Genomic DNA, 264,917 nt, shown 5'->3' on the forward strand with positions numbered 1-264,917 from the left:
ATGAGGGGCTGAGGGGAGCCATGAGCGGCCATGAGGAACTGACGGGAGCCATGAAGGGCCATGAGGGGCTGAGGGGAGCAGTGAGGGGCCATGAGGGGCTGAGGGGAGCCATGAGGGACTGAGGGGAGCCATGAGGGACTGAGGGGAGCCATGAGGGGCCCAGAGGGGCTGAGGGGAGCCATGAGGGGCCGAGCGCAGCAATGAGGGGCCATGAGGGGCTGAGGGGAGCCATGAGCGGCCATGAGGAACTGACGGGAGCCATGAAGGGCCATGAGGGGCCGAGGGGAGCAGTGAGGGACCATGAGGGGCTGAGGGGAGCCGTGAGGGGCCCAGAGGAGCCATGAGGGGCTGAAGGGGGCTGAGAGGAGCTGAGGGCAGCCAAGCGCAGCTGTGAGGCTTGAAGGTCCTGGTGCCAGCGCCACCGCTGTGTTCTTCACTAGCCATGTTGCCAGCCACCACATCACCCTTGCTTAAACGCTCCCGAGGTGGTGATTCCGCTGCTGTCCCTGTGCATGACCTCCCACCATGAAGGAATTCTTCGTATATCTAACATAAACTTCCCTTGCCACAACTCGATGCTGTTCCTCTTTTCCTGTCACTTGCTCTCTTGGCTTCATCATTTAATCAGGGAGAAGGTTCCCTGTTGTTGGAAATAATAAAACTTTCCTAACTAATTTTTAATCAGTTGTTTTAATTAATTGTGAGCAGCACACACTTTTGGCCAGTACTAGTCAAGTTTCTACACAGACTCTTGTTACTCAGATCATTAATCACCAAAACCTTAGGTTTGTTAAAACTAACCCTGACAAGCCTCTATAAAGCCAAAGGCCTTCGAAGATTGGATGTCTGGGATCTTAAATTTATGGTCCTTCAAGGACATTGGAGTAACCAGAAAATGCAGAGGACTTAAGGCCTGGAAAGATGGAGAAAATGATAAAAGGATTATAGAAATCAATAACCAATAGAGGACAGCATGCTAATGAATGAAGAAAATATGTGACCTAGAACCAATGAACATTAATTTCTTTGTTTGCTTAAAATGTATAAATAAGTGAAAAAGTTTTGTGTGGACTACAAGGGTACCCTCGATCCTCCTGTCCAGATCATTGATAAAGAGTTTAAACACGTCCCAAAAGCCTGGTTTTTCTTCCCAGCTTTCCTGCCACGGACGAGCTGCTGCGGGGCGCTTGGGGCCGGGCTCGGCCCTTCACGCTGTGCACAGCCCCTGTCCCACAGCGGTTCGGGCAGGAACGGGGCGGGTTTGCCGTTTCCCCGCTGCTGGCTCCGCCGCTGCCCGGGCCAGGGCCGCTAGATGGCAACCGGCGACCGGCGCTGGCTGCGGGGCCGGAGCGGCCGCGTCCCCGGCGGGCTCCCCGAGCCTCCCCCGCCTCCCCCATCGCTTCCCGCCCCGTTCGCCGCCGGGGCAGTGCCCGGAGCGCCGCGCCTGGGCCGCTGCCAGGCTGCGGGGGGCAGGCAGTCACGAGTGGCCCGGGCGGAGCAGCAACCCGAGCCGGGCTGTGCAGCCATAAACAGGCGCTGCTGCCGCAGCGGGCGCCTCGCTGTTGTGGGTACACACAGGGACACGCAGCCAGGCCCTTCCTCCCCCGGGACAAGCCCTAGGCGTTGGGGCCGGCATCCCGGCCCGGGCCGGCCTTGGGGCATCCCCAGGGTGCTGGGCGAGGGTGGGCGAGGGGAGGAGGAGGGTTTGGTGCCCTTCCAGGTGGGTCGGCAGCCGGACAGCTGAGGGAATGGCTCTGAAATAGAGCTTCGGGGAAGAAATGAGTCACCCCGGGCTGGAAATAAACAGGGCAGCGGGCGCCCGAGCGGCTCCTGGTGCGGGTTTTTGTCGGGATGGCAGAATATCCCTTACCGAGACACCCCTCGGGTCTGAACCCGCGCCCCTTTTTGAGGGTAAAGCATCAGGGAAACGTCAAAAAAACGGAGAAGGCGGCAGTCGGACGTTCTCAATAATTTATCCCAAGCTCTATATACAAAGACAAGCTCTGGCAGAGGGTTGGGAAGGGAACCTGGCTCCCGGCAGGACTCTTGGCACGCTGGATCTCCCCCCTCAACACGCGCCAGCTAAAAATTGCCGGAGCTGGGACTCCCCTCTGGAATTTCTCTGGTGGGTGACGGGATGCGTTCAGCACAGGTCTGACCCCACTCTGGAGGGAGCCTTCCCATTCCCTACCCCACATCCCACCGCCTTCCCAAATCACCTATTTAGTTAGCAAGGGAGGGAAAGGAGAGGGGGGGAAAGGAGCCCCCCGACCCCTCAGATCTTGATCTCAGTCCGGAAGGTTTGCTGGACGTGCTCGGAGTGCTTGGCTGGCCGGCGCTGAGCCCGGATGGTCAACATCCCATTGTCCCCCAGCGAGGACGACACGGATGTGGGGTCCACGTCTTCGGGCAGCTGGCACTTGTGGGTGAAGGTGTTCATGACGGTGCCATCCGTGGCCAACTGGGAGAAAAAAATGGGTGAAAAAAGGCGATTTTGGGGTGCAAGTGGAACGGGGACTCATTATTCCCCATTATTAATTAATGGTGAATTAAACTCCACTGGGGTTGTGGCTGCAGCTGTTTGGGAATTGGGTGAGAGCTGGGCAGTCCCCACACCCCCAGTGAGGATTCTGGGGTCCCCCGCTTTGGGGGTGAGCAGGGAAGGGAAGGAGCACCCACCTTCTCGGCGTGCACCTCGATCTGGTTGTTGGAGGTGGTGACGATGATGTCCTCGGGCGCGAAGTCGCTGACGTCCACCGTGAACTGATAGGTGTTCCCCAGGGTCTTCACCACGCCCGTGTTACCGGGGCGAGCTGCTGGGCAGGGTTTGGGGGGGTCACAGCCACGGCTTGCCGAGGAGCCCCCCCAAACGCCTCCCGGGTGCGCCCCAAACTCACCTGGGAACCCCAAGGTCTCCCCGTGGGGCCGGACAAAGCTCCCGAAAAGCTCCATGGTGCCGGCGGGCGAGGGTTTCGCCTTCAGCCACCGCTTGTCCCCACCTGCGACCCCCAGCTCCCGCCGGGGGGAACAGCGGAACCCCCTTCCTCGTTCTCCTCCCGGCGAAGGCGACGCCGGATCGGTTATTTCGGGATATTTCGACTTGACGAGCTTTTTAAAGCCTCGTTAAGGCTCCCGGCCGCCTGCCAGACCTCTCGTAAAACCGGCTAAATTTAGGTCTTGCGCCGGAGACGGTGGAAATTTTTCCCCTCTCCGTTCCCCCCCCAGCTCAACGCCATGGAATGCGATGCCTATTATTAAAGAATAATCATGATAATTAATTAAAATACTTATTAAATCCTCCCCGCCGCGGGATGTACGTCGGGACTGGGAGCTGGAGGGTGGCGGAGGGGGGAGGAAACCCGGCTCGCTCCGGCCCGAGCGGGTCCGTCGGCTTCGTCAAGGTCGTTTTTAATGAGCTCGTTCGCAAACTCAGTCGGGCAGCGGAGGCCGAGGCGGGAGGACGGGTCAGGGGTGCTACAAGAAAGGGGGTGCGGTCCCTTGAAACCTCCCCGGGATGGAGCGCCCTGTCCCCGGGGGGCTGCGGGGGGAGAAGGAAGAGGAGGAGGAGGAGAGGGTGCTGGTGTCGGAGCACAGCTGGAGACCCTGCCCCACCGCCCGGAGAAGGGTCCGAGGTGAGACCCCCACCCGAAAAGGGGGATTCTGGGGGCGGGGGTTTTTGGGGGGTCAGCACCCTGTTTCCCCCCTGGCAGGGTGCTTGGAGTGGGTGAGGCGGCAGCTGTTCCGCGTCGGGGAGGATTGGTACTTCCTCTTCATTCTGGGGGTGCTCATGGCCACCATCAGCTTCACCATGGACATCATCATCAGCAGGCTCCACGCGGGTAAACGAGGGGCACCCCGGGGGTCCCACCGGCTTTTGGGGCCTCACCGAGTAGACAGGGGGGGTCTTTCGGGGGGTGCAGCTCCCCTCCTGACACCCCTCCTCCAGCCCACACGTGGCTGTACCGAGAGATCGGGGACATCGGGGTGCTCAAGTACCTCTCGTGGACCCTGTTCCCCACGGCACTGGCCGCCTTCTCCACCGGCTTCTCCCAGAGCATCACCCCACACTCCGGAGGTGAGCCGGCTGCACCCCGACCTCCCTGGCTCCCTAAAACGCCCCCTTGGTAATGGGGGACTCCTAAAATTTTGATCCTGCCCCCCACCCCACCCCCAGGCTCCGGCATCCCGGAGCTGAAGACCATCCTGATGGGTGTGGTGCTGGAGGACTACCTGGCCATCCAGAACTTCGGAGCCAAGGTGGTGGGGCTGACCTGCACCCTGACGTGCGGCAGCACCCTCTTCCTTGGCAAAGTGGTGAGGGAGCCCCTTCTGAACCCCAAAATCCCCGGCGGTTTCAGCTGGTGCTGGGGTGGGGGGGGCCGCTTAGCACTGTGTCCCCCCAGGGTCCCTATGTCCACCTCTCCGCCATGGCCGCAGCCTATCTGGGGAAGATGAGGACCACGGTCACGAGGGAATATGAGGTGGGGGTGCCACGGCCCAAAAAATGAATGGAGGGATTTGATTTTACCCCCAAAAAATTGGGGTTGTGCCTAACTCCCCCCACCTTACAGAACAAGTTCAAGCAGCACGAGATGCTGGTGGCAGCTCAAGCCGTCGGGGTGGCCACAGTCTTTGGCTCACCCATCAGCGGTGAGGACCCCCCTAATCCCACCCTGGGCACCCCTAAACCTCGCCCTGATCCCTTTCCCCGTTTTTCCAGGGGTGCTTTTCAGCATCGAGGTGATGTCCCCCCACTTTGCCGTGAGGGATTACTGGCGCGGCTTCTTCGCCGCCACCTGCGGCGCCTTCATGTTTCGGCTCCTGGCCGTGTTCAACAGCGAGCAAGGCAAGGCGGGGTGGGCAGGATGTGCTCCTTCTTCCCCTTTACCCTCCCCCGGGACATTTTTGGGGTGCTTACCCCCAAACCCACACCCTCATTCCTGTCCCCCCTCCCAGAAACCATTGCCGCTGTTTTTAAGAGTGACCTCAAGATTGATTTTCCCTTCGACTTCCTGGAGATCTTCTTTTTTCTGATTTTGGGGTACGGAGGGTCCGGTTTTGGGGTGCCGTCTGTGCTCTGTCTGTGCCCTACCTGCCCTCTCCTCACAGGACCATCTGTGGGACCGTGGCCTGTGCTTATCTCTTCTGCCAGCGCTGGATGATGGTGGCCGTCAAGAAGAACCGGCTGACGGCCAAGCTCTTGGCCACCGAGTCCGTACTGGGCATCCGTCCATCTGTCTGTCTGCACCCTGCACCCACTGTGTCCGTGTGTCCGTGCCGTGCAGGCTCTGCGTGTCCCTGTGTCCCCTCCATACACCCTGGCTGTCTGCGTGCCTCCCATGAAGCACCCTGGGTGTCCCTGTGTCCTTCCCCGTGCACCCTGGGTGTCCCTGTCTGCCCCCCCCGGCACCCTGTCCACCTGCTCTGAGTGTCCGTATGTCCACCCTGTGCACCCTGGCCATCCATGCATCCACCCCATGCACCCTGAGTGTCCCTGTGTCCCCTCCCTGCACCCCAAGTGTCCCCATATGCCCCCCATCCACCCTGTGCATCCATGTGTCCCCTCCACCAACCCTGGGTGCCCCGATGTCCCCTCATGCACCCTGCCCACTAACCCCATCCACCCCAGGTCCCTGGGTCGCCCCTGTCCGTCTGTCTGTTTGTCCCCACGCACCCAGCCCCTGTGTCCCCCTGCAGCAAACCCGTGTACACAGTGCTGATGGTGCTGCTCCTCGCCTCTGTCACCTTCCCGCCCGGGCTGGGGCAGTTCATGGCCTCCAGGGTGAGTGGGGGCACGTGGGGCTCCCTGGGGACCCCAAAACCTCCCAGCAGGGGCTCAGCGTGTCCACTTGTCCATCTGTCCAGCTCACCATGAAGGAATATCTCATCTCCCTCTTTGACAACCGCACGTGGGGCGTGCTGGCTGCCAATGCCTCGGGGGCGGCCCAGCCTGGGGGGCTCTGGCAGGAATGGGACCATCCCTCTGCCACCATCTACGGCACCTTGACCTTCTTCCTGCTCATGAAGGTAACCATGGCTCCCCAGTCTCTGGGTGTGTCCCCCAACACGGTGTCCCCATGGGCTGACCCCCACCCCCCTCTGTCCCCCCAGTTCTGGATGCTGATCCTGGCCACCACCCTACCCCTGCCAGCCGGGTACTTCATGCCCATCTTCATCTATGGTGAGTCGGGGGCTGGGGGGACATGGTGGGGACAGTCTGGCTGAGGGGGAACATGGGAGGGACAGCCAGGCCAAGGGGGGACATGGGAGGGACAGCCAGGCTGGAGGGGACAGCCAGGCCAAGGGGGGACATGGGAGGGACAGCCAGGCTGGAGGGGACAGCCAGGCTGGGGGGGACATAGGAGGGACAGCCAGCCCGGGAGAGGGGTGCAGGGGGTTCATTCAGCCTCTGGAGTGGGATACTGGGGGTGTACCCAGCCCTGGAGAGGGGGAGTACATCCAGCTCTGGAACATCTGCAGGAGGGTGATCACCTCTACCTCCACCATTCTGGGGGGGCTCCGGGGGTCTCCCCACCTTCCCTCCTCCCCCAATTTTAGGAGCAGCCATCGGGCGCCTGATGGGGGAGGTGGTGGCCCTGCTCTTCCCACGGGGGCTCCATTCAGAGGGACCCCCACGGCCCATTATTCCTGCTGGCTACGCTCTGGCTGGTGAGTCTGGGGGTGGGGGACACCCCCACGGGCAGGGGGACACCCCCGGGTGGGGGACACCCCCACGGGCAGGGGGACACCCATCCCCATCCCCTGACGCCCCTCCCCGGCAGGCGCAGCCGCGTTCGCGGGCTCGGTGACCCACGCGGTGTCCACGGCCCTGCTGGTGTGCGAGGCCACCGGGCACCTGAGCCACCTCCTGCCCACTGTGCTGGCCGTGCTGGTGGCCAACGCCATCAGCCAGAAGAACCAACCATCCTTCTATGACGCTGGCATCATCGTCAAGAAGCTGCCCTACCTGCCCCCCATCCGCAGCCGGCACATCGCGTAAGCCCCCGCCCCAAACCCCACGTTTTGGGGGTGTTCTCCAGGAAACGATGGAAATTTGGGGCTTTTGTGCTCGCCAGCTCCTACCGAGTGATGGTGGAGGAGTTCATGGAGCGCCGGGTGGTGGCCTTGGCCAAGGGGGACGGTTTCCAGGAGGTGCTGGTGGCCTTGGACGCTTCTGCTGATACCGAGTACCCCGTGGTGGAGAGCACAGGTGGGATGTGGGACCTGGGGGGTCACTGTCACCATGGGGGATGGCCAGTGAGTCCCTGGCCCTGGGGTGGCCCTTCTGTGTCTCCTCATGCTGTCCCCATGGTGTCCCCCCAGTGCCCACTTGATATTCCCACACCATCTCCATGCCTTGCCCACGCTGTCCCTATGGGGTGTTCCCGCAGTGTCCCCATACTGCTCTTAGGGTGTCCTTTGATATTCCCAGGCTGTCCTGCTCCCATGGTGTCCACATGTTGTGCCCTCAATATTGCCAGAGGGCCACCTCAGTATTCCCATACTGTCCCCATGCCATTCCCAGACCATCCCCATGGTGTCCCCATGCCATTCCCATACCATCGCAAAGGTGTCCCCATGCCATTCCCAGACCATCCCCGTGGTGTCCCCATGTCATTCCCAGATCCTCCCCGTGGTGTCCCTGTACTGTGTCTATGCTGTCCCCATCCCATTCGGTGTCCCCATGCTGTTCCCTCAATATTCCCATTCTGTTTCCATGGTGTCCCTGGGGGGTGTCCCCTCGATCTTGCCATACTGTCCCCATACTGTCCTCATACCATCACTCTGCTGTCCCCATGGGATGTCCCCTAGGTGTCCCCAGTACCTCCCCTGTTATTCCCACTGTCCCCATGCTGTCCCCTCTCTCCAGGGTCCCTCACTCTGGTGGGCACCGTCAGCAGGTCCCAGCTGGTCACCTTCCTCCAGAGCCACAAGCACCCTCAGGCCCCCCAAGGGGAGAAGGTAAATGGGATGGGGGCACCCTACCACACCCAAAAAGCTGCTTTTCCACCCCAAAATTAACGTGTCACCTTCCACAAGCTGGCCAACGTGGGGACACTCGGGGACGACTGCGCCATCGAGCCCATCATGCTCCAGTTCTCCCCGTGGACCTCCCTGCACCAGGTCTGGGGGCGTGAAACGTGTCCTGGGAGCCCCCCCAGGTCTGTGTCACACTGAGGGGACACGGTGAGGGGGCATGTCCCCACGTGTCCCTGTTGTCCTTTTCCCAGGCCTATCACCTCTTCCAGCTGCTGAAGCTGCAGCGAGTCTTTGTCACCCGCTCTGGGGAGCTGGTGGGAGCCGTGAGCAGGGCAGAGGTGAAAAAGGGGAAAAGGGGGGAAAAGGGGAAAAAGGGGAAAAAAGGGGGGAAAAGGGGGGAAAAGGGGGCAGGAAAGGGAAGAGAAAATGGGGGTAATGAGGGGAGAAGGGGGTGAAAGGAGAAGGGAAAGTGGGGGGAGAGCCCCTGTCCCACCACCTCTGTCCCCTTCCAGCTGCGGAGAGCAATCGAGGACCTCGCCAACCCCAAGTGATGACGCTTTGGGACCACAGGGGACTCCTCCCCACGGACGTCCCCCATGAAAAGAGGGGGAGTCCTGACCCCCCCAGCAGTGTGGGGGGTCTGGGCTGGGGGCATCGGTTCTCTGGCAGAGCGTGTTGTGCATTAAACCATCGACCCATCAGTGCTTCCTCCCTCTCCTCCTCCTCCTCTTTCTCCAGCCCTGCTGGTTTCTTCTGGGGAGGGTCACCCCCTCCCAAACCCAACAACAACCCTTAAAACCGCCCAAATCACCCCAAAACTGCCCAGGACATGCACTGAAGTGCCCCCCTTCTAAAATTATCAGCACATAATTATCCTCATTTTAATCACTGCAATTAATCAGGGGGTGGGTGTTTAGTGACCCCGAAATCCGCGGGGAGTAGGGGGCCGAGTCCCCCCAGCTCTTCGGTGTCCCTGGACGGGGGCGCAGCGGGTTTGGGCGGCGCATCGGGCTCTAACGAAGCCGTAATTAAGCCTGGGGGGTTAATTAGGCGCGGCGGGGCAGGTTGGGCAGGGCGGGCATGCCCGGGCCCGGAGCAGGACGGGTGAAGCGGGGTCAGCGCCAGGGAGACACCCCAAAAGTGGGGCAGGAGCTGGGCTGGGCTCCGGGCTGGGCGCTGGGAGCGGGGCTGGGCGGCGGCACCCACGGGAGGAGCGAGGGGAGCGGGGCAGGGTCCGCAGCCCCCGATCGCCCGGGGTGGCTGGCTGGGTGGGCGGTCAGCGAGCAGCACCCCCAGCCCTGCCCGTCCCTCCAGAAGCCCCGCTGTCACCGTGCCTCAGTTTCCCCGTGGCGTCCCCAGCCCGTGGGCTCCTTGCCCGGCCCCGCCCTGGCACACAGGCGACCGGGGGCTGCCAGGCCCGGCCCGGGGTGTCCCCCCCGATCCGGCCGAGCCCTGGGTGTCCCCCCGATCCGACACAGCCCGGGGTATCCCCCCGATCCGCCCTCCCGGGGTGTCCCCCCGGATCCGACCCCTCCAGGGGTGTCCCCCCGGATCCGACCCAGCCCGGGGTGTCCCCCCCGGATCCGACCCCTCCGGGGTGTCCCCCCCGATCCGACTCCTCCCGGGGTGTCCCCCCCGATCCGCCCCTCCCGGGAGCCCCGGCCTTGGAGCCGCGCTCGAGCCCGGCGGACGCGTGACACCCCCAGGCCGAAATGCCCCAAAAGGGGTGAAAATCCCCCAAAGCCGCGGCTGTCGCAGCGCGATGTTGGCCCGCCCTCGCCCCCCAGCCGGCCCTTATTATGGTTTGGGGCAGAAGAAAAGGTCCAAGCCTTGTTCCGGCGTTTTCCCACCCCGTCATTTGCAGGCTCCGGGCAGCCGGGCTCTGGCTTCGGGGGAGCGGCGGGCGATGAAAAGGCCAAATTCCTCCTGGGTTTTGCTGGGGAAAGGGGCCCCGGCTGGGAAACGCTCCAGGAGCCGTGTGAAACCCCTTAAAACCCCTGATAACCCCCTAAAAACTGTAAGCCCCTTTAAAAACTCTCTTTAACTCACTTAAACTCCCTTAAAAAATCCTCTTTAACCCATTTAAACCGCCACTAAAACCCCTAAACCCCCTCACTTTAAAAGCCCCCTTAACCCCCCAAAAAAATCCCTAAATAAAACCCTTAAAAAACATTAAGCCTCCCTAAAAAATAACTTAAAACCCCTTTAAAGCCCCTAACCCCCCTTTCAAACCCTGATAATTCCTTAAAAAACCTTAAAATGCCTAAAACCCCCCAAAACTTTAAACCTTCTCAACTCCCCCTTAATGCCCCCCAAAACCTTTAAAAATCCTTAAAACACCTTAAAAATCCCTTTAAAACCCTCTTACAATCCTTTAAATGCTCTTAAAACCCCTAAAATCTAGGGGAAATCCCCTCTCTTTGCCCCCCAAATTCCCTCTGTGAGTCTCTGTGAGCCAGTGGGAAAACACAATATTCTAGAAAACCAAAAAGCACATATTTTTATTCAAAACCCCACAAAAATCCCCATAAATCCATGAAAAAAGGGGGGGAAAAAAAGCATCAGAGCTGAGGTTTTTTTATTTCCCCCTTTTTATCTCTCCCAAACCTGACACGACCTTTAATTCCTCACAATAAATATACAAAAATAGAATAAATTAGGTTAAAAAATACAAGGCAACACTGGCAGATCAGCGATAAAGGACAAAAAAACCACCCAAAAACCCGGTGGGAGAGGAATAAATAGGGAGAAAAAAGCAAAAATAAATCAGTTTTGGGACTGAGCCCTTTTTTTCTTGAAATGTGGGGGAAAAATAAGAAGAAAAATCCCTCCCCCAGTTCCAAACAAGCTTGAAATTTCATTTTTTTAGGGGGGAGGGAAGGGGCAGCACCCGTTTCATCCCCAAGCACGGGGACAATATCAATAACACTATAAAAAAACCCTTAATAATTACAGAAATAATAAATAAACCCCTCGGGGAGGAGGGGGGGTTCACGTGGCGTTCCGGGGGTTTGGGCTCAGCCCGGGGCCCCCCCGGCCCCCGCCTGCTCCTGCAGCCCCAGCAGGCTGTAGGCGATGCGCTTCTGGTGGCCCGGCAGCCGCACCCCGATCCGCTTGATGTCCCTGGAAAGGGGAGCACGGGAACATGGAGTCAGGAGCGGGGCAGGGGGGGCTGCAGGCACCACGGCCACGGCCGGGCCTGGGGGAGCCAGGAGCAGCGTCCTCGGGGGGGGTGGATGGGGGTGGACACGGCTCATCCCAAGGAATGGATGGATGGATGGACACGGCTCATCCGAGGGATGGATGGATGGACACGGCTCATCCCGAGGGATGGATGGATACGGCTCATCCTGAGGGATGGATGGATGGACACGGCTCATCCCGAGGGATGGATGGATACGGCTCATCCTGAGGGATGGGTGGATGGACACGGCTCATCCCGAGGGATGGATGGATGGATGGACACGGCTCATCCCAAGGGATGGATGGATGGATGGACACGGCTCATCCCAAGGGATGGATGGATGGATGGACACGGCTCATCCGAGGGATGGATGGATGGATGGACATGGCTCATCCCAAGGGAGGGATGGATGGACACGGCTCATCCCAAGGGAGGGATGGATGGACACGGCTCATCCGAGGGATGGATGGATGGATGGGCACTGCTCATCCCAAGGGATGGATGGATGGATGGGCACTGCTCATCCCAAGGGATGGATGGATGGACACGGCTCATCCCAAGGGATGGATGGATGGACACGGCTCATCCGAGGGATGGATGGATGGATACGGCTCATCCCGAGGGATGGATGGATGGACACGGCTCATCCCGAGGGATGGATGGATGGATGGACATGGCTCATCCCAAGGGATGGATGGATAGGGCTCATCCCGAGGGATGGATAGATGGACATAGCTAACCCCAAGGGATGGATGGACATGGCTCATCCCGAGGAACGGATGGACATGGCTCATCCCGAGGAATGGACGGATAGATGGGCATGGCTCATCCCAAGGGAGGGACAGACTGACATGGCTCATCCCGGGGAATGGATGGATAGATGGGCATGGCTCATCCCGAGGAATGGACGGATAGATGGGCATGGCTCATCCCAAGGGAGGGACAGACTGACATGGCTCATCCCAAGGAATGGATGGACATGGCTCATCCCGAGGGAGGGACAGACTGACATGGCTCATCCCAAGGAATGGATGGACATGGCTCATCCCGAGGGACAGATGGACGGATACAGCTCATCCTGCCCTCTCCGGCCAAGGAACATCTAATTTTATCCCGTCCCTTGGGCCACCAAGGCCACGGAAGTGGTTTCCGTTCCCAGCACATCCCCGTCCCTCGGGATTGGGGGGGAGGGATCGGGACGGTGCGGGGACACATCCTAGGGACAGCAGGGGAGTGGGGTGGGGACAGTCTGGGAGTGCCACGGGGACAGCACGGGGACAGGGACTCACTCGCTGGTCATCTGCAGGACCTTCTCGATGGTGCTGTAGCCCGAGGCCATGAAGGTCTCGGTGTACTGCGGCATGCGGATGGACTCCAGCCACTCCGGGACCGAGCGGAACGGGACGCCCTCGGAGCCGCTGGTGCTGGGCAGCCGGATGGACACCCTGCGGAACAACGAGGCAGAAATAGAAAGATGCAAAAAAAGTGGAGCAGGAATGCAAGGCTGGAAAAGCGATGTGAAAACAGAAGGGTGTGAACACGATGCAGAAAGGAAACAATGCAAAAAATTATGCAGGAATGGAGAGGTGTAAAAAAAAAATGTGAAAATGGAAGGTGCAAAAAACACTGAAAATGGGAAGGTGCAAAAAATGATGCAGAAAGGCGAGGACACGAAAATATTGCAGAAATTAAACAGTGCAAAAAATGATGCAGGAAGGGAAAGGTGCAAAAATGGTGCAGGAATGAAAGGGTGGCAAATAGAGATGCAAAAGTGGAAGGATGGAAAAATGACACGAGTTGAAAAGATGTAAAAAATAATGTGAAAATGGAAAGATGAGAAATTCTGCGGAAATGGAAAGGGGAAATAATGCCAAAACCTGAAATGATTCAAAAACACCACAGAAATGAAATGATGTGAAAAATGATGTGAAAGTGGAAGGTTAAAACAATGATGCAGAAATGGAAGGATGCGAAAAATTATATGAAAATGGAAGGATGGAAAAATAATGTAGAAATGGGAAGATGACAAAAAATGAATGCAGAAATGAGATGATGAAATTGTGATGCAGAAAGTGGAAATGTGAAAATGGGGAAATACCAAAAGATGATGCAGAAATGGAGATGCCAGAAGCAACGAGGGACTGCAGAGATGCAAAACCCAACCCAAAACAGCACCATGAGAGTGCAAAAAATGATGAACAAAATGAGAAGATTAAAACAAAATTATGCAAAAAAAATGATAGAAAACACAAAAATGTGCAACAATCAGAGAATCCCAGACTGGTTTGGCTGGGAGGGACCTTAAAGCAAGCCCACCCCATTCCACCCCTGCCATGGGCAGGGACACTTTCTACTATCCCAGGAGTTTCCAAGCCCGGTCCAACCTGGCCTTGGACACTGCCAGGGATCCCGAGGCAATCACAGCTGCTCTGGGCAACTGCTCCCCTCCCTCTTCTTGCCCCCCACCCCATCCTGGCACTCGCTGCACTCACCGAGGGTCGAAATCTGCCAGTGCCTTGAGGGACTCGGGGGCGCGGATGAGTTTGTCGAGGATGCTGACGATGTCAGGGAATTTGGGGCGCCGGCAGCGCTCCTGCTGCCAGCACTGCATCATCAGCTGGTAGATGGCCGAGGGACAGTCCAGCGGCGCGGGGAGGCGGAAGCCCTCGTTGATGGCCTTCATCACCTACGAGGAGGACGAGGAGGGTCAGGGATGGTCCCCCAAAAAAAGGCGTTCATTCACAGAATCCCAGAATGGTTTGGGTTGGAAGGACTTTAAAGCTCATCTCATTGCAGCCCCTGCCCTGGGCAGGGACACCTTCCACCGCCCCAGGCTGATCCCAGCCTTGGCCCACCTGGCCTTGAATGTCTCCCAAAATGCTGGTGGTGGTGGTGGAGGGTGAGCACTCACCTCGTGGTTGGAGAGCTCCCAGTAGGGCCGCTCGCCGTAGGACATCACCTCCCACATGACGATGCCGTAGCTCCAGACGTCGCTGGCAGAGGTGAACTTGCGGTAGGAGATGGCTTCGGGTGCTGTCCAACGGATCGGGATCTTCCCACCCTACAGCAACATTGGGGTCAACCCTGCACCCCCAAAAAACCACCTCACCTTGTTCAAACACCCCAACATGGCCACCGTGATTGACTATCATCCACCTTGTTCAACCACCCCACCATGACCACCATGACGGACAATCACCCACCTTGGACAACTGCCCCAACATGACCAACCACCCCCTCACCTTGGCCAGCCACCCTTCCATGGCCAGCCAGCCCCCCCTCCCTGGCCACCGCCCTGCTGCAGTGACACTCACACTGGTGGTGTAGGTGGCTTCAGGGTCATCTTCCAGCACCCTCGAGAGCCCGAAATCGGACACTTTGCACACCAGATTGCTGTTCACCAGGATGTTCCTGGCAGCCAGGTCCCGATGGACGTAATTCATGTTGGCCAAGTACTTCATGCCGGCGGCGATGCCCCTCAACATCCCCACCAGCTGGATGATGCCAAATTCGCCTTCTTTCTCCTGGGAAAAGGGGAGAATCCAGCCTGGAATCCACCTGTTGTCCCCCCTCCTTTGGTGGGTGTTGGAGGCTCCACCACCTCGTGGCTGCTGCCATCGCGTGTCACCTACCCTCAGGAATTTATCCAGCGCCCCGTTCTCCATGTACTCCGTGATGATCATGAAGGGCTTGTCTGTACAAAAGAAAGACTCCAGAATAGGTAAAAACACCAAAAAATATCCCTCCAAGCCCCAAAAAAGTCACTCCCCTAACTCCCACAAACCCTCCCAAAATCCTTAAACCCCCAAATGCCCAATACCTCTCAAAAAAACCCAACCCCCCAAAAATGACAAAAAACCTCAACCACCCCCAAAAACCCAAACCCTCCCAATTCCCCCAAAACCCCAGACCCCCAACTCCCCAAAAAGTCACCTCTGTTAAACATTACCAAAACAACAAAAAAATTTCAACCCCCTTACAGACTCCAAAAAACCATACAGCCAAAACCCCAAAATAACTCCCCCAACTCCTCCAAAAATCCTCTAAGCTCCCCATAAAACCTTCCAAATAAACCTGAATTCCCTCCCCAAAAAAATCCCAACCTCATCCCCCAAAAAGACCCAAGTCCCCCAAATTCCCCTTTGCGCCGTTGCTCAAAACACCCTGGGTTTTTTTGGGAGTGTTTTGCTGGGAGGTTGGGGTGGGTTTTTTGTGGGGACAGGACACAGAGGACACTCACACTTGGAGACAACGCCCTCGAGGCGGATGATGTTGTGGTGGCAGAACTGTCCCATGATGGTGGCCTCGCTCAGGAAGTCCACGCGCTGCTTCTCCGTGTACCCCACCTTCAACGTCTTGATGGCCACTGGCACCTCCTTCCTGCCGCGCTTCAGGGTGCCCTTGTACACCTCCCCAAATTCACCTGTTCCAAAAAACGTGGGGCACCCTTAGCCTCCCTGTCCCACCCTGATTTTGGGGTGTCTCTGGGGAGACAAAGCCACGCACCGGCGCCGATGACCTTCTGGCGGGTGATGAAGGATGGAGGGATCTCGGTGGTGAACTTGAGCATGGCTTGGTTGGGGTCTTCGTAAGTGTGGGGGTCAACGTAGGTCTTGAGGGGCTTCAGCTGGTCTGGAGGTGTCAAGGAGGGGGTCAGCACTCCTGTCACCCCCTGCCCATCCCTGTTGTCCCCACTGTCCCATGGCTCACCTGACTTGGAGAAGTAGACGTCCTCAGCGGATTGCCGCGGCCGTGACCTCCTCCTCCTGCGGAAAAGAAGCATTTTGTCTCAAAAGATCATCCCTCGCCCATACGTGGTGGTGGGACAATGACATTTTGGGGATTTTTTTGGGGGGGCTTTGTCCCCTTACCGCCGGAGGATGTAGAGGAGAGTGGCCAAGAGGACGACGACAAAGACGACGCCAGCGATGCTGCCAGCGATGACGGTGGTCGATGCCATGGCCTCGGAACCTGCGGGGACCATCCAGGTGAGCCCTGCACCCCCTGGAGCGCCCACCCCACACTCCTGACACCCCCCTGGAGAGCCCACCCCGCACTCCTGACACCCCCCTGGAGAGCCCACCCCGCACTCCTGACACCCCCCTGGAGCCCCCACCCTGCACTCCTGACACCCCCTGGAGCGCCCACCCCGCGCTCCTGACACCCCCTGGAGCCCCCACCCCGCGCTCCTGACACCCCCTGGAGCCCCCCCCCTGCACTCCTGACACCCCCTGGAGCCCCTCCTCACCCTCGGGCAGGGTCTCGAACTCGTGCTGGGGGCTGAAGGCCCCGTGGCCGTCGGCGGTGAGAGCCTGGACCCGAACCACGTAGGCGGTGCCTGGGGACAGTTTGGGCAGGGTGACAGAGGTGCCCTCGCAGCGCAGCACCGAGTAGCTGTTCTCATCCACCTGGGGACATGGCAGGGTGACATTAGGGTGACACGCAGGGAGGGGTGGCATAGGTGGGGCAAAGATGAGATGATGTGGGGGATGTGACATGGATGGGGCAGGGATGGAGGTGACATGGCTAGAGGGATGAACATGGGAGGGACACGGACGGAGGCAAGGATAGAGGTGACGTGGATGGGGAGGTGACAGGGATGGAGGGGTGACATGGATGAAGCAGGGATGGAGGTGACAGGGATGGGGGCAAGGATGGAGGTGACACGGATGGAGGTGTCAGGCTGTGTCACCTTCTTGCTGTAGGTGACCTCATACTTCCAGACCCGACTCTGCTGCCGCAGTGGCACCGTCCAGGACAGGACAAGGCTGGTGGCCGTCCGTCCATCCAGGCTCACTGATGTCACCCGGGGGGGCTCTGCCATGGGGACACAAAAGGATGTCACTGAGGTGTTCCCATGGGGGACAGGGACACCACAGAAGTGTCCCCTCCATGAAGGAAAGGTGTGGGAGCTGCTGTTGTCCCCTCACCCGTCTGGTTGACGCTGATGGTGGCGCTGGCCACGCTGCGCTGGTGGCTGGAGGGGGACACCCCGTTGCGGGCCTCCACGGTGAAGGTGTAGTTGACGTGTGGCTCCAGGTCGGTGACAGTGACCTCTGTCCCCGTGAGCCCCCGGGGAGGCTGTGAGAACCGGACCCCCCCGTCACAGGGACGGCACTCGCCGCTCTCGGGCCAGCACTGCTCGCAGGTGACGCTGTAGGTGACATCCTCGCGGCCACCAGGGTCGGCCGGGGGGGCCCAGCGCAGCTGCACCGTGGCCCCCAACCCCAGGGCTGTGACAGCCTGGGGGGGCGAGGGGGGACCTGCAGGGGACACAGGGCAGGGTCAGGGGACAGGGCGGTTCCGTGTCACCTCAGTGAGGTGACACCGCGGTGTTCCCCTCCGGAGGTGACTTACGGGTGCAGGGATGCTCCGGGGGGTCCTCAGGGGCCCGGAAAAATCCATCCTCACACGGGCAGGCGGCGGCGGCGGCCGGGGCGGGCAGAGTGTGGGGAGGACAGGGCTGGCAGCCCCCTGAGGACACTGTGGCCTTGAAGGTGCCAGGGGGACAAGCTGGGGGGGGACACACAAAGTGACACCAGTGAGATCCCAAATCTGCTCCCCATCCATGGGATCAGCACCTGGCAGGTGAGGGGGGAAGCACCCCCCAAGCACCCAGAGAGGAGTTATGGGGGGTTCACCTCATTTTGCAGCTTCTTTGTGATTGGGGAGCCCCCCAAAACCACCTCCCTCCTGGCTGAGCCCTGCTGCACTCACTGCATGAGTGACACTGCAGGGGAAAGATCCAGAATGGGGAATTTTGGGTCCAGCATCTCATTTCTCCAGCTCTAATGGGGAATTTTAGGGTATTTAATCTTATTTTGCAGCTGCTACTTTGTTGGGATCCTCCAAGCACACCCTTCATGTGTCTGAGCTCTCACTACATCATCACTACACTGGTGATGGCACATCATCACTACACTGGTGATGCTGAAAGATGAGGACCCAGAGCTGGGAATTTTGGAGCCAAAACCTCTTTTCTCCAACTCCAAATCAGGAATGTTTCAGGCATTTCACCTCATTTTTGCAGTCACTGCCCCACTCTTCTCCCAGCTGAACCCTTTCACACTCACTCCACTCAAGGCTGAGGAGCCAGGATTGGGAATTTTGGGGTCAATCCTCTTCCCTCCCATCCCACCCCAGGCACGCCCCAAGCTGGCCCATCCTCAGACACCCCCTCAGTTCAGCGCAGTCCATACCTTGGCAGGTGTCTCCCAGGCTCTGGAAGCCGGCCCGGCACAGGCACTCCCCGATGGGCACGAGCCACTCGCCGTCGGCGTTGCAGTGCAGGGCCGGCGCCTGCTCGGCCACCGCCTCGGCCACGCACGCGCCCCGCACCTCGGCCAAGGTCTGCGAGTCGGCGCCGGCCACGGTCTCCGGGAAGCGCGCCATGCCCCGCACCACGGCCGGGCAGCGCTTGTAGTAGACGCGCACGGAGAGCAGCGCCACGCAGGCGCCCAGGTCCTGGAAGGCCAGGTAGAAACCCTTCCTGCGGAGCGGCCCCACCGACCGCACCTCCACGTTGAGCTTCACGTTGCGGGCGGCGAAATCCTCCTGCACGGTGATCTCATCCGGAGCGATGGTGTCGATCTTCCTGAACTGCCGCTTCTGGAAGTTGGTGCCGTAATCCACGTCGGACTCGGCGTAGTAGAGGTTGAAGGTCTCCTTGCAGGAGCCGCCGCCGGCCGTGGGGAAGCTGTTGCAGTCGCGCACGGTGAACTGCAGCTCGATGAAGATGCGCTGGGCCACGCCGCGGTAGATCCAGTTGGTGCGGAGCCAGTTCTCCTGCTCGCCCTCCAGGACGTTGCACACGGAGTAGATGTAGATCAGGGAGTCGTTGAGGACGTTCTGCAGCTGATCCCACTGTCGCCAGAGACAGAAATGGGGCTATGGAGGGGAACTGAGGCACTGTCCCCACAGGTGGGTTTGTCCTCATCTTGTTCCCCCTGTTCCCATTCCCATGGAGGTGCCCAGACACATCCCAGAGGTCTCCAACCCCATGGGTGTCCCTGTCCCTATGCCCATGGAGATCCTCATGACCGTGGGATGTTCCAGTGGAGGTCCCTCCCTTACAGATGCTCCCGTCCCCATTCCCATGAACGCCCCCAGGCCCATCCCCACGGATGTCTCTATTCCCATGGAGGTCCCCATTCGCCACCCCCATGGATGCCCTCATCCCCATTCCTGTGAAGGTCCCCAAAGATGTCCTTGTCCCATTCCCATGGAGCTCGCCCATGGCTGTCCCCATTCCCCATGCTGGTGCTGGCCAGCACGGCCGGATGCCGGATCCATGGGTGCTCACCCCTTTTCCGTAGGGATGGGTGAGCCAGCCCAGCTCCCCATGTGCCTTGGCGAAGTCCAGCAGCACCACTGTGGGAGAGGAGAGAGGACAGGGACGTCAGCAGATGCCACCAGGACCTGCAGGTGCCACCAATACACCCCTCTTGTCCTTGGATGTCTGTCCCCCAGGACCCACGGATGTCCCCCATGGAAGTCCCCAGGATGTGCAAAAACTCCTGGGATCCACAGATGTTCCCAAAATTCTTGGATGTTCTGGGCACCCACAGGTATCCCTGGGACCTACAGATGCCCCACCAGGCCCCCTGCATGTCCTGGGCACTCACAGATATCCCTGGAACCCACAGATGCCAGGAGGTTCCACGGATGTCCTCAAGACCTCTGGATACCCCCAGGACCCACAGATCCACCCCATTTCCACAGACATCCCCAAGAGCCACGGATGTCCCCAGGACTTCCAAACAGTCCCAGGCCCCAGAGGTGTCCCCTGGACCCACGGATCCCCCCCGTTCCCGGCAGATTACGCTGGGAGAAGCCCCCCGGGGCCGCCCCCAGAGGCGGGGAAGCCGCGGGGCCCGGCGGGACCTGCCCCGGCACGCCGAGGGCGGCGGCCGGATCCAGCGCAGGGAGAGGAAGAGGAGGAAGAGGAGGCCGGAGAGGGAGCGGGGCCCCCCGGTGAATCACCCCCCAGGAATGTGCCCGGACGCCCGGGTTCAGCGGCGAGATGGGTCCGGCGGGACGGGGCAATTTCGGGACGGATGTGACCCCCGGCTGCCAAGGCTGAGCACGGACGGGCTCGCGGCGTGTCCCGGGAGGGCCCGGTCTGGGGGGGACCCCAAAACCTGCCTGGGGCGGCCCCGAACCTGCCTGGGGGGGGAGGCGGGTGGCTGCAGCGTCCCCCCCGCGCCGTGCCCGGGGTCAGGAAGGATGCCGGGGCGGATATCCCGGTTTTCCTGAGGCTGGAAATCCCCCCCGCGAGCCTCCGGAGAGCGGAAAGCTGCCGGAGCCAGAGCCGGAGCGGGCGGGGGTTCCCCGCCGGTGCCCGGGGATGGCTCTGCACAGTCCCGGGGCCGGGGGAGCAGCAGCGCCGGGAGCTCCTGGGACAGCGCCGGGGCCGCAGCCCCGTCCCGGGAGTCACCTGTACCCACCGCCACTGCCACCACCATCATCATCATCATCATCAAATTCCCCGTCGCCTTCGTCACCCGGCCACGGCCGCCCCCACCTCCAGTGCCACCGTGATGTGGCCACCAGCCCCATCACCACCCTCAGCGCCACCCCCGAGCCCCGGAGCGGCGCCCCGTCCCATCCCCAATCCCATGCCGGCTGCATCCTCGTCCCTGTCCCTGCCCTAACCCTGTCCCGATCCCAATCTTTGAATCCGAATTCCCTTCCATTCCCAAAGTGAACCCCAATCCCATCCCCTCAGCTCCCATTCCTGTCCCCGTCCAAATCCCATCCCTGCCTCAGCTTTAATGAGATCCCAATCCCAAAATGAATTCCATCCCCTCCCCATCCTCCTCCCAACCTCATCTCCTCCTCAATCTCAGTCTGAACCCCAATCATAATCTCAAAATTGATCCCATCCCAGTCCCAATCCTGCTCCATTCCCTCCACTTTAACCTCTTCCCCACCTCAGCTCACCCCAAATCCCACTGGATCTCCCCAAGAGGAACCAATCCTCCCAAAATCCCCAAATCCCACCACTTTCCCTTTCCCCCCACGCACTTTAAAAACCTCAAATCCCAGTATTCCCTCCTTGGAAACAGCATTTTGGGAGCACACCCCAAATCCCACAGCTGCCACAGGGTCACCCCCTCTGGTGTTCCCTCAGCACTTCCAAAAGTCCTCATTTTAGGGTTTTTTACCCCATTTTTAGTTTTCAGGAAGTATTTTCCATCCCAGCCTCTGATTTATTTGCATTTGGGGCTGGATTCTTCCACTTTACCCTCGAAAAGCGACGGATTAAAGCCGTCAGACTGAGTTTATAGAAACTCAATCCTAAAAACTTCCAGGTATACACGAAAAAGTGAATTTCCCCTTTTTCTTTTGCCCAACCCTGCCAAACTAAGCCCCAAAATCACTGGGGGAAGGGTTGTGAGGTGGAGGCCGACACGCTGCTTGTTTTTTCCCAGCAATTTTTTGGGATTTTCCTGACATTGTTTTCCAGCTCTCTGGCCGGATCCTACCCGACCCTGCACCACCCATGGGAAACGCTCCATTTTAAGGTGATTTTCCCCTTTTTGGGAGGTTAATTTTTTAATCCCCTCCACCTTCACCCCTGTGCCTGCCTCTTTTGGGGGCTCCCAGCAGGACCCGGCCCCGGCACATCGGTTGGACGCTCGGCATGGGAAAAGTTGCCCCAACTCTTGGGTTTTGCCTCATTTTAGCTTTTTTTCTCCCAACATAAATTTCTTTCTCCTCTATTCTATTTGTCCCCCCATTTTAGCTGCCCCCCCCCCCGGTATTTTTCCCCCCCATACACCTTTTTAACTGCCCCCCATTGCTTTAACTTTCGCCCTTTATTGAACTTTTCCCCTTTTAATTTAAACTTCTCCGCCCTCATTTCGACTTTTCCCCTGATTTTAACCTTCCCCCCCCCCCGCCAAACGCGCTCCGGCACCTGCGGATTGCCCACCGCACCCCAAACTGTGCGGGGGGAAGGGGGAACCCACATCACCCTTTACCCTCGGAGCGCTCCCCGACTCCTCAGCTCCCCCCAAACCACCCGAATTTACCCCAAAACCACCCCGCCCTTGGGGGTGCCCGCAATAAAGGAGTTTCGGGGTACTCCCCCCCCCCCCAAAAAAAAGTGGGGGACTCACCTTCCTCGGCGGCCAGGGGGCTGAGGGCGGTGAGGAGGAGGAGGGTGAGGCCCGGGGGGGTGCCCGCCATGGCGGGGCGGTTTTGGGGGTCCCGGGCGCGCCCCACGAGCGGCGGCCCCGCGGGGAGTGCGGGGGGAGTGGGGTGCGGGGCCGCGCGCCCGCTCCTGTTCATTCATGCCCCGCTGACGTCACCGGCCACGCCCGCTCTTAAAGGCGCAGCAGCCGCTCCCAGTACGCACCAGTACGGCGCTGGGAGGGCGCGCGCCCCAGGGTGGGACGCGGCCGGGTGGAGGGGAGGGGGCTGTGGGAACCCCCCCAGGGTGGGGCACGGCGCCGGAGGGGGTTCGGGGGTCCCGCAGCCCCGCGGGGACCCCCCCGGGCCCGGCCCCGAAGGGGTGAACGCGCCCCCCCTCCGCCCCCTCCCCTTTCATTCATGAATCGGCGTGGGAAGGGCGGGGGGGCGGCAGCCAATGGCTGCAGGGGGCGTGGCCACGCGGCTACTACCGGCCACGCCCCCCGCCCACCAGTTCGATACTGGGGGGTTTGGGGGGGACCGGTTTGGGGGGACAGCCCGGGCCCCTCGGGGCCCAGCGCCCCAAATCCTTAGCAACACCGTCCTCATGGACCCGCAGCACCCCAAATCCCACAGCACCCCAAATCCCATCACCACAGCACCCTAAATCCCACAGCACCCCAAATCCCACAGCACCCCAAATCCCATCATCCACAGCACCTAAATCCCACAGCACCCCAAATCCCATCACCACAGCACCCTAAATCCCACAGCACCCCAAATCCCACAGCACCCCAAATCCCATCACCACAGCACCCCAAATCCCACAGCACCCCAAATCCCATCACCACAGCACCCTAAATCCCACAGCACCCCAAATCCCACAGCACCCCAAATCCCATCATCCACAGCACCACAAATTCCACAGCACCCCAAATCCCATCACCACAGCACCCCAAATCCCACAGCACCCTAAATCCCACAGCACCCCAAACCCTGGATCATTCATTGCACCCCAAATCCCATAGGGCCCTAATCCCATCAATTCCAGCACCTCAAATCCCTCAGCAGCCCTGTCCCCATGATCCTGCAGCACCCCAAATCCTGCATCTTCCATAGCACCCCTAATCCCACAGCACCCCCAATCTCTGCAGCACTCACAGCACCCCAATCCCTTCACCTCTAGCACCACAAATCCCCCAGTACCCCAAAACAACTCAAATCCCACAGCACCCTAAATCCTGCCCCCCTGTTCCCATGATCCCTCTGCAGCCACATCCCCCGATACCCACAGAGCCCAGAATCCCCAGGATCCACAACACCCCAAATCTGCCAACAGGCCCAGCACCCCATTCCATGATCCCACTGAACCCCAAATCCCCCAGGATCTGCAGCACCCACCTCCTGATGATCCCATTGCACCCCATATCCCCCAGTACCCCCGAATCTTCATGACCCCAGAACCCGAAATCCCCAGTACCCCAAATCCCCCCAAACCCCCCACCCCCCCAAATCGGACAAGTCAGGCCACCCATGATCTGTTCCATAGAAAATCACTGATTTTAGCAAAAAACCACCGTTTTACCCCTCCCACCCCCCAAAGCCGCCCCAAGAGGGGGTTCAGGTGGGGGTGTCCCCCGTGTCCCCCGGGGTGACCCCGGCGGTCACTTGGTCGCGCCGCCAGAGCTCCTCGACCAGGGCGTCCAGGACGGGGGCGACCCGGGCCAGCCCCGGCCGCGCCCCGCCGGCCCCCGCGGAGCCCCCTGCCCGCAGCACCCGCAGCCCCTGCGCCCCCTCGAAGGCCCGCACGTCCCCCTCCGTCACTGCCGCGTGCGGGGCCAGGTCGAATCTGGGGTGGGGAGGGGACACAGGGTCAAGGGAAACAGCAGCGCCCCGGAAAATCCTCCCAGAAGCGCCCGAGGTTCATCGGGACTTGTGAACCCATGGGTGAGACCAGCTGGGAGCGTTATCTGCCTGCCCAGGGACTGAGTGGTTTGGAATCTGGGGGTGCAAACCCGGCTGTGTGGGGTGCACGGGGTCAAGGAGACACCAACACCCTGAAAAATCCCCCCAAAACCACCTGAAGAGGAATGGGGATTGCGAATCCATGGGCGCAATGAAGGGTTGCGCGTTATCAGCCTGCTGAGATAGCAAGTGCTGAGAAATCTGGGGGTGCAAACCTGACCGGGGAGGGACACAGGATCAAGGGAGACCCCGAAAATCCCCCCAAAACCCCCTGGAAATAACTGCGAGTTGTGACTCAAAGAACCCCCCCAAACCCCCTAAAAAATCAATGGGAGTTGAGGACCCATTGGTGTAAAGTGTTGCACGTTCTCAGCGCAATGAGGTATTGAGTGGTTTGAAATCTGGGGGTGCAAACCTGACTGGGGAGGGGGATATAGGGTCAAGGGAGACACCAACACCCCAAAAATCTCCTTTAGGGTGGCAAAAGCCCCTAAAAATAATCAGGAGCCATGAGCCCATCGGTGTAACCATTTGTGCACATTCTCAGCCTGCTGAGATACCAAATGCCGAGAAATCTGGGGGTGCGAACCCATTTTGGGGTGGGGGGGGGTCAAGGAACACCTAGAAAAACCCCGAAACCCCGTGAAAATCGGCAGGGGTCGGGAATCCATCGGTGTGCCGTTCTCAGCCCCTGCGATGCCAAGCGCTGAGAGCCCCGGGGGTGCAATCTCCCCGCCACGGGGTGACTTTTGGGGACCCCCAAAAGGATACTTGGTGCCCACGACCACCCTGACGAGGTGGCGGTCCCCGGGGCCCAGCACGCGGCCCATGAGCGCTGGCAGCTCCTCGAAGGACGCGCGGTCCGTGAAGGAGAACAGGAACAGGGCGGCGTCCGCCTCCTCCTTACAGGCCTGGGCACGGGGACACCCCTCACCGCGGGCTCCTGGGGGTGTCCCCCGCCCCAAAACGCGTCCCCCGCCCCAGAACGCGTCCCCCGCTCACGGGCAGCAGGTGCTCGAACTTCCTGAGCGCTCCGTCCCCGCAGTCCCAGAGGTGCAGCTGGAACAGGACGGGGCGGCCGCTGCCGCGGGGCTTGGCCGGCCAGAACAGCGTGGTGGCCTCGATGCCTGCGGGGACAGCGGGACTGTCACCCCCGGGACAGCCCGGGACACCCCGGGGTGTACCCAGGGTCTGGTCGTGGCCGGGGTGGCCTCGATCCCTGCGGGGACAGCGGGACTGTCACCCCCGGGACACCCCGGGGCGTACCCAGGGTCTCGTGGTGGCCTCGGACAGCGGGACTGTCACCCCCGGGTGCCCCCCCGCCGTACCCAGGGTCTCGTGGTGGCCTGGATCCCTGCGGGGACAGTGGGACTGTCACCCCCGGGTCCCCCCCCGGCCGTACCCAGGGTCTCGTGGTGGCCGGGGTGGCCTCGATGCCTGCGGGGACAGCGGGACTGTCACCTCCAGGTCCCCCCCCGGCCGTACCCAGGGTCTCGTGGTGGGCGGGGGGCGCGGGGGTCCCCCCCAGCCAGGCCACCAGCGCTGTCTTGCCGACGCCGCTCCTGCCGGCCAGGAAGAGTTTGTAGGTGACCGTGGGGACAGCCAGCGCGGGCGGCAGCGCCGGGCGCTCCAGCAGACCTGGGGAGGGCTCGGGGTCATGGCGGGGCTGAGAGCCCGCCTGGGGGGCGCAGGGGGGGCACGCACCGAACACTCTCCGCCGGTTCTTGTGCAGGATGGAGTCCAGGTAGGGGCGGCCGGCGGGGGACAGGAGCCAGCCCGGCTCCAGCGCCCAGTCCTGCTCTGCCATGGGCCCCCAAACCTGGGGGACGGCGAAGAGCCCCCCTTCCCCCATGGGGTCACTGCGAGTCTCCTTCTGACCCCACCCCAGGGGTACCCTCCCCAGGGCCCCTAAATCCTCCATCGGGTCCCTAAAACACCCGCCATGTCCCAGCATCCTCCCATGGGGTCCCCAAAACCACCCTGACACTGCTCTGTGGGGTGCCTGCCCCCCTTCCATGGGGTCTGTGCCCTCCCTATGGAGTCCCTGCATCCCCCCATGGGGTCCCTGACCCCTCTCTGGGGTCCCTGCAATCCCCTACAGGGTCCCACCGCCTTCCCATGGGTTCCCTGCCCCTCTCCGGTTCCTGTGCCCCACTCTGGGGTCCCTGTCCCCCTCAGTGTCCCTCCACCCTCCCAGGGTGTCCCTCACAGCCCCACACGGGGTCCCTGCACTCCCCCGTGGGGTGCCTGCCACCCCCGCGGGGTCTGTGCTGCCCCCAGCGGGCCCCGTGCCCCCACAGCATTTAGGAGGGGCAGGACCCAGCCCCTGTCCCCTCCCCGGGCCCGCTGCCCCCCGAATCCCCCCACGCCTTGTCCCCCACACCAATTTTCCCGCGCGGGCCCTTTAAGACGCGGCCCCGCCGCTCACCTGAGGCCGCTTCCGCCTCGCCGTGACGTCACGAAAACAGGCGGGGCGCTGCGGGGACCACGCCCATCCGCAGCTGCGCGTGCGCGGTGAGTGGGGGCGCGTGGAGCGCCGCTGGTGATGCGGATTTTGGGAGGTCCCCATCCCCCGCTCCCAGCCCGGCCGGGATTTGGGGTTCCCAACGGCCAGTGCTTCCAGGCTCTGGAGCCCTCCCTCATCCCTAATCACTGACACTTCTGAATGCTTTGGGCTCCAGCACCTCCCACGCTGGCAGGACTTGGAGTCCCAGTCTGCAGCCCCAGCAGGCTCTAGGATCCCCCTCCCCAGTTCCCATCTCCAACAGGCTGTGCGATCCCAAATTCCCAGCATTGGCAGGATTTGGAGTCCTTATCACCAATTTCCACCCCCAGCTGGCTTTGGGGTCCCTATCCCAAATTTCCAGCCCCAGTAGGTTTTGGGGTTCCCAATTCCCAGGTCTGGGAGGCTTTGACATCCCCAGTTACCATCTCCAGCAATCTTTGGGATCCCCATTCTCAGTTTCCATCCCTAACAGGGTTTGGTGTCTCCCATTCCCAGTGCTGACAACCTTTGGGTCCCTGTCTGTAATTCCCAACCAAGGCAGGACCTGGGGTCCACAGTTTCCAGCACAGGCTGGACATGGGTTCCCCAGTTCCCCTCCCCGCCCTGGCAGGTTTCAGGGTCTCATCCGAAACTTCCATCCCAAACAGGGTTTGGGATCCCTGAATTCCCAGCTCCAATAGGCTTTGGGATCCCCAGTTTCCAACCCCAACAGGCTTTGGGGTCCCCATCCCCAATTTCTGTCTCCAAGAAACTTCAGTGTCCCCAATTCCCTGTGTCCCCCTTTGCCTCCCTCACTGCTCCAACATCCCCTGTACAAATATTTCCCTTCTCTTACACAAAGACCCCAAATCCCCCCTTTCACCCCCAAACTTGTGGCAGCACAGCGAGAACTTCCCCTCCAAATCACTCCCACCCCACCCCTCCCCAAAAGCACCAACCATCCATCTCTTTTCCTTTTTATTTGTTAAACCACTAAAAATTCGTTGGGAAGGGGGGGAGGGACCCCCATGAACCCCCCCAAAATGTACACAAGATTTTAAATATCACCGGAATCGCTTCCCATTGCTGCGCTCGGCCCGGGAGTGACGGGGGGGACACCTGAGTCGCGGTGGGTGGGGGGGACACCTCGCTCACAGCACCAGCAGCTCCCGCGGGATTCGGGACAGGGACCCAAATTCGGGGTGAATCTCTCTGGAGGGCACAGAACATGCATCTCCCGGCGGGGAGCCCCGGGAGGGGAGCCCCGGGAGGGGGGCAGGATGTAAACTGGGAGAGCACCCCTGGAGGGATGCTCCGCAGGGAGAAGGACATCAAGGCGCCATCCATCCCCGGCTTTGACTCTTTTTTGGGGATGGATGACAAAAAACATGCAAAGGGGATGTGGGGATCGATGGTGAAGCCTCGACTGCCTTCCCCGCGGCCACGTGTGGAGAAGGAAAATTCCACAGCTCACCCGAGGTGCTCCTGAGGTCTGGGGATTTTTTAAGGGGGGGAAAATTGGATTTTGCTTTCCCTTAGGACAAATCAAATCGTTCTGGGATGAATGGAAGAGGTGGGATTCGACGAGGGGTTTATTTACAGAGGTGGAAACGCCGCGGGTGAAGCAAATCCCTCCCCGTCCCCACGCGGCTGGGATGGGATTTAAGGCTCCGACCGGCAGAAAGCTCAGTGGGAATGGAGAAGAACAATTTCGGGAAGAAGGGACCACGTCATGGCGCTGCCGGCTTGGGGAGGGCTCCCTGGTTTTAGGGTGCTGGAGGTTGTTGACCAAAACCTGGCAGAATGTGCCCCATTTCCCCCCCTTGAGGGGACAGGGAAGGAGGGGGTTGTCCCAGAAGGACGCACAGGTTCAATCCCTTCGGATTTGGATTTAATCTTTGCGGAAGGAGGCACGTGCAAAGATGAGGCGAAGTTACTGCATCGAGGCTGCCCTCACGTTTACCAGTATCTGTCCTTTTCCCTGGAAACCCACCCTGCTCCTGGGCTCCAAGGGGCTGCTTCAGCCTTGAACGGGTTTGGGCCGTTGAATGAAATGAAACCTTTAAGTCTAGAAGAGAATTGGCAGCCAAATATCTCTGTTTTGGGGGAATATTGGGATTTTCAGAGTACTTCTGCTGGTCAGAGGGGATCAGGGCTGATCCAGCAGGGCAGGGGGAGGAGGGATGCTAACAATCAAGATTTTTGGCATTTTGACACAAAAAAAAGTCCTTTCCTCCTTCTTTTGGTCCTGCCTGGAGGACAGAGACGAGAGCGGCAGGTGAGAGGCAAAATAAAAAGGCATCGTGTTTGTGTCGAGCAAAGGTTGGCAGCGCTGCGAGGTTCCCAGAGGGATATTGCTGTTTTCCTGACGGAGTCGAGCATGGAATTAATCAAGCTAACAGCCTCCTGCCTGCTGCAATTTGGGTTATTCCTAAAAAAACACTTCTACTCACAACCCACGAGGAATTTCAGAGATTGAGACTCACAAACACTTGGAGAATAAACCCAGGAGGATCCTGGCTGGCAGAACTGCCTGGCTGCTCACCCCGAATCCTCGGGTCCTTCCCCGCCTGTAAACACGACTCGCTCGCCTGGAGTCTAACTGGGAACTGCCGGGGCAGCGCTGGAGGGTTTGCTTGGACTTTTATTGGTTTCCTGCTCCCTAATTCACAGTTTGAACGCCTGCGTGTCGGGAAGGGGCTGGGGGAGGAGGAGGAAGAGCCGCAGGGACGGAGGGACGGGCGGCGGGCGGGGGCCGCATTATCTCTTTGCTCGCACAAAGTACAAGGCATTTGTTTTGGGGTAATATTTGACGTTTTGTTTCTTGTCCATCAGGCCACCGAATATGATCAGCTCCCCTCGGCCTTGCACCACCGTGTGTAAACTGGTCTCGGGCGGCCCCACCACGGAGCTGCTGTTGAACACTTTCCACTTGACTCGTCCCTGCTCCTTGGTGTCCTTAATGTCCAGCACGTACATCTGCATGGGCTTGCAGTTCATGCTCTGGTACAGCGGCTTGCCCACGTTCAGCGACTGCGGCGGGTGGTGCCCGAGGCGCCGGGCGATGGGGGGCAGCGAGTGCCCCTCGCCCTGGGTGGCGCTCGGCCGCACGGAGCCCGGCTCGGCGCCCGGGGACCCCGGGGACGAGGCCAGGGGAGGGCTCAGCGCGGCCGAGGCCGAGGCGGCTTTGGAGGAGAGGGCTTTGACGGCCTCGAGGCTGCGGCGGAGCGCGCCGGGGGACACGGCCCCGGGCAGGGCGGCGTGGGGCGGGGTGTGGATGCCGTTGGTGTGCTCCGGGGGGTTCCGCGTGCCTGCTGTCCTGCCCTCCGCGCCGTCCAGCTGGCACGGGAGGGACGTGGGCTTCTGCTCCCAGCCCAGCTCCGCGGAGGCCAGGCGCAGATCCCTCTGCTCCGGCAGCGAGCCCCGGCGCGGCGCCAGGGCCGGCCCCACCTTGAGGTCGAATCCCTCGGCGGCCGAGGGGGTGCTGGGGGACAGGGCCTGCACGGGGCTGTCCAGGGAGGCCCCGCCGGGCGGCGCCGCTCCGGGCGACACGGTGCCGCCGTTGAGCACCGGGGAACTGTCCCCTCTGGCCGGGGACAAGCTGCCCTCCCGCGAGCCCGACGGCGTCTGCCTGCGGGGCCGCAGGGTGCCCCAGCGGCCGTTGACGCAGGGAGCCTCGTCCGTGTTCCTGACGGGAGACTGGGAGCGGAATTCCCGCGTCTCGGGCACCAGGGCGGGCGGCGTGGCGCTGATGGGAGATGGGCGGGAGTTGAGGCTGGGGCTCAGCGGGGCTCTCCCGCTGGGAGCTTGGCTGAAGACCACGACGCACTGTCCCACCTGTGGGAGAGCAGGGAACGGACATCAGGAGAGCCTCGGTGCTGGGGAGAAGCGGTTACGGAGCATTTTGGGCAGGGAATAAAGAGGGAGGGGTGTGTGTGAGGGAGCAGGGACCCCTCGTGTCCGTACCCTGCAGGCAGGATGGCACCACAGCTCCGGGGCTCCGTGGTCCTCATTCTCCACCTTGAGCGGCTGCCACGTCCAGGGGTTGGCCTGCATGTGCAGCAACCAGGCGTCTTTGAACAGCTGGGGAGGGAAGGATCACACATTCGGGAGTCTGGCTGAGATTCAGGAGCCCAGGCTGAGTTTTAGCCCAGTTTACTGCTGGGCTCAGCCCACCAGGGCCATGGTGGGAGCGCTGCTTTGCTGCTGCAGACAGAGGATGCTGACCCAGAGCAGGAGCTGATCACCCATGAGTGACTACACCCCACTATGGGCATGGATAAAACCCTTCACTGCCATCTGCTATCCCAGTACAAAGTCAGGACTCATCCTGACGAGCCTCAGTGAACCCAGGGAGCTGCTCAGAGAGTGCCTGGGGTGATTTTTATTAATTAAAGCAGCTCCAGCAACAGCTAAACAGCTTCTCTGGAAAATCTACCAGGTGGGTAGACTTGGTGGCCCAGACTTGAGGAATAAAATGCCACCAATGTGCATCCCCCATCCCAAATCCAGTCCCCAGGTGCCAGGGGGATGGTGATGTCCCTGCTCCCCCAGGTGCTCACCGCATTGGGACCCCCGCAGCCTCCCAGGATTAAAATGGTCTCGTTGTCTATCACGATCTGGAGGAGACAAAAGAGAGTTTCAACCCAGGAAGGATTTTTGGCCAGGCCTCCAAGGGCAGACAGAGGCAGATTCTCGCTGCGTGGGCATTGCTGGGGTCTGTGTGCCCCAGGATGAGGAGTGGAGCTGGGATGGAGCTGGTTTTGCTGGGCCGGGGACAGAGCGGGATGCAGGGCTCATCCCACCCCTTGTCCCCAACCAGTTCCTCTCTCTGAGGAGAGCAGCCGCCCTTCCCGAAGCTCCGGGTCCACAACACTCCTCTGCAAAGGAGGGGAAGGTGGAAGGATTGTTTGGGAGGGCAGGTGCTGGCAGCAGTGTCTGATCAGTGCTGCCGCCGGGTGAGGGATCCCCGCGGGCTCCCTTCCCAGGCCATGGAAAGCACATTCCAGCACGGGCCATCCGAGCCCTGCTGGGACCAGCCACACTCTGGGGATCACTGACCACCCCAGATGGGGACACCTGCCTCAGGCCAGGTGACAGCCATGAGCTCCCTGCCCGGGCAGGTGCTGCTGGAGCCATGCTCGGAGCGGGAGCGATCCCGAGTCAATGCCAGGATCAGGAGAGCGGAGCAGTCACCAGGGCCCGGGGCCAAACCAGGCTGTGCTGCCTCTCCGCTGGTCTGAGGCGCCACGGGGCACGAGCGGGGTACAGCAGGGATGTGTTCATTGCAGCTCTGAGTCACTGGGGGACAGGGCCTGGGGGCAAGGGCTCCACAGATAACTCGGGAGGGAATGAATGAAGCTGGGGAGGGAGGCCGTGCCTGGCTTCCCTCTGGCTGAGCTCACCTGGGACTGGCCCCCGCGCGGGTGAGGGCTGGGCCCCGAGATGCTGGGCTTGGACCAAGCCCACTGCTCCAGATCCAGCACCCAGACGTCGTTGCTCCTGCAGGGATGAGACAACACGGGCTGAGGATACAAGCAGGCACGTGCAACTCGGGTTCAGGGCTGGGTTTTACGGCAGAAATGGGATTTTTGCAGGCTAGAGCCTTGGGATTTGCTGCGAGAGGTGAAGGGTGTGCTAAAGCAGCAGGCAGACCCCAAAATCCTGCAGAAAATTCCTCATGGGCAACCCCAAGACAATTCTGACCCCCTCGTGGCTCACAGGGGCACTTGTCAGCCACCCTGACCCCAAACTTACATCTGTCGGGATCCAAGGGAGCCCCCAAAAACGATCATTTTGTCTTCGATGACACAGGAGGAGTGTCCTGCCATGGGAGGGGGGCCGTGGGTGGTCATGATGCAGTTCCACCTGGGAAGAGAGGCAGGAACACATGCTCCAGTGAAGGAAAACGTTGGATGAAAGGTCAAACAAAAATCACAGAGGCCTGCAAAGTCCTCAAGAACATGTCATGGAGGAAAACCACAGGGAAAACCTCCAAATATCCAAATAGCAACTAAACTAATTAGAAATCCCAATGTGCTAAACATTTTTAAGGCATGACCAAGTCTCATGGCCAAGTTGGGAACATCTCCCCTTCCAATTAAGTTTGCCTCAAATTCTTTCCAAGAGAATTGGAAATCTTAATTACAGAGTTGTAATGACACTGCCCAAAGCGCACTGGATAATTGATACTTTGGAGGATGAAAAGTTCTCAGAGCAAGAGGAGCAGGAACCTTCTCTTTGATACAGCATTTTCCTTCTCACACACACCATCAGTGAGAAAGCTGGGTCTAAAATCAGCCAAACAGTGTTTAAACAGAAAAGGAAAATTCCTGCCAGCTCCATGGACACTGCTGGATGCTCCAGTCCCGGAGCTGTAAAGGCAGAGGTTGAAATGATGGAGAAATCTGATTTATCAAATCTCCCTGAGGGAGCTGAGTTTTGGATCATCACTGAAAACAAGACCTCCAGCGCTTTAGGCTTATCTCAGAAACACCTCAGTGCTCCCAGCCAAAGTGATAAGGCATTCAACACACCCAGGTTTCCCACCTGCACGGGGATGCTCAGGAAGCCTGGAGTATTTAGGTACAAGTCCAGAACGATATGGCAGCAACAGCACCCACGAGCTGCTTGGCAGCACCCTGTCCTCAGCTCTGCTGTGCTTGTGTGGCTTTTTTTTGTTTCAGAAAGAGCACTAGAGACACACCTGGGAAACCAGGACCACGCACAGCTTCCCAGGCATTCCTCCAGCTGCATTCCAGAGCCATTTCTCCAGGATCAAAGCCTGCTCTTACCAGTTTTTGGAGGGGGAGTACGTGTGGATCTCATCGAAGAACCTCTCGGGCTGGTGCAGGGGGTAAGGGCTTGGCCGGGTCCACCCCCCAAAAAGCACCAGCAAGTCCTTGTAGACCACCAGCGTGGCCCCAGCCTTGGGAGAGGGGTAGGAACCTGGAAGGGAGAGAGGAGAAGTCAGGAAAACCATGTTTGAACACAAGCTTCCAACTCTGCAGCATTTCTTCAGCGTCACAACGTGGAGACTCCACCTTTCCGAAAAAATGAAAATAACAGAAAAGAAAAAAAGGAAAAAAAAGGCAAAATTAGAGCTGGGAGCCTGGGAAGAAAATTCCTGCCAATTTGTGTCATGGTAATTAGTAGGAGCCTGAAAGCACATCTCAAACACAGCAAAACATCTGTCACTCACTGGCAGGAAATTGCCGGTTTTCCAGCTATCCCTCCAAATTATTGCTTTAGCGCTGAATAAAAGCAATAATTACCTCCAAATACCTCCTAAGTCTCTCCCCGAGGAAGGAGGGAGAAGGGAGACAATTCCAAGGCACCCGGAGTGGCTCGTGCAGATGTGTGGGGTGCTCACAAGTGGCAGCACTCACTGAACCCCGGGTTTGAGAGGAAGCCCTGAACTCTCTGGCTGTGAATGAAGTCATTCCTCGATTCTGCAGGAAGCAGTGCTGCTCTAAAAATTGTGGAAAACATTTTTGTGCGGCCCGTTGGAGGTTCAAAGGGCTCTGCAGGGAGCAGGGGCCTCCTGAGCAGGACCTGCACAAGGACAAGGTGACCTCTTGGGCTCGGTGCTGTGTCAGGATTTGCTGTGCTCAGACGGTTCCATAGGTCCCGAGGGCTTTCCTGAGCTCACCTCTCAACCTGCTGCTGCTCCTGTGGCCCCTGGCCACCGTATCCCAGCGAAGCTGCCCCATCCCTGGAAGTTTCCAAGGCCAGGCTGGATGGGACTTGGAGCAACCTGGTCTAGTGGAACATGACCCTGCCTATGGCAGGGGGTGGAATGGGATGAGCTTTAAGGTCCCTTCCAACCCAGACCATTCTGGGATTCTGTGATTCCTGTGGAAGATGTCCCTGTCCATGGAAGGAGGGTGGAATGAGATGAGCTTTAAGCTCCTCCCAACCCAAACCACCCTGGGATTCTATGGTTCTTAACCCGCTCAGAGCAGGAGCAGCCTCAGTGCAAGAAACCTGTTGGCAAGAGCAACTATCAAAGCCTTCGATTCCTTTGAATTTATGTTGGGAAATCGGCCGCTGCAAAAGCCCAGTCCCTGCCTGGCCCTGGAGCCAGAGGTGCTGTGTCTGTGTCAGCACCCTGCTGATGTGAGAGGTGCTGAGCTGCTTCCCAGGAACAGCTGAAGCCTTTGCAGGGCCTGACTCCAAGCACGCTCCTTCCCACGGCCATCACCAGCACCTGGTGCACTGCTGCAGCTCCACAGCCACCCCTTCAGTCCATCCTGGCATCCCCAGCCCAGCACATTGTCCAGCTCCACAGCCACCCTTTCCAGTCCATCCTGGCATCCCCGGCCCAGCACACTGCTCCAGCTCCACAGGATCCCTTCCAGTCCATCCTGGCATCCCCGGCCCAGCACACTGCTGCAGCTCCACAGGATCCCTTCCAGTCCATCCTGGCATCCCCGGCCCAGCACACTGCTCCAGCTCCACAGGATCCCTTCCAGTCCATCCTGGCATCCCCGGCCCAGCACACTGCTCCAGCTCCACAGCCACCCCTTCAGTCCATCCTGGCATCCCCAGCCCAGCACACTGCTGCAGCTCCACAGCCACCCCTTCAGTCCATCCTGGCATCCCCAGCCCAGCACATTGTCTAGCTCCACAGGATCCCTTCCAGTCCATCCTGGCATCCCCAGCCCAGCACATTGTCCAGCTCCACAGGATCCCTTCCAGTCCATCCTGGCATCCCCAGCCCTGTGGCTCTGAGCCTGGCTCCGCGAGCGGGGCAGCTCAAGGGCACGGCTCACATGTGGCCACCTCTCTGAACCAGCCGATGCTCCCACCTGGCCCCTGTCCCCTCCCCTGTTCCAGCAGGACTCAGAGACACAATTTTAGCAGGGAATGACACCCAGAACAGACTATTTTTAAAAGAAACCAGAGCAGCTATTTTAGGATGTTGCAGCTGAGGGAAGCAATTCCATCGCGATGGGTTCCAGGTGCTGGGAGGGAAGAGCCCAGCAGAAAGCAGCCCCTGGCCTGATGCAGAGATGGCCACGGTGTCCCTGAGCCCTTCCCCAGGGATAGCGCATTCTGCTGCCCTCAGCCTCACGGAGATGAGGGAAAAATGGGAATAAAGCTCTGCAGAAGCACTTAATGCAAGGTAATGTGTGGCCAGAGCTGTACCAAGGTCTCCGTGAGGACGAGATGCCAGTGAGGGTCACATTTGGTTACTCCTTGTTCCTGAATTCCAGTTTCCCTGGCTCGTTCCATGTGTGCAATTCATTAACCCACACCAGCAGGTTTCCAGCCTAAATAATTCCCCAGCAGTGCAGAAAGTTTTTCTCCTAAGCCTGGCACCTCAATAAAACATTTGTACCAGAGCTTGTGAATCGCAGCTGGGTGAAAGCACCAGTAATGCCACAATGTGCTGGGGTTAAACTGAATTATTTTTAAACCAAAAGGGGCAGCTAGAGTCATTCCAGGATGGAAAAACATTGGCACCTTGCTCAGAAAGGTCTGGGATAGAGCAGTGAGGAAAGTCACCCTCCCACTGCTGTAACCTGAAGGTCAACCCCGGCCTCAGCCAAGGAGACAATTCCCAAGTGAGTCAGAGCCGTGCAAACAGCCCAGGGCAGAGGCCAGCCCCGGTTTTTCAGGAAGCTTTGCCTGTTATTGGACATTGTACGGATGTAAATGAGCTGAGTTTCATTCTGCAATGCAGGAAAACTCTGCATTTTCCAAGTCAAAGAAGTGCTGGCCTCTCAAAGCCTCTTCCAACAGCAAAACTGGGATATCTGTGGATGCTCTCCGCAAATGAGATGCACCACAAGCATTTCCAGGATCTTGTGCTGGAGCAGGAATGTGTGGAAATCCGGAGAATTAATGCTGTTTATCCCTAAAGCAGGGGAGAGCTGCTGGGTGCTGGGTCCTCAGGAAGGGCAGGAACATCCCGAGGGAGCTGCTGGAACGGGAAGGCAGCGGCAGCTCTGTGAGCTCAGGACTCAGGCATGCGGAGGAGCCCGGCAGAGAGGGACATCAAAGGGACCGAGGACCTGCTCAAAGTCCAGCCCTCTGGAGCTCTGGAGGATGTGGGAGGTGGGAGCGGCCCTTCAAAGACTCCCAGGAACACACGGGATCCCCTCTGGGATAGCGCACGGATTGGGCTGAGGAGCCATCAGAACTTCCTTAATGAATTGCACTGGGTCCCACTGGTCCCAGTGGGGAACCGCTGCAATCCCGAGCTCCCCACCCCAGTAACCCCACCCAGCCCAACATCCAGGCTATCCCTCCACAACACCACTACCCAGGCTATCCCTCCACAACACCACCCAGGCTATCCCTCCACAACACCACCCAGATTATCCCTCCACAACACCATCCAGATTATCCCTCCACAACACCATCCAGGCTATCCCTCTACAACACCACCCAGGCTATCCTTCCGTAACACCACCCAGGCTATCCCTCCACAACGCCCTCCAGCCCAACATCCAGGCTATCCCTCCATAACACCATCCAGGTTATCCCTCCATAACACCCTCCAGCCCAAAATCCAGGTTAACCCTGCTGGGGATAAAGGTTGGAGCAGGCTGAGGGTGTAGCACAGTTCACTCCCAAGCACAGCAGGCTCCATCCCTGCACAGCTGACGTTGTTCTTTCGGCTGAGATGAGGAGCTAAAAGCTAGGCTGAGCTATTTTTTTCCCAGCTGATGGATTTTCCTGGCTCGCAAAGCCAAAAAACCAACCAACCAAAGACCTCTGGCTTCCAGAGATGTTTGGAAAAGAAATGCCAGCCTCTGATTGCTCCCGACACGAGCTCTGGGTGTTTTATCTGTGTTGGATCTGTCCTTATAAGCAGTTTTTCAAGCCCAGTTATCCAGCCCTCAAAAGCCACCGGAGCCGCACACGCGTAGATTAACGGGAACAAAGGAAAAGCCAGGCTTGAAGGGCATGTGGGACACAGAGTGCCAGACCAGCCCTTTACCTCTGGAAAGGGCAGCCCTGAGAGACTCCAAAAACCAGCTGGAGCGGGGAACAGCAATGGTCACCCGTGGTTATCTGCTGGGATTGCCCAGGAGAAGGATCGGCTCAGGTCAATCGCTGGGGTTCGGGGAATATTCCACAGCAGGGGCTGGAGTGGGTCTGCACGGACCGGGGGGAGGGAACACATGGAAAGAGTTGTGACAAGGGCATCGGTACTGAGGAGCTTTAAATCTGGAGAAGGATGGGATGGGAGCTGCAGCCAGGAGCTGTTTCTGCTGGATCTGGTGGATCCTGCAGGGAGCTGACACTGCGGCCGATTGGGTTTCCACAAACACCCGGAAAAGCAAAGCCACGTGTTCCATCTCAAAGCTGGGAAATTAAAGGGAGCTGCTCCAGCACCCCATGGATTTCAAGGTGCAAAGGAATTCAAGCTCCCAGGTTGAAAAGCCACCTGCAATTTTGCACTCCAGAGGTACAGGAAACCATACCTGGAAAGGGCTCGGTGCTGTCCTTTCACAGGAATCCTGGAATGGTTTGGGTTGGAAGGGACCTTAAAGCTCATCCCATTCCACCCCCTGCCATGGGCAAGGACACCTTCCACTATTCCAGGGTGCTCCCAGCCCTGTGCAGCCTGGCCTTGGACACTTCTTCCCAAGGCAGGATGGTGCCTGTTTTGCACTCTCAGTTGTCCCAACCCTGCTCACCACGAGTTTTGTGTTTCCATGCTCAGACAGCAGCAGAGCCACATCCAGGGGCTGGTTTTTAGTCTGGCTGGACCTGGATTTTCAAATCCCAGTTTCTAGCCTGGAACTCTCATGCACCCAGGCCAAGGGATGGCCCTGACTACAACCCAATCCACAGAGTTCCATCCCAAACTTGTGTGACAGAGTGAAATCCCCAAATCCTTCCCCTTCAACCGGAAGCGAAACCAGAGAAGGAAAAAACAATAAATCCTTCTGCTTCCCAAGCCAGCTGGGATTTTTCCACAGCAGTCAGCAGATTCCCTGCCAGGTTTCCCAAAGGGAAGAGGACAAGCTGGTGAGCAGCAGTCCAGAGGCCAGAAGAGAATGAGCATCCCAGCAATCCCAGCACTAGCACTGGCTTTGGGAGATGCCAAAGGAGCACTCCTGTGGGAAAAGGAGACATCCCCACTGCACACCCACTCATCCACAAAGTCAAAACTAACACTGAGCACTCTGCTCAGCTGCCTCTGATCCAGCATTTGACATTCACCTGTTTTTAATCCCAAAACAGAGCACTGGGATTACGAACATGTTCCAGACTAGTTCTGGCCAAGCCTGCCTAAACCTTAGAGCCTCTAAAAGCCACAGAAGTATCATCTTCTCTTACCAAAACCACAGGCAATTTAGTGTTCCCTTCCAGAAAAACCCCAAATTCCATGCTGGGAAGCAGACAGGAATTCAGCCTTGCAGGAGTTTTAAGGAAAAACCAAACAAATCTCTGCTGATTTGCCTCCTCAGCAGAGAGACAAAACCTCTGCAGACACAAATAACCTCTTGGGAAGGAAGCGGGCGAATATCCCGAGTTTATTTGCAATTTTGGGGGGCAGGTCAGCAACCCCCTGATGTTGACATGCAGACAGAATTCCCAGTGTGGGATTTTCCACCCTGCAGAGACTCGGGACTGTGGTACAAGCCCAGTCAAACCCCGGCGTGGAAGCGAAGGTTGGTTTCTCGCAATCCCTGGGAGGTGCAGGCAGAAGCCCCGGGGAGGATCAGTCACCTCCACGCTGTTGCAAGGTGCCCGTGGGTATTTTTTTAACCCCGGCATTTGTGAGGTGCTGCCACTCCGATAAAGGCGTGCAGAAGGAGAGGCAGTGCCCTCTGAACCCCGTGCAACTGGATTTACTGAGTCACTCTGTGCTAATGCCTGGCAAAAATGTCCTCATGCAGCATTGAGCAAACAGTGCTGAGATAACCGCGCCAGAACGCCGCGGGCTCGGCCTCTTATCTCCCAACAGCCCCGGACGGGATCGCCGCAATTCCTGCCGCAACTCCCGCAGCTGCACTGCAGGAGAGGCTTTACGGGGATACACCCTGCCCCTCTCCCCGGCAGCAGTGCCCCGAGGTGCCGGGAGCTCCGCGGGGTGAGGTCACCCTTCCCAACCATCCTTTGGGAAAGGCGGATTGGGCCCCGTTCGAGGAGCTGCTCTTGCAAAAGCCGCCGTTCCCTCTCTCCGTGGGCGGAATCCCCAGCATCCTCCTCGCCCAGCTTCCACGCTGGTGTTTTTGTTCCCCCTGAAGTGACGCTGCCCCGCAGACTTCTCCGGTGGTTTCACAGCCTGACACCTCCCCAGATCAGCCCCTGTGCAACTGAAGAGCTCAGCGCTCCCAGAGAGGGCCGAGCGTCTCCTGGCGCTCGTGTTCCCTGCAGGAGGCGAGGGAAGGGCTGGGAATTGGGCTCGGGCTCCCCAGCTCTGAGGAGGGGGTAACTGCAGGGCAGGGGGGGTCGGGGTGGGACAGCGGGGCTGTGTCCAGCCCTGCTGAGCTCCGCACTTTTCACTCCCGATTTGTTTCCCGCGGCGCGAGGGAGGCGCCCCAGCGTTGGAGGATCCCAAAATGAGTGGTGTTCCAGGAAATGGCTGCTGTGTAATTTGGTGAGGTTACAGCTACCACGGGGCTCCAAACCTCAACTATCCTCTAAAGAGCACCCTGTAGGCACAGCCAGAGAATCCCAGGATGATTTGGGATGGAAGAGACCTTAAAGCTCATCCCATTCCACCCCTTGCCATGGGCAGGGACACCTTCCACTGGACCAGGGTGCTCCAAGCCCTGTCCAGCCTGGCCCTGGGCACTTTTGGGGAAGGGGAATCCACAACCCTTCTGGATGCAGTCAGAGGGAGGAAGTGCAAAAAGCCTGGGAAGAGCCAGGGCTTTGCTGTTCCCAGTAATTGCTGCAAGGACAGCAGTTATTCACTGACACCCAGCACCATCCCACTGAAACTCCCAGCGCAGGAAGGGAAATTCAGTGCAGCTCTTCGCACTCCCCTCCTTCGCTGTCTCCCCCTTCACTCCCATTTTCAACCCATCAGTTCCTGAACTTTGCTCCCTCCACGCCAGGGAAGCACTTTTCTCCTTCATTCCAGTAATTCCAGCCCTGAGCGCCAAACTCCCTGAATATTTCATGGCAGGAACCAAAATCCACCTTTGGACTGCAGTCAAGCACGAGCGAGGGCTCTGCTGTTCCGTGTGCCTACCCCCTCTCCGGGAGTTCTACAGCAGATGCTTTGGGGAAAGATCAAAATCAGGCTACAGAACACCGGGATGCCGAGAGGCTTGGCAAGCACACGGCGCTGTGTGCGGATTACACTGCCCCGGGAACGCTGCCTGCTCAATCCCGAGGATTACACACGTAACCCTGGTGGACTGAGTCCTCAAGGCAAAGGCTGGGCTGCCTTGGAAGGAGTTCTTGCCGATAGATGTCAGCACAGCCTGCCCGAATTCCCCAGGAGGATCCTTCCCTCCCAGCTGACAGTGCGGCCGTGGGATAGCGGGGTTTATCCCGCTGACCCCACAACGGACAGGGAGGTACCTGCCCCGGGGGCAAGGCCTGTCACAGACCCAGGAAAGCGGAATAACTGGGTGTGAAACGATCAGGGAATTTATGAACAGGGAAACCATCAGCCCTGGGTGCCTCCCACGCCTCGGGAAGGAGGGATCGGCTCCCTCTGAGGTGCAACACATTCATGAGATGTGAGACACCACCAGAGTCAACAACCCCGTGTGTGGCTCCGGGGTTTTGAGCCTTTTTCCTGAAAAGGAAATAAATTGGAGATGCTTTGTCTGAGCCACAGTTTGCAAATTCCTCGGCTCCAACCAAACTCGGACGAGCGAGAAATTAAATTCTCCGCAGGGCTGGGAAATCAAACGTCAGGAAAAAGGAAAAAACCAAAACTGATAGAAAAAAATCCTCCTGGAAAATCCAGCCTAACTTCTGCCTAGGTTAAAGGGATGACAGTCCTGCACTTTGAGATCATTAAAATGCAAATTGTTCTCCAAGTGCTTTCCAAGTTGGAGGAGGGAGTACCAGGTACTACTACTACTAGTACTAGTACCAGCTACTACTACTACTAGGAGGGATTCCTGCTCAACCCTGGGAATGTCCAAGGCCAGGCTGGACAGGGCTTGGAGCAGCCTGGGACAGTGGAAGGTGTCCCTGCCAGTAGAACAAGGTGAGACCCCAAATCTGCACTGAGGGAAGAGGGAATGTCAGTCTCCACTCCCCTTTGAGCTGCTCCTCTCGCAGCCTCCTCAGCCTCTCCCTCTGTTCCCTCCCCACAGGACTCCGGCCACGTCAGGCTGAGCTGTCCGGGCAGGGCAGGAGGGCATCCTCAGGCTGAGGGATCATTCCCTGAGGGACAGCCACAGGCGGACGCTGCCTCCCTGCCCTGCTGACTCGGGCAGCCCAGCCCCGCTCCGAGGAGCCCATTTCCCACAGCAGGGAATGCCTTCCCCCACGTTTTGCCCACGGATAAAACCTGGCTGAACTTCCAAGTCCTGTGGTGCAAGGAGAGCAGGGAACGGGAGAGGGGAAGAGCTTTGGGCTGCTGGGGTAAGACCCCAGTGCCAGCGCCGTGGCAGCTCTCCCGACGGAGCCAGCCCTGCTCCTGGGCGCATTCCCACCCCGGGCCGGTAATCCACGGCTCCTTCAAAGCCATTCCCGGCTGCCTCGGGCACCGCATTCCTGGAGGCCCAGGCACACCTCAGTGGAATTGCTGAGCTGCCTCTGCCCCCTCCCCGGCAGGAGGAGGCCCGGGGTGCCTCGGTGACCTTGGCGGATACCGGGAGCGCTGGAAAAGCCGTGGGAACACGGCATTGATAAGGATAAGCCGCTGCCAGCTGGAGGGAGGGGCAGGATGCAGCCAGGTAGGGTCGGGGGGAGGGAGGAATGTGGGAATCCCGCATTTCAGATGTGGGATTCGGGAGCTGGAGGCACAGGGATGTTCTCCCCTGGTGGTGATGGCTGATCCTCACCCATTCCCCATCCCACTGACCAGTCACCCCGCCGGGCTCTCCAAGCACGTGCTTTTGTTTGCAGGGAGCAGATCCCCAGGCAGGGAGGGATCCCAGCCAGGGATCTTTTGGCTTTTCCTGCCTGGTTCAGGGTTGGCCCCCGTGGGATAAATCCCTGCAAACAGCTCACCACACGCTCAGTTTGCTCGTGGGTTTTGTACCCGCGGTCCCTGGGACTGGTCCGTGCCAGCCTGGCAGGGTGGCCATCCAAGGACGGATGCCACTGGAATGTGCTTTGGATCCAGACAACAAAAACCTTCCAGAGGTTAAACACAGCCAGCCACGGCACGAGCTGGAGGAGGACAAAGCCTGGCAAATCAAAGGCAGGGGAGGTGTGTGCTGCAAACCTCAACCATGGATTAATCTCCTGGAAACCAGCAGCACCTTCCCAACCAGGCGGCAGCTGACACAGACAAAAAACCCCAACAAAACCCTTCACTTGATTTGGGTTGATTTTTTTATCTCTTGCCCTTGAGATATTTCATATTGAACACCACAAATTCCATTAGAAACCTTCTGCAAAACCAGCCAGGCAAAGAGAGGAACAAATGAACATCAGACAGATCCAGGGGCTGGGAACAGCCCTGCTCCCACCCAGAGCTGTCAGTCCACTCTCTGCAAGGGCAGCAATGAAGTCCAAACTCTAAATCCAGGGATGCTGCTCGAGAGTTTGTTTGTCAAAGGCTTGGCAGGAGCGGTCACTCACCTCCTTGTAAAAGTGGGAGTCCAAAAAAGGAGGAAAACAATCAATATGTTTAAACTGCAGAAAGCAATTCCAAGCAACCAGTGCTGGGAGAGCCTCTGCCCCAGAGGGCACGGGACAGAGCCTGGAAAGTCCTGGTTCTACTCCAGAAGGGCAGAAATGAGGGGTGGGATAAGGAAGAAATGAGGGGTGGGATAAGGAAGAAATGAAGTGTGCGTAAGGAAGAATTCAGGTGTGTGATCAGGAGGAAGCTGGGTGTGTGAAAAGAAAGAAATAAGGGGCAGGATAAGGAAGCTCCAGGCAGGAGGCTAACTGGTTTAAAGCTGAGCTTCCAAAGGTGTCAAGTCACTCTGAGCTTGAGGACTCCAAGAGCCTTTGGGTGGTGGTGGGAAAGCCATGGATTTTTGGAGGATAACACGGAATGTTTCAGCTCTGCAGAGGCAGGAATGGGCCCTACTGCCACCAAACTCAAAGGGACGAGGAGAAAAGCACCCAGATGAGGAAAAGAGCTGGAAACAGCTTTCTTCTCTTCCAGGCTCACCAAGACTGCTCACAGCACGAGGGATTTCCATCCAGCCCATTAACCTGCTCCACTTTGGAGGCTCAGGCACTCAGCCATAATTAGAGAGGTTGTTCCTTGCCAGGAATCAGCTCCTGGATGCCCTGGGCTCCCGGGAGGCCAACAGGGACACATGGCTGGGGGGCTCAAGGTGATCCTGAGCCTCTCATAAAACTGAGCTTTGCCCTCAGTCACACGGGGCCGTGGGGCACCAAGGGGAGCTCAGAGGCCAGGGGGACACCAAGGGTACTCTGCAGACAGAGTTCTGGTCAGGTCAGGATTTTGGGGGGTTTTGAATGCCCAAAGCAAGGCAGGGATCCCCTGTGAGGGAAGTGACTGCAAGGGGAACAGAGCTGCAGTTTGGGGTCAGGGCAGAGCACCTCAGTTACTGCTCTGCAGGAAAAAGAATCCCAAAATCCTTGAGGTTGGAAAAGCCCCCAGGACCATCGAGTCCAACCTGTGCCCAATGCTCTCCCTGTCCTCAGCCCAGTGAGTGCCACCTCCAGGCCTTCCTGGGACACCTGCAGGGATGGGCACTGCAAAGCTCCCTGGGCAGCCCCTGCCAAGGCCTGAGCACCCTTTCCATGCAGAAATTCCTGCTGGTGTCCACCCTGAGCCTGCCCTGGCCCAGCCTGAGGCCGTTCCCTCTCCTCCTGTCCCTGTTCCCTGGGAGCACAGCCCGACCCCCCCGGCTGTTGCCTCCTGGCAGGAGTTGTGCAGAGCCACAAGGTCCCCCCTGATTGTCCTTTTCTCCAGGCTGAGCCCCTTTGCAGCTCCCTCAGCCTCTCCTGGTGCTCCAGCCCCTTCCCCAGCTCTGTTCCCTTCCCTGGACACGCTCCAGCCCCTCCAGGTCCTTCCTGAACTGAGGGGCCCAGGACTGGACACAGCTGATGCAGAACACGGCCCTGAACTGAACGAGCTGGACAATCTGCAGTCACAGAGGGTTTAAATCCACACGTGAGGAGCTCCCCACTATTCCCACACCTCTGATGACTCCTCAGATTCCTCCCAAGCCCTTGGACAGCCCTGCTCCTGTCCCAGTGGGATTCATTCCCTGAGTGCCAGTGTAGCTCTGGTTTGTGGCTGTGCACGGCTGGATCCTGTGGGATCCTGAGGGATCCTGTGGGATCCAGCACCACCCCCTCCTCGGGAAGCCCACTCAGTCCTTCCCCGTGTCTCCTTCAGCTCCACAGAGCTCCCAGAGCTGAGGAGATCCCAACTGAGGAATTCAGCACCTTGAAACTCCAGCGACTGTTTGGAAAATTGTTTTGAAAACTTGCTGCTGTTTTCTAGAAGGGGGAGATGAAAACAAGGCTGGGCTTTTCAGCTCGGGGCAAGGTTTTTGCACGGCTTTGTCAAGGCCAAACCTCTCTGCTCCAGGAGCGATGGGGAGGTTTCTCCACCAGGACCACATCTGACATCCAGTCTCTGCCGAGCCTCTCCTGAGCCTCTCCTGCCTCCTTCGGGCTGTTGCTTTTGTTGACACAACACCATCAAAGGCACCTTCCCCTCAGTCACAAAGGGAACTGATCCTCCCACTCCCAGCATGGCATGCAGGGGGCTGGGGAAGAGCTGAGCCCGAGGAGCTGCTGGCAGAGGGGTTTTAAGGGGTTTTACTGCGTCCTGCTAAGGCCACCCAGGAGGTTTAGGCACAAACTCCAGGCTGGAGCAGGAGGGAGCCAGGACTGACACTGAGAGGGCAGAGGGGATCAAAGCCTCATGGAGAAGCTCTGCCTCCGAGCCTGGTTTGATCCCCAAATCCTGAGGAAGATGAGAAGCTTTCTCATCTCCCCAGAGTGACCGCAGGGACAGGAAACAGCAGGAGAGAGGGGAGAGGTCCTGGGGAGATGCCCGTGCCGGGGCAGGGTGGCCCGGGGCAGCAGCAGCAGCAGGAGCCTCCTCCCAGCAACAGCAAAAGTGGAGCCTCGGGGCTCCTGAACCTGTGGGATCAGAGAGGGATATCCCGGCCTGGCAGAGGGAAAACACACAGGGACAGGAGGGACAGGGCCCTTCCCAGCCCTCCTGCCTGCCCAGGTGGCGGCAGAAGGGGGATGATAAAACAGCCGAGAGGAGGATGTGCATATCCTACAGCAGTGCCTCTCCCTGCAAAGGCCTGGTCGTTCCAGCACATTCCTGGCTTTATAAACACGACAGGCTCAGTTCTAAAGGGAGAAGCTTTTCCCCTCTGTGCCATGAGCCCCTGGGAGAGCAGAGCTCCTGGCCTTTTCTCCCTAATTCAAAAAGGCATTTTCTGGTGTGGTTCTGACCAAGCGAGGCCAAGTGCAGGACTCTGAGGAACTGGAACCAAGGACCCCAGGAGGGACAAAGCCTGCAGAGACAGCCTGGAACAGCCCAGGCAGGGCAGCAGGAGCCTGCCTGGGGACACTCCCCATTCTGCCTGTGAGTTGTCCCTGCAGGACGTGTGGACAGGAGGCTCAGATGGTGCCAAAGCACCTGGGGCTGCTCTGGGAGCCCCCAGCAGCTTCCCCTGCACAGGGAGGGTGGGAGCTCACCAGGAGAGTTCCACAGACCTGCATGGGAGCAGCACAAACCCTCCTTGGCAGCAGGGCAGCAGATCCAGGGATGAACCAGGCATCAGCAAAGGCCTCACCACAACCCCCTGCAGCTCCCATTGCATGAAGTCATGGAATCATGGAATGCTTTGGGTTGGAAGGGCCCTTAAAGCCCATCTAGTCCCAGCCCCACCATGGGCAGGGACACCTCCCACTGTCCCAGGGTGCTCCAAGCCTTGTCCAGCCTGGCCTTGGACACTTCCAATCTGTGCCAGGGCCTCATCCCCCTGACAGGGAACAATTCCTTCCCAATATCCCATCTGACCCTGCCCTCTGGCATTCCAGGCCCTTGTCCAAAGTCCATCTCCAGCATTCTTGGAGCCCCTCCAGGTACTGAATGTCCTGCAACTCTCAGTTTCAATTGGGGTTTGGTTTCTTTCCTGGCTGTTCAGCCCATTTTTGGGGAGCATCAGGGACTCTCACCACTGAAACCAGTGTGCTCTGGCTGGACTCACAGGAGTGGGGCCTCACCCTGGCCTCCAGCTGGATAAACAGATTCCAGCATAAACCACCCCCAGTCCTCCACCAGGATGCCCTGAGCACAGATGGGCTCAAATTCCAACAACTGCCCAGGCTAACTGTGCAAGTGAGGGCAAGGAAAGCACCCCCACCACATGGAAAAGGCCCCGCCTGCCAGGGACCACCTACCCTGGGACAGCACTGCAGCGTCCCACACGTGGGGCTGCTAATTATCCTGCTCCTGCTCCAGCAGATCCTGCGTGGGATGGGAAGGGTGGGAGCAGCTCCACAATGGCCAGGAGAGCTCCAGGGAGAAGAGCTGGGAGGCACCTTCTGAAAACAGAGTTCTGCTGCTTGCCACTCTCCTTTCCAGAGCTTCCAACCCCACCAAAAGCTCTCCAGAAGAGCCAGGCACCAACTCTCTTGTGCTGCTCCAGCCCCATCAGTCACACGTCAAAGCCATTGTTTCAGATCTAAGCAAAAAAATACTTTGAAACCTCAAAAATTAGGGTTTTTTGAAGTAATTATCTCCCTCCTCCGTCTCTGAGACGAAAGAAACCCAAGCCAATTATTTCTTTGAAGGCTAAATATTTACTCCCAGATGAAGCAGCTCGGGCTGGAGGGGAATTATCCAGCTCTGATGTCATCTCATGCCTGGGAGCCAGAAAACCCGGATGAAAACAGGTAGGAACAAACAGCAGCAACAACAACAAAAGGGTGTCTGCTCCTGGAAAAGCCTCTCAGGAAGGGATGAAGTTGTGTCCAAGACATTGTGCTCCCATTCCCTGCCCAGGGCTCGTTAGAGAAGATGCTGAACGTGGAGTGTGAGGGAACCTCTCTGAACAAGCCTGGCCTTGGGGAAGAGCCAGCGTCTCATCCCAGAGCTCTGGAGTCTGTGGGGCAGGTGTGGGAACTCCTCCACAGCAATTAGGCTGCACACACAATGAGCGGTGATCAATCAATGTCAACTCCTCGGTTTTTCTTTTAAAAAGCCCTCTCCTGCCGTATTTACACCCCAGCATTTCAAAGCTCTGCCCCCTCCGGGCTCTCCTTTCCCAGGCAGGCGGTGCCACCCCCGGTTCGGGGCACCCGAAGGAAGAGCGGGAGCTGCGCGATCCCACCGGGGCTGACTCATCCCTTTGGAAAAGCAGGAACCAGAGCGCTCCCCAGGCCCGGCCTCCAGTTTCAGCTGATCCCATCTCACCCATGACAGCGTGCAGGAACATCTCCTCGGGGGATCTTCCCGTGGGACCCAGCCCCGCCGCGCATTCCCACAGAGCCGTTCTTGGGGAGCGCCGGGATGGGCTCCGGGATGGGCTCCGTGGGGCACCGGGGACAGGGCACAGCTCCCCGGGCTGCAGGAATCCATGGCCTGGGGCAGAGAGAGCTCTGCAGAGCCCAGGGGCTGTGCATCCTCCCCTCTCCAGCCCCAGCAGGGCAGGATGGATGGCAGGAGCCCGTTTGAAGGACTGGGGTTTGTTTTCCCCCGTTTAAATCCACAGCTCCCTAATTCTCCCCTGTGGGAGTCCACAGGGGCTGTGTGACACAAAACCAGAACACCAAGGAAGTGTGGGTGATGTCCAAGCACCAAGGGAGGTGCTCACAGCTGGAAATTCCCAGGTGACACCAGCACTTGGGACTTGTCCCCAGTCCCTCTCCAGCTCTCCTGGATCCCCTTCAGGCACTGCAAGGGGCTCTCAGCTCACCCTGGACCCTTCTCTTCTCCAGGTGAACGCCCCCAGCTTTCCCATCTCTGCCTCTGCCTCCTCATTCCCTGGATTTTGGAGGACTTCAAGTGCCAGACAAGAAAACACTTTAAACAGTATCTGAGCAGTCCACAATGCCTGGGGCACACGACAGGGAATTCTGTGCCCAAGAAGGTATGCTGGTGGATGCTGAGCTCCTTTTCTCCTTCCTCCTGCCAAAACAGCTGCTCTAACACTGATTTCTCCCCCTGCCCCAAGAGCTTCCCCCAATTCTTCTGCCTTCTTCAAAGTTATTTTAGTGGAATTCAGAAATTAAAAGGAAAAAACCAAACTGTTGTGGGTGACATTTCCAGCACAAAGACCAGTGTGGGAAATAATCTGTGGTGTTTTCCTGCCCAGCTGAGGTGCCTGGACAGCAGGAATGAACCTGCTTTCCCACGCTCTCCCACCTGCACGGGCTTGTCTGCTCCACCCCCCAAAATACCTGGAGTGGGAGCCACTGGAATGAGCAAAGAAAATCTCAGCTTTGGGACAATGACACTCACCATGGAATCATGGAATGGGACCTTAAACACACCCAGTGCCACCCCCTGCCACGGGCAGGGACACCTTCACTGTCTCAGGGTGCTCCGGCCTGGCCTTGGACTCTCCCAGGGATCCAGGGGCAGCCCCAGCTGCTCTGGGCACCCTGTGCCAGGATCTGCCCACCCTCCCAGGGAACAATTCCTGCCCAATATCCAATCCAGCCCTGCCCTCTGGCAGTGGGAAGCCATTCCCTGTGTCCTGTCCCTCCAGCCCTTGTCCAAAGTCCGTCTCCAGCTCTCCTGGAGCTCCTTTAGGCCCTGGAAGGGGCTCTGAGGTTTCCCTGGAGCTTCTCCTCTCCAGGCTGAACAATCTCAATTTCTCAGGCTACTCCAGACTGAACAATCATCACATCCTTCTCATCCTACTGCAGCATGAACAATCCCAACTCAACAATCCAAACTCCCTCAGCCTTCCCCAGGCTGAACAATCCTGATTTTCTCAGCCTCACCACCACAGGCTCTGGTGGCTGCAGGGAATGTCCCTTACCCTGCACCACAGGGACCAGATGCTCCCCAGAAAGCCCCTCAAGGTGGTGCTGAGTACTCAGACTCGGCCACAGCCCCCACATTTCTCCAGGATGCAGCCCAAACCCGGCGGGACAAGGCTCAGACACACCCAGAACCACGGAACCGAGCCCTGGGGAGGAGGGAGGGGCGTGGGGAGCTGCAGGGCTCACCTGAGGCCAGGGGCCGGATCCACTCCTTGCTGTTGAGGTCCAGTCTCCAGAGGTCGTTGAAGGCGGCGTTGCAGCTGCTCTGGGTGCAGCCCCCAAACACGTACATGGACTGGTTGGGGTCATAGTAACACGCACCTGCGAGAGAGCACAGCCCTGTCACTGCTGATCTGTGTGACCACAGATCCTGCCACTGCTGTCCCACAGCCCTGTCACTGCTGTGCCCCACAGCACTGTCACTGCTGTCCCCACAGCCCTGCCACTGCTGTCCCCACAGCCCTGTCACTGCTGATCTGTGTGACCACAGATCCTGTCACTGCTGTCCCCACAGCCCTGTCACTGCTGTGCCCCACAGCACTGTCACTGCTGTCCCCACAGCACTGTCACTGCTGATCTGTGACCACAGATCCTGTCACTGCTGTCCCCACAGCCCTGTCACTGCCCTGTGCCCCACAGCACTGTCACTGCTGTGTCCCACAGCACTGTCACTGCTGTCCCCAGAGGCCCCGTCATTGCTCCATGCCCCACAGCACTGTCACTGCTGTCCTCACAGCCCTGTCACTGCCCTGTGCCCCACAGCACTGTCACTGCCCAGTGTCCCACCCCCAAATCAGGCCCTTTCCTCCCTGCAGAACAGCAGCCAGGCTGCCCCGGCTCCCCAGAGCCACGGGGCATCCCTGGGCAGGGTGAAGCTCCAGCAAGAACCTTCCCAAGAGGATTATCCCTCAGGCAGAGCTGCTCCTCTGAGTGCAGAGAAAACTGCCTTAGAGGCCTGTAATTAATGAGCTTAGCTGTGATTAAGGCACTGAGCTCACTGACCTGCCCCAGCCGGATCACACAGCTCACAGACCCCTCTGCGCACCCAGCCCTCGGCTTTCTTCTTTTCAGGATTTCACCCCATCTCATTTAAAGAGCCCCACTAAAACACAGCACCATCCAGGGGCATTCCCTCTGCTCCCTGTGGGAAAGGACGAGGCAGCCAGGTGGGGACAGGGAGGGAACACCACCTGTGACAACCCCTCAGAGACACCCAAGAGCTCTTGGCCCCAAAACAAGCTCTGCAGCAAAACAAAATCTACAGAAGTGTCTGCCTTTGGCAGGGAGTGTCTGCAGCACCCAGGTACCTCTGGCAAGAGGGAGCTGAAAGATGGAGCAGGGAGGGCTTGCTCAGCTTGTCTGCCTTGGAGGCTCGGCAGAATTCTGGGTTCCCATAAAATTCCACGTGGAATAACCCCCCCACAGCAAAATCACTGAGATTGTGCTCTCCTACTTCTTTTTAGAGTCATTTTAAGCAGCTGAAGATAAGGAATGCAGAGCAGCTTGAGGGGAAAAAAATAGGGAAAACCAGGAAAAAGCAAGCACAATGAAAAACTGCAGTTTACTCCAGCCTGTGGGAATTCCACAGTGGGATCGTTGGGGCTGCTCTGGACTTTGATGATTCTTGTGGATCCAGCTCAGGATGTTCTGTGATTCCATGATATATTTATACATAGTTGATATCAGGTGTAGAATAAATCAGAGGGAAATTGTGCACGTCCCTGATGGTTTTAGGGTTTCTTTGGGTGGAAAACACCGAATGGATTTAGTTGGGTTTTTTTTACGTCCCAGCAAAATTCAGTGACCCAGGAGTTTCAGCACTGCAGAAGTGGCTTATCTTTGGAAAGGAATCAGTGATTCTGATGTTTGATGACACTGATGCTGAGGGAGAACAGGGCTCTGCCCTGTCCTGAGCAATGAACCATCAGAGAGTTTCACCTGGAGCGGCCGATAGCCAGAGCAGAGCTGACTGGGGAGGCAGAGCCAAATGGAAAGCACATTCCCTGCACCATAGCTGAAGAACGTTGATTTCTGAACCTTGGAGAACATGAAATAAATTCACCCATCCCAGTTCAAGGGTTGTATTTCCCACTGGAGACATGGGAAGGAGCTGGGTGGGCTGTAAATCCCATTCCCACATGATTCCTGGGTTGGAGGGTGACAGCCCTTGGTGTTGGACACTGCCAGGGATCCAGGGGCAGCCCCAGCTGCTCTGGGCACAGGGCCTGCCCACCCTCACAGGGAACAATTCCTGCCCAATCTCCCATCCAGCCCTGCCCTCTGGCAGTGGGAAGCCATTCCCTGTTTCCTGTCCCTCCATCCCTTGTCCAAAGTCCCTCTCCAGCTCTCCTGGAGCTCCTTCAGGCACTGGAAAGGGCTCTGAGGTCTTCCTGGAGCCTTCTCCAGGTGAACGCCCCCATCTTTCCCATCTCTTCTATCTCCATCTCCATCTCTATCTCCTCACTCCCTAAAATGCCATTGTCCTGCTCCTTGCAGTGCAGAGCCTAGGTGCAGCCAAAAATCCAGGGACATTGAGCAAGGCTAGGGGCTGGGAGGAGCTGCAGCTCTGCTCCAGGAGCAGCCCATCCTGTAAAACAAACATTCCAGCTCTCACCGCTCCCAAAGGGTTCGTCAAACCCACAAATTGCTGTAATTACTCATCCCGGTGGTGCCACCAACCCCAGGCTCCTTGGAAACAAAAACAATAAATCAGTGCTTAAAATTAGTCACTCCTCCAGCAAAGGATCAATATCCCTGGCACAACGGTCGGCATTCCTTTGCTGCTTTTCCGTTTCTGCATTCCTGAGCCTCCTGACATCTTTTTCCGACTGCGACTGCGGGCAGTGATTTCACCCCGTGACTCATCGCCCTGCTATGACCTCGCAGGTTCATCCATCAAACAGCTCGGTGACTCCTGTGAACATCACCCCAAAACCCCAAACATGGGGGATTTCTGCCCCTAAACACCCAGCATTATTGATGCTTCACGTCTTGCAGTTCTGCAGCTCCAGTCAAAGCCTCTGGAAAAGCGACAGCCCGTCCAGTTTGTTCTCAGCAGTGTGATCCCTGGCAGGCACTCCCTCCCTACGGCAGAGCCTTCCATTCATTATTCCTTATCAAGCACTTCTGCCATTCCTCCCTTCAGGCCTGAGAGCAGACAGGTTGACCTCCAGCTGCTTAGAATTCCCCTCCTTGTCCGTTTGTGCTCCCTGTGAGAACTTCTGGGACAGTTCTAATAATTCCTGGAAGCGAGAGCGAGCCCCAGACAGAGCTTTGATGGCAGCACTGCCTCGTGCCTGGGCGGTGACGTCTTCCCACAAAAACCAGCAAATCACTCATCCCTCAAGAAGGGCTTGGTGAGTCCTGCCTGCTCCCTCCCCACTGCCCAAACTCCTGCTGCCTCCACCTCAGCTCACCGTCATCCCGTGGGATTTTAGGTGACAGTTCAGAGTTTGACTTTCCGGAATTGATGATTTGTAGCTTGGCTTCAAGGCTGGAATCTCGCCTGTGGGCATGGAATGCTGCTGCAGGGAAAGCAGAGGCTGCAGATCTGGGCAACTGCTCACAAACCAATCCGTTTAAGTCAGCAAACAAGTTAATCCAGATTAGCTTTGTGCCCACAAAGTGCATTAATAACGCTGCCGTGGCCACCGGGGCCGGGCAGAGCAGGGCCACTGTCACTGAGCGAGGCTAATACGGATTACACGCTCCGAGGGCAGTGGATTTAGGGAGACAACTCACTTTGCAGCCAGGAAGCCCGTGGCAGGCAGCAGGATAAAGGAAACAGCACACAGCGCTCTTTGGGGCAACTTTGAGCCTTTTCCAGGCAATTTCTAGCTGGCCTGAGCACTCAGCAGTCGCAAAACGCCGCTAAAATTGAAGGGAAATACACACAAATGTGAAGTCGTTAATAAGCACTTCACTAACGTTGCTAAAAATGAGCTGTGAACCGCGGAGCCTTTTCATCCTTCAGGAAGGCCAGGGTATCTCGGCAGAGCACAATGACTTCACCAGAGCTCCCCGCAGCGTCTCCCGGACTTGTCTTGGCAGGAGGCAGCGCAGCGGCTGCCTCATAAATTATTGCTTGGGAAGATGAAAATGTGATGCCTGCTGCTCTTGGAATGGCAGGGCTTGCACCGTGTTTATCTTGCCTCAGAAAAATGCAGTTTGCTTCCTGGAAGAGCTGTCCCCCAGAGGGCTCAGACCCCGTGCTGAAGTCACACGATGGAATTTTTGTGGTGTTTTTTTTGTTGGAGCTGAGGCAGCTCAGTGCTACTGCACTCCAATAAACAGGCTTTATTTCAAAATCTTCCCCTCAAAGGCACTGTGTTCAGGTATCTTTTCTCTTCCAGAATCTTGGAAGCAGGGGAAGAATTCCCCCAAACACTGAGTGGTGCTATCGACTGAATTGCTCCCTTTTGTCAGCAAATCCACCTGCAGCTCTGCTCGATTTGAGCCCAGCACATTGCAGAATTCCCGGTTTTCCTCACAGATGTAGAGGACCTGTGCCAGCAGCTGGGGCACACCCCTGAGTGCTGCACTTCCCAAAACCCACTGGCTTTGATGGCAATGACAGAGCGGGGGCTGAGGGAGGGGTTCTGAGGAGGGTACAAAGCTCAGGCCCAGATCCTGGGGACAGCTCCAGGTCCTCAGGACAAGACAGACATCGAGGGGCTGGAGCGTGTCCAGAGATGGGAACAGAGCTGGGAAAGGGGCTCAGCCTGGAGAAAAGGACGATCGGGGGGACCTCGTGACTCTGCACAACTCCTGCCAGAAGGGGACAGGTGGGGGGGGTGTCAGGCTCTGCTCCCAGGGAACAGGGACAGGACAGGGAGAAGAGCCCTTGCTGTGCCAGGGGAGATTTAGGTTGGATATTGTGAAAAACCCTTCATGGAATGAGAGTCAGGCACTGGCACAGACTGCCCAGGGCAGCGCTGGAGTCACCATCCCTGGATGTGGCACTTGGAGACACGTTTCAGTCAAGGGCTCACACTAGGAGCTGGGAGAGTTTTACAGCCTGGGGAGCTGCACAAAGATCCCTGCACAACCAGAAAGCCACAATCCCACCCCCCTTCCACTCCATCAACATCTCCTAGGACCAACAAGCCCACCATGACCAGCAGCTCCCAAATCCCTGCTCTTGTGCTGAGTGCTGACACTGCCGTGGGTTGAACACCGGCGGCGATGGGCACGTGTGGCACTGCCAGCCCCGAGGGAGGCACGTGTGGCACTGCCAGCCCCGAGGGGGGCACGTGTGGCACTGCCAGCCCCGAGGGAGGCACGTGTGGCACTGCCAGCCCCGAGGGAGGCACGTGTGGCACTGCCAGCCCCGCGGGAGGCAGCTCCCATTGGGATTCCAGGAGATGGCACTGCCAATTGGGATTTGAGAGGATGGCACTGCCAGCCCCCGATGGGAGCGGGATTCCAGGGGATGGCGCTGCCGGATCCCAAGGGAGGCAGCTCCCATTCGGATTCCAGGGCATGGCACTGCCCATGGGGACTCCAGGGGACGGCACTGCCCATGGGGACTCCAGGGCATGGCACTGCCCATGGGGACTCCAGGGCATGGCACTGCCCATGGGGACTCCAGGGCATGGCACTGCCAGCCTGCAGGGAGGCAGCTCCCAGGGCACTCCAGGGATACTCACTGTGTGAGAAGCGCTGGGTGATGGGGGTGCCAGGGTAGGGGTAAGTGCGGCTCTCCCACTGGATGTTCCCTTCCTGCACTGCCTTGATAAAGCCGTGGTAGCACTGATGGGCCACACCTGGGGAGAGAACAACACCAACAACACCGTCAGCAAAGCTGGGAACAAACTGTGCCTGCCCGGTGACAGCAGCTGCAAAGCCCAGTGTTTGGGTTAGAAACACGCTGGGAATGCAGGGGATTAAAGGAATAAAGACAAGGGAACTCTGCAAATGTGGAAGTCAGCAGCGTGCACCGGCCGGGTCACGACATCCCGGCAGCGCCGGCTCGGGAAGCAGAGCCTTTGGAAAGGAAGGAAGCACTGGGATGCTTTGGAGAGCTTGTGCTCAGCCCTCTGTGCTGCACCCTTGCTCCCTCAGCACACCCCGAGGGGCAGCTTCCCTTCCCTTGAGGAACCTCAGTGCAATAATCAACTTTTAAGAGTGTGAATGCAGTTACTGGCCAGGGATCTGAAAAAAAATCGGAGAGGAGATATCAGTGATAAAAATCAGCAGGGATGCTCCAAGGCTGCTGCTAATTCTGTGTGAGGGTGCTGGGAGGGGCCAGAGGCTGCTCCCTGAGGAGACAAGAGGGTCTGGAGAAGGTTTCTGGCAGCAGCAGCAGCTCAGCAGACACTTGGTGGCACCTGCACTGAGGATGCCACAACCTGCCAAGAGTTTTTCCCCAAGCCCTGTGCCAGGAACACCCCCAGCAAGAAATCTCACTCTGGGATACAAAGCAGGAAGGGTTTTTTTAAATAAAAAAATAAAGCCTGGGGTCCTTGAGGAGCTGATCCCTGAGAGTCACACGGGAAAGGGAATGTGAGCTCCAGGAGTGCACAGCAGATGTATCCTGGCAAACAGGAAAAATTAACCAGGAGAACACGAATCAATTGTTTACCTCGAGTGACCTCTCTGGGCACAGCTCGCAGGTGGTGGTTCCAGACCTTCTTTTGGCTGGAACTGCCCCAGAAGGGCCCAGCTGCCCAGCACCACTCATCCCCTGAGAGGTGACACAGCCCAAAGCCACGCTGTGCCTCGGGCTGCTCCTCCCTGGGCTCCAGGGATGTTTCCCACATCCCTCTGGGGTGAATCCCAGTGTTTGTCCATCCCAGCTGCATCCCTTCCAGGAAACAGCCAAGCAGCCACTGGGGGCTGCAGCATCTGGAAAAGGCCCTTCCCCAGGGCTGTGGGCAGCTGCTGCCCCAAAAGGATGCACAAAAAAAGTGATTTTGGGCCATGGTCCCTGCTGGGGTGGCTGTGTTTTTTTAACCCCCAGCCTGTTCAGCTCTGGGCAAAGTGGGAAATGCCCGCAATCTTTCAGATGAGGAGAAGTCCGTAAATGAGGCAGCACCTCACAATCTGCCAAGGGCATTCCTCACCTGACACTCACTCCTGTTTTCCAGAAGGAGCACGTTCCCCTTGTGCAGCAACCTGTCCCATTTCCTAGGATTGAACTGCTCTCCTCTGAAACGCCTTGTTTTTAAATGAAGCTTGTGATTAAAGTGTGCACCCAACAGAATGGTACCAGAAATCACCCAGTGCATTAAAATAAAATGAAGCAGAAGGTTCTGCTTGTATCCTTGTCCAAATTTTCTCTCCTTATTTGCAGTATCATACCTCTCCAGCATTAAAATACCCCCACAAGGCTCTGGAATGAGTGTGCAGAGGCAAAGGAAGGATCTGTGTCTCTGGGCTACTCTTCCAGGAAGCTGGAATATGCACATCACTACTCATGCAGATTTTAAACTGCACTTATCTCCAGCAGAGCTGTAAGAACCAGAGCCAGGGCTGTTGAAAGCAGCAGCTCTGGGAACGTTAATTACTGAGCAAGATGCAAATGAAGTGCAATTAAAGCCCCATCAGCCATGGGACACTGGCAGGGACTCTGAGGAGGGGGCTGCAATCCAAGGTCACCAGTGCAGCACTGGGAGCACCCAAAGGCAGCAAAGGAGCAGCTCTGTCGTGGGGCTTGGGCTTTGTTTTAGTTTGGGCTGGAAGGGACCTCAAAGCTCATCCAGCTCCAACCCTGCCAAGGGTGGGACCTTCCACTGTCCCAGGGCACTTCCACTATCCAGGGCACCCCAAGCCCTGTGCAGTCTGGCCTTGGACACTTCCAGGATGGGAATTCACAGCCTCTCTGGGTTTTCTATCCTGAGAGGCTGAGGGGCTCAATTCTGCACAGCTACAGGCCCGCTTTGAGCAAAGCCAGGGACCCCATGGCTGTTAGGATTTCTGTGGGATTTCATAGAAGTTAGATTTCAGAGTTTGAGGGGAAAACAAGAGGCAAAGGTAAAAGAGCTGGGTTCCAAAGCCCACAATTAAAGAAATTGCTGTCATCACTTGTACCTTTGATCAGTCGATACCACTGTTTGCAGACAAGGGCGGCGGTTTTGTGCTCCTGGTAGGGAGAGAGGAAGGACAGGATGTATTCCAAAACCTCTTCTGGCAGCTCCAGCATCGATCTGGAGCTGGGCCTGGGCTCCTCCACCTCCAGCTCTGCGTGGGGCTCATCCTCCTGCTCCATCGTCCCTTCCACCGCGGCGTCCTCTGCATCCACGGCCATGAACCCGTCATCGTCACTGTCCGAGGAGCTGGCCATGGCATCCCACGTCACAGCTGGGAAAAGGGACAACAGGGAGGTCACAGGGAGCACCAGGAACCTGAGCACCGAGAGCCGTGTGCCACGCCAGAGGGCTCTGGCACAGCAATCACCGAGTGCAGGACGTGGTTCTGCAGTCTTGCAGCAGCTGAGGGTTTAGGAAGGGCTTTCCCAGGTCACCCCATCTCTCCCCACGCTGCTGCTGCCTGCAGTGGGAAGCAGAGAGCCAAAGCCAAACCCCTGGAGCTGCTGCTCCCTCGCTGGGCACGAGGAGACATCGCCCTGCCCTGCCCTGCACCGTGGGGCCCAGCTGGGATGGGGAAAGGATCCCTGTGGAACCTCACCCGGGGTGAGACAGGATCACAGTGACATTTACGGTCCCTCCTCCCGGTGGAACCTGTTCTGCCAGCGAGGCTGTTTTACCCCAAACAACTCCTTGGGGGGGAAAAATGCCCTGCCTCATTTCACCACCCTTTTCCCTTTATTTGTGAAATACCTGCACACAGTCCTGGCTGGCAGCAGGTGAGGAAAGCAAATCCCCTCAGGATTTACTGCTGATGGAAGGCTGGGACAGCAGAGGTTGTATCTCCAGCTATTCCCAACATCCTGAGTGTAAGGTGACACCCCGATGACAGAAAAGTGTCATGAAATAAATCCACCCTAACGAGTGGCTGTGCCCAGTTTGGGCAGCTGGCCCCGTGTGAGGTTAAATCCAGCCTGCTGCTGCAAGACAAACAGCCTGTCTGGAGCAGAGCAGCAGCACTTTTCCTTTCCAGGGTGGCTGGGTGGAGACCAAGGGAGCAGCAGCTCCCTGAGTGCTCCTGGATCCACAGCCCAAACCACAGTAACAGCTCCCGGGGATGACATGGGGCTTCCTTTTCCAGAAATTCCCTTTTTATCCTTTCCTAGCACGAGGAAAGGACCAAACCAGGGCAAGCTCCCCATTCTTGCATCGCTCAGCCTGCGTTCCTCCCAAGTCACAAGGCAGAGGCTGCCCAGCCTTCCCCCAGCCCTGAACTGACCGGGATTATTGGAGACAAATCCACACAGTCCATAGGATAAACCCAACCTGCAGCAGGCCAGGAAGCAAACCAGCTCCTCAAGAGGGAAGACAAGACAGCTTTTCCCTAACATCCCCCAACATAAGAATATTATCATTATTTTTTCCAAATCCTAACAATCCCAGAAAATTTGGCTGCAAGGAACTGAAGGGTTTAACATGGGTTACTTAGCAGGATAAATATCCTGATACAGAAATACGCTGGTGACAAACCCCATGTTAAACCACATCAACTTGGGTCATCGACCTGATCTATAAACAAGGTTTATTTCATCGACCTGATTTATAAACAAGGTTTATTTCTCAGGAATAACCTGAGCTGCTGTTATTAATCCAGGGTTTTCCCATGCCGTGGGAAAGGCAGGTGGTGGAGACACGGAGGGGGAAAGCTTTCCATGGCAACCAATTCATGCCCAGGAAAATGACAGGCGACAGCCCCAGTCCCCACCGCTGTCAGGTTCCCTGATGAAGCAGCTTTGGAAAACGCACGGGGCTGTCAGTCTGTGGGAGGAACCATGGCAGAACCCAACACGCTTCCCGCGTCAGAAATCCCTGCTGGAGTCACTGTTGTGGCAGGGGAGGCTGGAACCCAAACACTGTGACAGGGGCACTGCTGCTGCTGCCAGGAACCCGCCTCACGCAGAACAGGCACGAGTTCCCAGGGACTGAGGGAAAGGAAAAGTGGAGTGGTGCTAAAAAATATGAAAGAATGGAGGGTTGGGCTTTTTCCAAGCAAAGACATCTATGGCTGGGAAGTGCCTGTGCTGGTTTCCATCCTGACACAGCATGGAGCCAGTGCTGCCAGTGCTCCTGCTCGGGATGGGGCCGTGCTCCAGGCTGGGATGGGGCCGTGCTCCAGGCTGGGATGGGGCCGTGCTCCAGGCTGGGATGGGGCCGTGCTCCAGAATGGGATGGGGCCGTGCTCCAGAATGGGATGGGGCCGTGCTCCAGAATGGGATGGGGCCGTGCTCCAGGCTGGGATGGGGCCGTGCTCCAGAATGGGATGGGGCCGTGCTCCAGGCTGGGATGGGGCCGTGCTCCAGAATGGGATGGGGCCGTGTTCCAGGCTGGGATGGGGCCGTGCTCCAGAATGGGATGGGGCTGTGCTCCAGAATGGGATGGGGCTGTGCTCCAGAATGGGATGGGGCCGTGCTCCAGAATGGGATGGGGCCGTGCTCCAGAATGGGATGGGGCCGTGCTCCAGAATGGGATGGGGCCGTGTTCCAGAATGGGATGGGGCCGTGCTCCAGGCTGGGATGGGGCCGTGCTCCAGGCTGGGACACAGAAGGGCAGCAGGGTCTGTCCCTCCTTCCCAGCCTGGGATCACAGAGCAGCTCCCCAGGAGGCAGAAGTTTCACAGTCTCAAGCCCTGCTAGAACCCTGAGCAGGAGTTTTTGCCTCTGGTCCGGGGACAGTGGGACCCTGCGGATGGTGATGGACCGGGGGGTTGTCAGGACATTGTGTGATCCCAACAACTTCTATTTGTGCTCTAAATAACGTCCAAATCCTGCTGGTGAGGGCCATGGGAAGTGCAGGAATCCATACCCACTAGAAAGAGGTGTTTTCCAGCTAGTAAATCCCAATTTGGATCCTCTGAAGCAGGCTCGGGAATAACCCAACACGGCAGGCTGATCCCAGGCACAAAACAACAAAAATCATCTTTAAGGCTGATTTTAGAGCAGTGGGAGGAACCTCAAATAGCATATCTGAGGATGGAGAAGCTCCACTGAGTTTTGTCTGCTCTTCCCAAGCCACTTGATAATATTATAAATATTCCAAAGCATCTCCTTTGGTAAATCCTTGTTTCCTAAACGTTTGAACATAAGGAATAACCATCCTCAGAGTTATCACACCCACGCTGTGTTCTTTTTCGGAAGGAAAACAAGGCCAGCAATAAACCCAGCTCCCAAAAGACAGCTCACTGTCAAAATAACCCTCCAAGCTTGACCTGCCGCGGATGTGGATTTTGTTTGGAAGGGCAGGCTGGGAATAACCACCTCCAGAATGCAAAGCAAAGCCTTGTCCCAAAACCCTGCTCCAATACAGAAAAAGGAAAAATAACCCAGGCAGTTGGTAAGAAAGAGGTAAAGCATCCCAGCAGCTCCTGCTGCCAGTTATTCAGCAGATCCATGAGGGAAAATCCCACACCTGGGGTTTTACTGGTTATTCCAGGAGCAGAACTGAGTGTTCCTGCATTTTTGGGTGATGCAAGAGGTGCTTTCTCCCTCATCCTGCCTCTCCAGGTGCTCTCTGCTTGCATCACGCTGGGCTCCACTTTGTACCTGGGCTAAAATGAATCTCTGAGCACTCAAAAAGCTGCAACCAAGAGATTTTAGCAGTTGTGTCTCATCCCAAAGTAGCTGCGATCCAATTAACTCCGGGATCGGATCGAGCCCTGAAAACGCCAACCCATCCCCCAAACACTCCATGATATTCTGCACCCAGAGCCCTGCTGGTCCCAGAGAAACGCCCGGCTATCCCAGCACTAGGAAGGTTTTGGGGCCCCCAGGAATCAGCCTGGAGCTGGAGCAAGGAGGCACGGCAGGAAGCGCTGCGAGGGCAGCGGGAGCGCAGCTCTGCCGGCGCCGATGGAACCCGCCTGCCCTTTCCTGAAAGCTGCCTCCCTGCCAGCTGGCAAAACATTTCATAATCCTCTTCCTCCTTTCAGAGCACTTCCATTTTCCCTCTCTCTCCTCCTGAAATTAGTTAAGAACCTGCTATTTATTCCTAAAGTAATTATCTGGAACAAACAGCCGAGGAATATTAAGTGCAGGCAAAAATAACCCCACCGGGCTGAAGCACTGCTCAAAACCTGCTCCTGCAAATCCCCTCTCAGTCCAAGGAGCTTTTCCTACCTGCAGGCCCCTCTCCTGGTCCCATGGAGCCCAAAGCTCAGGCGTGGGTGGCACTGGTGGCTCCCTCCCGAGCTGCCTCCTCTTCTCCACAACTGCCAGCTGCTTCAGGAAGTGCTTGAACCTGCAGGGTTTTTGACCTGCCCTTTCCCCCCCTCTTTTTATGGATTTTATGGAAAAAAGCCTCCAAGGGCAAGCTGTTGAATGGCAATGAGAGGCTGAGCACTGCAGACACAGGGAACGCTCATTTCCACAGGCCACAAGGAATGCTCCCTCCAAACACCAGCGGAGGAGCCTGCTCCTCTGGGAATAAAACATTCCAGGTGTGAGAGAGGATCAGCCCCGCTGGCCCAGGGCTTGGGCTGCCAGGAGAGAGGGATCTCATTGCACCTGGCAATCAGAAGCCCTCGTGGTAATTTGGGGGTGGAAGGCAGCAACTGTCTCGAACCTGCTCCAGACTCTTCCTCATACTTTGGAATGGCTTCTTCCGTGTGCCAGCGTCTCCAGGGGGCACTCTGGGGACAGCCACACTTCTGGCTGATTCCCTGCCCCAGTTCAAATAAAAATCCTCTTCCACCAGACAGAACCGGTTCATTTTTCCTTTTAAAAAACTCTTATCTCTGTGGGAAGGATTCTTGCCAGGTTTTTAGTATTTTTGTGTTTGTCTCCCCAGCTGTGCCATCAAGGATTTCACCTGCAGCTTTCCCTGCTCCTGGTTTTGCTCTGAAAGAAACCCTGAAACCTTTTCTGGGGTGAAAAGAGGAAAATCCTGCACTATTTCCAAGGACAAGCACGATGTTTTGTAAAAGCAGCAGCACAGGGAGTGACAGGTCCGTGGGAACCAGGGGATTCAGGGTTGGGATAAACACCATGAAATAAAACAACACTTCCAGTCCTCCCCAACCTGCAGCAGCTGGAACGGATCCTTTTGGAAATCAACTGCTGGGCAAGCTCAACAATGGGGAAAAAAGCAGATTTGAGTCCATAAAAAGAAAATACAGCCTCTGGGAAGCTGTGGGATGAGCAATATCCTGTCTGTGCAGAGCGAGCCCTCAGGAATACCGGCACCATGGACGCTCCTTATCCCTGCAAAACAGGCAGTTCCAAGGCTTCTTTGAAGAACTGCTTCTCCCTTTTTTTTTTTTTTTTCCAACACAAAATTGTTTTTCTTCCATTCAAGTCACCCAGGAAAAAAAAAGGATTCCTAAATTCCATCTGCAAGGTTGAGAATTCCACCATTTCTCTGCCAGCACAACCTCCCTGTGCTGGTTTTGCCTGTTAGGACTGTGGGTTTAGGGACTTGGGGAAAAAATTCCAAGTGGCATCATTTTTACTGCTCCATTTTCCTGGAACTGCACCACTGCAGCTGAATTTTGGTTGATATTTCTGTAATAAAAAGGTCCCAAGATCCCAGGAATTCCTCCCAGCCCAGTGATCAGCTGACCCTTTGCTATTCCAGATTCCTGCTCATTTTTTTCCAAGGTTTCAGTTCAAAAATAAGCAGCAGTGTGACATTACACAGCAGGATTTATTGCACAAACAGCACAGCAACCTACAAATAAATCCTGCTGAATCTGTTTTCCCACAAAATGAATGCACTGAAACCCAGAATGAAAATGTGGGGGGTTATCCTGGATTTTTTGGAGGAATACAAACCAGGCAGCTGGGGTTTGAGGGGCTTTTTCGTGTGGGGTTCACAGGAAAAGGGGAAGCAGAGTTTCATGACACCACACTTGAGGTGTACATAGGGAAATCATCATTATTATTGTTATTATTATTATAAAACCTCATAAATGGCTCCAAAGTGTAATAAAATTTCAATAAATATGAAGTAATATGCAGGAAATTTATAATGGAAGCACAAGGAAACACTTAACTGACCCAAAATCCAGCCTGGTTTTGCTCAAATGAAAAACAAGTCTGAAAACACAATTCCTGGGAGTTCTCTATTTGCCTTTCCACACCAAAAAAAGACAATCCTTAAACACCCCTGCAAAAAGCCATGAAAAAAGCCAAAATCTCCACCATCCACCAACCCTTCCACTCGTTATGGATGTAGGGATTTGGAGAATTTCCATGGTTTTGGACAGTATTATTACCCTTGAAAGAGCTGGATTTGTTTCAAACCACCCAAAATCTGCCTTGCCAAGCCCCGGCATCACAAGAGGAGCTGCTCAGTGCAATAATCGGCTGCTCCCTTTGCCCCGTGCTCCCGAAATCCCCTAAATTTAGTAGGAAATGAGGAAATGAGGATTTCGGGCTCACACACTCCCTCTGCCGGCCCCTGCCAAGCCCTGAGTTCCAATTATCCTCACCTCAGCTTCTCCCAGCGAACAAATCCTGTTCCATCTGCAAACTGAACTCCCTGCAAGCCCCCAAACCCGGAATAACCCCAACCAAGCAAACAGAAGCCTTTGAGGCTGGAAAATTGAGGTTTTTCCAAGGGAAAAGGCAGCTGCTCCTCCTGCTGCAACATCCGCTGTAGGAGGATGAACTTTACAGGATAAAAACATTCATTCAGACCTGCTCAGGATGATTTCCTGGCAAGGATTCCCAATCGGGAATGCCAAGCAAACCCACAGTGGGAGATCCTGGGAATTGCTGTCACCCCTCCCTTCATCAGGAGAGCACAGGAGCTCCCGGACAAGCTCTTGGAAAGCTGTGGAGAATTGTCTGGAGGACAGCCTGTGAGAATGTCACAGCATCCCCTGATCCTACAACCCTGACACCTCCCAAAGTCACCAAAACGGGTTCAACAGCACAAATGAAGGGAATTTATAATGGAACCATGAGGAAACACAGCCACCGACCTAAATCCAGCTCACTTCTGCTCATCTGAAAAACCAGCCTGAAAACACAACTCCTGCGAGTTCTGGGTTTCCATCCAGCCCAATGCCCAGTTCCAACTGCCCGAGCAGAATAACCAATGAAAAACGTGGAGATATCTTAGGAAAGGGTTTGTTAACAAAACACCCAAACATCCTGGATGCCTTCAATTCCCAATTTTCTGACGGGCTGCATTAGGGGCTCTTGGGATAACTTGGTTGAAGTCTCTGCAGAGCAGCAGCGGGGGGTGCCCAGGGTGTCTCCCAGCACCATTCCCAGGGGGTGCCCAGGGTGTCTCCCAGCACCATTCCCAGGGGGTGCCCAGGGTGTCTCCCAGCACCATTCCCAGGGGGTGCCCAGGGTGTCTCCCAGCGCCATTCCCAGGGGGTGCCCAGGGTGTCTCCCAGCACCATTCCCAGGGGGTGCCCAGGGTGTCTCCCAGGGCCATTCCCGGGGGGTGCCCAGGGTGTCTCCCAGGGCCATTCCCGGGGGGTGCCCAGGGTGTCTCCCAGGGCCATTCCCGGGGAAGCGACGGTCCCCACATGTCCCTCAGAAAAAGCGAGTGCTGGAGCTTCCTTGGCTGGGAGAGCCCTGGCGCTCATCCCCCTCCTGCAGCTCCTGAGGCCCCCAGGCAGCTGGGGAGCAGGAAAATGACATTTCCTACCCTGCGCCGCTCGGGATGGGGCTGTCAGGCTCCTCCTCCTCCTCTGTCTCTGGGATTTGGGGCTCTCTTGCCTTTGCTGAGGATGCTCCTAGTCCCCTTCCAGTCTTAGGGAACTTGGGGGCACTGAGAATCACAGAATCATGGAATGGTTTGAGTTGGGAGGGACCTTAAAGCTCATCTGGTTCCACGGGCAGGGACACTTTCCACTGTGCCAGGCTGCTCCAAGCCCCAGTGTCCAGCCTGGCCTTGGGCACTGCCAGGGATCCAGGGGCAGCCCCAGCTGCTCTGGGCACCCTGTGCCAGGGCCTGCCCACCCTCCCAAGGAAGGATTTATCCCAATATCCCACCTGAACCTACTGGATCCTAGAGCAGGATCCTCGAGGCCTTCCTGCTCCTGTTGAACCAGGCGGAGGGGGCAGCAGGATCAGGAACCAGGGAGAGGGAAAGCAAAGTAAGCTTTGCTTCCAGAAATCCATCGAGGGCTGGACACAGGACCCCCTTCAGAAATCACCAGCACTTCCAGAAGCTGGGAACAACCAGGATTCACACCCCAGCGCAGCGCTGTCCACAGAACCCAGGCAATCTCTGGTGGGACAGCCAGGCAGGACTCGGGTCCAACACTGCTGCAAACTCAGGGTGGATGTTTCACGGTGGGAACAAAAGATGGAGTTTCAGGAAAATGAAGCCAGGCACAGCCAGGTCAAGGTCAGGGTGTTCCTGCTGTGGGGGCTCACACTCCAGCCTCTGGTTCTCCATCGTGACACGGTCTTTGGCAGCACTCACACATCCGTCACAGAATCATGGAATTGGTAAGGCTGGAAAAACCCCACACGATCACCGAGTCCATTGCTCCCCCAGCACTGCCATGTCCCCACTAACCCTGTCCCCACGTGCCACATCCTGGCACCAGCCAGGGGCCATTGGCCTCCTGCCCCCCTGGGCATACCTGGCTCCTGTCCAGCCCCGGGCAGTGGCAAGGGATGAGTTTGGGGGGTGTGTAACGATTTTATTTTTGCAATAAGCAAAGTTGTTCTTCAGCCCAGATTCACCAACCACAACCTCCCTCTCCCCACAAAAACACACAAATCATGAACAGCCCCCAGACCCTGCACCTAAAGCAAAGATGAGCTCAAGGCTGAGACTTTCAAGCCATAAAAAGAGAAAGATATACTGGAAAAAAACCCATTTTATTGCAGCCTGGCTGGCCAAGGTTTGATTGGAATCGATGCCCAGGGCTTTCAGACGCACTGCTGACTTGGCAGCGGCGCTGATGCAATGTTTTTGTTACAAGCAGGACACCAGGACATCCACCCCACCTCCACATGGACACTACAGGGATGAGCACCCCAAACTGCCCTCCCCTCCTGGGACACAGCAGTGTGTCACACACACCCAAAGAGTGCTTTTGGGATGCCCACTGGCCGTGTCTCACACCAGACCTGTCTGCGCTCCCCTTCACGCCCAGCCCTGCCATTCCCCAGGTGAGGCCTTCGATGGAAGCTCCCAAGCTGGGATGAAGCATCCCCAGCGTGCCCAGGAGCAGGGCTGGATCACACCCAGGAGCAGGGCTGGATCACACCCAGGAGCAGGGCTGGATCACACCCAGGAGCAGGGCTGGATCACACCCAGGAGCAGGGCTGGATCACACCGAGGGGCTTTAAAGGCAGATCTGTTTGCCCAACACAGCAAAACAACACGGGAGGTATTTTCCCTCTCTCAGGTGGAACAAGAGGAGTTTCCATCACAGACAGACACCTGGTCTGAGCAGGAGACACAACCTGAAAGCCTCACACATTCCTGCCTTCCACATTCCACAGTTAACCCCATTTTGCAAGTAAAGGAACAAAACCCACAAGAAGCTGGGGTTGACAAAGCCTCTGCAGCACGGGGATTCAGGGAGCAGAGGTTTGCAGCTCCCTGTGCTGAGCTGCTGCCTCTCCAGAGTTCAGAGGGCTGTGCAGACAGCTGGGAACAGAAGGGAGCTGACAAGAAACACGGGAAGGGACTTTTCACCAGAGCCTGGCGTGCCAGGACAAAGGGGAATGGCTTCCCACTGAGAGAGAGGCGGTTCAGATGGGATATGGGGAAGAAACCCTTCCCTGGGAGGGTGGGCAGGCCCTGGCACAGGATGCCCAGAGCAGCTGTGGCTGTCCCTGGATCCCTGGCAGTGTCCAGGGCCAGGCTGGATGGGGCTTGGAGCAGCCTGGGACAGTGGGAGGTGTCCCTGCCATGGCAGGGGTGGGACTGGGTGGGCTTTAAGGTCCCTCCCAACCCAAACCATTCCATGATTCTTTGCTGCCCTAACCAAAACCTAAAAAGGTGATGGGAAGTGTGATATTCCTGAAAAGCAAACAGCGTGTCCTTGAGCCCCATGGAGGTGCTGCAGTGTGTGCAGTCCAAAGGTGCTGGAATTCATGGCTGGGCTTTTTTAGCAGAAAATGTGAATTAGGGAGGGCAGACACTCAGCAGCCTCTGCAATTTCAGCCCATGGAGCCCTCGCTGTGCTGTGCAATGGGGATGGAGAGAAGAACCTACAAGCCTAAAGGTCCATGGTGAGACGTTGGGGTAGGCAAAGGGCAGTGCTGGGAAAAAAAAAAAGGCTGGGAAAGAGGGAAACACCAGCTTCACCACAGGACTGACCTTGAGGCATCCCAATTCCTTGCTCAGAACCCCAGGGAGCCAGCGTGAGCTTGGTGCTTTGCAGCCAGACAGCATCCCTGGGATGCCCTGTCAGTGGAGCTGGGAGCTGCTCTCCTGGAGCTCCATTCCTGCCAAACACGCTGCACAGAACCAGGGAGTGTCCTGAGCTGGAAGGGACCCACAGGGATCAAACCCAACCCCTGGCCCTGCCCAGACACCCCAACAATCCCAGCCTGGCCAAACCCTCCTGGAGCTCTGGCAGCCTCGGGGCTGGGACCATTCCCTGGGGAGCCTGGGCAGTGCCAGCACCCTCTGGGGAAGAGCCTCTCCTGATCTCCAACCCAAACCCCCCTGGCCCAGCTCCAGCCCTTCCCTGGGTGCTGTCCCTGCTCACAGGCAGAGAGCAGAGCTGCCCCTCCACATCTCCCCCCCCAAACCAGCACCTCAATGGGGGAAAATCCCAACCAGTTCCCAGCAAACAGCAGGCAGGGAGCAACAGAGGATTGCCTGAAATCGCTGAGGGGGTAAAGCAGGTGGGGAGGGACGGATCTGAGCTGCAGACCAGCCCCGGGGTGGTGGCAGTGCAACCCTGTTATTACAGAACTGGAAGGATTGCTCTGCGTGCCCTCGGAGCCCTGGCTTGAAAGGAGGGAGAAATGGGACTAAATGCACAGGGAATCTCAGCACAGAGAGTGCGAGGGGCTGGGAACAGCCCCCACCAACCACCAGGCAAACCCCAGCCATAGCTGAGCCAGGACCAGAAAATACAACCCAGGGATTCCATCCGGAACAGATTTCACGAGTCTGAGCCACCCAATGGGCTGCAGGAGGATTTGCTGCAGTTTCCACCGATTTGAGCAGAATAAACAAGAGCATTTGTTCTTGTTTTGTACAGGATTTTCTTATTCCTCAGCTAATGGGAAAGGCAATGCATGGAGAAGCAGAAGCACTGGATATTGGGGACGAGGAAAGCAGGAGCCATCCTTCCATCCTTCGTGCCATGCCTCAAGCCTGGGTGTTTAGGGAGGCTTAAATATCAAATACTAAGAGAGAGACAACACAAAAGTGCAGTCAGATCCATATAAAGTTAATCAGCAAACAAAAATTCAGGAAAATTGTCCAAATTTCAAGCTCATCGCTACCATTGAACGACAAAATGAGCTCCCCAAGATGTCCCTTTGTTACCATCCTGTCACCACATCACCATTAACCAGCAGGATTCAAGCAGGAGAACGGGGCAAATCCCTGATCATCTCACAGTACAGAACCCTGGGATCTCAAAGCATCCAGGAGTCCTGCTCACAGCAGGTACAGCATCCCCTGTGCCCCTCCTGAGATCCAACGAGTCCGTGTCTGCAAAAACCCCAAAGCCTGGGAGCTTTCAGGAATTCCCAGCAGCTGCTGGGACTGGGAAAGGAAACATGTGGCCCAACAGCAGCTCTGGGAAGAGCAGCACGGATTGAAGGCGGCTGCTCAGAGGAACTGAAGGCAGGAATTCCACAGTGCTGCTGCTTCAGAGGGAGCTGCACCTGCAGGGCTCTCACACCTGGAAGGGTTCTCTCCTTTCAGGTGTTTTGGGCAGCTGGCAAAAGGCTCTGTGTGCATCCAGCACCAGGGACAAGAAAAGGCAGCGATTCCCACAGCCAGTCCCTTCCCTGGAAGCTCAGCGTGAGGATAACGGCACCCAAAGGGTTCATGAGTCTCTTTTAAAGCACAAATAAATCACACTGGAGGCTCTCCAGAGTGACAAAAACCCAGCTGGAATGATTAATCCGTGTCCCAGATTCCCTGATGAGAGAAGTTTGGGGATGGACAGTTCTTCCCACAGCCACCCTGACCTCACAGCGAGGTTCTGACATTTCTGAGCTGCTTTTCATCCAGAAAACCCCAAATCACTCCTCAAACCAGAGATCTTTTTACCCAGAAAACCCCAAATCACTCCTCAAACCAGAGATGATCTTCTGCCCACTGAAACCTGATGGAAGTCAAAATCATGGAATGGTTCAGCTTAGAATGGACCTTAAAGCTCATCCCATTCCCTGCCATGGACAGGGACACCTTCTAGATTTGCTCCAAGCCCCATCCAACCTGGCCTGGAAAGAGAAGCTCCAAATAAATAAAAGCAGCTCTGCCAACTTACCTTAAGCCTCCAAAACCCCAAATTACGATAAAACTGGCACAGGTACAAGACAAAAGGAGGCAGGGAAATGCTTCCAAAGGAGTCTGGAACCCAGGGAGAGATGCAGTGCATTGGAATTGCCAATTGCTGGTGCCTGAGCTGCATCCACGTTTCCCACGGGGGGAAAACGAGGATTCTCAGTCACGGATGTTGCAGTGGGAGTTCACCAAGCAAAGATAAATATTTAAAGATTGCCATAGAAATGGGGGAGAGAACACAGTCCAGAGCAGCTCCTGAAACAGCAAATTCCTGATGGGAAGAGCCCTGGTTCCTGCAGGTTGCTCGACACGAGCCACGTTTTTCACGTGGATGTGTCACCCCTGCTTTGCTTTGATCCAGCGACGCAGGCGAGTTCAAAAGGAATTCTGACCTGGATTTCCCAACTCCATCACAAGCCGTGCCGGCTGCTCCCGCCAGCACAGCCTGGATGCTGCCGGGGACAGCCCAGAGACGCCGGTGGCACCGCTCGGGGTGGGAAACGCGCCCTGGAGGGAGCCCCTACCTGCAGAAACAGCCCTGGAGCACACCAGCACTTCCCAGAGGCCTCTTCCCAGCTTTTATCTGGATTTGGGCCAAACCTGAGCCTGGCTCCAGCTCCAACACCTTTCTTAAGCCCTCACAGCCGTCTCCAGGTGATGCTGCCTTTCCCAAGTCAAAACCCAAAGCCTACCCACCTCCAGCCGTAGGAAAATCCTGACTGGATGTTTTCCAACAAAGCCTGCCCTGTCGGAACACACAGGGAAAAATCACTTCCCTTGGAGGCGCAGCTCTGTTTACACAGAGAGTGGGAAGCCTTTTCCAGCAGCCCTCGCTCACATCCTGTGGAAGTGGCTGGGATGGAAGCGGGCTGTGCCCAAACCCAGCGCCTCCTGGAAGCCCTGGGAACACAACTCCATGGATGTGGGAATGCACAGCCAGAGCATCCCTGAGCTGGGAATGCACAGACACACCATCCCTGAGCTGGGAATGCACAACCAGAGCACCCCTCAGCTGGGAATGCACAGCCGGAGCACCCCTGAGCTGGGAATGCACAGCCAGAGCATCCCTGAGCTGGGAATGCACAGCCGGAGCACCCCTGAGCTGGGAATGCACAGCCGGAGCACCCCTGAGCTGGGAATGCACAGCCACACCATCCCTGAGCTGGGAATGCACAGCCACACCATCCCTGAGCTGGGAATGCACAGCCACACCATCCCTGAGCTGGGAATGCACAGCCACACCATCCCTGAGCTGGGAATGCACAGCCACACCATCCCTGAGCTCCCACTCCAAACCTGTCACTCCTGGCAGATGTACAGACTGCTGCATGCCTTGCATTTGGTGCAGCTTGCTGTATGCATTGCATTTCCTGGGATTAAGGACGGGACGAGGAGCACATCCCAGCTCTCCCAGGCAGCAAACACCTCTGCAGAAGGTGCTCGACACAGTAGCTGGAATCCCCAAATCACAGGTCACCCACGTTCAGCAGCGGGAATAAACCAACCCCACCTTCATTCCAAGCCCAGGCAGGGCAGGAGCACGTGTCCTGCAGGTGAGCTTCCCTCAGGGGCTGCTCCCACAGCCAAATGCAGGGAAAAACGGAGTCCAGGGAATAAAGGCTGGAGTAAACTCCAATCAAAATTGAAAATGGTACACGCTGCCCGCAAAAACCCACCAGAGAAAATGGTAAAACTGTGCGGAGTCTTTCTGAACCCAAGAGCTTCACCTGCCACCCTGGAAAAGCAATGCTGATGCTGCCTGGGTGGAGTCACCTGTCAGGGAACACTCCGGGGAGCACAGCAGGAAAAACACACACAAACATCCCTGCCACGCCAAAACAACCACGGGATGTGGCTCTGCCGCCGCCCGAGCACGGAGACACAGAACTCCGGGAGAGCAGCACCGAGTCCAGCACCAGGGAACAACACAAGACAGGCACCACCCTGCCCCGGAAAAGTGTCCAGGCTGGACGGGGCTTGGAGAGACCTGGGAGAGGGGAAGGTGCCCCTGCCCGTGGCAGGGATGGTCTGCAAGGCCCTTCCAACCCAAACCCTTCTGGATTCTATGAAACAGCTGGAATTCTGCCCAAGATTTTGCTCTCTTCTCTACTTGTGACACCAAGCCCAGGGGACACAACCTGAGGGGGAAATCCCGGTTTTCAGCCTTTCTCTGGCATCAGCACAAGGAAAAGGAAGGAGAGATGGTGGCAGGAACACCCAGGGCTGTAGGAATGAGGAAACCTCCCACTCTGGCGCTCGCTCTCCAGACAGGCCGAGCCCCGGCTGCGAGGCTATGTCGCGATATAAAGCACTTTGTCAGGACACCGCCCCCTTCCCCGGGAGGCTCCGCTCCTGAAGGACAGGTGGGGAAAGGCCCTTCCCAGCCAGGGCGCGGACCGAGGTCAGCAGCTCCGCCACGGGAATTCGCCGCAATTCCCGTCCCTTCCAGCCACGGGGAAGAGTTCCAGCTGCTGACCCGAGCCGGCTCCCAGGGATGATTAAAGCCAGCCGAGCACGAACGACATTCCCGGCGATCCCGGGGTTATCTCCCGTTCCCGACTCCCCTTTTGTTCCTGCTCCGAGCATTCCCTGGAGTTCGGGTCATTAACAGCGAGACACCCGGGCCCCGCTCCGCTCCTCCTGAGAGACGCCCGGCCCCAGTGACCGGGAAAGGCGACTGGAAAAGCCGAGAGGCTGGGCAGGATGAGATAATGCAACGCTCCTGCCGAGCCCTGCAGCGCTGCTCAGCCCAGCCCAGCCCCGCCGTGACAGGAACACCAGCCCGAATCAATCCCAAAGCGCGTCCGCAAAGCCCCGAGCGCAGACAATGGGGAGCGACCCCCAAAGCCCCGGGGGCGCCGGGCTGGGCACCTCGGCTGCTGCCACTCCGAACCCGGGGCACTGACACAGCGGCCGCCGAGCGAGGGGAGAGGCGGCTCCACGCCCAGAGCGAGCGGGGACCGAGCCTCACCTTTGTTTCCACACGAACCCAACTCGAGCTGAGCTTTTGGGGACACCCCCAGCCATGTCTGTCCCCCAGAGAGCCGCTGATCCCCCCCCTAAAAACCATACTTGCCCCCGAAAAGCCGTATTCCCCCCCTAAAAAGCTGTTTTCTCCCCGAAGAGCCATCTTCTCCCCCTAAAAGCCGTATCTTCCCCCAGAAAAGCCATTTCCCTCCACCGCCGGCACTGCCAGCCTGTGCCTTGGCACTGCCCCGTGCCAGCACTGAATTTTGGGGAAACAGGGCTTTTAGGGGGAAAATGGGGCTTTTATTTTCTTTTTTTTTTTTTTTTTTTTTTTGGCGGGGGGGGGTAGAAACGGGCAGTATGGCTTTTTTAGGGGAAGGATGGAGTCTGGGGGGGCAAACATGGCTTTTAGAAGGCAAACATGGCATTTAAAGGAAGACATACATGGCTTTTCAGGAGGAAAATAGAGATCTTAGGAGAGAAACGTGTCTTTTTGGGGGAAACACGAGGTTTTCTATGGAATCGCGGCTTTTAGGGAGAACATATGGCTTTACTGGGGAAATGCGAGATTTTTGGGGAAATGTCTTTTTGGGGGGAAAACGTGTATTCTAGGGGAGGAAAGGGCATATTGGGGAAGAAACATTGCTTTTAGTGGGGAAAGCTTGACTTTTTGGGAAGGAAACACGGCTTTCAGGGGGTAACACGGGTTTTTTAGGGGGCAACACGGGGTTTTTAGGGGCAAGCTTTGCTCTCTCCCCGCCCTGAGGGAGCCCTCGGGGCTGCCTTCCCCTCGCACCCCGGAGCTGGGAAGGGGCTTCCCCCTCCCAGAAGGGGCTACACCCCCCCGGGGGCTCTGCCCTCCGCAGCGACCCCCACAGCGCTGTGAGGGGCTGGCACAGGGGCTCCCCACACCTTCCACCCTCAAATGTGGCCCCCTCCACACCAGGCCTGTCCCGCCCCGAGGGACCCGTTCCCCCGTCCCGCTCCCCGGGGAAGGGCCCCGCCCGAGGAAGCCGCACCGCGGGGCCGCTCTCACCTGCCGCCGGGCCGGGCCGAGCCGGGCCGGGCCCTCAGGGCTGCGGGCGGCGGGGCCGCTGCGTCGCCCCGGTGACGGCTCCGACCGGCGCCGCCATCTTCCCTCCCCGCCCTCCCGCCGCTGCCCCGGCCGCGCCGGCCGCGCACTGCGCAGGCGCGGGGCCGCCCCCTGGCACCACGTGATGATGGGGCGGGCATGGGGGGTGGTCTTATGGTGGCGCCATGATGGGAAGGTCAACCCTTCGCTTCGCGGCGCCGGGCTGGGGCCGCCATGTTTGGATGGTCCCGCCGCCATGTTGGGACGGTCCCAGCGCCATGTTGGGCGAGGCGGGCGGGCGAGGCCGCCATGTTGGGGAGGTCGGCGCTGAGGCGGAGCTGCCCGGGCGGGTCCCGTTCCTTGTCCCGCTCCCTCCCGGTTTCCCACCCTCATCCACAGCCCCGGGAGGCGCAGCTGGGGCACGGGGCTTCATTCTGCCCGCAGCAGAATGAGGTTCATTCTGCTGCAGCCTCGCCATGTCCCCGCGTACCCCTCAGAGACGAGGAGCGTCTGAGGGCTCGGCAGGGAGGCGGGATGTGAGCCGTGCCTGCCGGGCTGTGGGGCCCCTCTTCCCGTGGAGCTGGGGAAGGCAGGGAGTGCAGCCCGTTCCATGGGGGAACAGCCCTGTGCGGGGCTGGGTTTCGCCATCAGATCCCGTTGGCGGGTTGTATGGGGACATTATTCTCCGCGGAACAGGTGATGTCTGTCCCACAGACCCGCATCCCGCGCGGAGGAGCTGGCTCAGCATCCCGGGCCCGCCCGAGGCCGCGCTCCAGGAGCCTCATGGAGAGCCGGGATCCTCGGCCAGGGGCTGTGCGATGGCCCAGGTGCTCTGAGCAGGGCTGGGATAACCTGGGAGGGGCCGTAGGATGTGTCCCATGTGGCCTGTGTAGGGCTGGGATAACCCGGGAGGAGCTGTGGGATGTGTCCCATGTGGCCTGTGCAGGGCTGGGATAACCCGGGAGGAGCTGTGGGATGTGTCCCATGTGGCCTGTGTAGGCTGGGATAACCCGGAGGAGCTGTAGGATGTCCCAAATGCTCTGTGGGATAACCCAGGATGAGCTATGGGATGTCCCAGGTGCTTTGTGCAGGGCTGGGATAACCCAGGATGAGCTATGGGATGTCCCAGGTGCTCTGTGGGATAACCCAGGAGGAGCTATGGGATGTCCCAGGTGCTTTGTGCAGGGCTGGGATAACCCAGGAGGAGCTATGGGATGTCCCAGGTGCTCTGTGCAGGGCTGGGTTAACCCAGGGACACGCGTGGGGTTTGTCCCCCACCAGGTGAGCTCCCTTGGGGTGTGACACCGCCATCAATGCCTCATTCCCAACAGATCCCACCCGGTTTTTTGGGATGCTCAGGGTCAGATATGGCTGGGATGGGGATGTTTTTACAGCAGGATGGAAGGAAACATCCCAGGCAACACCACTGGAATGCTGGAGAGGGTCGAGCCAACCATGCCGGTGCTGGCTGCTGGAAAACTCAGCTCCTGTTCCTTCTGGAAAAGCCCCAGAGGATGGGCAGGAACAGCCCAAGGCTCCTGCAACTTCTCGAGGGGAAACTCCAAAGCCCACCCCTCGGAGCTGCCAAAGGAGCTGGAATCCAAGGATTTAATGCCCACGGAGCACTGCACAACCCCCAAACCCCCTCCAACAGTTCCACCTTGGATAAACAGCCCCCCAAAATCCACCTGCGGGGGTGTCCGGAGGTTCCCTGCCCAAATTTTGGGCTTGGCAGAGGAGCGGGAGACTCGGACTCAGGGGCAGACCACAAGGATCGGGATTTGTTGGAGCTGCAGGATTATTGGGATATTTTTTAGGAGTCCAGTCGCCATCTGCCGGCAAACTCTGGCTCTTGGGTGGGAATCTGGGGAAAAGTTCAGGATTTAAGGGCAGGTGCTCTAGCTCCCTGTATGAAAATCGTGGGGGTTTTTTGGGTGCTGAAGGGGCAGTTAATTTTTGAGTGAGGAAAAGGAAATGCAAATCCCACCCCAAAAACCTTTGTGTGGCTCGGAGCTCGAAGGACAACATTGGAGTGGTGAATATTTTGGATATAAATGAGAAAGGTTTAAGAAATTATGGGGACGTGGGGAATTTTGGATGTTTCTGAAGGCTGGAGCTGATCCTTGTGCTCCATAAGAGAAGCTTTAGGCTTAAATGAAGAGGCATGAATTGGATGGAAGGACACACGGACACCTGGGTGTCTGCAGGAGGGACCAGAGGCTGGGTTGGTGGCTGAAATAGCCTAAATTTGGGGAGAGATTTGTCTAATAACCCAAAATTCGGGAAAAACGCCTCAAAATTAAGAGAAAACATTCTAAAACTAAGAGCAGAGACTCAAAAATTTAAGGGAAAACAAAACTATAGAAAAACAAAAAGGCCCCAAAATCAAAGAAAACCAACTCAAAATTAAGGGAAAACTCCTCAAAATTGTGGGAAAACACTCAGAAATTAATAAAAAATATCTGAATGGGAAAGCACGCCAAAATTAAGGGAAAACACCTCAAAATTTAAGGAAAACACAAAAATTAAAGGAAAGCGCCTCAAACACCCGTTCCTGAGCCGGTCCTCCCGGCCGCCAGGGGTCGCTGTGGCGCCGCGGCCCGCCGCCGCTTCCCGCCCTTTCCGCGCTCCGCGCGTGCGTTGCCGGGCGCGGGCCGGCGGGCGGCGCGCGCATGCGCGGGCCCGGCGGCGGACGGGAATTAAAATGGAAGATGAGGAGGTCGCGGAGAGCTGGGAGGAGGCGGCCGACAGCGGGGTGAGGGCGGCGGCGCGGGCGGGCGCGGCGGGCCCGGGGCGCCGGAGGGGCGCGGGCGGGCGGCGCGGCGCCGCTTGAGGAGGCGGCGGGACGCATACCATGGCGCGGCGGCCCCGCGGCGCTGCTAGGCCTCTTAAAGAGACCGCGGCCTCGCTGGGCACGGGGCGCCGCGGGTCGCCCCCGGCCCCGCTGCTCGCCGGTTCTTCAGTCACGCTTCAGGTCCCTCCTCGGAGCAGCTCCCTGCCCGCCCTCCGTCCCCCCGTGTGCTCCTCGGTGTCCAAACCCCCCTCGGCCCGGCGGGGCTGCGGCCGCGGGGGCTCGGCGGGGTCGCGGCCCAGCCCCGCACCAAGCTCCGCTGCCCAGGGCGTGAAGCAGGAGGGGCGAGCGGAGCCAAAATGTGGGTGCCCGGCGTGGCGGTGACCCTGGCGGGGCTCTGGGGGCAGCGGGCGCACACCCGAAGGCCTTTCCCCCCGATCGGAACGTGCTCCGTCACTCGGGCAGAACGGGGGGAATCCCGGCCGGCGCCTGGAACTGGGCCCCGCTTCAGCAGCGGCTGCGGAGCTGCATTGGCACCGCGTGTGTCACGCTCGGGGACCCCGAGCGCTTGGGAGTGCTGCGCTTGCAGATCAGACGCTGCTTCAGCGGGAGTGTGGGCGGGCTGCTCGCAGCGAGGGGAAACTCCGCCAGGCACACTCTGCTTGTGGCGAGTTCCTCGGGGTCGTGGGGATCTGAGGGCACAGGGACCTCCGGACGGGGCCTCGGCGAGGAGCCTGGACGCGACTGTGGGCAAGGGATTGGGTTACATCTGACCGGAGCCAGGGGAGCAAAATAGAGCCTGTAACTGAACGCCCGAGAGGGGCCGGTGCCAGGCTGGCAGCGCGGCCGCTCGCCCGCCCCTCGTGCCCGGCTCGGAGTTAATTCCAGCACTCCATGAAGGGACACGGCTGGAGCCTCGGGAGCCCATGACTGTGGCCTTGAGTAATGGTTTAAAATGGTCCCGATGCTCCAATCCTGCCATGGAGCGCCCTCTCAGTTTGTCCTTGCAGCTGGTACCTCCCAGGTGCTTTTCCTTAGAAGGAGAAACCCCTGTCACTTGTCCTTTCTTACACCCATTTCCAGTCCAAACCGTTGGGGTAGGAAAAGCTCTCCAGGATCATGGAGTCCTCCCTGTGCCCAGTCCCCACCTTGTCCCCAGCCCAGAGCACTGAGTGCCACCTCCAGACCTTCCTTGAGCACCTCCAGGGACGGGCACTACAAACCTCCCTGGGCAGCCCCTGACCCCCCTTTCCATGGGGAAATTCCTGCTGGTGTCTAAGCTGAGCCTGCCCTGGCCCAGCCTGAGGCCGTTCCCTCTCCTCCTGTCCCTGTTCCCTGGGAGCACAGCCCGACCCCCCCGGCTGTCCCCTCTTGTCAGGAGTTGTGCAGAGCCACAAGGTCCCCCCTGATCGTCCTTTTCTCCAGGCTGAGCCCCTTCCCAGCTCCCTCAGCTGCTCCCGTAGGCCTGACAGGAGGAGCAGCTGCTGCTGCAGTTGTTGGGCTCTGGATTCCTGTGGAGCAGTTGGAGGGGAGTGGGAAGCGAGCTGCCTGTGCAGGCTGGGAGAGGGGCAGGAGCTGCTCTGGGCCATCCCTGGGGTTCAGGAAGGGGATTTCACTCTGTGCCTGCCTGGAAGGAGCCCTGGAGCTGCTGGTGGTGCCCGCAGGACGTGGGATGCTGACAGGATGGAGTGCAGGAGAGCCCAGTCTCCCCTTGTCCTGTGGTTCTTGTGGTTCTGATGGATGCTGGTGCAGCTGGGGATGTTCAGGTGTCCCAAAGTCACAGCCACGGGAGGCAGCAGGTGGGCACAGGGCAGCGAGGGCAGGAGGAGGCTCTGCTGTAGCACCAGCAGCAACTGCAGCTCCTCCCGAGAGGCAGCTCTGCTCTCTGCCTGTGAGCAGGGACAGCACCCAGGGAAGGGCTGGAGCTGGGCCAGGGGGGTTTGGGTTGGAGATCAGGAGAGGCTCTTCCCCAGAGGGTGCTGGCACTGCCCAGGCTCCCCAGGGAATGGTCCCAGCCCCGAGGCTGCCAGAGCTCCAGGAGGGTTTGGCCAGGCTGGGATTGTTGGGGTGTCTGTGCAGGGCCAGGGGTTGGGTTTGATCCCTGTGGGTCCCTTCCAGCTCAGGACACTCCCTGGTTCTGTGATTTTCTTCCATCCAAGACAGCACAAGGTGGATCTCAGCATACAGGACCAGGGCTTGGCAGTGCTGGTTGGTGCTCAGGAGGAGGCTGCAGCAGAGCAGAGACACCAGGGAGCAGCTCCAAACTCATCCTGTTGTGCCAGTGCCAGGACACAGGGAATGGGCAGGGTTAGCTGGGATACTGGGCAGGAATTGTTCCCTTGCAGGGTGGGCAGGCCCTGGCACAGGATGCCCTGAGCAGCTGTGGCTGCCCCTGGATCCCTGGCAGTGCCCAAGCCAGGCTGGACACTGGGGCTTGGAGCAGCCTGGGACAGTGGGAGGTGTCCCTGCCATGGCAGGGCTGCCACTAGAGGAGCTTTAAGGTCCCTCCCAACCCAAACCATTCCATGATTCTGTGATGCTGATACTTCCCACTGTTGGCAGCCTGAGTTATTTAATTTTTTAGACCCTTCAGCACATGAGGGTACGGTAGAGATGTAGCAGGAGGTCCATGGTGGGTTTTATGGGATACATTATCTGTGTCCTAGCATGTAATTTTTTAATATTCCACCCACAGGGTGTTCCTTGGGAAAGCAAATACATCAGATTTTTACTCCTGGGGGTTTTTGTTTGTAGATTTTGGTGAGGCTGAGAACTTCTGCTCAAGGCCTTAAAGAAGGTTTGTCAGCAAGAGGCAGCTCTGGGCCGAGCAGAGATCCTGTGGCCTCCTAATTAAAATTCACCTCATTTCTCTCTTGCAGCTTTCCCAAATCAGGCACCAGGAAAATCTTATTAGGTTGAAGAAAACCCCCAAAACCCCGACCCAGCTCGGTTTGGTCACTCAAGGAGCTGTGAAACAAATCCTCCAGTGGTTGCTTGGGTGTTCAACGTGGCCTCCATGTGTCTCTTGCTCTTGTGCCATCAGAATCGCCCCAGAAACGGAGCAGCTCCTTGGGAATGTGCCACCCCGAGTGACCATGGCAGGCAGTGCCCTCTGCTCTGGTAGTGTCCCCTGTCCCAGGACCACAGGGTGCAGCAGAGCTCTGTGGGGCCTCTGGGTCCCTCTGTCACCTCCCTGGTGTCTAATTAGAGCCCTGGAATGTCTGTGGAATGGGGAGTTACAGATGGCAAACCAGGCCGTGAGTAACGTCTGAGTTGTCTGAGTTAGGAGTAAGGGTGGGAAGGGCTTCAAAGGCCAGTCTGGGTCAGAAAACACTAATGAGCCTTAATTCCTGGTTTGTTTTTCTGTGGTGTTGTGTGGCCCAGCTGGCAAACACAAATGAGAGGTCAGTTGGTGACACTCAGGCCTGTTTACCTGGCCAAACCAATAATTAAATACTAGCTGGGAAGCTGGGCTCCAAAACTGGAGCCCATGTATCCAAGGTCATGGGCGATCCTCAGCTTGGAATTGGTGCTTGGCACATGGATTCATTGGTTATTCCTTTGCCAGCTAAATTTTGGGTGTGTCAGAGTCTTAATCACTGATTTCAGGTCAGAATCTCTTTCAGCTTCATCCCAAGGGGGGAGACAGCTCTGCTCTCTGCCTGTGAGCAGGGACAGCACCCAGGGAAGGGCTGGAGCTGGGCCAGGGGGGTTTGGGTTGGAGATCAGGAGAGGCTCTTCCCCAGAGGGTGCTGGCACTGCCCAGGCTCCCCAGGGAATGATCCCAGCCCCGGGGCTGCCAGAGCTCCAGGAGGGTTTGGCCAGGCTGGGATTGTTGGGGTGTCTGTGCAGGGCCAGGGGTTGGACTCTGATCCCTGTGGGTCCCTTCCAGCTCAGGACGTTCCATGGTTCCCTGCAGGTCAAACGTTACTCTGTCAATCCAAAACAGGTTAAAAATCCATGGAATTACTCTCCTTGCATGTCTGTTTCCCCCTGGAGTTTGCAGACTGAGCTCTCAGCTGCCTGCAGCCCCCCAGTGCTCCCAGCCGTGTCCCCAGGAAGGGAGAACCTGCCCCGTGCCCGGTGATCGGCCGCTCCGGGAGGATGGAGCAGGCAGAGGCTGGGAATGCACTTTGGCCTGGCCTGGGGGCCGTCCCCAGCTTGTGTCACAGTGCTCAGGGAGGACAGGGCACCCGAGGTGGCAGAATGTCTCCTGTCTGTCACACGTGAGGGTGGCGTGGGTGTCACCTGCCAGCAAAGGCTCCGGGTTGCTGGATCTGAAGGTGTCAGCTCCTGTCACTTGGAGGTGCTCAATGGGGTTGAAGTCCAGCAGAGTCAGGAGGGAAATATTTTGGAGTGTGACACTGTGACCTGCCTCTGCTAATGACTGCTGTGGTCAGAGGCCACAGTAACAAGGTTGGGGTGTGCAGGAGCTGTGTCCGTGAGGAAAACTGGGTTTTGGGGTCACGGCTGTGAGGGGCATGGAATCCCAGAGTGGTTTGGCTTGGAGGAACCTTAAAGCTCATCCCATCCCACCCCTGCCATGGCAGGGACACCTTCCACTGTCCCAGGCTGCTCCCAGCCCCAATGTCCAGCCTGGTCTTGGGCACTGCCAGGGATCCAGGGGCAGCCACAGCTGCTCTGGGCACCCTGTGCCAGGGCCTGCCCACCCTGCCAGGGAACAATTCCTGCCCAATATCCCATCCATCCCTGCCCTCTGGCAGTGGAAGCCATTCCCTGTTTCCCATCCCTCCATCCCTTGTCCCCAGTCCCTCTGCAGCTCTCCTGGAGCCCCTTCGGGCCCTGGAAGGGCTCTGAGCTCTCCCTGGAGCTTCTCCTCTCCAGGTGAGCATTCCCAGCTCTCCCAGCAGAGCTGCTCCATCTCCCGATCCCCCTGGAGCCTCCTCTGGCCTGGCTGCAGCAGCTCCAGCTCCTCCCGGTGCTGCCCAGGGCTGGGGCAGCTCTGCAGGAGCTGAGGGGCTCCCCTGGGGGGCACAGGGGCAGAATCCCCCCCTGCTGCCATCGTGCTGCCATGAACCCAGGATGGATTTGGACTTCCCACACCAAAAAGATTTGGGGCAAACTTTCACCAATTGTTTGCTTTAGGTGCTGTAACAGTTCCAAAAAAAGTCTTGAAACTGGGAATGGAAGTTTCTGTTTCTGCTGCTCGGCGTTGCTTGGGCAGAGGGAGGTTTTTTGGTAAGAAATGGGAGGTTTGGAGGTTGGGAATGAACAGTGGGAAGTGAGGGTTGGTTTGGGGATACTGCAGCAAGGGAGAAGGAGCTGCTGGCCTCCTGAGTGCTTCCCCTACCCCTAAACATCCATGCTGGGAATGTCCTGTGGCAGCGCCAGGCTTGTTCCCAAAAACGCTCCATGTCCTCAACGCCTGGTGCTGAGGAGCAGGGTCTGCCATGGAGACACGAACACCTGGGGCTGTCCTGGGCTGCCACTGCCAGGCCTGAGCGTGGCAGGGCCACTGGGAGGACTAATTCATGCAGCAGGCTGATCCCCCGTAGCCTCAGGAATTGGAATGTTGCAGTAATTAATAGATTAATTTCTCTTTGGAGGAGAGAAATAGGTGGATAACGAGGAGATCAGGGACTGCCCACATCTGCTCTTTCCTGAGGGTGTTTTGGAGAAGCAGTTCCAGGTTCCAGGTCCCCATCAACAGCTCTAGTGACCTCAGATCTTAAAACTTGGTTTTATTTCCTAAAGAAAAGAACACCAGCCGGGCTTTGGAGTTTGTCTCTGTCAGGAATTGCCAGAGCATCCAGCGGTGCTGTACGGAGCAGACACGGCCGTGGTTGTGGGAGGATCCAGCTCCAACCAAAATTTGCTTGTTCTGGGGTTTGACATTCCACGTTATTGGGTGAGAAGGGGTAGAAGGTTGTGCTGGGAGTAGCTACAGCAGAGAATGTGGTTAATGGTTTTCCAGAGCTTTGGAATGTGACCAGAGATCCAGGAGAGCACCGGGATGCTCCGGTAGGGGTCTCCCCTGGATTTCTGCAGAGGAGTTTTGGAGGAAGAGGGGGAAATACCCACCTGGTGTAAGTGATTTACACCGAGTCTCTGCCTTCCTCACACCTTTAGTGGAGGTCACTCACTCACCTTGGGGTGAAAGGCAGCCAGGGGTTATCCTGTTATTCCTGCCCGGATCAGCCGGGCTGGGAGCTGCTGGTGTTTGCTGTGTTTGGAGAGTCCCTGCTGGCAGGGATGGGGGACGATGCTCCGTGTGTGTCCAGGCCACTGCACGTGTTCCCAAAAGGTTTCTGGCCAGCAGCGTGGCTGACTGGGCCCCTGTGCTTCCCAATATTCTGGATTTGCCTGGGAATGTGCCTCCATCCCGTGGAGGCTCTGCAGGGCCGTCCCTTCCTGAAGGATTCCTGGGGTGCTGAGGGTCTCCAGCTGACCAGGAGCACCCCCGAGGTGTCAGCTTAATGGCTGGGTGGCTCTTTGCGGTGCCAGACCACAGGAATGGGGGATCTGAGCAGCAGCTTCGTGTCCTGGGGTCTGTGTCTGCATTCCAAGGGGGTTATGGATCCTCTTGGCTGTTTTCCTCAGGGTAGGGGTAGGAGCAGTGGCTGTGGTGGGGCTGGAGCTCAGTTTCCATGACGTCCTTGTCCACAAATGCAGCCTAAATGTCAGAGAACAGAATCTTCTTCAGGCTGTTTGTTTGGGTGCTGTTTGGCATCCACAAATAATAGCCCTAAAAATAGGTGGGTGAGATTCCTTGCTGATCTTTGGGGAGGGGGTTTTGCACGGGGATGGGAAGCAGGTTTGGCTTTTGGTGATGCAGATAAGTTTGTGTGGGAAGGGGGAGCTGGAAGGGCCCCTCGGGTGATGGACACCTGGGGTTTGTCCACAGTGACCTGTCCAGGTCCTCGGATGCCACATCCAGCTGCCTCTGCAGACAGCTCATGCCTGTGGTGCTTGTAGTGCCTCTGGCACTTGCCCTCCGAGTCAGCTCCTAATTTTGTCTCCTTACCCACACGGTGACAGCGTGACACAGCAGAGGAGAGGGAGTGACATCAGCAGACGGATGGATCCGTGCAGAGCAGCAGCAGGGATTTGATTTTAATTAAAAATGAGCAGTGCCAAGGTGATTCTGCTTTTAAGTTGGTGCAGTGATCCCTGTCACGAGCTGCGAGGCTGCTCAGGGCTGGGGCTGTGTCTGCACGTGGTGTTCAAATGCTCCATTCCTACAATTCCAAACATCCTAGTAATGAGCACTGAGCTTCCTGGAAAATGCAGAGTCAGTGCCTGTGTTTAGAAGAAAACACAATTGCTGACACGCCGAGAGGTGTGTGAGGTGGGGAGCTGCTTTTGGCCATCTATTTAAACACAAAGGGAGACTTTTTCTACCCAAAAGTTCAGTGGATGTCTGGAGGCAGCTGGAATCCCCTCGGCAGTGCCAGGAATTCCGTGGATCCTGCAGGACTGACAGTGGTTGGGGTGGGTGGGAAGGGTTCGTGTGTGGTTGGTGTCAGTGGTTGGTTTCTGTTGTTCTGCCAAGGTCTCCACGTGTGCGGAGGAAGGCTCGTGTTCTGCAGAGAGCACAGTGCTCCCATCAGCTGCCGAGGCTGGAATTTAGGGGATATTTTACTGCTCCTGGCTTTGCTCCTTGTGCCAGCCTGGTGTGGGCACAGGCCCAGGGCAGGGCCTGGTCCCTGTGCTGAGGCACCTCCAGGTCTGGGCCCTCGTGGCAAGAAGGACCTGGAGGGGCTGGAGCATGTCCAGGGAAGGGAACAGAGCTGGGGAAGGGGCTGGAGCCCCAGGAGAGGCTGAGGGAGCTGGGAAGGGGCTCAGCCTAGAGAAAAGGAGGCTCAGGGGGGATCTTGTGGCTCTGCACAACTCCTGACAGGAGAGGACAGCCGGGGGGTTGGGCTCTGCTCCCAGGGAACAGGGACAGGACAAGGGGCAATGGCCTCAGGCTGGGCCAGGGCAGGCTCAGGGTGGACACCAGCAGGAATTTCTGCATGGAAAGGGTGCTCAGGCCTTGGGAGGGGCTGCCCAGAGAGGTTTGGAGTGCCCATCCCTGGACATGGCACTCACCAGGCTGGGCACAGGGTGGGATCAGGCACAGGGTGAGCTCAGTGATCCAAGGTCTTTTCCAGCCTCCATGGTCCTGTGTGATCCCTGGGGAGGAGCTCCCCAAGCATGGAGCACTGGTTTATGGTCCAGGACCACATGTTTGCTCCCTGACCACTGGCACTTTTGGGGGTTTGGAGACAAAGGCACCAAGCACTGTGCTGGAAGTGACCTGCTCCAGAGTGGGGAAAGCGAAACAGACTGTGGAGGAGTTGGGATGGTTTTGAAGGACTCGAAACAGACTGTGGAGGAGTTGGGATGGTTTTGAAGGACTCGAAACAGACTGTGGAGGAGTTGGGATGGTTTTGAAGGATCCGAAACAGACTGTGGAGGAGTTGGGATGGTTTTGAAGGACTCGAAACAGACTGTGGAGGAGTTGGGATGGTTTTGAAGGATTCCTTGGAATAAGTTTTTGTGTTGAGCAGAGTAAAGAACTTCATTTTTCTGTAGCAGGGGAGGCTGCAGGTTGTGGTTGGAGTGTGTGGGGCTGTCTGGCAGTGCTCGGTGACAATGCCATGAATCACCTGTTCTCAGGTGCTGAGGTGGAGGTGACGCGCTGCAATAGCAGCATCTCCCAGTCAGACTGTGGCTGCAGCCCTGAGCTGAGCTCAGAGCCCCCAGCAGTGCAAGAACAGCCCTGAGCTCAGCTCAGAGCCCCCGGCAGTGCAAGAACAGCCCTGAGCTCAGCTCCGAGCCCCCAGCAGTGCAAGAACAGCCCTGAGCTCAGCTCAGAGCCCCCAGCAGTGCAGGCACAGCCCTGAGCTCAGCTCAGAGCCCCCAGCAGTGCAGGCCCAGCCCTGAGCTCAGCTCAGAGCCCCCGGCAGTGCAGGCCCAGCCCTGAGCTCAGCTCCGAGCCCCCAGCAGTGCAAGAACAGCCCTGAGCTCAGCTCAGAGCCCCCAGCAGTGCAGGCACAGCCCTGAGCTCAGCTCAGAGCCCCCGGCAGTGCAGGAGTGTGACTTTTGCCAGGCCACCTCTCCTCTGCTGGGCAGGAGGCAGCAGAACAGAGCCTTCCCCAGGGCTGCTGTGTGGCTTGTGACCCCTCTGTGCCCACGGTCGCACTGGGGGCTCAGCAGCCCTGCTTCTACTCAGTGTGAAATGGTTTGAGAAGCTCCTGAGTGTGTTTCCCCCCATTCCACCCCATTTTCCTTTTGTCTCTCTCCCCCGTGTGCTGAAGCATTTAGTGGGGATATTCCAGGAGGGCCTGGGTGAACTGGAGGGTGAAAATGTGGTTTCAAGATCACGATGTCACCTGGGCTGGCTCAGTGAGGAGCCAACTCCTTCCCCTCATTTGGCTTCCGGCGTTTGCCACCAGCGGCTCCACAGCATCTCCATCCTCAGCAGGATATCTATCCCCTGCTCTTGGAGGGCAGGAGGCAGCTCTTACACATTTCCCTCCCTCCTGAGCAGCACTGGAATGGGATTTTCCTCCCTCCCAGTCCCCTTGAAGAGGAAGGAAGCTGCAGGTGTTTGCCCTCCCTGGGAGGCTCTGCCTGGTTTTGTTACCTCCCAGGACAGGGTTGGGTAGGAAACTCAACCTCCCACCTACCTTTTATCTTCCTGAAATGATTTATTCCCTTTTAGGTGGAGGCTGCCGTGGCCTGTATGACCAACAGCCAACACTGTGGTTTGGCATCTTGTAGTGACTTGTGCTCCTTCCCTGCTCACAGGGCAGGGAATTTCTGTCCAAACCCGTTCCTCTCCGAGCTGTGCTCGCTGTGGTTCCTGCTGGCAGCAAGGGGAAGCAGCCAGGCCTCAAAGCAGAGCAGCTGCCTCCTGCCACAAGTTTGGAATTTCCTTCTGTAGTGCCAGTTATCAGCTGGCTAAACTAGGACACTCTCAGGTAGTGTTTTCCCTCCTTCCTTGATGATTGAATCAAACACAAAAAGCTGTTTCGGAGCCTCTTTTAACGGAGCTGTCGTGACGATCTAAAAATACCGGTGGGGTTGGGGCAGGTCACCTGCAGGGGGGTTCAGACCTGGCTTCGTTCTCCTCCTTAGCCGAGCTTTCTCTGTGATTGCTCTGGTTGCAACACCTGGCCAGCTTGGCAGAGGTGGATGCCAGCCTGGGGCAGAGCTGACACGCTCAGACCCGGCTCTGTGGGTGACGAATGCGTCTCTGTGCCCGTGGGTGACTCCATGGGTGACTGCAGCGTGTGGAAAGGCAGGGAGCAGCCCAGGGAGGCTCCCTGGTGTGTGTGGGGCAGGGCAGGGCCTTCTCCTGGCAGGAATGTGGCCCTGCCGGCCAGCCCTGCCCCTGGCTCGGGGCTCTGGGCTCAGCTTCCCGGGAGCCGTGGCCGCTGCTGCTCCAATGCCCGGCAGGTTTGGCCTGATCCCTGCCTGGATCCAGGAGTGCTTTGCCGTGGAATTGCTGTGGAATCTGTGGGGTTTTACCCTTACGGGTGGTTTTTTGCCAGCTGAGGTGGTTAAAATGAGCGATGAGCGCCCTGCCCTGGATCCACGGCCTGCTGTGGGTGTGCTGCTGGTTACAGCAAATGCTCCTGGTGGTTTGCTTTTCTCGTGGGTTATCCGTGGTGGCTTTGCTTTTCTCTGCCTCTTGATTCCCAAGTCATTCTCAGACGGAACCACGCACTCCCTCCCCTCTTTCCAGATCGGTATTTGGAATACTGAAATTAAATCTGTGCTCAGACAGGCTCAAACTCAGATCTTCAAGCTGAGATTGGTCTTAATTTTATTAAAAACTTCGTGATTTTACTTTTCTCTCTTTCTTTTCAAGGAGATAGACAGACGGTTGGAAAAGAAGCTGAAGATCACACAGAAGGAAAGGTAAAATCCTGATTTCCTGAGGTGCTGTTGGACAGCTGAGGGCCTGGGGAGTGGGAGCAGTGGGGAAAGAGCTTCAAACTGAGCAGGGAGCGCTGGGTTGGGGTTGAGAATCAGGGAATCCCTGTCTCCGTGCCACTAGGTGGCCCTTTGGAGCCGCGGGAGGGCAGCAGAAAGCTGAGAGTGCTCTGGGTTCGGAGCTGGCTCCTCCAGACTGGATGAAGCTCCAGCGTGGGGAAGCCGTGTGAGAAAGAGGGGAAGAAATGGGTGAGTCAGGTAATCCCAGCTCCTTGCTCTGGACTGACTCGCTTGTGTCTTGCACCACGGAGAATTTCTTTTCCTGCTTCCTTTGGGCCTGGGCAGGGCTGTGTTATTTTCTCCTACCAGAAACTTTTTTAATCGCTGCTGACAAGTCCTTTGTTGTTGGGTTTTCCCCCCCTTTGATTATTAGAGAGTCATGGGATTTATCCTCTGGGAGTTCCGTGCAGAAAAGGGACTGTAAAACATTCAGAGGGTGAGCTGGGGCCGAGGCTGGCTCAGAGGAGTGAAATGGCAGAGTTGGAGTGACAGGCTGGGTGTCCTGGCGAGAGGAGCCCTAGAAGTCCTTGCAGGGAATGAAATCGAGGTGCTTATACCAATATCTTCAACTAGAAATGCTGAAGCTTTACCCGGTCTCTGTTGCTGTTCCTTCAGTGGTGTCACACACAGCAGGGACTGATTTTCCATCTCTTTCTGAGCTAATCCTCTGCTCCTGTTTAGAGTTACAGCCATAACCGGGCCTTTAATTATTCCAGGCTGCTCTTAATCACAGGAAGGCCATCCGAGCCCGAGGAATTCACACGCCGGGCAGCAAACCCCCGTGGAAAACAAACACCAACCCTGTGTTTTTCTTCCCAACAGCAGAAAGTCCAAATCTCCTCCCAAAGTGCCGATCGTGATCCAGGACGACAGCCTTCCCGCGGGGCCCCCGCCGCAGATCCGCATCCTCAAGCGGCCCACGAGCAACGGCGTGCTGAGCAGCCCGCACTCGGCCAGCCGCCCCGCCTTCCCCGTCAAATCGCTGGCGCAGCGCGAGGCCGAGTACGCCGAGGCCAGGAAACGCATCCTGGGCAGCGCCAGCCCCGAGGAGGAGCAGGAGAAGCCCATCCTGGACAGGTGGGAGCAGCCCCGTGGGCCTGGGGAGTTCCTGCCTGGCACTAGCAGGGGTGGGCTGCTCGGGGAGTGCGGCCAGGGCAGTACAGAGAGAGGGGGGCTCTTTAGAGCCTCAGCTACGTGGGAGTGAGGGGAGTGCCTGGTAAGGCCATAACCCATGGAATCATTGAGGTTGGAAGAGTCCACTGCTGTGTTCCCCATTAAACGTGTCCCCAGGTGCCACATCCCTGTGCCTTCAGAACATTTCCAGGGAACCAGGGGCAGCCGCAGCTTCTCTGGGAAACCTGTGCCAGGGAGGAATTCTTCTTCCCGATATCCAATCCATCCGTGCTCTCTAGCAGTGGGAATCTCTTTCCCCAGGCTCTTGTCCAGAGTCCCTCCATCTTTCCTGTTGGCCCCTTCAGGCGCTGGAAGGCCACAGTTAGGTCACCCCAGAGGTTCTCTGCTCCAGGCTGAACAATCCCAATTCCCCCAGCCTTTCGTCACAGCAGAGCTGCTCCATCCCTCTGATCACCTTGGCAGGCTCCTTTGGACTTGTTCCATGTCCTTCCTGTGCCGGGGACCCCAGAGCACGTGACAGCATTCCCGTGGTGCAGGGGTTTCCCCGAGGCACTCGGAATTCCGCACCTGATGTGTGTGTCCCTGCTCCCGGTGTCCCCATGGCCCCAGCAATGTCCCCGCAGGCTCAGCTCTGTCCCCCTCTGTCCCCGCAGGCTCAGCTCTGTCCCCCTCTGTCCCCGCAGGCCGCCGCGGATCTCGCAGCCCGAGGACAGCCGGCAGCCCAACAACGTGATCCGGCAGCCGCTGGGCCCCGATGGCTCGCAGGGCTTCAAGCAGCGCAGATAGAGGCGGAGGCGCCGTTCCGCCGGCACGGACACACGGACCCGGGCCAGGGGACCTCCCGGGGCGATTTGCACTGTGACCCTTTTGCTCTGCCCACTGTGACCTTCAGCCCCACGCACTGTGACCTCCCCTCTCCACCCACTGTGAGCGGCCGTCGCGGCAGGGCTGTCCCCGCGGCCGGGGGACACGAGGGGCCGTGCCGGACTCGGCCGGGCGCAGGGAGTCGTGCGTGTCCCGCTCGGGTCGGAGCGAGCGCCAGCAATAACGTTTGTTGTACTCGAAACCTGGCATTTAAGGAAAAAAAAAAAAAAAAAGATGGGAAGCCTCCCCAGCCGCGCATGTTGTCCTCATCACTTCCAGAACGAGTTCTGTTTCCAAGGATTTTAGGTTCTTTTATTTGGTTTTCTGTTTGTTTTCTGTATCTTGGATCGGCGGAGCGCGCGGGAAGGGTTTGAGCCGTTTGTTTGAATCCGGAGAGGTAGCTGAGTGTTCCGAAGGGAATTCCAATGGATTTCCATGAACGTGATGGCTTGGGGATGACAAGCTCATGCTTCTCCTTCTCCATTTCCACTGCCATGGAAGCGAACTCCTGGCTACCCCCAGGTACCTCGGAGTCGGACCCAGTTCACATCCTGCTCCTGTTAAAGCTTGGCTCCGATTCCCTGCTGGCTTTGAGGAGAAGCTTAAAATACATCCTTTTTGGGTTCTTTTGTGTTTGGGGAGAAGGGAATGCAGAGTGACCCCGTGCAAATGCCTGCTGTCTGGCCACGGAGGGCCGGGCGGTGAAGAATTAGGGAGATGTGAGGAGGAGGAGAGGCTCCGGCGCCGCCGCGGCTGCGACATCGGGCAGTGGGATATCCCGAGGGGCCGGCCCGGCGGCGCAGGGACGGTACGAGCTCTCCTGGAATGGCAGACCTGGGAACCAGACCAGCCTTGGGAAAAGCCTGGATGATCCCCCCATCTCCCTGGAGGCAGCGAGGCTTCAGGGAAGGGATCGTCCTGCTCCAGCTCCCGGGAAGAGGACGGGGAGGCTGCTGCTCCCCAGGAATGGAGATGTTCCCCCCTGGATGAAGCTGAGGATCACTCGATATCAAGGGATTGGATGAACACTAAATGCTCTTCCTGGAGGGCCAGGACCCGGAGACCCGGGTGGTTCCCGACGGATTCCTGCGTCCGGGTGCTGCCTTCAGTAGGTTCAAGGGGGAACGAGCTAATCTTGACGTGCACGAAAAGCCCTGCGTGGAAATGAGGCTGAAATCCCACAGAAACGGGAAAACAGAAACTACCTGTGTATCCAACCCCCGGAACCTTCGTGAGCTCCTCACAGCTGGTTCCGGGTGGGGCGGGATCCTGGCGACTTTTGGGGGATCTCCCTCATCCCCCTCAGCCCGGGGGCTGGGATGAGCTCCGGGAGGGAGCGGGAGGGAGAAGGCCGTCAGCAATAACTGTAGTCACTGCGCCTTTCCTGAATTATTCCTGAAAATAGCATCGAATAGCCAAAAACCTCCCGAATCCGCTGGATTTCCGGTGCGGCCGCTCGGCGCCGCATCGCTGCCTCCGCCGTGGCTGGCACCAAGATCCCACCTCCGGCACCGAAATCCCCTTTTCCAGCACTGAAATCTCCTTCTCCGGCTGCTCCTGCTGCGTCCCGGTGCCAGGACACGGTGCCCAGGACACGTCCCGCCCGCGGGCAGGGCTCGGCGGCGTTCCTGTGGGAAGCGCCTTCATCCCGAGGAGGGGGAGGATGGACGCGGTACCCGCGTGTTTCCGCCCCAAAAAAAACAAAAAACAAAAAAAAAACGTGCGCCGGAAAGAAAACGTTTTATAAATTGTATTTTAAATAAATGTCTTTAAACTTTTCACGGCTTTATGGCTCCCTCCTTTTGTCCCCGTGTCTGCCAGGGCTGGCTTTGTGGTGGCAGGTGTATAAAAATCCACCAGGAAGGTAAAATCTGGGAGCTTTTGCCCATAATTTCACCCAAAGCCAGGGGATTTTACCCCGTTTTATGGTGGTTGAGAGGAGTGGTTCGAGGAGGGTGGGAAGGGCAGTGCTCCAAGGGAAGATGTGGATCCCAAGTGTGGATGTGAGCACTGCCTCTCCCTGGAGGAGAAAAGCAATTCCGTTCATTGAACTCATTTAATCAAATATGATTATTTTGTTGCTCCGTACTGCGCTCCCCCCTGGGTGCTGTGCTCCATAATGGCCGAGAAGGTGCTGGAGCCTCCTGGGATGAGGAATCCGGGAGCCCTGGCAGCTCCCACAGCCCCCGGCTCCCTTGGAATTCTGATGATTTTTAACTATTTCTTTATAATAGAAATAATACAAACATATAATATTAATATATAATATAGAAATATTAATTAATACATAGAAGAACCATATAATAATTATATATCATATATTATACAACTCAGTATCTAATACATATATTTTACATATCATATCTATATTATAGAATATATAATACTATAATATATCGTATATAACACTATAACAGAAATATATATAAATAGCAGACTGCACTATCTGATTTAAAACTTGCCTGGTTTATAAATCCAGGGCACCCTGTGAGTTTCGTGGCTCGGGCCCGGAGCCGGTTCCGGTTCCCGCCGCGCCCCGCACCGGGTCCTCCCGCGCGCTAGGGGGCGCCGCGGGTGCGGAAGCGCCTCTCTCCGCCGGGCCCCGCCCCCTCCTGGGCGGCCGCGGCGGCACCACCGAGGCACCACCGAGGCGGCGGGACAGAGCGGCGGCGGGGCCGCGATGGCGGCGGAGGAGGAGTACGAGTCGGTGCTGTGCGTGAAGCCGGCGGTGCTCGTGTACCGGGTACCGCCGCGGGCCTCCAACCGCGGCTACAGGTGGGGCCCGCGCCCGCCCGCGGGGTGTCAGCGCCTCCTGGCGTGGGGGGGCTCGCCCCCTCCCTGCGGGGTTTGTGGGGTCCCCTCCTCATGAGGCGTTTGGGGGTTGTGGCTCCCAGAGGTGTTCGGGGTCTCTTCCTCCCCGTGGGGCAGCAAGAACTGCCTCTCATGGGGTATCTCAGCCCTTCGGTGAGAAAGCTCAGCCCCCGTGGGTTCCCTCGGGAGGTGTCTGTGCCCCCATCCCCACCCCGCAGGGCTCTGTCCGTCCCCCCGTGTGTTTCGGGGTTCCCACGCCGTCAGTGACCCCCAGCCCAGGCCCGGCCTGGCACAGCCTGTCCCTAACGCCATCGGCTCTGGGAACTCCGCGGACAGGGAACCGAAACCTCCCGCGCAGCTCTTGCCCGCTCCCCGCCCAAACGCAGCAGCTGTTTCGGGGTGAATCGAGCCATCTTGTGACAAACGCCACTGTCCCCACCCTGAGCCGGCCAGCGGGCGGGCAGAGGAGCTCCGGGGGGCTCGGGGCAGCACAGGGGCTGTGGGCGGCGCAGGGCTCAGGCTCCCCTCGCTGCTCCCCAGGGCCGCCGAGTGGCAGCTGGACCAGCCGGCCTGGAGCGGCCGCCTGCGGATCACGGCCAAGGGCAGCACGGCCTTCATCAAGCTGGAGGACAAGAGCTCGGGTGAGGAGCATCGCGGGGCTCCGGGCGAGCGGCGGGGCGGGCTGCGCCCGGCGTTACCCGGCCCCTTGCTGTGTTCCAGGAGAGCTCTTTGCCCAGGCTCCTGTGGAGCAGTTCCCCGGGATCGCTGTGGAGGGCGTGACGGACTCCAGCCGGTACTTTGTCATCCGGATTGAAGATGGGAACGGTGCGTCCCGCACTCCCCGCGGACTCCGCCGAGCCCTCGCTGCTCCCGTTCGGGGAGAATTCTTGCTTCCCATGGAGGAATGTTCCCTGCACGGGGGGGGCAGAGGGAGGAGCTGCCTCCCTCCCACGGTTCTGACCTTGGCCAGGAGTGAAAACACTTGGGTTTGGCTGCTCGGCGTTGGCAGGAGGATGCAGGAGCACTTCCCTGCTGCCAGTTAATTAAAAAGCTGTTTGTACTGAAGTTTAGGTGCAGCCAATGAGGTGAAACACCTGGAGAGGCCTTTGGAGAAGGGAAGGCTCTGAGGGGACCTAATTGTGGCCTTCCAATCCCTAAAGGGGCTCCAGGAGAGCTGGGGAGGAAGTGGGGACAAAGGCTGGAGGGACGGGACACAGGGAACGGCTTCCCACTGCCAGAGGGCAGGGCTGGATGGGATCTTGGGTGGGAATTGTTCCCTGGGAGGGTGGGCAGACCCTGGCACAGGGTGCCCAGAGCAGCTGTGGCTGCCCCTGGATCCCTGGCATAGAAAACTCCCGATTTTTTACCCTGGCAATGTCCAAGGCTGGAAGGGGCTTGGAGCTACCTGGGATAGTGGGAGGTGTCCCTGGCCATGGAATGGGACTTACAGTCCTTCCAACCCAAACCATTCTGGGATTCTGTGATCCCCAGTCCCGTGGCTCAGTCTCCAGTGCCCCAGCTCCCTCTGGAGGCAGCGCCAGGCACGGGGCAGTGCAGGATGGAGTATCCCATCCCACCCTCATTTCCATCCCCAGCCCATCCCATTTCCATCTCCATCCCCAGCCAATCCCATCCCAATCTCCTCCTTCCTGCCCAGGCCGCCGGGCGTTTATCGGGGTCGGCTTTGTGGACCGAGGGGATGCCTTTGACTTCAACGTGGCTCTCCAGGACCACTTCAAGTGAGTTTGTGCCTCTCCCTGTGTCCTCCCAGCTCTGTTTTTGGCAGGTCTCCTCCAGGAGAGGTGGAGAAGTGGGAGCTGTGGTGGGAAGAGCAGGAAACTCGCAGCTCTTCCTCTCTCCAGGACTTCCCAGCCTGGACCAGCAGCGTCCCAAACTGGGCTTCCCAAGTCAAAAAACTGGGCGTCCAAATTCCCAGTCCAGATTCCCTAGTTTACTTCCACTGCTTCCTGCATCAGCTGTAAGGGGCTGCCCTGAGGGCTGCTCCAGCTGCTAGGGATGGTGGGGTTTTGGGGTTTTGGGGTTTTGGGGAGGGATGGATGAGCGTGGTGCCGGCTGGGGGATCCGTGTGGCTCCCGCAGCCGCTGCTGGGAATCATCCCCTGGGTGCTCCCTCAGGTGAGGTCCCAGCTCACACCTTTGCAGAGCTGCTGCCACAGAGGGATGGTCCTGAGCAGGATTTATTTGTCTGGAGGAGCCTGGGGCAGGCTGTGTCTCCTTTTCCATGGATTTCATTCCCACAGGTGGGTGAGGCAGCAGAGCGAGCTGGCCCGGCAGGCCCAGGACCTGGAGCAGGGACCCAAACTGGATCTGGGCTTCAAGGAGGGACAAACCATCAAACTCAACATCGCTGTGAGGACCTTTCCCAGCTGATTCCAGCTTTTCCTTTGGGTGCCACAAGGAAGCAGCAGCTCCTCCCCGAAATCCCTGGGCATGGATAACGCTGCCTGCAGGGATTTGCAGGGGTTGTGGTGCAATCAATTCCTGCTGCCAAAACCAGGCCTGTGGGATCTGGGGTAAAATCCACCCCCGCTGTGACCCCTTTGGATGCACCAGCAGTGCAGGATTTTATTCCCAGATTAAAACAATTTGGCTTCCAGGGTTTTCATGCTCTGGCTCTGGATTTGAATGTGATCCCACCCAAACTTCCTGCTCTCCTTTCAGAACATGAAGAAAAAAGAAGGAGGGACAGGGAGCAGCAGGCCACGTCCTGCAGGGCCTGGGGGCCTGAGCTTGCTCCCACCACCTCCCGGAGGAAAATCCAGCTCTGGGGAGCGCCCGGCGCCGCTCTCCACGCCTGCCCAGCTCCCAGGAACCCCCATCACAGGTCTGTGCTCACGCTGGGCTCCTGGGGGGCTGCTGCATCCATCAAAGGGGGAGTCTGGGAATGAGAGTGGGAAATCACTCCTGCTGTTCTGTTTCCTCTCTTCCCGACTTCCTGACAGACTCCCTGTTGTCCTGGCCTCAGCCCACTGCTGCGCCTGCTGCTGATGTCTGGGGAGACTTTGCCAAAGCTTCAGGGTGAGCAGGAGAGGGATTTGGGGGGGCCCAAAACTGCCTGGTTTTGCTGGACTGGGGTGGGGGCACTGCTCTGTTCAGTCCCAGCTTTGGGGTTCAGAGGCAGCTCTGCCTCTGTGCTGCCAATTCCCTGAGTTCAGGTCCATGGGCACTTCTTGCTCTGCTGCTCCAGGAGAGTTTTGGGGTGCTCCTGGATGACCCAGTTTCCTCCTTGGGTGCCTTTACCATCTCTAAACACTTTTCCCCCTGTTTTTCCCTTTTCCCTCTCTCTAGGTCAGCTTCCAGCCAGGCTCAGGGGAACACTGGCTGGGTTCAGTTCTGATCCCGCTATGATCCACCTTTCCCCACGTGGGTGCTGGGATCCTCTGGGTTCTGTGGGACCAAAGAAGCAGCCTCAGGACACCTCACTCCTGCCCTTAAACCCATGCAGCGTCGGAACGCTGCAATAAGTGCTGGGAAGAAACAGCCACGTGCCTTAAAACCTCCACACCCAGGGCCTGGATCCTGGGAGACCTTGGAGGCTTCTCCTTTGGGAAAGAGCATCAGGTCCTTCCCTCTCCTTGATAAGGAGGGAGAGCTCGCAGTCTCCTCAGAGATTCCTCTTCCTTCTGCTCGTGCTTTTGGGCTGGATCAATCCTTCCCTCAGCGAGGAGCATCCTCCTGGAGCCATCCCACCTCCCAGATCCACTCAAACCTTTCCCTGCTGGGATGCCAAGCACCACCTGGATTGTTTTCTGAGCACTTAACCGGGATGTGGGGAGCCTGATCCTGGCGTTTCCATGCTGCAATTCCTTGTTTCTTACTCTGGGAAGTTTGTTTTTCTCCTCCTCTATTTTGAAGACACGATTTTTTACTCATTTCCATGGACATTTTATTAAGGACAGAATAGATTCAGGCTCTTGGACAGAGCTGGGGTTGAGATTCCTCTTGAAACAAATAAATATTTTCTTACCTATTTATATTAAGGCTTTTCCAAATATGAAATCCTGCTTATTTTTATCCAACCCTTTGGATTTTCCTTTCCATTTCCAACTGGATAATGGGCATTTTCCTTGCAGAGCTTTCCCCTGGGCCTGGCAGCGAACCCAGGTGAGAATGTAACGCTTCTGAGTGAACAATAAAGCAGTTTTGATGCCAGACTGGAATTTTTTTCCTCCCCTGGGCGGGCTCGGAGCAGCCCAGGATGAGCTTTTGTGATTCCCATTCCTTGCCGGTGCCGAGGGAATGGGATTGGACACGGAGCACAACAGAACCTGTTGCTTAGCAGTGGTTTCTGTTGGGAAGGACACCGGGAGGGGAAGGTAAGAGAGGAAATGAGGGGAAAAGGAGGGGTTTTGGGACATAAGTGCCGGGGGGTGGAATTGGAGGCAGCTCCCGCCGGGCTGGAGGCATCCAAGACGCCGTAAATCCTCAATCCTATCTGCCTGCTCCCCGGCCCGGGTAATCTCCGGCTCTCCGGGGGAGAAAGGGCACTTTCCCTGCCGGGGGGGCGAGGGCAGGGCGGCCCGGCGAGCCCCTCCTGCCCGGAGCGTGGCTTGGGACCGGGTCCATCCCTTGTTTCAGGGGCGGGGACGCCTCCAGCCCCCGTCCGGGGGATTTGGGACCCGGTTTGAGGATTTATGTCCACTTTTCCCTACCAGGGTGGGGGCAGAAATCTTTAATTACGCGGGGGATAATTAAAGCTCCGGCGGGGGGGGGGGTGATCCGGAGTCCCGGAGCCATCCCCGCATCCCGGGGGTGTTAAAGCCGCTTCACCCCTTGGCAACCCCGGCTCGCTCCACCCCGGAGCTTTTCCTGCCGGAGCCAGCTCCGGGGTTAAGGAGCTTAAGGAGCGCGGGGCTCGGGGCCCTGCGGGAGCGCCGTGCCCGCTGGAGAGCGGCTCCGTCCCGGTAAGGACCGCCCCACGCCCTCCGGGCACGGCCGGCGCCGGGGGCTGGCGTTCGGGTCCGAGTCCCTTCCTCTTCCTCGTTCTGCTCCCGCCCGGAGCCCCGGGGTGGGTTTGTCGGCAGAGCCCGGGGATGCCGGGGGATTGCCGGGGGAGGATGGGGCCGTGCCGCTGCCGGGACCTCCAGGAAGAGGAGGGTCCCCGCTCCCGCCGTCACGCGGGGAGGGGACGCGGATTTCGGGCTAATCCCGACCCCGCATCCGCTTCCCGCGGGCGGGCACCGAGCCCGAACCGCACCGAATCCCGGGAAAAGGGGCCGGGGGACGAGGAGGCCGCGGCGAGGGGGTGCCCGGGGCTCGGGAGATGCTCCCGGGGCTGAGGTGGGGTCACCGCGGCCCCCCCGGCGGGGGAAGCGTGGGATGGGGACCGGGATGGGAATGGGACCGGGAATGAGATCGGGAATAGGAATGGGATCGGAAATGGGACCGGGAATGGGATCGGGAATGGGATTGGGATCGGAAATGGGACCGGGACAGGGATTGGGGTCGGAATGGGAATGGGATCGGGGTCGGGAATGGGACCAGGACAGGGAATGAGATCGGAAATGGGAGTGGGATCGGGGTCGGGAATGGGATGGAGAATGGGATCGGGGTCGGGATCCGTGATCCCAGTGGAGAATCGGGGGCGGGTCTGTGGCCGCGAATGGAAAAGTGCCGCGGTTTGGGATCTTAAACGAGAATTTACGGCGGTTTGGGGATCACAGCTGGGGATCTGCAGCAGGGTTTGGGATCACAAACACAAATTTTTAGTGATTTTGTGGTTGCAGCTGTAAATCTGCAGCAGTTCTGGGGTCACAAATAGGAATTCACAACAGTTTTGGGATCACAAATGCAAGTTTGTGCCAGTTTTGTGATTGCAACTGTCAATCGGCAGCGGTTTTGGGATCACAAACATGAATTTGCAGAGGTTTTGGCATTAGAAATCCAAATTTCGTGTCAGATTTGTGATTGCAGTTACAAATCTGCAGCATTTTTGTGTTTGTAATTGGAAATCTGCAGGAGTTCTGGAATCAAAAGTTAATTTACAGCGGTTTGGGATCACAAACATGAATTTACAGCGTGCTTGGAATCAACTACGAATTTGCAACAGTTTGGGGATTGTGACTGGAAATCTGCAGTGGGTTTGGGATCACAAACATGAATTTTTAGGGATTCTGTGGTTGTGGCTGTAAATCTGCAGCATGTTTTGGGATTGTAACTGGAAATCTGCAGCAGTTTTGGGATCAAAATGCAAATTGGTGGCAGTTTTATGGCTGCAGCTGTAAATCTGCAGGGGTTTTGTGATCACAAACACAGATTTGCAGCAGTTTTGCTCTTGCAGCTATGAACCTGCCATGATTTTGTGAAACAAAAACACACATTTACAGGGGCTTTATGTTGCAGCTGCAAAATGAAGTGGGTTTGGATCACAGCCGTTGATCTGCAGCACTTTGTGAACTCCAGATTTTGGCCGTTTTGTGTTTGCAGCTGCAAATCTCTGGCAGTTTTGTGATTGTGATCGTGGATCTGAACATCCTTGCAGTCAAAACTGCAAACTTCCTGTGGGGTTTTGACCACCACTGTGCATTTCCAGCAGCTCTTCCCTCACAAACAGCATTCCTTGGAATGTCTGAGTGTGGGAGGTGGCATTTCCAGCCAGGCCAGAGGGCACAGTGCTCCTCATGGGCTGGAGGAGACTCACATTGAGGGGGGGCTGGGATTTTGGTGGAAATCCCCCTGTTTGTGCCTGGTTATTAAAATCAAAGCAAATATCAGGGAAGAATCCCAAGGCAAGTTGTTGTTCCTATCCCTGAGGATCCTTTATCCAAATGCTGCACCCAGGGAGGGCTCAGCCCATTCCCAAGGGGAGCAGAGCAGCTCGTGGTGGCAAAGGATGCCGTGGCTGTGTCCTGGGCTGGATCCCATCCCGGATCCCAGATCCCATCCTGCCTCTCTCCATCCTGTCCTGCAGGGGCCATGGCCTCGCTGCTGTCCCTGCAGGAGGAGAACAGGATCCTGCAGCAGGAGCTGTCCCGCGTCGAGGACCTGCTGGCCCAGAGCCGGGCTGAGCGCGATGAGCTGGCCATCAAGTACAACGCCCTCAGTGAGCGGGTGAGCCCCCCAAATCCCCCTTTTTAACCCCAAAACTCAGAGCTGGCCATCAAGTACAACGCCCTCAGTGAGCGGGTGAGCCCCCCAAATCCCCCTTTTTAACCCCAAAATCCACAGCTGGCCATCAAGTACAACGCCTTTAGTGAGCGGGTGAGCCCCCCAAATCCCCCTTTTTAACCCCAGAACTCAGAGCTAGATATCAAGTACAATGCCCTCAGCCAGCCCCCTCAAATCTCCCTTTTTAACCCCAAAATCCAGAGCTGGCCATCAAGTACAACGCCCTCAGCCAGCCCCCCCAAATCCCCCTTTTTAACCCCAAAATCCAGAGCTGGCCATCAAGTACAACGCCCTCAGCCAGCCCCCCCAATCCCCCTTTTCAGCCCCAAACTCCAGGTGGTGCCAGCTCCAGCCCCGGCGTTCCCCGTGTGGGGCGGGAGAGCTGCAGTGTCCCCGTGGTGGGAATTGTCCAGACCAGTCCTGGCTTGCCAGGGCTTGTCCATCCCTGTTTTATTTGTCCTGCTGGATTGGGAAGGAACCCCCCTTCCCTCCCTGTGGGAATCCTTCAGTTTTCCAGCACTTTGCCCTGGCAACCGGGAATTCCAAAGGGCTCTGGTCCTCCCAGTGCTGAATGTGCCCCAAACTGGTGGGATTCTGGAGGAATCCCTCGGTTTGTGCCTCAATATTAAAAATAAAACCAAATATCAGGAAAATATCCCCAGGCAAGTTTCCACTCCTGTACCCAAGGATCCTTTATCCATCAGCCACTCCGTGCAAACCGGGAAGGGGCTTTGCTGAACCCCCAGACCAGAGGTTGAGTTATCCTTAAGAGCACCCCCGAAATGTCCCATTCATCCCCTCCCTGTGCATGGAGAAATGGGAGAATGTGGGAACTGGGGCCTTTGGCTGGCTGGGATTTGCCGTGGAACCCCTGGAAGCGAGGCTGGGGGGTGCTCAGGGGTGCGGGGGTGCCAGCCCGGGCTCCCCTGATCCCAGCTGGAGCAGAGCCTGCGGCTGGAGCCGGAGGAAGCGGCCGAGAGCCGGAGCCTGGCCCAGCACAACATCGAGCTCCGGAGGCTGCTGGAGGAGGAGCAGGCTGCCTACAAGAGGAAGCTCCAGGCCTACCAGGAGGGCCAGCAGCGCCAGGCCCAGCTGGTGCAGAAGCTCCAAGCCAAGGTAAATCCTTCCCTGGGGGGACACTGGGATAATTTGGGGACACCCCCCCATCGGTGTCACCCCCTGTCCCTCCCGCAGGTGTTGCAGTACAAGAAGAAATGCGGGGAAGTGGAGCAGCAGCTGCTGGAGAAGGCGACGGAGCTGGAGCAGGAGAGGCTGACGGTGAGGGAGGCTTTTGGGGTCCCCTGCCCCAAATCCCAAACCGGGGTGATGGCCAGCGGGGGGATGTTCCCACAGATCCAGCTGGATGCCAGCGGCTCCCAGCCCGAGGAGGAGAGCAGCAACGAGCTGGAGAACGCCCTGATCCGGCTGGAGGAGGAGCAGCAGAGGTGGGCAGGATCCTGGGGGATGTGGGGATTCCCGGGGGATGCTGAGCTCGGTGATCCCCGATCCCAGGAGCAGCAGAGGTGGGCAGGATCCTGGGGGATGTGGGGATTCCTGGGGGATGCTGAGCTCGGTGGTCCCCTGGGATCCCAGGAGCAGCAGAGGTGGGCAGGACCCGGGCGGGGTGTGAGGATTCCCAGGGGATCCTTGATCCCGGTGGTCCCCTGGGATCCCAGGAGCAGCAGAGGTGGGCGGGGAATGTGAGGATTCTCAGGGGGATGCTGACCTCGATGATCCCCGATCCCAGGAGCAGCAGCCTGGTGCAGGTGAACTCCATGCTGCGGGAGCAGCTGGAACAGGCCAACGTGGCCAACGCGGCGCTGAGCGAGGACATCCGGAAGCTCACGGCGGACTGGGCACGGGCCCGGGACGAGCTGGAGCAGCGGGAGGCGGAGTGGAGGCGCGAGGAGGAGGTGGGTGACACCCGGGCGGGGACAGCAGCGGGGAGAGGGGGGTGAGGCAGGGGGATGAGGGGATGTGGGATCATGGAGAGGGTGAAGGGTCGTGGGGGATGCTGCAAAGAGCAGAGTTTGAGGATGCAATGCGGAGGCTATGGGATGTGGGGTCACTGAGGAGGGATGCAGGGCCGGGGGATTGTTCCGTGGGGAGGGATTTGGGATGGGAAAGGGAGATGAGGCCGGTGGATGTGTCAGGGACAACACAGGGGATGTGGGGCCGTGGGTGATGTTCCATGGGGAAGGATATGGGGATGTGACATGGATGGGAAAGGGAGATGAGGCAGGGAGATGCAGGGATGTGTCAGGGACAATTACACAGGACCCTGGCAGGGATGTGGGGCCCTGGGGGATATTGCATGGGGAAGAACTTGGGGGTTTGGGGGATGTGATGGGAAGAGGATGTGAGGCAGGGACGTGTCACCCCCCCACCCCTCTCTGTGCCCACAAGAATTGGGGTGGGGCTGTGGAGAACCGTGGGGGTGATGGGTATGGCCAGGAGGGGTATTTGGGAATTCGGGGACCGTGGTGGATCCCTGATCCTGCTCCATCCCACTCCAGTCCTTCAACACCTACTTCAGCAACGAGCACAGCCGGCTCCTGACCCTCTGGCGGCAGCTGGTGGCCTTCAGGCGCCACTTCGGGGAGATGAAGGCCACCACCGAGAGGTCAGCGGGGCCCGGGGCGGGATCCCTCCCTCCGGGGATCCCTGGGGACCCCACCGTGCGCCTCCCGCCCGCACAGGGACCTGTCGGAGCTGGGCCACGAGGTGTCGCGGACGGGCCGCGCCGCCCACGCCGCCTGCCTGCACCTGGCCGCCAACCTGCGGCTGGCCGAGAGCCAGGCGGGCGCGGCCCGCGAGCGGCAGGAGCTGCGCCTGGAGCAGCTGCAGGAACAGCTGGCGGCGCGGGCACGGGACGCGGAGCTGGAGAAAGCCACCCTGGCAGCCAGGTACGGGGGGCTGGGGGGCACCGGGTGGGCGAGGGGAGGAATGGAAGTGCAGGGGATGTGGCACAGGATGGGGAGGGAGGGAGTCAGGGGGATGGGATGCAGGAGCACCAGGAGGGGTGCGGGACTGCCAGAAGGGATGCAGGAGCACTAGGAGGGATGCAGGAGGACCAGGAGGGGTGCAGGAGCACCAGGAGGGAATGCAAGAGCACCAGGAGGGGTGCGGGACTGCTAGAAGGGGTGCAGGAGCACCAGGAGCGATGCAGGAGGACCAGGAGGGGTGCAGGAGCACCAGGAGGGAATGCAGGAGGACCAGGAGAGGTGCAAGGGCAGCAGAAGGGATGCAGGAGGACCAGGAGGGGTGCAGGACTGCTAGAAGGGGTGCAGGAGCGCTAGGAAGGATGCAGGAGGACCAGGAGGGGTGCAGGGGCACCAGGAGAGATGCAGGAGGATGTTCCACAGGAAAGATTTTGGGGATGTGGCACAGGACGGGAAGGGACTATGGGTCAGAGGGATGGGATTCAGGAGCACCAGGGGGTGCAGGAGCACCAGGATGGGGAGGATGCACCCCCATGGGGCCATACGGGATGTTTTGTGGGGAAGGTTTTGAGGCTGTGGCATGGATGGGAAGGGAGGTGAGGCAGGGATGTTGGATGCTGGATGTCGGATGCTGGATGTTGGATGCTGGCTCCCAGATGTCGGATGCTGGATGTTGGATGCTGGCTCCCGGATGTCGGATGCTGGATTCTGGATGCTGGATGTTGGATTCTGGATGTTGGATGCTGGCTGCTGGATGTCGGATGCTGGATGCTGGATTTTGGATGCTGGATGCCTCATGCTGGATGTCGGATGCTGGATGTCGGATGCTGGATGTCGGATGTTGGATGTTGGATGCTGGATGCTGGATGCTGGATGTTGGATGCTGGATGTTGGATGCTGGATTCTGGATGCTGGATTCTGGATGCTGGATTCTGGATGCTGGATGTTGGATGCTGGATGCTGGATTCTGGCTGCCGGATGTTGGATGCTGGATTCTGGATGTCAGATGCTGGATTCTGGATGTCGGATGCTGGATGCTGGATGTTGGATGTTGGATGCTGGATGTTGGATGCTGGATGCTGGATGTTGGATGCTGGATGTTGGATGCTGGATGCTGGATGTTGGATGCTGGATGCTGGATTTTGGATGCTGGATGCCTCATGCTGGATGTCGGATGCTGGCTGCCGGATGTCGGATGCTGGATGTTGGATGCCGGCTGTGTCCCGGCCAGGCTGGAGGAGCTGACGGCAGCCCTGGAGCGGTGCCGGAGCGAGGACGAGGAGAAGGAGCGGGCGGTGGAAGCGCTGACCCTGCAGCTGCGGGAGCTGGTGGGTGCAGGGTGTGGGGGTTTGGGGATGCAGGTCCGTCATTCCCGGCCTGATCCCATCCCGGGGCTCGCAGGAGGCCGCGCGTGCCCGGGAGCCGACGCCGGAGCAGGTGCAGGCCCTGCGCTCCGAGCTGGAGCTGCTGCGCCGGACGCTGCACGAGGTCACCCAGGTGCTGGGACACCCCGGGGCCACCCGCAGCCAGGAGGGGCCTCTCCCTGCCTCAGTGTCTCCTCCCTGTCTCAGTGTCCCCTTCCTTGATTCATTTTTGTATTTCCTTATTCAGTTTCCCCACTTCCTGATTCAGTTTTCCCCTCCCTGCCTCAGCTTCCCTTTCCCCTTTATTTGACTTGATTTCCCATTTCCCAATTTCCCACCTCAGTTTCCCCTTCCCTGGACTCCATCTCCCTTTCCTCACCTTGGTTCCCCCCTTCACTGACTTAATTCCCTTCCCTGCCTCACTTTTCCCCTGGATTTCCCTGGGAACAGGCGGTGCTGGCAGATGACCCCGAGCCCCCCGTGCCCGCCGTGTCCCTCCCGTGTCCTCCCGTGTCCCCTCCGTGTCCCGCCGTGTCCCCTCTCCGCAGCCTCTCTGCCAGCGCCGCCGCCGCCGCCGTCCATGCGGCCCTGAGCCGGCGCCAGCTCCAGCTGCAGGTGAGCTGGGAGGAGGAGGAGGATGGGATGGGATGGGATGGGATAGGGACAGGGACAGGGGCAGGGACAGGGGCAGGGATAGGGATAGGGATCGGGATAGGGATAGGAAGGATGGAGATGAGGATGGCAAGGATGGGGACAGGGATGGGATCTGATCAAGGCTGGCCCCCAGGAGGCCCGGAGCCAGGTGGAGGCGGGCCGGGAGGCGGCCGGGAGCCTGCGGCGGGAGCTGGGAATGCTGGAGCAGCGGCTGGAGCAGCTGGGAGCCGAGGCCGGGAGCTGCCGGCGGGCGCAGGAGGAGGCCCAGCGGGAGGTGCTTCAGCTGCGGGCCCAGGCTGAGGGGCTGCGCAGGTACCGCCCCTCTGTCTGTCCTGTGTGTCCGGCTTTCTGTCCCTGTGTGTCTGTGTGTCTGTCCCTGAGTGCCCATCTGTCTGTCCCATCCATGTGTGCCTGTGCCCGTGCCTGTGTCCATGTGCCCGTGTGTCCATGTGCCCATGTGCCCGTGTGTCCATGTGCCCATGTGCCCGTGTGTCTGTGTATCCATGTGTCAGTGTATCCATGTGCCCGTGTGTCCATGTATCCATGTGCCCATGTGTCACTGTATCCATGTGCCCGTGTGTCTGTGTATCCATGTGTCCGTGTGTCCATGTGTCCATGTGCCCATGTGTCACTGTATCCATGTGCCAGTGTGTCCATGTATCCATGTGCCCATGTGCCACTGTATCCATGTGCCCGTGTGTCTGTGTATCCATGTGTCCGTGTGTCCGTGTGTCCATGTGTCCATGTGCTCATGTGTCACTGTATCCATGTGCCAGTGTGTCCATGTGCCCATGTGTCCGTGTGTCCATGTGCCCATGTGTCAGTGTATCCGTGTGTCCGTGTATCCACGTGCCCGTGTGTCCGTGTATCCACGTGCCCGTGTGTCCGTGAGTCCGTGTATCCGTGTGTCCATGTACCCTTGTGTCCGTAGGGAGCTGTGCCACGCGGAGGCGGCGCTGGCGGAGGAGCAGCAGCGTGCGGGGGCCCTGCAGCAGGAGCGGGAGCAGCTGCGGCGCCGCAGCGAGGGGCTGCAGGACTCTCGGGACCAGGCTGCCCGCGACGCCCAGGCCGCCCACGAGCAGCTGGAGCACAGGTGGGCGCGGGGCACCCGTGGGTGTGGGGGTCACAGGTGGGCACAGGAGGGTTCGGGTGTGTGCGGGGTCAGGGTGGGTGCAGGTGTGTGGGGGTTACAAGAGGCTTCAGATGAGCACAGGTGGCTCTGGGGGCACAGGTAGGCACGGGCAGGTGCAGGTGGGGACCCAGGTGGGTGTGGGGTCAGCGTGGGTGCAGGGTATACGGGGGTACAAGAGGGTTCAGATGAGCACAGGTGTGTGTAGGTGGGTGCACGTGGGCTCAGGTGCATACGGGTGCACATAGGTCGGTGCTGGAGGGCACAGCACCCCCAGGGCCTACCTGTGGTGGATGCAGGTGGGCACAGGTGGGTGCACAGGGGGCACGTGTGGGTGTCTGAGGGGGTACAAGAGGGTTCGGGGGGCACAGGTGGGTGCACAGGGGACACAGGCGGGCACGGGTGGGTGCACAGGGGACTCAGGTGGGCTGTGCTGTCCCCGCACAGCCAGCAGCAGGTGCAGGAGCTGGAGGCACAGCGGGCGCAGGCGCAGCGGGAGCTGCTGGAGGCACGGGAGGAGCTGAGCCGGGCGCTGCTGGAGGCGGAGCTGGCCCGGGGGGAGCAGGAGGTGCTGGCAGAGGCCCTGGGCAAGGTGGGCACCCGAACCCGCCCCACAGCGGGGCCGGGCACGGATACAGGTGCATCCCCCTGGGTACAGGTGAATCCCCGGGAGTGCCAGCCCTGCCCTGGGTGCAGCCCTGTGCCCCAGGTGCCCCCATGGCCCGGTTCCACAGCTATCCCCACACACCCCAGGTGTGCCCCAGGTGTCCCCCATGCCCCAGGTACTCCCCGAGCCCCAGGTGCCCCCCGTGTCCCCCTGCCCCCATCCCCGTCCCACGGTGCCCCGGTGCCAGCCGGTGCCCGCTCGCAGGCGCAGGGCAGCTGCGGGGAGCTGGCGGAGGCCCGGCGGGCGGCGGAGGCGGAGGAGTCGCGGCTGCGGGACGCGCTGGCCAAGACCAGCGAGCTGGCGGCCGGGCTGGCCCGGGACAAGGCGGAGCTGGGCCGGCGGCTGGAGCGGCTGGAGCAGGAGCGGGAGCGGGGCCGGCTGCGCAGCCGGGAGCTGTGCCGGGAGCTGGCGCTGCTGCGGGCACGGCTGGAGAGCGGCCCCCGCCCCGGCAGCGAGCGGCGGAGCCCGGAGCGGCCACGGGAGAACCCCCGGGACGACGGGCGGGAGCTGCGGGAGGAGCTGCGGGAGCTGCGCGGGCTCCACGAGCGGCTGCGCCACAGCCTGGGCCAGGTGGGCACCGCGGGGGCAACCGGGAGGGTGCTGGGGCAACCGGGAGCAGGGGGGAGGGTGCCAAGGGTAACTGGGAGGAGTGGGAAGGGTGCCAAGGGTAACTGGGAGGGGGCATGCGGTAACTGGTGGTTCCTGAGCTGTCCCTGGTGTCCCCTGGCTGTCCCCGCCGTGCCGCAGGCGGTGCAGGAGCAGAGCGCGGCGGGCGAGGCGCTGGCGCGGGCGCGGGCGGAGCAGGAGCGGCTCCGGGCGGAGCAGGAGCGGCTGGGCCGGACCCAGGCGGCGCTGGCCCAGGACGGGGCCGGACTGGCCGTGCAGCTCGCGGCTGCCCAGCGCCAGGAGCGGCACCGCCACCGCGAGGCCGCCGGCCTCAGGTAGGGGCCGGGCTGGGGAGGGCCGGGCTCAGGGGATGCTGGGCTCAGGTGGGTGCTGGGTCAGGGAGTGCCGGACTCAGGGGGGCCGAGGTTAAGGGGGGCTGGGCTCAGGGGTGCTGGGCCCAGGAGGTGCTGAGTCGGGGAGTGCCGGGCTCAGGGGTGCTGGGCTCAGGGGTGCCGGGCTCAGGGGGGCCGGGCTCAGGTGGGTGCTGGGTCGGGGAGTGCCGGGCTCAGGGGGTGCCAGGGTGAGCCCAGCCCCGTGCCCGGTGTCCCGCAGGTCGGAGAAGGAGGGGCTGGAGAACACCGTGTGCCAGCTGCAGCAGGAGCTGGCCCAGCTTCAGGCCCGCAATCAGCAGCTGGAGGCCCAAGGCCGGACACTGACCCAGGCCAAGGAGGCGCTGGAGGGTGAGGGGTCCCGGCCACCCACCCGCATGTCCCATCAGCCCAGCCATGGCCAGCTCTCACCCATTCATCCCCATCTTCATCCTCATCCTCAAAGCATCATCCCCATCTTCATCCCCATCCCCATCCATCTCCATCTTCACCATCCATACCCATCCATAGAATCTGTTATATACATCTTCATCCTTGTCCATCTCCATCCTCAGTGTCCATCTCCATCCATCATCCCCATCCTCATCCCTGTCCATCCCCATCCTCATCCTCAGCTGCAGCCCCCTTTCCCCATTGACAGGGGATGTCTCCATGACTTGGGGGTGTCCCCACTGTTGGGGGGGGTGTCCCCATGACTGAGGGTGTTCCCGCTGACTGAGGTTGTCCCCAGTGACTGGTGGGTCCCCATTAGCTCTGGGGTGTCCCATGACCGGGGGTGTCCCCATGACTGAGGCTGTCCCCATGACCGAGGGGTGTCCCTGTGACCGAGGCTGTCCCCGTGACCGGGCTGTCCCCGTGTCCCCCAGCGGAGCTGGGCGTGGCGCGGCGGGAGCGGGCGCAGGAGCTGCGGGAGCGGCGCCAGGCGGTGGCGGTGGCCGAGGCGGCCGCGGTGACAGCGGCGCTGCAGAGCGCCCGCGACGCCCACCGCGAGCAACTCGAGCACCTCCAGCGCGAGAAGGTGCGCCCGGGGCAGGGGCACGAGGGTTTGGGCTGTGGGAGGGATTTGGGGCACGGCGGAGGGACTTTGGGGTGCTGTGGTGGAGGTTTTTAGGGTGTGATGGTGATTTTGGGGGTTTTAAGGGTGACTGTTTGGGCATGATGGTGGTTATTGGGGAGCAATGTTTTTTGGGGTGAAATGTTGTGTTTTGGGGCTCAGTGGTGATTTTTGGGGTGAAATGTAGACTTTTGGGGTGCAGAGCTGATTTTTGATGCACGTGCTGATTGTTGAGGGCACAGTGGTGATTTTTGGGGGGCAACCGTGATTTCTGACATTCCCGCTGGTTGTTGAGGCACGATGCTCGGGGTGCAGGATTGTTTGGGTTCGCTGGTGATTTTTGGGGTCCACTGGTGATTTTGGGGCTGGCAGGAGGAGCTGGAGGCCGAGCGGGGCCGGCTGGTGCAGGAGCACGAGGAGCTGGTGGCCGAGCTGGCGGCAACGCGGCAGCAGCGCCAGAGCGAGAAGCAGCAGGTGGTGGCCCTGATGTCCCCCTGTCCCTGTGCCACCTCTGATGTCTCCCCAGCTTTGTGCCACTCCCCTGTCCCCCAGCCCTGTGCTGGCCCCGATGTCCCCCTGTCCCTGTGCTGCTCCTGTGTCCCCCAGCCCTGTGCCACCCCTGGTATCCCCCAGCCCTGTGCCACCCCTGATGTCCCCCAGGCTCTGGCGCTGCAGGAGGAAGAGCGGGTGGCCCTGGCGGGGACACTGGCGGGGCTCCAGCGGAGCCTGGACGAGGCCACGGCCGAGGTGGAGCAGCGGCGGCGAGAGGTCACGGGCCACCAGGAGAAGGAGCAGGTGGGTTTGGGGTGCTCCCAGCGCCCCCCCAGGGTGGCACAGAGCCCCACAGAGCCCCCACTTCCAGCCCCCATGCCCAGGTGTCTCCCCTCTTTGCAAGCCCCACTGCCAAAGTGGCTCCTGCTCCTGCAGCCACCCGTGCCTGGGTGTCCCCTTGTCACCCCCCAGTTCCTGGGCATCCCCCACTGCAGCCCCTCCTGTCTGAATATCCCCTGTGGGCCCCCCCATTGCAGCCCCCCCACCTGGGTATCCCCCATGGCCCCCCCATTGCATTCCCCATTCCTGGGTACCCCCCTTTGCACCCCCCAGCTTGAGCCTCACCCCCACCATTGCAAGACCCCCCCCTTTTCTTGCAGCTCCCCAACTTCACCCCCATCTCCTGCAGGAATGGGGCTCAGCTGTGGTGCCTGAGCCCCCTCACCCCATCCCTGCACCACCCCCACTGAGGGTGCCCCCCTCTCTCCAGGACCCCATCCCCACTATCCCCCTCTCTCTGGGACCCATCCCCACTGTCCCCCTCTCTCTGGGACCCCATGCCCACTGTCCCACTCTCTCCGGGACCCCATGCCCACTGTCCCCCTGTCTCTGGGACCCCATCCCCACTGTCCCCCTGTCTCTGGGACCCATGCCCACTGTCCCTGCCTTTCCAGGACCCCATCCCCACTGTCCCCCTGTCTCTGGGACCCATCCCCATTGCCCCCCCGCCAGGATCCATCCCCACTGTGTCCCTCTCTCCGGGACAGTGCCGCCCCCCGGGACCCCCGAGGGGAGGGCGGGGGGTCTCAGGGTGCCGTGCCCCGCAGGCCTTGGCCGCGGAGCTGCGCTCGCTGCGGGCGCGGGCGGAGGAGGCGGCGCTGGGCCACGAGCGGGAGGCGAGGGCGCTCCGGGAGCAAGCGGCGGCGGCGGCCAAGCAGCGGGACAGCGCCCTGCGGGAGGTGAGCCGCCCCCCAAAACCCCTTCCCGCCCCCCTGAAATCCCCAAATCCATGGAGTTCCCGCTCCGGGCAGGCGGAGGAGGCGCGGGCGCAGCTGCGGGCCGGGGCCGAGGCGCGGGCGGCGGCGCGGCAGGAGCTGCTGGAGGCGCAGCGAGACGCCCGGGACAGCCGCGAGGGTCGCGACACCGAGCGGCGGCGGGCGCAGGAGGCGCGGCGGGCGCTGGGCGACGCGGCCCGGGAGAAGGAGGCGCTGCAGCGCTCCAACGAGGAGCTGCGGGCGGCCCTGCGGCGCGCCGAGGGGGAGCGCATCAGGTGGGGGACGCGCGATGGCCTCATGGGGGTGCAGGGCGCGGCTGCAGCGCCTTGGAGGGGCTGCTCGGGGCTGGGGGGATGCTCAGCGTAAGGGAATGGCCAAGCTGGGAGATGCAGGGGTCGGAGTGATGAATGGGACAAGGGGCTGCCCAAACTGGGAGATGCAGGAGTTGGGAGATGCATGGGATGAGGGAAACACTGGCTGGGAGATGCAGGAGCTGGGAGATGCATGGGATGAGGGAAACACTGGCTGGGAGATGCAGGAGCTGGGAGATGCTCAGGATGAGGGAAGCACAAGCTGGGAGATGCAGGAGTTAAGAGATGCATGGGATGAGGGAAGCACAAGCTGGGAAGATGCTTGGGATGAGGGAAGCACAAGCTGGGAGATGCAGGAGTTGGGAGATGCTTGGGATGAGGGAAAGCAGGAGTTGGGAGTTACTGGGGTGATCCCCACCTTGGAGGGCAATGTGTGGGGTGGGGGCGGTGTTGGAACGCTCAGGGGATGCTCAGGTTGGGACGGGGCGATGCTCCAGGTCAAGAGGACGCTCAGGACGAGATGATGGAAATTTGGGGCTGGGGGGACATCTCGGATGGGCACAGCTGGGGCACGGCCGGGGCCGGGGGCATGCCGCCCCCCCCGGGCGCTGCCAGCCCCCGCTGCCCGCAGCCTGAAGCGCTCCGGGGAGGACAAGGAGCAGCGGCTGGCGCTGCTGGAGGCGGCGCGGGCGGCGGCCGAGCGGGAGGTGTCGGAGCTGCGGGCGGCGCTGCGGGGGCTGGAGCGCGCCCGCCTGGAGAGCCGCCGGGAGCTGCAGGAGCTGCGCCGCCAGGTCAGGGACAGCCGCCACGGGGACAGGGGGTGGCACTGAGCCTCCGCGGCCCTCGCGGTGTCCCCGAACCGCTGGTGCGCTCGCGGGCAGGTGAAGGAGCTGGACAGCGAGAACAGCCGGCGGGGCCGGGAGCTGGGGGAGCTGCAGGCGCGGGTGGCCCTGGAGGAGCAGCGGGAGCAGCGCAGCCGCCGCGAGGCCTCCGGCCTCAGGCAGAAGGTGGCCGAGAGCGAGGCCGGCACCGAGGCTGCCAGGAAGGAGGTGAGGCCGTCCCCAAAGGTCCCCAAGACCCTGCTGTGGGTGTCCCGCATCCTGAAGTGTCCCTGTGCCCCTATAGCTGGCTATCCAATGGGTCTGGAGGTGTCCCTGTCCCTTCAGGCCATAGCTTGGTGCCTGTTGTCCCCAATCATTGCCATCACCGTGGTATCCTGTGTCCCTAGGTGTTCCCATTGCTCCATCCGCTGCATCCCTGGGATTCCCATTGTCCCACTGCTCCATGCCCTGCATCCCTGGGGTTCCCTGTGACCCCACTGCTCCATCCGCTGCATCCCTGGGGTTCCCTGTGACCCCACTGCTCCATCCCCTGCATCCCTGGGGTTCCCAGTGCCCCCACTGCTCCATTCCCCGCTTCCCTGGAGTTCCCATTGTCCCACTGCTCCATCCCCCTCCTCTCTGGGGTCCCCCATCACCCCATTGCTCCATCCCCCATTCCCATCCCTCCCACCCACGCCTCCCGTCTCTCCTGTCGCTCCCGCAGCTGCAGCAGCTGCAGCAGCGCCTGGCGGCGGCGGAGCAGGAGTTCCGGCGGCGGGAGCAGGAGCTGTCCCGCAGCCTGGAGGAGGCGCGGGGCAATGAGAAGAAGCTGCTGGCGGACGCGCGGAACCTGCAGCTCAAGGTGGAAGCGGCGCGGGCCGAGGTGGCCGAGCTGGGGCTGCGGCTGAGCGCGGCGCAGGGCCGGGCCCAGGGGCTGGAGGCGGAGCTGGCCCGCGGCGAGGAGCAGCGCAGGGCCACCGAGTCCCGCCTGGGCGGCCTCCAGGCCACCCTGCGCCGCACTGTGGCCGTGGCCAGGGCCAAGGGTGAGCGGCCCCGGGGGCTGAGGGGAAGGGAAGGGTCACCCTTTGATCCAGCCCTGGGGGTCTCCAACACAGCGGTGCTCCGGCCCCTGCATCCCAGGGGTCTCCCAAACCCCGTTATTCCATCCCTGCATCCCAGGGGTCTCCCATTGCTCCATCTCCTGCATCCCAGGGGTCTCCCAAACCCCATTATTCCATCCCCTTCATCCCTGGATCCTTCCAAACCTCGTTATTCCATCTCCTGCATCCCCGAGGTCTCCCAAACCCCATTATTCTATCCCTGCATCCCAAGGGTCTCCTGTTCCTCCATCCTCTGCACCCCTGGATTCTCCCAAACCCCATTATTCCATCTCCTGCACCCCTGGATCCTCCCAAACTCCATTATTCCATCCCTGCATCCTGGGGGTCTCCCACACTCTATTATTCCATCCCCTTCATCCCTGGATCCTACCAGACCCCATTTTTCCATCTCCTGCACCCCTGGATCCTCCCAAACCTCATTTTTCCATGTCCTGCACCCCGGGGTCCGCTTCACTCCATCCCCTGCATCCCCACATTTTTCCGTCCCCTGCCTCCCTGCTGTCCCCCGCTGCTCCGTGCCCTCCCCCCAGGCTGGTGTCCCCCTGCCACCCCTCTTGTCCCCGCAGGCGGGGGCCCGGAGGGGCCGGGCAGCCCCGGCTCGTTCCCGGATCCCGAGGCCGATCCCGAGGCGCTGCGGGCGGCGCTGCGGGAATTCCTGCAGGAGCTGCAGGACGCGCAGCGGGAGCGGGTGCGTGGCCCCGTCCCTCCCGTCCCCGTTGTCCCCAAAGGGCGCTTCCCGGCCCGTTCCCAGCCCCTGTTCCCGCAGGAGGAGCTCCGGGGGCGGCTGGGCAGCCTGGGCCGGCGCCTGGCGGAGGCGGAGGCGGAGCGGGACAGCGCCGGAGCCCGCGCGCAGCGCCTGCAGAAGCTGCTGGACGAGAGCGAGCAAGGTGATGGGGATTTCTGGGAATTGTGGGATTCGGGGTGGTCTGGAGGCTGCTGGAGCCGCCGCAGCGAGCGGCAGCTCGGAGGGAAACTGAGGCACAGGGAGGGGGGCGGTGCTGCCCAGAGCGGAGGATGCTCCTCGGGATTTCCTCCAAAATCCTGGTGGGAAACCTCATAAATCCCAGTAAACCCCAGTGAAACCCTCCTGTACCTCCTTTAAACACCAGTACAAAGTGGAAAAAAATTCCATATATCCTTCTAACCCCAGTAAAATGGGTAAAACCCCTCGGCATCCCCCACACATCCCAGTAAAACTGCTAAAACCCTCATGGATGCCCATAAATCCCACTGGAACTGGTGAGCTCCCCTATGGATCCCATGTAAATACCAGTTGGACTGGTGAACTCCACAAAACCCAGTGAAACTGGTAAAACCCCCTGTGCAAACTCCATAAATCCCAATAAAGTGGGGCAGGACCTGTCTGCACCCCATGTAAATCCCAGTAAAACTGGTAAATACCCCACGTATTTCCTGTAAACCCCAATACAACAGCTGAAAAAACCCTGTGCGAGCTGCAGAAATCCCCATAAAATTAAATTAAAGACCTAAAACATTAAAAAAATAGCAATAAAAAAATAAATAACCCATTAAAAAATTCCCCATAAACTAAAAGCTGGTAAGCTCCCTGTGCAGTTTCCATAAATGCCAGTAAAGGGATAAACCCCCTGTGCATCCCTCTTAAACCCCAGTGAACCCAGGAACCCCTCCCAGTCTGTCCCCCATAAATTCCAATAAAACCCCAATAAAACCCCAATAAAACTGGTAATGCCTCCCTGCATCCCATGACCACCCCAGGAAAACTGGGGAATGCCCTGAGTAAATGTCAAAAATCCCAATAGTGGGTAAAACCCCCCTGAATCTCCCAGAAACCCCAGTGAAACTGGGAACCTCCCATGCCTCCCCTGTAATTCCCAGTAAAACTGGGAACCCCCGGTGCAGGTTCTATAAATCCCAATAAAATGGGTAAAAGCCCTCAGCATCCCCATAAACCCCAGTAAAACCCCTCTGCATCCCCCATTAACCCAAATAAATCGCTCTGCATCCCCCAAAAACCCCAGTAAACCCCCATAAATCCCAGTAACCCCCAGCATACCCTGTAAGTCCCTCTGCAGTTCCCATAAACCCCAATAAAACCCCCCTGCATCCCCCACAAACCCCAATAAGCCCCAGTAACCCCCCCACATCCCCCATAAACGCCAAGAAACCCCTCTGCAGTTCCCATAAACCAAATAAACCCCAGTAAAACCCCAGTAACACCCCTCTGCACCCCACAAACCCCGGTAAAACCCCAGTAAAACCCCCTTCCATCCCCACAAACCCCAGTAAAACCCCCTTGCACTCCCACAAACCCCAATAAAACCCCCTTGCACCCCCACAAACCCCAGTAAAACCCCAGTGCACCCCTGCAAACCCCATTAATACCACCTTGCACCCCCACAAACCCCAGTAAAACCCCACTGCAGTCCCGCAAACCCCAGTAAAATCCCACAAACCCCAGTAAAACCCTCTTCCAACCCCATAAACCCCATAAACCCCAGTAAACCCCACTGCACTCCCATAAACCCCAATAAAACCCCAGTGCACCCCCAGAAACCCTGGTAAAACCCCGGTGCACCCCCACAAACCCCAGTAACACCCCATAAACCCTGGTAAAACTCCAGTAAAACCCCCTTGCAACCCCACAAACCCTGATAAAACCCCAGTGCACCCCCACAAACCCCAGTAACATCCCCACAAACCCCAGTAAAACCCCAGTAAAACCCCCTTGCAACCTCCCAAACCCCAGTAAAACCCCCTTGCAACCTCCCAAACCCCAGTAAAACCCCAGTAACACTCCTTTGCACCCCCACAAACCCCAGTAACACCCCACAAACCCCAGTAAAACCCCAGTAACACTCCTTTGCACCCCCACAAACCCCAGTAACACCCCACAAACCCCAGTAAAACCCCAGTAACACTCCTTTGCACCCCCCCAAACCCCAGTAACACTCCTTTGCACCCCCACAAACCCCAGTAACACCCCACAAACCCCAGTAAAACCCCAGTAAAACCCCAGTAACACTCCTTTGCACCCCCACAAACCCCAGTAACACCCTGCTGCACCCCCTCCAACCCCCAGTAACACCCCACAAACCCCAGTAAAACCCCAGTAACACTCCTTTGCACCCCCACAAACGCCAGTAACACCCCACAAACCCCAGTAAAACCCCAGTAACACTCCTTTGCAGCCCCCCAAACCCCAGTAACACCCCACTGCACCCCCACAACCCCGGTAAAACCCCGCAGGGCGGCGGGAGCTGAGCGGGGCCCGCGCCTCGCTGCTGCTGCAGGACGAGAGCCTGCGGCGCTCGCAGCGGGAATGCCGCGGGCTGCGGGAGCGCCTGAGCGCCCTGGAGAGCGGCATGCGAGCCGCCGAGAGGGAGCGGCGGGCAGGACGGGTGCGAACGGGCCGGGGGAATCGGGGGGTCAGGGGGGATGGGGGGATCGGGTGGGAACGGGGCCAGGGGGAATCGGGGGGAGTCAGGGGGGAATGGGGGGGCCGGGGGGGGGAATCGGGGGATCAACGGGGAATGGGGGCATCGGGTGGGAGTGGGGCCGGGGGGAATCGGGGGGTCAGGGGGGAATGGGGGGATCGGGTGGGAACGGGGCAACGGGGGGAATTGGGGGCTCAGGGGGAATGGGGGGGTCGGGTGGGAGTGGGACCAGAGGGAATCGGGGGGTCAGGGGGGAATGGGGGGAATGGGGGGATCGGTTGGGAACAGGGCTGGGGGGAATCGGGGGGTCAGGGGAGAATGGGGGGATCGGGTGGGAACGAAGGAGTGGGGTGGGAATGGGGGAGTCCAGCTGGAAATTGGGGGTCAGTCCAGGCAGGAATGCCCGGGCAGTCCAGGTGGGAATGGGGAGAGTCAGATGGGAATGGGGGCAGCACAGGTGGGAATGTGGGATAGTCCAGGTGGGAATGTGGGATAATCCAGCTGGGAATGCCGGGCAGTCCCGTGGGGAGTGTCGGGCAGCCCGGCTGGGAGCGCGGGGCAGTCCAGGTGGGCAGGGCGGCGTGCCCGGCGCATCCCGCTTCACGCCCGCATTGCGGCGGCTCCAGGAGAAGCTGGGCGAGCTGGAGGAGGCCCGGCAGAGGCTGGAGGTGTGCGAGAGCCGCAGCGCCCGGCTGGAGCTGCAGCGGCGGGCGCTGGAGGCCGAGCTGGGCCGGGCGCGGCGGGCGCTGGCCGAGCGGGACGCGGAGGCGCGGGAGGCGCGGGAGCGAGCGGAGCAGCTCCGCACGCAGGTACCGGCACCGCTCCCGCCGGATTCCAGGGGCTGAACGGGCTTTCCATGGATCCAGTCCCACAGTTCCCCCTTGAGCGCCCTCCCAGCGCCTCCTGAAGCACTTCCCAGTCCCACAGCTCCCACCGAACCCACTCCAGTTCCTGCAGTCCCCCCGGTTTCCCCTGAACCCCATCCCAGTCCCACAGTTCCCACTGAACCCACTCCCAGTTCTTCTGAGTTACCCCTGGATCCCATCCCAGTTGTTCCCAGTTCCCCCAAAACCCCTCAGTCTCCCAGTTCTCCCCAAATCCCTTCCCAATTCGTCTGCTCCTGAACATCTACCCAGTTCCCCCTGTATCCCCTCCCAGTCTCCCCAGTTCCCCCTGAGCCCTCTTCCAGTCTCGCCAGTTCCCCCAGCCCCTCCCAGTCCCCCAGTTACCCCCTGTATCCCCTCCCAGTTCCCCTGCATCCCCTCCCAGTCCCCCCAGTTCTCCCTGTATCCGCTCCCAGTCTCCCCAGTTCCCCTGCATCCCCTCCCAGTCCCCCCAGTTCTCCCTGTATCTGCTCCCAGTCCCCCCAGTTCCCCTGTATCTGCTCCCAGTCCCCCCAGTTCCCCTGTATCCGCTCCCAGTCCCCCCAGTTCCCCACTCTCCGTTACCGTTCCGGGCACAGCTGGCTCAGGCCGAGTCCCGCTCGGGGCCGTTCCCGGTGCCGCCGGGGGGCGGCTCCAAGGGGGAGGCTCCGGACCGGTCCCTGCTCCACGAGCGGCTCCTGCAGCTCCAGAACGCGCTGGCCGCCGGCGAGACGGACCGGAGGCTGCTCCAGGTGGGCCGGGAACCCCTCCCAGTGCCCCCAGCTCCTCACGAGCCCCTTCCCAGTCCCCTCATTCTCTGTGAACCCCCTTCCAGTCCTCCAAGTTCTCCCTAAACCCCCTCCCACTTCCCCCAGTTCCCTCTGAACCCCTCCCAGTGCCCCCATTTGCCCTGACCCGGTCCCAGTCCCCTCAGTTTCCACCTGAAATCATCCCACTTCCCCCTCCCAGCTCCCCCTGAACCCCCTCCCAGCTCCCCCAGTTCCCCTCAGTCCTGTCCCAGTGTCCCTGGACCCATTCCCAGGCCCCCTCAGCCCCCTGCCAGTCCCTGGTGTCCCGGGGCTGTCCTGGGGCTGTCCCCGGGTGTCCCGGGGCTGTCCCGGGGCTGTCCCCGGGTGTCACGGGGCTGTCCCGCTGTCCCCGCGGTGTCCCAGGAGGGGCTGGAGGAGGCGCGGCGGGCGCTGGCGGAGGCACGGCGGGAGAAGGGAATGCTGCGGGAGCAGCTGCGGGAGCAGCGGGAGCTGGGAATGCTCCGGGAGCCGGGAATGTTCCGGGAGCCAGGAATGCTGCGGGATCTGGGAATGCTTCAGGAGCCGGGAATGCCACCGGAACAGGGAATGCCGCTGGAGCCCTCCCAGGACCGACAGCAGGAGGTGAGCGGGGCCACACCCCAAATTCTCTGACCTTTGACCCCAGACTGGGGATCCCCCATAGAGCCCCACACCCTTATGGGCTAATTAATTATCCAATTATCATCTAATACCTGTATCATCATCATCACATCTAATTATCTGACACTATATTAGATATATTTGGGGTTATCTGTATTTTCTGTCTATTACACATACTTTGATATTTGTCTGTGTGTCCGGGCAGGAGCGGGACCCTCCCGGCGGGGCCGGATCCGCGCGGCTCCCGGCGGGGCCGGATCCCCCGGCAGGGCCGGATCCCCCCGCGGGCTCGGCCGAGCAGGAGCTGGAGGAGGCTCGGAAACGCATCCAGGTGCTGCGGGTGGGTCCCGGGGCCGATCCCGATCCACGGGATGGGGCTGATTGTGATCCATGGGCTGGGGCTAATCCTGATCCACGGGATGGGGCTGATCCTGATCCATGGGATGGGGCTGATCCTGATCCATGGGATGGGGCTGATCCCAATCCATGGGCTGGGGCTGATCCATAGGCTGGGGCTGATCCCAATCCATGGGTTGGGGCTGCTCCCTCGGGAGCTCATCTTGATGAGAATGAGCCTGGTGCTGGTGCTGGTGCTGGGATGGTGCTGGGATGGGGCCAGGCTCATCCAATGGGAATGGTCCCAGTGTTGGTGCTGGGCTCATCCCAGTAGGAATGGAATGGAATGGAATGGGGGTACTGGGAGGGGGCCGGGCTGGTTCCAGGGGCAGGGAGGTGCTGGTGTTGGTGCTGGTGCTGGTGCTGGTGTTGGTGCTGGTGTTGGTGCTGGTGCTGGTGTTGGTGTTGGTGTTGGTGCTGGTGCTGGTGCTGGTGCTGGTGTTGGTGCTGGTGTTGGTGTTGGTGCTGGTGTTGGTGTTGGTGTTGGTGCTGGTGTTGGTGCTGGTGTTGGTGCAGGTGTTGGTGCTGGTGCTGGTGTTGGTGCTGGTGCTGGTGTTGGTGCTGGTGTTGGTGCTGGTATTGTTGGTGTTGGTGCAGGTGCTGGTGTTGGTGTTGGTGCTGGTGCTGGTGTTGGTGTTGGTGCTGGTGCTGGCTCCGGGCCGTTTTGGGGTGCCCGGGCAGGCAGTGCCCAGTCCGGGGTGCCGGGCACCCCTCCCCGCAGGCGCAGGTGTCGGCGCTGGAGCTCCGGGCCCGGCCGCTCCCTGAGGCGCCCGTGGAGCTGCAGCGGGAGCTGGAGCGGCTCCGGCTCGGCCGCGGCGGCTTGGAGGAGCAGGTGAGGGGACACGGCCCGGGGACACGGGGTCAGCCCGGGGGACACGGCCCGGGGACACGGGGACAGCCTGGGAGACACAGCCCGGGGGACACGGGGACACAGACTGGGGGACACGGGGACAGCCTGGGGGGACACAGCACGGGCGAACGAGGGGACACAGCTCGGGGGGACACAGCCCAGGGACACGGGGACAGCCCGGGGGACACAGCCCGGGGACACGGGGACAGCCCGGGGGACACGGGGACAGCCCCGGGGGGACACAGCCCAGCCCCACAGCCTCCCCTCCTGCAGATCGCGCTGCTGAAGGAGCAGGAGCTGCAGCGACATCCCACCGGAACTTAGGGAATTCCGGGAATTCCGAGACATCCGCAGGGACCAGCACAGCTCCGGGATGGGAGGATCCATCCCCTTCCCCGATCCCAAAATCAACAGCAGCTCCGCTCAGGGGTGAGGGGGATCCAGCCCCATCCCTGTGCTCCAATCCCACAGCGATTCTTGTCTCCTCATTCCCTTTTCTCCAGGAAAAAGCTGCACTTTTCCCACCAGCTGACAAAATTTGTCTATTTTTGATACAATCTGGGACCTCATGGATGGTTTACCCATTTTCCTTTGCAGTTTTTAATGGAAAAATGGGGAATATTCCCTTGTTTCAGCCCCAGAAGACCCAACTGATCAATTCCCCTCCAGCCTTCCAAGCCTGCCCTCACCCCATCCTAATCTTTCCCCTTTTTCTAACAAAAAACTCCCTGGATTTGTGTTTTTGAAGGATTTTTTTAGGAACTAGCAGGGTTTTTATATGAACTTTTGGGAATGGGGGTTTTTACTGGTGCTCCCGAGGGTGGGAAAGCCACAGAAGGGAAGTGGTGGCTCTGACTGCCCCCAGTCCCAGCTGGAATAAACGTGGAAAATCCAAACTGGGAGTGCTGAGGGATTTTTTTGGGAGAAGTTGGCATTTTGGGAATGCCCAAATTTGGGCTGAGTTGAATGAGGTCCCTAAATAATAATGAATAATAAGAATAATGAACAATAAATAGGAATGAGCAATAATTAAAACCCAATAATGATAATTAATAATGAAGACTAAAGGATTAGAATTCGTAATAAACAGCAAATAACAATGAGGATAAAGCTGCACCCTACAGATGAGAGAGAAGCTTTGGGGGGAAATGCACCCTATAGAGGGGAAATGAACCCTATAGAGGGGAAATACATCCTGTAGAGGGGAAATGCACCCTATAGAGGGGAAATGCACCCTGTAGAGGGGAAATGAACCCCATAGAGGGGAAATTCACCCTAAAGAGGGGAAATGCATCTTATAGAGGGGAAATGCACCCTATAGAGGAGAAATGAACCCCATAGAGGGGAAATTCACCCTAAAGAGGGGAAATGCATCTTATAGAGGGGAAATGAGCCCTATAGAGGGGAAATGAGCCCTATAGAGGGGAAATGCACCCTATAGAGGGGAAATGAACCCTATAGAGGGGAAATGCATCTTATAGAGGGGAAATGCACCCTATAGAGGGGAAATGCATCCTGTAGAGGGGAAATGCATCTTATAGAGGGGAAATGCACCCTATAGAGGGGAAATGCATCTTATAGAAGGGAAATGCACTCTACAGAGGGGAAATACATCCTGTAGAGGGGGAATTCACCCTATAGGGGGACTGCACCTTACAGAGGGGAAATTCAACCTATAGAGGAGAAATTCATCCTGTAGAGGGGAAATTCACCGTGAGACCCCTCCCACCACCCTTCCATAGGGGAACTGGGCAACACCCCAAGGCTGGCCCCAAACCCGCCCCAAACCCCTTTATTGTCTGTAAGTGACCCAGCCCTCACCCCAAATGTTTCCATGGTGCGCATCTTCCTACGGGAACTGCCCCAAACTGAGCCCCCACATCCCCCAACCACCACCCCAAAATCGACCGTTTCACACCCCAAAGCCCCCGAAACACCCCAAACCATCGTACACCCTGCGTGCAGCACTGGGAATTGCTCAAATTGTCAGAAACCCCCTCCAAAATCGGGAATAACCCCAAAGGAAGGAGCCGGGAGCCCAAAAATCTGGAATAACCCCAAAGGAAGGAGCCGGGAGCCCAAAAATCAGGAATAACCCTAAAGGAAGGAGCCGGGAGCCCAAAAAATGGGGAATAACCCCAAAGGAAGGAGCCGGGAGCCCAGAAATCGGGAATAACCCCAAAGGAATGAGCCGGGAGCCCAGAAATGGGGAATAACCCCAAAGGAATGAGCCGGGAGCCCAAAAATCGGGAATAACCCCAAAGGAAGGAGCCGGGAGCCCAGAAATTGGGAATAACCCCAAAGAAAGGAGCCAGGAGCCCAAAAATCAGGAATAATCCCAAAGGAAGGAGCCGGGAGCCCAAAAATGGGGAATAACCCCAAAGGAAGGAGCCGGGAGCCCAAAAATGGGGAATAACCCCAAAGGAAGGAGCTGGGAGCCCAAATATTTGGAATAACCCCAAAGGAATGAGCCGGGAGCCCAAAATCGGGAATAACCCCAAAGGAATGAGCCGGGAGCCCAAAATGGGGAATAACCCCAAAGGAATGAGCCGGGAGCTGCAGGACGCCTCCACTCCGTTGGGACCCTGCAGGGCTCCCCGTCCCGCGGACCAGAGAAAGGCACAGGAATAACAAACCCCCCCGATTTAATTATTATGTGCACAAAGAAAAGAGGGATCCCGGGGTGTCGGGGCGCTGCTCCTTCATGCACGGGAGCGGCGGGGCCGGGCGGGGCCGGGCGGGGCCGGGGCTCAGCAGCCGCCGCAGCTGCGGGCGCAGGAGGCGCCCACGCTCTGGCACAGGCCGCTCGTGGCCATCACCCCGCACTTGGAGAACTTGTCCCGGCACAGGTCGGCTGCGGGGAGCGAGGGGTTATCCCTGGATAATCGGGAACGCGCCGGGAGAGCAGCGAGGGGAGCCCCCCAGCCCAGCCCCACCGCTCTGCGCGACCCCGCTCTGCTCCGTGTCGGGAGCTTCGGGAGCAGCGAGGGACCCCCGCCCCATTGGGGCACACCCCGGCCACCCCCACAGCCGACCCCGCTCTGCTCCGGGGGTGTCGGGAGCTTCGGGAGCAGCGAGGGACCCCCGCCCCATTGGGGCACACCCCGGCCACCCCCACAGCCGACCCCGCTCTGCTCCGGGGGTCTCCGAGCTTTGGTCCCGCGGGCTGTTCCCTCCCCGGAATTACGGGGAAAAGCGAGATTGGGACGGGGCCGGTGCCGGTTCTCCCTCACCTCGCAGCAGCTCCTCGTGGGCGCACACGGTGCGGACGCAGATCTCCTTGTTGATGACGTAAACCCGGCGGAGGCTGGAATTTTTGGGATAGAGAAAGGATGGGGGTGTAAAGCGGAGGGGTTCCCGAAATCCCGGACCGGGGGGCTCAGGGCTGTTTCCCCTCCCTCACGCACCTGTAGAAGCAGATCTCGTTCAGGCACTGCTTGCAGGGCTTGTGCACGGAGTAGAGCCGGGTGCAGGGGTACTGCTCCTCCCGGCAGTCTGCGGGCAGCGGAACCGGCGGCTCCCGGCAGCTCCTCACCCGCCGCCTCCCCCGCCCCGATTGTCGCCTCCCCCGCCCCGATTGTCGCCTCTCCCCGCCCCGACTGTCGCCTCCCCCCGGCCTGATTGTCGCCTCCCCCCGCCCCGGCTGTCCCCCCCCGAAGGCACAGCCCGGCTCCGGGGGGAACGGTCGGACCCAGGCACAGGGAACGGGATGGGATCGGCACTCACCGAGCGGCCCCGGCTCCGTGGGCTCCGTCTCAGGCACCGCAGCTGCGGGGGACAGAGGGACAGAGGAGAGGGGGACAGGGGGACAAGGGGACATGGGACAAGGGGGACAGGGGAGAGGGGGACAGGGGGACAAGGGGACATGGGAACAAGGGGGACAGGGGAGAGGAGGACAGGGGGACAAGGGGACATGGGAACAAGGGGGACATGGGACAAGGGGGATAGGGGGACAGGGGACAAGGGGACAGGGGGATAGGGGGACAGGGGACAAGGGGGACAGTGGGACAGGGGAGAGGGGGACAGGGGAGGGAATCTCAGGATGGGGCAGAAGCGTCTCCCTGCTCTTTCCCTGGATTTTAGGGTTGGAGCACCCTTGGCACCCACCGGCTGCTCTGGGGGGGCACAGCCGGGCTGAGGGGACAGGGAAGGGACAGAGACACCCGGGACTGGGGGGCTTGGGGGACTGTCACCCACCCTGGGGGCTGTCACCCATCCTGGGGGCTGTCACCCTTCCTTCAGGGCTGTCACCCACCTGGGGTCGGGGCTGGCACGGTTTCCTGCTGGGATTGCTGCTGGGATTGGTACCGGAATTGCTCCTCCGGGGCTCGGGGGGTGACATCTGCGAGAAGAGACCCCGTGCAGGGACACCCCCAAATCCCGATCCCCCCCCCGGCATCCCAGAGGGAAACACTCACCGTGGTAGTCGTAGTAATCCTGAATTTCTGGGGAGAAAGCAGAAACAGGCTGAGGGAGGGCTTGGGGAGAGAACTCATCCCGTGGGGACTGGGAAATGAGATCCCTGGAATTCCATGGTGGGTCAGGAAAACTCCCTCCAGCCCCTCCAGGGATGAGCCTGGGCCACTTCCCACAGGTGGGGATTGGGAATGGATGAAGGCTCAAAAAATAATTGGATAAAGTTCTAATAAATAGTTGGATAAAGGTTTAATAAAGAATTGGATAAAAGGTTGAGAAATAATTGGATAAAGGTTTAATAAAGTATTGGATAAAGGGTTAATAAATAATTGGATAAATGTTTAAAAATGAATTGGATAAAGGGTTAACAAGGATTTGGAAAAATGTTTAATAAAGTATTTGATAAAGGTTTAATAAGGAATTGGATAAATGTTTAATAAGGAATTGGATAGAGGGTTAATAAAGGATAAAGGTTTAAAAAGGAATTGGATAAAAGGTTAATAAGGAATTGGATAAAGGTTTAATAAGGAATTGTCAGTGGGAGCAGAGGGAGGGGCTGGGAAGGCTGGGAATTCCAGGGGCGGAGGAAAAGGAGCACAAGGGGGGGATCAGGGGGATGGGTGTCCGTCTGTCCGTCTGTCCGTCTGTCCGGGAGAGGGGCAGAAGGGGCGGGGCCGTCCCGGCTCTCACCTGCCTGCTGGTCGTACTGGGAGTACTGCACCGGCTCGGGGTAGGCGATGCCCTCGAAGCGGCTGAACTGTCCCTGCACCAGGAGCGCTGCGGGACACGGCAGCGTCAGCGGGGCAGGACAGCCGACACCGGGATCCGGGATTCCCCAGACACCCCGAACCGGGATCCGGGATTCCCCAGACACCCCGAACCGGGATCCGGGATTCCCCAGACACCCCGAACCGGGATCCGGGATTCCCCAGACACCCCAAACCGGGATCCGGGATTCTCCAGACACCCCAAACCGGGATCCGGGATTCCACAGACACCCCAAACCGGGATCCGGGATTCCACAGACACCCCAAACCGGGATCCGGGATTCCCACTGGCACCCCAAACCGGGATCCGGGATTCCACAGACACCCCAAACCGGGACCCGGGATCCCACAGACACCCCAAACCGGGATCCGGGATTCCACAGACACCCCAAACCGGGATCTGGGATTCCACAGACACCCCAAACTGGGATCCGGGATTCCACAGACACCCCAAACCGGGATCTGGGATTCCCCAGACACCCCAAACCGGGATTTGGGATTCCCATGGACACCCCGAACCGGGATCCGGGATTCCCACAAACACCCCAAACCGGGATCTGGGATTCCCACAGACACCCCAAACAGGGATCCGAGATTCCCACAAACACCCCAAACCGGGATCTGGGATTCCCCAGACACCCCAAACCGGGATCCGGGATTCCCATGGACACCCCAAACCGGGATCCGGGATTCCACAGACACCCCAAACTGGGATCTGGGATTCCCCAGACACCCCAAACCGGGATCTGGGATTCCCATGGACACCCCCAACCCAGGGATTTGGGGTTCCCTGCTCCCACCATCCCTCCAGTCCCACAGACACCTCCTGCCCAGGATTCGGGGTTCCCACGGACACCCCCAGCCTGATCCCTGCTCCCACCATCCCCAATCCCACCCCTCTGTCCTCAGGGCCCCGCGTCTCCAGGAGAGCAGGAGAAGGATTTGGGATGCTCAGGGATGCAGGATCAGCCCTGCCCGGGGTCCCTGCAGCTGCCACGGCCCCGCTGACCCAGGGATGCTCCGAGCCCCTCCATCCCCTGGGAGCTCATCCTGCCGCGGGTCCGGATCCGGGGGAAACGGCTCCAAATCCAGTGTGGAAAAGTTGGAGAGACCGGAATCCCCGGGAAGGGATTGGAATCCCCGGGAAGGGATTGGAATCTTTGGGAAGGGATTGGAACACCCGGGAAGGGATTGGAATCCCCAGGAAGGGACCGGAATCCCCGGGAAGGGATTGGAATCCCGGGAAGGGATTGGAATCTCCGGGAAGGAATTGGAATCCTCGGGAAGGGATTGGAATCCCCGGGAAGGGATTGGAACACCCGGGAAGGGACTGGAATCTCCGGGAAGGGATTGGAATCTCCGGGAAGGAATTGGAATCCTCGGGAAGGGATTGGAATCCCCAGGAAGGGATTGGAATCCCCAGGAAGGGACCGGAATCCCCGGGAAGGGATTGGAATCCCCGGGAAGGGACCGGAATCCCCGGGAAGGGATTGGAATCCCGGGAAGGGATTGGAATCTCCGGGAAGGGATTGGAATCCTCGGGAAGGGATTGGAATCCCCGGGAAGGGATTGGAATCTCCGGGAAGGGATTGGAACCCCTGGAAAGGGATTGGAATTCCCGGGAAGGGATTGGAACACCCGGGAAGGGATTGGAATCCCCAGGAAGGGATTGGAATCTCCGGGAAAGGATTGGAATCCCCGGGAAGGGATTGGAATCTCCGGGAAGGGGTTGGAATCCCTGGGAAGGAATTGGAATCTCCGGGAAGGGATTGGAATCCCCGGGAAGGGATTGGACTCTCCGGGAAGGGATTGGAATCCCCGGGAAGTGATTCGAATCCCCGGGCAGGGATTGGAATCCCCCGGAAGGGATTGGAATCCCCGGGAAGGGATTGGAATCCCCGGGAAGGGATTGGAATCTTTGGGAAGGGATTGGAATCCCCGGGAAGGGATTGGAATCCCCAGGAAGGGATTGGAATCTTTGGGAAGGGATTGGAATCCCCAGGAAGGGATTGGAATCTTTGGGAAGGGATTGGAATCCCTGGGAAGGGATCGGAATCCCCGGGAAGGGACCGGAATCCCCGGGCAGGGATTGGAATCCCCGGGAAGGGATTGGAATCTCCGGGAAGGGACCGGAATCCCCGGGAAGGGATCGGAATCCCTGGGAAGGGATCGGAATCCCCGGGAAGGGACCGGAATCCCCGGGCAGGGGGCTCAGCTCACCCCACGCTCTATCCCTCTGCTCCATCCCTCCGTGTCCCGGGACAGCAGCGCCCCTGGGCTGGGAATGCTGCCGGGACAGGGTCTGGGGCTCCGGCCCCCTTCCCTCGCCCCGGGATGTTCCCTGTGTCCCTGTGTCCCCCTCTGTGTGCAGCCGCTCTCACTCCAGCTTCTCCCGGCTCTGGCTCCGTCCCCTCCCTGCTCGCTGCCCCCCCGCCATCCCCCCGGGTTAGGAATCTCATTCCCTGGACTTTGTCCCAGTTTTGTGCCACCTCCCTGTCCCCGCTGGGTTGGTGGCTCGTGGCCCCGGTCAGAGCCATTCCCAGCCTAAAGATGAGCCCCAAGTGGGATCTGGGGGAACTCTGGGGAGCAGCAGGGAACGAGTGAGGGTGCAGCCGCCCAGGAATCACCGGGCATCGCGGCTGCCTCCTGATCATCCCTCCAGTGATGCTTTAGTACCAAAACCTAACACTTTGCACCCTCAAAAATGCATTTTTGGAGGCTTTGATCCCCGGAATGAGATTGTGGAAGGTAAAAATTAGGCTTTGGAACAAAACATTGAGTAGTTGGGTGCACAAACGAAACTTTGGCCTCTAAACCAGAGGCTTTGGACTTCCAAAACCGAACTTCGGGCATTAAAAATTAGATTTGGGGCATTAAGATGAACCTTTAGAGCTCCAAAAGGGCACTTGGGACTTAAAAATGAGGGTTTGCACCATGAAAAATGATGCTTTCAACCACAGAATCAGAGTTTTGGCCCCAAAAGTGAAGATTTGAGACCTGAAACTGAGGTTTAGGGATGTTAAAATGAGGTTTTGGGACAAAAATGAGGGTTTGGGACCTAAAAATGAGGGTTTGGGACCTAAAAATTAGGATTTGGAACATAAAAACGAAGTTCTGGGATCCAAAAATGAGGTTTGGGGGCACAAAAAAATTATGTTTTTGTCTCTAGAAATGGGGTTTATATCCTGAAAATGAGAGTTTGGACCCTCCAGTTGTGTCTTGGGGTTTAAAAATGAGGAAAACCGGTACAAGTGGAGCTAGAAAATGAGGATTGGGATGATCCAAACGGTGCTGGGGGTTCGGGGGTGGCACCTGGGGCTGGGGACACTCACCTGGCAGACACAGCACCAGGAGCTCCGCCGCTCTCATCCTGCTGGAACGACGGGAACGGGCGGGAGCGCGGCCGGGATGCAGCCGGAGGAGTCTGGATGTGAACAGAGGGAATTCAGAGGGAGGGGACGCTCGGGGACACGCAGGGACACTGCCCCATCCCGGCTGTCCCCGGGAGCTGGCTCCAAAAACATCCTCCCCCTCCCAGTCCTCAGAAATCAAGGAATTTCCCCAAAAATGCTTCCCGCCCATTCCCGGGGGATTTGCAAGGACCAAACCCCAGAATATCCCGCGGGCAGAGCAGGGAGGAGGAACGCCAGGATGCGGGATCGCTCCCGGGAGCTTTCCTGGGATGTGGGGATCACTCCCGGGGTGCTGGGATCGCTGCCGGGATCTGGGATAATTCCTGGGATGTCGGGATCCCTCCTGAGGAGTCAGGATCACTGCCAGGAGCTGGGATCACTCCCGGGATGTCGGGATCACTCCCGGGCTGTGGGAGGAGAGGCCCAGACCCCCCGCAGTGGAAATCTGGGGCTCCTTTCCCGAGGTTGCCAATTCCTTGGGTAAGGAATTGTGTCGGGGGATTGCTGCAGTTGCTCGGGCGTTCCCTAAATCCGAAGGAACGTGGGGATTTGAGGAGAAAATCCTGGATTTTGAGAGGAATCCCGTGGGGTTTGGCGGCCTCGGGTGCTTCCCGGCGTTTTCCAAGCCTGCTGCTCCCGGCGGGAAGAGGGGCCAAGGCCGGGAGCCGCCAGGAATGCCGGCAGCCCTTCCCCCATCCCCAGCCAGCTCCAGGGGAAAATCGGGGGAAAAAGAGAAATTCTCCCCCAAAACTCCTCTGAAATCCAGGGGAAGGGCTCTGAGGATGAATCCCGCCGGCATTCCCGGTGCTCGGGTGGGGGGATCCTCCCCGGCTCTCCCGGCTCTGCTGCTGGAGCGGGGAAACTGAGGCACGGGGGAGAGGAGCCCTTTGGAACCTCATCCCTGCGGAGTGGGAGCATCAACCCTCCCTGCCGGGAGAGCTTCCCGGCCCAGATCCCGGGGGAATGTGGCTCCAGCCGCGCAACACCCGGGAAGGGTCAGCGGGATCGGCCACAGCGGCTCCGGAGGGTGGGATCCTCCAGGAATCCCATCCTGCACCAGATCCAGAGAGTGGGATCCTCCAGGAATCCCATCCTGCACCAGAATGTGGGATCCTCCAGGAATCCCATCCTGCACCAGATCCAGAGAGTGGGATCCTCCAGGAATCCCATCCTGCACCAGAATGTGGGATCCTCCAGGAATCCCATCCTGCACCAGATCCAGAGAGAGGGATCCTCCAGGGATCCCATCCTGAACCTTCCAGGGATCCCATCCCGCACCATCCAGGTATCCCATCTAGCTCCAGAGAGTGGGATATTCCAAGGATCCCATCCTGCACCTTCCAGGGATCCCATTCTTCTCCAAGGTGGGATCCTCCAGGGATCCCATCTAGCTCCAGAGTGTGGGATCCTCCAGGGATCCCATCCTGCTCCGTCCCCAGTCCCGTTTCCCAGCCTCCCCGGGCGCTGAAGGCACCTCCAGGGCCCTTGTCCCGCTCCAAAGCCAGCGTGTGGCACCTCTGCTCCCCAGGTCCTCTCCAGCCCCACCACGGCACTCTCAGGACCACGTCCTGCAGCCCCACCAAACAAAGGCCCTTGCCCACACGGCTCATCCCGCGGGAGGATCCGCATCCTCCCCATTCCAGGACTGGAGCCGCTGGAGGTGCTGACTCCAGACCCTCCCTGGCTTCGGGAATCCACGGAGTCGGTCCCTGCCTGGGCTGGATCAGACGCTCAGCCCCGGCTGTGCCTCGCTGGGTCTGGGACAGGCCCTGTCGGCTCCCCACGGCCCAGGAGCCGGCCCGGAACATCCCGGATTAAAGGGCCCGGGATGAGCGGGACCGGCGGCGCCTCCGGAGGCTCTGCCCGGCTGGCAGACCTGGGTCCGGGACAGCGCCTGGGGCTGGCCAGGGGGGCTGGGGGGGACTGGGGGAGCCATCCCGAAGGATCCCGTGGGACGCCAGGGCTGGCATCCTGCAGATCCAAATCATCCGGGTTCAGTGCCCGGATCCCAGCAGGGAGGGGTGGAGGGAGAGATGGATGGATGGTGGATGGATGATGGATGGAGGGATGGATGGATGGAGGGATGGTGGATGGATGATGGAGAGATGGATGGATGGAATGGATGGATGATGGATGGATGGATGGATGATGGATGGATGGATGGATGGATGGATGGTGGATGGATGGATGATGGATGGATGGATGGATGATGGATGGATGGATGGATGGAGGGATGGTGGATGGATGGATGGATGATGGATGGATGGATGGATGGATGGAGGGATGGTGGATGGATGATGGAGGGATGGATGGATGGATGGATGCAATGTATGGATGGATGGATGGAGGGGTGGATCAATGGATGGATGATGGCTGGATGGATGGAGGGATGGATGGATGGATGGATGGATGCAATGTATGTATGTATGTATGGATGGATGGATGATGGATGGATGGATGCAATGTATGGATGGATGGATGGATGGATGGATGCAATGTATGGATGGATGATGGATGATGGATGATGGATGGATGGATGCAATGTATGGATGGATGGATGGATGGATGGATGCAATGTATGGATGGATGGATGGATGGATGGATGCAATGGATGGATGGACAGATGGATGGATGCAATGTATGGATGGATGGATGGATGGATGGATGCAATGTATGGATGGATAGATGGATGGATGGATGGATGGATGGATGGATGGATGGATGGATGGATGGCTGGATGGATCGATGGAGGGACAGACACCACCTCTGGATCCATCCCCCGCCATCCTCCCGCCCTCCCAAGGACACGGCTCTGCAGTGCCCTCCCTGCCAGCCCCGCTTCCAGCCTGCACAGCCTCTCCCGAGCTCCAGTTCCCTGAATTTCCCCCAGTCTTGGCCGGAGCTCGCAGGGTTTGGCCGCGGGACGGGGACAGTCGGGTCACGTCTGCCCCGATGGCGACGCCAGCGGCTGCTCCCGACGGAGACCCCGGAGCGACGCCGACGTCCCCACCACATCCCCACGACGTCCCCACGACGTCCCCACGATGTCCCCACGACATCCCCCCTTCACCAAGGCCACCAAGGACGGGGTGAAGCCGCCTCCAGCCTCGTCCCCCCGGTCCTCCCCCGGCCCGGCCGCTCCCCGCCGGGAGGGCCCCGCGGCTCCCCCTTCCCTTCCCCGGGCTCCGCTCCCTCCGTGCAGGGGTCCGGCGGCTCCGACCGCGCCAGATGTTTTTGCAACTGCACATCTGGGAACAATCAACCCCGGAGAAAGAACACCACAGTCCCTTTCATTCTGCTAAACCCCACCTTCCCCCAGCCTTCCCCCCCCAGCTTTTTTTCCCCCCATTTTCCTTTCTTTTACTTTTTTTTTTTCTTTCTTTTCATTTTTTCTTTTTTTTTTTTTTTTTCTTTTTTTCTTTTTGAGCTCTCCCGTTGCCAGAGAGTGGGAGAACAAAGGGAATATTAAAGGATTCCAATTGTTCTGGCCCCCGACCAGAGGTAAGGAGCTTGGTGCCCCCATCCCTGTTTTCACACATCACCTTTTCCTCAGGGCCCGTCCCCCAAAAATAAATCGGAATAAAAGATCCCTTTTCTACAACCGCTTTCCAGGATGGAAAAGAAAAAAAAAACAAAAAAAAACCAAAAACCAACCAACAAACCCACGGCTTCCTCCAGGCTTTTGGGTATTTTTAGACTTTTTGGAAGTGGTTAAAAATCTCCAGTAACTGTCAGGCCTCACAGAAGGGCCCCCTCCCCCCTCCAGCCGCCGTTCCTTTAGCACCCCAAAAATCAGGGGAGTTTGGCTTTGTGAGGTTAAAAAGCTGAAAACAACTTTTCCAAGCTCTTAACCGATGGAGTTTTTAAGGTGATTTCACAAAGTCCCCAAAATGGGGGTTCAGCCCCGTTTGCTGCTGGGGGAGGCCCCCGGAATTCCTGGGAATTGGAGGGGATTTCCCTCGCCTGGTCCTTACCAGTGAGTGCCGGCTCTGCCCTCGCCTCGGTCTCCTCTCTCTGCTTCCCCAAAACTCTTGAAATGAGAGTCAGAAAAAACAAAAAACCCAGAAAGCCTCCTACCTCCAGCACGGGGGATCCGCTGGGTCCTAAAGCCACACCTGAGCCGGCCCCTTCCTCCTCCCGCGCCGCCTGGGAGGGGGAAAGCCGGGAAAACCCACAAACAGCCCCAAATACCATCCGTGAGATCGCACCGCTGCCAGGGGCGCCGCGGACGGGGTGTGTTGTTGTTTTTGGGGTTTTTCCCCGGCGGGATGAGTTTGAAATCCATGGAAAAGCGAGGAGGGGGGAGGATCCCGCGCGGAGCGGGCCGGAGTTTGTGGGGCTGCAGGGAGGGAGGGATGGAAGGAGCAGCTCCGGGGATTTTTTTGCCACCTCGTCAGCTCTTGGAAAAAAAATCACTGCACCCCCAAAATCCGGGATCCTGGGATCACAGCGCTCCTCCTGATCCAGGGGTGGATTCCGATTCCCCCCAGCAGCCAGGATGCTGCAGCCCCGCGGGGGATTTATCCCGGGACGGGGCGGGAAAAGGACCCAGATCACCCAAATCCCGCTTTCCCCCCAGGCCGGGGCTGCCGGAGGCTGTGCAGCCCCCGGGGCCGGCGTGGGGCCCCTTTCCCCGCTCCTGGAGGAGAATCCCGGCGGGATCGGCACGATCCCAAAACCCTCCGAGCTCGGCAGGGACACGGAGCCAGAGCTGGGGGGGAATCCCGCAGGTTTGGGGTGAAAAGCCAGGAAAGGAGAGGAGGGAGGGCGCTGGGATGGAGGGAGGAGGTCTCTGGAGAAGGGGATTGGGGTGAGCAAAGATTTGCTCCCGTGGGATTGGATTCCCAGCAGTCCACGCTGGATTGTGCCGAGGGCTGAGCACCAGGACAGGCTCTGAGAGCCGCAAAATGCAGGAAAAAAGGGATTTTCAGAGCAGGATGAGAGGCAGATGGGGCTGGAAGGTGCTCCCATCTCCTCTCCTCTGGTTTTCCAGGCTGAAGGACGGATAAAACCACCCAAAGGACCCCAAAACACCTCAATTTCCAGGCTGAAGGATGGATAAAACCACCCAAAGGACCCCAAAACACCTCAATTTCCAGGCTGAAGGACGGATAAAACCACCCAAAGGACCCCAAAACACCTCAATTTCCAGGCTGAAGGATGGATAAAACCACCCAAAGGACCCCAAAGCCACCTCAGCTGCTCCCACCGAGCTTCTGCCGGCCCCCAGCCGCAGCACTGTCCTCATCCCAGCCCTGTTCAGCTCCATCGGGGGCAGGAGCTGCCTGTCACTAATGAAATGAACTTTCCCCACCATGCCGAGGGGAAGCGGCTCCCGGGTGCCTCTGCTCTGGATGCTGCCCGGAGCGGGCACAGCTCCCGAGGGCTCGCAGCGGGGAGGGTTTTTCCAGGCTCGGGAAGCCTGGGTTAACAACCGCAGCCTTGGCCAGGCCTTCAGGAAACCTCTTACCTCTGCTTGTGCCTCATTTCCTGACCTAATCCCAGCTCCCCAGGGCAGAGAGGCGCCGCCGGCGATCGGAGGGGGTTCAGACTTTCCATGGAAGCGAATCCCTGCAGGAGGCAGCCCGGGATCCTGGGAGGCAGCTGGAAAATCCCGGGAGGGGCTGGGGCAGCACAGACCCTCCGGGGAGCTGCTCCTTCCCTGTGGGATGCGGGGTCTCTGCCTCCCGGCTTCTCCTCGGTGGAAGGAGAGAGGTTTCGGAGTCTCAGCCAGGACACCTGGGCTTTTCCAGCCATTATTGTTATTTTCTAGGAAATTCCAGCTGGAGAGAGGTTGTTCAGCCCAGTTTGGGCTGCAGGATTCCCAGCGCTGTCATCCCTGGCTCGAGGCCCTGCTTTCGAGCATCGAGCCGAGCGTTTCCCAGCCCGCCTGGGAACAAGGTGACCCCGAAACCTCCTCCTGCTCCACGGATTCTCACTCGTGCCATCCCAAACCCACCCCCAGCGGGCAGCACGGACGAGCAGCCAAGAAAATAAGTGTTAATTTATTGGACAAGACCCGTGACAGCCCCGTCCGGAACCCGCGAGCGGCGCCGTCGCCTTCCCGACGGGGAAGAGTTAAAAAATAGAGCATTTGTGGGGTCTGTAATGCTACAGAGGTCCCATCCCCAAGCAGAGGTGCTCTGCCCGAGCATTCCAAGCGGAGAAGGGGCCCAGGCGCTGGGAATGGAGCAGCAGCCTTGGCAAGCTGGGAACGGGGACTGTAAACTCCCTACACATCTAGAGGGGACTGGGGCTTCACAGTGACACAGCTGGGGGTGCTGGGGACATCAGGGACCCCCTTCCTGGCAGCCTGGGCAGGCCATGAGAGGTCCAACCAGCCCCGGTGGCCAGCGTGGGAGTGGGGGGAGTCGTGCAGGAAGAGCCATGTCGGATCCTCCTCCTCCTCTGGATCTTCTTGCCCGTTCCTCCTCCACCTTCTGCTCCCCTGGGCTGTGGCCACGGGATCAGGGTGGCCATGGGATCAGGGTGGCCATGGGATCAGTGGGGCTGTGGGATCAGAGATCAGCATGGTCACAGGATCAGTGTGGCCATGGGATCAGGGTGGCCATGGGATCAGGGTGGCCATGGGATCGGTGTGGCCATGGGATCGGTGTGGCCATGGGATCAGCGTGCCCATGGGATCAGCATGGCCACAGGATCAGGGTGGCCACAGGATCAGTGTAGCCATGGGATCAGTGTGGTCACGGGATCAGGGTGGCCACGGGATCAGGGTGGCCACGGGATCAGGGTGGCCATGGGATCAGCATGGCCATAGGATCAGTGTGGCCACGGGATCATGGTGGCCACGGGATCATGGTGGCCACGGGATCAGTGTAGCCATGGGATCAGTGTAGCCATGGGATCAGTGTGGCCATGGGATCAGTGTGGCCATGGGATCAGGGTGGCCATGGGATCAGGGTAGCCATGGGATCAGTGTGGCCATGGGATCAGAGTGGCCACGGGATCACCATGACCATGGGATCACCGTCGCCACGGGATCAGTGTGGCCACAGGATCACCGTGGCTGTGGATCAGTGTGGCTGTGGGATCAGCGTGGCCATGGGATCACTGTGCCCACGGGATCACCGTGCCCATGGGATTCCCATCTGTGATGCTGAGGGATCCCACCCGCCGCATCCCTGCTTCTTCTGGGATAAATAAATTAAGGAAGTGTCCGAGGGCTGGGGCAGAGGCACCGCTGGCACTGCTATCTCACGGCCAGGGACATCCTGGGCGTGGCGAACAGGGGCTGGTCCAGGGGGGGCCAGGCCGGCTGCTGCTGGCTCAGCTCCTTCTCCAGCCTCTTGAAAAGCTTCTTGGAGGCCTTTTTCCGGCGCAGCCTTCGGAAGCAGCCGAGCAAGCCGTGATCCAGGGCGGTCTGGGGCCAGAGTGGGAGGGAAATTGGGTTGAGGAGGGAACAGGAGAGCCCCGTGCCCACCTGGGGAAGCTCCAGGGGGATGCCCCATCCCAAAGCCCCCCTGACCCACCTCCAGCACGAAGGCAGCGAAGAAGTTGAGGGCGGCGATGCCCAAGAGGAGTAGCTTGAAATTGAAATCCTCGATGGGCTGGAGCTTCAGCAGGGATTTGGGGAAGCCCAGCGGGTACAGGGTCAGCCAGATCATCAGGCCGAAGAGCAGGATGAGGACGAGCAGGAAGAGCACTGGGGGCAACAGGGAGTGGGGTGAGGGGCAGGGAGGGAGGGCTCTTGGTGTCCCCGTGGGTGCCCCATGGGTGTCCCCCTGAATGCCCCATGGGTGTCCCTGGGGTGTCCCCGTGTCCTCACCGTTGGTGTAGAGTGGCTCCCGGAAGGGGTAGCCCTTGGACATGGCCACGGCCAGGATGAGGTACTGGAAGCCGGTGACGCAGAACAGGACGGTGTTCTCGTAGTTGGGCAGGTTCTGGGGCGCTGTCACCGTGCTGTTCAGGGGGACGTACCTGGGAACGGGGTCAGCAGAGAGGCTAAGGGGAGCTGGACACCACCCCTCGCTCTCCATCAGTTACAGCTTTGGGAAGAGCAGGAGCAGCTCCAACCTCTGGTCTGGGACCAGGGACAGATCTCTTGGGAATGGGAGCTGGGCCAGGGGGGTTTGGGTTGGAGATCAGGAGAGGCTCTTCCCCAGAGGGTGCTGGCACTGCCCAGGCTCCCCAGGGAGTGGTCCCTGCTCTGGGGCTGCCAGAGCTCCAGGAGGGTTTGGACTGGCTGGGATTGTGGGGGTGTCTGTGCAGGGCCAGGGGTTTGACTGGATGATCCCTTCCAGCTGAGGACATTCCATGGTTCTCTGTCTGCTGCCAGATCCCAAATCCCAGGACACACCCTGGGCTCTGCCACAACCTCGGTGCCGTCCCCATCACCAAACCCTCAGGAAACCAGAGCAGGTCAGGTGGGACAGTGGGAAAGACTTCCTCATGGGAAGGGCTGCAAAGCACTGGAACAGCCTGTCCAGGGGAGGATGGAATCACCATCCCTGGAAGTGTCCAAAAACCCCGTGGACCTGGCACTTGGGGTTTAGTGGCAAACGGGCCGGCGGTTGGACTCGATGACCTTTTCCAACCCTGAATCCCATGATTCCTGGATTTGGGGCCCTCACCAGCTCTGCGAGACGGTGATGAAGTAGCTGAGGACCTGCACGGTGATGAGCAGGGCTGTCTGCAGCAGGAGGCTGCCCAGCACCAGCCCGCTGATCAGGGCTCCCTGCGGCCGCTGCACGCCCAGCGCCGGCGCCGGCCCCGTGCGCCCCATCAGCACGGCCACCGTGGTGGTGATCACCAGGTCGAAGAACAGGAACTGGAAATCACTCAGGTTGGTGTTGATCTGGGGAGAAGGGAAGGGACAGGCTCAGACCCGGTGGGGTTGGTGCCTCAGGGTTTGAGCTTTTGTATTTCCCACGTGTTTGTGACCCTGCAGCTCTTCAGAGTGGAGCTCCACGCTCCACACGCAGTGTCAGCTGCTGCTCTCCCGTTTGGGGCACACACAACAATTCCTCTCCAGGCCGGGCAATCAAGGACACCTCACTGCCCCAGGCCCCAGAGACTGAACAAAAGGGAGCTGGGGGAGCAAACCTGGGGTGAATGACTTCATCACCTGAAGCTGCAATTGGAGGATTAACCCCCAATACGCGAATGGACCAAAGTTAGAAAAGTGTGCAAACCTGTGCCCCACGGTCCATTTTTGGGTGTGGCCCCTGGGGGGGGTTTTGTCTGCCCAAAATGTACCTGAGGGCCCTTCAATAAATACACCCGCTTTTTATTCCCTTTATTTTGTCTGGCTCTGTTTTTAGGCAGCCCCAAAAGGCATCGGTGCCCCAGCAATTCCAGAAAAGCAGGGATTCAGGGTGGGACTCACGGTGTAGAGCAGGAGCACGGACACGAACTGGACCAGGCTGTACAGGGCCATGTACTTGAAGACCCCGAAGGAGGTGACCAAGGAGCACCGGCCCTCCCTGGGGGAGGACATGGCGTCACCACCGGCCACCCCTCTCCGGGAGGGATTGGTGGCACTCCCGGAATTCCCCTGCATTCCCGGGATTGCCCTGCTCACCGGATGACCCTGGGCACGCACTCGATGGTGGCCACGCGGGAGGTGAAGGGCGAGGCCACCGACGCCTCGGCCTCGGACAGGGAGATGCCGACGTCGGCCGCCCGCAGCGCCCCGCAGTCGTTGGCACCGTCCCCGCACATCCCCACGCAGTAGCTGCGGGAAAAGGACCCCACATTCCTCAGGGAATGGGAAAGGGAGCCCACATTCCTCAGGGAATGGGAAAAGGACCCCACATTCCTCAGGGAATGGGAAAGGGAGCCCACATTCCTCAGGGAATGGGAAACGGATCCCACATTTCTCAGGGAATGGGAAAGGGAGCCCACATTCCTCAGGGAATGGGAAATGGATCCCACATTCCTCAGGGAATGGGGAAAATCCCTGGCTCAGCCCAGAGAAGCTGTGGATGCCCCGTTCCAGGCTGTACCTGGTGAAGTGTCCCGGCCCATGGCATGGGTGCCACCAGGTGATGTTTGAGGTGTCTCCCAATGCCACCCACCCCGTAATTCCAGGATCCCTTGGGATCCATCCCCTGGGATCCAGCCCCTGGGCCTTACTTGAGCTCCTGCAGGCTGCACACCAGCTGGGTCTTCTGCTCAGGCAGCATGCGGGCGAACACGGTGGCCCGGAGCAGGATCTGCCAATGGGGAGGATCTGTCAGCATTCCCGGTGGGCAGGGAACTGGGAATGTCCAGCTGGGCACTGAGAATGTCCAGCAGGGAACTGGCAATGTCCAGCAGGGAACAAGGTTTCCAGTGGCACTGGAGGGCTCCCAGCAGCACTGGAAGGCTCCTAGCCCACTGGAACATTTCCAGAGCAACTGGAATGTTCCCAGTGGCACTGGAAGGTTCCCAGCGGCACTGGAAGGTTCCCAGTGGCACTGGAATGTTCCCAGTGGCACTGGAAGGTTCCCAGCAGCACTGGAATGTTCCCAGTGGCACTGGAAGGTTCCCAGCGGCACTGGAAGGTTCCCAGCGGCACTGGAAGGTTCCCAGCGGCACTGGAAGGTTCCCAGTGGCACTGGAAGGTTCCCAGCGGCACTGGAAGGTTCCCAGTGGCACTGGAATGTTCCCAGCGGCACTGGAAGGTTCCCAGTGGCACTGGAAGGTTCCCAGCGGCACTGGAAGGTTCCCAGCGGCACTGGAAGGTTCCCAGTGGCACTGGAAGGTTCCCAGTGGCACTGGAAGGTTCCCAGCGGCACTGGAAGGTTCCCAGCAGCACTGGAATGTTCACAGCAGCACTGGAAGGTTCCCAGCGGCACTGGAAGGTTCCCAGTGGCACTGGAAGGTTCCCAGCAGCATTGGAATGTTCACAGCAGCACTGGAAGGTTCCCAGCAGCACTGGAATGTTCCCAGCGGCACTGGAAGGTTCCCAGCAGCACTGGAAGGTTCCCAGCGGCACTGGAAGGTTCCCAGCAGCACTGGAAGGTTCCCAGCAGCACTGGAAGGTTCCCAGTGGCACTGGAATGTTCCCAGCGGCACTGGAAGGTTCCTAGCAGCACTGGAATGTTCCCAGCGGCACTGGAAGGTTCCCCAAGGCCCCCGGGGGCTCCCTGCCCGACTCACCCTGGGCAGCAGCTCGGAGAAGTGCTCGCAGACCACCTGGAAGGATTTCCCATTGAGGGCGAAGTGGCAGTGCCGGGGTGGGAGGGAGGAGCCGTCCTGCTGCTGCAGGCCCTGCCAGGAAACAGCTCCAGCTCCAGCCCCAACCCCTGTGGGGCCCCTGGGCCGAGCCAGGACCTGCCTGGAGCAACAGGAACGGCTCCCAAAATCCCAGTTCCCAGTGGGGCTGTTTGGGGTGCAGGGCTGGGCCCACCCAGCCATCCAAGCCCCGCCTGGAGCAGCAGGGAATGGCTCCCCAAAATCCCAGTTCTCAATGGTGCTGTTTGGGGTGCAGGGGGGGCTGACCGAGGTCTCCATGCCAGACCCGGAGCAGTGGGAAAGGCTCCCTGAAATCCCAATTCCAGGCACACCAATGGGGCCGTTTGGGGTGCAGCCCAGCCCTCCACGCCCAGCTGGGAGCAGGGTCTGGCAGAATCCATGGGGAGGTGTTTGGAGCTGCCATTCCAGCCTGGATCCCTGGATGTGCTCCAGGGAAAGGCAGGAGCAGCTGAACCTCTCCTGAAGGATGGATTTATGAGGAGCAGGATCAGCCTTAATTGCCTCCAAGGATAACGATGATGGAAAACCCCTTCCCATCCCTGGGAGGGCTCAGGGCCGGGCTGGAGCACTCTGGGATAGTGGAAGGTGTCCCTGCCCATGGAATGGGACAAGCTTTGAGGTACCTTCCAACCCAACCCATTCTGGGATTCCCAGGACTGTGGAGAAAGCCAGATTTGAGGGACTCCATTTCTTAAATATTGGGAAGAAATTCCTCCCTGTGAGGGTGGGCAGGCCCTGGCACAGGGTGCCCAGAGCAGCTGTGGCTGCCCCTGGATCCCTGGCAGTGTCCAAGGCCAGGCTGGACAGGGCTTGGAGCACCCTGGGATGGTGGAAAGTGCCCCTTCTTGTGGGATGGGATGAGCTGTAAGGTCCCTCCAACCCAAACACGCTGGAATTCTGTGATTCCACAGAAAACCGAGCCCTGCAGGGTGCCTGGGCAGTTTGGGCTCCCAAAAGGTGTCCTGGGCTCTCACCTCGGGCTGCTCCTCGCCCTGGGAATGCTCGGCCAGGACGAACTTGAGGGCAGCGGGTTTGTCGTGGCCGGGCGGCGAGGCCGTGACGAAGATCACGCCCTCCCTGGGCTCCACCATGCGGCACCCCCGCGCCACGTTCATGGCTGTCAGCATGTTGTCCCCTGCCAGGGACACGTGGGCCATCAGCAAGGAGGTTTTGGGATGTCCAGGCCAAGAGAAGCAGATCCAAACTGCCATGTCCCCTCTCCCAGCCACCACAGCCATGTGGTGGCTTTGCTTCCCTCTTCCTTCCTCCAAAACATCCTGCCTGCCCTGCCCCAAAGAAATCTGGATTCAGCCCCTGTTCTCCTGCCTGGAAAACACCCAGAGGTGACCCTACACCCCCTGCATTAGGCATGGAATTTGGGATTTTAAACAGCAATATTTAGGGGATGGACAGCAGAACAATGAGTTCTTCCACCCAAAACACGTCCACGCCCTGAGCCCCGCAGCGGATCGTGGATCCCGAGGGCTGGGATGCACAGAGCCAGGAGCCAGGAGTCCTCCTGGTGCCCCCACAGCTGCTTCAGGCACAGATTCCTGCTAGGGGTCATGCTGGAGTTCCTGGTGGGATCCCTGGTGGATTCCTGGTGGGATTCCAGAGGTGGGGTTCCTGGTGGGATCCCTGGTGGGGTTCCTGGGGTGGGGGTCCTGGTGGGAAAGCCCTTTTCCCCTGCACACTGCCCAGGACTGTCTGTGTGCCATCCCTCCCCAAGCCCCGTGTGCTGGTCCCTCCAGGGTCACCTGTCACCATGACGGGGCGGATGTTGGCACTCCTCAGCAGCTGGATCACCGGGGCAGACTCCGGCTTCAGGACGTTCTTCATGACCAGGAACCCCAGGAAGTTCAGGCCGCTCTCCACGGAGTCCCTGGTGGGAGACAAGGAGCCTTTCATCACCTCCAAAACCAGCACAGAGGATCAAGGGGTGTGAGCAGCTAAAATCCATCTGGGAACCAGCCAGGAATTCCCTCTGTATGGATTAGGGATGAATTCCCTGCAGGGCATCCCGGGAAACGCAGGAGTGAGTGAGGAGGTGGAGAGAGGGAGTGCTGGCACCGACCTGGGGAGCTGCAGGGCCTCCTCGAAGGTGGCCACCGTGCCCAGGGCTTTGCAGGCCAGAGCCAGGACCCGGAACCCGTCAGTGGTGTAGTGCCGGAGCATCTGGGAGAAATCCGGGGGCACTGGAAAAGCGAGGCCAGAACAGCTCCTGAGGGAACCCCGGCTCCGGGAGGGGACACGGAGCTCTGGGGTTTGGGTGCTCACGAGCAGCTGCTCCTCAGGGAGCCTGGAGATCCCATACTGGGCTGGAGAAAACTCTCCCCACCCCATGAAACCTGGAGATCCCATACTGGGCTGGGGGAAGCTCTGCCAACCCCAAGGAGCCTGGAGATGCCACACTGGGCTGGAGGAAGCCCCCAACCCCATTTCCCATCTTCTGGCTCCCATTTCCTTTCCCTCCTGTGGCTGGAGCCATCCCAAAGCCTTTGGGAGCTGCCCCAGAGCGTTCCCGAGGATAATTCCCTGCGGGATGAGCCTCAGGGATGCAGCCAGCGGGACTGGGGGTGAGCCCACCTCCCAGTACCAACCAGTTTCCTTCCTGCACAGACTGGCCACCATCTCCGGGGCGCCCTTGACGTAGGCGTGGGCCGAGGCCTCCCCGGGCAGCTTGACCAGGACACTCATCCTCTGGAGGGAGGAGGAGAACGGGAAGCGCCGCAGGATCCCCAGGGGGGCCTGGTGCCTCTGTGGAGAGCGGGAGGGATCAGGGCCGGGCAGGAACTCCTCCAGGAGGCAGGAGGGTGGGGAGCTGTTCCATGGGGTTACCCTGTCCCAAGGTTGCTCCTCTTCCGGCGGAGGTTTCACCACAGCCAAGACCTTCATCTCAAACTGCTGGAACGCTGGGAGCTCCCCTTCCTCCTCCTCCTCCTCCATCATCTCCAGGCGCTTGAAACCAAGAGGGCAAAACCCTGCTGAGCTCATCCACCCACAGAGGGTCTGGAACCGCCGAGATTCCCAACGCCTCCCTCTCCGGCCCCGCAGCCCCCGCCTCACCCAGCCGGTGGATTCCAGCATTTTGATGTCCACGGGGTCCCCGACGAGCTGTCCCCGCAGCGGTGACACGGCGTGGCAGGTGGCCAGGGCGTAGAGCAGGGCGCCGGCGGGCAGGCAGCGGGGCTCGTGCACGATGGGCAGGAAGCGCTGCCGCTCCAGGGGCACCACGCCCCACACGTCCAGCCCCTCCTGGGTCAGCGTCCCGGTCTGCGGGCACAGCGCGGTGGGTCCGGGGAGCCCCGGCGCCCGCCCGGCCCGCCCGCCCGGCCCGCCTCACCTTGTCGAAGCACACCAGGCGGAGCTTCCCGCACAGGTTGATCCGCGGGGGGCTGATGCAGAAGATTCCCTGTTTTTTCAGCCGGTTCTGGGCGTAGATGGTGCCCACGGTCATGGCGGCCGGCAGCGCTGGCGGCACGATGACGGTGACCAGGTCCAGGGCGCGGATGATGATTTGTCCCACGGGGACCTGGGAGGGGAGGAGGAGGAACAGGGGTGGGCATCCCTCCCCCGACGGATCCCTGCGGGCTCTCCCGCTCGCTCCACCAGCCCTACCTGGTTCCTAACCAGGATGAGGATGCTGTACAAGGTGCCGACGAGAGCTGTGCAGGGGGAGAAGTGGCTTGGTTACAAAGCATGGCACGGCGGGGAGCTGGAATGGAATTCCATTCCAAGGAATCTGGCTGCTGCAGGATGCGCCTCCATGCCCAGACCTACCCAGGATGGCGAGGAACAGCACGAACTTCACAGCGTCCTTGTAGAACTTGAAGCTCACGGGTTTGGGGTAGAGAATGGAGCTGATGAGGTCCCCCTTGGCCGTGCAGAACCCTGTGGGACAGGCAGGAGGTCACCGGGGCACCGCTCCCAAGGGCACGGATTTAACCCGGGATTCATCCTGGATTATCCCCCACGCTCTCACCTGTGCGGGTGACCACAGCCAGCACCTCCCCGCCCACGTAGGCCTTGGCCTGGATGACCTGTGTCCCGCAGAACAGCGTGTGCCGCCGGTGCTCCTCGGGGCAGTACGCGGCTCCGCCCGCCGGCAGCGGCGTCTTCATCACCGGCACGCTCTCTCCTGCCCGGAACATTCCAGGGGGGAACTGTCACCCCAGGGGGGTCAGGGGCCAGCCAGCTGGGGTGGGAGGGTGGCTCTGACTGAATCCCGTGGGAATGTGATGCCTTAGGATTTCAGCTTTTCTGTTTTTCAGACCCTGTGCTGCATCAGTGCCTCGCTCCACACTCCACACTCGGTGTCAGCTGCTGCTCTCCCGTTCTGGTCAGACACAACAATTCCTCTGGGCCTGAAACTCAAGGACCCCCTCCAGCTTCAGGGCCCAAACAGTAGAAACAAAATGAGTTGGGGGGCAGCAAACTGGGGATAAATGACTTCATCACCTGAAGCTGTAATTGGAGCATTAACCCCTGATATGTGAAAGGGATTAAAAATTTATAATTGTCTGAAAAACTCATGCCCATCGTCCATTCTGGGTGTAGCCCTCAGAGGTTTCTGACTGCCCAAGGTGTGTCCTGAAGGCCTTTATTAAACACCCACTTTATCCTCCGAACCCTGTCTGGCCCCTGCTCTAGGCAGCCCCCCAGTGTGCAGGGAGGGGCTCTCACCGGTCAGCAGGCTCTCGTTGACCATGCACTCGCCGGTCAGCAGCGCGGCGTCGCACGGCAGCAGCGCCCCGGCCGCCGGCAGCAGGATGCAGTCCCCGGGCACCAGCTCCACCGAGCTGAGCACCAGCTCCTCTGGAAAACAACGCTGCTCAGGGCTAGGGAACGGGGCACCCGTCTCCAGGCACTTGGAGAACCCCCCAGGGCCTGGGGAATGGGGCACTCATCTCCAGAACCCTGGAGAACCCCCTCAGGGCCTGGGGAATGGGGGCACTCATCTCCAGAACCCTGGAGAACCCCCTCAGGGCCTGGGGAATGGGGGCACTCATCTCCAGACACCTGGAGAATCCGCTCAGGGCCTGGGGAATGGGGGCACTCATCTCCAGACACCTGGAGAATCCGCTCAGGGCCTGGGGAATGGGGGCACTCATCTCCAGACACCTGGAGAATCCGCTCAGGGCCTGGGGAATGGGGGCACTCATCTCCAGAACCCTGGAGAACCCCCTCAGGGCCTGGGGAATGGGGGCACTCATCTCCAGAACCCTGGAGAACCCCCTCAGGGCCTGGGGAATGGGACACTCATCTCCAGAACCCTGGAGAATCCCCTCAGGGCCCGGGGAATGGGGACACTCATCTCCAGGCAGCAGGGAAGGGAATCCCTGTGAGATAAGGCAGCAAACAGGAAGGGGTTGATTTCCTGGAGGTGGGAAATTGAGATCCAGGCCTGGGGAGAGCTGATCCAGATCAGAATTCCCAGCAGGGAGGTGCCAGGCCTGGGGAGGGCTGATCCAGACCAGAATTCCCAGCCACCCCGAGCGCTGGGAATGGCACAAACACTCGTGGACAGCCAGGGTTTGGGCTGTGTAACAAATGGAACCACCAGAGGAACCCCAGGGATTCCCAGCACTGGGAAGAGCAGGAGGAAAAGGGCTGAAGGGACAGGGCAGGGATTCATGGGGGGATTATCCTTGTAATCAATTTCCCTCTCTCTCTTTCCCTGAAATCCCCTGTTAAATTAAATCCATATTGGCTTTGGAATATGGTCTTGTCTGCACCTTCCTTTGGGGAGAGGCATCTTCTACTAATCGGACCCCAAAATTATTCCAGTGTCACATAAGATTATTCCCATGTATCCCAACATTATTCCCTCGTATCCCAACATCACTCCTGTTTTATAACATTATTCCCATATATTGTATCATTATTCCCATGTATCCTGACATTATTCCCACACATCCCAACATAATTCTGGTGTCTCATAACATTATTCCCAGTGCATAATAACATTATTCCCATATTTCACAACATTATTCCCATGCATGATAACGTTATTCCCATATATCCCAACATTATTCCCATGCATCTCAACACTGTTCCTCTGTATCCCAACATTATTCCCATGCATCCCAACATTATTCCCATGCATCCCAACACTGTTCCTCTGTATCCCAACATTATTCCCATGCATCCCAACACTGTTCCTCTGTATCCCAACATTATTCCCATGCATCCCAACACTATTCCCACACATCCCAACATTATTCCCATGCATCCCAACACTATTCCCACACATCCCAACATTATTCCCATGCCCCCCAACACCGTTCCTCTGTATCCCAACATTATTCCCATGCATCCCAACATTATTCCCATGCATCCCAACACTGTTCCTCTGTATCCCAACATTATTCCCATGTATCCCAACACTGTTCCTCTGTATCCCAACATTATTCCCATGCATCCCAACACTGTTCCTCTGTATCCCAACATTATTCCCATGCATCCCAACACTATTCCCACACATCCCAACATTGCTCTGGTGTCTCATAACATTATTCCCATGTACAATAATGTTATTCTGGTGCGTCCCAGCATCACTCCCACCTATCCCGACACTACTTTGGTGCAGAACCGGGATCCCAAAGGACACGTCATCCCAACAACCGTCCCAAAAATCCTCCCTCTCACCTCCTCCGGGCCGCCGGACCCGGACCCCCACGGACATCCTGGCCATGTTCCGCAGCGTGGTGCTTTGCTGGGAGGGAGGCAGCGTCAGAATCCACCCAAACCGCGGGAAACCATCCCTAAAAACGGCCTGGGCGGCTCGGAAGCAGGGACAGAGGACAGGGAGAGCTGGGAGAGGGCTGTCCCCACCCGGAGCGGGGCTGTTCCGTGGGGCTGGGGCCCCCAAGGAGCCGCCCCCGCCCACCTTGCGCGTCTCGTGGAGGGACAGCCCCAGCGAGAAGGTGGAGATGAGGAAGATGCAGGCGGCGTAGTAGTAATAGGCGTCGCACACCCACAGCACCATGCTGAGCACTTGGAACAGGTAGAAGGGGTTGAGCACCTGCAACAAGGAGAGAAAACAGGTTTGGGAGCCCACTGGCACACCTCCTTGGGGTGGGAGAACCTCCCCCAGCCCATCATGGGATTTCCAGGTTCCTCAAGGTGGGAGAACCTCCCCCAGCCCATCATGGGATTTCCAGGTTCCTCAGGGTGGGAGAACCTCCCCCAGCCCATCATGGGATTTCCAGGTTCCTCAGGGTGGGAGAACCTCCTCCAGCCCCATCGTGGGATTTGTAGAATCCTGGAAATAGGGGAGAGATTCCCCCAGCCCAGTCTGGGATTTCCAGGTTCTGTGGAAATGAGGAGGGCTTCCCCCAGCCCAGTCTGGGATTTCCAGGTTCTGTGGAAATGAGGAGAGCTTCCTCCTGCCCAGTATGCAATTTCCAGGCTCCTGGAAGTAGGGAGAGCTTCCTCCATCCCATCATGGGATTTCCAGGCTCCTGGAAGTGGGAAGAACTACCTCCAGCCCACTATGGGATTTCCAGGTGGGAGGAATTTCTCCAGGCTCCTTGGAGGAAGAAAAGCTGCCTCCAGCCCATCATGAGCCTTCCAGGCTCCTGGATGCAGAGGAGAACCCGGCCCTTCCCTGGGACTGGCAGCCCCCAAATCCTCCATTCCCTGCAGAATTCTCTAAGGATGCTGCTCCCAAGGATGCTCAGCCACTTCCACAACCCCTGGGGGCTGCTCCTGTCCATGCCCAGAGGGTCAGGAAGGGTCCCCTCCACAGCTCTGCCTTCTCCCCAAATCCTCTCCTCCCTTCCCAAGGGCCAGGAAGCGCTTCCAGAGAGGGACAGGGAGCAGGGGAGGGATCTGTCCTGGGAAAATCCGCTTGGGAAGCCCAGCCCAGAACCCACCTCCTCCACCAGGAGCCTGGCGTAGGACTTGACGGGCACCTCGATGAGGTTGGGGCCGTAGATCTTCCTCCTGGGGGGGGGAAGGACAGCGAGGGAATTTTATCCTTGGGAAGGAGAGGGAAGGAGTTTGATCCTTGGGAAAAGAGAGGGAAGGAGTTTGATCCTTGGGAAAATAGAGGGAAGGAGTTTGATCCTTGGGAAAAGAAAGGGAAGGAATTTCACCCTTGGGAAAAGAGAGGGAAGGAGTTTCATCCTTGGGGAAAGACGGAAGGAGTTTTAATCTTGGGAAAGGAGAATTTTATCCTTGGGAAAAGAGAGGGAAGGAGTTTGATCCTTGGGAAAGGAGAATTTTATCCTTGGGAAAAGAAAGGGAAGGAATTTCATCCTTGGGAAAAGAAAGGGAAGGAGTTCTATCCTTGGGAAAAGAGAGGGAAGGAATTTCATCCTTGGGAAAAGAGGGAAGGAGTTTTAATCTTGGGAAAAGATAATTTTATCCTTGGGAAAAGAGAGGGAAGGAGCTTTATCCTCGGGAAAGGGAAGGAATTTTAACCTTGGGAAAGGAAAGAGAAGGGATTTTAACCTTGGGAAAAGAAAGGGAAGGAATTTATCCTTGGGAAAAGAGAGGGAAGGAGTTCTATCCTTGGGAAAAGAGAGGGAAGGAAATTTATCCTTGGGAAAGGAAAGGGAAGGAATTTCATCCTTGGGAAAAGAGGGAAGGAGTTTCACCCTTAGGAAAAGAGAGGAAAGGAGTTTGATCCTTAGGAAAAGCTGCATTTCCAGCCCAAGGGCCCCTCATGCTGCCAGACCCCCACGAGGAGCCGGGTTATGCGGAGAAGCCAATCCCAGGCATTCCATCCCGCCCGGCAGTTTGGGGTCTGAGGCTCCGGGATTTCCTGCTCCCTGGAAAAGCCCCAGGATGCTGCCAGCCCCCACCTGGCACCGTGCTCCTGCTGGTCCAGCCCGGCCTGGCACAGGTGCAGCTCTGCGCAGGTCCAGCCCTCGTCCAGGACGCTGGGCAGCAAAGAAAAACAGGGAGAGAGTCAGACCCAGCGGGAAGGGCGGAACAAACAGCACGGCCAAGGGCTCGGGACAAACCCACCCCTTTGGAAAGGGAGAGTGCCCTGTTCCTTGGCCTCTCTGCAGCCCGCGGCTGCCAAGGGAAGGCAACAAAAGGGGCACAGTCCTAAAGCCGGGAGCATCCGGCATTGCCAAACTGCCCCGACCGGTTCCCCGAGCCCGGGAGCACTCCGAGGGCAGCAGGGATGGCTCCCGAGGCCTGGGAGCGCTGAGGGTGATGCCTCAGGGTTTGAGCTTTTGTATTTCCCACGTGTTTGTGACCCTGCAGCTCTTCAGAGTGGAGCTCCACGCTCCACACGCAGTGTCAGCTGCTGCTCTCCCGTTTGGGGCACACACAACAATTCCTCTCCAGGCCGGGCAATCAAGGACACCTCACTGCCCCAGGCCCCAGAGACTGAACAAAAGGGAGCTGGGGGAGCAAGCCTGGGGTGAATGACTTCATCACCTGAAGCTGCAATTGGAGGATTAACCCCCAATACGCGAATGGACCAAAGTTAGAAAAGTGTGCAAACCCGTGAGCCATGGTTCATTTTTGGGTGCAGCCCCTGGGGGGCTTCTGACTGCCCAAGGTGCCTCGACTGAAGGCCTTCAAAAAACACAAGTGACTTTATTCCCTTAATTCGGCCTGGCCTCTGCTTTTAGGGAGCCCCAAAAAGACACCAAGGGAGCTGTGGGTGCAGAAATGCCGGGATCCAGGAGGGTCTTGAGGGAGCAGGAATGCCGGGAATGCCAGCATCCAGGAGGGAGCTCAGGGAGCTGGGAATGCTGGGATCCAGGAGGATCCTAAGGGAACTGGGAATGCCAGGATCCAGGAGGATCCAGGAGGGTACTGAGGGAGCTCAGGGAGCTGGGAATGCTGGGATCCAGGAGGATCCTGAGGGAGCAGGAATGCCAGGATCCAGGAGTACCTGACTCTGCAGAAGGCCTGCCGCCGCTCCAGCCACACGTAGCGCATTCCCTGGAACAGGTAATACCTCAGGAGGTTCTTCTGCTGGAAAGGGACGGGAAAACGAGGTGTAAGTGGGGTGTCCGGGGGCAGGGAGAGGGCTTGGGGGTGGGGAAGGTCCCGGTGCCACCTCGTCCTTGTCGTGCAGCCGCACAGTGTCACGGCTCTCCTCCTCGTCCGGCACCGCCACGGCCACGCTGCTCCCGCGCTCCGGCTGGGCCCCGGGGTGCTGCTCCAGGCTGCTGGGGACACTGGGCTCAGCCCTGGCCTGTCACCCTCCCTCAGGGACACTGGGCTCAGCCCTGGCCTGCCACCATCCCTCAGGGACACCCAGGCTCAGCCCTGGCCTGCCACCCTCCCTCAGGGACATCTGGGCTCAGCCACCCCTCATCAGGGACACTGGGGCTCAGCCCTGGCCTGTCACCCTCCCTCAGGGACACGGGGCTCAGCCATGGCTTGCCATCCTCCCTCAGGGACACCCGGGCTCAGCCCCGGCCTGCCACCCTCCCTCAGGGACACCCAGACTCAGCCCCGGCCTGCCACCCTCCCTCAGGGACACCCGGGCTCAGCCATGGCCTGTCACCCTCCCTCAGGGACACCCAGGCTCAGCCCTGGCCTGCCACCATCCTTCAGGGACACCCAGGCTCAGCCCTGGCCTGCCACCCTCCCTCAGGGACACTGGGCTCAGCCCTGGCCTGCCACCATCCTTCAGGGACACCCGGGCTCAGCCGTGGCCTGCCACCATCCCTCAGGGACACTGGGCTCAGCCCTGGCCTGCCACCATCCTTCAGGGACACTGGGCTCAGCCCTGGCCTGTCACCCTCCATCAGGGGACATCGGGACTCAGCCCCGGCCTGCCACCCTCCCTCAGAGCCAGGGGACACCCAGGCTCAGCCTGGCCTGTCAGCCCTGGCCTGTCACCCTCCCTCAGGGACACCCAGGCTCAGCCCTGGCCTGTCACCCTCCCTCAGGGACACTGGGGCTCAGACCTGGCCTGTCACCCTCCTTCAGGGACACCCGGGCTCAGCCTGGCCTGTCACCCTCCCTCGGGGACACTGGGGCTCAGTCACCCTCCCCAGAGCCAGGGACCCTGCAGGGACAGAGCCCGGCTCACCTGGCCTCGCCCAGCGGCTCCGTCAGCACCTTGGTGGTGAAGCACTGCCCAAAACGGTCCTGAAACACAGGGATGGGGGACTGGGAATGCCCGGAGTGCTCCCAGCTCCTTCCAGAACCCGGGAAGGCCCTGGCCACCCATCCCGGGGCTGGGATGAGGTCTGGGGACAATGAAGAGAAATTCCAAGCCGGGCAGGCTGGGATGGAAGGGGGAAACATGGAGTTATTTTAGGAAAAATAATGACTCCTGGAATGGGACAATTCTAGGAGTTATAATGAGAATAAATTCCTGGAATAATCTGGTGCTTGAGGAAAGGAGATGCCAGACACAGGCAGGAGGACAAGGAGAGAGAACATTCACAGGGTCCTGCTGGGAACCTGGGGCAGAGCCCAACCCCAGATCCACAGAATCCAGCTCCCAGTCCACAGAATCCAACCCCAGAATCCAACCCCAGACCCACAAAACCCAACCCTGCATCCATAGAGCCCAACCCTGCATCCACAGAATCCAGCCCCAGACCCACAGAACCCAGCTTTGGATCCACAGATTCCAACCCTGGATCCACAGAGCCCAAACCTAGACCCACAAAACCCAACCCTGCATCCATAGAGCCCAACCCTGGATCCACAGAATCCAGCCCCAGACCCACAGAACCCCACCCCAGACTCACTCCCAGACTCCCAGCATGAAGGCTGGCTGGGATCCCGTGGGACTCACCCTGATGATGACCCAGTCCGCCTGGCCCAGGGCGCAGGGCTGGCACTTGGCCTGCACCTCCAGGCTGGGCTTCCAGTGGAAGAGCAGCAGGAGCAGCCCCGCGCTCAGCACGGAGCCCGCGTGGCACAGCAGCACCCGCCACGTCCTGCGCTGGTAGCCCGTCACCTCCTGGGGGAGAGGGACCACTGGGAATCGATCACTGGGGATCGATCACTGGGGATCACTGGGGATCAATCACTGGGGATCACTGGGAATCAATCACCAGGGATCACTGGGGATCAATCACTGGGGATCAATCACTGGGGATCACTGGGGATCAATCACTGGGGATCAATCACTGGGGATCAATCACTGGGGATCACTGGGGATCAATCACTGGGGATCACTGGGAATCAATCACCAAGGATCACTGGGAATCAATCACTGGGATTCAATAACTAGGGATCACTGGGAATCAATCACTGGGAATTACAGGGGATCACTGGGAATCAATCACTAGGGATCACTGGGAATCACTGGGAATCGATCACTGGAGATCACTGGGGATCAATCACTGGGAATCAATATTGGGAATCACTGGGAACCACCAGGAATCAATCACCGGGAATCAATCACTGGGAATCACCAGGAATCAATCACCTGCACCCGGCTGCTCAGACATAAAATCAGCTAAAATCCATTACCAACCATTAAACCCTGAACGCCCAAAACCCCGGTGTGACCGAGCCCCAGGCAGGGAAAACCAAGGGGCTGGAAAAGCAGCACCTGCAGGGGTGGGAAGCCCCGGGATGGGTGCGGGAGACCCCCCCAGGCCGGACCTACCATGTGGGCCGGGTCCGTGTCCAGCTGCAGCGTCCCGTAGCCCGGGCGCCGGGCCCCCAGCAGCCGGCTGCTGTCTGCAAATCCACCAGAAACACGGAGCAGGGTCAGCACGGGGCCCGGCCAGCCCCGGGGACAGGTTCCCGGCGATGTCAGCCCCGGGAGGAGGTGGTGGCTCCTGGCCCATGCAGCCGGGATCGCTGCCCCCTCATCCTCCCGGGCACGTGACGGTCACGGGGACGATGCCGGAGCAGCCCCGGGATTTCTGGCGTTATCCCAGGAGCTCAGCAGGCACGGGAAGGGAGCAGGGCTGGGCCGGAGCCAGGCCAGCTCTCCCTGCCACTTTTCCAGCTCGTTTGCTCCTTGTTTGCTCCCTGGGTTTGCTCCTGGCCACCAAAAAACTGGCATTTGCCAGTTTTAACCATGCTCCAATTCCCGTTGGGCTCTGCTGCACCGCAAAGCCCACCCTGGGAAACTGGGATCAGGGATCATCCCTGGGATCCCCCCAGGTGGGATCTCAACCATCACCCTCCGTGCCTGAAGCTGAACCTGCTCATTCCCTACATGCAGGATGGATCACGAGTCACTGAACCTGCTCATTCCCTACATCCAGGATGGATCACGAGTCACTGAGCCTGCTCATTCCCTACATCCAGGATGGATCACGAGTCACTGAGCCTGCTCATTCCCTACATCCAGGATGGATCACAAGTCACTGAGCCTGCTCATTCCCTACATCCAGGATGGATCACAAGTCACTGAGCCTGCTCATTCCCTAAACCCAGGATGGATTATGATCACGGCATTCCCAAGGCTGGGATCTCAGAGCAGCAGTGGGGAGGCAACATGTGGCACAAGCATGGAGCTGGGAGCTGTTCCTGCTCCTGGAACACGTGGATATTTCCTGCCTGGGCCAGAGTTGGGTTTCCAGGAGGGCACCGAGACCAGCTCAAGGATTTACACTGGAAAAACCGCCCCGGCTGGATTCCTGCTGCTCCCTGTCCATGGACAGAAGCCATTCATTAAAACCATTCCCTGGTTTTGGTCATCCTGGTGGGGGGATCCAGCTCCCGCAGCTGGTGCTGCCCCACGGGATAAATTTGGAGGGGGGGAATTGGGGGATGAGCCTGAGGCTCAGTAAAACAAAAGCTGTCCCAGGAGCCAAGAAAAGGAAGGGAGGGGTCAGCTGTCCCCAGTGCCAGCCTCAAGTTCTGCAAAAACCAGGAATTCCAGCTGCAGGGACACCGGGAGTGCTGCCCTTCCCAAGCGCAGAACAAAGCACAGGGCTTTTCCCGGTATCTGCAGGAGGGGGGAAAGCATCCAAACAACCTGAAATCAGCCCAGTTCCCTTCCCGGAGCCCCTGGGCAATAGGAAGCCCGGCCCGCTCCTCTCCTGAACGGAACTATCCCGGCTTTTCTTGATCCCAAAGCAACAAATCCTTGGGAGGAACCAAGCGGCTCCGCACAGCCCCGTCCCGGGGGATTCCAGCCCCATCCCCGCTGAATTCCTTCCCTCCCGCTCCCATCCCGGCTGTTCCCAAGGCTCGGCAGGCGAGGAGAAGCCCCGGTACAGACTCACCCCGCCTCATCCCGCCGGGAGCGCCAGCGGAGCCGCTCCCGGTAGAGGTGGGATGGGCCAGGATGGGATCGGCCGGGCTGGGACCGGCAGCGCCGCCATCCCCGGAGCGCCCGCGGCCGCGGCCGGGCAGATCCCGGGCAGATCCCGGCACCGAGGCCGCTCCCTGTCGGCAAACACGGCGCGGGGGCTCCTGGATGTCCCTTCTCCGCCTCCGGATCCCGGGAATTTCCCGGAGCCCTGCACAGAGCTCTGCTCCCTGCTTCCCTCTCTGCCGCTAAAACAGGGATTGGGAGGAGGATAAGGGCCAGGAGAGGCTGGAATCCCGGAGAGGGGTCAGGATGCACCGGCACGGCTGGTCCGGGGAAGACTGGAGCCAAGATCCCGCGCTGATGATGGATGTGCACGGCCAAAATCCCACCCGGAGTTCCCTGCAGCCGCCAGGCTCCGAGTCCAGGCCCTGCCCTGTCCTCTCGGGTGGAAATTTGGGAAGAGGCTGCTCTTGATGCTCCCACAGCCACTGCACATCCTGGCGGGGGGGTGAACCCTCGGGCTCTGGAGCGCAGAGCCGGAAGCCGGCATGGGATTGGGATCCAAGACCTGGCTGGGGATCAGCTGGGAATGCCAGGTCCTTGTCCCAGGATTTGGATCCGAGTCACAGCCCGCTCCCCAGCGGAGGTGAACATGGAAAACAGACGGATGCTGCTTCAAGAGACTTCTCCATCAGTTTCCCTGGGCAGCCCTGGCCCTTCCCAAGCCTCTTTCAGGAAGCAAACCAATCCCAAGGGGGCTCGGAGATCTCCTGCTGCTCCCATGGTTCCTGCTGGATTGTCCTTGGGCAGCACCATCCATCTGTCCATCCATCCATGGATCCATGCCTTCATCCATCCCTCCATCCATCCATGGATCCATCCCTTCATCCATCCCTCCATCCATCCATGGATCCATCCCTTCATCCATCCCTCCATCCATCCATGGATCCATGCCTTCATCCATCCCTCCATCCCTCCATCCCTCCATCCATCCATGGATCCATGCCTTCATCCATCCCTCCATCCCTCCATCCCTCCATCCATCCATGGATCCATGCCTTCATCCATCCCTCCATCCCTCCATCCCTCCATGGATCCATGCCTTCATCCATCCCTCCATCCCTCCACACGGGCTGGAAGCTGCACACAAGATCAGGAAGCTCCACCCAAGGAAGTTTCTGTTCCAACCACTGAGACTGACGGGATGGGGTTGGCAAGGCCAACTCGGGGAGACAGGGACACGGAAAACCAGGATAAGGCAAAATCTGGGAGAGACAACGTAAGGAAGTGTTTGGGTCATGGAGGGTGAGACTGAACCCAGGAGATCTTCCAGAGCCTCTGGCTCTGGGATGGCAGATCCCATGGCCAAGGGCAGGGTTGGGCTGAGATCCTGGTGATTCTCCTGCCCTTCCCACAGGAGAAGGGAACAGAAACCCATCCTAGCTGGAAGGGACACGCCGTCCTTCCCATGGATCCCACAGGAACCCATCCCAGCCAGACAGGGACACGGAGCCCTTCCCATGGATCCCACAGGAAGCCATCCCAGCCAGACAGGGACACTCTGCCCTTCCCATGGATCTCACAGGAACCCATCCCAGATGGACAGGGACACACTGCCCTTCCCATGGATCTCACAGGAACCCATCCCAGCCAGACAGGGACACACTGCCCTTCCCATGGATCCCACAGGAACCCATCCCAGCCAGACAGGGACACACTGCCCTTCCCATGGATCTCACAGGAACCCATCCCAGCCAGACAGGGACACACTGCCCTTCCCATGGATCCCACAGGAACCCATCCCAGCCAGACAGGGACACACTGCCCTTCCCATGGATCCCACAGGAACCCATCCCAGATGGATACGGACATGCTGCCCTTCCCATGGATCTCACAGGAACCCATCCCAGATGGACAGGGACACGCTGCCCTTCCCAAGGATCCCACACACTGATCCCAGCCAGACAGGGACACGCCGTCCTTCCCAAGGATCCCACACACTGATCCCAGTCAGACAGGGACACACTGTCCTTCCCATGGATCCCACACACTGATCCCAGTCAGACAGGGACACGGAGCCCTTCCCAAGGATCCCACACACTGATCCCAGTCAGACAGGGACACACTGTCCTTCCCATGGATCCCACACACTGATCCCAGTCAGACAGGGACACGGAGCCCTTCCCAAGGATCCCACACACTGATCCCAGTCAGACAGGGACACGGAGCCCTTCCCAAGGATCCCACACACTGATCCCGTGCCACTGGAGCAAACCCATCTGAGCAGGCAGTCAGTCAGGTCAGGCCCAAGGCTGGAGGAACAAAGGCTGAGACGGGCCTGATCCAAGGTGGGGACATGGAAAACCAGGATTCGGACTCTCCAGTGCTGGGAAATCCATGCTCAGGCATCAAACCCCTGAGACAGCTGAGGAACGAATCCCTGGGGATTCCCAGCAGCCCTGTCCGCCTGCACCGGTTGTGGTTTGGGTTTTTGGAGAGCTCCTCTGTGAGGAGCGGGGCTGTGTCCTGTGCCGGTGACGCCGGCTGAGATCCCAGCATTCCAACTCTTCTGGCACAGGGGGATCGTCCCTGGCACCCAAACCCAGCTGCCAGCCTGGAGGATAGTGCCAGGAATATCCCGGCTTGGGGAACACCACGGTGTGAGCGGGAAAACAGCGGGTTCACACCCCAACCCCACATTTCCCCCAATTCCGGGTAAATGAGGGCTCCTCCCTCCCTTAAGAACAGGGGCTGCACTCCCGGCATTCCCGATGGGAAGTGAGGAACCAGCGGGGGAACATCTCCAGCAACCCTTAAATCGGGAACTCAGGGAAAAACAGGGAGCTTTGACCCCCGAGCGCTGCTCGGCTGCGGATCAGGATCGGGATTGGGGCGGGCGAGGGGGATCCCAGGGGATCTGAGCGGGATCACCACAGGGCTGGAACTCCCAGAGCACCCAGGGATGTCCCCCTGCCCTTCCCTGCCCCACTGCTCTGCCTGGAGGCAGGAAAGGGCCGAAGGTCGCTCGGCAGCGCCGCTCCCGCATTCCCGGGAATGGGAATCCCGGCCGGGAGCCCTGGAAGGATCCAGAACCCCGAGTGCCCTTTTCCCACCCTGCACCACGTTCTGTCATTCACTCATGAAAAAAACCCTGGGATCGCTCCGGGATGGGATCTGAGAGGTGACGGGTGCTTCCCACCCCAAACCCAGCCCGTTCTCCCAGAGGTGACGGCTCCTTCCCACCCCAAACCCAGCCCGTTCTCCCAGAGGTGACGGGTGCCTCTGACCCCAAACCCCAGCCCGTTCTCCACGATCCCCACGGGAGAGGGACGGGAGCGTTCCCGAATTCTGGGTGGGATCCACCCGCAGGAAGCGGCTCAGGGAGGGCCGAGGGGATGCGGGGTGGGGTTTGGGGCCAGGGGAATTGGGGTTTGGAGAGTTTGGGGCTTGGGTGTGAAGGATTTGGATGGTTTGGAGGGTTTTGGGGGTTAGGAGGGGTTGGGGGTTCTGGGGTTTGGAGAGTTTGGGGTTTGGAGAGTTTGGGGTTTTGTAGTTTGGAGTTTGAGAGGTTTGGGATCTGGAGGGTTTTGGGAGTTTGGGGTTTGGAGTGTTTGGGGTTTGGAGAGTTTGGGGGTTTTGTAGTTTGGGGTTTGAGAGGTTTGGGATTTGGAGGGTTTTGGGAGTTTGGGGTTTGGAGAGTTTGGGGTTTGAAGGATTTGGATGATTTGGGGTTTGGAGGATTTTGGGGGGTTAGGAGGGGTTGGGGGTTTTGGGGTTTGGACTTTGAGGGGTTTGGGATTTGGAGGGTCTGAGTGTTTTGGGGTTTCGGGAGTTTGGAGGATTTGGAGGGTTTGGGGGGTTTGGAAGCTTTGGGGTTCGGGGAGTTTGGGGTTTGGAGCACCCCGCAGCCCTTCCCACAACTCCTTCCCCTCGGATCCATGGCTGCGCTCCCAGGGCCGGAATTCCCGAGGGATGCGGAGCCAGGAGGTGCCGGGATGGGAGAGGAGCCGGGAAAGAACGTGGGATAAAAATGGGAAATAAAGCAAAATACAACAGGGAAATAAAGCCAAATAAAAAGGGAAGTGGAGCAAAACAAAAAAGGGAAGTGGGGCCCAATAAAGCGAAATAAAAGAGAAACGGAACAAAATAAAAAAGGAAAATAAAGTGAAATAAAAAAAATGGAATTTAAAAAGCGAGATAAAGAAAAAGATAAAAATCAAAATGAATTGGAGTAAAAAAAGGAGAAAAATGAAAATGAAAAAAAAAAAAAAGGAAAATAATAAAGAGAAATGAAGTGAAAAAAATAACAAAGCAAAGGAAAAAAAAGCAAAATAAAGCACAATTTAAAAGCAGATAAACAAAGTTAGGAAACAAAACTACAGCAAAATAATGATACCAAATATAAAATTAAAAAGTGAAAGTAAAAAAACAGGCCACAGAAGAAAGTAAAATGAGGAAGCAAAAAAAGCAAAATAAAATTAAGTCAAACAAAGCAGAATAATAAAGAGAATTAAAGCAAAATAAAACAGCAAAATAAAAGTGCAGAATTAAAAAAAGGTAACAGAATAAAGCAAAATTTAAAAATATAAATAAAGCATAATAAGACAAATTAAAAAGCAAAATTTTAGAAGAAAGGCAAAATAATAAAGCGAAATCAATGGGAATAAATAGAAATACATGGGAATAAATGGGGATAAACGGAAATAAATGGGAATACATGGGAATAAATGGGGATAAACGGGAATACATGGGAATAAATGGGAATAAATGGGAATACATGGCACTGGAGCCGCACCGGTTCCGCCCCCCGGGCTGGGCTGGAGCGGCCCCGGCAGCCCCCGGCGGCGCTTTGCGGGTCCGGGGCGCTCCGGGCACTCGAGGGGTCCCGGTCCCTGATCCCGACCCCTCATCCCATTCCCGATCCCATTCCCGGATCCCGAGCCCGGGCCCGGCGCCGGTTCCTGACCTGAGCTCATGGCGCGGCCCCGCGGCCCCCGCGCCGCCGGAAGGGGCGGGGCCGGAACGGCGGGGCATGCTGGGAATTGGAGTCCGCACCCCAAAACCGCGTGTGGCACCCCGGGGATGCCGGGAATTGGAGTCCGCACCCCAAAAACCGCGTGAGGCACCCCGGGCATGCTGGGAATTGGAGTCCACACCCCAAAACTGCGTGTGGCACCCTGGGGTGTGCTGGGAATTGGAGTCCGTACCCCAAAAACCGCGTGAGGCACCCCGGGCATGCCAGGAATTGGAGTCCGCACCCCAAAACCGCGTGAGACACCCCGGGGATGCCGGGAATTGGAGTCCGCACCCCAAAACCGCGTGTGGCACCCCGGGAATACCGGGAATTGGAGTCTGCCCCCCAAAACCAGGTGTGGCACCCTGGGGGGTGCTGGGAATTGGAGTCCGCACCCCAAAACCGCGTGAGGCACCCCGGACATGCCGGGAATTGGAGTCTGCACCCCAAAACCGCGTGTGGCACCCTGGGGGGTGCTGGGAATTGGAGTCCGCACCCCAAAAACAGGTGTGACACCCCGGGCTTGCCGGGAATTGGAGTCCGCACCCCAAAACCGCGTGTGGCACCCCGGGCATGCCAGGAATTGGAGTCCGCACCCCAAAAACAGGTGTGGCACCCTGGGGGGTGCTGGGAATTGGAGTCCGCACCCCAAAACAGCGTGGGGCACCCCGGGCATGCCAGGAATTGGAGTCCGCACCCCAAAACAGCGTGGGGCACCCCGGGCATTGGAGTCCGCACCCCAAAACCGCGTGAGACACCCCGGGGATGCCGGGAATTGGAGTCTGTCCCCCAAAAACAGGTGTGGCACCCTGGGGGGTGCTGGGAATTGGAGTCCGCACCCCAAAACCAGGTGTGACACCCCAGGAGGGGCGTCCCTGTGACCTCGCAGGAGCAGCGTCCCGTTCCTGGGAGGTTTGAGTCACTCAGACCAAAACCACGAACGCACCTGCAAAGCTGGAGCCGCTCCAAGCATCCCGAACTGCAGAAAGGTGCAGGGGAAAACAGCAGGGGAAAAGGGAAGATCCACCCCTAAAAATCCCATTTTCCTGGGATTCTGAGTAGAAGTCAGGAATACAAGCCAGGGTCCCGTGGGGCGGGAATAGAACACCTCACTCCTGGTGGGACTGGGGTCTGGAGGTAAAAATACCAGAGAGAAGAAGATTCAACCCTACAACCCCCAATTTTCTCAGGATTTGGAGTAGAACTTTGGAATACAAACCAGGGTCCCACGGGGTGGGACAGGACACCTTGTTCCTGGTGGATCTGGGATCTGGAGGTAAAAATACCAGAGAGAAGAAAAGGATTCATCCCTAAAAAATCCATTTTCTTAGGATTTGCAATAAAAATCAGGAATACAAACCAGGGTCCCACGGGGTGGGAAGAGAACACCTTGTTCCCGGTGGATCTGGAGGTTAAAAATGCACTTGTTTTGCAGAAAAGAGGAAGATCCACCCCAAAAAAATCCCATTTTCCTGGCATTGGAAAAAAAAATCAGGAAGACAAACCACAGTCCCATGGAGGGGGACAGGACACTTTGTTCCTGGTGGATCTGTCCCATCCTGCACCCTGGGAGCTCCAAACCCTCACTTTTGGGATTTCAGGATCCCTCCATCATTCCCTGTTCCCAGCCAACCCCAGGGTTTCCAGAGCTTCCCAGCTGCTCCCAGCCCGGGGAGCTCTGGGATGGCAAAACGCTGCATGAAGGGAATTAAAAAATGAATAATAATGAATAATAAATGAGTAACAAATGAATAACACATGAATAATAAAGGCTGGAGCCCGAGCTGATCTTTACAGCCTTTATTGCAGGTGCACAGGTAACCCTGGCACAGGAGTGAGGGTCACTCCGGGGTCACTCCAGGTCACTCTGGGGTCACTCCGGGGTCACTCCAGGGTCACTCAGCCCTCAGGCAGTCGCTGCCTTCTGCTTGTAGGTCGCCATCATCTTCTTGATCTCAGCGATGGCTTTGCCGGGGTTCAGCCCCTGTGGGAGGCGCTGGTCAGAGCCTGGGGGGCTGCAGCACCTCCCTCCCCTCCCTCCTTCCTCCTTCCCTCCTTCCTCCCTCCTCTCCCTCCTCCTCATCCCAGCCGTACTGAGCTCCCAAACCTGCTGCTGTTCCACCTTTTTTCCCCTGAAGCCTGGAGCTCAGCTGATACTCTCCTTCCTTCCAAACCCCAGCAGGTCACAGGGTGGCTTACAGTTGTAATAAACTCCCCAGCCTGCTGCTATTCCACCTTTTTTTTTTCCCCAAAAAAGCTGGAATCCAGCTGGTTCTGTCCTTTTCTAAAAGCTGGGAGGTCACAGGACGGATCCAAGCCACAGCAAACTCACAAATCTGCTGCTACTCCACCTCTTTTCCCCCTAGAACCTGGAGCTGAGCTGGTTCTGTCCTTCCTTCCAAACACTGGGAGGTCACAGGGGGGATCCAAGCCACAATCAAATCATAAATGAGTTGCTACTCATAGAAATACTTGGTACAGGAGGTGCTCAGCACCCCTTTTTTCCCAAAAAACATGGAGTTCAGCCAGATATTCTCCTTCCTTTCAGACACTGGGAGGTCACAGGCTGGATCCAAGTGACAGCAAACTCACAAAGCTGCTGCTACTCCACCTTTTTTCCCCTTAAAACCTGGAATTCAGGTATTGTCCTCCCTCTCTGCACTGAGCAGGTGCCCAGCATCCCTGTTTTCCCTAAAAGCTGGAGTTGAGCTGGTTCTGCCTTTCCTTCCAAACCCAGGGAGGTCACAGGATGGATCCAAGTGACAGCGAACTCCCAAATCTGCTGCTACTCCCCTTTTTTACCCCCTAAAAGCTGGAATTGGGCAGATCCTGTCCTTCCCTTCTGTGCTGGGAGACTGCAGGACAGATTTAAATCGCAGCAAATTCACAAATGTGCTGCTACTCAGTAAAACATTTGTTAGAGGAGCTGCTTAACACCTCTTTTTTCCTTAAAAATCCCAGTCCAGCCTGACATGAACCCTCCTTTCCAGCCCGGGGAGGCTCAGGACACCGGGGCCAGCTCTGACCCCAGCCAGGCTGGGAATTCCAGCGGCTCCAAGTGCAGCTCTGCCCCATTCCAACCTCAGTTTCGGGGCAGACTGGGAATTCCAGGGGGTCCAGGCACAGTTCTTCCCCATCCCAGCCTCAGTTTCCCTGGGAAGAGCAGCCCAGCCTGGAGCAGGACGCGGAGCTGGAGCTCCCCTCCTGCCCCTGGAGCCAAACTCTTCCCGGGAGCTGGGCTTTGATGGGGATCAAAGGGAGATTCAGGACAGAATTCCAGGTTTTTATGGCTGGCTGGATTTCCAGAGGCAGCCTGGGAACAGCCTGACTCCAGGGCTTTGGGGTTTTCCTGCTCTGGGATGACGAAAGCTGTGGGGTCGAGCTCTGACAGGGAGCAGCTCCACAGCCACACTGGGAAAAAGCTCCCTCTGCTCTGCACAGGAAGGGCTCAGAAATTCCCTGGAGCACTCAGAAATTCCCTGGAGCACTCAGAAATTCCCTGGAGCTCTCCTGGCAGGGCCCTGCTCCCAAATCCTGGGATCAGAGGAGGAAAAGCTGATCACAGCATGGGCTCTGCTGGGAGCTCCGGGTGCCCCCAGGCTCAGCACAACGGGGAAGTCTGGGGAAAACTGGATCCTAAAAGGATCTTTTCCTATGGAAACCACCAGGAATTCCAGAAAAGACATGGAAAAGGGATGGGGAGACCTCACTGTGGCCTTCCTGCAGCTCAGAGGGGCCTGGGAAAAGGAGGGATGGGGACAGTGACAGTATCAGGGGACATGGTTTGAAGTGACAGAGGGGAGGTTTGGGTGGGATACTGGGGTAAATCCCTCCCGGTGAGGGAGGAGTCGCCCTGGGATGGAATTCCCAGAGAAGCTGCGGCTGCTCCAGCCCTGGAGGCGTCCAAGGCCAGCTTGGATGGGGCTGGAGCAGCCTGGGACAGCGGAGGGTGTCCCTGCCATGGAATAAGAGGAACTTTAAGGTCCCTTCCAATCCAAACCACTCCAGGATTCCACGTGCCCGTTTAGGTGGGAAATTGGGATAAACCCCTCCCTGTGAGCGTGGAAGGCCCTGGGCTGGAATTCCCAGAGTGCCTGCCCCTGGACCCTGGCAGTGCCCAGGCCTGGCCAGGGCAGCCTGGGCCAGCGGCACGTCCTGGTGCCATGGCAGGGCTGGCACTGCCCCTGTGACCTGCCTGCTCCCTCCACGCCAGCCCATGCCCTGTGTCCCCTCTGTGTGCCCCGTGTCCCCCCGTGGCACTGCCCCTGTGACCTCTGGCTCCCTCTGTGCCAGCCCACGCCCTGTGTCCCCTCTGTGTGCCCCGTGTCCCCCCATGGCAGCCCGTGGCACTGCCCCTGTGACCTCTGGCTCCCTCCGTGCCAGCCCATGCCCCATGTCCCCTCTGTGCCAGGCTGTGACACTGCCCCAGTGATCTGTGTCCCCTCCGTGCCAGGCTGTGCCCCACGTCTCCTCCATGCCAGGCTGTGCCCCGTGTTCTGTGTCCCCTCCACGCCAGCCCATGCCCTGTGTCCCCTCTGTGTGCCCCGTGTCCCCCCGTGGCACTGCCCCTGTGACCTCTGGCTCCCTCCACGCCAGCCCACACCCTGTGTCCCCTCTGTGCCAGGCTGTGCCCCATGTCGCGTGTCCCCCCTGGCAGCCCGTGTCCCCGTACCTTGGGGCAGGTGCGGGTGCAGTTCATGATGGTGTGGCAGCGGTACAGGGAGAAGGGGTCCTGCAGCTGCGCCAGGCGCTCCTCCGTGAACTCATCGCGGGAATCGATCATCCAGCGGTACGCCTGGGGACAGGGACACTGCTGGGACACTGCTGGGACACTGCAGGGGACACTGCTGGGACAGGGACACTGCCAGGACACCGCTGGGGACACTGCCAGGACAGGGACACTGCTGGGACACTGCCGGGACAGGGACACTGCTGGGACACTGCTGGGGACACGGACACTGCCAGGACACCGCTGGGGACACTGCCAGGACAGGGACACTGCTGGGACACTGCAGGGGACACTGCCGGGACAGGGACACTGCTGGGACACTGCTGGGGACACTGCTGGGACAGGGACACTGCTGGGACACTGCTGGGGACACGGACACTGCCAGGACACCGCTGGGGACACTGCCAGGACAGGGACACTGCAGGGGACACTGCCGGGACAGGGACACTGCTGGGACACTGCTGGGGACACTGCTGGGACAGGGACACTGCTGGGACACTGCTGGGGACACGGACACTGCCAGGACACCGCTGGGGACACTGCCAGGACAGGGACACTGCTGGGACACTGCAGGGGACACTGCCGGGACAGGGACACTGCTGGGACACCGCTGGGGACAGGGACACTGCTGGGGACAGGGACACTGCTGGGACACACACACCCTGCTGGCACCAGCTGGGGATCCCACAGTGACAGCCACCCAGGAGTGCCAGGCCAGGCTGGTGACACTGATGCCTGAGGATTTCATATTCAGACCCTGTGCTGCATCAGTGCCTCACTCCACACTCGGTGTCAGCTGCTGCTCCCGTTCTGGTCAGACACAACAATCCCTCTGGGCCTGAAACTCAAGGACCCCCTCCAGCTTCAGGGCCCAAACAGCAGAAACAGAATGAGTTGGGGGGCAGCAAACTGGGGGTAAATGACTTCATCACCTGAAGCTGTAATTGGAGCATTAACCCCTGATATGTGAAAGGGATTAAAAATTTATAATTGTCTGAAAAACTCGTGCCCATCGTCCATTTTGGGTGTAGCCTTGGAGGTTTCTGACTGCCCAAGGTGTGCCCACTGCAGGCTTTTAATAAATACTCACTTTATCCTCTTAACCCTGCCTGGCCTCTGCTCTAGGCAGCCACTCCAAGGCACCAACACTGGCCAGGTGACACTGGCAGGTGACAAAGTGTCTGTCCTCACCTGCATGAGCACGGCGGGGCCCAGGTACTTGTCCCCGTTCCACCAGTAGCTGGGACAGCTGGTGCTGCAGCAGGCACACAGGATGCACTCGTAGAGCCCGTCCTGCGAGGGAGGGGACACGGCAGGCTGTCACCACGGGGCTGGTGACACAGGGATCCACCCCTGTCCCCACGGAGCAGCTCCTGTGTGAGGCAGCAATTCCTGAGGGGAACAATCCTGACCCTCCCAGATCAGGGCCAGGAGCTGACCCCCACGGTCCTTGTGCCACCCCCAGGGTCCTTGTGGCCCCCTTCCAGCTCAGGGCATTCATTCCATGGTGCCATGAGCCACACAACGAACCAGGATCTGGGACAGCAGGGGAAGGGCACAGCCTGGAGAGGAAGGGGGAGCTGCTGGGTTCTCCTGCACCCGTGCCTTGGGCTCTTGCACTCCCACCTCGGGCTCTCCTGCACTCCCACCTCTTGCTCTCCTGCACTCCCACCTCGGGCTCTCCTGCACTCCCACCCTGGTTCTCCTGCACTCCCACCTCGGGCTCTCCTGCACTCCCACCCTGGTTCTCCTGCACTCCCACCCTGGCTCTCCTGCACTCCCACCTCGGGCTCTCCTGCACTCCCACCTCGGGCTCTCCTGCACTCCCACCTCGGGCTCTCCTGCACTCCCACCTCGGGTTCCTGCACTCCCAGCTCCTCCCAGCCCATCCCAGCCAGGACAGGCAGGGATTTGTGCCCAGTGGACAATCCCAGGTGTGCTCAGCAGGAAGGGAGGGCAGAGTCTGCCTGGCAGCACCGGGGCAGCTCCAGGTGCAGCCTGGCCTTGAGGGCACCCTGGCACGGGAACAGGGCTGGTCCTGGATCACTTCCCTGTTTTTATGGGCAGGTTTTTTTCCAGGCACAGGAGGAGTTCAGTTCTATGTGGAATTGATCCAGGCAGTTCTGCTCATTCCTGCTGGAATGAGGAGCTGGTTCATCATCCTGGACAGGAAACTGAGGAGCTCAGGGTCACCCGAGCCTCCCTGTGGCCAGCAAGTTCTCCCAGACAGAAACAGAGCCAAACCTGGCTTAATTCACATTCCTGAAAGTTATTTTGGGATAAAAGTTTGAGTTCAGGGAGATTCCTGGTGCCAGAATACCCAGCAGCTCCTAACAAGCCTTTGGGAAGAGCTGCCAGCCCTTAGGGCAGAGCTCCCTCTCCTCACTCCAAATCTCATTTTTAACTGCACCACTCCAAAGGATCGAGGATTTAAAGGAATTTTCGGCCAAATCCAAGTTTTTCCTGAACGCCGATTGATCCCAAAGGGAGAGGAATTCCAGCAAAGGGATCAAGAGCTGCTTTCCAGGTGTGGCTTTTGGGTGTCCTTGTTCCCACCTGGCTGAGGACTCCCAGGGCAGGGAAAGTCCCTTCGGAGCTCTCAGGGATCAGAGAAGCTGGAAGTGCTGCCTCTGGACAGAGATTCCTGCAGCCCGTCCAGCCCTGAGGCTGTTCAGGTGTCACACCAGGGGCTGTTATGGGGTGTCAGCTTGCAGACAGCCAGGGGACACCTGCAGTGTTTCCCTGAACCCCCTCTGCTCAGCCTCCCTTCCTGCTGTTCACATCCACCTCTCCCTCCCAAAATGGAGATCTGGTGCCTTCCCAAAATGGAGATCTGGTGCCTCCCCAGTGGAGCAGGGACAGGCTGAGCGCAGAATCCTGGAATAATGGATCCCTCTCAGCAGCTCAGAGGAAAAACCCCTCCTGATCTGCTGCTAATCCCTGTGGCAGCCATGGAAATCCACCCCAAACCCTGGCCACACCATCAGCCTTGTAAAGAGCTGTTCCTCATCCACCTTCACACAACTCCCCTCATAATCCCCCCTGCTAAAGAGACACCCCCCAAATCCTGCACTTGAGCTTCTCCCAGGAGCTTTCCGGGCTGCAAAACCCCAGCGAGGTGGGAGCACAGCCAGACACCCTCTCCCCACTGGAATGCTCCAGCCTGGAACGTGCAGAGCGCTCCCAGCAGCAGGAATTCCACAGGGGAATGGGACGGGGGGCAACGGGATCGGAGCCCCCCGGGCAAGCCCAGCTCCCCCAGCTGCGGGGCCGTGTCCCACACCGTGGGATCGGGTGGGGGACTGGGAAGGGGCTGAGGGCTCAGCTGTGACCCCGGGCTGCTCTGGGAGGGGTTTCAGCACTGAAATTGCAGAGACCAGTTTCTGGCGGTCCTCTATGGACTGCAGGTACTGCTGCTTGCCCTCCTTGGACTCGTCCTTCTTCTTCAGGTAGGGCTCGATGGATTTGTACTGCGCGTAGAAGTTACTCAGGTCCTGGGCAGGAAAGCACAGGGGTCTGGTTATGGGGCTGAGGAGAATCAGGGAACATCCCCAGCTGGATCCACCCCAAATCCCACCCCTGCCGTGGGGCCCTGACCCCTCCCTTCAGCCCCACCCGCGGGGGCAGAGCCTCTTCCCAAAATCCCACCTAAATCCCCTCCTGGCACAGCTTCACCTCAAATTCACACCTGAACACCCGACCAGGAGGTGCCATTTCCTTCCTCCCCAAACCTGCCACATTCCAGGCCAGCACACCTTTAGTCACTGGGACCCACCCAAGGGACACGTGAGCCCTGAGCCCTGACCCTGGTGGCAGCTGCCACGCCCTGCTCCCAGCCCAGGGTGTCCCCTGGCCGCTGCCAGCCCTGCACTCACCGGAACCAGGTCCTTCACCACGTACATGTGGGGCAGGGGGTAGATTTTGGTGACTTTGCTGAGGTCACTGTCGATTTTTTTGATGCAGGCCAGGGTGTTGCCCCCGGCGATGTTCATGGCACAGGAGCCGCAGATCCCTGAGGGGGAAAAGCAGAGCCAAGTGAGGGATCCTCCCTCCTGGCCCCAAAAATCCCCCTGGGATGTCCTGGGGAAACTCTGCTTGGCTCTTCCCAATCCACCAGGATCCCAAAAAACCCCTTCCCAACCCACCAGGGTCCTCACCTGTCCCAGAAAACCTCCTGGAAAGGCTCTTCCCAACCTTCTGGGATCCTCACTTACCCCAAAAACTCTCTTCTCACCACACCAGGGTCCTCACCCATCCTAGAAAACCTCATCCCAGGTTCTGGAAGAGCCTCTTGCCGCTCCTCCAGAGGCCTCACCCATCCCCAAAAAAACCCTTCTTGTTCTACCAGTATCCTCACCTGTCCTGGAAAACCTCTTCCCAACCTGCCAGGGTCCCCAAAAACCCTCTTCCCAATCCACCACATTCCCAAAAAACCCCTCCCAACTCCACCAGGGTCTCCATCCATCCCACAAATGCCCCAAACGAGAAGAAGGCTGGAATTCACCACCAGGGCCAGCTGTTTTCTAACTTCTGCAAGGATCAAACACGGGAGCTGCTTTCATCAGCACCAAAACCCCTTCCTTCCTCCACGGGGCAGCTCCTTCCCCAGCAGCAAATGAGGGGGCTTGGGTGGGATTTGGGGAGGGGAGAACGTCCAGCTCGCCTCTCGGGTTTGGGGCACAAGGTGGGAGCCAAGAGAGGCATAAAATAAATAAAAAATAAAAACAAAACACAAAAAAAAGGCATTAAAACGTGAGGAACTGCTGCAGCCTCCTCAGCCAGAGAATCCCAGGGCTGGCAGGGATGGAAGGGACCTCTGGGAATCATCCAGTGCAGCCCTGGAGCAGGTGGCACTGGAACGTGTCCAGGGGGTTTGGCACCTCCCTGGGCTCTGTCCAACCTTTCTTGCCCCTAAAAGCCCCGGCTGAGCCTGGTTTTGTCCTTCCTTTCTGTGCTGGGAGGTCACAGGACAGATTCAAGCTCGAGTAAACCAGCTACTCATGGGATTAGCAGTCAGAGGAGGTGCTCAGCACAACTTTTTTCCCTAAAACCTGGAATCCAGGCTGACACTGCCCTTCCTTTCACACCCTCGGAGGTCACAGGATGGATCCAAGTGACAGCAAACTCACAAACCCTCACAAACCTCACTCCACCCTTTTTCCCTCTAAAAGCTGGAACTGGAGCTCCACTCCAGGGAAAGAACTTTTTTTCTAAAGGTTCAGCTGGAATTTTTGTGTTTTAATGGAATTTTAGTGTTTTAATTTGTGGCTGCTGCTCCTTGTCCTGCCTCTGGGCACCACTGGGAAGGGTCTGGGGCTGTCCCCTGGCATCCCCTGGAAATATTTGTAAGGATTGATGGGATCCCCTCTCAGCCTCCTCATCTCTGGAACAAACAGGCCCAGCCTCTCCTCACAGAAGGGGAATAAAATGCCCCAAATCACCCCCAAAATTCAGGAATGTAACTCCATTCCCCCCAGGCAGGAGCCCCCTCCCCTCGTGCTCATTCCCAGGGCACAAACTGCCCTCCCAAAGGTGACAGGAGGCAGCACAAAAATAGCCCAACAAAGGGATGAAATGGCCCCTCTGAGGGTGTCCCAGCCCCTGGACTGCCACCAGGTTCCTCCCACTGCAGAAAGGCTCCCAAGCTTTTTCCAGCCAGCTGGGCCTGCAGCGGGAATGTGGGACTGGGGGAGCCACAGAGGGGCACGACGGAACCAGCCCAGCCTGAAAACCCGTCCTGTCCAGGGAAAATATTCAGGGCAAGAGTTCTGGCTGTCTGGGAGCCCCACTCCGTGTGGAATTCCTGCCCTGCCAAGCAGATTCCAGAGGAAAAGGTGCCTCGGGAGTGCTGCTTTCCATTCTCACCCCAGACAAAACATCCCCAGGCACCACCTGCCCTGAGACTGCCCCTGCCTGCAGACCCACCTCGGTAATGCAGAGTCACTCCAGCCTGGAATGCAACCCCACAGCTCAGCACAACTCGAAATCCTGAGTCACTCCAGCCTGGAATGCACTCCCACAGCCCAGCACAACCATAATCCTGAGCTACTCCAGCCTGGAATACACTCCCACAGCCCAGCACGACCCTAATCCAGAGCCATTCCAACCTGGAATGCACTCCCACACCTCAGCAGGACCCTAATCCAGAGCCATTCCAACCTGGAATGCACTCCCACACCCCAGCAGGACCCTAATCCAGAGTCACTCCAACCTGGAATGCACCCCCACAGCCCAGCAGGACCCTAATCCAGAGCCATTCCAACCTGGAATGCACCCGCACAGCCCAGCAGGACCCTAATCCAGAGTCACTCCAGCCTGGAATGCACTCCCACAGCTCAGCAGGACCCTTAAATCCAGAGCCATTCCAACCTGGAATACACCCGCACAGCCCAGCAGGACCCTTAAATCCAGAGCCATTCCAACCTGGAATACACTCCCCCAGCCCAGCAGGACCCTTAAATCCAGAGCCATTCCAGCCAGGAATGCACTCCCACAGCCCAGCGTGACCCGTGACTCAGGAGTTTTTCCCAGGGGAAGTCTGTGAGCAGCCCCAAACCAGATCTGGGAGCAGCCACAACCCCAAACCACCAGTGCCCTTTTCCTCAATCCACCCCTGCCCTCGGCCAAAGGGCCAAGGAGAAGATTCCTGGAGCTGTTCCTCGAAGTCCCGAGCGCTCTCTCCCAGTTGACCCAGTCTGACTCCCCAGCAGCACGGGCACAGCCCCCACTGCTCCCACTCCAGCCCTGCCCTCGGTGCCTCGCTGCTGGAATCTCTGCCTGATCTCCCCACGCACCGGGAGGCGGCAGAGGAACCAGCCTGGGAGAGAAACTGGAACAACTGGGAGCTGTGGAAGGAATTACTGGAGCTGGCAGCTCAGAACTGTGTCATTACACCCTGGGAGCACCAACTCCAGCTTTACTCCCTGGTTCATTTGGGTGTTTTATCCCCACGGGTGGGAGGAGGGAGCTCTGAGCAGTTTCACTCCCTGGGTCACTTGGATGTTTTATTCCCAGAAGAGAGAGGAGAGGGGTTCTGAGCAGTTTTACTCCTTGAGTCACTCAGGTGTTTTATTCCCAGAAGTGAGAGGAGAGGGGCTCTGAGCAGTTTTACTCCTTGAGTCACTCAGGTGTTTTATTCCCAGAAGTGAGAGGAGAGGGGCTCTGAGCAGTTTTATTCCTTGGGTCACTCAGGTGTTTTATCCCCCAGAGATGGGAGGAGAGGGGCTCTGAGCAGTTTTACTCCTTGGGTCACTCAGGTGTTTTATCCCCAGGGGTGTGAGAGGAGGGGTTCTGAGAAGTGTTCCTCCTTGGTGTTTTATCCCCAGAGACAGGAGAGGGGTTCTGAGCAGTTTCACTCCCTGGTTTATTTGGGTGTTTTTTATCCCCAGAGACGGGAGAGGGGCTCTGAGCAGTTTCACTCCCTGCTTCACTCGGGTGTTTTATCCCCAGAGACGGGAGGAGAGGGGCTCTGAGCAGTTTCACTCCCTGCTTCACTCGGGTGTTTTATCCCCAGAGATGGGAGAGGGGCTCTGAGCAGTTTCACTCCCTGATTCATTTGGGTGTTTTATCCCCAGAGACAGGAGAGGGTCCTGAGCAGCTTCACTCCCTGCTTCACTCGGGTGTTTTATCCCCAGGGGTGTGACAGGAGGGGTTCTGAGCTCCCTGGGGCTCCCACAGTCAGCACACACAGCATTCCAAGGGCGTTCCAGGTGGGAATGTGCTGTCCTTACCCTCCCTGCAGGACCTGCGGAAGGTCAGCGTGGAGTCCATCTCGTTCTTGATCTTGATCAGGGCATCGAGCACCATGGGCCCACACCTGCAGCACAAATCCCAAATCACCGCCCCTGCAGAGCCCCCAGATGCAGGGTTTGACCCCTGCACCCACCCTCAGCAGCACCCAAAAGGGTTTTTAACAATTCCCATTAATTGTGTGAATCCCAGGGATCAAACAGGGATCTCTGACCAGCAGGGCAGCCCAGGGGCAGGGTGGGTCAGGCTCTTGTGACCACTGAGGGATCGGCCAACCCAAACCCCAGTGACCTGTGCTGGCCCCTTTTCCCCTCGCGGGGTCATGCTGTGACAGCCCTGCCTGGCCCCGTGAGTCACAAGGGACACGGGACAAACACTCAAGGACAATTCCTGTCATTTTACACCCAGGGCACCACCCAGGGATTGGTCACTGGGGCAAAGCCACCCCAAAACCGGAGCTGTGGCTCCTGTGGGGTTTGAGCAGGGGCTGCGTGCGAGCGGGAGCTCCTGGAAGGGTTTGGGGTGGGTTCCACTGGAGGAGCTCTTGGAAAGGGTTTGGGGTGGGTTCCACTGGAGGAGTTCCTGGAGGGATTTGGGGTGGATCCCTCTGGAGGAGCTCTTGGAAAGGGTTTGGGGTGGGTTCCACTGGAGGAGTTCCTGGAAGGGTTTGGGGTGGATCCTCTGTAGGTGCTCTTGGAAAGGGTTTGGGGTAGGTTCCACTGGAGGAGTTCCTGGAAGGATTTGGGGTGGATCCCTCTGGAGGAGCTCATGGAAGGGTCTGGGGTGAATTCCTCTGCAGGAGCCCTTGGGAAGGATGGGGGGTGGATCCCTCAGGAAGGGTTTGGGGCCGATCCCTCGGGAGCAGCTCAGGGGAATCCAGGCCCAGCATCCACAGGGAATTTTCTGAGGCCCTTCCCAGGACCCCAGGGAAGCAGGAGCTGCTCTGGGATGCCACAGCCAGGTGTGGATAAACCATGAGAAGGGTGGACAGAGCCCCCACCTTCTCTCCCTGGGAATTGTGAGCCGCACATGGAATTCCCATCTGGGATGCACAATCCCAGAAGGGGCTGGGCTGGAGGGACCTTCCCATCCCACTCCCAGGGGCAGGGACGCCTTCCTCTACCCCAGGTGGCTTCAAGCCCCATCCAGCCTGACCTGGGACACTTCCACAGCTTCTGTGGGAATTCTGTGCCAGCCTCATGAGGAAGAATTCCTCCCCAATATCCCATCTAAACCTCACCCAGGGAAGAATTCCTTCCCAGTATGCCAGCCAAACCTCTGCTCCTCCAGTTCAAACCCCGTCCCCTGCCACTGCTCCTGACACCTGCCAGGCCACCACCTGGCCTTGGGAAAAGCTGCTCTCCCTCTTCTTTCTTCTTCCCCCAAACTTCCCAAATAAATCAAGTTTATTAAAGCCACCAGCACCTCTTTAACCCATCCCGGGGATGGTCCAGAAATGTGGAAAACCTGCTTTTTCTTGTGCAAAATCTGCTTTTTCCTGGGATAACACCCACAGTGCCTGTGGAAGATCTGCTTTATCCTGTGGAAATCTGCTTAAATCTGCTTTTTCCCAGGACAACACCCACGGTGGCTGTGCCCACAAGGAGCTGCTCTGTGCCAGAGTGGGCAGCCCCTTCCCAGCCATTCCCTGGAGCTGGGATTGCCCCCCAGCCCCCTTCCCAAGGGACACCCACTTGTTCAGGTCCACCTCGTAGGTCTGCATGCGGGGTTTGTCCCCGGCCTTGTCGGGGTCCCATCTGTAGATGGCGAATTTCTTCAGCCGCGGCGCCGCCGCCGCCGTCTGCGCCTGCCGGAGCACCTGGATGCAGGGAAAAACAGCCTCAGATCCAGGGAAAAACAGCCTCAGATCCCACTCTGGATCCAGGGAAAAACAGCCTCAGATCCAGGGAAAAACAGCCTCAGATCCCACCCTGGATCCAGGGAAAAACAGCCTCAGATCCAGGGAAATACAGCCTCAGATCCCAGCCTGGATCCAGGGAAAAACAGCCTCAGATCCAGGGAAATACAGCCTCAGATCCAGGGAAAAACAGCCTCAGATCCCAGCCTGGATCCAGGGAAAAACAGCCTCAGATCCAGGGAAATACAATCTCAGATCCCACTCTGGATCCAGGGAAATACAGCCTCAGATCCTATCCTGGATCCAGGGAAAAACAGCCTCAGATCCAGGGAAAAACAGCCTCAGATCCTACCCTGGATCCAGGGAAAAACAGCCTCAGATCCAGGGAAATACAATCTCAGATCCCATTGTCGATCCAGGGAAAAATAGCCTCAGATCCAGGGAAAAACAGCCTCAGATCCCACCCTGGATCCAGGGAAAACCAGCCTCAGATCCAGGGAAATACAATCTCAGATCCCACTCTGGATCCAGGGAAAAACAGCCTCAGATACCACCCTGGATCCAGGGAAAAACAGCCTCAGATCCCACCCTGGATCCAGGGAAAAACAGCCTCAGATCCAGGGAAATACAATCTCAGATCCCACCCTGGATCCAGGGAAAAACAGCCTCAGACCCTATCCTGGATCCAGGGAAAAACAGCCTCAGATCCCACCCTGGATCGAGGGAAATACAATCTCAGATGCCACCCTGGATCCAGGGAAAAATAACCTCAGATCCAGGGAAAAACAGCCTCAGATCCCACCCTGGATCGAGGGAAATACAATCTCAGATGCCACCCTGGATCCAGGGAAAAATAGCCTCAGATCCAGGGAAAAACAGCCTCAGATCCCACTCTGGATCCAGGGAAAAACAGCCTCAGATCCCACCAGGAGGGATCCAGGAGGAGATATAGAGACGGATATGTGTGTATATATTAAAAAAAAAACAAACCCAAAACCAAAAAAACCATGTACATAAAGATATAAAAATATAACAACTAAATACATATTTACACACATCTATATATATAAATGTTTGGAATTACGTGTGGATATATATGTGTACACTGTATGCTGCATGTATTCACATTATTATAATTATTATTATACTGTATATATCTATATATTATATATTGCACTACACAGATTATATAACACATTGTATAGGATACATATTTTTATATACGTATATATAAATACATAGGCACAAACATGCACAGATATGTTCATACACATTGCTTATGGTGCATTTTATTTATAAACTATGGGTGTTTATATGTGTTTATAAATTATATGTATGTGTTTGTATATTCCACTGACTGTCACTATAATGACATAATTCCATGTTTATTTATATATTGCGTTTAAAATTACAGTCTATGTATTTATATGTTCTATGTATTTCTACAGGGTACATTACACGTTATATAGAACACATCACATTTGTATAAATATATATATACACATATATATATGTATATATAAGTATACAGTGTATTTTATAAGGAACAAATTCATATATTCAATATATGTTTATAAAGTCCATGTGTTTATAGATGTGTTTGTAAACTGTAAGTATTTGTATATTGTGTTGTATGCATGATTACAATAATATAATTATATTTTACCTCTATATATCTTTAGGCACATGTTTATATGCATTACTTATATATATAAGTAATATAAAATGTAGCTATAGGTTTGTATATAATGTCTGCAGATAAATGTATATACACACATTATATACAGATATTTATTAGATAAATATGCATATTAACAGGACAATTACAAATACATAAATTTACATAAAGATGTACCTATTTATATATTTACAGATCTAGATAAAATATATGTATTTTTATATAATTTTTAAAATTTTAATATAAGTATATCCTGGGGCTCTCCCTGCCCGGATCCTGACCGATATTCCCGAAATTCCCACCCTGAGCTGCTCCTGGATCCATCAAATCCCAGAGGCTCTCCCTGCCCAGTTATCCCGGAATTCCCGAGCAGCTCCTGCTCTTGCAGGATCACCCTCGGCCCTGCTCCCCCTGCTCTTCCCAGCCTTTTCCTGGACTGTTCCCACTGCTCTTCCCAACCTTTTCCTGGAGTGTTAACCCTGCTCTTCCCAACCTTTTCCTGGACTGTTCCCACTGCTCTTCCCAACCTTTTCCTGGACTGTTCCCCCTGCTCTTCCCAGCCTTTTCCTGGACTGTTCCCCCTGCTCTTCCCAATCTTTTCCTGGAATGCTCCCACTCTTTTTCCCAATCTTTTCCTGGAGTGTTAACCCTGCTCTTCCCAACCTTTTCCTGGAGTGTTAACCCTGCTCTTCCCAACCTTTTCCTGGACTGTTCCCCCTGCTCTTCCCAACCTTTTCCTGGACTGTTCCCCCTGCTCTTCCCAACCTTTTCCTGGACTGTTCCCCCTGCTCTTCCCAACCTTTTCCAGGGCTCCACTTCCCTGCTCCCCTCTCTCAGGATCACTCCACACTCCTGTTCCCACTGCTCTTCCCATCCTTTTCCTGAGCTACTCCCCCAAACCCTTCCCAGACTCTTCCAGCTGCTCTCTGCCCCCAGCTCCTCCTCAGCCCTGCCCTGTTCCCGGCCATTCTTCCCCTATTTCACCTCCCCGGGATCTCTGCTGCCCCAGCCCCCTCCCTCCATCCCATTCTCCTGCTTCCCCTCCCCTCTCCCAAATCCCACACACCTCTCCAGCCCCTCTGCCACTGACCCTACTCCTTCCCAAATCCCACAAACCCTCTCCAGCCCCCTCCCTTCTCCCACTGACCCCATTCCTTCCCAGATCCCACATCCCCTCAGCCACTGACCCCATTCCCAAATCACACAGACCCCATTCCCTCGTACCCCACCCCGTCTTCCCATCCACTCTTCCCAGATTTTACCGCATCCCAATCCACCTCCAGCCCCCCCGGCCCCTCTGAAACTGTTCCCGCTGCCCACCCCCATTCCCACACAGCCCCTTCCAGACCCCACACACCCTCCCTCCCACCCTTTCCCTCCCCAATTCCCCCTTCCAGACCCCACACACCCTCCCTCCCACCCTTTCCCTCCCCACTTCCCCCTTCCAGACCCCACACACCCTCTCTCCCACCCTTTCCCTCCCCACTTCCCACTTCCAGACCCCCCACACCCTCTCTCCCACCCTTTCCCTCCTCAATTCCCCCTTCCAGGCCCCACACACCCTCCCTCCCACCCTTTCCCTCCTCAATTCCCCCTTCCAGACCCCCCACACCCTCTCTCCCACCCTTTCCCTCCTCAATTCCCCCTTCCAGACCCCACACACCCTCTCTCCCACCCTTTCCCTCCTCAATTCCCCCTTCCAGACCCCACACACCCTCTCTCCCACCCTTTCCCTCATGTCCATCCCCAATTCCCCCTTCCTGATCCCACAGGTCCTCTCCAGCCCCCTCCCCACAGCTCCTTCCCCGTGTCTTCCCCCCTTTTCCCTCACCTCCTCCTGCCCCCAGCCCCTTCCCCATCCCTGCCCTCCTGTCCATCCCTGATTCCCCCACACTCCAGCTCCAGCCCCGTCCCCTCAGCTCCCTCTCCCCGCTGCTCTTCCCCCCCATCCCGGAGCCCGGCAGCCCCCGGCCGCCTCTGCCGCGCCTCCCCCCGCTCCATTGCCAGCCCCCGCGGCCGCCCCGGCCCCTCACCGTCCGCGGCCCGGCCCGCAGGAGCCGAGCGGGGACTCCGCGCCTCAAGGAGACTCCGACCGCGGCCGCCGCCATCTTGGCGCTGCGCAGTTCCGCCCGCCCCGGAAGCGCCCCCGTCGCCGCCATGTTGCTGCGCTGACGGGAAGGGTGCCCGCCATTTTGAGTGTGGCGGCGCCCTCAGGAGAGGCGCCATGTTGGGTGTGGCGCGCCCTGTGGGACGGGACGGGGTGGCGGGGGCAGGACGCCCAAAACCCCCTTTTGCTTTCCTAAATTCCCCTTTTTCTTTCCTAAATCCCCCTTGTTTTCTGTCCGTTAATTCCCAGCATCATTACTTTGCATGGAGGTACCTGTGCTGCTGCCCCCTGCCTCCTCAAGGGGACCTGCCCCTACACCAATGCGGCAAATGGTGGGTGCTGGGGAGCAAAGAGTCCCAGAGACGTTAAGGTGGGAAAAGCCCTCCAAGGTCCCTCCAAGACCTTCAAGTGCAAGCTGCGGCTGATCCTCACCTTATGCCCAGCCCAGAGCACTGAGTGCCATGTCCAGGCCTTCCTTGGACACCTCCAGGGATGGGCACTCCAAACCTCCCTGGGCAGCCCCTGCCAAAAAATGTCTCCGTTGGAAATGATGTAACTTTCCTAATTAGTTTTTAATTAATTGTTGTAATTACTGTAAGCAGTCCCCACTTTTAGCCAGCACAAGTTAAAACTTCTTTGAAGGCTCATACTTCTGTTTTGATCATTAAATCACTGAAACCTTGAGTTTGTTAAAGCTAACCCTGATAAGCTTCAATAAAGCCAAAGGGATTTGAAGACTGGACATCTGGGTTCTCAAATTTATGGACCTTTAAGGATACTGGAGTAAGAAGAAGACACAGAGGAGATTGAGGCCTGGAAAGTTGGGGATTCCCAATTGAAAAAGACAAGCAAAGGATGATAAAAGAACTGAAGAATGTGGCCCAGCTTAGCATGAAGAGTGAGAAATCAATAACCAATAGTGGACAGAATGCTAATCCATGAAGATCATTATTAGAACCCATGACCACTAATTTCTTTGTTAAAGAGGTGTAAATAAATGGAAACATTTTGTATTGATGTGGAGGCTGGAGCTCTGTCAGCCACAAACAAACCCTGGCTGAATTTAAATAAAGTGACGCCTGACTTGCCAACACCACAAAAACAGTGGTAGAGACAATTTTGGAGGATTTTGGTAACTCTCCCACCTCTCTGAGCGCTCCCTCTATTTCCCTCCCAGTTATTCCCGATGGCATTATTAATTAATAATTAATTTTTAGGTTATTTAATTCCCCAGCTTTTTCCTCACAGCAAATTCATTTATTAAGGGAATCGCAAGCAACACACACTGGGGGCAAAGGTGGAGGGAGAAGGAGGAGGAAGAGGAGGAAGAAGATGAAGAAAAGGCCTGGCTACGGCGTGAAGTGCCACCACTGGAAGGTGAAGGGCCGGCGCTGGACATTGGTGCCGCAGCGCACCTCGCCCAGGCTGCCATGGTACGAGGCCACGTCCTCCAGGAAGCGGCAGCACAGCCCCAGCGGCTCCAGCAGCGCGCGGATCCGCCGCTCCAGACAGCACTCGCCGCCTGCCATCGGGCCAAACGGCTTGGGGATGCCCAAGTTCCTGGCCAGCACGATCATGGTGACCTGCAGGTGACACCGGGGGACAGTGGCATCAGAATGGGTGACACTTGAAGGGATGCCCAGGGTTGATCATGGTGACCCGTGGGGTGACACCAGAGGATGTTGGCATCAGAATGGGTGATGCCAAAGGGCTTGGGGATGCCCAGGTCCCTGGCCGGGACAATCATGGTGACCTGCAGTCTGACACCAGCAGTGTTGGGACGGATGAAGCTAAACTTTTGCTTATCATTAAAACATGCCTCACCCCTTGCAATTTCACCACTTAAAAAAAAAAAACAACCCACTACAAGCACCACAAAGCCACCAAGCTGTGTTAGACCTATGTTTATCCATGCCTGCCTGGATATATTTCCTTTTGCTAGACAGCTGGGGGGAGGGGGGTGTGTTTGGGAAAACTTTGGGGAAAATGTGCCTCTCAGCTTGCAATTTCAGTGCTTTGAAAGGGTTTTGCCTCAAAACCCCAAAGCCACCAAGCTGTGTTCGACACTTGTTTATCCTGGAGATATTTCCCTTTTCTAGACAGCTAATTTTTATTTTTCAGGAAAACTTTGGGGACTCATCCTGGCTGATGGAGCTGTTTTTTAGGGAGGAGCCAAGGGCAGGAACCCCTCCTTACCGTGTTGGGGAAGTAGGGAACGGCTTTTCCCTGCTTGTCCAGCTTGAAGAGGGCTGGCAGGTCGATGATGTCCTCCTCCAGCAAGCCCAGCTCCTTCTTGAGGATATCCCTGTTCCAGTCGATGCAGCGCTGCAGGGGACGGAGCAGAGCAGAGAGGGGCCAAATTCCACCAGTCCCTGTGGGGTTTGTGCCACGCCAGGGCAGTCCCTGCCAGAAATGGGGGCTGTGACCCGGAGTGTGGGGATTACCTGCACGTACTGGTTCTGCTGCGCCAGGACGTCATTGGACAGCACCTTGTTGATGGTGACGCGCTTGGTGTCTGTCCCTGAGTACCCTAAACACGCAAAACGCCCTCAAAATGAAGCAGCGCTGGAAGCAGCCTGGCTTGAGGTGGGGTGTAGAGATGGAGAAAGCCCAAAAAGCCAAAAAAAAAAAAGGCCCCAAAAGCCCCAAATCCCAATTTCCTGAGGCTGGGGTGAAAGCTTGGGAAGCTGACGGGAGGAAATCTCTGCCCGTTGGAAAGAGCATTGGAAAAGTCCAGTCATCCATCCTCCTGCCCAGGGGAATCCGGTGGATTTCTCCAGAGCGTCCCCCTCCATGGGGTCACCCCTGGTCTGGGGACAGCTGGGCTCCCACCAGAGGAATACTTGGAGATACGGAGACCTTCTCCCAACCCAGTCAGGATCAAAACCACAATGAAATGGAAAATATCTGGTTCTAATCTGGACAGGAGAGCTGCCAGTTGTCCTGCTCTGTGCTGGAGCTCCATATCCTTGGAGATATGGAGACCTTCTCCCAACCCCGTCAGGGATCAAAAGCACAATGGTGCTAATCTGGGGGGACACAAGAGCTGCCAGTTGTCTCGCTCTGTGCTGGAGCTCCACTGGCATTTCCAGAGGCTCCATCCCTGGCAGCAAACATCCCCTCCACGCGGAGGCCCTTATCCCTCCCATCCCACTCACTTTCCCGAAATAGGGCCGGAGGAGGCTGGGGGCGGCGGGCAGGCATCCTGCTGAAGGACACCCAGCGGGGAAGTGTCCCCGTGTGGCCCCGGCTGTGCCACCGAGTGCTGTCCCCTTGCCTTTGAACATGGTGGCTTCTCCCTGTCCCTCCTTCTGCTTCTCGCGGAAGAGCCGGTAGCAGGCGGCCGGGCTGGCCAGCAGCATCCGGAATCGCTGCGGGAACACGGCCGGGTCAGCTGCAGCCCTGCAGCGCCCCAGGACTCACTTCTGCAAAAACTCTAAAAATCAGGAGTCTTTGCTGTTATCTAGCACCTCGTTTAACCCGTGGAGCGTTTGTGGGCCTAAATATTCCTTTTTTGAGCCATCCAGGTCAAGGCTCGGTTTCCCTGAGGGAAAAATTTATGTGAGAAGCAGCCAAAGCCATGATAGAGTGAAGAGAAATTATCTGAGAATATGTGGGCATAAATATTCCTCTTTTTTTGGAGCCATCCTGGTCAAGGCTTGGTTTCCCAGAGGTAAAATCCCTGTCAGAAGCAGGGAAAACCATGATAGAGGGAAGAGAAGTGTTCTGAAAACATGCAGGCATAAATATTCCTTTTGGTTTTTGGAACCATCCTGGTCAAGGCTCAGTTTCCCTGAGGGAAAAATCCATATCAGAAGCAGGAAAAGCTACAAGAGAGGGAAGAGAAATGTTCTGAAAACCTCTGGGAGATGCTGAGCCACTGCAAACCCTCGGGACTCTTAAGGCTGGAATTTCTTGGATACCTTTGCAGGCATCTTTTCCCTTCTGTTTGCATTCATTTATAGCCCAGCAAATCCCTTATTTTTTTGTGCTCAGATCCCTCATTCTGGGGTGGGGAATGAAGCCCAAGCAAACACTGGCTGGGGGTGCCAAAGGAAGGAGCTCTGGGGTTTTCCCAGTGGGATTGGTGTCCCAGAGGAGGAACCCTGGGGCAGCACGGGGGGGTCTGGGGGTACCTTTTTGTCGGAGGTGGGGACAAAGTTGACAAACTCATTGACGTTGCCCACGGCCAGCCAGTCGGAGTAGAGCTCCACAGGGGCCTGGATGCATTGGGCATAGAGGAAATCCCGCACCAGCCTGGTCATCCTGCGGCCCGCGGATCTGGGGGAGAATTCCCATCAACATCTGCCTGGATCCATGGATTGGGGGAGAATTCCCATCAACATCTGCCTGGACACTCAGATTGAGGGGATATTCCCATCAACATGTGCCTGGAAACTCGGACTGGGGGGACAGTCCCATCAACATCTGCCTGGGATACACATTGTGCCTGAGGTGGAGGAGCTGGGAGCCCCCACCCTGCCCAGGCAGTGTCTGATTGACCCGATCACCCCGATTTTGGTGGTCTTTCAGGGCTCTTGTTGAGGCTCTGCTCCCAAATCCACGTTTTTCCCAAATCTGCGTTTCCCCCTCTCTTACGCGGGGAAGCTGCTGCCGATGAGGATCCTTCCCAAGGGATACTCCTTGCCAGCCACGGACACAGGCGGGCTGACCTCCACGTTCCCAAAGGAGTCCAGGCTGGCCGCGGCCTCAAAGAGGGGCTCCTTGTGCACGTAGCCAAAATCAGGGCCCTGGGAAAAAGGAAATGCCCTGAGTCCCCACTGCTGCTGTGGTGTTATCCTCCTGCGGGGTGGGTGAGGACAGCGACGGCGAGGGGACAGGAAAGGGGACAGGAAAGGGCACAGGAAAGGGGACAGGAGAAAGGTCTCGGGGTCACGGAGCTGCAGGAATAATTGGGACAACCTGGGAGCAGAGCCCAGGCCTGGAGCCAGGGCCAGATCTCCTCTCATCCCACAGCCAAGGTTCCAGGGTCCACATTAAGCCAAGGTTTAAATGCCCACATTAAGCCATGTTTAAGTGTCCACATTAAGCCAGGCCAGATCTCCTCTGTTCTCCTCAGCCAAGGTTTAAATGTCCACATTAAGCCAAGGTTTAAGTGTCCACCTTAAGCAGGACCAGATCTCCTCTGTTCTCCCCAGCCAAGTTTTAAGTGTCTACATTAAGCCAGGCCAGATCTCCTCTGTTCTCTCTAGCCAAGGTTTAAATGTTCACATTAAGCCAAGGTTTAAGTGTCCGCATTAAGCTAATTAAGCAGCCCTGAGCCAAGTTCCTGGCTGGCTCTGGGAGGAAGGTGAACTCCAGCCCCTGAGGGTGACTCTGCCCTGGGCTAAGAGCCACCCCAAGGGCTGCACGGCACTTAAATCCCACTTAAGGCCTGATTTCCAGGATTTACCATATCTGGCATTGGAGGAGCTGTGCGTGCAGGGGTAATTAGCGCTGGGCTCTGTGTGCCAAAGCCTGAGGGACCGTTAAAAACAGGGCAAAACCGGCAGGGATGGGACCAAAATTCCACTTTGCCTGCTCTCCAGTTGAAGTTGACACAGGCCCAGAGCACACAGCAGCTCCTGGGATGAGATCAGGTGTCTGTGAGGTTTGAGTTAAATCCCAGTCACTTATCAGGGCTGGGTTTCCATGGGGATAACCCAAATATGCAGGTCAGGAAAAGTGAGCAGGGAGAGCTGGGGGTGCTTCCATCCAGAAATTCCCTTTTTAAACTGAGCTGTTTGGAGACGCTGGGGTAGAGGGAACACAGCTTTCCCTAAGGCTTCCTGTGCGGTTTTGGGATGCATTTTTGGGGGATGGCTGGGATCAGATCCCTTTTTCTCTGGGTGCTGAGGGAGGGCCTGAGCATCAACCACCTGCTCCTGACTAATTTCAGTTTAATAAAACCATGGAGCCCGCCTGGTTTCAACTGTCAGGGCTCTGGTTCATCCCAGGTTTGCGGGTCACATCCAAGTCCTATCAGTTCCACACTGATTTTGAGGGGATAATTGCCTCCCGTCTCCTTTTTCCCTGGCATGGGCTTCCAGGGGCTCAGGGCTTGACCCATGCCCGTGGTGTCGGGCTAAGTATTCCTAGCTGGAAAATGAGATTGAAAAGGTCGGGCTGGGGATTAGGGCAGGCTTCAAAGCAGAAATTGGAGGATAATGCGTTAGCAGCTCCCAAGGCTGAAATTGCTGCCCTAAATACAAGGCAGAGCAATTCCTAAAGAGGGCAGATCATCGCGGCCGCCCGGCGGATTCGCTGGATGAATCCGGGACTGGATGTTCCCATGCCAGGCATGAGAAACGATGGATTCCAGTGCTCCCCAAAGGGACAAAAGCTGGGATTTGTCCTTATCTGCTGTTCCTGCCAGGGCTGAGGCTGTTCCAGCACCCGGCTGGGAGTTTGGCACACTGACTCTGTGGCTCTGTGGCTGCATGGGGTGTCCTGTCCTTCCCCGTGGGGTATCTCCAAGAGATCACCCAATCCAGCTTTTTTCCATACCGCGCTCTCCCAAAATGCCCCATCCCAGACTTGCCCTGGCCTTTTTCCTCGGCACAGGAGCCCACAGGGATGCTCCTGGTGCTGGCTGCATCCCGTTCTCCTCTGAGGAAGTAAACTGACCCTCTGCTACTTCCCTTCCCTCTCCTGCTCGGAAGGTGCCGGATATTGCCAGGCACGGAGCAGGGAAGGAAAAAGCAGCCTGTCCTGGGGTGCTCGAGGGGCAGAAATCCCATCCCAGAGCTCGGCTGGAGGCTTTCATTCCCAGGGGCAATGGCTCCTCCTTTCCCCCTGGGTCAGAGGTTTCCCGGAGGGCTGGGATTGGGTGAGGCTGGATGAGAGGGTGAGGCTGGAGCTGGGTGGGAGGGAATCTCCACAGGGAGTTGCTCTGCTCTGGTTTTCCAGGCGATTCCATGCGCAGAGCCAAGGGCAGGGAGGATTTTGGAAATGGGAATGTGGGCTGGGAGTGACCGTGGGAGCTGCTCCACAGGGAACACCGGGAACGCAGGGAGCCTTCTCTCACCAGCAGCTCCTTGACGGGGAGTTGCTCCATCCCTCTCTCCCGAGGGGAGTCCAGCACCACTGGGAAGCTCTTGTGGGGAGCCTGGGTGTAGCCGAGCTCGATCTCATCCTGAGGAAGGGAGGAAATCCCGCCTGGGGCACCGGCAGAGAAGGGTTTTCCCGGTTTTTGGAGCCCCCCTACCTGCATCCAGCGGTCCCCGCGGTTGATGTAGCCGAAGCAAACCTTCAGCTTGCAGCCGGCCTTGGCCACCAGGCTCTGGATCTCCTTGGTGAACAGGTAGTTGTCCTTCATGCTGGAGGAAAGCATGGAAAGGATGGAAATTCTCTGTTCCCAGCCCGGCCCCAGGGCCGGCGGGGCTGGGGAAGCACCGCCTGTACCTGCACACCAAGAGGTTCACCGGGGCCAGGGTGTTGGGGGTCATGATCCACGGTGCCACCCGGAACAGCACGGTGTCCGTGAAGATCGGCGAGTGGGGGATGCCCTGAGGGAGCCAAGCAGAAATCGGGGACATTCCCCACACCATTCCCCCCAGACCTTCCCCTGAGGCCATTTTTGGGATCGGTTGGTGGGATCACCCTCCGTTCAGGCACTATCCCAATCTGCTGGGTGCAGCCTCCCATCTGCCCCATTCCCAGGAGTTCCCGGAGTTCCTGACCTCGGCCAGGGGCTCCAGGAGGCTGACGTGGATGGACACCAGCCCGGAGAAGGTCTCATCGGGGAAGCGCAGCCCCTCCACAAAGAAGTGGAGCTCGGCGGCCCCGCCGGGGTAGGGCACGGCGTGGAACAGCTTCCTGCGGCCCAGCACCTGCACGTAGCGCTGCCCGAAGAAGGGATCTGCGGGAAAACGGGAAAGCCCCATGTTTATCGGGATTCCCGCCTGTTTCCTCGGGATTCCTGCCTGTTTCCTTTGGATTCCCAACTGTTTTCTTGGGATTCCTGCCTGTTTCCTCAGGATTCCTGCCTGTTTCCTCGGGATTCCTGCCTGTTTCCTTTGGATTCCTGCCTGTTTCCTCGGGATTCCTGCCTGTTTCCTCGGGATTCCCGCCTGTTTCCTCGGGATTCCCGCCTGTTTCCTTGGGATTCCCGCCTGTTTCCTCGGGATTCCTGCCTGTTTCCTCGGGATTCCTGCCTGTTTGCTTCCTTGGGCAAGGAACTCCAACACTCCTGCTGTGCCCGAGGAAACGGGCTTGAGTTTCCATGGGGATAACCCAAATATACAGGTCGGGAAAAGTGAGCTTTTTTCTGCTTCTCCTCAGAAATTCCCTTTTTAAACCGAGGCTGTTTGGAGACGCTGGGGTAGAGGGAGCACAGCTTTCTCTGAGGCTCCCTGTGCATTTTTGGGGTGCATTTCTGGGGGATGGCTGGGATCAGATCCCTCAGATCTCAGAGGAGATCCAGCTGTGAGAGGCACCATGAAGCAGGAGTTGAGGGGCTCAGAATTTTGTCATGGACAAGACGGATGAGGGGAAATGTCTCAGCCTTTTCTCGGGTGGAGCAGCCTTGGGAAGTGTTCTCATGGAGTTTCTGCTCCTCCACAGGAGGACAGTGCCCCAACCTCCACCTGCACAGAGGGACGAGCCTGAGCTCCACCACGGCATATTCCTGGCTGGGTGAGGGATTTCATTCCCAGAAAATAAATCCCAGTGCCACAGCGAGGAATGAGGAGGGGGTGTGCTCTGGAGCGTGCTGCCAGCATGGGTAAAGCAGCTGGGTGACCCCTGTTTAACACCCCAGCCCTGCTGGCAATGGAAATTATTCCATTTTCGGAAAACATCCCAATTTATCTCTCTATTTATCCTTATTTTTAATGGAAATGGTACAATTTTCTGTAAAAACATCCCAATTTATCTCTTCACCCCCTCTTTGTTTAACCCACCAGGAGTAAGAAACACTGGGGAAACAGGAACCAAAAAGAGAAATAATTTAAAAACAGAGAAAAAAAGAAAGAAACCACATGAAGTTTGCAGCAGTGGACTCTGTTTCCTAGCACTTCCTGAGATTTATTCTCCCTCTTTTTACCCCAAAACAGAGCCAGCAGCTGGAGCTGCCTGGGCAGGGATGGCCTCACATCCCTGGACTCTCCTGGGAGCCGGGAGATGGAGCTGAACTCCTCCAGTGGGGGGAGAATGAGCCCAAAGCAGCTTCTCTTTCACCATTTTCACTTCCCAGCTGAGGATTTCGGTTCTCAGGGAGCCAAACAAACATTATTTATATTTAAATCCTCTTTTTCTTTAAATCACACTGGGCTGCTTGCTGCCACCCCTTTGCTGCGTGGCTTTGTGTCCCCCTCCCTCTGCTTGTCCATCCCCAGAGTTTTCCACAGAATGGAAAAAAGGGAAAAATGGGGGGAAATGGGGGAAAAATGGGGGAAAATGGGGAAGGGGCGTTGGGGGCGTGGTCTGAGGAGCGTGGAGAGGACAAGGTCAGAGATGGGAAGGAAAGGGCTTCTGGGGATCTCAAAATCATCGGGAAGGAGGAGGAAGGGGAAGACAAAGCAGGGGAAAAGGAGGAAAAGGAAGAGGAGGAAAGGAAGGAAGGTGAAGGGGAAGAGGGGAGGAGGAGGAAGGGGAAAAGGAGAAAAGGAGAAAAAAAAGGAGAAAAGGAGAAAAAAAAGGAGAAAAGGAGAAAAAAAAAGGAGAAAAGGAGAAAAAAAAAGGAGAAAAGGAGAAAAAAAAAGGAGAAAAGGAGAAAAAAAAAGGAGAAAAGGAGAAAAGGAAAAATGGAGAAATGGAGAAATGGAAGATGGGGCAGAGGAAGAACAGGAAGAGGATGAAGGGGCAGAAAAGGAAGGGGAAGAGAAGAGAGAGGAACAGGAGGAAGAGGCAGAGGAGGAAGGGGGAGAGGAGGAGGTAAGGAAGGCCTTACTCTGCACATGGAAGACCCCAACTTTGTCAGCATCACTGACAGAAACGGAGAGGACGATTTGATAGCCCCGGGGCAGGCGCTGGGGCCCCTCTGTCCTCAGCACCATCTGAGCCATGTCCAGCAGATCTGGGGGCAAACAAAGCAAATCGGGAGGGGTTCTCCATGTTCCCTCCTGGGGTTTAGATCTCCTTCCCGAGGCACCTGCTCTTCCGTGTCCACCAGCCTGGGCACCCTGGCAAACCAGAGCTGATGCCTCGTGGGCTGTGACCCAAATGCTCTTTTCCCATCCCTTCTCCCTGCCCTCCCTGGCACGGCCGGGCCGTGACCTCGGAGCGCCGCCGTTCCTGGCTCTGCGTGGGTTGGGTTTTCCAGGAACGGGTGGGTGGATTCCTGGCTGCCGGCCTCACGCCTCACCCCGCGCTCCTCTCACCTGCGTGGAGCATCGCCAGCCCGTGCCGTGCCAGCCCTGGAACCTCAGCCCTTCCCCGGGCCTGCTGCCGTGCCCTGCCTGGCTCCAGTGGGTTGGCGTGGCGTTAATTCCACAGAAATTCCCACGTGGGAAGCTTGCTCAGCAGCTGGTGGGGAGCAGCTGGGTCCTGGGCTGGGTCCCTCTCAGGAAAGGTCACAGAGAGGGGACGATGGGGATCTTGGGGACAGGGCATTTGGGGAGCCGTTACCTTCCCTGTTGAACACTTGCTCGCTGTCACAGTCGGAGGGCGGGATGAAGGGGAACTCCTTGTCACAGCTGACCAGCAGGATGGCCCCGTGTCCCTCTGGTCCCCAGGCCCAGCTCGCCTAAAGCACCCCTGGGGCTCAGCGGGCTCAGGACCCAGCGAGCCCATGGATTTTCCGTGGATGGGGGAGGCTGGGTACCTTGTTGGGGCTGTTCTTTTCCACCACTCCATCCCGATCCGCATCCACGTCCAGGGAGATCCCTGTGGGCACAGAGCTGCCTCATCCCCAGGCACGGCGAGGGGATCGGGTACCAAACCCCCAGAGCCAGCAGACCTGGTTTGCTGTCTCCATGCCTGCCTCTGCTCCAGGCACGAGGGGACAGGGATGGACTCCCGGAGCTCCGGACTCACCGACGCCGGTGAGGAACACCCCGGCTTGGTTGATGGGCTTCCCTCCCTCTGCGTAAAAACTGACGGTGACCTGCAAACCCCAGACCCCACATTGGGGCAGGACGTTCTCCCTCCGTGGAGGTCCTGCTCCTGGGGTGCCGCTCCTCACCTTGTTGTCGTTGACCTCGGAGCTGGCCTGGCTCATGCTGAACCTCAGCACCGTCCCCTCCTCCAGCGGCCACCGCGCGCCGGTGCTGGGCACGGCCTCGGGCTCGGCGCGGCCGCGGAACAGCACGTCCACGCTGACCCCCTCCGTGTGCTTCACACCAAAGGCCACGGCCCCGGCGGGGGCCGCCCTGCCAGAAACACCCGGAATTCTCAGGGATGTGCAGGGCCAGCGCGGCGTTCCCACCAGGATTCATTCCACTGCCCCGAGCGCGGCCAAGACCGGGCATGCCGGCGTCTCCACGCTCACCGCCGGCACCTTCCTGCCCTGCTCCTGCCTGGGAACTGGAATTTACCCGGGTTTAGGCCTGGCTTAGCCCCGTGAGGGTTTGCAGCCATCGCCGTGGATAAGGATCTGTAATAATCCCGACCAACCTGGGCTCGCACTTCCATGGAGAAATCCCGGTTCATTTTCCAGCATGGTGTTTAACAGCTCCTCAAAACACCGTGGCCATCCCCCTGAGAGGCTTTTCCATGGGAAATTCTCCTTTTTGGGGGATTTTATCCAGCCCCAAAGCTGCCAGTGCTGCCCTGCTCCCAGTCCGATGTGCCCTTGCTCTTCCCCTCTCCTGGCTCCTTTTCCCGGATTTCCCTGCCTTTCCAGGTTATTATTTTTGGGCTCTTTGCCCCGACACCTGAGACCTCATGTTGATCAGGTTTCTCGGATGCCGCCGGTCCCACCAAACCCGCACCCTCGGCGAGGGGGGAGGAAATCCGAGCGCTCCTCTGCTCCTGCCTGGGTGTTCCTTAAATCCTTCAATTGCTTTTAATTACACATGGAAAAACTGGTTTGGTTTCCTGGTTTCTTGGATCTGGGGATCCCGCCGGGAAGGGATTTGGCCTGGAGAGGTGCCAGGGGAGCTGGAGCTGCGCTGCTTGGCTTGAATATCGAGGCTGGGATTTGCAACAGCAGCACTGACCAGAATTGAGCCTGGAATGAGTTTTCACCTTCTTTTTCCTTTGGGGGGAATGATTATCCCAAAGTTCAGCATTGGGTTTGTTTTAGGGAAGCAGGGTTGGCGCTGTGGGGATTCCCCACTTTCCAAAGGTTTTGGTCAAGAGGCTTTGTGTTCTTCCCTTAATTTGCAGTCCCTCCCCGGGCTCCTGCTTGTCCCTCTGCTCTCCTCACCTCCTCAGGTGCCCCTGGATCTGCTGAGCCCCGTGGGTCAGACCCGCCCTGGGCTGGGGTAGATACAGGGGTGTTCAAAGCTTTCCAGGGATTTGTGCAGCTCTGCAAAGCCCAGGGAGGGTTTTGCCCACAAATTGCATCAAAACGGTGTCGGGGCTGTGGGGTTTGGGCAAGCAGAAGGAAAAACGAAGAGCGGGGATTCCCAGAGGGATAAGCAGGAGGGAAAGGTGAGGAGGAAGGTGAAGGTGGAGGAGGAGAGGAAGTTTTGGGGTCTCACTCATCTGTGGACATCAGTGTGGCTGCCCAGAAGCTCTGGGGTTTGAAAGCAGGAGGAAAAATGAGGAACAGTGATTCCCAGAGGGAAAATCGGGGGGAAAAGCAAGGAGAAAGGTGGAGGAGGGAAGGAAATTTTGGGGGTCCCTCTCACCTATGGACATCAGCATGGATGTGGCTGCCCAGCAGCTGTGGGGTTTAGGAAAACAGGAGGAAAAAGGGGGAGCAGGGATTTGTAGGAGGGAAAATGAGGAGCAGGGATTTGCAGAAGGAAAAACAGGGTTGAAAGGTGAGCAGAAAGGTGGAGGAGGAGGAGGAGGAGGAGGAGGAGGAAAGGAGGTTTTTGTGGGGGTCCCTCTCACCCATGGACATCAGCGTGGACGCGGCCGCCCAGCAGCTCTGGGGTTTGGGAAAGAGAAGGAGAAACGAGGAGCAGGGATTTGCAGAAGGAAAAGCAGGGGGAAAGGTGGAGCAGGAGGAGGAGGCAGGGAGGTTTTGGGGTCCCTCTCACCCGAAGACGTCGGCGCGGACGTGGCCGCCCAGCACGCACAGGGCCTCGATGCGGTTCCCGTGCTGCAGCCGCAGCGTGCGGGGCTCCCCCGGCATCTCCCCGGCCATGGCCCCGGCACCGGCACCGGGAGCTGCCCCGGGAGCCCTCGCGGCCGCTGCTGCTCCTTCCCCCGGCCCGGCCGCCCTCCTCCTCCTCGCGGGGCTGGGATGGCAATGGGAGCGAGGGGGCGGCTGGGCTGGACCTGGGAGACCTCTGAAAGTGATCCGGGGGAGGGAGGGACAGGGGGGACAGGGAGGAGGGACAGGGATGGATGGACAGGGATGGACAGGGTTGGACAGGGATGGACAGACAGAGATGGACAGGGAGGGAGGGATGGACAGAGATGGGCAGGGAGGGAGGGAGGGACAGCAGCTGGCCCCAGCCCTGGGCAAGGAGCTCCCCCAGCTGTCCCCAGCTCCCGGTCCCTCTTCACCTCCCTGACCCCAGCCTAGGATCCCCGACGCGGATTTGCGGCATTTTGGGACCCGGCTGCATCCCTGGGGTGCACTTCACCCTCTCCTTCTGCTCTCTAGGGAAAATCCCTGCCTGCTCCCGCTTTCCCAGCCCTGGGGCAAGAGCAGAACTGTCCTTTTTTTTCCCCTGCTCGTTTTCAAAGGGAAGCTGGGGAGCAGTGGCTGCTGAAGGGAGCTCGGAGCTGGTTTTGTCCCCCCGGGCCGCTCCGGAGCGCGTCAGGAGCGGTTCCCGCCCACGCGGGGTTTGCATCGTTTATGAACACCCAGCTAAATATTCATTTTCCAGCCCAAACTGCTGCCCCAGATTCTGGAAGCCACAAGCAATTAGTGAGCAGCAGCAGAGCTCAGGTGGATGTTCCTTCTTTCCATCCCTCTCGGGCTTCCCTTTTCCAGCCCCGGCTTCCCTGCATGGGGATGGAGTCCCTGGGATTCATAGGGATCATCCCCACACTGCCATTCCTCCATGGAAAAATGGGGAATGGGTTGGGATTTAAAGCCCTTCCAGCCCAAATCATTCTGGGATTGTGCTGGAGAATATCCTGGATGGATATCCAGGCCAGGAGCTAGGACGTTCAGGGCTAGCTCCGCGTGGGAATCTGATCTAAATTGAGATAATTTCCACTGGAATTGGGATAATTTCCTTTGGAACTGAGGGGCGGGAAGGACTGGGGATGAATATTCCTGGACTTTTTAGGGATCACCCTCCCCCTGGAATCCCCCCATGGAATGAGGGGGAATGGGGTGGGATTTAAAGCCCTTCCAGCCCAAGTATTTCCAGGACTGTGTTGAGGAATATCCCAGATGACCATCCGGGCCAGGAGCTGGGAAGTTCAGGGCTGGGAAAACAGGGAATCTCAGTTAATCGGGACCATTTCCACTGGATTTGGGATCATTTCATTGGAATTCGGTTTTTTCATGGATCAGTCCCGCGGCTGTGCCGGGACCGGGAGGGATCCCGGTTCACCCCTGGATCTGTCTCGCGGTTTCCCGGTGAATCCGAGCCGCTCCGAGGATTCCCGGGAGTTTTTAAGGCCCAGACCGGACCGGGAGCTGCTCTGCCCGAACCTCCTTTTGCCAGGCCAGCGCTGCCGGCCCGAATTCCCAGAAACTGGGAGCAGATCCCAGTCTGGAGTTTGGGAGCAGCCCCCGCGCTCCCTTCCCGAGGTTTTCCCGGAGCTGGAGCTCGGGGATTTGCTCTCCCCGCTCGGGGCTCCGGGGGTCGTTCCGGCTCCGCGCTGCAGGCTCGGAATTCCAGGGGTGGGAGGGGAATGTTCCCCGGAGCGCTGCGGGCTGACCTTTCGCCTTCAGGAGGTGCCAACAGGTGCCCGTGCCCGGCCGGGCGCTGCCCGTTCCTGCCCGGAATTCGGGAATTCGGGATGGAAGCGCTGGGGCAGAGGCGGGGCTGTGCTGGGGCTGAGCGGGAGATTTGTGGGGCAGGGCAGGCGATGTGTGGGGCAGGGCTGGGGCAGAGCTGGGGCCCGGCTCCAGCCGCAGGGAAGATCGCTGTTCTGCTTTTCCGGGACGCTTGGCCCGGGATCAGCAGCTCCGGAGCCTCCCTGCGAGCAGCCGCCTTTCTGCGGGGCAGAGGAAAGGACGGAGCGGGTTTTGGGGTGCTTGGGCAGTCCGCGGGTTTTCCACGCTCCACACCAACCCAAATTCTGAGCTTTCCCAGAATTTTTTCCTGCCTCCTGCTCTTTTTGTCCCCGGCTCCCAGGTGGGATGGGGGATGCGAGTCTTCCCTGCCTGCCTGGGATGCTGCAGCCAAAAAACACCCGAAAGAAACCCTAAAGAAATCTAAAGAAATCCTAAAGAAGCCTGAAGGAAGCCCTAAAGAAGCCCTTCAGGAGCCCCAAGCCCTGCCGAGCCCGGCGGGGTTTGATAACTGGTTCGATGTCTCGCCCTGCTCGGGTAATTAGGCTGACACGGCTCGTAAAGGCTCCTGCCTGCACTTCTGCATGCAGGGTAATTAACCAGCTGTAGTTAACGAGCTGTAATTATCGGCTTAGGGAGATTATCGAACTTTCCTTGGCAGAGTGGTGCTGCAGGATGGGCGAGGAGCAACGCCCCGGAGGGATCCGGCTGTTCCTGGGGTTCCTGGGGGTGTTCGGGGGGCTTGGGACATGCTGGGATTGGGAAAAGGAGGATTGGAGAAAAGAGGCTGGGGGTGGGAAAGGAAGGAGTCTGGGTTTGGGGGAAAGCCAAAGGCACCCCCAGAGCAAGCTGCCCGAGCTCCCTGGTGTGATGGACAGGCGGGATCCGTCTGTCATGTGCCGCTTTCCCAGGACAGGCTGTAATTAGGGAGAAGCGCTGAGCTCCGGCCGGGCCGGGCGGCTCCAAACCCTCCTGTCCCCGAGCACGGCCGGGCCGGGCGGCTCCAAACCCTCCTGTCCCCGAGCACGGCACGTCGGAGCTGCTGGCAGCTGCCGGAGGAAGAGGAGGGAGCGCAGGTTCCACCCAAACCCTGCCGGTGCTTGGGGCTGGGCGAGATCCGCAGCGGCTCACAACGGGCTGGGACTGAGCTGCAAAACCCACCCGGCCCTGGAAGGTTTGGGCCCTCCGTGCCCAGGGGGTGATCCCGCTGGATTTTGGGGAGCACAGCTGTCCCAGCTCCCCCGAGCTCCCGGCAGCGCTGAGCTCCCCTCCCTGCAGATCACAGAGCGCCCCATCCCGCTGTCCCAGCCCCAGGAGCGCTCCCGTCCAGCGCCAGGAGCGCTCCCGTCCCAGCCCCAGGAGCGCTCCCGTCCAGCCCCAGGAGTGCTCCCGTCCCAGCCCCAGGAGTGAGGAGCGCTCCCGTCCAGCCCCAGGAGTGAGGAGTGCTCCCGTCCAGCCCCAGGAGTGCTCCCGTCCATCCCTCAGCCCAAACCAGCCGAGCAGGCTCGGGGCACGGCCCCAGCCCCTGCCCAGTGCAAACCAGTGCAACCAGCAGCCTCCAGTGGGGAACCCGGCCCTCTGGGGCCACTCCACCATTCCAGCTCCCAGTCGAGGGATCCACCAGGGCTTGTGCTCCCAGGAAGGCCTGGAGAGCCAACACCATTCCCAGCAGGAGCTTGGGTGACGCAGGGCTGTAGAAAATGGGTTCTTATCCAAAATCTCCAGCGAGTGAGGCCTGGGAGAGCCTGGAAATGCCACCAGCATTCTCTGCTGGAGCATCCTGGCTGCTCCTCCGGGCTCCTCCAATTCCTGAAGCAGCTCTGGGGTATGAGACACGGAGCTGGGGGTGGTTGCTGCAGTTAAAATGGGAGGGAGCCCTTTCCTGGAGCGCTTTCCAGATCCCTTTCCCAGATCCATTTCCCGGAGCCTGGCTGGGCTCATCCCAGCAGTTTGATCCCACAGGGAATTCCCTGCTCTGGCAGCTGAGGACGTGCGGCTCGGTGCAGTGCTGGCTCCAGCTCCTCTGAGCCCTGCCCGGCTCCCCTGGGCCTTTTCCTGCTGTTCCCCACAGGGGTTTGGGCCTTCCCAGCCCTCTGCTTTCCATTCCCTGTGCTGAGCACATCCCATCCTTCCCGTTCCCTGTCCCAAACACATCCTGCCCTTCCTATTCCCTGTCCCAAGCAATCCCACCCTGTTCCCTGGGGATGAGCCATGAGATGTTGGAGTTCTAGATGCTGAGAACTTTAAACTTCTGTACTAACGAACTCTAACTCAAGGAAACACTGCATTTAACCTAAAGCCATAAAGAAAGCTTCCAAAATTGATTAATAACACTAAGATTACGAGTGTGTAGTTAATTAAAAGTGTGTAATAACACAGAGTAGGAAACTTAACATTTAAAGCTTTAAAATATACTAATATATGTAAAGTCAATAAAAGGGACCCTCTGGAGCTGCTCCCTCTGTCCCCACAGGCAGGGCTCCCTCCCTCCCGCTCCAGCCAGGTTTCCCCGCTCCCAGGCAGGCAAATCCTCCGGGATGGGACGGCCTGGAGAGCGATGGATATCTGCGGTACAGCTTCCAGCAAAGGGGATCCTTCCTGTCGGATCTCAGCCTGGAAACCCTCCATTCCCCTGAAGCTCGAGGTCCAAGCGAGACACAGAGGAGTTTGGGTTTCCTTGGGAAGCCTCTGGTTGTTGGCTGTTGGTGTTTTCCCCTTCCCCGCCTGCCCCATAACCAGTTCTCCCTGCCGGTCCCTCCCGTCCTCGGGATGGTTGGGATGGGAAGGACCAGCCTGAGCAAACATTTCCTTTTGTTCAGCTGTACTCAGGCATGGCCCTGCTGCTGCAGCCGGGGCTGTGACTCACCCGGCCCAGAGAGGCCGGCTGGAAAATTTGGGGTGTTTTAAAGAAAATGCCCGGTTTTAATGACAGCATTGTAATAACCCCAAACAACCACCCTGCGCTGCCGGGGGAGCGGGAATGTTTAATGCATGAGCTGCGGGGCTTAGATGGAGCTGGGGAGGAACAAGAAGAGGGGAATAAACCCAAACCCCGCTGAGGAGCATCCAGCAGGGCTGGCTGTCACCTGATGTCCCCCCTGGAGCCGCCCTGGGGCTGCCCTATCACCTCCATCTCGGGATGGAGGAGGAACCAGGGTCCCCCGGCCGAACCCCGTCATCCCGGGAAGGAGGAGTTACCTTCCCGAGCCTTTTAATCCAGTCCTGCTGGTTTCCCGGCACAGCCGGCGGAGCTCCCTGCCCATGCGGCCGTGCCTGGCTCACCATGGCCCCGCGTCACGTCGTGCCCATGTCCACCAGCCACGCCGCCCGCGGCGTCTGCGTGCTGGGCACCGAGGTCTTCCTGGACACGCGCCGGTAAGGCCGGGCAGGGGGCAGCCCGGCGTGATCCACGGAGCTGCTGGGATTTGGGATGGGTTTGATCAGGATTGGGGCATCCTGGGCCAGGGATTTGGGATGAGTTTGATCGAGATTGGGGCATCCTGGGCCAGGGATTTGGGATGGGTTTGATCGAGATTGGGGCATCCTGGGCCAGGGATTTGGGATGGGTTTGATTGGGATTGGGGCATCCTGGGCCAGGGATTTGGGATGGGTTTGATTGGGATTGGGGCATCCTGGGCCAGGGATTTGGGATGGGTTTGATCGGGATTGGGGCATCCTGGGCCAGGGATTTGGGATGGGTTTGATTGGGATTGGAGCATCCTGGGCCAGGGATTTGGGATGGGTTTGATCGGGATTGGGGCATCCTGGGCCAGGGATTTGGGATGGGTTTGATTGGGATTGGGGCATCCTGGGCCAGGGATTTGGGATGGCTTTGCTTGGCATCAGGGCATCCAGGCCAGGGATTTGGGATGGTTTTGCTTGGGATGGGGGCATCCCAGAGTGTTCCATGGGGCCACCAGGATTTGGGATGAGTTTGCCCAGCATCACGGCATCCTGGCATGTTCCACAGAGCTGCAGGGCTTTGGGATGGGTTTGGAAGAGGAACGGGTGGCAAGGCACTCGGAGCTCGTCAGGAGTTCACCCAAGGGTTTGGAGGGACAGGTCCCTCCACAGCTGGGTGTGCTTTGGGGGGATGATGTCCATGGGGAGCTCATCCAAGGTTTTTTTTTTGGGGGGTGATGTCCCACTGTGTGTGTTTTAGGGGATGATGTCCTATGGGCACCTCACCCCAAAACTCTGGCTTTGTGGATGGTATCCCACAGGGAGCTCATTTTTGGGGATGATGTCCCACAGAGAGCTCATTTTTGGGGACAATATCCTACAGGGAGCTCATCCAAAGGCAGAGTGTTGGCTTGGGGCATTGCAGCGGAGCCGGGCCAGGATGGTTTGGAGGCAAAGCCCAAGCACACCCCGGCTAAGCCCGGGTCTATTTCTGGCTCTAAGAACATTGGGCAAGAGCAATTCAAGACGAGCAACTCGGAGCTAAAACGGGAGGAGGAATAAAATGTGTGGCTCAGGCAGAAAAAATTTAGCAGCAGCCGTGCACGGGCAGCGTCAGGAAAAGGGATTTTTGCAGAATTAAATACGGGGTGGCTTTATTGGGCAGATAGGCAGCTGTCCCTGCCCTGCTGCCACAGTGTCATTATTTAATAAATCACATTTATAATGACAGAGAACGCAGGCCCGGCCGGTTGGCATCGCACCTGGGCAATTATTGGGATGGAGTGCTGGAGCCGGGCCAGGATGTGCCACCGTCCCCTCGGAGAGCTCTGGCTGCCCTAAAACAGCCTTGTTTCCCCCCTCATGCAGATGGGAATGTAGAAAACCCATCATCTGCAATTTTTTGTCGTGCTTTTGGACTTGGAGCCTTCTCAGTCCTGTTTTAACATGGAGCCCAAATGGGGCAATTTGGCTTCTTGGTAACAAATTTGAGCCATGGCCCCAAACAGCAGATGATGGAGGCTCTTCCAGCTGAAATATGGGACCATTTTATTCCTGGGGAGCACCGGCTGGGGGGAATTTAGTGATGGATGCATCAATTTTGGGCTGTTGGGGGCAGAACGTGGAGCTCGTTGGTAATCGGGCAGTGCTGCTGAGGTGGGAGGGCCACAAACCCACGGCAAGCAGCCCCAAATCTGTGGATCCACAGCTTTGCGGGGTGTTTGGGATGGGATCCAGCATCCCTCTGGATCCACGGCTTTGCGGAGTGTTTGGGATGGGATCCAGCATCCCCCGGACCCACAGCTTCACGGGGTGTTTGGGATGGGATCCAGCATCCCCTGGACCCACAGCTTCATGGGGTGTTTGGGATGGGATCCAGCATCCCCCTGGATTTATGGCTTTGCGGGGTGTTTGGGATGGGATCCAGCATCCCTCTGGTTCCACAGCTTTGTGGGTGTTTGGGATGGGATCCAGCATTCCCTGGATCCACAGCTTCCTGGGGTGTTCCAGATGGGGATGCCAAGCCCATGGAATGCCTTAATCTCCTCACAAGCTGCTGGAAGCACCAGGGACACTGCGCCAAGATCAACACCGGGGATGGGTCCCTGCCACGGCGGGGTTTTGATGGTGTGGTTTTCATGTTCTCGCTGCCGAAGTTCCCACCTGGTTCCCCCTGGGACGCAGCCGGGGGAGCGGGAGCAGGTCAGGGCTGCCAGGATGGAGCGGCCGGGGCTGTAATGAGCAGGGAGCAGCACTTCAAAGGCTCCCGAGGATGTCACGGAGCCGGGCGCGGGCGCTGCGTGCCCGGATCCAGGCTCCGCTCCAGCCCCAGCATCCCTCAGGTCACAGGATGGTCCCACAACACCCAGCTCCACGTGTGCTTGGCATGAAAATCATCCTGGCTCTTCCCCGGTTGGGGTTTTGTCACAGGAGGCTGAAATTCAGGGAATTTCTGGTGGTTGCAGAGGGAGGTTGGATGTGGGATAAACCATGGCCGGACGTGCTGGAGCTGCAGCGGGAGCTGGGCTTGCTCAACGCCGCCACAGAGCTCCCACGTGTGGAGCTCCAGGGACCATTTCATCACCCAGGGATGGTCGCGGGGCCCCTCCCGCCCAGTCGTGGCTGGGTTTAATTCCAGGTTCAGGGACTTGGCTCCCGTGGTCTCTGAGCTGAGGTTGCTCCGTTCCAGGTCCACCCCGAGAGGAGCCACGTCCTTTGACGTGTACGCCACGCCGGCGGTGACGGTGCACGTGATCCACAGCCCCGCCACAAGGCCCAGCCTGGACTCCCGGTGGCCCCTGGATCCCGACATCGAGGTGGTGGTGACCATCGATGTCACCAGCAGGACTGTTGATGACAACCAGGTCAGGTGCTGCTCGTGTGGCCAAACTGGGGGAAATAAGTGAAATTTCCTAGGAAAACTCGAGGATGTCTGAGTAACGCTGACATGGAAAAAGCTCGAGCAGAGTTGTGTAACTGGCACTGACGAGAAATGAAACCCAGAAGGAGAAGGTTCCACTTGGTGCCCTAATGACGACATCACAGCCGTTGCAAAAGTCGGTGCCAGCAGCAAAAATGCCACAAGTCTGACTTTTTCCATGCCCGATTCTGTGCTGAAGATGGCACAGAGGGCTCCAGTGAACTGTGATTAATGGAGAAGGGCTGGGATGGACCTCCCGGGGCCCGGCTGGGTGGCAGGCAGGGGTTGGAGCGGTGATCCTTGTGGGGCTCTTCCCAGCTCATTCCATGATGCCGGGAGGGCAGTGATCCCACCAGCCTGGTGGAGTGTGGGGATGGAGATCCCACCAGCCTGGGGAGATGTCACTGTGTGGGGATGGAGATCCCACCAGCCTGGGGAGATGTCACTGTGTGGGGATGGAGATCCCACCAGCCTGGGGAGATGTGGGTCACGGTGTGGGGATGGAGATCCTGCTGGCCCAGCAGGGTGTGGGTCACGGTGTGGGGATGGAGATGCCGCTGGCCCAGCAGGGTGTGGGGCACGGTGTGGGGATGGAGATGCCGCTGGCCCAGCGGGATGCTGGTCACAGTGTGGGGATGTCTCTGCAGGTGAAGATCTCCTACTACGACCGCGAGGGCCGCGAGCTGGCGGTGGCCTGGCTGTACCTCACCTGTGTCGGTAGGTGCCCACCAAGGCTCCGGGAACTCCTGCTCTCTTGGGATCTGGCTGGATCCACGAGGCCGGAACTCCTTGGGGGCCACAGGCAATAAAGGTTTGGGTGTTCACCGATGCTGACGAGCAAGAGGGAAATAATTAAACCATGATTAATTAAACACTGCCTTATATGGGGTGGGAGAGACGGAGGCCGGGCCGTGTCCCCACCCAGGAGCATCCTCCTGTGCCTGCTGAGGTGGCTCCTCTGGGAGAAGAGGATCCATGGGAGATCTCCTCACCCAGCTCTGGCCGGCGCCTCCTCCGAGGCAGCGAGGGGAGAGGGATCGGCACCGAAGCGGTGCCTGACCTATTTCAGGAGTTTAGGGTGAGGTGAATCATCCCCTCCAGATGCCTGCTCTCCCCTGCTGACTACAAAGGGAGTCTAGACAACCGGTCTGGGTGCTGAAGTCTCCACTTGGATGGATTAATTACCCTAAATTTGGGATTTTCTGAAGCGTTCACATGACAGTCTGACCCGTGTCCTCAAGTCGTGCCTACGCCTCCCAAAACTGCCCCTGGAGAGGCTGAAGGTTTCCCATGTCCCGTGGCCGATGGGCCCCACTGGAGCCAACTGGGGCCAACACTGGCCACAGGGATTTTGCCTTCCAAATGTTCTTCTCTTGGTTGGATTTAGTTTCTTCCTCCTGGCTTTTCCACGTCGTCTTCTCTGCCCCAAGGAGAACAATCTCTGACTCAATCCCTGTGTTCTCCACACTTTGTGCGTCCCATCTGGAGGAGTTTTTGGGTTAGGATTGAGGTGGGGTTTGGAGGTCATTGGTAAATCTCTGCAGCAAAGGCAGAAATCTGGGGCAAAAAGAGCTCTGTGACAGAAAGTCCTTGTCAGATTTCCTAGAAATTATTTGGGTGTTTGCTCAACCACAGTGAAAATGCGTTTTTGTGCCTCCACTGTGTTTTGGCTTCGAGGAAAAGAGGACAGTCAATAGGAAATGGGTGAAAACGTAAAAAATGCCATGGAAACATAAAATCTGCCATGAAAACATAAAAAAATGGCATGAAAACGAAATCTGCCATGAAAAAATGCTATGGAAACATAAAATCTGCCATGAAAACATAAAATCTGCCATGAAGTGGGGATGTCCCTGCTCGGGGGAACCAAAATGAGAGGAGACAGCTGAGGATCAAAGAGGGAAAGTTTCAGCAAAGCTGTTGGGTTGGATTTTCTTCTCCTGCTCCGTTGGAATCGTTAAGCAGCTTTGAGGGGATGAGGTGGGGTTGGTGTGGGGTCATGGTGCCAAGGAGCCCAAAATGGCCCCGAGGCTCGTCCCCTGCCCATGGCTTCCTTCCCTCTCGCTGTTCCAGAGGTGTCCCTGGACGTGGACTGGAACCGGAGTGGCCGAGTGAAGAGCAAGGGCAAGGACAAGGACAAGGTGAGGAGAGCGTCGTGGGAGGGCGGATCCATCGCCGGCCTCTTCCTGGAAAATCTCCAGGGGGGATAGGGACTGGGTGGTGTCTCCGTGAGGGCAAACAGCCCGGCAGATCTCAGCCTACTAATTGTGCAGGAAAAGGACTTATTTTCCTATTCCACGCCAAAACCACCTGCAGCTACAGCCTGGCCCTGAGGATCCTGTAGGAGAAAACTCTCGGCTTTTTCTTCCTTTCTCTTCCCTTTTTCCTCCCTTTTTCCTCCCTTTTTCTTCCCTTTTTTCCTTTTTCCTCCCTTTCTCGTCCCTTTCTCTTCCCTTTCTCTTCCATCTCCTTTCTCTTTTCTTTTCCTTTTTTGGCCCAAAGGTGCCACTGAATGAGTGGAGCAAACAGCAGGAGATTTCCCCCTTTGGCCACACATCTGCCTGTGCCCAGGCCCTCAAGCCGGGCTAATTAACCACCGCACAGCCAGGCTAATTACCCGCAGCCTGATCGGCGGCGCAAATTGGTATCAAGATGGGCTGAGCTTCCAGAAGCGCTGCAGCCGTGTCCAGGCGAGGCTGGAGGCGCTTCCAGCCTGGCTGGGAGATAAAATCTCGGAGCAGTCCGTGCGGGCCCTGCTGGAGCTGCCGTTGGGATGGGGCGGTGTGGAGCGGCGCTGGTGTCGCCTCGCGGCGCGGTCGGGTTCTTCTCCGAACCTGCGGCTTTCCTTGGCCCAAAATGGGGGAAATCCTGCTCCCGTCCCCTCTCGGTGCTTCTCCTCCAGGCCAAGTGGACGTGGGGCCCAGACGGACAAGGGGCCGTGCTGTTGGTCAACTGTGACCGGGACAGCCCCGGCGCGGGGGGCACGGACAGCAGCCAGGCGGACGTACGGACCCTAGCAGGTGGGCTGTGACCCCGAGGGGCTCCCTGGGGGCCTCCCCGCTGCCATCCCCTCCCTCCGTGTCCCCTGTGTCCCCCAGACCTCCAGGACATGTCGGTGATGCTGCTGCGGACCAAGGGCCCCAGCGCCGTGTTCGCCGAGTACCCGGTGGTGCTGCACGTCCCCGAGAGCGACGCGGACAAAGCGCGGGTGTTCCACGCCGTCCGTGAGTGCCTCTGCCTTCCCCTGCCCCCAGCAGCGCCCTGTGACCCCAAGGCCAGCCAGCCCCGCAGGTTTTGTTCATTGGGGTGCCCCTGTTTGCTGTAGTCACCCTTTTACCCCCAAAGCTCTTCTGCTGTTGCACAGGGTGGGGCTATATGGGGAAAACCAAGGGAGAGAAGGCTCCAAAGAGGCTTTTCCCAACGAGGGCTGGAATTTTGACATTCCCATGGTGCGGGAACCCCCACGTGGCTCCCGGCACTGTTTTGGCTCGGGCAGGGAGCCAAGCAGCCCATCCCGTTGGGCAGCGCCCTTCGCCTTTGAACGCTTGGATCCCTGGCAGCTCTGCGCCGAAAATCAGGTCCGGGGAGCCAAGGGTGTCATTAGATCCTCAGCCAGGGCCACGCACCTTGAAAGGGCTGGACCCGAGGGGACGGAGCCCTGTTTGTCCCGGGAAGATCAAGAGTGTTCCCCAGGAAGGAGGAGGAGGAGGAGGAGGAGGCTCTTCTGCCACCCTTGGGCACCAGCCACCTCCTCCTCCTGCTGGCGTGTCCCCCTGTGGGCAGGCTGTGGGAATCTGGGGCTCTCCAGGCTGAGTTCGGGGTGGGAATCCAGGGTTCTCCAGGCTGCTGAGTTTGGGGTTCTCCAGGTGGCGATGCCCACCCGCTCTACAAGCCTGTGCTGGGCCCGGACAAGCTCTCCTACGTGCTGGACCACGCTGGCCATGGGGACAGCACCTTCTACGTGGAGGGGCTGGCGTTCCCCGACCGGGGCTTCACCGGCCTCGTGTCCTTCAGCGCCAGCCTGCTGGAGGTGCCCCACAAGGTACGGGGGGTCAGCCCCACCCATCCCCTAGCAAACCCCCCGTGGTGGAGGTCCCAGACTCCGTTTTGGCTCCACCAGGACTCGCCGGGCACGCCGATCTTCACGGACACCGTGGTGTTCCGCGTGGCGCCCTGGATCATGACGCCCAACACCCAGCAGCCCCTGGAGGTGTTTGTCTGCAGGTAGGAGGGGTGTCCCCTGCCCTGGGGCACTCTCCAGGGAGGAGTTCCCGACCCTTCCTGGCTGTGTGGGGCCCTACGTGAGCCAGACTTAGGCATTCCTGACTGGCAATGTTTGGGAAGGGAGCCAGCTGCTGCTGTGGGAGTCATTTCCATCCCAAGGAGAAGGGCTGCAGTTCCCTCTCCAGCTCCATTCCCATGCAGGAATGTTGCCCAGAGCATTTAAATCTCAAGGAGAAATGCCAGAAGACCTTCTCCAGGTCCAATTCCATGCAGGAATGCTGCCCGGGGTGTTTAAATCCCAAGAAGAAATGCTGGAGTTCCGTCTCCAGCTCCAATCCCACAGAGGCTGGAGTTCCCTCTCCAGGTCCATTCCCACAAAGGCTGGAGTTCCCTCTCCAGCTCCAATCCCACAGAGGCTGGAGTTCCCTCTCCAGTTCCAATCCCAGAAAAGCTGGAGTTCCCTCTCCAGGTCCATTCTCACAGAGGCTGGAGTTCCCTCTCCAGGTCCATTCTCACAGAGGCTGGAGTTCCCTCTCCAGCTCCATTCCCATGCAGGGATGTTGCCAAGGGTGCTCAGGATTGAGGAATGAGCTGCGGGGTCAGGGTTTTGGGGGCTCCCCGTGATCCCCTCGCAGCCCCAGCCCCTCGCTGTCCCCCCAGCATCAAGCAGGGCTCGGATTCCAACGAGGCCTTCCTGGAGGGGCTGCGGGCGCTGCTGCGGAAAGCCAACTGCAAGCTGACCGTGTGCTCGGAGCAGGACTCGCGCAGCGACCGCTGGATCCAGGTCAGCCCGGCCCCCCCGGGCCCCCCTGGGCACAGGAGAGATCCCCGTGGCTCGGGCAGCTCCTGGAATGCCAGGGGATGGGCCAGGGAGCGGGCGCTGAGGCACAGGGAATGCTGCCGGGGTGGCACAGATGGGGACAATGGCCAGGGAACCCGGCCTGGCACCAGGGTCACAGAGGGGCACCGGGAAAGGGACCCCATGGGGGTGTGCAGGAGGGGCCCCACTGCAGGGGGGACCCCAGTGAGGGAGGGGACCCTGCGGGGACATTGCAAGGGGACTCCATTGCAAAAAGGACCCCGTGGGACATTGCAAGGGAGTCCCTTTTGCAGAAGGGACCCCGTGGGACATTGCAAGGGAGTCCCTTTTGCAGAAGGGTCCCCGTGGTGCTTTAAAAGAGGGACCCAAGGGACGCCTGGGGAGTGACCTCATTGTACAAGGGGACCCCATTGAAAGGGGGGCCCTGTGGGGCTGTGCGGGAGAGTCCCACTGCCGGGGGACCCCAGGGGGACACCGTGGCTGTGGTGTCACCCCAGGAGGGCCGGGCAGGAGGGTCCCAGTGCCCGGGGACCCCAGGAGGACACCGTGTCACCCCAGGAGGGCCGGGCAGGAGCCTCCCCGGTGGTTTAGGCTGGGCTTTGCCAGACTCGCCCCATTTCCTGCCCCACCCTCCCCACATCCCTGGTGGAGATTCCTATCACCCCCCAGAGCCTTCCTCCTCGTCTCCTTCCCACAGGATGAGCTGGAGTTCGGATACGTGGAGGCTCCACACAAAACCTTCCCCGTGGTCTTCGACTCTCCCAGGAACAGAGGCCTGAAGGATTTCGCTTTCAAGAAGATCCTGGTGTGTCCTTGTGTTGAAATCCCCCTTATTCCCCCAAAATTCCGTCACTAGAGGTCCTTGGCACCTCCTCCCTCTTTCCCAGGGCCCGGATTTTGGCTACGTGACCCGGGAGCCCCCCGGGAAGAGCGTGACCAGCCTGGATTCCTTCGGGAACCTGGACGTGAGCCCGCCGGTGACGGTGCGGGGCAAGGAGTACCCGCTGGGGCGGATCCTCATCGGCAGCCCCCTGCCCTGGTGAGCACCCCCGCCTCCCTCGGGAGATCCCAAAACTCTCCCTCGGGAACCTCTCGGAGAAAAAGCCTGGTCCCGATCCCCACCAAATCCCAGATTTTACGGACAAACCCCACGGCTGCTCCTCTGACCATCACAAAACCCAGCCACTTTTTTCCCGTTCCCCCTTTTCCCCCTTTTCCCCCTTTTCCCCCTTTTCCCCCTTTTTCCGTTTTTTTTCCCCGTTTTCACCCCTTTTCCCCCAATCCCGCACGCCCGGGCTGGGTTTGTTCTTTGGGAGGGGAGCGGGGGAGCCCGGGGCAGGGTGAAATCCCTGGGATTATCAGGATAATAACCTGGGATGAATAACCGGGGATTGTCGTGCCCGGGACATCCCGAATAACCGGGGATTGTCGTGGCGGGGCGGGCGGTGCTCGGCAGCGAACAAAGCTCCCTGCAAAGCCTCCACAAAGGAGGGCATTTTCCGGGAAAAACAACCCCCGCTCCCGATCCCGCCCGCTCCCATCCCCAAACACCCACGGGACGCTCCCGGCCCGGCCCGGGGCTCGCGCCGCTTCCAGAGGCAGGGAAATGGGATTTTCCCAGCCCCGCCGGGGCCCCGATTGTCCCTCATCGCCAGGAATTTAATTAACGTCTTCCCAGCCCGGTCTGTCTAAGAAAACTCGGCCCTCACACCAAAGTGAGGCGGGATTTGGGAATCGCGGGGATGGGAAAAACCGATCCCAGAGGTGCCCGAGCGGGCACGGAATGATCCCATCCCTAGGGATGGATCCGGCCTGGAGATGTATGGAGGGACATTGAGGGGGTGCATCCATGTGTGCATCCAAACACAGGAGATCCGCTGAGATGCTGATGGAACGTCAGGGATCTAGTAATGTGTGTTCGTGCTGATACATTTATAGGGATTTAGCCATATACATTTATATACCATACACTTTTACACGCTGTATAGGGATGTGCTGATGTATTTATCAAAACACGGGGAGATGCGTTCATGTGTTTATGTAATATTAGGGATCCAGTAGTATATAATATAGGGATTTAGTAATATACATTTATATAATATAGGGATTTAGTAATATACATTTATATAATATAGGGATTTAGTAATATACATTTATATAATATAGGGATTTAGTAATATACATTTATATAATATAGAGATTTAGTAATATATATTTATATAATATATGGAGTTAACAATATATATTTATATAATATAGGGATTTAACAATATATATTTATATAATATAGGCATTTAGTAATATATATTTATATAATATAGGGATTTAGTAATATATATTTATATAATATATGGAGTTAACAATATATATTTATATAATATAGGGATTTAACAATATATATTTATATAATATAGGGATTTAGTAATATATATTTATATAATAAATGGAGTTAACAATATATATTTATATAATATAGGGATTTAACAATATATATTTATATAATATAGGGATTTAGTAATATATATTTATATAATAAATGGAGTTAACAATATATATTTATATAATATAGGGATTTAACAATATATATTTATATAATATAGGGATTTAGTAATATATATTTATATAATATATGGAGTTAACAATATATATTTATATAATATAGGGATTTAACAATATATATTTATATAATATAGGGATTTAGTAATATATATTTATATAATAAATGGAGTTAACAATATGTATTTATATAATATAGGGATTTAGTAATATATATTTATATAATAAATGGAGTTAACAATATATATTTATATAATATAGGGATTAAACAATATGTATTTATATAATATAGGCATTTAGTAATATATATTTATATAATAAATGGAGTTAACAATATATATTTATATAATATAGGGATTTAACAATATATATTTATATAATATAGGCATTTAGTAATATATATTTATATAATATATGGAGTTAACAATATATATTTACATAATATAGGGATTTAGTAATATATATTTATATAATAAATGGAGTTAACAATATATATTTATATAATATAGGGATTTAGTAATATATATTTATATAATAAATGGAGTTAACAATATGTATTTATATAATATAGGGATTTAGTAATATATATTTATATAATAAATGGAGTTAACAATATATATTTATATAATATAGGGATTAAACAATATGTATTTATATAATATAGGCATTTAGTAATATATATTTATATAATAAATGGAGTTAACAATATATATTTATATAATATAGGGATTTAACAATATATATTTATATAATATAGGCATTTAGTAATATATATTTATATAATATATGGAGTTAACAATATATATATTTATATAATATAGGGATTTAACAATATATATTTATATAATATGGGGATTTAGTAATATATATTTATATAATAAATGGAGTTAACAATATATATATTTATATAATATAGGGATTTAACAATATATATTTATATAATATAGGGATTTAGAAATATATATTTATATAATAAATGGAGTTAACAATATATTTATATAACATAGGGATTCAGCAGTGTATATTTATATAACATGTAGATATTAACACTATATATAATATAGGAATATATTGATGTATTTATCTGAAATACAGGCAGTTATGCTGATACAGTTATATAACACAGGCATCTAGTTATATATATTTATATTGATATATTTAAATAATATAAGGATTTGCAGTACATGTTTATAGAACATGTATATTTTAATACACTTTATATATAATATAGGGATATGTCGATGTATTTATCTAAAACACAGGGAGTTATGTTGATATATTTATATAATATCAGGAATCTAGTCATATATATTTATGTAAGGTAGGGATTTAGTAATATATATATAATATATGGATTTTACAATACATATATTTAAATAATATAGGGATTTAGCAGTGTATCTTTCCATGACATGTATCTACTAACATGTATATATAATATAGGGATATATTGATGTATATATCAAAAACACAGGGAGATACATTCATATATTTATGTAATATCAGGGATCCAGTAATATATATATATATATAAAATAGGGATTTAGTAATATATATTTATGTGTTATAGGAATTTAGCAATACATACATTTGTATTATATGGGGATTTAGCAGTATATATTTATATAGCATGTAAATATTGACATGTAAATATTAATATATTGCTATATACAAGATAGCAATATATTGATGTATTTATCTAAAACACAGGGAGTTATGTTGATATATTTATGTAATACATTGATTTAACTATATATATTTATATTGATATATTGATGTAGTATAGGAATTTAGCACTATATATTTATATAATATAGGGATCTAGTAATATACATTTATGTGAGGTAGGGATTTAGTTATAGTTTAATATATGGATTTTACAATACATATATTTAAATAATATAGGGATTTAGCAGTGTATCTTTCCATGACATGTATCTATTAACATGTATATATAATATAGGGATATATTGATGTATATATCAAAACCACAGGGAGATACGTTCATATATTTATGTAATATCAGGGATCCAGTAATATATATTTATATAAAATAGGGATTTAGTAATATATATTTATATGTTATAGGACTTTAGCAATACATACATTTGTATAATATGGGGATTTAGCAGTATATATTTATATAGCATGTAAATATTAACACTATATACAATATAGCAATATATTGTATATCCACAGGGAGTTATGTTGATATATTTATGTAATATATTGATTAACTATATATATTTATATTGATACATTGATGTAATACAGGAATTTAGCACTATATATTTATATAATATAGGCATCTAGTAATATATATTGATGTAAGGGAGGGGTTTAGTAATATATATTTATATAATGTGTATATATCACCACGCTCGATGCACAGCGCAGGGCTGTATTGATATACAGCCGCCACAAGGTCCAGCGCTGGCCCCAGGCAGCTCGATCCGTATTAAAGCAGACCCAGCCACCGTTTATGTCATGACACGCACTGAGATGCGCGGCTGTCTCCAGTGCAGCTGGGGCCGTGTGCCCTGAAACGCAGCATCACAATGAGCCCTGCGGCGAGGGCTGGGGAGGGAGTGTTGGGGAGGGGAGTGGATTTTGGGGAGGGAGTTTTGGGGAGTGGTTTTTGGGGCGGGGAGTGGCTTTTGGGGAGGGTTTTTTGGGGCGGGGAGCAGGTCGTGGGGCGGGGAGCAGGTTTTGGGGAGCAGGTTTTGGGGAGCAGGTTATGGGGCGGTGAGCGGGTTTTGGGGAGCGGGTCGTGGGGCGGGAGCGGTTTTGGGGAGCAGGTTTTGGGGAGCGGGTCGTGGGGCAGGGAGCAGGTTTTGGGGAGAAGGTCGTGGGGCAGGAGCAGGTTTTGGGGAGCAGGTTTTGGGGAGCAGGTTTTGGGGAGAAGGTCGTGGGGCGGGGAGCAGGTTTTGGGGAGCGGGTCGTGGGGCGGGAGCAGTTTTGGGGAGCAGGTTTTGGGGAGCGGGTCGTGGGGCAGGGAGCAGGTTTTGGGGAGAAGGTCGTGGGGCGGGAGCAGGTTTTGGGGAGCAGGTTTTAGGGAGCAGGTTTTGGGGAGCGGGTCGTGGGGCGGGGAGCAGGTTTTGGGGAGCGGGTCGTGGGGCGGGAGCAGGTTTTGGGGAGCAGGTTTTAGGGAGCAGGTTTTGGGGAGCAGGTTTTGGGGAGAAGGTCGTGGGGCGGGAGCGGTTTTGGGGAGCAGGTTTTGGGGAGCGGGTCGTGGGGCGGGGAGCAGGTTTTGGGGAGCGGGTCGTGGGGCGGGAGCGGTGCCCACCCGAGGCTGTCCCGCAGGGCGGCGGGCCGCAGGATGTGCCGCGCCGTGCGGGATTTCCTCTTCGCGCAGACGGTGCAGGCGCCGCTCGAGGTCTACTCGGAGTGGCTCAGCGTGGGCCACGTGGACGAGTTCCTGACCTTCGTCCCTGCCCTGGACAGGAAGGTGCCGAGCCCAGAGCCTGCCCAGGGCTCTTCACAGCACCCCAAAAATCCCCTTTGCCAGCTGTTTGTCCTTCTGGGGGCCCTGGCGGAGGGAGCCCCTTTGGGGCAGCCCAGGGGAATGGGTTTGGGATTGGCATGAGCATCCCATGGCCCAGGGTGGATTTGGGATCTCCACGGGCATCCCATGGCTCTGGAAATGGATTTGGGATTGCTGTGGGCACCCCATGGCCCTGGGGATGGATTTGGGATCTCTGTGGGCATCTCATGGCCCTGGGGATGGATTTGGGATCTCTGTGGCCATCCCGTGGCCCCGGGGCTGGGTTTGGGATGGCCGTGGTGCCTCCCAGGCAGACTCTGGTGTGTTTATCCCCCACACCAGGGGTGACCCCCGGGCTCTGTCCCGCAGGGATTCCGGCTGCTCCTGGCCAGTCCCAACGCCTGCTACAAACTCTTCAAGGAGAAGCAGCAGCAGGGTCACGGGGAGGCCACGCAGTTCATCGGTGAGGGCTGGCTGAGGCCATCCCTAGGGAACGGCATTCCTGCTGTCCCTTCTTGCTGTCCCTTCCAAGTATCCATTCCCAGTGTCCATCCTGCTGTCCCTTCCCACTGTCCCTTCCTGCTGTCCATCCCTCTGTCCCTTCCCGCTGTCCCTTACAAGTATCCATCCCGCTGTCCATCCTAGTGCCCATCCCAGTGTCCTTTCCCAGTGTCCTTTCCCAGTGTCCATCCCAGTGTCCATCCCTCTGTCCTTTCCCAGTGTCCATCCCAGTGTCCATCCCTCTGTCCATCCCAGTGTCCGTCTTGCTGTCCATCCCTCTGTCCATCCCAGTGTCCATTCCCAGTGTCCATCCTGCTTCCATCCCTCTCTGCATCCCACTGTCCATCCCTCTGCTCATCTCTGCTGTCCCTTCCCAGTGTGCATTCCCTCTGTCCATTCCCACTGTCCCTCCCGCTGTCCTTCCCGCTGTCCTTCCCGCTGTCCATCCCACTGTCCGTCCCTCTGTCCCTGACCGCTCCCCCCCAGGGCTGAAGGGCACTGAGAAGAAGAGCATCGACGAGATCCTGGCGGACGAGTCCCTGCGCAGCGACAACCGCCACGTGCAGGTGGGACCGGGGGGCTCCCCCTCCTCACGCCAGGGGGGTCTGGGGTGCAGGGATGGGATTTGGGGTCCTGGGGAATGGCTGGAGTGCCCGGAGGGGGCGAGGAGAGGGAGATGACGCCAGGGACATGGAGGTTGCAGCTGGAGGGAGAGAGGGGGTGGGATGGGATGGGATGGGATGGGATGGGATGGGGATGGGATGGGATGGGATGGGATGGGATGGGATGGGATGGGATGGGATGGGATGGGATGGGATGGGATGGGATGGGATAGGATGGGATGGGATGGGATGGGATGGGATGGGAGGTGTCCACAGGGCTGGGGTGGAGGTTGTGCACAGGGATGGGGTGAGATTCAGGCATGATCCGGGGGTGGCTGTGGGTGGGATGTGGAGGGCCAGGTTGGCAGTTCCGGGTCCTTCCCGCAGCGCTGCATCGACTGGAACCGTGACCTGCTGAAGCAGGAGCTGGGGCTGAGCGAGCAGGACATCGTGGACATCCCGCAGCTCTTCATCCTGAACGACTCCCGCGCCGACGCGCTCTTCCCAGACATGGTGAGACCCCGACCCCACAACCCCGCCCCGATCCCAATCCCCCGGGATCGATCCCTGCTACACTCCCCGCTGCTGCAGGTGAACATGCTGGTGCTGGGCCGGCACCTGGGCATCCCCAAGCCCTTCGGGCCCGTGGTGGGCGGGCGCTGCTGCCTGGAGCAGCGCGTGCGGGAGCTGCTGGAGCCGCTGGGCCTCTCCTGCACCTTCATCGACGACTTCTTCTCCTACCACGTCCTCTCGGGGGACGTCCACTGCGGCACCAACGTGCGCCGCAAGCCCTTCGCCTTCAAGTGGTGGCACGTGGTGCCCTGACCCCCCTGGGCCGGGTCCTGCAGGGGAAGGTGAATTTCCTGCAGCCCAGGGGAAGGTGCATTTCCTGCAGCCCAGGGGAAGGTGAATTTCCTGCGCTGGAAAAGCACCGAAAGCTCGGGTTTGGCCAATAAAGCTTCACGGACACTGAGGGGGCAGCGCTTCCCTGTCTCTCGTCCTTCCTTCCTCTGCTCCCGGGGTGAAGATGTCGTTTAGAGCCTGGTTTTGGGCACGGGGCTTTGGTTTGGGGCTGGCGGGCACAGCGGGGGTAGGGAGGCTGCTCTGGGGGGTGCGGGCCCATCCCACGGCCGCGCGGTCACGGAGTCTGCGCCCGCGGCTTTGCAGCTGATGACACCCCCAAAATTCCCTGTTTTGGCCAAAAAAAATCTCTTCCTGCTGGGGAACCTGGTTCTCAGGCTGCAGGAACCCCTCCTGTCCTCCTGGGGACCTTTTCACGCCTTCTCCAGGAGGGCATTTCCGCGTCTCTCCGCTCTTCGTCTCCACCGGAGCGCGACACTTCCCCGTGCCCGCCTGGCACCCGCCTGGCACCGCCCCGGGAGCCGAAACCCGCCCAGTGCCCCGGGCACGGCCCTGCGCAGCCCCGCTGCTGTTCTGGGGCCGGACACTGGGGCCGGACACATTGCCCTTATTTCGGGCAATTTGCTCTCCTGGGGGCCTGTCTGAGGTGCAGCTGCACCTGCGGCCCGAACTCCTGCGGCGCTGGGGAACCCGCGAGGGGATGCTCCCGCACACCCCGCTGCCCCGCCCTCTTTTTGTCCCAAAAGCGGATTTCTAACCCCATTTCCAGCCCCATTCCCGGGGGCCGTGTCCCTGCTGATGTTCCCGGGCCCCGAGGAGCGACATTAAATCCGGGCCGCGCGTGACGGCGGGAGGGGGTTTGGGAACAGCTGCAGGGACAAAGGGCTCTCCGCTCCCACGCGCAGCCCGGGCTTTAATTAAAACAAAAGCGATTGAAGCCGCCGGGGTCCGCCGTGCCCAGCGCAGGTGACAGCCCCCGGCAGAGCCCCGCGGAGCCGGGCGAGCGCCCTCCCCGAGGATGAATTCCAGCGCTTTGTCCCGGCCGAACAAATGAAACCTTTCAGCGGAGGAGAAATCAAACCCGGCCGAACAAATGAAACCTTTCAGCGGAGGAGAAATCAAACCCGGCCGGCCCGGCGCTGGCGCGGGCCCAGCCCAGCTCGGGTGTCGCGGTGAATGTTTCACGGCGTGGGCCGCACGGGGACCGCTCCCCCCGCGTCCCTCGGCGCTGGCCGGAGCCCGGGCCCCCCCGGAGCCCCCCGAACATCCCGTGGGCGTCCCGGGCCGCTTCTCCCCGTTCCGATCGCCCGGAGCGCGGCTGGACCCGCGCACACCCAGCCCGGAGGTGGGATTAGGCCGGGCTGTGGCTGATCCCCTCCCAGCAGCCCGGCTTTATAAATCCCCGGCGGCCGCCGGGCGCGGCACCCGAGGGTGCCCGGGGCGGCCGCGATGGCGCAGCAGCGCCGTGTCCCGCTGTCCACGCAGCGCCCCGGCAGCACCGTGTGCGTGCTGGGCACCGAGCTGGCCCTGGACGTGTGCGGGTGAGCGCGGGGCACAAATCCGCTTTTCCCCCTTATCCCATTAACCAAAGCCCGAAAATAGCGCGCGGTGGGGCGGGGGCGGCGCTGCTGCTCCGGGGGCTTTTCCCGGGGGATGCTGTCCCGGGAGGGGGGAGGGGTGAGGGGTGGGACTCCCGGTGCCCCTTCCCGGTGTCCATTCCCAGTGGCCATCTCCGTTGTCTCTTCCCAGTGTCCATTCCCTGTGTCCATTCCCGCTGTCCATCCCTCTGTCCATCCTTCTGCTCATCCCCGCTGTCCCTCCTGCTGTCCATCCCAGTGTCCATCCCCGCTGTCCATCCCAGTGTCCATCCCCGCTGTCCATCCTGCTGTCTATCCCACTGTCCATCCCAGTGTCCATCCTGCTGTCCATCCCGCTGTCCATCCCAGTGTCCATCCCTCTGTCCATCCCGCTGTCCATCCCGCTGTCCCTCACAGACACTCCGAACATCTCCGCAGCAGCGGGACCACAACATTCCCAGCGCGATTTCGCCACTTTTGGGGTGCCACAAGCCCTTTTTGGGGTTTTATCGCTGCGCCCCACATCCCGGCGGGACGAGACGGGAAATGTTTCCCGCGTTCGGGGGCAGGGAGAGAGCGGACCCCCGGCCGGGCTCCCGGCGCTCGCTCCGCGGCAGCTCCGGGGTTTTGCTCCCGCTCCCCGCCCCGGCCGGGGATTTTCCCATTCCGGGCACGGAGCCGCGTTTCCTTCTCCCGGTCCGCATCCGCTCCGGGCCCGTGGCCCGTGGCTGCGGAGCGGGCGGGGCGGGCTCTGCCTGCCAGCGGCGCTCGGAAATGCCGATTTTGGGGAGACCCGCGCCCAAAGCACGCCCGGGCAGCGCCGGGATCCATTCGCATCGCGCCCGGGGCCCGTCCCCGCTGCCCTCGGGAGCTTCGCGGGTTCCGTTCCAGGATTTGGGGCGTTTCGGAGCGATTCCTGCGGTTATTTTGCTGGGATTTATTCCCGGTGATTCCCGTTTCCCGTGGCGGGACGGGGCGCGCTTTGCACCGGGGATATCCCGGGATCTGGGGCATTTCGGGCCGATCCCCGCGGTTCTTTCCGTGGGGTTCATTCCCGCCGGTTCCCGTTTATTCCCAGGTGCGCTTTACACACAGAATATCCGCGGATTTGGGGTTTTTTCAGGGATTCCTGCCGCGGGGTTGGCGCCGCCGCCTCGCCCCGGGTTCGCAGCCTCGGGCGGGATTTGCTTTAATCGCCTTTGGGGATTTGTGGGAATTGCCTCTTCCAGGAGCGGCTGCCCGCACGTTTTAGGGGATTTGTGCCTATCCAGGGAATCGATGCAATCCCAGGATTTGTGCCTATCCATGGAATCGATGCAATCCCAGGATTTGTGCCTATCCAGGGAATCGATGCAATCCCAGGATTTGTGCCTATCCAGGGAATCGATGCAATCCCAGGATTTGTGCCTATCCAGGGAATCGATGCAATCCCAGGTTGCAGGATTTGCTGCGGGATTTGCTCCACTCTGAAGGATTTATCCCCATTTCTTCTCGCAGCACTTGCTGCAGTTGCATTTTTCAGGATTAATTCCATTTTCCGGGACCCGTTGCTGTTCTAAATTTCAGGGTTTGTTTGTGTTCAAGGATTTCTCAGAGATTCACATCTCAGCACTTGTTGCCTTCACGCTTTCCAGGATTATTTATTTCTCCCAGTTTCATATCCCAGCCCTTGCTGAAATTGCATTTCCCAGGAATATTTGCATTTTCCATGATTCCTGGATATTCCAAACCCCCGGATTCATTCCCCATTGAAGGATTTACCCCAATTCCACATTGCAGCCCTTGCTGAAATTGCATTTCCCAGGAATATTTGCATTTCCAGGACTTGTTGATATTCGGAATTCCAGGATTTTCCCATTTTGAAAGGTTTACCAGAATTTCACATCCAGCACGTGCTGCAATCGCATGTTTCAGGAATACTTGAATTTCCCGATATTCCTGTCCCCAGGATTTGTTCCCATTGAAGGTTTTTCCCCAGTTCCACATGGCAGGACCTGTTGAAATCGCACTTTTCGGTCTTGGTTGCATTTTGCACCACCGGTTGCAGCTCCAAATTGCAGGGATTTTTTCACATTGAAGGTTTCATCCCAATTCCACATCCCAGCCCTTGATGAAATCACATTTTCTGGGAATATTTGAATTTCCCATGACTCGCTGATATTCCAAACCCCGGGATTTGTTCCCTTTGGAAGATTTTATCTAAATCCAACATCCCAGCCCTTGCAGAGGTCGCATTTTCCAGGAATATTTGAATTTCCCAGGAATATTTGAATTTCCCATGACTCGCTGATATTCCAAACCCCGGGATTTGTTCCCTTTGGAAGATTTTATCTAAATCCAACATCCCAGCCCTCGCTGAGGTCGCATTTTCCCGGGATATTTGAATTTCCCGTGACTCGCTGATATTCCAAACCCCGGGATTTGTTCCCTTTGGAAGGTTTTACCCCAATTTCACATCCCAACCCTTGCTGAGGTCGCGTTTTCCCGGGATATTTGAATTTCCCATGACTCGCTGATATTCCAAACCCCGGGATCTGTTCCCTTTGGAAGGTTTTACCCCAGTTCCACATCCCAACCCTTGCAGAGGTCGCATTTTCCAGGAATATTTGAATTTCCCAGGAATATTTGAATTTCCCATGACTCGCTGATATTCCAAACCCCGGGATTTGTTCCCTTTGGAAGGTTTTACCCCAATTCCACATCCCAGCCCTCGCTGAGGTCGCGTTTTCCAGGGATATTTGAATTTCCCATGACTCGCTGATATTCCAAACCCCAGGATTTGTTCCCTTTGGAAGATTTTATCTAAATCCAACATCTCAGCCCTTGCAGAGGTTGCATTTTCCAGGAATATTTGAATTTCCCAGGAATATTTGAATTTCCCATGACTCGCTGATATTCCAAACCCCGGGATTTGTTCCCTTTGGAAGGTTTTACCCCAATTTCACATCCCAACCCTTGCTGAGGTCGCGTTTTCCAGGGATATTTGAATTTCCCATGACTCATTGATATTCCAAACCCCGGGATCTGTTCCCTTTGGAAGGTTTTACCCCAGTTCCACATCCCAACCCTTGCAGAGGTCGCATTTTCCAGGAATATTTGAATTTCCCAGGAATATTTGAATTTCCCATGACTCGCTGATATTCCAAACCCCGGGATTTGTTCCCTTTGGAAGGTTTTACCCCAATTCCACATCCCAGCCCTCGCTGAGGTCGCGTTTTCCAGGGATATTTGAATTTCCCGTGACTCGCTGATATTCCAAACCCCGGGATCTGTTCCCTTTGGAAGGTTTTACCCCAGTTCCACAGCCCAGCCCTCGCGGAGGTGGCGTTTCCTGGGAATGTTTGAGTTCGGCCCCGCTGCGGGCAGAATTCCCGTCGCCCTGACGCCGCTCCCTGTTCCAGCTCGGCCCCGCGGGGCGCCGCCTCCTTCCAGGCGCAGGCCACGCCGGGCGTGAAGCTGTGGGTGCTGCACGAGGCGCGCAGCGTGAAGCTGCCCTCGAGCGTCGGCCGCTGGCCCCTGGCGCCCGGCCCCGAGCTGCTGCTGGCCATGGAGCGCCCCAGCAAGGACGCGGGCGACGAGAAGGTGCGAGATGGGAGCTGGGATTCCCGCTGGATCCCGGGATCCTGATGGGTGTTGGGATTCCCGCTGGATCCCGGGATCCTGCTGGGTGTTGGGATTCCCACTGGATCCTGTTGGGTGTTGCAATTCCCGCTGGATCCAGGGATTCCTGATGGGTGTTGAGATTCCCGCTGGATCCCTGGATTCCCGATGGGTGTTGTGATTCCTGCTGGATCCTGTTGGGTGTTGCAATTCCTGCTGGATCCCAGGATTCCTGATGGGTGTTGGGATTCCCACTGGATCCTGGGATTACTGATGGATGTTGGGATTCCTGCTGAATCCTGGGATCCTGTTGTATATTGGGATTCTTGCTGGGTCCTGGATTCCCACTGGGTGCTGGGATTCCTACTGGATCACGGGATCTCCTCTGGGTCCCGTGATCCCACTTGATCCTGCAGTGGGTGCTGGGATGGGTGACAGGATTCCCACTGGATCCCAGGGTTCTCACTGGGTGCTGGGATGGGTGCTGGGATTCCCTCTGGGTGCTGGGATTTTTACTGGGTGTTGGGAGTCACGGGGATCCCAGGATTCTTGCTGGATCTCAGGATTCCCACTGGATCCTGGGATGGGTGCCAAGATTTCTGCTGGATCCTGGGATTCCTGCTGGATTACTGGGATTCTCACTGGGCACTGGGATCCCCTCTGGGTGCCGGGATTCCCACTGGATCCTGGGATTCCTGTTGGATGTTGGGATCTCTGCTGGATCCTGGGATTCCTGATGGATCCCAGGATTCCTGCTGGGTGCTGGGATGGGCGCTGGGATTCCCAGCGGATCCTGGGATCCCGCCTGGCTGGCTCGGTGCCAGCTCCTCTCCTCGTTGCAGGTCAGGATTTCCTATTTCCGCGAGGCCGGCGGGGTCCCCGTGGGCCGGGCCCTGCTCTACCTCACCTGTGTGGGTAAGGGGCAGCGGCCCAACCCCCATTCCCGGATCCCCATTCCCGAACACGCATTCCCAACCCCCATTCCTGAACCCGCATTCCCAACCCCCATTCCTGAACCCCCATTCCCGAATCCCCCATTCCCGAATCCCCATTCCCAAACCCCCATTCCCGAATCCCCCATTCCCGAATTCCCATTCCTGAACCCCCATTCCCGAATCCCCATTCCCAAACCCCCATTCCTGAATCCCCATTCCCAACCCCCATTCCCGAATCCCCATTCCCGAGTCCCCATTCCTGAACCCCCCTTCCCAAATCCCCATTCCCGAACCCCCATTCCCGAACCCGCATTCCTGAATCCCCATTCCCAAACCCCATTCCTGAATCCCCATTTCTGAATCCCCATTCCCAAATCCCCATTCCCAACCCCCATTCCTGAATCCCCATTCCTGAACCCGCATTCCCGAATCCCTACTCCCGAATCCCCATTCCCGAACCCGCATTCCCGAGTCCCCATTCCTGAACCCCCATTCCTGAACCCCCATTCCCAGCCTCCATTCCCGAATCCCCATTCCCAACCCCCATTCCTGAATCCCCATTCCCCAATCCCCATTCCCAACCCTCAATTCCTGAATCCCCATTCCTGAACCCCCATTCCTGAATCCCCATTCCTGAATCCCCATTCCCGAACCCCCATTCCCAACCCCCATTCCCCAGCCCCCATTCCCAAGCCCCCTTCCCAGGATTTCCGCTTTTCCCATCTCATCCCTGTCCCACAGAGGTGTCGCTGGACGCTGATGTCACCCGCAGCGGGGCCGTGAGCCGGACACTGCTGGACAAGGTACCCAGGGGGGCTGGGAACACCACGGGATTGGGAATTCCTGGATGAGCCCCCAGGCCCCGATGGAATTGGGAATTCCTGGCTGAACCCCAGATCCCAATGGGATTGGGAATTCCTGGATAAGCCCCCAGGCCCTGATGGGATTGGGAATTCCTGGATGAGCCCAATGGGATTGGGAATTCCTGGATGAGCCCCCAGGCCCTGATGGGATTGGGAATTCCTGGATGAGCCCCCAGGCCCTGATGGGATTGGGAATTCCCAGCTGACCCCCAGACCCCACTAGGACTGGGAATTCCCTGCTGACCCCCAGACCCCACTAGGATTGGGGATTCCCGGCTGACCCCCAGATCCCAATGGGATTGGGAATTCCCCGCTGACCCCCAGATCCCAATGGGACTGGGGGTTCCCGGCTGACCCTGGCGCGCTCCGTGTCCCCAGGCCAGCTGGACGTGGGGCCCCGAGGGCCACGGGGCCGTGCTGCTCGTCAACTGCGACCGCGACGACCCCGGCGCCGAGGGCCTGGACAACGAGGACAGCGCCGTGCGCTCCTACAACGGTCCCGGCAGCCCCGAGCCCCCGTCTCCCGCCTTTCCCTCCCTTTTCCCACTCTTCCCTGAGTCTTCCCTCCCTTTCCCCTGAATTTTCCCACTTTCTCCTCAATTTTCTATTCCTACCACAGCCCAGAGCCCAAATTTTCCCACTTCTCCCTCAATTTCCCCTTTCTTCCACAGCCCAGAAACTCCCATTTTCCCACTTTCCCCTCAATTTTCACCTCCTACCACGGCCCAGAACCCCCAGTTTTCCCACTTCTCCCGTAGCTTTTCCCCTTTTCCATTGGTTTTCCCCCTTTTCCCTCGGTTTTCCCCTTTCCCTTCAGTTTCCCCTTTTCCCTCAGTTTCTCCCTTTTTCCCGGGTTTCCCCCTTTCCCCCGAATTTCCCCCTTTTCCCCAGGTTTTCCCCTTTTCCCTGTTTTTCCCGTTTTCCCCCCAGTTTTCCCTGAGCCGTGCCGGTTCCCCAGACCTGCAGGACATGGCGCAGCTGGTGCTGAGGACGCGCGGGCCCCGCGCCACCTTCGCCGGGCACCGCCTGCTGCTGCACCTGGACTTCGGCGACGCCGACAAGATCAGGGTTTTCTACGGGGGCAGTGAGTGCCCGGCTTTGGGGGGATTTGGGGGGATTTTGGGGGCACGGATCCCCCGGCTCGCCGGGATCAACCCCAAATCCTTGCGCTGCTTCTCCAGTGCCCCAGTGGGGTTGAGCTGATCCAGGTGGGATTGAGCTGATCCAGGTGGGGTTGAGCAGATCCAGGTGGGGTTGAGCTGATCCAGGCGGGGCTGAGCTGATCCAGGTGGGGTTGAGCTGATCCAGGCGGGGTTGAGCAGATCCAGGTGGGGTTGAGCTGATCCAGGCGGGGTTGAGCTGATCCAGGCGGGGTTGAGCTGATCCAGGCGGGGTTGAGCAGATCCAGGCGGGGTTGAGCTGATCCAGGCGGGGTTGAGCTGATCCAGGTGGGGTTGAGCTGATCCAGGCGGGGTTGAGCTGATCCAGGCGGGGTTGAGCTGATCCAGGCGGGGTTGAGCAGATCCAGGCGGGGTTGAGCTGATCCAGGTGGGGTTGAGCTGATCCAGGTGGGGTTGAGCTGATCCAGGTGGGATTGAGCTGATCCAGGCGGGGTTGAGCAGATCCAGGTGGGGTTGAGCTGATCCAGGCGGGGTTGAGCTGATCCAGGCGGGGTTGAGCAGATCCAGGCGGGGTTGAGCTGATCCAGGCGGGGCTGAGCTGATCCAAGTGGGGTTGAGCTGATCCAGGCGGGGTTCGCTCCCTGCGGGGTTTGGGGTGGCTTTAGGACCGAGGGGGAACGCTGCGGGAACGGGGCTGGGCCGTGAGGTGCCGTGTCCCGCAGACGGCGCGGAGCTGGAGATGTTCAAGCCCGTCCTGGGGGGCTCCAAGCTGGCCTACACCGTGCGGCCGAGCCGGCACCACCACGAGAGCGTCTTCTACGTGGAGGGCCTGGCCTTCCCCGACGTGGCCTTCTCGGGCCTCGTGTCCCTGCACGTCACCCTGCTCGAGAGCCCCGAAAAGGTCTGGCCAGGGGGCACGGGGGGGTGGGGCAGCGGGGACAGATCCCAAACTCCACCCCTGCCATCCCAGAACCCCCATTTTCCCATTTTCCCCTCAATTTTTCCTCCCTGGGGGGGCTGAGACGGCAAGGACAGATCCCAAACTCCATCCCTGCCATTCCAGGGGTGGTGGGACAGTGGGGACAGATCCCAGACTCCATCCCTGCCATCCCAGAACCCCAATTTTCCCATTTTCCCCTCAATTTTTTCCTCCCTGGGGGGGGCTGAGATGGCAAGGACAGATCCCAAACTCCATCCCCTTCATCCTGGGGGGGCTGGGACAGTGGGGACAGATCCCAGACTCCATTCCCAGGATCCCAGAACCCCCATTTTCCCCTCAGTTTTCCCTTTCTACCACCACCCAGAACTTCCATTCTCCCACTTTTCCCTCAATTTTTCCTCCCTGGGGGGGCTGGTACAGCGGGGACAGATCCCAAACTCTGTCCCTGCCATCCCAGGGGGGCTGGGACAGCGGGGACAGATGCCAGACTCCATCCCCGCCATCCCAGGGTGTCCTGGAGTCTCCGATCTTCACGGACTCCGTGGTGTTCCGCGTGGCTCCCTGGATCATGACGCCCAACACGGCGGCGCCGCTCGAGGTCTTTGTCTGCAGGTGGGTGCTGCCGGGTGCTCCCACCCTGCCCGCCCCCGGATCTGCTCCCAGATTCCAATTTTCCCGTCTCCCCCCCAGCGTGGACGACAACGAGGAGTTCGTGGCGGCCGTGGGCGCGCTGGCCGAGCGGGCGCAGTGCCCGCTGACCGTGTGCCCGGCGCCGCAGAACCGCCAGGACCGCTGGATCCAGGTGGGAGCAGGGAGCGCCCGGCCCCTCCTCTGCAGCAGTGCTGGGGGATCCCAAAATTCTCCGTCCCTTCTCCAGGATGAGGTGGAGTTTGGCTACATCCAAGCCCCCCACAAGACCCTCCCCGTGGTCTTCGACTCACCCCGGGACCGCGGCCTGAAGGATTTTCCCGTCAGGAGCATCCTGGTATCCAGCCCCTTCCTCCTGCCTTGCCCAGCTTGGCAACCCCCAAAAAACTGGGATAAATCCCCAAAAAAACTGGGATAAATCCCCTAAAAACTGGGATAAATCCCTTTAAAAACTGGGATAAATCCCCAAAAAAACTGGGATAAATCCCTTTAAAACTGGGATAAATCCCTTCAAAAACTGGGATAAATCCCTTCAAAAACTGGGATAAATCCCCTAAAAACTGGGATAAATCCCTTTAAAACTGGGATAAATCCCCTAAAAACTGGGATAAATCCCTTTAAAACTGGGATATATCCCTTTATCTCCTGCGTTTTTGGGGTGGGATGCTCCAGCACAGAGGGTTTGGTGCTGACAGCTGCATTTTTAAAAGCGTTTTCTCCCATTTTCCCACCACCCAGGGCCCCGATTTTGGCTACGTGGCCCGGCAGGCTCCAGAGGGCGCTTCCAGCCTGGATTCTTTCGGGAATTTGGAGGTGAGCCCGCCCGTGACGGTGCGGGGCAAGGAGTACCCCTTGGGGCGCATCCTGATCGGCAGCAGCTTCCCCAGGTGAGCCGGGAGCAGGGAAAAGCCCCAAGCCAGGATTTCCCGGCCCCGTTCGGGGTCGGCTCTGCGCGGAGCCTGCCCCCAACCCGCGGCGCTCCCCCAGGGTGGGCGGCCGCAGGATGGCCAAGGCCGTGCGGGATTTCCTGGTGGCCCAGAAGGTGCAGGCGCCCGTGGAGCTCTTCTCGGACTGGCTCCACGTCGGGCACGTGGACGAGTTCCTGAGCTTCGTCCCTGCACCCGACCGGAAGGTAACGGGTCCCGGGAGTGGAAAAAAGCGGGATGAGACCCTCAGAGCCCTCCCCGACATCCTCCTCCCCCGCAGGGATTCCGGCTGCTCCTGGCCAGCCCCAGCGCCTGCTACCAGCTCCTGAAGGAGAAGCAGGAGGAGGGGTTCGGCGAGGCTGCGATGTTCCAGGGTAGGGCAGGACGGGCGATGGGGATCCGTGGGTTTGTTTCCCCTTTTTCCTGCAAAATGTGGTGGGGGAGGTGGATGGACCTTGAAAGCAGGCTGGGAAGTGGGGGCAGCACAGAGCAGAATTGATTAATTAATTAATTAAGCGCTGCAGGAGTTGGATTGCTGGGTTGGGATGGGGCTCTGCAGTCAGAGCTGCAGTCTGAGCCCGGCTGAGCTGGGGCAGAATTCCAGCCTGGCTCCCTCTCGGCAGGGCTGGACAGGGTGCCCAAGCCGACCATTAACGAGATCCTGGCTAACGAGGAGCTCCGCAGGTTCAATGACTACGCCCAGGTGAGGACGGGGAGCAGGAGGCTCCAGCCCATGGCTCCCTCCGTGTCCTTTTGTCCCTCCATCCATCCATCTTTCCTCCCTTCCATCCCTCCACTCCATCACCACTCTCCTCTCCATCCATCTCCCCACTGCTCTGTCCCTCCTTCTGTCCATTCCTCCTTCTGTCCAACCTTCCATCCATCCCTCCCTCCATGGATCCATCCATCCATCCATGGATCCCTCTATCCACCTCTCTGCCCACCCTTCTGTCCGTCCCTCCCTCCAGCCACCTGCCCATCCTGCTGTCCATCCCTCTGTCCCTCCCTTTGTCCCTCCATCTCCCCATCCCTCTCTCCCCATGCCTTCATCTCTCCATCTCCCCATCCTGTTGTCCATCTCCATGTTCCTCCATCCCATTGTCCATCTCCATGTTTCTCCATCCCATTGTCCATCTCCTTGTCCTTTCATCCCATTGTCCATCTCCATGTTCCTCCATCCCGTTGTTCATCTCCTTGTTCCTCCATCCCATTGTCCATCTCCTTGTCCTTTCATCCCGTTGTCCATCTCCTTGTCCTTTCATCCCATTGTCCATCTCCTTGTCCTTTCATCCCGTTGTCCATCTCCTTGTCCTTTCATCCCGTTGTCCATCTCCTTGTTCCTCCATCCCATTGTCCATCTCCTTGTTCCTCCATCCCATTGTCCATCTCCTTGTCCTTTCATCCCGTTGTCCATCTCCATGTTCCTCCATCCCATTGTCCATCTCCTTGTCCTTTCATCCCATTGTCCATCTCCATGTTCCTCCATCCCATTGTCCATCTCCTTGTCCTTTCATCCCATTGTCCATCTCCTTGTCCTTTCATCCCGTTGTCCATCTCCTTGTTCCTCCATCCCATTGTCCATCTCCTTGTCCTTTCATCCCATTGTCCATCTCCATGTTCCTCCATCCCATTGTCCATCTCCTTGTCCTTTCATCCTGTTGTCCATCTCCATGTTCCTCCATCCCATTGTCCATCTCCTTGTCCTTTCATCCCATTGTCCATCTCCTTGTTCCTCCATCCCATTGTCCATCTCCATGTTCCTCCATCCCATTGTCCATCTCCTTGTCCTTTCATCCTGTTGTCCATCTCCATTTTCCTCCATCCCATTGTCCATCTCCTTGTCCTTTCATCCCATTGTCCATCTCCTTGTCCATCTCCATGTTCCTCCATCCCATTGTCCATCTCCTTGTTCCTCCATCCCATTGTCCATCTCCATGTTCCTCCATCCCATTGTCCATCTCCTTGTTCCTCCATCCCGTTGTCCATCTCCATGTTCCTCCATCCCATTGTCCATCTCCTTGTCCTTTCATCCCATTGTCTATCTCCTTGTCCATCTCCATGTTCCTCCATCCCTTTTCCCCCATTTTCTCCCTCCCTCTCCCCATCCCACTGTCCCTCCCTCCCCTCTCCCGCTGACCGTCCCTCCCTGGTGGCTCCCAGAGCTGCATCAGCTGGAACCGGGACATCCTGAAGCGCTCGCTGGGCCTGGCTGAGCCGGACATCCTGGACATCCCGCAGCTCTTCCAGAGCAACGCCGCCTCGGGGGCCGAGGCCTTCTTCCCGGACATGGTAGCGGCACCCCTGACCTCCCTGGGGCGGCATCGGGCTTGGGATTGGGATGATCCCTGATGGGATCGGGGATTCCCTGGGCCGGTATGGGGCCGGGATGCTCCCTGGGGTGGGATCGGGGTCAGGATCAGGGCCGGCATGTTCCCTGATGGGATCGGGGTCAGAGTCGGGCTGGGATGTCCTTGAGCCAGGATTGGGGCTGGGATGTTCCCTGGTGGGATTGAGCCGGGATGCTCCCTGGGGTGGATCAGACTGGGATCTCCCCTGATGGGACTGGGATGTCCCCGGACTGGGATTGAGGCCGGGATGTCCCCCAGTGGGATCGGGGCCAGGATGAGGCTGGGATGCTCCCTGGAGTGGGATTGGGACCGGTGTGTGCCCTGATGGGATTGGGGCTGGGATGGTGCCTGATGGGATTGGGATGTGCCCTAATGGGATTAGGGCTGGGATGGTCCCTGATGGGATCGGGATGTGCCCTGATGGGATCAGGGCTGGGATAGTCCCTGATGGGATTGGGGCTGGGATGTGCCCTGATGGGATGTGGGTGGTCCCTGATGGTATCAGGATGGTCCCTGATGGGCTGGGATGGTCCCTGATGGGCTGGGGATGTCCCTGATGGAATGTGGATGGTCCCTGATGGGATTGGGGCTGGGATGTGCCCTGATGGGATGTGGGTGGTCCCTGATGGTATCAGGATGGTCCCTGATGGGCTGGGATGGTCCCTGATGGGATCGGGATGTCCCTGATGGGATGGGGATGGCCCCTGATGGGATTGGGGCTGGGATGGTCCCTGATGGGCTGGGGATGTCCCCGATGGGCTGGGGATGTCCCTGATGGAATGTGGATGGTCCCTGATGGGCTGGGATGTGCCCCGATGGGATGGGGATGGTCCCTGATGGGCTGGGATGGTCCCTGATGGGATGGGGATGGTCCCTGATGGAATGTGGATGGTCCCTGATGGGATGGGGATGTCCCCGATGGGCTGGGGATGTCCCCGATGGGCTGGGGATGGTCCCTGATGGGATGGGGATGGTCCCTGATGGAATGTGGATGGTCCCTGATGGGATGGGGATGTCCCCGATGGGCTGGGATGTCCCTGCCCGCTGCCCGCTGCCCCGCGCTGCTGCAGGTGAACATGCTGGTGCTGGGCCGGCACCTGGGCATCCCCAAGCCCTTCGGGCCCGTGGTGGGCGGGCGCTGCTGCCTGGAGCAGCGCGTGCGGGAGCTGCTGGAGCCGCTGGGCCTCTCCTGCACCTTCATCGACGACTTCTTCTCCTACCACGTCCTGCTGGGCGAGGTCCACTGCGGCACCAACGTGCGCCGCAAGCCCTTCGCCTTCAAGTGGTGGCACGCGGTGCCCTGAGGCGGCTCCGGCCCCTCCGCGTCCCCTCCTGCCCCGTCCCCGTCCCGTCCCCGCCAAGTGCCTTCGGTGGCGGAAATAAATCCGGGCTGCGGCCGCGGGGGCTCTGCGGGGCTCTCCCGGCACCGGGAGAACGCTGGACTGCTTAAACTGGCGGGGAATGGCGTGGGGCTCTGGAATTGCTGTCCTGGTGCCAAGATCCACGGGGGATCAGGGAATTATGGAATCATGGAATTATAGAACCGTGGGATGGTTGGGATGGAGGCACCTTCAAGCTCATCCATTCCTGGGGCAGGGACACCTCCCACTGTCCCAGGTGGCTCCCAGCCCCTGTGTCCAGCCTGGCCTTGGGCACTGCCAGGGATCCAGGGGCAGCCACAGCTGCTCTGGGAATTCCATCCCAGCCCCTATCCCCCTCTCAGGGAAGGATTTATCCAAATATCCCAATCCTCATTGCCCCTCTTGTTTGAAGCCATTCCCTGTGTTCTGCCCCTCCGTCAGCTTCTCCTCTCCAGGTGAGCATTCCCAGCTCTCCCAGCAGAGCTGCTCCATCCCCCGATCCCCCTGGAGCCTCCTCTGGCCTGGCTGCAGCAGCTCCAGCTCCTCCCGGTGCTGCCCAGGGCTGGGGCAGCTCTGCAGGAGCTGAGGGGCTCCCCTGGGGGGCAGAATCCCCCCCCGCTCATTCCCATTCCCACTCCCTGCTCATTCCCATTCCCATTCCCTGCTCATTCCCATCCCTACTCATTCCCATTCCCATTCTCTGCTCATTCCCATCCCCATCCCCATCCCCATTCCCATTCCCATTCCCATTCCCATTCCCATTCCCATTCCCATTCCCATTCCCATTCCCATTTGGAATTGGCGCCTCCAGCCCAGGAGCTGATCCCATTCCCATTCCCATTCCCATCCCACCCCTGGAATCCACTCCTGTCCGAGGGGATCCGGACGGGGCCGTGTCCAAGCCCTGCTGCAATTCCAGAGGGACGGAATCCGCAGCCGTTCCCTTGGAGCGACCCCACACAGGGACAGGAAGCCCGATCCCAGAACTGCATCCCTAAAGGATTCCAGAGGGAAAATGGGACAGGAACCCCAACCCCAGAGCCACATCTTCATGGAATTCCAGAGGGAAAATGGGACAGGAACGCCGATCCCAGAGCTGTGTCCCCATGGAATTCCAGAGGGAAAATGGGACAGGAACGCTGATCCCAGAGCTGTGTCCCCATGGAATTCCAGAGGGAAAATGGGACAGGAACGCCGATCCCAGAGCTGTGTCCCCATGGAATTCCAGAGGGAAAATGGGACAGGAACGCTGATCCCAGAGCTGTGTCCCCATGGAATTCCAGAGGGAAAACGGGACAGGAACCCCGATCCCAGAGCTGCGTCCCTGTGGAATTCCAGAGGGAAAATGGGACAGGAACCCCAATCCCAGAGCCACATCTTCATGGAATTCCAGAGGGAAAATGGGACAGGAACCCTGATCCCAGAGCTGTGCCCCCATGGAATTCCACAGGGAAAATGGGACAGGAACCCCGATCCCAGAGCTGTGTCCCCATGGAATTCCACAGGGAAAACGGGAGCGGGAATTGTTTGGGATGGAGCCTGGACTGGGATTTGGGATTTGGGAAAATGCAGTGTCAGCTCCAGGGCCCTTCGGGTACAAAACGGGGAAATCAAAAATTAAATAAAAAATTTAAAAAATTAAAATTTCAAGCAAAAAAGAATTGAAAAAACCCAAAAATATGGAAATCCTGAAAATTGAAAAATATGGTGTGAAAAATGGAAATTATATGTTACAAATAAAAAAAGGAAAAATAAGGAAAATAAGGAAAAATTAAAAAATTAAAGTTCAAATTAAAACACTAGAGTTAAAAATGAAGGTAAAATAAAAGAACTAAATTAAAAATAGAAAATGAAAAGTAGAATAAAATAAGAAAATCACAAACGAGAGGGAAAATGTAAAAGAAATATGAAAGTTGAATTAAAATGGAAAATTCGAGTAAGAAATAGGAATAAATATTAAAATGGAATTAAAATGGAAAATTCGAGTAAGAAATATCAAATAAATGTTAAAATTGAACTTGAATTAGAAATAGTAAAAGTAGAATTGGAAATGTAAGCAATTAAAAGTTAGGAATACAAATGAAAAGATGAATTAAGATACAGAACTGGAAACAGAGAAACAGAAAGGAAAAGATGAAGTTTAGAGTTGGATTTACCAAATGAAAAAAGAGAAATTAAAATGAAGGAATTTTGATGGAATTAAATAGAAAATAAAAAGGAAAAAATGAAGTCAAAAGTTGAATTCGTAATGAGAACCAAATAAAAAAATAGGAATTAAAATGAGAAGACTTTGATGAAATAAAAAACGGAATGAAAAATAAAATAAAAATAAAACTTGAGGATAAGAAACAAAACCAGCAAAAATAAAAATCAAACATCGAAAAATGAGGAAGCGAAGATGCCAAAAATCGGGAATTGAGAGTGGAAAAAGGGAATTTCTAAACTCCAACCAGTGCAAGCTGAGGGCGGCTCCGAGGGATGCAAAAATCCCGGGATCCTCCCCCGGCCCCTCCTGGAGCCTTCCCGAGCTGGGAATTCCTTGGGAATGCGGGAACAGCCCCATGGGAACGCAGGAATGACCCGGGGGAACACGGGAATGGCATCCCTGGATCCTTCCCGAACCTGGGAATTCCTCAGGAATGACCCTCGGGAATGCAGGAATGACTCCCCCCCCCCCCCCCCCCCAGCCAGGATCCTTCCTGAACCTGGGAATTCCTTGGAAATGCGGGAATGTCCCCTCGGGAATGCAGGAATGACCCTCCTGGATCCTTCCTGAACTCAGGAATTCCTTGGGAATGCAGGAATGACCCCCTGGGAATGCAGGAATGACCCTGCTGGATCCTTCCCGAACCTGGGAATTCCTCAGGAATGTGGGAATGACCCTGCTGGATCCTTCCCGAACCTGAGAATTCCTCGGGAATGCAGGAATGACTCTCCCCCATCCAGGATCATTTCCAAACCTGGGAATTCCTCAGGAATGCAGGAATGACTCCCGCAATCCAGGATCCTTCCCGAACCTGGGAGTTCCTTGGGAATGCAGGAATTCCTCGGGAATGCAGGAATGACTCCCCCCCATCCAGGATCATTTCCAAACCTGGGAATTCCTCGGGAATGCAGCGATGTCCCCTCGGAAATGCAGGAATGTCCCCTCGGGAATGCAGGAATGACCCTCCTGGATCCTTCCCGAACCTGGGAATTCCTCGGGAATGCAGGAATGACCCTGCTGGATCCTTCCCGAACCCGGGAATTCCTCAGGAATGTGGGAATGACCACCAGGATCCTTCCCGAACCTGAGAATTCCTCGGGAATGCAGGAATGACTCCCCCCCATCCAGGATCATTTCCAAACCTGGGAATTCCTCAGGAATGCAGGAATGACCCTGCTGGATCCTTCCCGAACTCGGGAATTGCCCAGGAATGCGGGAATGGCCCCTCTGGAATGTGGGAATGACCCCCCCACAGATTTTGGGGCTCCAAGCGGGGTTTTGGCAATTCCCCACCCCCAAATCCCAAACGCTGCTAAAAAAGCGGGATTTGGGATTTTCCTGCCAGCTGCTCCCCCCAGCTGGGATCTCCCCTCTCCAAACCCCCTGGAAAACGACCCCCGATCCCAAAAATTGACCAAAACCCATTTTTTTTTACTGCAAACTCCCCGAGCGCCGCCCCGGGGGAGATGGGAAGGAGCAAAAATCCATGGAAAAATCCAGGAGAATCCCTAAAAACGGCCCGAAGGGAGCGGGAATGGCGCGGGGCAGAGCCGGGCTCTGCTCCTAAAGGCACCTCGAGATTCCAGCACAGTGACCTGGCACGGAGGGAACTGGGAATGCGGGAATTCCGGCTGATCCCGGGCCAAACCATCCGCCAGAAGGAAAAAAACCCCGAATTCCCGGGAAAAAATTCCTTTGGGACTCCCCTCGTGATCCCTGAGATGTCCCCGGGGTGGGCGAGGGCGGGGAGCCCGGGAATGCTGCTGGGATGGGATCCGGGATCCCTGCGGATGCTGGAGGGGTGGGAGGGGGGAAATCCCGAAAACTGTAGCACCCAGAATAGGGAAAAACAGCAAAAAATGGGAATATCGGAGGAAAAAATGGGAATACAGGGGAAAAACGAGGCGTCGGCAGCTGCTCTTTAGGGATCCCAGATCCCTAAAGGGATCCCAAGCTGGGATCAGATCCCCAAAGCGATCCCGAGCCGGCAGCCACGGAGATTCGGGGCTGGAAAAACAGGAAACAGTAAAAAAAAGCTGCGGAAAAATACAAATAAAATAAAAAATAATCCAAGGCCAGACCCTACAAAACCCGGGGCGGGACGTGCCGGAGGGCCCGGCTGCGGTCGGGAATTCCAAAAGCCGGGAACGGGGGTGGGAATGAACCCACCGAGGGCTGGGAGCGCGGGAACGGGGAGGGAGCACGGCGGCCGGGATGGAGAAGCGGGATCGGGATCGGGACTGGGATCGGGGCCCCTCAGAGGGTGCGGGGGTTGTACTCCGGCAGCTTCCGCAGCTTCTCCTGCTCCGCCTCCGACTCGTCCCGGGCGATCACCAGAGAGTGGGAATAGCCCATGGCCACCTGGAACGGGAATGGGAACAGCAATGGGAATAGCCCATGGCCACCTGGAACGGGAATGGGAACAGCAATGGGAATAGCCCATGGCCACCTGGAACGGGAATGGGAACAGCAATGGGAATAGCCCATGGCCACCTGGAACGGGAAAGGGAACAGCAATGGGATTAGCCCATGGCCACCTGGAACGGGAATGGGAACAGCAATGGGAATTAGCCCATGGTCACCTGGAACGGGAATGGGAACAGCAATGGGAATTAGCCCATGGTCACCTGGAATGGGAATGGGAATGGTCACTGGGAATGGGAATAGCCCATGGAACTGGGAGTGGAAATGGGTCAGCTAGGAGTGGGAATAGCCCACGGCCACCTGGAATGGGAATGGGAATAGCCCATGGCCACCTGAATGGGAAAGGAATAGGGCAGCTGGGAGTGGGATTAGCCCAGGGAACTGGGAATGGGGCAGCTGGGAGTGGGATTAGCCCATGGAACTGGGAATGGGGCAGCTGGGAGTGGGATTAGCCCAGGGAACTGGGAATGGGGCAGCTGGGAGTGGGAATGCCCAGGGAACTGGGAATGGGGCAGCTGGGAGTGGGATTAGCCCATGGAACTGGGAATGGGGCAGCTGGGAGTGGGATTAGCCCAGGGAACTGGGAATGGGGCAGCTGGGAGTGGGATTAGCCCATGGAACTGGGAATGGGGCAGCTGGGAGTGGGATTAGCCCATGGAACTGGGAATGGGGCAGCTGGGAGTGGGATTAGCCCATGGAACTGGGAATGGGGCAGCTGGGAGTGGGAATGCCCATGGACCTGGGAAGGGTCACCCGGGAGCGGACACTGCCCATGGAAAAGGGAAAGGGGGAGCTGAGGGGATCCAGTCCGAGCTGGAGCATCCCAAGGGAGTTGTAGGGAAGGGCCCTGCACCCGCTGCAGGGCACCCACGGGTGTCACGAGCTGGGCACGGCCTCAGCCCCGGGATTTGTCCTCCCACATCACCCACGGGTGTCATGGGCTGGACACAGTGTCCCTGTTTTAGGGAATGGATCCTGGTGTCATGGGCTGGGCATGGCCTCGGTGTCCCTGTTCATTTTAGGGAATGGATCCTGGTGTCATGGGCTGTGTACGGCCTCAGTTTCCCTGTTTGTTTCAGGGGAGGCCCCATGGATGGGATGAGTTGAGCACAGCCTCAGTTTCCCCGTTTATTTTAGGGAGCAGCCCCGGTGTCCCGCCTCCCTCACCCCCCAGGTGTGACGAGCTGTGCACGGCCTCAGCTGCCCTGTTTGTTTTAGGGGAGGGCCCCATGGGTGTCACGAGCTGGGCACGGCCTCAGTTTCCCTGTTTATTTTAGGGAACAGCTCCGATGCCCTCTCCATGACCCCGTGGATGTGATGAGCTGTGTATGGCCCCAGCTTTCCTGTTTATTTTAGGGAATGGCCCCGCGGCTCTCCCATCTCCTAATGGATGTGATGAGTGGTGCACGGCCTCAGCTGCCCTGTTTATTTTAGGGAATGGCCTCAGCTCCCATGCTTATTTCAGGGTCACGTGCCCTCCCGCCATCACCCATGGGTGTCACGAGCTGGGCACGGCCTCAACCCGTGTTTACCTAAGGGGAGGGTCCCCCCGTCCTCCCTCCCTCACCCCAGGGGTGTGACGAGCCGCGTGAAGTCCCAGCCACCCCAAACTGTTCTAGGGGAGGGTCCCATGGGTGCCCCCTCCCTCACCCCATGGGTGCCATGGTTTGTTCAAGGCCTCAGTCCCTCATTTATTTAGGGAACAGCCCCCACGTGCCCCTCCCTCACCCCAGGGGTCTGATGGGCTGGGCACAGCCTCAGCCACCCCAAATTATTTTAGGGCATAGCCCCTGGTGCCCTGCCTCCATGGCCCCACAGGTGGGATGAGCTGGGCACAGCCTCAGTGTCCCCGTTCGTTTTAGGGGGATCCAGGTGCTCCCTCCCTCACCCCACAGGTGGGATGAGCTCTGCACAGCCTCAGCCACCCCAAATTATTTTAGGGAATGGCCCCCTGTATCCTCCCTCCATCACCCCACGGGTGCCATGAGTTGTGGGGGCCTCAGCCCCATTTATTTTAGGGGGATCCAGGTGCCCCTCCCTCACCCCGCAGGTGTGATGAGCTGTGTCCCTCAGTGTCCCTATTCGCTCCATGGAATGACCCCATATCCACGACAGGGCCTCCCACCCCTGTTCATTCTAGGGAAGGGCCCCTGGTGTCCTCCCCCATCACCCCGCAGGTGGGATGAGTTTTGTAGGGTCTCAGTGTCCCTGGTCGTTGTAGGGGAAGGGCCCCACAGGTGTGATGAGCTGGGCACAGCCTCAGCCACCCCAAATTATTTAAGGGAAATGCAGGTGCCCCTCTCCACCACCCCACAGGTGTGACGAGCTGACACAGCCTCAGCCACCCCAAAAGATTCCCCGTATGTCCCCTCCCTCACCCCAAGGGTGTGACGAGCTGTCACAGCCTCAGCCACCCCGAATGGGATGAGCCCATCCCGTGGATCCCCACCCCGAGCCCTGTGGGGTCCCCTCACCTGCTCCGTGTAGATGCCGTCCAGGGTTTTCACCTCCTGCGCCGCCGTGGACGATTTGGGTTTGTGGTCCCCATATCCCTGTGGGAACATCCCATGGACAGGGAACGCTCAGTGGGGTTTGGGGGATCTGGGTTTGTGGTCCCCATATCCCTGTGGGAACATCCCATGGACAGGGAACGCTCAGTGGGGTTTGGGGGATCTGGGTTTGTGGTCCCCATATCCCTGTGGGAACATCCCATGGACAGGGAACGCTCAGTGGGGTTTGGGGGATCTGGGTTTGTGGTCCCCATATCCCTGTGGGAACATCCCATGGACAGGGAACGCTCAGTGGGGCCCCGGGGTTTGGGGGATTTGGGGTGTCTCTTTGGGGGATTTGGGTTTGTGGTCCCCACATCCCTCTGGGAACATCCCATGGACAGGGAACGCTCAGTGGGGCCAGGCCCTCAGGTTTGGGGGATTTGGGGCGTCCATCTCAGGTTCCCAGGGGGATTTGGGGTATTTGGGGTGTTGTTTGGGGTTTTTGGGGTGTTGGTACCAGCTCCCTGAAGGTGGGCAAGGGCCCCCAGCTGATGGTGGGTTTGGGGCATCAGTTTGGGAGATTTGGGGTGTCATTTGGGGTTTTGGGGTTTTATTTGGGGTGTTAGTTTGAGGTGTGAATTTGGGGTTTTATTTGGGGTGTCGGTTTGGGGCATCAGTTTGGGGGATGTGGGGTGTCATTTGGGGTTTTTGGGGTTTTATTTGGGGTGTCGGTTTGGGGCATCAGTTTGGGGGATTTGGGGTGTCAGCTGGGGTTTTTGGGGTTTTATTTGGGGTGTCAGTTTGGGGCGTCAGTTTGGGGGATTTGGGGTGTCAGCTGGGGTTTTTGGGGTTTTATTTGGGGTGTCAGTTTGGGGTGTCAGTTTGGGGGATGTGGGGTGCCATTTGGGGTTTTTGGGGTTTTATTTGGGGTGTCAGTTTGGGGGATTTGGGGTGTCATTTGGGGTTTTTGGGATGCTTTTTGGGGTTTCATTTGGGGTGTCATTCAGTACCAGCTCCCCGAAGGTGGGCGAGGGCCCCCAGCTGATGGTGCTCTCGTCGGCCGCCACGATGACAGAGCTCTTCCTGCAAGGGAGGCGATCCCTGATCCCTGAGTGTCCCAGCACCCCAAACCCCAGGAAGGGGCGGGAATTCCCAGAGCCGCACTCACCCGCAGGCCAGGCTGCGGATCTTCCACCCGCACAGATCCTGCACGGCCTTGGGGTACATGGTGGACTCCCGGGAGGTGTTGGTGGCGCCCCAGAAGAACAATCCACCTGCAAGGGAGCCTGTCAGGGCATGGATCCCAGAATTCCCAAATCCTGGGAATCCCACCTGTCAGGGCATGGATCCCAGAATTCCCAAATCCTGGGAATCCCACCTGTCAGGGCATGGATCCCAAAATTCCCAAATCCTGGGAATCCCACCTGTCAGCCCACCTTTCCCCAAGCATTCCAAAATCCTGGGATCCCAGCATTCCCACCTGTCCTGCTGCGATCCCCCCCAGCATTCCCAAATCCCAAATCCTGGATCCCCACCCGTCTTGCTGCCATCCCCCCCCAGCATTCCCGTATCCTGTATCCTGGGTTCCAAATCCCACCTGTCTCGCTGCCATCCCCCCCCGGCATTCCCAAATCCTGGATCCCGTATCCCATCCATCTCGCAGCCATCCCCCCGGCATTCCCAAATCCCGGATCCCGTATCCCATCCATCTCGCAGCCATTCCCCCTGGCATTCCCGAATCCCGGATCCCATATCACACCCGTCTCGCAGCCATCCCCCGCAGCATTCCTGGATCCCGGATCCCGTATCGCACCCGTCTCGCTGCCATCCCCCCCGGCATTCCCGTATCCCATATCCCATCCATTTCACTGCCATCCCCCCGGCATTCCCGGATCCCGGATCGCACCGGTCTCGCTGACGGCGAAGGAGCAGGTGTATCCCGCGTAGATCTGGGCGGCGCCGCGTCCCGGGAAGTCGAAGAGCTTCACCAGCCTGGGAACCATCTCGTCCTTCTGCTCCGCGTGGCCCAGGCGCCCGTAGCCCCCGAAGCCCCAGGAGAACACGCGCTTCTGGGAATCCAGCACCAGCTGGGATGGGGAAAACAGCCTGAGACCCCAAACCCCAAATCCCAAATCCCAGGAGAACACGCGCTTCTGGGAATCCAGCACCAGCTGGGATGGGGAAAACAGCCTGAGACCCCAAATCCCAAATCCCAGGAGAACACGCGCTTCTGGGAATCCAGCACCAGCTGGGAACAAGGGAGCAGGGCTTCAGAGATCCCAAATCCCAGGAGAACACGCGCTTCTGGGAATCCAGCACCAGCTGGGAACAAGGGAGCAGGGCTTCAGAGATCCCAAATCCCAGGAGAACACGCGCTTCTGGGAATCCAGCACCAGCTAGGATGGGGAAAACAGCCTGAGACCCCAAACCCCAAATCCCAGGAGAACACGCGCTTCTGGGAATCCAGCACCAGCTGGGATGGGGAAAACGGCCTGAGACCCCAAATCCCAGATCCCAGGAGAACACGCGCTTCTGGGAATCCAGCACCAGCTGGGATGGGGAAAACAGCCTGAGACCCCAAACCCCAAATCCCAGGAGAACACGCGCTTCTGGGAATCCAGCACCAGCTGGGATGGGGAAAACGGCCTGAGACCCCAAACCCCAAATCCCAGGAGAACACGCGCTTCTGGGAATCCAGCACCAGCTGGGATGGGGAAAACAGCCTGAGACCCCAAACCCCAAATCCCAGGAGAACACGCGCTTCTGGGAATCCAGCACCAGCTGGGATGGGGAAAACAGCCTGAGACCCCAAACCCCAAATCCCAGGAGAACATGCGCTTCTGGGAATCCAGCACCAGCTGGGATGGGGAAAACAGCCTGAGACCCCACATCCCAAATCCCAAATCCCAGGAGAACACGCGCTTCTGGGAATCCAGCACCAGCTGGGATGGGGAAAACAGCCTGAGACCCCAAACCCCAAATCCCAGGAGAACACGCGCTTCTGGGAATCCAGCACCAGCTGGGATGGGGAAAACAGCCTGAGACCCCAAACCCCAAATCCCAGGAGAACATGCGCTTCTGGGAATCCAGCACCAGCTGGGATGGGGAAAACAGCCTGAGACCCCACATCCCAAATCCCAAATCCCAGGAGAACACACGCTTCTGGGAATCCAGCACCAGCTGGGAACAAGGGAGCAGGGCTTCAGAGATCCCAAATCCCAGGAGAACACGCGCTTCTGGGAACCCAGCACCAGCTGGGATGGAGGAAGGGAGCAGGGGTTCAGAGATCCCAAATCCCAGGAGAAGACATTCCTGGGAATGTAGCCCCAGCTGGGATGGGGGGAGCAGGGGCTGAGAGCTGCCCTCTCCCATTTCTGTCCGTTGTCCCTCTCCCATTCCCACTCCGGCTCTCTCATTCCCATTCCTCACTCTCCCATTCCCATTATCCCGTTCCCAAATTCCTGATCCCATATTCCCACATTCCTGATCCCATATTCCCACATTCCTGATCCCATATTCCCGTACCGTGTGGTTGACCCCACAGGCCACGTCCCTGACCCATTTCTGTTATCCCGATCCCATTCCTGATTCCATTTTCCCATTCCCATACTCTCATTATCCTGTTATCCTGCTCCCATTATCCCATTCCCCTATTCCTGTACCGTGTGGTTGGCCCTGCAGGCCATGTCCCTGCCCCATTCCCATATTCCCATTATCCCAATCCCATATTCCCCTGTCCCGTACTGTGTGGCTGGTCACATCCCTGACCCATTCCTGTAATCCCGATCCCATTCCTGATTCCATCATCCCATTCCTGTTATCCCGATCCCATTATCTCATTCCCATATTCTGTGTGGTTGGCCCTACAGGCCACATCCCTAACCCCTTCCTGTTATCCTGCCCAATCCCATTATCCCATTCCCACGTTCCCGTACCGTGTGGTTGGCCCCGCAGGCCATGTCCCTGACCCGTTCCCATATTCCCGATCCTGTTATCCCATTCCCATATTCCCGATCCCGTTATCCCATTCCCATATTCCCGATCCCGTTATCCCATTCCCACGTTCCCGTACCGTGTGGTTGGCCCCGCAGGCCATGTCCCTGATCCATTCCCATATTCCCGATCCCGTTATCCCATTCCCACGTTCCCGTACCATGTGGTTTGGCCCCGCAGGCCACGTCCCTGACCCATTCCCGTATTTCTGATCCCGTTATCCCATTCCCACGTTCCTGTACCGTGTGGTTGGCCTGGCAGGCCTCACCCCTGACCCGTTCCCATATTCCCGATCCCGTTATCCCATTCCCATATTCCCACTCCCGTTATCCCATTCCCAGGTTCCCGTACCGTGTGGTTGGCCCCGCAGGCCACGTCCCTGACCCGTTCCCATATTCCCGATCCCGTTATCCCATTCCCATATTCCCGATCCCGTTATCCCATTCCCACATTCCCATACCGTGTGGTTGGCCCCGCAGGCCACGTCCCTGACCCATTCCCATATTCCCGATCCCGTTATCCCATTCCCATGTTCCCGTACCGTGTGGTTGGCCCCGCAGGCCACGTCCCTGACCCGTTCCCATATTCCCGATCCCATTATCCCATTCCCACGTTCCCGTACCGTGTGGTTGGCCCCGCAGGCCACGTCCCTGACCCGTTCCCATATTCCCGATCCTGTTATCCCATTCCCAGGTTCCCGTACCGTGTGGTTGGCCCCGCAGGCCACGTCCCTGACCACGACGTTGGGCACGGGCAGCACCTGGCCGTCCTTGGTGCGCTCCACGAAGAGCGCCACGCGCCGCGGCAGCAGCTCGCAGTCGTACTCGATGCGCTGCGCCCGCGCGATGAACTTCCCGTCGGAATTGTGGCCTGGAACGGGAACGGGGCACAGCCAGCCTCAGCGGGGTCATCCCGAACCGCCCCGACTCCATGGGGTGGTCCTGAACTGCCCCGACCCCACGGGGTGATCCCGAACTGCCCCGATCCCACAAGGTCATCCAAACCGCTCTGTCCTGCGGGATGATCCCAAACTGCCCTGATCCTGAGGGGTCATCCCAAACTGCCCCATCCCTCAGGGTCATCCCGAACTGCCCTGATCCTGAGGGGTCATCCCAAACTGCCTCATCCCTCAGGGTCATCCCAAACTGCCCCAACCCTGCAGGGTCATCCCAAACTGCCCCAATCCCGTGGGGTGATCCCAAACTGCCCCATCCCTGCAGGGTCATCCCAAACTGCCCCAATCCCGTGGGGTGATCCCAAACTGCCCCATCCCTGCGGGGTCATCCCAAACTGCCCCATCCCTCAGGGTGATCCCAAACTGCCCCAATCCCTCAGGGTCATCCCAAACTGCCCTGATCCTGTGGGGTGATCCCGAACTGCCACGATCCTTCAGGGTCATCCCGAACCACCCTATCCCATGGGATCATCCTGAACTGCTCTAACCCCATGGGATCATCCCAAACTGCTCCCATCCTGCGGGGTCATCTTGATCCACCCCATCCCAAGGGGTCATCCCAAACTGCCCTGACCCCACAGGGTGATCCTGAACTGCCCCCATCCCGCAGGATCATCCCAAACCGCCCCATCCTGCAGGGTTACCCTGAACCACCCCAGTCTCATGGGATGATCCCAAACTGCGCCCACTCCACGGGATGATACCAACCCAGCCTCAATCCCACAGGATGATCCCAAACAGCCCCAATCCCACTGGACGATCCCAAGGGATGATCCCAAGTCCCGTACCCAGCTGGCCATACTCGGGGCACCCGAAGGAATACAGGTTCCCACGGGGCGATCCCAAATCCCATGGGGTGATCCCAAGTCCCATTCCCTTGGAGTGATCCCATGGGTGATCCCATAGATCCCAAATCCTGTACCCAGCTGGCCATACTCAGGAAACCCGAAGGAATACAGGTTCCCAAAGGGTGATCCCATGGGGTGATCCCAAATCCCATTCCCATGGGGTGATCCCATGGGGTGATCCCATAGATCCCAAGTCCCGTACCCAGCTGGCCGTACTCGGGGCACCCGAAGGAATACAGGTTCCATGGGGTGATCCCATTCCCATGGGGTGATCCCAAATCCCATTCCCATGGGGTGATCCCATGGGGTGATCCCGTTCCCATGGGGTGATCCCAAACCCTGATCCCATAGATCCCAGGTCCCGTACCCAGCTGGCCGTACTCGGGGCACCCGAAGGAATACAGGTTCCATGGGGTGATCCCATGGGGTGATCCCGTTCCCATGGGGTGATCCCGTTCCCATGGGGTGATCCCAAATCCCATTCCCATGGGTGATCCCATAGATCCCAGGTCCCGTACCCAGCTGGCCGTACTCGGGGCACCCGAAGGAATACAGGTTCCCAATGGGTGATCCCAAATCCCATTCCCATGGGTGATCCCATAGACCCCAGGTCCCGTACCCAGCTGGCCGTACTCGGGGCACCCGAAGGAATACAGGTTCCCAATGGGTGATCCCAAATCCCATTCCCATGGGTGATCCCTGAGATCCCAAATCCCGTACCCAGCTGGCCGTACTCGGGGCACCCGAAGGAATACAGGTTCCCCTTGCAGTCCATGACCATGCTGAACTCGGCCCCGCAGCCCAGCTTGGAGATCGGCTGCCCGTTGTACAGGATCTGGGAAAAACCGGGAACGGGGTCAGGAAATCCGGGAAAAAGGGAAAAGGGGATCAGAAAAACCGGGAAAATGGGATCAGAGACGCGGGAGAAAGGGAAAAATGGAGATCAGAAACACAGGAAAAGCCAGAAAAACGGGATCAGAAAAACCTGGGAAAAGGGGAAAATGGGGATCAGAAACAGGAAAAACTGGAAAATTTGGATCAGAAAAGCCAGGAAAAATGGGGATGAGAGACTCAGGAAAAGCTGGAAAAATGGGATCAGAAAACCTGGAAAAAGGGGGGGAAAATGGGGATCAGAGACTCAGGAAAAGCCGGAAAAATGGGATCAGAAAACCTGGAAAATGGGGGGAAAAATGGGGATCAGAGACTCAGGAAAAGCTGGAAAAATGGGATCAGAAAACCTGGAAAATGGGGGGAAAAATGGGGATCAGAGACTCAGGAAAAGCTGGAAAAATGGGATCAGAAAACCTGGAAAAAGGGGAAAAAATGGGGATGAGAGACTCAGGAAAAGCCAGAAAAATGGGATCAGAAAACCTGGAAAAAGGGGGAAAAAAATTGGGATCAGAAACATGGGAAAATCCAGAAAAATGGGATCAGAAAAAGCGAGAAAAATGGTGATCAGAAATGCAGGAAAAGCTGGAAAATGGGGTCAGAAAGGCCAGGAAAAAGGGAAAAATGAGGAATTTCCATGGGAAATCCCTGATCAGCAGGAAAAATGGGATCAAGGACATGGGAAGAGCAGGTAAAAAGGGATCTGAGAAACATGGGAAAAGCAGGAAAACCAGGATTGGAGAAATGTGGGAAAAGGGAAAAGAGGGGAATTTCCATAGGAAATCCTTGATCTATGGGAAAAGCAGGAAAATTTGGATTGAAAAAATTTGGGAAAGGGGAAAAAAGGGAAATTTCCATGGGAAATCCCTGATCTGTGGTAAAAGCAGGAAAAACAGGATGGGAAAATTTGGGAAGCAGGGAAAAACTGGATCAGAAATGCAGGAAAAAGGGGAAAAAAGGGAATTTCCTGGGGAAATTCCTAATCTGTAGGAAAAACAGGATTGAAAAAAACACAGGAAAAGCAGGAAAAACAGATCAAAAAAACATGGGAAAAGGTAAAATGGAGAATTTTCCATGGGAAATCTCAGATCTGTGGGAAAAGCAAAAAATTTGGGATCGAAAAAAGGGAAATTTCCACGGGAAATCCTTAATCTGTGGTAAAAGCAGGAAAAACAGAATCAGAAAACAGAGGGTAAAGGAAAAAAGTGGAATTTTCCATGGGAAATCCCTGACCCGCAGGAAAAGCTGGAAAAACAGGATCAAAAAAATTTGGGAAACAAGGAAAAAAAAAAAGGAACTTTCATCAGAAAATCCCTAAAATCCTCAAAAATTCCATCGCCAAACCCCAGCTTTTCCTCTCCCCACTGCAGCTGGGAACGGCTCCCGGCTGGGAGGGAATCGTGCACCCCGAGGGGTTTTTAGGGAATTTGTCACCAAAAGCCCCAAAATCCCTGGATTTCCCCCGAATCCAGGGTCTGGGGTCCGTACCTGGGTGGGGCTGGGCACGGCGTCCGTCTGGTTCCCCAGCCCCAGCTGGCCCAGCTTGTTCTCCCCGAAGGCGAACACCGAGCCGCTCTCTGCGAGGAAAACGGGAATTTGGGGGGGAAAACCGGGATTATGGGACCGTTCTCCCAGAATCTGGGGGAAAGAGGGGCAGATTTAGGGAAAAAAGGGGTTTTTGAAGGAAAAAGGGGTGGCTTGGGGGGCAAAAGGGGAGGATTTAGGGGCAGTTTACCTGGATTTTTGGGAAAAAGAGGTGGGTTTGGGGCTAAAGGGGTGGATTTGGGACAGAAAGGGTGGATTTTGGGGGTGAAAGGGGTGGATTTGGGGCAGCTTTCCTGGGACTGGGCAGTTTTCTAGGATCAAGCCATTTCCTGGGATTCAGTGCAGTTTCCCAGGGTCCAGGGCCATTTCCCGGGATCCAGGGCCATTTCCCAGGATCCAGCCCCGTTTCCCAGGGTCCAGCCCCATTTCCCAGGATCCAGCCCCATTTCCCAGGATCCAGGGCCCCATTTCCCGGGATCCAGGGCCATTTCCCGGGATCCAGGGCCATTTCCCAGGATCCAGCCCCGTTTCCCGGGATCCAGCCCCGTGTCCCGGGATCCGGCCCCATGTCCCGGGATCCAGCCCCGTTTCCTGGGATGCAGCCCCGTTTCCCGGGATCCGGCCCCGTGTCCCGGGATCCGGCCCCGTGTCCGTCTCTCCGTACCGGTCAGGGCCAGCGTGTGGTTCCGGCCGCAGGCGGCCGCCACGATGGCCTCGCTGCTCAGGGCCTCGATCGGCCGCGGCGCCTCCACGCGCTTGGTGTCGCCGTGGCCCAGCTGCCCCTTCTCGTTCCGCCCTGCGGGGCCCAGCCGTGCCGGGTCACCGGGGCTTCCTCGATCCCGGAATCCCGGGGGTTCCCAGTGACCCCACCCTCCCAGCCCGGTCCCCAGGATGGATCCCGCTCTCCCAGCCCGGTCCCCAGGATGGATCCCGCTCTCCCAGGGGGGGTTCCCAGGATGGATCCCGCTCTCCCAGCCCGGTTCCCCAGGATGGATCCCGCTCTCCCAGCCCGATTCCCAGGATGGATCCCGCTCTCCCAGCCCGGTCCCCAGGATGGATTCTGCTCTCCCAGCCCGGTCCCCAGGATGGATCCCGCTCTCCCAGCCCGGTCCCCAGGATGGATCCCGCTCTCCCAGCCCAGTCCCCAGGATGGATCCCGCTCTCCCAGGGGGGGTTCCCAGGATGGATCCCGCTCTCCCAGGGGGGGTTCCCAGGATGGATCCCGCTCTCCCAGCCCGGTCCCCAGGATGGATCCCGCTCTCCCAGGGGGGGTTCCCAGGATGGATCCCGCTCTCCCAGGGGGGGTTCCCAGGATGGATCCCGCTATCCCAGCCTGGTCCCCAGGATGGATCCTGCTCTCCCAGGGGGGGCTCCCAGGATGGATCCTGCTCTCCCGGGGGGGTTCCCAGGATGGATCCTGCTCTCCCCGTTTGCTTCCTGGGCTGATCCCGCTAGCCCAAGGGGGTCCCCAAGATGGATGGAATTATCCCATCCTGGCTCCCAGGATGGATCCCACTTATCCCAGTTTGGTTCCCGTGATGGATCCCACTCTCCCAGGGGGTTCCCAGGACAGATCCCATTATCCCAGCCCGGTTCCTGGGATGGATTCCAGTATCCCAGCCTGGTTCCTGGGACGGATCCCACTCTCCCAGAGGGGGTTCCTGGGATGGATCCCACTCTCCCAGCCTGGTTCCCAGGATGGATCCTGCTATCCCATAGGGGGTTCCCTGGCTGACCCCATTATTCCAGGGGGAATTCCCGGGATGGATCCTGCTCTCCCAGAGGGGGTTCCCTGGATAGATCCCACTATCCCAGTGAGGACTCCCAGGACGGATCCCATTATCCCAGCCCGGTTCCTGGGATGGATCCCGCTATCCCAGTCTGGTTCCTGGAATGGATCCCGCTCTCCTGGGGGGCTTCCCTGGCTGACCCCATTATCCCATGGGGAGTTCCCGGGATGGATCCCGCTCTCCTGGGGGGCTTCCCTGGCTGACCCCCTTATCCCATGGGGAGTTCCCGGGATGGATCCTGCTCTCCTGGGGGGGTTCCCTGGCTGACCCCGTTATCCTAGGGGGAGTTCCCGGGATGGATCCTGCTCTCCTGGGGGGCTTCCCTGGCTGACCCCATTATCCCAGGGGGAGTTCCCGGGATGGATCCTACTCTCCTGGGGGGGTTCCCTGGCTGACCCCGTTATCCCAGGGGGAGTTCCTGGGATGGATCCCACTCTCCTGGGGGGGTTCCCTGGCTGACCCCATTATCCCATGGGGGAGTTCCCGGGATGGATCCTGCTCTCCTGGGGGGGGGTTCCCTGGCTGACCCCGTTATCCCAGGGGGAGTTCCTGGGATGGATCCTGCTCTCCTGGGGGGCTTCCCTGGCTGACCCCGTTATCCCAGGGGGAGTTCCTGGGATGGATCCTGCTCTCCTGGGGGGGGTTCCCTGGCTGACCCCGTTATCCCATGGGGAGTTCCCGGGATGGATCCTGCTCTCCTGGGGGGGTTCCCTGGCTGACCCCATTATCCCATGGGGAGTTCCCGGGATGGATCCCGCTCTCCTGGGGGCGTTCCTTGGCTGACCCCATTATCCCATGGGGAGTTCCCGGGATGGATCCTGCTCTCCTGGGGGGGTTCCCTGGCTGACCCCATTATCCCAGGGGGAGTTCCCGGGATGGATCCTACTCTCCTGGGGGGGGGTTCCCTGGCTGACCCCGTTATCCCAGGGGGAGTTCCCGGGATGGATCCCGCTCTCCTGGGGGGGGGGTTCCCTGGCTGACCCCATTATCCCATGGGGAGTTCCCGGGATGGATCCTGCTCTCCTGGGGGGGTTCCCTGGCTGACCCCATTATCCTAGGGGGAGTTCCCGGGATGGAACCCATTATCCCAGCCCGGTTTCTGGGATGGATCCCGCTCTCTGAGGGGAGTTCCCGGGATGGATCCCATTCTCCCAGCCCGGTTCCCGGGGTGGATCCCGCTCACCCCAGCTCCAGAGCTTGCCCTCGGCCGTGATCAGCAGGCTGTGCGCGGCGCAGGGCCCCGACACCACCGAGCGCACGCGCAGCCCCCCCAGGCTCCCGTAGCGGTGCGGCCCCCACAGGTTCTGGCCCAGGTTCCGGTACGCCGCTGGAAAACACCGGGAACGAGCGCGGGGTCAGCGCCCGGAAACGCAGCCGGGAGGAGAGCCAGCTGGGAAAAGCAGCTGGGAAAAGAACAGTCTGGGAAAATAGTATGGGAAAAGCCAGGAAAACCAGCCAGTAAAATCATCTGGGAATACCGGGTAAAATAATCCGGGAAAATCCAGGAAAATCATCCGGGAAAATCATCCAGAAAAATCGTCCCAGAAAACCCAGGAAAATAATCTGGAAAAATCTGGGAAAATCAGCCAGGAAAATCATCTGGGAAAATCAGCCAGGAAAATCATATGGGGAAATCATCCGAGAAAATCTGGGAAAATAATCCAGAAAAATCATCCCAGAAAATCCAGGAAAATAATCTGGAAAAATCTGGTGAAATCAGCCAGGAAAATCATCCAGAAAAATCGTCCCAGAAAACCTAGGAAAATAATCTGGAAAAATTTGGGAAAATCAGCCAGGAAAATCATCTGGGAAAATCAGCCAGGAAAATCATATGGGGAAATCTGAGAAAATCTGGGAAAATAATCCAGAAAAATCATCCCAGAAAATCCAGGAAAATAATCTGGAAAAATCTGGGAAAATCCAGGAAAATCATCTCGGAAAATCCAGGAAAATTATCCTGGAAAATCCAGGAAAAAGTACAGAAAAATCTGGGAAAATCATCCAGGAAAATGTGGGAAAATCATCCAGGAAAACCAGGGAAAATGATCTGGGAAAATCCAGGACAATCATCCAGGAAAATAATCTAGGAAAATCCAGGAAATTCTGGGAAAATAATCCAGGAAATTCTGGGAAAATAATCCAGGAAAATCATCTGGGAATACTAGGAAAATCCGGAAAAATCATTCTGGAATATCCAGGAAAATCTAGGAAAATCATCAGGGAAAATCCAGGAAAATCTTCCTGGAAAATCATCCCAGAAAATCATCTGGGAAATCTGAGAATTTTGGGAAAATCATCCAGGAAAATTTTCTGGGAAAATCATCTGGGAAATCTGAGAATTTTGGGAAAATCATCCAGGAAAATTTTCTGGGAAAATCATCTGGGAAATCTGAGAATTTTGGGAAAATCATCCGGGAAAATCGCCAGGACAATCCCCAGGATTCCCGCAAGGACTGAGGGTGGATTTGGGGACAGAGTCGGGAAATGGGGACACACCAACGGGGGGGGGACAGCAGGGCCGGGGCACCCCAAACCTGCCCCAATGAGCGTGCCCAGCCCTGGCTGCTGCCCCAATTAACGAGCTATTAATTAATGAACCCGTTACACGGAGAGCAGACGCGTTAACGAGCTTTCCACGCGTCCCTAACGGGCAGAGGCCTCGCAGCAGAGCTGGGCCCCCCAAATTCTGGCCCAAATTAAAACCTAGAACTGTGACTCCTCTCCCGGCTCGTTAATTTTAAACATTAATTAATTTAAATATTAATTTTTAATATTAATGAAATATATCCCCTAAAAAGAAGGAGATAATTAATGAACTGAAAATGAAGCAGAGCCTTGGTTTGGCTTTGCAGCAGAGCTGGTGCCCCTCAAACCTGCCCCAATTAAGGGGGGAAACTGTGGCTCCTCCCCAGTAATTAATGAAAATAATTAATTAATTAGAAATAGATGAAAACAATCAGGAAATGAGTGGACTATGACAGCACTCCAGTTAAACCGAGTCTTCGTTTTGCTTTGCCACAGGTCTGGTGCACCCCCGAATCAATGCCTCAATCTGCGGCTCCTCCCCAGCTAATGAATTAAATTAAAATTAAATAGGTGTTAATGTTAATTAATTATAAACTCTTGAAAAGAAGGAGATCCATCGATGATCTACCAGTGCATCCAAAATGAGCAGAATCCTAACCGGGCTCTGCAGCAGAGCTGGCGCCCCTCGAGCCTCCCCGGTGAGGGGTGACACTGAGGCTCCTCCCCCGCGAACTCATTGATTAGCTAATTAGAGCTACGCTAATTACAGCTACGCTAATTAGAGCTACACAACAACAATCAGCAAAATGAACAAACTGCAAATGCAGCAGAAACAAACAAAGCCCGAATTCGGCTCTGCTGGAGACCCAGAGCACCCCAAATCCAGAGATAAAGCTGGGGCTCCCTCCCCAGCTAATTAATGAATTAAATTAATTAAATGGAGGCGTGTGACATCAGCAGGGAAATTAATGAACTGTAAACCCAAAATGTATAAATATATTGAGTACAAACACTCAAACCCAGCCAAGCCCCGGCCGGGCTCTGCTGGACACCCCAGACTCTGGCCAAAGCACCAGATGCCACCCAAAGTCATTAATTACAAATTAACACCAATTAATCGCACTGCCACTAATGAGGAGCCTGCTCTGCCCCAATACGGAATTAATAGCAATAATTGCGTCTTAATGAGGCCTTACCCTACCCCAAAACATTCAATGATTACTAATTACTACCAATTAATCACAGCCATTAGTGAACCCCTACCCTGTCCAAAACTGTTCATTGATTACTAATTAATACAGTTAATTAATTAATCAGCCATTAATGAGCCCCATCCTGCCCTAAAACATTCATTAATTCCTAATTAATACCAATTAATCACAGCCATTAGTGAGCCCCTACCCTGCCCCAAACCCTTCATTGATTACTAATTAATACCAATTAAATCATCAGATATTAAGGACCTCTACCCTGACCCAAAACATTAATTAATTACTAATTAACCTCAAATCAATACCAATTAATAACAGCCATTAATGAGCCCCTGCTCTGTCCCAAACCATTCACTGATTACCAATTAATACCAATTAATTAATGTTATTAATGAGCCCCTGCTCTGTCCCAAACCACTCATTGATTACCAATTAATACCAATTAATTAATGAGCTATTAATGAGCCCCTGCCCCAAACCATTCATTAATTACTAATTACCAGCAGGTCATTAACCAGCCCCACCCTGCCCCACAGGGCTCATTACCGACTCATTAACCCGTTAATTAGCAGCCCTACCCTGCTGCTTGGGCACCTCCTTGCGGCCAATCAGGTCCCAGTTGGTGGCACCGAAGATCAGGAGCTGCCCCCGGCTCTTGGAGCCCTCGAGCTTCTGCGGGGACACGGGGACATCAGGGACACGGGGACGTGGGGACACGGGGACATCAGGGACATGGGGACGTGGGGACACGGGGACATGGGGACATGGGGACATCAGGGACATGGGGACAGGGGGACATGGGGACACAGGGACACGGGGACACGGGGACACGGGGACATGGGGGCATCAGGGACATGAGGACATGGGGACATCAGGGACGTGGGGACATGGGGCATCAGGGACATGGGGACACGGGGACACGGGGGCATCAGGGACATGGGGACATGGGGGACATGGGGACACGGGGACATGGGGACACGGGGACATCAGGGACGTGGGGACATGGGGCATCAGGGACATGGGGACACGGGGACACGGGGGCATCAGGGACATGGGGACATGGGGGACATGGGGACACGGGGACATGGGGACACGGGGACATCAGGGACGTGGGGACATGGGGCATCAGGGACATGGGGACACGGGGACACGGGGGCATCAGGGACATGGGGACATGGGGGACATGGGGACACGGGGACATGGGGACACGGGCACACGGGGGCATCAGGGACATGGGGACATCAGGGATGGGGGGACATCAGGGACATCAGAGACTGGGGGACATCAGGGACATGGGGGCATCAGGGACATGGGGACATGGGGGCATCAGGAACATCAGGGACATGGGGACATCAGGGACATGGGGACGTAAGAGACATTGAGGACATCACGGACGTCAGGGACACACACAGGGACATCAGGAACACGGGAGAACTTTGGGAGGGAGTGGGATGCTGGGGACATGGGGGACACTGGGGACATCAGGGCTGTGGGGGACACATGGGGACACTGTGGGACACTGGGGAGCGGGGGGACATGGGACACTGGGGACATTGGGGGTGGGAGGGACACAGGGGACGTGGCATTGTGGGGGGATGTGGGGGTCACTGGGAGTGTGGGGTACACAGGGGACATTGGGGGTGCAAGGGATGTGGGGGACACTGGGGACAGAGCCAGCAGGGACATGGGGACAGCAGGGACACGGGAGCAATGATGGGGTGCTTGAAGGGCTGCAGTGGGGGTGTGCAATGGGGCACAGTGGGGGCACAGTGGGGGTGTCTCATGGGGCACAATGGGGGCACGGGGGGGGGTCTCTCATGGGGCACAGTGGGGGTGTGCAACGGGGCACAATGGGGGCACAGTGGGGGTGTGCAATGGGGCACAGTGGGGCACAGTGGGGGTGTGCAATGGGGCACAGTGGGGGCACAGTGGGGGTGTGCAATGGGGCACAGTGGGGGCACAGTGGGGGTGTGCAATGGGGCACAGTGGGGGTGTCTCTGGGGCACAATGGGGGTACAGGGGGTGCAAGGGGCACAGTGGGGGTGTGCAATGGGGCACAGTGGGGCACAGTGGGGGTGTCTCATGGGGCACAATGGGGGCACAGTGGGGGTGTGCAATGGGGCACAGTGGGGGTGTGCAATGGGGCACAGTGGGGGCACAGGGGGTGCAAGGGGCACAGTGGGGGTGTCTCATGGGGCACAGTGGGGCACAGTGGGGGTGTGCAATGGGGCACAATGGGGCACAGTGGGGGTGTGCACAGTGGGGCACAATGGGGGCACAGTGGGGGTGTGCAATGGGGCACAATGGGGGCACGGTGGGGATGTGCAATGGGGCACAATGGGGCACAGTGGGGGTGTCTCTGGGGCACAATGGGGGTACGGGGGTGCAAGGGGCACAGTCGGGGTGTGCGATGGGGCACAATGGGGCAGGGGGGTACGCCAGGGTCCCGGGGTGCTGCCGCCCTCCCCCCCGAGCTCACGATGCGCTCCTTGCTGTGCTCGGGCTCGCAGATCACCACGCTCTGCCCGCGGGCCCCGGGGCCTCCGGGCCCCGCCGCCGCCGCCGCCGCCCCGCCGGGCCTGCCGGGCCTGCGGGCCCCGGGGCTGCCGTCCCGCGGCCGCCGCTCCCGGGGCGCCTCCTCCTCGCTGCTGCCGCCGCTGCTGCCGCCGCTGGGCCGGGGCCGCCGCCGCCCGCCGCCCTGAGGGCCCGGCCGCCGCCGCCCGCCGCCCTGAGGGCCCGGGCCCGCAGCGTCCCAGGGCGGCCCCGCCGCCTTCCTGCGGGGCATGGCTGCGGGAGCGAGCGCGTCAGCCGCCGCACCGACTGCGACACACGGACACACAGACACGCAGACAGACAGACACCGACACACACACACACACACACACACACACACACACACACACACACACAGACACCGGGACAGGCGGCGAGGGGAGATGGGGACACGGCGTGAGGGGGGACACAGTGAGGGGAAATGGGGACAGAGGAGGAAATGGGGTGAGGGGACACAGTGAGGGGAGATGGGGACAGAGGGGACACAGTGAGGGGAGATGGGGACAGAGGGGACACAGTGAGGGGAGATGGGGTGAGGGGACACAGTGAGGGGAGATGGGGACAGAGAGGGGAAATGGGGTGAGGGGCCACAGTGAGGGGAAATGGGGTGAGGGGACACGGGGAAATGGGGTGAGGGGACACAGTGAGGGGAAATGGGTGAGGGGACATGGGGAAATGGGGTGAGGGGACACACTGAGGGGAGATGGGGACAGAGAGGGGAAATGGGGTGAGGGGACACAGTGAGGGGAAATGGGGTGAGGGGGGACAGTGAAGGGAGATGGAGACAGAGAGGGAGCCACTGTGGGGGGAGCACGGAGGGGATGAGAGGGGACACGGGGTGAGGGGAGATGGGGGACAGGGTGAGGGGAGATGGGGGACACTGCGGGACAAGGGGTGAGGGGAGATGAGGGATCTGGGGGACATGGTGTGAGGGGAGATGGGACAGGGTGTGATGGAAAATGGGGGACACGGGGGGACAGGGCGTGAGGGGAGATGGGCAGGATATGAGGGGAGAAGGGATGGGGGCAGGAAGGGGAGACCCCCGTGAGCGGGACACGGAGGGGATGCAGGGGGACAAGGGCTGAGGGGAGATGGGGGACAGGGGGACATGGTATGGGGACAGAAGGGACCCCAGCTGGAGGGGAAAAGGGGACACGGGGTGAGGGGACACGGGGGACCCACCATGGTGGCCATGGGGGGATAAGAGGTGGGACCCCCGGTGACAGGGACACATGGGAGAGAAATGGGGGACCCCCTGTGGGGGCGATACGAGGGGACCCTGGATGGGGACAGAGAGGGACACACGGGGGGACCCCAGTGTGGGGAAACTGGGGGGATGTAGGGGACATGAGGACATGGGTGACCCGCAGCCAGGGGACATGGGGATTTGGGGGCACAAGGGTGACCCCCAGCCAGGGGACATGGGGGGATTTGGAGGGATATGGGGACATGGGTGACCCCCAGCCAGGGGACGTGGGGGATTTGGGGACACGGGAAGGGGACAACTGGGGGATTTGGGGGACATGGGATGGGGGGACACGGGGGGATTTGGGGGACATGGGATGGGGGGACACGGGGGGAGGGGAGAGAGGGGACCCCCGGGCTGTGAGGGGAGGAGAGGGCTGGAAAAGGAGGAGGGAAGGGGGGTCTGGAAAAGGGGTCTGGAAAGGGGGTGAGGAAGAGGGGGAGCTGGAAAAAGGGGGTGCAAGGAGGGGGTGCAGAGGGGGCGCACGGGGGAGTCGCGGGGAGATTTGGGGGTGCACAGGAGGGTCCCGGGGCTTTTGGGGTGCCGGGGGGTTCCCAGAGGGGATCCGGGGCAGGAGAAGGGCCCGGAGACAAAGGGGATCGCGGGGCAAGGGGAGCACGGGGGGGGTTTTGGGGTCCCCCCTCCTTTATCTCCTCCCCAAACCGCCCCGAACCCCCAAACCCCCACAGCCCCGGCGCTCTCGGGGCGCTGCCGCTGGATTTTGGGGTGGGGGCGATTTTGTGGATTGGGGAGGGGGCAGGGCCCCCCCGGGGGTCTCCCCCGTGTCCATCCCCCCGCCCCCCCCGCGCTCCCGTTCCCAGATTTCCCTGGAACAATGGGATCTCTGTCTGCCCCCCTCGCACCACGTGGATCCGCCTTTTTTTTTTTTTTTACCTTTTTTTTTTTAAACCATTTTTCCGCCCCCCCGTCCCTCCCCAAATCCCCCTCCCCCTCCCCCCAAATCCCGCTTTTTGAGCCCCCAATTCCAAACCTGGTTTTAGGGCGAGAGGTGCAGCATAAAGAGAGCGGCGGCGCGGGGCCTTTGCACTATTTTTGGTGGCGGTTCCTGTTGCAGGAAAAAAAAAAAAAAAAAAAGGTAATTTTGGGTGTTTTTTTTTTTTCTCGCTTTTTTCCCCTCCTCCTCGGTTGTTTTTTTTTTTTTTTTCCCCTCTCCCCCTTTTTCTCTTTTCCCTTTTTCCTCCTCTGATCCCACCCACCGAATCCCCTGGAAGCGGGAGTGCGGGCGAGCGGGACAATACAAAACAGAACCACATGGATGGGCAGGAAAAGGGGGAAAGGAGGAGAGCCCGGATCCCGGGCGGCCGCGAGGGAGCGGCCCCGAGCCGAGCAGCTCCATCTTTAGGGCTGGAAGACTCCGGGCCAGCCCCGAATCCCGCATCCTTCCCGCCCCCCGCATCCCGCTGGTTTTTTGGGAAGGGGAATCCCGGGATTTGGGGTTTAGGGGAGAGGGGAAATGGGATTTTTTTTTTCCCCCCCGAGGAAAAATGGGTGTAGGGTGTTGGTGGCGGGGGGTTAATGCACGGATTCCATGGGGTGTGTTCCCCAAACAATCGTGAGTGGAAGGATTCCGTGGGGTTTGTTCCCAAAAAATCATAAATGCACGGATTCCGTGGGGTTTGTTCCCCAAAAAATCATAAATGCACGGATTCCATGGGGTTTGTTCCTAAAAAAATCATAAATGCACGGATTCCATGGGGTTTGTTCCCCAGAAAAAATAAATACACGAACTCCATGAAGTGCATTCCCAAAAAAATGATGAAGGTAAGGATTCTGTGGGGTTTGTTCCCAAAAAATCATAAATGCACGGATTCCATAGGGTTCCTACCTCAAAAAAATCATAAATGCAGGGATTCCATAGGGTTCCTACCTCAAAAAAAATCATAAATCATAAATGCACGGATTCCATAGGGTTTCTACCTCAAAAAAATCATAAATGCAGGGATTCCATAGGGTTTGTTCCCAAAAAATAATAAATGCATGTATTCCGTGGGGTTTGTTCCCAAAAAATCATAAATACACGGATTCTGTGGGGTGTGCTCCCAAAAAAAATCATAAATGTTCGGATTCCATGGGGTTTGTTCCCCAAAAAAAATAAGTACACGAACTCCATGAAGTGTGTTCCCAAAAAAAATCATGAATGTAAAGATTCCGTGGGGTTTGTTCCCAAAAAAATCATAAATGCACGGATTCCATAGGGTTTCTACCTCAAAAAAATCATAAATGCACGGATTCCATAGGGTTTGTTCCCAAAGAATCACAAATGCATGGATTCCATGGGGTTTGTTCCCAAAAAATCATAAATGCACGAATTCCATAGGGTTTCTACCTCAAAAAAATCATAAATCATAAATGCATGGATTCCATAGGGTTTCTATCTCAAAAAAACCATAAATGCAGGGATTCCATGGGGTGTGTTCCTAAAAAATCACAAATGCATGAATTTCATGGGGTTTGCTCCCTAAAAATAATAAATACATGGATTCCGTGGGGTGTGTTCCTCCAAAAAATCATGAATGTAAGGATTCCAAGGGGTTTATTCCCAAAAAATTAAAAATACACAGATTCCATGGGGCTTGTTCCCCCCCCAAAAAAAATAAATGCATGAATTTCATGGGGTTTGTTCCCCAAAAATAATAAATACACGGATTCCGTGGGGTTTGTTCCCCAAAAAATCATAAATGCACGGATTCCATGGGGTTTATTCCCCAAAAAAATAAAAAATGCATGGATTCCATGGGGTTTGTTCCCCAAAAAAATAAAAAATGCATGGATTCCATGGGGTTTGTTCCCCAAAAAAATAAATACATGAACTCCATGGAGAGTGTTCCCAAAAAAATCACAAATGCATGGATTCCATAGGGTTTCCTCCCAAAAAATAGCTGTGTGTTTAGCCAAGGATTTTTTCCTCCCCAGAGTTAAATCCACTCATTCCATGGATTCCCCCCCTCAAAAAAAAAAAAAAATTAAAATTAAATTCACTTATTCCAATGGATTTTCTCCCTAAAATTAAATTAATTTATTCCATGGATTTTTCCCCCCCCCCAAAATAAATCATGTTTAAGCAAGGATATTTCAAAAGCACATCTTGCAAATATTCCCCAGGAAATCAATTTATTGCCTTTATTCCAAAGGTTTTTCCCACTCCAAAAAGAAAAATGGGTCCACATTAAAAAGTGGATTTTTCCAGGAAATAAATGGAAATATTCTCTTGAATCCAGGTGGGTTTTTTCCTCCCTCCCTTTATTCCTGGCTTTTTTTTATAACCAGGAGAAAATGTCCTTGATAGCAAGGATGGGGATTTGTGGTGCCTTGGGAATTTGGGATAAATTTGGAATATTTGAGATAAATTTGGGATAAGTTTGGGATATTTTGATGGAATAAATTTGGGATATTTCACTGGGATAAATTCGGAATATTTTGGGATATTTGGGATAAATTTGGGATATTGCACTGGGGTACATTTGGGATAATTGGGACTAAATTTGGAAAATTTGGGATATTTCAGTGGCATAAATTTGGGATGTTTCAGTGGGATAAATGTGGGATTACATCTGGGATAATTGGGATTAAATTTGGAAAATTTGGGATATTTCAGTGGGATAAATGTGGGATTAAATCTGGGATAATTTGGACTAAATTTGGAAAATTTGGGATATTTCAGTGGGATAAATGTGGGATTAAATCCGGGATAATCGGGATTAAATGTGGAAAATTTGGGATATATTTGGCATATTTCACTGGGATAAATTTGGGATAATTGAGATTAAATTTGGGAAATTTGGGATAAATTTGGGATGTTTCCCTGGGATAAATTTGGGATCAAATTTGGAAAATTTTGGGATAAATTTGGGATGTTTCCCTGGGATAAATATGGGATCAAATTTGGGAAATTTTGGGATAAATTAGGGATATTTTACTGGGATAAATCTGGGATTTTCCCCAGTTTATTGCAATTTTGGGATGGGCCCCGGGCCTGCGGAATTCCAACGGAAAAGCCCCAAAATGCCCCAGAAAGCCTCGGAAGGAAGGGAAAAGGGTTCAACCCCCCCGGTGAGTTCCCCACTCACGGAATTATCCCGGGAGCGCTCCGAGGGAAGCGGGGCCGGTTCAGGGATTTTCCAGCCTTTCCGTGGGAACCGGATCCCTAAAAAGGGGATTTTCCCCCAAAAGGCCCGGCCGGGATTTATAGGGAGCAGGGAACGTCGGGGCAGGCCGGGACAGGCCGGCTGGAACCGGTTCTGCCGCGAGACGGAAAAACTGGAATTGCTGCGGCTCCGAGGGAGCGGGAACGGGAACGGCTGACCCGGGATAACCCCGGAGCTGCCCGGGGATGGGACAGACCCACGGGATTGGGATCTCTGGGAAAGGGGATTTGGGATATCCATGGGATTGGGATCTCTGGGATTCAGGGATTTGGGATATCCACGGGATTGGGTCTCTAGGTAAGGGGATTTGGGATATCCATGGGATTGGGATCTCTGGGAAAGGGGATTTGGGATATCCATGGGATTGGGATCTCTGGGATTCAGGGATTTGGGATATCCATGGGACTGGGATCTCTGGGATTCAGGGATTTGGGATATCCATGGGATTGGGATCTCTGGGAAAGGGGATTTGGGATATCCATGGGATTGGGATCTCTGGGATTCAGGGATTTGGGATATCCATGGGACTGGGATCTCTGGGATTCAGGGATTTGGGATATCCATGGGATTGGGATCTCTGGGATTCAGGGATTTGGGATATCCATGGGATTGGGATCTCTGGGAAAGGGGGATTTGGGATATCCATGGGATTGGGATCTCTGGGATTCAGGGATTTGGGATATCCATGGGATTGGGATCTCTGGGATTCAGGGATTTGGAATATGCATGGGATTGGGATCTCTAGGATTCCATGTGATTGGGATCTCTGGGATTCAGGGATTTGGGATATCCATGGGATTGGGATCTCTGGGAAAGGGGATTTGGGATATCCACGGGATTGGGATCTCTGGGATTCAGGGATTTGGGATATCCATGGGATTGGGATCTCTGGGAAAGGGGGATTTGGGATATCCACGGGATTGGGATCTCTGGGATTCAGGGATTTGGGATATCCATGGGATTGGGATCTCTGGGAAAGGGGGATTTGGGATATCCATGGGATTGGGATCTCTGGGATTCAGGGATTTGGGATATCCATGGGATCGGGATCTCTGGGATTCAGGGATTTGGGATATGCATGGGATTGGGATCTCTGGGATTCAGGGATTTGGGATATCCATGGGATTGGGATCTCTGGGAAAGGGGGATTTGGGATATCCATGGGATTGGGATCTCTGGGATTCAGGGATTTGGGATATCCATGGGATTGGGATCTCTGGGATTCAGGGATTTGGGATATCCATGGGATTGGGATCTCTGGGATTCAGGGATTTGGGATATCCATGGGATTGGGATCTCTGGGATTCAGGGATTTGGGATATCCATGGGATTGGGATCTCTGGGATTCAGGGATTTGCATCCCCAGGGATTTGGGAATCTTTGGGAAAGGGGGATTTGCAGCAGGACCCTGTGCGGAAATCTCAGGAAGAGGAAAACCTTGGGAGCACCTCGGGAATGGGGGCTGGGATCAGGAGCAGATCTGTGGGATTCAGGGATGGCATCTGTGGGATTTTGGGATTCAGGGATGGGATCCATGCCAGGCCCTTTCCGGGCTCATTTTCCAGCCAGGCCGCATCTCCAGAGGTTTTCCAGGAACTGCAGGGGCTCTGGGTGACACAAACGGGATTCTCCTGGGATTTAGTTTGGGATGGAGCGGATCCAAGCCGTGGCTGGGAATTGGCTGGGAATTCCTTTGGAAGGAGCAAGGGCTGAGCTGGAATTCTGGATCCACTCAACTTCCAAGCTGTGCCGAGGGATTTGGGGGATTTGGGGCTGGAAAAGCGGGATCAGGGATCGGGATCAGGGATTGGGATCGGGAATCAGGGATTGGGGATCAGGGATCGGGATCAGGGATTGGGATCGGGAATCAGGGATTGGGGATCAGGGATTTGGATCAGGGATCGGGGATCAGGGATCAGGGATTGGGATCAGGGATCGGGGATCAGGGATTGGGGATCAGGGATCGGGCTCAGGATCAGGGATCGGGCTCAGGATCAGGGATCGGGCTCAGGGATTGGGGATCAGGGATCAGGGATCGGGGATCAGGGATTGGGGATCAGGGATCGGGCTCAGGGATCGGGATCGGGGATCAGGGATCGGGATCAGGGATTGGGGATCAGGGATCAGGGATTGGGGATCAGGGATCGGGCTCAGGATCAGGGATTGGGGATCAGGGATCGGGATCAGGGATCGGGATCAGGGATTGGGGATCAGGGATTGGGGATCAGGGATCAGGCTCAGGATCAGGGATTGGGGATCAGGGATCGGGGATCAGGGATCAGGCCCGGCCCTGCCGCTCTCCTGCCTCTCACAGATCCCAGGGATCCATCCCAGATTCCCTCCAGGCCGGGAATTCCCGGGGAGCAGATCCTGGGCACTCCATGGGAGCCATTCCAAAAAACCCCTTGGGAAAGGGGCTCCGGGGATTTCCAGGGAATGACGGAGGAAAGGGGGGCTCCAGGGCCAAATTCCAGCTGTTCAGTGTCCCAAAATCCTCTGGAAAATTTGGGCTATTCCTTGGGAAAGGCTGGAATGATGCAATTAAAGCCCCACAATTCCATGGATTTCTGCCCAAATCCCGGTGTTTAATTAATAAACATTCTCAAAATCCTGTGGAAATCCCAATATTCCTTGGGAAACTTGCTCCGAAACTTTCCAGGGAATGATGGCAGGAAAGGGCATCCCTGGAGCGGCTCCAGCCCCACAATTCCCTGGATTTCTGTCCAAATCCCGGTGTTTAACTCCAGAATAGTCCCAAGCCACCTGGAAAAGTTGGGATATTTCCTGATAAACACGGGAATGATGCCAGAATTCCCTGGATATCTGTGAAAATCCCGGTGTTTACTTAGACAATGATCCCAAATCCTCTGGGAAAGGGTGGGAATGATGCCAGAATTCCCTGGATATCTGTGAAAATCCCGGTGTTTACTTAGACAATGATCCCAAATCCTCTGGAAAAGTTGGGATATTCCAGGAAAGGGTGGGAATGATGCCAGAATTCCCTGGATTTCTGTCCAAATCCCGGTGTTTAACTCCAGAATAATCCCAAACCCCCTGGAAAAGTTGGGATATTCCTTGGGAAAGGTGGGAACGATGCCAGAATTCCCTGGATTTCTGTCCAAATCCCGGTGTTTAACTCCAGAATAATCCCAAATCCTCTGGAAAAACCGGGATATTCCGGGAAGGGATCCAGCAGGGGGCAGGCTCCCGCGGCGGAATCCCGGGAAAAGCCCGGTGTCCCGGGAATGCCGAGCGATCCGCGCCTCATTAACGCGGGTAATTAACAGGCACGATTAGCGCTAATAAATGTGCAACGGCGAGCTCGGGATGGGCTGGGAGCGTTAATTAAAACAGGAATTTAATGAGGAGATTTGAATATTGGATGTTGGAATGCGGGAATACAGAAACAGAAACGTTGAAACGTCGGGCTGTGAACTGGAACTGTGGAAGAAACAGACACGGGAATGTAAATAAAAAATATATAAATAAAATAAAATAAAATAAAATAAAATAAAATAAAATAAAATAAAATAAAATAAAATAAAATAAAACAAAATAAAATAAAATAAAATAAAACAAAATAAAATAAAATAAAATAAAATAAAACAAAATAAAATAAATATTAAAAAAAAAACAACTGTGACTATAAATAGGAAAGCATAAATAGAAATACAAACCAGAAATATAACAAAAATATAGAGATGCAAATATAAACATGGACCAAACGATAAGTATAATCTTTGAGGTAAATGTAAAACTGTAAATGTAAATTTTAAAATAAATATAAATATGAATGTGGAGATAAATATAAGTTTAAAAATAACAATGCAAAGATAGATTTGAATATAAATCCAAATACAAGTGTAAATATAACGGTAAATGTGGAGAGGAATATAATATATAAATATAAATGACACATAAAATCTTATCCATGCAAGTGTAAACGTAAAAACCAAAATAAAAAGATGAATTTGAACATAAACAGGAATACGAACACAAAGGTAAATATAACAGTAAGGATAAACAGGAATATAAAATGTAAATATAAATGTAAACATCAATATGAACATATACATAGAAATATAAATACAAAAATCAAGATACAATGCTAAATTTGAATTTAAACATGAATACAGATATAAATATAAATATCAATAAAATACAAATCTAAATTATAAATATAACAGTATGACTAGGAATATAAAGTATAAATTATAAATATAAACAATAAACATAAATGCATATGTGTAAATCTGTAGGAATGTGCCCCCTATGGACAGAGGGACAGAACCTTCCTCTGTCCCCCAAAAAGGAAAGGGCCCAGAACCTTCTCCCGGTGATCAGGAAGGAAAATCACTGACGGGACCTTGGGGGACTTCACCTCGAGTTTGGGGACAGCTCATGGCCATGAGCCAAAGGGTCCAAAAATCCAAAAATCACTGATGGGACCTTGGGGCTTCACCTCGAGTTTGGGGACAGCTCATGGCCATGAGCCAAAATGTCCAAAAATCACTGATGGGACCTTGGGGGCTTCACCTCAGGTTTGGGGACAGCTCATGGCCATGAGCCAAAGGGTCCAAAAATCACTGACAGGACCCTGGGGGACTTCACCTCGAGTTTGGGGACAGGTAATGGCCATGAGCCAAAGGGTCCAAAAATCACTGATGGGACCTTGGGGGGCTTCACCTCGAGTTTGGGGACAGCTCATGGCCATGAGCCAAAGGGTCCCGCCTGGGCCACTGAGTAGAAAAGCACAGAGCAAAGAAGCCAAATGGCTTTTGTGGGGTGTCCTTACCAGGAGCACAGGCCTGTGGCACCTGGGTCGCTTTGAGTTTGTTATTTTGCCTTTATTAAACCTTTTTTGCTCCTGACGCTGTCACAGCAGCCTCCTGCTCCTTTCATGCCCCCCAAGGAATGCTGAGCTGTTCTGGGGTGCAATGTTGGGGTGCTGGGAGCTCATCAGAGCAGCTCGAAACCGCTGGGCAAAACGTTATATAAGCATTAAAATCAAAATATGTCTATAAATATAAGCATAAACAAAATGTAAATATGAATATAAATACATTGGGGTCCTGGGGGCGCTGCTCGACAGCGGCTGAACGTGAGCCAGCAGTGTGCCCTGGTGGCCAAGCAGGCCAGTGGCGCCTGGATCAGGAACAGCGTGGCCAGCAGGAGCAGGGAGGTCATCCTTCCCCTGTGCTCCGCCCTGGCGAGGCCGCACCTGGAGCACTGTGTCCAGCGCTGGGCCCTCAGTTTGGGAAGGACATTGAGACGCTCGAGCGCGTCCAGAGGAGGCAACGAGGCTGGAGAGGGGCTGGGAACACGAGCCCTGTGAGGAACAACTGAGGGAGCTGGGGGTGATCAGCCTGGAGAAAAGGAGACTCAGAGGTCACCTCATCACTCTGCACAACTCCCTGAAGGTGGCTGTGCTGAGCTGGGGTCGTTTTGTGTGGTTTTTCGTGTTTTTGTGCGTTTTCTGTTTTTTTTCTTGTTTTTTTGGTGTTTTCTGATGTTTTTGATTTTTTTTTGTGTGTGTTCTGTGTGTTTTTTTGTGTTGTAGTGTACTTTTTGGGGTTTTTTTGTGTCTTTTTTTGGGGGGGGTTGAGTGTTTTTTGAGTGTTTTGGACTGTTTTGTGTGGGGTTTTGCCATTTTGTGGTTTTTTTATATCTTTTGGTGGTTTTTGTGTGTTTTTTTATGTTTTATAATGTTTTTCTGGTTTTTTTTAATTTTTTTTTTGGTATTTTGGAGGGGTTTTGTTGGGTTTTTTTTTTTTTGTTTGTTTGTTTTTGGTGTTTTGGAGTGTCTTTTGATGCTTTTTGATGTTTTTGTGTGTTTTTTGAAGTTTTTTTGCAGTCTCAAGCTGTGCCAAGGGAGATCCAGGCTGGAATTGAGGAGGAAGTTTCACAGAAAGAGTGGGCAAACACTGGAATCACCTGCCCAGGGAGGCGGTGGAGTCACCATCCCTGGATGTGCTTACAAACACACTGGATGTGGCACTGGGTGCCGTGGTCTGCTTGAGGTGCTGGAACATGGCTTGGACTCGATGATCTTGAAGGTCTCTTCCAACCTGAAAATTCTGTGAATTCTGTGAACTCTGTGAATTCTGTGAATTCTGTATATCGGTAAGTATACATAGGGATAAAATAACATAAATATAAATATAAATAATATAAATATAAATATAAATATAAATATAAAAATATAAAAATATAAAAATATAAAAATATAAAAATATAAAAATATAAAAATATAAAAATATAAAAAAAATATATAAATACTGCTGTAAGTGCATAGGTGTAGCTATAAGCACAGGAGCCGGAGCGCAGCCTGGCTGTGCGGGGCGCTCGGCCGGGCTGCAGGGCGGTGCCGAGCCGTGCCGTGCCGGGTTCCGGGGGCCGGGGTGAGCCGTGCCGTGCCGGGTTCCGGGGGCCGGGCCGGGCCGTGCCGGGTTCCGCGGGGCCGGGGTGAGCCGTGCCGGGCCCGGTTCCGCGGGGCCGGGGTGAGCCGTGCCGGGCCCGGTTCCGCGGGGCCGGGCCGGGCCGTGCCGGGTTCCGCGGGGCCGGGGCTCGGGACCCGCCCGGATGTTTCCCATTCCCGGCTCCGCCCGGCTCCCGCCCAGACCGGTCCGGGCGGCCCCCGCCCTTCATTTGCATACATTTGCATTCATCTGCATGGGTCGGTTCCCGGGGGAGCGGAAGGGCCGGGCAGGGACGGGAACCCAAAATCCCGGGAGTTCCACATCCCAACGTCCCGGGGAGTTCTGGGATCCCAGCCCAGGGACCCCCATTCCCAGCATCCTGGGAATTCCTCATTCCCGACATCCCAGAATATTCCACATCACAACATCCCGGGAATTCCACATTCCCAAAATCCTGGGGAGCTTCAGGATCCCAGCCCTGGAACCCCGCTCCCAACATCCCGGGGAGTTCCGGGATCCCAGCCCAGGGACCCTGTTCCCAACACCCTCAGGAATTCCCCATTCCCGACATCCCTGGGAACTCCACATCCCAACATCTCGGGCAATAATTCCCCAATCCCAAAATCCCAGAAATTCCACATTCCCAACATCCCGAGGAGTTCCAGGATCCCAGCCCGGGGACCCCATTCCCAGTGTCCCAGGGAATTCCACATCCCAACATCCTGGGGAATTCCGGGATCCACCGGTGGGATCCGGTCCCTAAGGGCCCAATTCCCAAAGGCATCCCATCCCAGCATTCTCTGGATCCAGGATCCGTGGGTGGATCCACCCCCTGTGACCCCATCCTGGCCTGAGCATTCCCGGATTTCCCTGGATCCAGGATTCACAGCTGTGTCCACGGGGGCTGAGCCCATCCCGCCCTCTGCATCCCCCGTTTCCCTGGATCCAATCCCTGTGCAATGACCCCATCTTGAGCTGTGCATCCCAAATTTTCCCTGGATCCAGGATCCATGGGTGGGATCTGACGCCTGTGACCCATCCTGGCCCGAGAATTCCCAGTTTTCCCTGGATCCAGGATCCATGGGCCAGATCCGCCCCCTGTGACCTGACCCCGTTCCAAGCTCTCCATCCCAAATTTTCCCTGGATCCAATTCCAGGCTCTCCATCCCAAATTTTCCCTGGATCCAGGATCCACAGGCCGGATCTGCCCCCTGTGGCCTGACCCCATTCCAAGCTCTCCATCCCCAATTTTTCCAGGCTGATCCAACCCACCTTGCTGAAGTTTCTGGGAATTTTTCCCCAAGCCAGGAGCCTTCAAACCCCCCTGACCTGCCTGGAAAACCCCTGGAAAATCCCTGGAAAAGTCACTCCAGGGGCTTTTTGGGATCATTTCCTGGCTCTGCCCTGCCCTGGCTACGGAGCCGCTCTGGGGGGGATCCCACATCCAGAAATCCCAGCTGGATAATTCCCGGTGAACTCCTCATCCCAAAATCCCAGCTGGACAATTCCCGGTGAATTCCCCATTAGGAATCCCAGGTTGGACAGTTCCCGGTGGATTCCCCATCCCGAAATCCCGGCTCGGATGATTCCCAGTGGATTCCCCATCCCCAAACCCCGGCTTGGATGATTCCAGTGGATTCCCCATCCCGAAACCCCGGCTCGGATGATTCCTGGTGGATTCCCCATCCCGAATCCCGGCTCGGACGGTTCCCGGTGGATTCCCCATCAGGAATCCCAGCTCGGATGATTCCCGGTGGATTCCCCATCCCCAAATCCCAGCTCAGACGGTTCCCGGTGGATTCCCCATCAGGAATCCCAGTTTGGATAATTCCCGGTGGATTCCCCATCAGGAATCCCGGCTCGGACGGTTCCCGGTGGATTCCCCATCCCGAATCCCGGCCCGGACGGTTCCCGGTGGATTCCCCATCCCGAATCCCGGCCCGGACGGTTCCCGGTGGATTCCCCATCCCGAATCCCGGCTCGGACGGTTCACGGTGGATTCCCCATCCCGAAACCCCGGCTCGGATGATTCCCGGTGGATTCCCCATCCCGAAACCCCGGCTCAGATAATTCCCGGTGGATTCCCCATCCCGAATCCCGGCTCGGATGATTCCCGGTGGATTCCCCATCCCGAATCCCGGCTCGGACGGTTCCCGGTGGATTCCCCATCAGGAATCCCAGCTCGGATGATTCCCGGTGGATTCCCCATCCCCAAATCCCAGCTCGGACGGTTCCCGGTGGATTCCCCATCCCGAATCCCGGCTCGGACGGTTCCCGGTGGATTCCCCATCCCGAATCCCGGCTCGGACGGTTCACAGTGGATTCCCCATCAGGAATCCCGGCTCGGACGGTTCCCGGTGGATTCCCCATCCCGAAACCCCGGCTCGGACGATTCCCGGTGGATTCCTCATCCCGAAACCCCGGCTCGGATGATTCCCGGTGGATTCCCGATCCCGAATCCCGGCTCGGCCGGTTCCCGGTGGGTTCCCGGTGTGTTCCCGGTGGATCCCGCTCCCGCACGCCCGGCCGATCCCCTGGAATGCTCTCCCGCTCTCCCGGCGTTTCAGGCTCGGCTGGAGCCCGGCCCCGCTCCCGCCCGGCCCCGCCCGAGCCCGGCCCGGCCGCGGCCGCTCCGCGGGGAAATTCCCGGCGCGCTCCCGCTTCTCCCGGCCCAGGTGAGCTTTCTTTGGAACGGGGAGGCTGGAAAACCGGGAATAGGTCGGGAATGCGCGCCCAGGGGGGCTCTGGAGGGCCGGATTTGGGGTCTGTGCATCCCTGATCCCAAAAAAAAACCACCGGGAAAGGGCTGGATCCAGAAAAACACCTGCGGGAAAGGGCTGGATCCTAAAAAAAACCTGTGGGAAAGGGCTGGATCCCAAAAAGAACCTGCGGGAAAGGGTTGGATCCTAAAAAAAACCTGTGGGAAAGGGCTGGATCCCAAAAAGAACCTCCGGGAAAGGGTTGGATCCCCCAAAAAAACCTGCAGGAAAGGGCTGGATCCCCCAAAAAAAACCTGTGGGAAAGTGTTAGACGGGAAAGGACTGGATCCTAAATTTTAAAAACTGTGGGAAAGGGTTGGATTCCCCCACAAAAAGCTGCAGGAAAGGGTTGGATCCCAAAAAAAAACCTGTAGGAAAGGGTTGGATCCTAAAAGAAACTGTGGGAAAGGGTTGGATCCTAAAAGAAACACTGGGAGGGAGTTGGATCCCAAAACCAAAACCGTGGAAAAGGGTTGGATCCCAAAAAACCCCCAAAAAGGCACTGGGCAAAGGCTGGATCCCAAGGCTGACCCCCGTGGGACGGAGGATCCAAGGGGGTGGAATTCCCCACTGGGGGCAATGTGGAATTCCGGGATTTTCCAAGGGGTTGGAGCCATCCCAAAACCGGGCTCATCCCAAAGCCCAGCCGTGCTCTGCTCCCCCCGGGCCTCTCCCGAGGGGATTTTTGGGATCGGCGTTCCCGCATCGCGGGAGGCGTCCCCGGGGCTGGGATGGGAGGGCTGGAAATGAGGTCTAGAAAAACCTGGGAAAATTGCTGTAATTCCCAAAACCTCCTGGAAAATCAGCATAAATCCGGGGGAAAGTCACTGGGAATTCCAGGGAAAACCTCTAGAAAAATCACTTTAATTTCCGGGGGGAAAAAACAAACCCAAAAAACAAAACAAAAATTAATTAGCTAAAAAACAAAACAAAACAAAACAAACAGAACAGGAAAATTCACTTTATTACCAGGAAAAAAACTCACTTTAAATCACGGGAAAAAGCTCCAGGAAAACACCCTAATTCCCAGAAAAAAATAAAACAAACCAAAACCAAAAAACCAGGAAAATTCACTTTAACCCCAGGAAAAAGCTGCAGAAAAATCAATTTAATTCTCGGAAGGAAAAAATAAAATAAGAAAAATCAGGAAAAATAACTTTTAATTCCCAAAAAAATCAGGAAAATTTCCTTTAATTCACAAAGCCCCATGGACGCTTTTGCCACTTCCCAAAAAATAATCTGGGAAAGGTTTTTCCCTCCCAAAACCCGGAAAAGAGGGAAAAGCAGGAAAAGGGAGGAAGAAAAGCAGGAAAAGGAGGAAAAGGAGGAAGAGGAAAAGGAGGAAAAAGAGGAGAAAGAAAAGCAGGAAAAGGAAAAGCA

At 57.5% G+C, this 264,917-nt stretch overlaps 14 protein-coding genes across 38 annotated transcripts; 6 read left to right on the top strand and 8 right to left on the bottom strand.

The window, feature by feature from the left end:
* Positions 1–1,957: 1,957 nt before the first annotated feature.
* On the bottom strand, positions 1,958–3,087 carry HSPB7 (heat shock protein family B (small) member 7). 2 transcript variants are annotated; one of them, XM_038160051.1, is made up of 3 exons: positions 2,898–3,087; positions 2,680–2,813; positions 1,958–2,461 (listed from the first exon to the last, which is right to left on the bottom strand). In XM_038160051.1, exons 1-3 carry the CDS (start codon positions 2,950–2,952, stop codon positions 2,276–2,278), a joined length of 375 nt encoding a protein of 124 aa, XP_038015979.1. In that variant the 5' UTR covers positions 2,953–3,087; the 3' UTR covers positions 1,958–2,275. The 2 variants fall into 2 exon arrangements, with proteins under 2 accessions (XP_038015979.1, XP_038015978.1); XM_038160050.1 differs by having other exon boundaries at positions 2,680–2,816.
* A 267-nt stretch (positions 3,088–3,354) lies between these two features.
* Positions 3,355–8,688, top strand: CLCNKA (chloride voltage-gated channel Ka). Of its 2 annotated transcripts, XM_038160048.1 has the most exons (19): positions 3,355–3,632; positions 3,711–3,839; positions 3,947–4,075; positions 4,175–4,314; positions 4,404–4,481; positions 4,572–4,650; positions 4,721–4,846; positions 4,957–5,041; positions 5,110–5,211; positions 5,698–5,782; positions 5,866–6,027; positions 6,112–6,181; positions 6,559–6,669; positions 6,783–6,996; positions 7,077–7,210; positions 7,871–7,962; positions 8,041–8,124; positions 8,232–8,318; positions 8,493–8,688. In XM_038160048.1, the coding sequence occupies exons 1-19, from the start codon at positions 3,515–3,517 to the stop codon at positions 8,529–8,531; spliced, it is 2,064 nt and encodes a 687-aa protein (XP_038015976.1). In that variant the 5' UTR covers positions 3,355–3,514; the 3' UTR covers positions 8,532–8,688. The 2 variants fall into 2 exon arrangements, with proteins under 2 accessions (XP_038015976.1, XP_038015977.1); XM_038160049.1 differs by lacking the exon at positions 3,711–3,839.
* A 1,853-nt stretch (positions 8,689–10,541) lies between these two features.
* EPHA2 (EPH receptor A2) lies at positions 10,542–22,927 on the bottom strand. 2 transcript variants are annotated; one of them, XM_038159985.1, is made up of 18 exons: positions 21,953–22,927; positions 21,736–21,909; positions 19,467–19,534; positions 18,364–19,027; positions 17,522–17,677; positions 17,095–17,427; positions 16,857–16,981; positions 16,413–16,572; positions 16,036–16,135; positions 15,875–15,930; positions 15,671–15,796; positions 15,405–15,587; positions 14,797–14,858; positions 14,479–14,688; positions 14,076–14,225; positions 13,657–13,850; positions 12,454–12,609; positions 10,542–11,103 (listed from the first exon to the last, which is right to left on the bottom strand). In XM_038159985.1, exons 1-18 carry the CDS (start codon positions 22,137–22,139, stop codon positions 10,998–11,000), a joined length of 3,210 nt encoding a protein of 1,069 aa, XP_038015913.1. In that variant the 5' UTR covers positions 22,140–22,927; the 3' UTR covers positions 10,542–10,997. The 2 variants fall into 2 exon arrangements, with proteins under 2 accessions (XP_038015913.1, XP_038015914.1); XM_038159986.1 differs by lacking the exon at positions 21,736–21,909 and having other exon boundaries at positions 22,288–22,927.
* Positions 22,928–23,834: 907 nt separating this feature from the next.
* Positions 23,835–26,588, bottom strand: CPLANE2 (ciliogenesis and planar polarity effector 2). Of its 2 annotated transcripts, XM_038159604.1 has the most exons (6): positions 25,970–26,588; positions 25,751–25,827; positions 25,532–25,619; positions 25,268–25,392; positions 25,037–25,176; positions 23,835–24,149 (listed from the first exon to the last, which is right to left on the bottom strand). In XM_038159604.1, exons 1-6 carry the CDS (start codon positions 26,313–26,315, stop codon positions 23,921–23,923), a joined length of 1,005 nt encoding a protein of 334 aa, XP_038015532.1. In that variant the 5' UTR covers positions 26,316–26,588; the 3' UTR covers positions 23,835–23,920. The 2 variants fall into 2 exon arrangements, with proteins under 2 accessions (XP_038015532.1, XP_038015533.1); XM_038159605.1 differs by lacking the exon at positions 25,532–25,619 and having other exon boundaries at positions 25,751–25,903; positions 25,970–26,584.
* Positions 26,589–27,721: 1,133 nt separating this feature from the next.
* Positions 27,722–74,425, bottom strand: FBXO42 (F-box protein 42). Its single transcript, XM_038159635.1, has 10 exons — positions 74,295–74,425; positions 57,840–58,109; positions 55,457–55,573; positions 49,995–50,129; positions 33,545–33,698; positions 32,508–32,618; positions 32,156–32,252; positions 31,313–31,369; positions 30,717–30,833; positions 27,722–30,587 (listed from the first exon to the last, which is right to left on the bottom strand). Exons 2-10 carry the CDS (start codon positions 58,090–58,092, stop codon positions 29,511–29,513), a joined length of 2,118 nt encoding a protein of 705 aa, XP_038015563.1. The 5' UTR covers positions 58,093–58,109; positions 74,295–74,425; the 3' UTR covers positions 27,722–29,510.
* Positions 74,426–76,984: 2,559 nt separating this feature from the next.
* SZRD1 (SUZ RNA binding domain containing 1) lies at positions 76,985–91,847 on the top strand. Of its 2 annotated transcripts, none has more exons than XM_038159912.1 (4): positions 76,985–77,085; positions 87,944–87,993; positions 88,891–89,145; positions 89,886–91,847. In XM_038159912.1, exons 1-4 carry the CDS (start codon positions 77,035–77,037, stop codon positions 89,986–89,988), a joined length of 459 nt encoding a protein of 152 aa, XP_038015840.1. In that variant the 5' UTR covers positions 76,985–77,034; the 3' UTR covers positions 89,989–91,847. The 2 variants fall into 2 exon arrangements, with proteins under 2 accessions (XP_038015840.1, XP_038015841.1); XM_038159913.1 differs by having other exon boundaries at positions 88,894–89,145.
* An 802-nt stretch (positions 91,848–92,649) lies between these two features.
* On the top strand, positions 92,650–97,049 carry NECAP2 (NECAP endocytosis associated 2). The gene is made up of 8 exons (XM_038159993.1): positions 92,650–92,841; positions 93,418–93,518; positions 93,598–93,702; positions 94,535–94,616; positions 95,138–95,246; positions 95,559–95,721; positions 95,840–95,915; positions 96,186–97,049. The coding sequence occupies exons 1-8, from the start codon at positions 92,747–92,749 to the stop codon at positions 96,232–96,234; spliced, it is 780 nt and encodes a 259-aa protein (XP_038015921.1). The 5' UTR covers positions 92,650–92,746; the 3' UTR covers positions 96,235–97,049.
* A 659-nt stretch (positions 97,050–97,708) lies between these two features.
* Positions 97,709–120,780, top strand: CROCC (ciliary rootlet coiled-coil, rootletin). Of its 6 annotated transcripts, none has more exons than XM_038159988.1 (34): positions 97,709–97,801; positions 99,808–99,947; positions 100,941–101,120; positions 101,199–101,282; positions 101,358–101,449; positions 101,752–101,917; positions 102,521–102,627; positions 102,704–102,910; positions 104,178–104,274; positions 104,348–104,443; positions 104,761–104,925; positions 105,098–105,276; positions 105,896–106,057; positions 106,541–106,685; positions 106,965–107,330; positions 107,508–107,701; positions 107,979–108,106; positions 108,622–108,773; positions 109,182–109,283; positions 109,470–109,604; positions 110,408–110,539; positions 110,612–110,850; positions 111,518–111,677; positions 111,768–111,935; positions 112,432–112,750; positions 113,395–113,516; positions 113,595–113,715; positions 116,057–116,208; positions 116,871–117,053; positions 117,707–117,859; positions 118,280–118,498; positions 118,722–118,856; positions 119,634–119,744; positions 120,036–120,780. In XM_038159988.1, exons 2-34 carry the CDS (start codon positions 99,813–99,815, stop codon positions 120,084–120,086), a joined length of 5,157 nt encoding a protein of 1,718 aa, XP_038015916.1. In that variant the 5' UTR covers positions 97,709–97,801; positions 99,808–99,812; the 3' UTR covers positions 120,087–120,780. The 6 variants fall into 6 exon arrangements, with proteins under 6 accessions (XP_038015916.1, XP_038015917.1, XP_038015915.1 ...); XM_038159989.1 differs by lacking the exon at positions 97,709–97,801 and adding an exon at positions 97,857–97,905; XM_038159987.1 differs by lacking the exon at positions 97,709–97,801 and adding an exon at positions 97,920–98,177.
* Positions 120,781–122,406: 1,626 nt separating this feature from the next.
* MFAP2 (microfibril associated protein 2) lies at positions 122,407–132,479 on the bottom strand. Of its 3 annotated transcripts, none has more exons than XM_038159959.1 (9): positions 132,436–132,479; positions 128,278–128,369; positions 124,869–124,955; positions 124,181–124,207; positions 124,018–124,104; positions 123,489–123,530; positions 123,170–123,257; positions 122,996–123,069; positions 122,407–122,616 (listed from the first exon to the last, which is right to left on the bottom strand). In XM_038159959.1, the coding sequence occupies exons 2-9, from the start codon at positions 128,312–128,314 to the stop codon at positions 122,513–122,515; spliced, it is 546 nt and encodes a 181-aa protein (XP_038015887.1). In that variant the 5' UTR covers positions 128,315–128,369; positions 132,436–132,479; the 3' UTR covers positions 122,407–122,512. The 3 variants fall into 3 exon arrangements, with proteins under 3 accessions (XP_038015887.1, XP_038015886.1, XP_038015885.1); XM_038159958.1 differs by lacking the exon at positions 132,436–132,479 and adding an exon at positions 132,333–132,428; XM_038159957.1 differs by lacking the exons at positions 128,278–128,369; positions 132,436–132,479 and adding an exon at positions 125,955–126,098.
* A 2,424-nt stretch (positions 132,480–134,903) lies between these two features.
* Positions 134,904–158,708, bottom strand: ATP13A2 (ATPase cation transporting 13A2). 9 transcript variants are annotated; one of them, XM_038159954.1, is made up of 28 exons: positions 158,682–158,708; positions 152,111–152,184; positions 151,289–151,456; positions 150,572–150,630; positions 149,588–149,696; positions 149,420–149,502; positions 148,368–148,445; positions 147,435–147,504; positions 146,447–146,581; positions 146,206–146,272; positions 144,241–144,372; positions 143,540–143,695; positions 143,338–143,448; positions 143,176–143,222; positions 142,901–143,089; positions 142,624–142,830; positions 142,158–142,515; positions 141,632–141,752; positions 141,315–141,439; positions 140,532–140,692; positions 139,462–139,572; positions 138,454–138,533; positions 137,900–138,052; positions 137,705–137,801; positions 136,985–137,173; positions 136,145–136,296; positions 135,849–136,021; positions 134,904–135,739 (listed from the first exon to the last, which is right to left on the bottom strand). In XM_038159954.1, exons 1-28 carry the CDS (start codon positions 158,689–158,691, stop codon positions 135,444–135,446), a joined length of 3,711 nt encoding a protein of 1,236 aa, XP_038015882.1. In that variant the 5' UTR covers positions 158,692–158,708; the 3' UTR covers positions 134,904–135,443. The 9 variants fall into 9 exon arrangements, with proteins under 9 accessions (XP_038015882.1, XP_038015883.1, XP_038015880.1 ...); XM_038159955.1 differs by having other exon boundaries at positions 136,950–137,173; XM_038159952.1 differs by having other exon boundaries at positions 149,588–149,699.
* A 1,806-nt stretch (positions 158,709–160,514) lies between these two features.
* LOC119710634 (succinate dehydrogenase [ubiquinone] iron-sulfur subunit, mitochondrial) lies at positions 160,515–190,155 on the bottom strand. Of its 3 annotated transcripts, XM_038159964.1 has the most exons (22): positions 189,945–190,141; positions 187,976–188,162; positions 187,828–187,897; positions 187,616–187,677; positions 187,420–187,537; positions 186,743–186,868; positions 184,533–184,711; positions 184,255–184,358; positions 184,058–184,169; positions 183,878–183,985; positions 181,450–181,601; positions 180,987–181,131; positions 180,128–180,221; positions 179,295–179,380; positions 179,047–179,175; positions 172,902–173,026; positions 171,189–171,274; positions 167,334–167,470; positions 166,836–166,952; positions 164,650–164,751; positions 163,402–163,524; positions 160,515–160,713 (listed from the first exon to the last, which is right to left on the bottom strand). In XM_038159964.1, exons 1-22 carry the CDS (start codon positions 190,049–190,051, stop codon positions 160,636–160,638), a joined length of 2,547 nt encoding a protein of 848 aa, XP_038015892.1. In that variant the 5' UTR covers positions 190,052–190,141; the 3' UTR covers positions 160,515–160,635. The 3 variants fall into 3 exon arrangements, with proteins under 3 accessions (XP_038015892.1, XP_038015889.1, XP_038015891.1); XM_038159963.1 differs by lacking the exons at positions 160,515–160,713; positions 163,402–163,524; positions 164,650–164,751; ... (2 more) ...; positions 171,189–171,274; positions 172,902–173,026 and adding an exon at positions 178,072–178,433 and having other exon boundaries at positions 189,945–190,155; XM_038159961.1 differs by lacking the exons at positions 179,047–179,175; positions 179,295–179,380; positions 180,128–180,221; ... (10 more) ...; positions 187,976–188,162; positions 189,945–190,141 and adding an exon at positions 176,777–176,905.
* Positions 190,156–195,087: 4,932 nt separating this feature from the next.
* Positions 195,088–211,465, top strand: LOC119710504 (protein-arginine deiminase type-1-like). Its single transcript, XM_038159614.1, has 16 exons — positions 195,088–195,202; positions 197,919–198,093; positions 198,797–198,866; positions 200,223–200,290; positions 201,052–201,169; positions 201,248–201,373; positions 202,016–202,191; positions 202,270–202,373; positions 203,034–203,157; positions 203,891–203,998; positions 204,081–204,232; positions 209,053–209,197; positions 209,603–209,696; positions 210,221–210,300; positions 210,724–210,849; positions 210,928–211,465. The coding sequence occupies exons 1-16, from the start codon at positions 195,111–195,113 to the stop codon at positions 211,159–211,161; spliced, it is 1,992 nt and encodes a 663-aa protein (XP_038015542.1). The 5' UTR covers positions 195,088–195,110; the 3' UTR covers positions 211,162–211,465.
* Positions 211,466–211,914: 449 nt separating this feature from the next.
* Positions 211,915–225,981, top strand: LOC119710710 (protein-arginine deiminase type-3-like). Of its 2 annotated transcripts, none has more exons than XM_038160092.1 (16): positions 211,915–212,738; positions 216,176–216,356; positions 217,217–217,289; positions 218,051–218,112; positions 218,551–218,668; positions 219,131–219,256; positions 220,016–220,194; positions 220,691–220,845; positions 220,924–221,035; positions 221,111–221,218; positions 221,620–221,768; positions 221,869–222,013; positions 222,088–222,181; positions 222,431–222,510; positions 223,968–224,096; positions 225,226–225,981. In XM_038160092.1, exons 1-16 carry the CDS (start codon positions 212,647–212,649, stop codon positions 225,457–225,459), a joined length of 2,037 nt encoding a protein of 678 aa, XP_038016020.1. In that variant the 5' UTR covers positions 211,915–212,646; the 3' UTR covers positions 225,460–225,981. The 2 variants fall into 2 exon arrangements, with proteins under 2 accessions (XP_038016020.1, XP_038016021.1); XM_038160093.1 differs by having other exon boundaries at positions 211,921–212,738; positions 220,742–220,845; positions 225,226–225,979.
* Positions 225,982–229,833: 3,852 nt separating this feature from the next.
* On the bottom strand, positions 229,834–251,548 carry RCC2 (regulator of chromosome condensation 2). Of its 2 annotated transcripts, XM_038160043.1 has the most exons (14): positions 251,411–251,542; positions 251,185–251,259; positions 248,874–249,181; positions 246,973–247,066; positions 243,841–243,984; positions 241,532–241,663; positions 240,811–240,899; positions 239,155–239,269; positions 237,335–237,501; positions 234,545–234,725; positions 233,807–233,912; positions 233,649–233,721; positions 232,621–232,698; positions 229,834–230,083 (listed from the first exon to the last, which is right to left on the bottom strand). In XM_038160043.1, exons 3-14 carry the CDS (start codon positions 249,177–249,179, stop codon positions 229,979–229,981), a joined length of 1,590 nt encoding a protein of 529 aa, XP_038015971.1. In that variant the 5' UTR covers positions 249,180–249,181; positions 251,185–251,259; positions 251,411–251,542; the 3' UTR covers positions 229,834–229,978. The 2 variants fall into 2 exon arrangements, with proteins under 2 accessions (XP_038015971.1, XP_038015972.1); XM_038160044.1 differs by lacking the exons at positions 229,834–230,083; positions 232,621–232,698 and adding an exon at positions 232,858–232,914 and having other exon boundaries at positions 251,411–251,548.
* Between the last annotated feature and the right edge of the window lie 13,369 nt (positions 251,549–264,917).

The sequence above is a fragment of the Motacilla alba genome, chromosome 21 (genome assembly GCF_015832195.1).
Source record: "Motacilla alba alba isolate MOTALB_02 chromosome 21, Motacilla_alba_V1.0_pri, whole genome shotgun sequence".
Lineage (NCBI taxonomy): Eukaryota > Metazoa > Chordata > Aves > Passeriformes > Motacillidae > Motacilla > Motacilla alba.

What these genes read in the sequence shown, in the direction of transcription:
- HSPB7 (XM_038160050.1), bottom strand. Translation starts at nt 2,952, where the DNA reads ATGGAGCTTTTCGGGAGCTTTGTCCGGCCCCACGGGGAGACCTTGGGG. An exon ending in GGAGACCTTGGGGTTCCCAG is followed by an intron (nt 2,817 to 2,897) that starts GTGAGTTTGGGG and finishes AACCCTGCCCAG; the next exon opens with CAGCTCGCCCCGGTAACACG. An exon ending in TCGAGGTGCACGCCGAGAAG is followed by an intron (nt 2,462 to 2,679) that starts GTGGGTGCTCCT and finishes TTTTTCTCCCAG; the next exon opens with TTGGCCACGGATGGCACCGT.
- CLCNKA (XM_038160048.1), top strand. Translation starts at nt 3,515, where the DNA reads ATGGAGCGCCCTGTCCCCGGGGGGCTGCGGGGGGAGAAGGAAGAGGAG. An exon ending in CCCTCTTCCTTGGCAAAGTG is followed by an intron (nt 4,315 to 4,403) that starts GTGAGGGAGCCC and finishes GTGTCCCCCCAG; the next exon opens with GGTCCCTATGTCCACCTCTC. An exon ending in TTCTTTTTTCTGATTTTGGG is followed by an intron (nt 5,042 to 5,109) that starts GTACGGAGGGTC and finishes CTCTCCTCACAG; the next exon opens with GACCATCTGTGGGACCGTGG.
- EPHA2 (XM_038159985.1), bottom strand. Translation starts at nt 22,139, where the DNA reads ATGTGGGTTCCCCCTTCCCCCCGCACAGTTTGGGGTGCGGTGGGCAAT. An exon ending in GTTCGAGACCCTGCCCGAGG is followed by an intron (nt 16,136 to 16,412) that starts GTGAGGAGGGGC and finishes TGGTCCCCGCAG; the next exon opens with GTTCCGAGGCCATGGCATCG. An exon ending in AAGCCACCTACACCACCAGT is followed by an intron (nt 14,226 to 14,478) that starts GTGAGTGTCACT and finishes ATGTTGCTGTAG; the next exon opens with GGTGGGAAGATCCCGATCCG.
- CPLANE2 (XM_038159604.1), bottom strand. Translation starts at nt 26,315, where the DNA reads ATGCAGGGACTCCATAGGGAGGGCACAGACCCCATGGAAGGGGGGCAG. An exon ending in GAACCGGCGGAGAGTGTTCG is followed by an intron (nt 25,828 to 25,969) that starts GTGCGTGCCCCC and finishes CCTGGCCGGCAG; the next exon opens with GAGCGGCGTCGGCAAGACAG. An exon ending in CGCCCACCACGAGACCCTGG is followed by an intron (nt 25,620 to 25,750) that starts GTACGGCCGGGG and finishes CTGTCCCCGCAG; the next exon opens with GGATCCAGGCCACCACGAGA.
- FBXO42 (XM_038159635.1), bottom strand. Translation starts at nt 58,092, where the DNA reads ATGGCCAGCTCCTCGGACAGTGACGATGACGGGTTCATGGCCGTGGAT. An exon ending in GTGGTATCGACTGATCAAAG is followed by an intron (nt 55,574 to 57,839) that starts GTACAAGTGATG and finishes TTCTCTCCCCAG; the next exon opens with GTGTGGCCCATCAGTGCTAC. An exon ending in GGTGCCATCCTGCCTGCAGG is followed by an intron (nt 30,588 to 30,716) that starts GTACGGACACGA and finishes GCTCTCCCACAG; the next exon opens with GTGGGACAGTGCGTCGTGGT.
- SZRD1 (XM_038159912.1), top strand. Translation starts at nt 77,035, where the DNA reads ATGGAAGATGAGGAGGTCGCGGAGAGCTGGGAGGAGGCGGCCGACAGC. An exon ending in AGGAGGCGGCCGACAGCGGG is followed by an intron (nt 77,086 to 87,943) that starts GTGAGGGCGGCG and finishes TTTCTTTTCAAG; the next exon opens with GAGATAGACAGACGGTTGGA. An exon ending in AAGATCACACAGAAGGAAAG is followed by an intron (nt 87,994 to 88,890) that starts GTAAAATCCTGA and finishes TCTTCCCAACAG; the next exon opens with CAGAAAGTCCAAATCTCCTC.
- NECAP2 (XM_038159993.1), top strand. Translation starts at nt 92,747, where the DNA reads ATGGCGGCGGAGGAGGAGTACGAGTCGGTGCTGTGCGTGAAGCCGGCG. An exon ending in GCCTCCAACCGCGGCTACAG is followed by an intron (nt 92,842 to 93,417) that starts GTGGGGCCCGCG and finishes GCTGCTCCCCAG; the next exon opens with GGCCGCCGAGTGGCAGCTGG. An exon ending in GACTTTGCCAAAGCTTCAGG is followed by an intron (nt 95,916 to 96,185) that starts GTGAGCAGGAGA and finishes CCCTCTCTCTAG; the next exon opens with GTCAGCTTCCAGCCAGGCTC.
- CROCC (XM_038159988.1), top strand. Translation starts at nt 99,813, where the DNA reads ATGGCCTCGCTGCTGTCCCTGCAGGAGGAGAACAGGATCCTGCAGCAG. An exon ending in CCCTGCAGCTGCGGGAGCTG is followed by an intron (nt 104,275 to 104,347) that starts GTGGGTGCAGGG and finishes CGGGGCTCGCAG; the next exon opens with GAGGCCGCGCGTGCCCGGGA. An exon ending in CGCGAGGCCGCCGGCCTCAG is followed by an intron (nt 107,702 to 107,978) that starts GTAGGGGCCGGG and finishes GGTGTCCCGCAG; the next exon opens with GTCGGAGAAGGAGGGGCTGG.
- MFAP2 (XM_038159957.1), bottom strand. Translation starts at nt 125,994, where the DNA reads ATGAGCTCCCAGGGGATGGAGGGGCTCGGAGCATCCCTGG. An exon ending in CCAGTACGACCAGCAGGCAG is followed by an intron (nt 124,208 to 124,868) that starts GTGAGAGCCGGG and finishes CTTTCTCCCCAG; the next exon opens with AAATTCAGGATTACTACGAC. An exon ending in AACGAGATCTGCTTCTACAG is followed by an intron (nt 123,070 to 123,169) that starts GTGCGTGAGGGA and finishes CAAAAATTCCAG; the next exon opens with CCTCCGCCGGGTTTACGTCA.
- ATP13A2 (XM_038159947.1), bottom strand. Translation starts at nt 152,294, where the DNA reads ATGGGCCAGGAGCCACCACCTCCTCCCGGGGCTGACATCGCCGGGAAC. An exon ending in AGGGCGAGGAGCAGCCCGAG is followed by an intron (nt 139,573 to 140,531) that starts GTGAGAGCCCAG and finishes GTTTCCTGGCAG; the next exon opens with GGCCTGCAGCAGCAGGACGG. An exon ending in CCGTGCTCCTGCTCTACACC is followed by an intron (nt 137,174 to 137,704) that starts GTGAGTCCCACC and finishes CCTTCTCCCCAG; the next exon opens with ATCAACACCAACCTGAGTGA.
- LOC119710634 (XM_038159964.1), bottom strand. Translation starts at nt 190,051, where the DNA reads ATGGCCGGGGAGATGCCGGGGGAGCCCCGCACGCTGCGGCTGCAGCAC. An exon ending in CCGAGGTCAACGACAACAAG is followed by an intron (nt 187,898 to 187,975) that starts GTGAGGAGCGGC and finishes TGGGGTTTGCAG; the next exon opens with GTCACCGTCAGTTTTTACGC. An exon ending in GGTGTTCCTCACCGGCGTCG is followed by an intron (nt 187,678 to 187,827) that starts GTGAGTCCGGAG and finishes CTGTGCCCACAG; the next exon opens with GGATCTCCCTGGACGTGGAT.
- LOC119710504 (XM_038159614.1), top strand. Translation starts at nt 195,111, where the DNA reads ATGGCCCCGCGTCACGTCGTGCCCATGTCCACCAGCCACGCCGCCCGC. An exon ending in GTCTTCCTGGACACGCGCCG is followed by an intron (nt 195,203 to 197,918) that starts GTAAGGCCGGGC and finishes GCTCCGTTCCAG; the next exon opens with GTCCACCCCGAGAGGAGCCA. An exon ending in CTGGAGGTGTTTGTCTGCAG is followed by an intron (nt 202,374 to 203,033) that starts GTAGGAGGGGTG and finishes CTGTCCCCCCAG; the next exon opens with CATCAAGCAGGGCTCGGATT.
- LOC119710710 (XM_038160092.1), top strand. Translation starts at nt 212,647, where the DNA reads ATGGCGCAGCAGCGCCGTGTCCCGCTGTCCACGCAGCGCCCCGGCAGC. An exon ending in CAGGGTTTTCTACGGGGGCA is followed by an intron (nt 219,257 to 220,015) that starts GTGAGTGCCCGG and finishes CGTGTCCCGCAG; the next exon opens with ACGGCGCGGAGCTGGAGATG. An exon ending in ATCGGCAGCAGCTTCCCCAG is followed by an intron (nt 221,769 to 221,868) that starts GTGAGCCGGGAG and finishes GCGCTCCCCCAG; the next exon opens with GGTGGGCGGCCGCAGGATGG.
- RCC2 (XM_038160043.1), bottom strand. Translation starts at nt 249,179, where the DNA reads ATGCCCCGCAGGAAGGCGGCGGGGCCGCCCTGGGACGCTGCGGGCCCG. An exon ending in GGAGGTGCCCAAGCAGCAGG is followed by an intron (nt 243,985 to 246,972) that starts GTAGGGCTGCTA and finishes GGTGTTTTCCAG; the next exon opens with CGGCGTACCGGAACCTGGGC. An exon ending in CCACACGCTGGCCCTGACCG is followed by an intron (nt 240,900 to 241,531) that starts GTACGGAGAGAC and finishes TTTTCCTCGCAG; the next exon opens with AGAGCGGCTCGGTGTTCGCC.